This window comes from Oxyura jamaicensis, chromosome 2 (assembly GCF_011077185.1).
Source record: "Oxyura jamaicensis isolate SHBP4307 breed ruddy duck chromosome 2, BPBGC_Ojam_1.0, whole genome shotgun sequence".
NCBI lineage: Eukaryota > Metazoa > Chordata > Aves > Anseriformes > Anatidae > Oxyura > Oxyura jamaicensis.
Genome location: NC_048894.1, coordinates 30,776,579 through 30,988,685, shown reverse-complemented (window position 1 = coordinate 30,988,685; position 212,107 = coordinate 30,776,579). Strand labels below are relative to the sequence as shown.

The 212,107-nt window shown below is 38.0% G+C and overlaps 2 protein-coding genes and 1 long non-coding RNA gene across 6 annotated transcripts; all 3 read left to right on the top strand.

Moving 5' to 3' along the window:
• Positions 1-9,889: 9,889 nt before the first annotated feature.
• Positions 9,890-13,540, top strand: SOSTDC1 (sclerostin domain containing 1). The gene is made up of 2 exons (XM_035319457.1): positions 9,890-10,284; positions 12,196-13,540. The coding sequence occupies exons 1-2, from the start codon at positions 10,080-10,082 to the stop codon at positions 12,609-12,611; spliced, it is 621 nt and encodes a 206-aa protein (XP_035175348.1). The 5' UTR covers positions 9,890-10,079; the 3' UTR covers positions 12,612-13,540.
• Positions 13,541-26,541: 13,001 nt separating this feature from the next.
• On the top strand, positions 26,542-154,678 carry CRPPA (CDP-L-ribitol pyrophosphorylase A). 4 transcript variants are annotated; one of them, XM_035317341.1, is made up of 11 exons: positions 26,543-26,828; positions 32,997-33,276; positions 54,902-55,051; positions 71,381-71,485; positions 78,234-78,279; positions 90,481-90,578; positions 96,585-96,674; positions 97,306-97,398; positions 99,515-99,643; positions 101,978-101,979; positions 102,544-102,854. In XM_035317341.1, exons 1-11 carry the CDS (start codon positions 26,689-26,691, stop codon positions 102,572-102,574), a joined length of 1,164 nt encoding a protein of 387 aa, XP_035173232.1. In that variant the 5' UTR covers positions 26,543-26,688; the 3' UTR covers positions 102,575-102,854. The 4 variants fall into 4 exon arrangements, with proteins under 4 accessions (XP_035173231.1, XP_035173232.1, XP_035173233.1 ...); XM_035317342.1 differs by lacking the exons at positions 101,978-101,979; positions 102,544-102,854 and adding exons at positions 103,220-103,246; positions 151,642-151,761 and having other exon boundaries at positions 26,544-26,828; XM_035317340.1 differs by lacking the exons at positions 101,978-101,979; positions 102,544-102,854 and adding an exon at positions 101,097-101,937 and having other exon boundaries at positions 26,542-26,828.
• Positions 154,679-185,783: 31,105 nt separating this feature from the next.
• On the top strand, positions 185,784-198,972 carry LOC118161094. The gene is made up of 4 exons (XR_004747847.1): positions 185,784-185,914; positions 197,044-197,161; positions 197,927-198,009; positions 198,827-198,972. It is a non-coding gene; the product is annotated as an uncharacterized LOC118161094 (long non-coding RNA).
• Positions 198,973-212,107: the final 13,135 nt, after the last annotated feature.

Below are 212,107 nucleotides of genomic sequence, written 5' to 3'. Positions count from 1 at the left end.
GAATAGAATAGAATAGAATAGAATAGAATAGAATAGAATAGAATAGAATAGAATAGAATAGGAGAGAGAATATCCCAAGTTGGAAGGGACCCACAAGGATCACTGAGTCCAACTCCTGGCTCCACAACAGGACCACCCAAAAATCAGACCACATGTCTGAGAGTGTTGTCCAAACGCTTCTTGAACTCTGACAGGCTCGGTGCCGTGACCACTGCCTTGGAGAGCCTATCCCAGTCCTCCCTTAGATGTTTGGAACAAGGTCTGGGAAGGACCACCACCATATTATAAGCATAAGTGTGCTGACATGAGTGATAAACATTAAGTAATGGAGAAACTGAAAAATACAAACTATTTGTAACAAAATGGATAAATCAAATATTTTATAACTGCTATTCAATAAATATGAGTTCTGTTTAACGTGGAAATGTGAATCTAATAACACAAATTAAATAAAACTGAATAAAAAGACCACATTGGTTTCTGTGTATAGACTCTTATAGTTCATATTGGCCTTTTAGATGTAACTGATGAAATACCATTTTCCTGTGTTGGTGATGACATGCCATTGCTTTGTTATGTTTTAGACTATGAGATCTCATATGCCACCTACTGGACAGATGTTTTAAGTTAATTTAATGTGCACACTAGACACAGATTATAGGCACACGGCCAGCAAATCTCTTTGTGACTTTGTGCATGGAGACTCAAAACACAATTCCTTTTAAGACAATTGAAATATTTCCATTGACTTCAAGGAGGTTTGAATTGGACCCTTAGAAAAAAATAGCTCTGTGGCAAAAGCATGCATTGTTCTTCCTTACTATTTATAAAAAAAAGATCTATCTTAAGCAGTTTATTGCCAAACACGTAACATTCTTGACAGCACGTGTTTCCTAGAATGACAAATGAAACAAAGCGTTTGATGGCCATATATACCACTGCCCTTTGTAACATCGTATTAATTCATTTTTGTTTATACTTGTTGACTAAATGAATAGTAATAAAATAACCACTTTCCTCACTTCATTTAAAAACAGAGAAAGTCATTAAAGTCTTACTGAGTAAATTAGTTCCAGTAGTTCAGTTTTAGTGCTTTTTTAACAGACTTTATAATGATACTGAGTGTTGACAAAAAATATGTATTGGGCTGCCCAGAAAAAGTGTCTTGTTCTGAGTAAGATACCTTTCTTTAATGTTGTCCATATTATTTTTTAGAAGGAGCATGAAACATGGATTCTTTGCAAAATTTGTAACACGCTACATATGTAAATGCTGTGCAGTTCAGGTAGGAAGCAGGTGTAAAACCGGATAACTGGATGTAGGACAGAGTGGACTCAACCTTAAAAGTTCACATAAGCATTTAAGATAAGCATTTCAGCATTTACTGACATCTTCTACAACTATAAAACAGAAATTATGCTAGAAATTCTTGAATTCCTAGAAGTAGAAATAATTTAAGTATTCTTTAAAAGAAGAAAACTCTCAGATATGGTTCCTTAGCATTTTAAGGAGTTTTACAGCCACACCTAATTTGCATGTCATAGAAACTACTGAAATTATTTTCCACTGACTTTTTAAACAAATGGGTGCAAAATGCATTGCCACCTACTAGTTAACAGAATCTCCCGAGAATGCCAATCTTAAGAAATCTTTCCCCAGATTGCCTCCTGGACCTGCCTGACCTACTAGCTCCTTATGGCATTGTGCAATTTCACGGCCTTGGTAAGAACCTCAAACACTTTTCCTCTCTTGAAATAGCATCCTGTCACAAGCTGATATATACACATATATATAAATATATATATGTGGAAAGATACCCCCATAACCCCATACCTCCTCTGTTTATTGCTAAAGGCACTTCTTGTGCAGAGGAGCCAGGTGGACAGGCATGGAAACGGCAGGCAGTCGTCACACCTCTGGCACTCAGTAGCTTGCCAGAGTTTGCTATGGAAAAAGGAGGGAGTCAGTATGGGATACTATACAACAGGTGGGTAGAAATGAACACTTGGAATGCAAAACTGTGAAGGGAAGCTGGAAGGTAGGATTTTGTGATGCTACCCACCCTGCCACCCCCAGGAGGTATAAAGTCAAGAGAAAAACAAAGAGTGTGCAGGTCAGAGGCAGATAGCAAAGCACCGTCTCTTCCTGGCTGTGCAATACAAAGCCGGCTTGCTACACCCAGCCTTCAGGAGGAAACGTGCATCTCCTGGACTTACAGGGGGCAAAGCTGGTACCCACCAAGGAAGAATCATGCCAGGGATTTTCACCTGTAGGATTTTCCATCTACAGCAAAAACTGTTGTGTTGGTCTGATTAGGCAGGCATGAGTGTGTGAGCTGAGAGCTACATTTTAGATGAAAACTACCAGAAGGGAGGACACTACTCTGTTTTTCCTCAGAGTGAAAATTTACTGGAAATATTCCTCCTGGAAAACAAACTCAGATGTTGACAGTTATGAAAGCTTTATTTGTTCAATGTCTCCATGCGAGGATACATTTTAGAAAAGCAACCCTGTGAAAAGCTTTGAAGAATTGCAGAAAGGCCAAGCGAACAAAGAGGCCGCTGTGACATTTCCCTGCTCGACTAATGGCAGCATGTCACTTACACCAGTTTCTAAGTCCAAATGGACTTAAGACCGAAATCCCCAAACAAATCTCCCTCACAACAACTCTGCTTTGCATTGGAAAATGAATGTTTTCGTTGCCTTTAGATTACAGATGTGAAGAGTGGCGAGGTTTTGGGTAGGGGATAAGAGGCCTAACACATGGTGAGGAGTCCACTCAGTTTCTTGCCACTGCGGCGCGGGTGCATCGTCCTGCTGGTCAGTATGGACAGAGCTGAATCTCTGGAGAAGTAATTTTAAGTTCATCATTGCTGATCATCTCTGCTGACAGCAACCTCATTGTTAAGTTGTTTTGTAACCATATCACTTTAACTACATTTTAATTCCAAATGCTAATCTGTCGTGATCATACAGATACACAGAGCATCAGCTGAAGACTGAAACCCCACTGCACTTCAGGCTAGAGGATGGTTTTGCTTAAAACTCTGTGATTAAGCAAGCACAGCTAATATCTGTTTATTACCGTAAAGATATACTGAGAGACTTCTAGGCTCAGATAAGATAAGATAAATAATCCTTTAAAACTTGATGTCTTGCTTAAGGCAGGGATTATCTTGCTGCTGTTAAACTGCCATTATGTGAAAATCAAAAAGTCAAGATTAATCAAAGGAAAAATCAAAACTGAGGAGTAACATCTGGTAAGATTTTATTTTTTTACTAAAATTTCTTCTGCAAGGAAGCTCAGACAGATAAGATTTTTTTTTTTTTTTTTTTTTCTGATTTGGATCAAAAAAAAGATTTTGAAATCTTGACACCTACTGCTGCAAAGAATTTCCATTCTTTGTTCTTCCCTGAAGTGTTTTGATACTAAATTTTATCTGCAATCCAGAGAATGGGTGGAATGTATTGAATATTCATTCCCATCTCTCAACTTCATGGCAATAGCATTTTTAAGACTTCTATCCAAACTGAGTGTGCACGTGTTTCTGTATATTATATGTGTACACAAGTCAACAGCAACAACAAAATGTTCTTGCTGTAAAAAAAGCCTAAAAACTGTTAAGCACTTAGCCCTAAGATTTTGGAAACTTGACTCTTGGTGAGCACTTTTTGCCAATTCCTTAGCTAGGGCTGTCGGGTGGTCATATTTCCATTTAGTAGAAATGTAATTTTATTACTATAAGACAGATCCTAAAGCCAGATCTTCCTCTGGCAGGGTTCTATTAGCTACTTCTGTTAGATTTTCTTTTACTTGTGAATTCAAGGCAAATAAAATTGCTGGAAATGAAATCTGGAATGGGTTGTAGTGTCTGCGTAGGCAGGTGGTACTCAGTTCTGTGTCTTATTTTCATTCAACCTGACTCACTCACTCATTGCATGAAACGGTTCGGGACTTAAAGAGAACAAGGTGGCTGAAACTAACTTCAGGGAGGAGGCAAGTATCAGTAACTGAGTCTAAAACCAATGTGCTGAAATGATATTCCTTCGCATCCTTTGAGAGAGGGACACAGCTAAACCCTTAGTTAAGTCCACTTTAACTAAGGTTCCCAGTGTTTGAAACTGTCTGGGGTGATAACATGGAAATGTTCTCTGGATTGTAGAAGTTCCTATATGTGCAACTAACAGAGATTTTCAATACTGTACAAATGCACTTTATGGGTTCCTTTTAACAAAATAAGCTGTATATGCTTTGTTCAATTATTTTCTGGTTTGTGCATTGTGAGTGAAACCCTGATACCAAATGCATGGTAAGTCTGTGCATTCAATGTGCAGGATGGGCCATTTCTGTCTTTTGGCAGGGAAGGGATTACACAATATTACAATTATTAAAATTCTAATTTGGGGCCAGGTTTTACCCTCAGGTACTTCCTTAATTTCAGTAGGAGTTGTACATATTTATCTGATTGAAGAATTTGGACATTAACATTCTTGGTGAAGGTAACTTTTTTCTTTAACAAGAACATGCGCCAGCCAAATCTAGGATCTGAATATAGCAGGGATGGGTTTCTTACCAAGGTGACAAATATCAGTAACCGTTCTGTTTGATAAGGGAAAGTGATTTCCTTGTAAGGGAGTGGGAGATGGAGCAGAAGGAAGGAAAGAAGGATCTTCTTCCAGATACCTTGTAGGCTTGTTTTTAAATTATGACTTCGGATCTAACAACAGGTTTGGCAAGTGTTTGCTTAGCAAGTCCTGAACCTATGCCAGATTTTCTTAGCTGGTTTGTTGTAGAGTGTGCATTTTTTAAATACACTGTAATCATTTCAGACCACGTAATTAGAAACACAAAGCAGAGTACTGAAACATAGTGATATATTAAGAGTTCAGTTAATTACATGTAAAGAAACAGGACAGACTTCAAAACCCTTACTCAGTTGCTATTTTATTTGCAACTGGGGCATGTTGATGGGACTTTGCCTGCTTAACATTGAGTAGGAGTTTCAGAATTTTAACCCGAGGGTAAAATTTTCAAAAGCATTTAAGTGACTGGCTCACTGAAAATCAATAGGACTTTTACTCCTTAGGGCAACATTTTAGAAAGTATGTAGATACTGAAGTCCAGTTGACTTCTATGTCTATGCATATTAAAAAATCCTACTTTATTGCCTCAAATCTCTTAAAAAAAAAAAAAAAAAAAAAAAAAGGTGTTATGTTTCAGTGCCACCTAAGAGTTTCCCCAAAATGTTACCCCAAATAGACAAGCCATTGTCCCTATAGTTTTATGCTTGTAAAGCCCTGCTTTGTTTTTATTTCATCTGTATTCAGAAAATCATAAAACATACTTTGGGTGATAGTAAGCAACATTGTCTCCATTCAGGTCTTAAAATCTTACTACAAATGCTCAAGAAGAGGTGGCAATGATAATTAGTGCAGACAGTTCTTCACTCTGCTGTAAATTGAATTTCAAAATAAACTTAAATATTTTCCCTTTTTTTCAGTCTATATTTAAAGTCTTTTTTTTTTTTTTTTTTTTTTTTGATAGAAGTGATGAATTGCTTCCTTTGAAGGCAAAGCCTGACCTAAATTATTCTGTCTACATTATGTATAAGAGAAAGTAGAAAAAAAAATAAAACTGCAGTACAAAATCTTAGGGAGAGGAAGAAGACATAAATCAGACCTAATTAACCATTCCCATTAATGAAAATATATGTTGTGTCTTCTGTTGGATCACTCAAGTGTAATTTAATGAGAAAATTTAAAATGGACGCTTAATTTTTAAAAAAATCAGTATTCAAAAAATCTTTGGTTTGGGAATTTGTGGGTGGGGGTATCTCACTAACATGTTTTCTGTGTGAGTTTTAGAAGTATGCTAACTTGTTGCACAACAGCTTACAAGTTCTCAACAGTTACATTTATTACAATTTTACCTTACTTTCAGACAAGTTCTCTTATCATGCTCCAAATCACATTTTATGCTGCTTTGAAGTACATTACTAATATGCTTATTGCTTAACAGAAAATAGCCTGACAGTCATTTCTGTTTTAAGGTGCAAAGTAATAAACGTCAGTCTCTTTTTTTTTGCAGTCATTTATCTGAGCCTGTACTTTGGAAACAAGTCAGAAGTGCAGTGCTCTAATGGTCTTCTCTTTGGGTCTAACAATAAAAATACAAAAATGAATTTTACTTCTTTCTTTCCAGGCAGACGTCATTCTAATCCAGGCCCTTTCCTGTCATTATTTAAAATGGGCAGGTCCAAATTTAGGAAAAATTGGAAAATCCTTCTTATTTTGTGTGTGTTCAGCAATGACATGGATTGCAAGGACGAGGCTCTCTGGCAGTCATTTGTACTTGTCCATGCATACCCTTCTGTTCCCTGTGGCTGTTCAGTGCTGCTCGACAGGTGTGTGCACTCTGCACAAAACTTTGCCCTTCGGACATCATTATAGTGCCTCAGAAACACGGAGGATGGGATCCTGACAGGCTTAAGAATGACCATGGAGTCACCTATGAAGAAGAGAATTCTCTTTTGGGACCTTCACAGAGCATACGTATTGCATGCAATGTATTCTGCATACAAGGAGAGAAGTGTGTGTTTCTGCATCACAGAAAATGACAAAAGCACGACTGAAGGTGCGGATACCTCTGGATGCCATTCTCTGTGAAGAGTGATGGATGGCTTTACCACTATATCTAGGTCCATTAGAAGCAAGGCTGTTAAGATACAAGAAGCAGTTAAGCAGAAAAACAAACAAACAAACAAAAAACATAGTTAAAATGTACCACCTCATCCCTGGGTACATGTACAAACATTTAAATTAATCTGGTTAACAGGTTTCTCCCCTGAGCTTTCCCGATGGCCACTTTTCAAGGATCTGAATAAACGGTGGGCTGTGGGCAGCCACGCCAAGCAGCGGGATGGGCTCAGGGATCTCTTAGGGATCTCTCGGGGATCCTGCAGAGCAGTGAAATCCAGCCCGTCGCCCTCCACTCTGAGCACTCAACCCTCCCGACGCAGATACAGTCAGGGTGCCCTGGCTGATCTTAAGTGTCATAATGGCAGATAAAGGAAAGAGAATTTATTGCCTACGACTCAAAGCATATAGGGTTTTATAGATCAATAAGAACATCCTGAGTTATGCCCAGAGGCAAAAAGGAAGCCAGTACAGACTTCAAAGACCTTGTGTAATATATTCCTTATGGCCAATATTACAGATTAAGCACAGAGCAATGTTCCACACAATCCATTGAATCTGACTAGAATAAGGTCAGACTATGCATTATATTAGTCTTTTTTTTTTTTTTTTTTTTTTTTTTTTTTTTTTTTGAGGCCACGATGGCATAGGCAACTTACAGCCTTCACCTCTGAGATCTCATCACAACCATCTGAGTAAAGGTAGCAGGAACCACTTTAAGTCTAGGAACCTGTTCTGATCTGAGCTTTAGGAAACACCTTTTGATTGTGAGGTTTGCTCAGGAAGAACAACAAAATCTGACCGACCAGTATCCCTTTCCCTCATGTGACTCCTAATCTCTTTCAGTAAAAGTCAGCCAATGCGCGAGACTGCAAGCTCCAGGTTTGGCAACAGAAAGGGTAAAGTCAATTGACTGAGAAACTCCTCAGAAGCCTGCTTACCTCTTGAAGCAGGGAGGCTGACAGCACTGCCAGATGTACTGACATCATGAGATTTTCATACAATATTTGTAATAAGTGGAAATTGCAAATGAAATTAAAATGTCTATAACCTACTAGCTCACAGAAAAACAAGGTAACAAGGTAATCTGTGTTATCTTTCTTATGACAAATTCAGGACTAAATTTTTCTTTTACAAAGCCTGTAAGAGGCTTGTCCGGAGGTCTTCCTTCTCTGAGTGATGAGGCCAAGAGAAGCATGTGACAAAATTACTGGTTTCACATAGCCCAGATTTGAAAGGATGAATTTTAGCTTTCACTGAAAGCTGAAAAGGTTAACGCTTAGCAAGCTCATTGCAGGCTCAGTCCTACAGGCAATACAAGCTCCCATACATTTATTTATTTATTTATTGTGAGAAGGTTGTGTGCCTTATTTCAAAGGAAACATATCTCAAGGAAACCTCTGACTTTCCCAAGTCTTGTGTAATGTGGGAAAATCTCTCTAACTAGGAAGAGGTCCCCTGCCTAATATTTACAGGTACTATTGAGAACTGCAAAAATGGGTTCCAGGTTTTTAATTATATTTGGCCAGTTCAGCTCAGAGACTAACCTACAGGGAAGGTGAGATGTGTGAAGCTCTGAATATGAGAAAAAATGAGGTAGGACTTGAACACAGGCAGAGTAGGCCTTTGGTTAACTGCTGTTGAAGGAGAATAATGGTCAAATATTAATGGTTCTGTAATGTACATATCTTCTTTGACTTTGCTTCAGGAAGCTTTCATTTTCTCCTTTATTTTAAAGGGAAGGTAAAATGTACACCTTCACTTCTGTGGTTAAATAAGATGTTCCACGAGAGTGGAGCTCGGAGCTTTGTCAGGGGTTAGCGCTGATCCCACTCCTCTGTGCACTGCCCCGCTGAAAGATCTCACTCTGCCTTGCAACATTCTTGTTATTCCAGAACTGGGTTGGGCTACTCATAATAGATGCAGGCAATCAACTCACTTCCCCACACACAGCTCCACCAGAAAAACTCACTTCACCTTGCACCACTCCTGTTTTTCCTGTGTCTTTTAAGCAGAGGCTATCAGTTCGGTACTGGCTGCGGATCCGTCCCTCCTCCGGCTGAAACCCACTGTAACTTTCTCAGCGGCATAGGAGGGAAACAGTGCTGATACAGACAAATGCCTGCTTGTGACTAGGATGAAACAAACCTGTCTTCTCTCAATTTCTGGGGTTTTGACCTTGTCAGCAGAGGTAACTGATCTATATTCCAGCTCCGCTTTCATTACAGCAAATAAAATCCAGCATGACTCTAGATATCAACTCAGTTACAAAGACTGTGAGACTAGAGGCTAATCTTTACATGATGTCACCTCCTGCTTTCTCCCAAGGAAAATGTTTCCTTTTAATCGGAACACTATAGCTTTCAGTGTTGATCACATTTGTTTTATTTATAATGAAAATCTACAGAGCATTCACCGCCGATGCAAACAAGCACTGGCCTACTGACAGCATCTCAATTTACACTAGTGCTTGGATTTGGGCCATGTAATTTTATGGAAAATCAAGTGTGTGACACAATAAAAGCACATGCCAAAATAAGGACTATTCTTCCCTCTTTGTTTTCTTTATTACATGAAATAATATATTTAAAATACAAAAATGCTCTAGGCAATGTGCAAAACTAAAAAAGATGAGTTTGGTGAATGAGCATAGTGAGAGGCTATGAATATGGACATTTTGTGCTAAGGAGCCTAGAGGAGATGCTTTTATGCATGGTGATCCAGAACATACTTGTAGCTGTGCACACCAGGGAGAGAATATTCCCCTAAAACAAGTAGTTTCTCCAGCAGTGCTCCACGCAGTTGATCAAAGCTGCATAATTTAAAACATCTAGAGGCAACTTTAAATTATTCACTGTAATTTTTTTTAAGCCATCTTGGCATACAGCAGACAGCCTTTGTGTTACTAGGGGTTTCCTGCAAGATCCACAAACTTCTGCATCCTCATGGAACGGGCAAGTTTTTCTGAGGGGCGCCCTGGCAAGGAGGGGAAGGGACTTGGCATGGCAGGAGCCACAGAGGCTCCTTCTGCCCCTTAGTGCCACAGACATGAGGCCGAAGTGCCCGGCGTGGTTCCTGGGTTTTGGGATGCCCCCAGAGCCCGAGGAGGGCTCCCAGCACCCAGCACCCAGGACCCAGCACCCAGCATCCAGCCCCTCCTCTGCTCGCTGCCCGCTCCCATTGGGAAGAGGTCTTCGCAGGCTGCTGTAGGGATCCCGCCCCTTTTGTGGCTTTTCATTCTGAAGCTCTCCACAACTTTACACCTGAACGGATGCCAAGCCTCTCTGAATATATAAGGGAAACGTCCAAGAGCGACTGCAGAGTTCCCGGGAAGCAGCAGCAGAGAAACCTTTCACCGGGCTCCCTCGGAGACCGCCCCAGCCATGCTGCTCCCTGCCGTTCACTTCTCCGCCTTGCTCCTCGCTTGCATCTTCGCCAAAAGCTTCTCGGCTTTCAAGAACGATGCCACCGAGATCCTTTACTCGCACGTCGTCAAACCCGCTCCGGCGAGCCCCGGCAGCAACAGCACGCTCAACCAGGCCCGGAACGGCGGCCGGCACTACGCGGGCACGGCGCCCGAGCGCGGCAGTGAGTATCCGTCCGTCCGTCCGTCCACCCGCCGACCCCTCTCCTGCGGGGTGCTGCCGGGGGGAGAGGTGCCGGGGGTGAAGGAAGGCGCCGGGGAGACGCTGCCGGCTGTCCCCCGGGGGCTGCTGCCGGCTCTCCTCCTCGCCCCGGCTGTCCCCGGGCAGGGGATGGGAAGCGCCCCCCGGCCCGACTCGCCTCCCGGGGCTGTGGGGGCTGCTCTCAGAGGCAGCACGGCCAAACCTCCCATTTCTCTTCCCGCTCTTTGGTTTTGCTTCCTGCTGGAGCGCCTACCTGCTTTACACCTCCAGCGGGAGTAAACAAATGAGCTCGGCATTTACCTGGGAGCCCTGCTCCGACTTGCCTCCCGTAGTTTCCTCCTGGGTTTTATGTACGTGTGTCAGATGCGCGGGGAGCTGGGAACCTCCCGCTGACTTTATCTGCTCCTTCCCTGACCGCCTCCCTAAAATGAAAGAAATCCAAACAAGCACCCGACCCACCCACAGCGAGACGATAAAAATAGAGGCAGCCCTGGAAAGGGAGGGCACGAAGCGGCCCCCACGGCGCGGGGCCACGCCAGGTGCCGAGGGAAGAGCCCCCACACGTCCCCTCACGGCCAGGTGGCCGGGGCAGCCGGCAGCTACTCCCTGCCACCGAGCTGTCGCTGGAGAAAAGCTGAGCCAGGAAAGACGTAAAAACAGGGGAGACAAACTCGGATCCGCCACCGGTGCTCCCAGGTACATTCCTGAGCGCAGCTGCAGGAAGGGAAACTTGAATTTCATCCGCAAGTCAGGCGGGACCAGCCCCTCAGGTCGCCCCGCAGATCTGCCCAGCCTGAGGCGCAGGGGACGGGCGAGTGGCCTTAACCCCGGGTCCCCGTTCCCAACTGGCTTCCCAAAAGCCAACAGAAGCAGCCCGTAGCAGTGATATGTAGATGGACCTTCAAAGCCTCTCATGATTCACCCTGAAATGTTTCTGGTAATTACTTATATGTTAAAGGCGTTAGTTAATTGCATTGTGTGTAGAATCTGCGTCGTAATTGTCCTGCAGAAAGAGGGAGAGCATAGCCAGTAAAGATTGCTTATTAAAATTAAGCACGCTGTGGGCGTTTATTTCAAAGTGTAATTACTGAAATAAACAGTTGTGTTTATTGCAGGGTGCAGAGCTGCACATACAGACGGGTACAAACACGCCTGTGTTAGACGCTCTGCATTTTCATTCTATGTCAGTTGCCCGAGAGAATTTGCAGGATCCTCTATGTTACACGTAGCGTAGAGATTACGGCAACCAGACAGATGCCTTCTGCTCCGAGGGCAGAACAGCCACTCAGAAATTGCTACTGCTAGTCATTCAAACTGTGCGCAGAACACCATTCCCTGGAAACTTGAGCTGTTATCACTTCCACAACGTAAGTGTTCAGAGCATCAGTGCTCATGGGAAACTCAGTCCGCTGTAACCGTGGAAGGACAAGAAACATATTATTTAAAATTAATTTAAAAGCATATAAACAGTTTCCAAAGCACTGTTTTCCCCCTTGCTAATGATCCAACATAATTGTTGTAAACATCACAGAGCAAGTTCCCTAGACTGAGAACAAGCAGGAAACATTTCTGCCCTTGGGGCATTTTTTCTCTTCTGAAAGGTATGTCCCTGTGAAGAAGCATAGAGAATAAAAGTGCCTCTTCTCCCACAACTGCTGAAGTGCATATCCTTACGATTCCTTTATGTTGTGCCCAGGGGTACCATCAGTGCTTGAGGCCCTTGTGTTGGGGGACACAACAGTAAAAAGATGTCCCGTACAGATTACCGCCTCCTTTAACTTCTGCAAAATACAGCTTGTTAATGTGAAAAGGTCTGGTTAAGGAGATGTTTGCATTCCGAATCTCAGTGTCTGTCGTTCTGTTCACTCTGCAGATCGGGTTCAAGTTGGCTGTCGGGAGCTGAGATCCACCAAGTACATTTCAGACGGCCAGTGCACCAGCATCAACCCCCTGAAGGAGCTGGTGTGCGCTGGTGAATGCCTCCCTTTGCCGCTGCTCCCCAACTGGATTGGAGGAGGGTACGGAACCAAGTACTGGAGCAGGCGGAGCTCGCAGGAGTGGAGATGCGTCAACGACAAAACTCGCACCCAGAGGATCCAGCTGCAGTGCCAGGATGGAAGTATAAGAACCTACAAAATAACTGTGGTCACGGCCTGCAAGTGCAAGCGCTACACCAGGCAGCACAATGAGTCGAGCCACAACTTTGAGGGAACTTCTCAAGCAAAGCCCATCCAGCATCACAAAGAGAGAAAAAGAGCCAGTAAATCCAGCAAACACAGTACAAGTTAGAAGTCAGACATTCTCTCCTCTCTCATCTCCTGCTCCTCCTGCCAAAACTGAACTCACCTGTAACCGTTTGCTTTACAGTTCTGACTGCCTAAAGACAAGTCTGCCATTGCTGTGCTCTCAGCTGACGCTGCATGCTTATTGCTTTGACCAAAACCAAAAGGGGCATTCTCAGCATATGGACGATTTGGGTGATTTTCCAAGTGCTCAAGATGGGGAATAATACAAGCCTTCTAAACCCATACTTTAAACTTTGACATTTTCTCCCGCCATGGAGGCAAAGAAAAGTTGCCACGAATATTCACTGAAGTCTATTTTGTAAAAAGATGCTTTGTTGTGTGTTTTCATGCGAACAGTCAATTATCACATTTGTTGCCTTCTCTATCATGTTTTATGAACTTCTGACAACACCTTAAAATACAACACCTAGTATCTGCTTTCAGATTCATTCTAAAAAAAATGCCTTGCATGCTCACCTTTCTTTTATCTCAGTATACCAAAAATAAAAATATGCATGGCAGCAATCAAAAAGGAAAGCTGAACAAACTATTTATTTGTTGTTGTAATTATTTAATGAGCTTTTATGTGTGTTATTTCCTTCCAAAATGTTCCTATGTTTATAGCTTTTCTCATGTATCAAAGTATTTTCCTATGATTTGTGGCTGGATTAGAACATACATTTTGTAGATAATGTAAAATAGATGTTTTAGCATTCTTGGTTTATATATTTTCATTTTGAACATTCATAGACTTAGATGTTATTTTGAAGTAGCAAATTAAAAATTGTTATTTTTTTTTTTTCATTCTCCACTCTATTATTTTTGTTTAAAAGTGTGCAATCAAAAGACAGATATGACTTCCTTTCAAACTCATTGGTTTCTTTTTTTTTTTTTCCTTTTTTTTTTTTTTGTACAAAAATAAATACTGCTAAGAAACTGTATTGTCTGGCTGTATGTATTAAAATATACACATTTTAATTGGTCACAACATTTAAGCTTAAAAAGTGGGAGAACATCTGCTAAAAAAAATCTATTCATGACATTTAATATAAAAATAATATTTCTGTAGATTCTTTTTGGATGTAAAAATTGTTCACGACTGAACAGATGGTGCTTATTAACAGTCCAAACTAGGTTCATATTTAACAATTCTCAAGTTGTACATTGCAGAAGAAATGTGTATTTGGGAAGTTTTACAAGCTAGTAAAACACCACATTTTTTTACACTAAAGATGATGATCAAGTCAAAGACAAATGGTAAAAATAACTGTCAGCTTAATCTTTCCCATGCAGCCAATACAGTCTTGCACATCATTCACAGATCATTACAGGACATGTCAGGAAATATATAGAAAACAACCTACTTTTCAACACATAGTCCATGAATCATCTGTTCTTAATCTTTCAAACTATATGGAGGTAATACGGGCATGATTTCATCACAGGACACTGCTGTTCATAAATGATTAACTTTTACACCCTGTTTGCACCCAAAGATAAGACAACAACAGAGAGTAATGAAAAGTCTTGCCTAATAATAAGGTGTCACATGAGCTCCCTTTAACCTCGTTTTCTCATTTAATCTTGCATTTTAATTTCAAAGGATTCATCATGAAGTTCTTACCTCAGATCTTCCTTGGTTGTAAATAGCAACTGTTTGAAAATCATTGCTGGTGCTTGAGTTATTGGATCCTGACTTTTAATGACAAAAATTAATGACTTTTTCTCAAAGCTACTTTAAAGAATTCTCTTAAAAATCTGCTACTTGTGCAAAGATAGATACTTTTTTTCATTAAAGGTATATACAGGGTGGTACAGTTAAAAAAAAATGCATAAATGACCTAGTTGCTTCAAGTTTTGTTCTGTGATCACGGATCTATAAGAAGGATGAGATCAGAGACCATTTATAAATAAAATCTCTGATCTTAAAGGATTCTTCTTTTAAGCCAAAGATTATAGAAGATGAATAAAAGAAGTAGCAGGGAGAGAGGTGATGTGATATTGCAAATCAAGGCAGCGGACCTACAGTGTTCAAAGTTTTTGATTTTAACAGGCATTATGGTCTCATTCAATCTCTTTTATAAGGGAAGGACTATTGCCAAATACCAAGAATTATACCATTTTTAAATTCTCTGGCTAATTCTTCAAGATGATAAAGCAAAAAAGACAGAGATAATAGACCAAAATTTACCATCATTCTTTTTAAAGACAATAGTCACTTCATCAGTAAGGTTGCCCTGCCTGTTCTGTGTTTGACTGCTAGAAGAATAGTGAAAACAGGCACACAACTTGCTCATGACCCTTCTGTAGTCAGTGAAGTTTGACCGTAGGAACAACGTGCATATTTAATAGCAGATTGCACTTAGCAATAGAGATAGTAACTCTTTCCTAGTTTGTCTTTGCACACAGAAACACCTGAAGGGGAATAAACTGACACACTTCCATTAAAATGACTTCATGGAAATTTGCTGAAGATGCAACAGAAAGACCATAGGGCCCATCTGAAGACTGGTATATTTGAATAAACAAGTGAAGCTTGTAGAAGCTTTATCCATCAGCAGCAACTTAACTTTGAAGTGCCACTTGAGGTAGCTAGGGTCTCGTCTTTGGGCAGGACTTCAGCTTTTTGCGAGGGCGATCGGCAGGAAAGCAGTGTTAGAAAGGGGCTCATCCTGATGAATTTTCTTAAAATATATTGTCATCCATTTCCTAGCTCTGAATGCTTCCACCTGGCCTATACGACCTGCCTTCTATTTCACCCTGTTACTTGCAAGACTCATGGGTGTCTGTCCAAGAATCCAAACAAAAGGCATTATACAAGTACATCCAGCTAGCTTTTTCCATATGGAGAGTCCCCGAATGTAAAGTTGTTGTGGGTAGGATATGGGCCATCATTCTTGTATCTACAGGGAAGAATCCTGCCAAAGCTTCAATGAAAAAATAGTATTGTTTAAACTGAAATAAGTTAACATATGATAGCTCTTCTAATGCTTGTTTCAGTGTTAACGAGGAAAGAATTTTCTTAGTTTTCACCTGAAATATTAAGCCAAATAGCTGCAATAAGCATGTGAATATTTTGAAAAAGTACAATGTAGAGGCACATAAGTAGTTTTTACAGAGATTAGATCACCAAATAGTTTAGATTTATGACAATAAGAGTATAGAGACTTTCTCAGTAATATCCTATCTTATAAACTAAGTCCAGAGGATTCTTAAAAAAGCATTTCCTTATAGTCATAGATTGAGCTCAATTTCATTGCCTCATTTTCAACAAGGAAATAAAAACCTGTGTCACCCTTCTTGGTAGTTGGAAAATCAGCCAAAACAAAGGAAGATAAACTCCCCTTGCACAAAATGTCACTTTTCTGCAATTCAAGATTTGAGAAAAGAAGCAGATTTTTTATATATTTAAAGACAAACATCTTAGAAAGAACCTAATAATTTTATAAGTTGTCACACTTGCTTTAGAAAACTACAAGTGAACAAGTTAGAAATAATTTGTTAATCTGCCATCATTATTTCATTACTTTCCGGTTGATGAAAATTGCCCCCAGCTAAAGGGTAAATTGTTTCATAATGAATGGAAATCAATTTTCCTTAGACACCAGTAGATAGAAACTTGGCCAGATGCTGATTGTTTTGATAGCATGGTAGCATTCAGATGCACGCTGCATGGAGGCCGTCAGCAGTAGATAGCACGAGTCATTAAGGCATTATCAATTGCAGAAGTCAGAAGGAAGTCTACACTTGCAGTCTAGACAGGAACGGCCCTTTGAGTAGTTTATTTATTCAGTTTTTTTTTTTTTTTTTTTAGCAACAGTAACAAATCTGTTGCTTTCTCCTTTCTAGTAGCCTTGGAATTGAAAATGCCCTGTCCAAGTTCAGTTATTTGGACAAAAAGCAGACATTTGAATAACATCCTTCAAAACACCCAACAGATTTCTGCTAGTAAATCACTGCAGTCCTCCTAACCTTGACCTTTATATCCTTCCTGGAGAAGTCTAGCATTAATCAAGAAAGGGCTGTTCAACACATTCCACTGTGGGAGTCTTGTTGCTACAGTATTAACCTGGAGGTGTTCAGTGGAAAATTATAAGGAATCCTTAGTGTTGGAAGGTATCCTATTCTCATGATGCGTTTCCTTTCCCTTAGGCCAGGCAAGGGGCTTTGATTTTAACTTCATTGACATACATATAAACATAGCTCCGGGCTAAAACTGAAATTTCTCTAGAGATTTATGAGTTAAGCAGACATTCTGTCACTGGATTTGTTAATTTTGCCTGAACATTTCCCCCACCCCAACAGAAAGCCTGTCCATGCATCTTTCTGAAAGGCACCCAGACTTTCAGCTCGCTTGTCAAATGAGTTATGTGGACTGAAACACCAGAAAAATGTGATTTACAAGTAACTTGCCTACCACCCAGTTAATATTCAAACACCCACCTTCCTCAGTACTTCAGTGACATGTAAATACTCGTCATTGTTAATGCTACTCAAACTAGATGCCATAACAATAACTAGTCTCTACGCTTTGGTGAAAAAATATTTACAAACATTGGATTATAACTCCATTTTGGGGTTTGTTTTTTCTTAACTCACTCAGGTTTGACAACATATTACAGTGAACGAGGTAATGTTATATCACTTAGCTGGGATTCAGGCTGTCTTAATGCCTCTCTATACAACAACAAAGAAATACAGAGGACCTCTTGATATAAATGGAAACCAGGGCTTTACTATGGCTATTTGTGGAATAGGGTACTTCATGAACATAAAGGAAAACAAACAAACAAAAATCCCATCTCTGGAAAAAAGGCCTAAATCAGAATATACTGGAAAAATAGTATGGTCCTGTTTACTAAACCTCAAAGATGACACTTGTTGAAAAATTTGTTACCATCAACTTAATATTAAGTAAAAAATAACAAATCACCTAAAAATCACCTAAATTGCTGAATATTTTATTTCTTGTCCCCTGCTCTGTTTTAGGAGTTGTATATTAATCTATTAATATCTTATTGTTTAAATCCATAGCTGTTTTGAACTGCATTTGTCACAGCACACTTACTTTTTGATTTAGAAATATTTTAAATCTCTTTTTGGAATGACTGGATGCATTATTTTTTAATTTTGACTACTCAGAGGATAAGTCATGCTATGACTTGACCTAGGAGTTCCACATTGGATTTGTTTTGTTAGCCTTGGTGAGAAGTTACTTAGTAAGGAAATTGCAAAGAAACATAGTAAAAGCATAATCCTGCCTGTGAAATGTAATGCTTTAGTGGGCTAAGGAAGAGCCAACAGGGCACATTCATTACAGTTCTTTCATATAAAACAGTGGAGAATTGAGGGAGGGCCTAAGGAGAAATGGAAGTACAAGTCTAGCCCTACCACATGAACGGGCACTGAGAAGTGGTGGGGCTATGCAGAGCTTTAACACAGACTCTATAGCACAAAGACTGTTTTAATTGCAGCTGAAGCAAGTTTAAACATCTGTTGCTTGTTAGATTATTACTTTATTTATTTACTTATTTATTTATTCATTTATTTTGGGATGGGTTGAAGAAAGCTCTTTTAGACTCCCTATGGCCATTAAGCTGGGATGAAGAACAGAGGTCTGACTGTTTCTCAAATGTAAAGCTGCAAAAATTTTGGCCTGCTGAAACCTTTGCTTTTGTACATCTTTATTGCATTTTTTAGGATGGTAGCCAGGGCAGCTTGTGTGGAACAGGTTGTGTCACTGCACTGCATCTTTTGTTTTCAGATATTGAAATGTCTGAATCTGGGTGTGTTTAGAAGAGGTGAAAGGTGAGAAAATGGTTCAAAAATGGAACAAAATTTTGTGGAGGACAACATGTGCTGCATGTCCTTCATTTTCTTCTGCTCATCACAACTTTTCAGGAGACTACAAAAGACTTTTTTGTCTGCAGATTGCCAAGCTCAGCATTAGCCAATGCACAAGCTACCCTTGGGATTTAATAGACTGCCAAGTCTAAATTCATGACTGTCCCCATTTCTTCTCCTACCATGCAAAGGCAAGAATGCACAGCACAGTGTATCTGTACCATCCACAGATTCCATACAGAGCCAGGGCAAGTCAGGGAGATCCCAGAACTTGACATCTATGCAGAAACTGACATCTCACTGCATTGGTCATACCTTCTAGAGTGTGGCTACAGCCTCCTCTTTCTGAAAGAACAATACTGCCTGAGCTTAAATGGTTTGCCTAATTACCTACTTTATACTTCTTAGAAAGTTATCAGTCTGCCAGACAACTAAACTCCTTGCTTAAAATCCTGTTCACAAGATAGATAAAGTCTATCAGTAAAAGCATTTCCTCTCAGCGTTACCATGATACTGTTACAGTAATCTGATTTTATGACTGAGACTGTCCCTGCCCATGGCAGCAGGGGGGTGGAATTAGATGATCTTTAAGATCCCTTCCAGCCCCAAACATTCCTTGATTCTATGAATAAAGGTAGTGAGTTACCCTTTAAACCTCTTTTAGGTGTTCTGAAACTAATGTCCCCTTACTTGCTCTTGAGCTTTTTGTAATCAGTTATGGATCTTGAAACTTCTGCAAGAGGAAAACGTTTCCAATATTCTTTAACAAGAATAAAGTAAATATTAATATAGGTTTTCATTTTTATTTCTTTAATTAAATACTTTTCTGTATACTTTTATACAGAAGTCTTCATCAGACTGACCATTCAAGGTGCTGTCTGAATCTTAAGAATGCAGTACACTGTGGTACTCTTTATTCAAATACTGCAGCCTCTTACATATCTTCCTGCTTGTGCCCTCTACTTTGAAATTTCTGGCTATAGTAAAGATCTAAGTTCTCTTTTCCATGTAGTCTCAGTGACCAAAACTTCTCTTTCCAGTGGCAATGGGCACAAACTGAAACAAAGGAGGTTTCCTCTGAGTATCAGGAAGCACTTCTTTATCGTGAGATTTACTGAGAGTTCTGGTTTTGGCTGGAATAATTTTCTTCATAGTATGTTATGTTGCTGTGTTTGAATTTTTGATTTCTTCCCCCATTCTTATAAAACTGTCTTTATCTTGTTCTTGCACTTCATCCTTTTCAATCCACTTCCCCCTCTCACTGGGGAGGAGTGAGTGGCTGTGTGGTACATAGCTGCCTGCTGGGTTAAACCACGACACTGAGCTCTAGCACAAGTTGCCCAGAGAGGTTGTGGAGTTTCCTTCTCTGGGATATTCAAAAGCCACCTGGACGTGGTCCTGGGCAGCCTGCTCTGAGTTGCCCTGCTTGAGCAGGGGGTCAGACAAGGTGACCTCAGGAGGTCCCTTCCAACCTCAACCATTCTGTGTTTCTGTGATCTAAGTAACCGTTCTGTGGTTACTTAATCCATTTCCTTAAGTTTTCATTGTTGAAGAGAAGAGAGTGCATGTGGAAACACAAGTGTACAGGTACAGGTAACTGCCAGGAACAATTTTTAAAAGTAAAATGAGTAGGACTGGATTACTCAGAAAAGCTGACAGTATACATAACATTCTTCATTAAATAACTGGTTTGTATCCAGATAGATTAGCATGCTGGAAAATGGTTAACCTTTGATGGTTGCTCAGCGGTGTATGTTAAATAGGTTCAGTCTATATAACTGCTGGATGTCAGATAGCCACATTGCTGCAGCTGGGAAAATTCTGTAACCTTGATCTTTTAAAAAATTGGCAAGGATCTAAGGGCTGACCCTTTCCAATCTGCCATTTTCGAGCTAGAACTGGACAAGCCAGCAAAGGATGAGGCAAAGGACTAGGACAGGACTACTGTTAATGCTGCATTTTTCAGTTCTTAGGGACTATCATCCAGCAGTTTTTGCTTGCTATAAAATAACTGCTTAAAAAGAGAAAAAAGATTCACACACCTTTCCACAAGGCAGGCTGTGTTTTAAGGCACTTCCCTTAAAACTTGCCAAAAAGGTTGGAATATAACCCTAAAAAGTCGAAAGAGGAGGAGAAAAATGAAAAAGCTCCACATGACCGTTTTGCCTAGTGTGTACAATACAAACCCCTCTACCAGGGCAAAGTCCATTTTTTGTGTTGTGTAGTACCTTGTCTTTCCTGCTAGAATTTCAGTCCTTGACAGTACAGCTAGGAACAAACACTCCATGGAGATAACACAGAACACTGTAAAGCAATAAAACACGACGTGGCACGCCAAAATTCAAACAAAGATTTAGAGTAATGAAAATCCCATCTCTCAAGTATTCTCACACTGTATCACTGGCATTTGTGGCTTAATACTACACATATATAACCAGTTACACAGGCTCTCTCTGCTATGAATTGATTTGGGTAAAGGAAACTGCCATTTGTCTTCGCTCAGAGGTAACTGTTTCTCTACTCATGACTGAAAGCCTGTTGAAAAAAAATAAATAAAACATGACTGCTTTTACTGAGATGATAAAGCACTGTCCTAATAACTCGTGCCGATTCTTGAGTCAAAGTGATGGTGGAAAACAATCCGAGGGATTTCTGTCCCTCAGCTTCCACATCTTCACCTTTTTTAGGGTCACCATACAGTGCCCTCAGACAGTCTAATGCCCTAATGCATAATTCCTATAAATTATTACAAGAAATGCTAACTTTGAAGCTGAGCAGATAAGCCTCCCCAACCTTGGCATTACTTGACATCTGACCAAAGTACCTGGAAGTCATGGAGATGCTCCTGGAGCAAACACTTCTAAAGAAAAATTATGAGGCTTCCATCTCATCATCTACTTGCCACAGCACTCCCCAAAGCAGTAGAAGACTTTCTTGAAGTTCTTTAATTGTTCTGAATTTCACTAAAACTGTTGCAGTCAGAGACTCTCACTCTCATGAATTATTGGATTAGATACTATGGGGTAATTCTCTTCTGTTTAATTTTTTTTTTACTTTGCATACACAAAGTACTCATTAGCTCTTGAACTGACTTGCCATATCCCAAAGAAATAGCCTAAAGGATTACTGAGTAGAGAAGGGATAAACACTCTGGTGAAAATATAAAATTTTATGCTGAAGCTTTAAAATGTGTCTAACATCAAATAAAATTTATGCCATTTTTTTCCTTTAGCACAAGTAATACAAAGGTGGAACTCGATATATGCTTTTCAACAGTTACCTACAATGAAATGCAAGTATGGATATACTCTGCTGTGTGCAGAGATCACATTTTCTTTACATTTGTAACACTCATATTTTCTATTTATGCTTCAACGATTAACAAACTAAAAAACATGCAGCACTTCTACCTCATCAACTAAAATTTACAGCTCGTTACACCATTTTGTCTAAAACCAAAAGCACATATCAAACATACTTTGCAGGCTGGGGTATGAAAGCAATAGCACTTATAACTCCCGTTAGGGATGTGGCCTATAGGTGATTCTATGTACACTACATATTAGGCCTGTAAGCACGCTTTGATATTTGATAGTCAACTATTTGCATCATCTGAGTAATGCACGTGCATAACTCCCTTGCTGAATAGATGATGTAGAATCTCAATTCCACATAGCACTAGGAGCAAATCAAGGGAACTACAGTTTATGTAAATATTCTATCTATAGTTTCCTTCATCAAAGAATCTCAAAGCGAGAAATAACCCTTTAAAATCATATTTTGCAATCATACTTGTAAAAATACACATGCAGGAATATGCTAATAAGAATAAGGTAGGATTTCCCCAAAGCTGTTAATTATGATTTGTAGGGAAAACAGTTTTGTCTTCTTCAACATTTGACTGTCTATTGCACTGCCCGCAGCTGTATGTTCCCATATGACAACATACAGACTTGGGAACCGCTGCCACCACAGAGCAAGTACTCAGACTGCTGCTGTGCAACGAAGACTGAAACGGTGAAGGAACAAGTCAATCCAAAAGTCCTACCCGGGAGGTTGACTGCAACAAGCAAAAGATTGTGAAGAGCATAAAAGACAACTTTTCCGTGATTATTTTTTCTAGTGATCAATCAGAACTGAAAGAAAACTGGAAACAAAATGACTGCACAGAATCTATACTTTTTTTTTCACATACAGATGTAGAAATGATGACAAAGCCATAACCCTTTAAGATCTAGTATAAAGTGCTACAGATAGCAATAGACATGCATGATAAAACCAGACACACTGTAATTTCTTTCTAATCTCTTCAGATATGCAAAGAACATGTGTTTTTCTTTGTCAACAGTGTAAACAGTCATGGACAGTTACTGGTAACTTAAAGAAAGCTAAGACTGCTGTCTTATTTGAACAGAAGAGCTCTCCAGAGAGAACTGACGTTCCACTTGCTTACTGTTCTGAAATTGTATTTTATGGCACACCACCACTAAGGTAATAACTGTTATTTATCTGGATAAAATCAGTGAAATACAATTGGGCAAACACAAGGTTCTGGCTAAAATCCTGCATCACTCAGTGCTCAGAATGCTGCAGGTACCACAGCAACTGCAAGAATGGGTCTCAGAATTTAAGTATTTTTAGTTTTATAATGTCTTTTATAAATATTGCACTTCCATAGTAGTTTTATGATTTTGAATTTTATAATAATTTTGCTTTTACAATTCACTTTAATCTGCCAAACATTCCATGACTACATGCCCTTCCCTTGAAACATACAATAGCGAACCTTGGTGCAAGTGAAAGTGAGTTCATCTTATGTCACCTGCATTAAAAAAAATAATACTTCAAGAGCTTAGAAATGACTTTGAAAAAGAGAAAGATGATTTCTCAGTTAATTTATACCACACCTACAGAGGACTCAATTGCAATTTTTAATTAAGAACTTGAACTCCTTTACTCATTTCTTACAAAAAAACCTTTCAGTATGAATCACAGAATCATAGAATGGCCTGGCTTAGAAGGGACCTCAAAGATCATCTACTTCCAACACCCCTCCCATAGGAAGGGATGCCACCCACTAGATCAGGTTGCCCAGGGCCTCATCTAACTTGGTCTTGAACACCTCCAGGGATGGGGCATCCACAACCTCTCTGGGCAACCTGTTCCAGTGCCTCACCATCCTCTGAGTGAAAAGTTTCCCCCTAAATCATTTCTATCACTTCAGTAACTGAACATAATTAATTCCCCAGCATTTACATTTTCAAGTGAACTTGACTTCTGTAATTTGATTGCTTCTTCTTTCTTCAATAAAAAGGGGGGGAAAAAAAAACTTTTATTTTTAAGTATATGATTGGCGTATTTACTGCATAATTGCAAACTACCACTGTGTTTTCAGATGTTATACCCCTGCCTAGAAATGATGGATTAACCTGTTCTTTACTTGCTTTGAGGCAAAAATGTTGTTTTCATTCCTCTTTATCCAATAAAAGACACATAAAATTGTTCTCTCAATATCCGTGAATTTACTTTTTATCCCACTTCAACTGCTTCTATAGGAGCCTGCACTGGACACAGTAACCAAAAGATTATATTAATTCAACAAAAATGGAAAATGGAATGGAACTGAAGCAAATTATGTAACCACAAAATGCCTTTGTGTTCCATAGCATGTTACTATCGAACAAATATTAAAAAGGTGTAAAAACTAAAATCCTAATTTTCTTAACTCGTGCTAAGGTACAGCATGAATTTATAAGAATATTAAATGAACTCTTCCTTCTTAGTCACTGCCTACAAGAACAGAAAATTAAAGGAGAAATAGCAGTAACCAAAACCACAGGAATCTACACTGTAGGGCTTTCTGAAGACCTGATAGGTGCTGCCAACTCAAGACTAGAGTACAGATATCTGATCACAAACTGATCTGAGGTACTTTTCAGACCAAAACTTGCAAACCATCATCCAATCCATTAGTATATTTAGCATTTCATTCTCCTTCACTTTAGACATTACACCTAATGGACCCCGAACCTCTGTCACAACTATTCCTGAGCCACTGCAGAGAGATAAAGGTGGCTTGCTACTACTAGACTAGTTTCATTGTGTGAAAATTTGAAAAGTAGAAGCAGAGGGGTTTCAGACGTTCAAAAATGCACATATAAACCTTTGCCCTGTGCAAATTTCCTGTATAATGTCAGGCAAATCAGTTATTCACAGAACTACAGGAGCAGACTTCCTGCCCCTCTATAACTATGTAGGAGTTCAGTACTTAAAAGCCATAGATAATTTCATTTAGCATCTCTAGGCTCTTCTTTACACCTCAGAGAGAGGTACAAACAAACATCTTTTGACTTCATAAGGACTGTGAGAAGCACGAACATTTTTAAAGCATCTGAAGGCCAAGTACATCCAAAAGCAGCTTCAAAGTGCTGCTTGGCTGGATCACCAAATCTTTTCTTTAATATACTACATACTTGATGGCAATGAGGTGTGTGACTATCAAAGTTATTATCAAATATAGTTTCTTCAGGACAGATCAAGCCTCATCTACCTAACATAATAAAAAAATGGGCTTCAGAACAAAAACAGAACCATTTCTTCCATGTGATCCTCTTCCCTGAACTTCTCAACTTTTTAACCTTCATAGAATAAATTAATATGCATGAAAGAAACAACATGGGGAAACACTACGGGGGCAAGGGAAGGTACAAAAGACTGTTGGAATAGAAGAAGAAGTGCAAAATCATGATGTCAGGAAGGGAGGTTTTTCTGAAGGGATTCTGTGTGTTTAGGAAAGCCTTACTCCTCACAATAGGAGGAGTCACAGGAACAAAAGAGACCATATTTTGCTGCTTATAATAATGCAAACAAGAAGAAGTCTGGAAAATGAGCTAGGTTTGACTAGATTAATGAGTGTGCTCTTCATGAATTGAATTATGAAGACCTGAATCAGGAATTCAGAATGTCTGATCTAATGAAAAAAAGGAAAAAGTGAGAATGTTGCAGAACAACCTGCCGTGAATGTATTTGTATGGAACAGCTGCAAGGAAAGAAGTCAAAATAATATAACCTATGTGATCCAAGATCAGCATAAATGCTGGAGGAGCCTATCTTAAGAAAATTTCATTTTGGGCATCTGATAACAAAGAAGTGTCAGTGAATACACGGCAATCTGCACAGAAGAGTTAAGGCAAATTTGGAAGTCCTGGAAAGAGACAACAGACAAACCTTTTGTCATCACTCAGGAATTAGCTGTAGAGAACGACACTGTCAAAGAAAGGGAAAATATAAGACTCACTGGAAAGGAAAAGAAACAGGTGAATGCGTTCCTTAGCCAACAGATTTTCTAAAAAAAAAAAAGTCCCATATGATTAGGGGTCCCGAAAACGAGACCAACACTTGCTAGGAAGGCAGCGCAACCTCCAGCTAACGCTTTCAGTGATGAAAGGGCTCTTCACCCATTCCAGTTCTCCAGCCATGTGCACGGCTCCCGTCCTTTCCCTACTTTACACGCCCATTTCCCTTGCCATCCGCCCCTCTCACGTCCTGCTCTATGGCACTAGCTGGTGTGATTTCAGCCCCCTGCATGCAACGTGTGTGTGTCTCCACCGCACCGTGCGGTATTTCAGTACGGAAGGCCTGTGAGCTGTGCTTTTGGCAGGAGGATCACCTCCAGTACCTTCCATCGAGTACCTGCTAACCGTGGTGCCTCTGTGCTCCCACATGGTCATTTCACGCCCTAACACTGGCGTAAGCCTCCTGCCGTGCTGCTTTCGGGGCCTGACTGACTTCTCAGAAGTCTCCATGTGGGTTCTGCTCAGTTTATTCTCAACAGGACCAACAGGAACCCGAGCGCACTGACACGGGTCCTGCTGAAAGAGGTGGACGGGCCTCGCTCCACAGCCCACCCCCACAGCCCCTGCCCCGAGCCCCCCCGCCCGCCGCAGGTGGGAGCGGCCCTGCCGCGACGGCGCATGCGCCGCGCACTTAAAGGGCTCGCAGCTGCCTCCCCTTGCCCCAGGGCCGGGGCACCCCTCCCGCCCCGCCCCCGGGGGCTGCCCGGCCCGCGCGTCTCTGCGGGGGGGAAGGGGAACAGGAGCGGGCGGGCGCGCGCGCGCGCGCGCGCACGCAGTCGATTCTTTGGTTTGCGGACGCAGCGGGCAAATAAATCAGGCGGGCGGGCGGCTGCGCGGTGTCCGCCGGACCGTGGAGCAGAGCCGGGGCCGGGCCCCGCGGCGATGGAGCCGGTGTCGGCGGCAGTGTCGGCCGTGCTGCCGGCGGGCGGCAGCGGGGAGCGGCTGGGCGGCGCCACCCCCAAGCAGTTCTGCGGCCTGCAGGGGCGGCCGCTCGTCAGCTACGCGGTGCGGGCGATGGAGAGGTAACGAGGCCGCGCCGCCACGCTCCCCCCGGCCCCGCTCCACAGGCCCCGCCGCGGCCTTTTTGTGGTGGCTGGGGAGCGAAGGATTCCAGCGAGGGGCTGTCTGGGCAGCCGGGGATCTTATAGGGCTGTTCTAAGTCTCAGGAAGGCTGTTCTGGGCGTGTGAGTGACAGTTAATGCAGTGTTGCCAAGTGTTAACGTAAGCCGTGTACTCAGGTGGGAGCAGGGTGTCAGCTGCACCAGCATGGTTGCAGTGACTCTCAGGAAAAAACCTCAAACTTTAGGATTTCAGGGAGAACAAATGGGGAGGAGAGCAAGGTGGTGAAAAGAAACAGAGTTGCCAAAGTATACCGAAGTTCTTAACTCATGGAAACTCGCAGAACATCAAAAAATGGGCCTCTTTTTTTTATTTTCCGTTCCCACCCAGAGAGGCTTCCCTCAGGTCACTTGTTACTTTGTGAAAGAAATACGGCTTGTTTTCTTTATTTAAGTTTTCAACAGCAGCCAGTCACAAAGCTGAGCACATCAGAAAGCAAAGCCTCCAATCCAAAGCTTGTCACAGCTGTAGCTTCTGCCAAAATGTCACGGAAATCTACAGAGAAGGAGAATAATATCCTCGCTCAGCGTATTGGAGACCTGGAAAAGAGAACAGCGAGGTTTGGGAAGGAAATGATATTCATAGGAAAATAAAACATTCATTAAAAAGTCATTTTTTTTTGCTGCCACTAAGCTCTGGGAAAATAGCAGTTCTTTGAGCAACACTGTTATATTTATGTCCTAAAGCTGCAAAAAATTAAAAGATTGAATTCAAACTGTACAGGCCAACCAGGCCTGTGATCCAAACTTGATTGTGAGAGTACCAACCTAGTGCTTTCTCCTGGCCTGAGGAGTGTCATAACCAGTCTGGTTAATGACTGGCATGCAATAACCAGTGCCAGTCCTCGCACAGGCAGAGCTTTCCGCCATCCTGACTTAGTGCTGACTGGTATGTATGTGTATGGGGAGTTGTGAACAGATGTCATCTAAAGCTTGGAGTGATTCATTTTCAACTGAAATCCTCAGACTCTGAAATTGCAAAAGAGGTACCTTTTTCTTACTCTGGGAACATGAGCACAGGAGCTGCACTTTGTCACCCATCAGTTACCCAGAAGTGACATTTTCTGCGCTTAGCTTGATACCTACTATCTTATGTCTGTTCCCTACCTGCTGTAATTTAATAAATCATTGACTTGTTAGCCTGTAACAACTTCTGTTGAGCTTCTGGTTATCTCAGCTATTGCAGCTATTCTTATTTTTTTTTTAATCTGAAAAAACATAGCAATGTACAGACAAAGACATAAGCAAGTCAAGAATTTGTAGCTGATTTTCACGTGTCTTTTAAAAACATGAAAATATTTTTGCACTGCTCTGCTGAAAGGAGAAAGAATCTTAAATAGCGATGTAGAAAAAAGTGGTAGACAAGAGCAGACATGAATGAGTAAGCATTGCATCCTGTTGCATAGGATGACAGAATGTAAAAGGTTGGCCTGCCAATAATAATCAAAGACAATGCCCTTAGGAAGAGAAGGTGAGAAAAAATAGCGTAAGGAAGAAGGGTTGTTTTTTACTACCACTACAGTGGCACTGATAGGAAGGTCAGTTCCTACCCTGGGGATAAAAATAAAGTGTATTAGTGAACTTAGATTTTTGTCTTTTCCATTGGTTTTGTTTCTGCTTTTGTTGAACTATGTGAGGCTTCTGTGTCAATTCCAACAGATCTACAACGGCATTCCGCTTTTTTTGCTGCTGTGTAGACTAGTGGGATTCTTCCTTAATTTTAATTCTCTTGTGTATGTTTATTTAGGGTAGAACATTTCTGCTTCCTTTCCCCTAGGCAGGGAGGAATCAGCTGTGTGTGTGCAGCATTCAAGAATTTTGCTAAAGTTGTATAGAGGAGAAATGGCTAAGGTAAAGGTTGATTTAAAATTGTGGGACAATAGTAAGTAAGCTGCTCTTATTTTTGTGGTGCTCGTATTTCACCAGTCACTGAAAGTGCAGTGAGATGTTATGAAAGAGAAAGGCAGAGTTAACGTGTTTACTGGCTGAATAGAATTTTTCCATGAGGGTTTCAGACAGCTTTGTTTATTGTAATGTAGCCTCATAAAACAGGTGGCCCTGTGTCAAAAAAAACATTACCTGGGGGAAGCTTCCAAATAATCACCTCTTCAGAACTGTCTTCTACAGTTTATTTGCCAAGTATTTTTTCCTCTTTGGCTGATATATGCTCTCCAGGTCACACAATTACATTTTTGTAAGTGTATCTATCATGATAACTCTGTTTGTCCAACTTACTCTTTAAATTGCTTATGACTTAAAAATAATGATAGCAAATAATCCAGTTGTCTTAACTTTATGAAGGTACCTTCTTTATCCTTTGTGACCAATAAGGAATGCCAGCTTAGTAATTCAGGAAGAATGGATATCATCTATACATCAGATGCTCAGGACTTCCTTCATGTACCTGCAAACCTTCTCAGATTTAAAGCTCCTTCTTCCATATTTGTACTGTGAAAACACATACGTATTCACATCTTTTTCATATATCAGCAAAGTTATTACAAAACTGTTATAGGGCAGAAAAAAGGGAGGGTGCAAAAAAATTAATGTTTGCATTCTGTATCTGCATTTTTTTTTTGAAAGTTTTTTCTCATTTGGTGCTTGAATAGTAAAATCAGGAAAAGTAATGTAATAATTTGTCTTGTGCTTCTGAAGAGTTTCCGTGATGGTGAAAGATGGTATGTTAGGCTAACTGCTAAACCCATGTCAGCAGTGACTGCCTGGTTCTGGCCTGTTTTGCTAATGCAACTGCTGATTTCAGTGGGTTATGGGTAAGTGGGTTGCTGCTGTCTGGGTAACAGCAGCAGAAACTAGTTCTGAGGATTTAAGGCGCAGTTTTGATGTACATGTGAGTAAACTAATAGGGGGTTAAACCTGAAAGTCACATTTATACCTGAGCCTCCTGTTTGCAGAGTAACTCATCGGTTATTTATTTTGCAGATTGTATTATGAAGCTGTGTAATGGCTTAAGCTGGTACTGAGTTAATGAGCTCCTTTACTTTGAGTTCTAGGTCAGCTAATATAAATGCACGCTCCTTTCTTTGAAGTTTAATGCAACAATACTGTTTTCCACTAGGCTGCTGGTCTGGCTGGTCTCTTAGACTTAAGTGATGACCAGAAGGACAACAGTCTCAGGAAACAAACATAAATATTTTTTTGGTCCACTGTTGTTTTTATTTTTTCTTGTAATGTCGAGGTCCTCTCACGGCAGTTGTAAAGTGATTGTGACTGGAGTTGTTGCTTTTGTTTGATTTGATCAGACATAATTCTCCACTTTAGAATTGCATCCTATGGTTTATGGAGGCACTAGAGTTCTGTATTTATTACTTGTTAGAGCACGTCAGGGTACCTTACTCTGTTCTCATCCATGTCTTGTACTGATTCTTTCTAAAACTTGAACTATTAGGCTGCGGAATCTTTTTTTCTTAACTTGTTCTTATTACAGTTATAAAACAGAAAAGGTATTTACTAACTTTTTTAAAAAAATATATTTTATTTTATTATTATTATTTTTGTTATTTTTTTTTTTTTTAGGTCCTGAGTTTATCTTTGTATGAAATCTTTCTAAAGAAAATAGCTTGACAAATTAAGGGGAAGAAAGTTTTTGCTGTCAGGTTGACTCTGTAATGTTGTTTTTCTACTTCATTAAACATTTGCAACATTTCCATAAGCATATTATTAAAAATGTAAACTCCCATGGTGATACACAGTTCTGGTTCATGTGAAATTTATAGCATATTTTACTGGATTAGTATGTTACATGGATTTTGTAAATTGATTTTGATGGGATACTTTATGCTTCAAAGCATAAACTGTTCTTCTGCCTAGTCAATCCAGAAAGTACCTTATAGAAATACGCTGCATCTCTAAATCCCAGCTCTAAATATAGAACATTGGTCCAGAATGAGTTTAAGGCCATACTTAGGTTTATAAATGTGTTTATCCAGACACAGGGTGGAGCTGTGACCGCATCCTGTCACTTCTCAGTGTATTGTACCACTGGAGGCCTTGAGCCATTCCAGCCCCTCTGTGCACAGATTTATCGTAGGCTGGCCAATACTTCCCTGGTTCTCAGAAGATGTTGTGCACTACACTGTTGCATCATGATCTGTTTTATTTGGCTCCGGAATGGGAAATGTCAGTGCTCTTCTTACACAGTCACTAGTGAATGTGTGGACTGCCTGCTCTGAGAACTGTGCAGCTCTATAGCCCTTCTGCAAAGCGCAGTGCAGAGCTCTTGGTTTTGGTTAGTGTGACATAGCTCTTCTTGAGTTTTGCTTTATTTTAATGCCTGATTCTCAATATTCAAAAGGATTCTCAATATTCAAAAGAAGAGCTGAGATGAATCCAATTAGTTTGCCCTAGTTCCGAGTTGAAGTCATGCAGAAGTGTTAAGTTTTGTGGCTATGTGTAGGATTGTGCCAGGACTCATTTAAGAGATTTGCAAACCTTTTGATGAACCTGTGGTGAGTGACAAGTTGAAATGAAACTTGAAACCATATGACTTCATATTTTACATTTGCACAACTTCAGTACTTAAGAAATGCTGAGAATATGTTGGTTTGGCTGTATTTTCTGCCTTTGTTAATAATAAAATGAACATAAGGTCTAATAACATTTCAATTTATTTTATTTTTGGTAGTTATTTAAAATTCATTAAAATATTTTTCCATGGAATTCTATTAGTCACTAAACAAACAAAACATAAAGAAGGTAGAAGATGCTCTGTTGTTTCACATTGTTCTAGCGAAATGGTTTGCATCACAGATGACTTTGCTTTTTGAGTAAAGATAGCTCCTAGGCAATGCCTTCTCGTGTGTTATTGCAGATTGCTTGAGCATTTGTATTTCTGAAGAACCATAAGTTTTTCATTGTAGCTTTTTAACTGCAAGTATTTGGTACTTTGGTCCATCTTGTCTCTACAAAATTAGTTTCAATAGCTTTGCTAATTTTAGCAGTAAGGATATGCCATAGCTGTTTTTCTTCTTTCATAGCTGTATGTGTAGGCTCCACATGAGTATAGTAAGTAGTAAATTGGTTTTTAAATCATTCTTACCCTGATGAGTTTCTTGTCAGTCATGCTAAAAAAGCAAGCAAACATCCTTTTGTCTGTGGAGACACAGAAAAGGAACAATTATAAATCCATTTTTGATGCTCCGTACATAGCATTTAGGATATGAAACACTCAAATAGCTGCATTTGAATGGTGATACTTGTATTATTTTGATGTACAGTTGATGCATGTGACTATAGTATGTTTTCTTAGGTACTTTGATGCAAGTATAGTTTTAACCTCACTTCAGTTGTGACTGTTTTTAATCTTTAGTGTTCTCCTCCCCTTGCTCCTTTTTAGAGCTAGGCTGATACTGTCATTAAAGGCTTGAAGTTCTTTCAAACATGCTTTTCATATTATGGTAGTAGTATCAAACATAACTGTGTCACATTTTGCTAGCTTCCTAGAGTAGAAACCTGCGCTAAATGTATGTTTTTCCCAAACTACCAGCATGTTTTCTGTTGATACTCAAGTGTCACAGTTTTGACACTTTGCATCTGTCAGTTCCTGGTCATACCTGACTTGATAGCAACCTTTATTTCAGGTTATTCCTTGATCCTCTTATGGCTATCCTCTTATTGAATTGTACTTTGTGTGCTCCACAGTAGAACTCAGAATATGCCACGTGCCAGGATTCACCAATTGATTGGAAACTCCATTTTAGAGGAAACTAAAATAATAGACTGTAGGTGATTGATTTAGAAGTTAAACTTGAAGCTGTGAATGACGTTTGAGTAAGAACTGTTTCAAAGGGTTATCAGAAGCTTTTATTTCTGCAAACTGTTTGTTAGAAGCAAGTCCCTTCCCAGAATTCCAGTTACTTTGGTTGACATCCATGTATCAGTAGAGATCCTGTCATGTAGCTCCCTCTTTAGGGGTAGTGGGCTAACACACAAAATATGTTCTTGAGAATACTGAGAGATGCCTTATTTAGCTAGCTTCAGTTTTTGAAATAAATTTCTTTGTATCATGGAGATGTTTGTAGCTTTATTTAGTCATTTTTGTACTGTTTCTTCCAGGGTAAGCTGGATATCTGACATTATTGTGGTGGTCTCCCCTGAAAATATTGAAACAATGAAATCTATCATTGAGAAATACGGCCACAAAAGAGTTACGGTAGTGAAAGGTGGAATAACGCGTCACCGATCAATTTTCAATGGACTGAAAGTGTTTGCAGAGAATCAATTGTCCAACCGTCTGCTGCAGAAACCAGAAGTAGTGATTATCCACGATGCTGTGAGGCCATTTGTTGAAGAAGATATTCTTTTAAAAGTGGTTACGGCTGCTAAAGAGCATGGGGTATGTACTGTCTATGCCTGTGCTATTCTGCAAGGCTCTTATGTACTGTACAGCATAAAATCATGGTAACGAGGATTTGTCTAGGAATTGCATTAATGTGTTATGTTGATTTTCTTTTTTTTAACAGATTGAGAATCCTTGTTATGCAGAGAAGTGAGAGGGGAGATGTCTTTTAAATGCCACAGGCATTACTTGTTACAGAAAAATAATTAAAAATAATTATAAATAATATAAAATAACAAAAAATTATTGCCATAGAGGCTGTCAGTAAGATACTGAATTAATCAGCAATTTGTTAGTTGAAAGGTGGGTTACATAATTCTAGTCTACCTTCTTTTCCATGCAGGATTCTCACCTAATTCTCACCTAATGCTAGAGTAGTTCAGTGAACAATTACTAATATTATCCAAAGAAGAGAATATTTTATTAGTTGACTCACAAACATTGTGTTTTCATTTATGTGCAAATCCGGAATAAATATGTGGCAAGACAACTCAGTTAACCACTAAACATGGTTTAGTGGGTGACAGTAGTAGGGGGATGGTTGGACCAGATGATCTTGGAGGTTGTTACAACCTTAATGATTCTATGATTAATGCTAGATTTTTCTAAAATCTGTAGGTATTGCAGACTGCTAGTAAAAATGGAAAGTCAGAAGCCTCCAACTGTAGACTGGAGATCCTCCTGGTCTTCATTGCATTTGAGGGCTGTGTACTTTCTTAGGAATATTCACAGGAACCATTAAGATGTCCAGGAAAGTAAGTGCTATGTGAAGAGGAGTTGGTAGAAGTAGTTACACAAGTCGAATGGTGAAGTTGTTAAAAGCACTACCAAACAAGAGGAGCTGGTGGAGAACTGGAAGGTGGGAATAGATAGATAAAAGAAGTAATGACTTACCAAATTGTACAAACGATCCTGTGGGTATTTTTACCTTGTACTTCAGTTCAAGTTCACTGTTAATAACGTAGCTGAATGCTTTCCTACTTCAAGGAGATGATTTGAGGTAAAAATCATTAATGACAGCAGATTGTTTGGATATTAGAAAGGTAGGAAAATCTACCACTGCTTGCCTCTTTGAGGAAATGAGGTAAAAGATAAACTAGTTGACAGATGATTTGCAACGTTGACAGTGAAGTTTCTTGAAAGCTCATAGTGTAGAAGGGAATGTACCACTTGTTAAAATATTTATAATGAAAATTAAATTATGTAAGCTCTCTCCGAACTTTGTTAGAAATCTCAATATATTGAGCTTGTTACCAGTTGGTCTGTACTCTGGTAAGTTGGCTTCATTAGAAATGACAATAAAATTGAAACTCTGCTTTATAGTTTTCAGTGGTATAGAACATAAGTTTCCAGTCCATTAAAACTTTAAGTCTGTTAGAATCTTAATGAGGTTTTTGACCTTTCTCATTTAGCACAAAATATCTTTCCAGAATTAATTCTGTCAAAGACTTTTAAATGGATCTCCTTTGTAAATCTGTTTTAAATGAGATTATTTGAGAGTAGAAGAATGGTGTTAATTTCAACTCATGTTGAGTTGAAATGAGTAACATTTTCTGAACGTGTATGTGTTTAGGTGTCCTTACGTATGTGTGGTATATAATATTTCTTTCAGCTTTTGTTTTTTGTTTTCAGTGGGAGCCATGAGAATGTACTTGTTCACTTTTTCTTGAACTTCCCATCATTTAAATGTAATACTTTTTGCCTATTTTTCCTTTTAATCGGGTGTAAGATGTTTTCAGTAAAACAGTAGGGAACCAAGGCAATCTCCACTTGACCTTCTCAAGGCAATGTACTCTAGTTCATTTGAACTTCTGACTGGTAAATATTTTTTCACCTAGATTGCCGAAGTATCATTTGATATTTTAAAGATGATCTTACACATTTGTTACTGTCTTTTCCACTGTATGTCTGTTTGAAGTGTGTGTGGTATTTACTGGCCCTACCATGGCTGTCTGTGTTGGTTTAGGGCCACTGAATTCAGTGAAGCTAGGCCATCAGAGAACTGGACTACAAAATCTGTTAGCTACTGATGCTACCCAACAGAGTAATTGAATCAGGGGACATGAGGAGAACTTCATCATATGTAACAAACTGGCAGATCTTCCCTCCAGAGAGTGATATGGTTATCTTCACTTGACAACTACAGAATTTTGAAGAACTAAATGACCAGAAGACTTTTAATCAAAACTACCACGCGTGGTTTTGAGTATCAGAAAGATTTTGATGAAGAGAAGCAATAATCATCTTTAGTTCTTCCTATAGTCAAATTCTTTGCATGTCTAGAAGAGGGTCAGTTCTTCAATCTTTCAGTACAAAAAGTAATTACTTCCTTTTGCATTATGTAGAAAGGTACAAAACCTGGCAGAAACATCATATTAAATCACTAATGTAGTAGGAATAATGCTGTATTGTTGTTCATCTGCATACCATATAGATAACATAATTATGAGAAGCTTTAATGTTCTTTAAAATGGCAATTGATCAAGTAAATTATTGCACTTCTAGCTGCCAATTGTCAGACAAATAAATTGCTTTATTGCACTTACTAATCAGTTTGTTATTTGCCTGTAGGAATTAAAATGTGCAACCTATCCAGAACTAATAAATTATGCCTTAAATCCCTTAAACAATCCCTTGATTATGTGAAAATATTACTTTGTAACCAATTAAATTCCATTTATGTTTTTGGGGTAATTTTGTAATTAAAATTACATGTTTCTAGAAACAAATTCTTTATTGCTAGTAAAAGTTGGGAAAAGTGGAAGCTTCAGAAGGCATCAGTCCAAAGCCTCTAGCAATATCTCATTGCCAACATTGCATTTTAAACAACATAACTAAAAAAAGTGCTTACAAGGAAAAATATCAGGAAGGCAGGGGGGAACTTGTCAGTTCTGCTATTGAGATTTTTTTTTTTTTTATTTTTTTTAAAAAAGGAAGAAAAGAAAGGCACATTACAGTCAAAAACTGTATTTAACAAACTAGGTTTGAAGGTATAGTTTGATTCTTTGAGTAAAGAGATTGAATCAAAACTGCATTCTTAAAAGTTGGATTCTGGAAACTGTTGAACATCCTTACTTTATTCTCGGATTTAAAAGGGACCTGAACAAAGCATAATGCCAGTACAGGTGTACAATGTTGATCAGTCTCCTTGGTTGTCATTCACATACACAATCAGGTAAAATAACATCACTGGACAGAGGACACCACATATTGCATTCAATCTCCTCTCATCTCTGAGTTTACTCGCAATCAGTTCTGTGCTTGTCACTTGTGATGTATTGGGAAGATGGAACAGAAAATGTGCATGCATACACATGCTGTTCTTTCACCCAGTTAGACAGCAAAATAAAATGCCTTATGTATGATTATTGAATTGCGTTAGCAAAATACGGTGAAAGGCAAACCAAAAAATGCTGTTTTCTTCCACTGAAGATGGAAGTGTATATGGATGGATAAATAGTGATGCAGATCTGGTCTGGTATACTTACATGGGGAAGGCAATGTTGGAGCAGTTCTGCTCTATGCTTTTTTTTTTTTCCTCATTCTTTTAAAAGCAATGATATTTTTGTTTTCTTATTATATCCTCAGTTTTTACTGTATATGGAATATTTTACACATGATCTTTGTCCTGTCTTCTTGTAATCAAAGACTAATTTTAGCCAGCTGTAAAGGCTCATATTGTCCTGACAGACATTTGTGCAAAAGCAGGATCAAGATCTGATGACTTCATATTACCATCTTGATGTTTTTTTGATTCCACTGGTGGAGTGAGTTCTGTAGTTTAGGAATCTCTGACTTATGTAAATGCAAAAATATGTATTAATGAGTTTTAGGTGTGTTATATAGCAATTTTAGAAGAAAATATTTGAAGAGCTAGGTTATTTTAAAGATCAAGGTATGTTCAGTAGCCCTGAAACTTTTCTGAATGTATGAAGAAATCAAGGCTTAGTCCACTGACACTTGTAAAGTTGTTAGGCTTGACAGATTCAGTTGCTTTCGTCTGTCTTTATTTCTCTCAGTTCAGTGAGTTTTGGAAATCCCTTAGTGGAGGGAATTGTGATTTTTTTTTTTTTAAATATATTTGAGACACATGAATTAACACAATGCAATAAAGGTCTTGTATTCAGTCTTCTACACTGGTGGCCTTGTATCGTACTTGTCACACAGTTTAACCATTACAGATGATCCAAAGTACTGCATAATTTTCAATATATTTTTATGCTATAGATTATTGTTCTCAATAGACATTTTTCCTTTCCTGTCTGGTTTTGTTAATGGTTGAGAGCAGTTTGGTAAGTTTCTCTCCTCATCCTTGGAGATACTCAGAAACCATCTGGACATGGTCCTGGGCAACCTGCTATAGGGAGTCCTGCTTCAGCGAGGGAGTTGGACCCAGGTGATCTCCAGAGGTCCCTTCCAACATCAACCATTCTGTGTTTCTGCTCAATATAGTTATACTTTCTGGTGTCAAGAAACTAGCATTGGAATCCGATTCCTCTGCACAGACAGAAAAAAGGGACAACCACATTGATTAATTGTCAAGACCTTTAAGGTAATACAAGGACATAAGGCAGACGCTGTTTTTAAAGACGTAAATTTCTGCCATGTCAGATGTATAAGTTGTTAGAAGCTGCAGTTTGTTGTCTGAAAAGGTACTTTATTTAAATATACTTTGTTTGTTGGTAATCTGTGCTTTTGAAATAAGTTCATAGTATTCTCTACACATAAGGGCTTGAAGCTGTTCTAGACTGAACATCAAATCAGATGTGTGCCAGCTTTCCTGAGTATATCCAGGTCTGCATTCTAAGCAGTTGAATATGTATTTGATTATAAAATAATTGGCTATTTCCAAATATAGAACTCTTAAGTTCTACACTGAATCTGTGTGCAAAGTTCCATCATACAAATAATAACAAAACATGCCTGAACAGATACCCCTGTCTGTTGAAATCAAAATGGGTAGTCAGGTGTTTGAGAGCATCTCTATAATACTGAATAAAATTCTATTTTTCCCCCTACTTTTTTTTTTTCCTATATCAGAGCTACTACTGTGACCACATAATTAGTCATAAATTCTTTGAAGCTTACCTATCACTTTCAGACCTCATCATATGCAGGATCAGAACAGTCTACTTTTAAGACAATGTAGTAGAAGAAAAGTAAGTAAAACAAACAAACAACCCCTTTGGTATAGGTAAAATGCTTTTCAAAATACTTCCAGCATACGTGAAAAGAACAGAATTAGTACTTGAAACTTTTTCAAAGCGACACTTTTCAAAATGACACTTGAAACAGCATCTTCAACTTAAAAATAGCATGGCAATCGTCATTTATTGTACAAAAATAATAAAAGATTTTGAGATGCAACTGCAGAGCATGAAGCAAACCCTTCCCAGGAGATGTACCTAATTATTTTAGCAAAAAAACTTTTTTCAAACATGAACCTCAAGATCAAGTAATGACATTTACTGCGTTTTTCTGTATCGTGTAGTGAATGAGCTCAACAGCTATTTGGAAACCCATCTGTCCTTTATGAATTAATGGAAAATGAGAATGAAATATTTCTTACGGTTTAAAGGGATGAATATTAGAAGTCAGAAGTGCTTCTGGGAGAAGGTGGCGTATTTTAGGTTAGTGTTTATACATACGTAACCGCACAGTGCTGTACTGAGGGAGGAGGGGCAGGCAGGTACATCCAGCTGGTGGAAATCAATTGGTTCTGAGTTTTCTGCCCTTTTGAATCTTTAATCCTGACACCACACTTAAGGGCTCTGGCTTGTACTGCTTCTGACCCGTAGGAAACCTAGTTCAGTTATTAAAATAAATGCCAGTATATTTTGTATGTCATTTTTGTCAATTCATATGTGACGTACATTGTCCATTATTTCCTGGTTTTGTTGTCTCTAACATTGTCTTAATCAATTAGTAGTTTAAGTTCAATTAGTTACCATGGTTCATCAGTCAAGCCATTGACAAACTAGTGTCTTTGCATACTTGTGGTGATACTGTGGTCATGGTGACTACACAATTTTTTGAGTCTGTTTTTGTTTGGGAAAATTACATGAGGCCAGTGTCGGTTTCACACAAATTTATCATGCAATCACAGAAGGGTGGAGGTTGTAAGGGACCTCGGGAGGTTATTCTGCTTGATCCCCTGCTGAAGCAGTGTCTCCCAGCGCAGGTTGCACTGGACCACATAGACACAGCATTTGAAGATCTTTAAGGGGGGAGACTCCAGAACTACTTTGGGCAACTTGTGCCAGTGCTCAGCCACACTGACAATAAAGATGTGCTTCCTGATGTTCTTCCTGATGTTTCAGTTTGTGCCCGTTGCCTCTAGTCCTGGTACTGGGCACCACTGAAAAGAACCTGGCTTCATCTTCTTCACATTCTCCATTCAGGTATTTATTTACATTAATAAGATCCCCCTTGAGCCTTCTCTTCTCTAGGCAGTTGCAGCTCTTTCAGCTTTTTCTTGCAGGAGAGATGCTCCAGTCCCTTGATTATCACAGTGGCCCTTCCCTGAACTCTTCCCATAATGTTCATGTCTCTCTTGTGCTGGAGCCCAGAGCTGGACTCTAGGTGTGGAATTACCAGTGTTGAATAGAGGGGAAGGATCACCTCCCTTGACCTGTGGGCAGTACTCCTCCTAATGCAGCCCAGGATCCATTAGCCTTCTTTGCTGTAAGGGCACGCTACTGGCGTACGTCAAACTTGGTGGCCACCAGGACCCTCAGGCCCTTGTCTGCAGAGCTGCTTTTGTGCTGGGTGGCCCTCAGCACGTAATGGTACATGGGCTTGTGCCTCCCCAAGTGCAGGACTTTTCTCTTCCCCTTGTTGAACTGGAGTGTTTCCTCGACAAGTGTGCAGGTGGCACAAATTTAACTTTGTTAAAAGACAGAGCACGTGGATCCCAGTCTCCTGCATGTAAATGATGCAGTGCTCTGGAGCCACAAGCTTGCAGGTAGCCTTTGTGAACTCACCAAGTCTCATGAAGTTAATGTCTTCATCCTGTGCTTCAAACCATGACACAGTGTTTAAACTTTAACAGTTTGTATTATTTCTTATTTTTTTCAGCTATTCTTAGTGTGGTTTTGCTGCTGTATGGAAAATAGTTTTACAGTGGATTATTTTTCAAGTCTGTAGTGGTGTATAACTATCAGAAACATACTGATGTTTCCATTGCTTATGGCATTATTGGTCCCATAGAAAGTTATAACCTTCTCAGCCAAGTCTTTATTTGTTTTCTTTGTTGAATGCAGAGCTAATGTTTTGTTAGCAAATAGCTGAAGCCTTTGTCCTAACGAGCTGTAGTGTTTGGCGGTGGGAAAGCACTGGTAAGGAGAGAAGGAACCCTGTTATTTCCTGGTCTCAATCTCAGTGATTTAGTTGAGTCATTGCATTCATTAGGAAGGATGCAACTCAATCAACTGAAATACATAAATCTCAGAAACATAAATTATAATCTCCCTTTCTTTGCAGCCAGAATAACTGTGCCTAATATTTAATCCATTTAAAAAGGTGGTTTAATCCCACATTTTTTAGCTTCTGGAAGGCTACAGTAATTTTAACCTGACTTCCTTTTAGGATTAAGTAATCCTGGAAATAAATTTCAAGTGTGGCTTCGTCTGCATAGGTGGTTGCTGAGGTCACTGTCATGTAACATCTACAAGATGCACCCCCTTTATATTTAGAAACACTCAGTGTATGACAGTGGCGTTGATCTGAGATGAGTGAAAAGCCCTGAGAGGGGACTGGCACATAGGTGTGTATAGATCTTGAGGAGCAAAGCTCAGCTGGTCAGATACGTGTGAGGAGCATTTTTGTTGTTATGAAAAGCAGCACAGCCTGATTGAGGTGTATATATATAAGATGAAATGGTGGAGGAGAAAATGAAAAAGTAATAAACATTTCTCTGTATTCTTGCTTATTGCTTGTGATCAAACAGTTGCAGGAAGAACTGATTATGTCGAACCTTGCCAAATGGTGCCCATACTAACTTGCCAACTTGTTTGCTTCAACAGCCATCTCATTTAAGAAGTTGGTAGATAAAAAATGGAAAAAAAAAAAACAAACAACAAACAAAAATAAACATCCAACAAATTTTCATTGTCCAACAATGGATAAAGAATAGATAGCGAAGGTTTATATCAATTTTCATCAGAATCTTTGAGTTTATATTAAGTGGAAGTAATAATTTGATACTTCTGTTTAGGTCTTTTTAAATGCAAGATGACTTCATAAAGTTATCTAGCTTATTTTAGATCATTTCTTTTATCATAAATGTGTAAACATTGGCTCATTTGTACTGAAACAGCTTGAGACACCTCTATCTTTCAATTTTAAAGATGTATATATTTGATATACATATTATGTATATGTATGTATAAATTACTTTCCAGATACTGAAAATGGAGAATGTGAGTATATCTTGTGGCAGGATTATTTAAATATCTAATTGTCGTATCCTTCTGTTTAGCAAAAGGAAATGCCAGTTTTAGTGTAAAACTAGCAAGCTCCTTATAAAATGTCAGTCTTAGATAGTTAAATAATGCTGCTATTGTTTGAGGTGTTTCTGTTGATATAAATAGTAATTAAAATTAGTGCTCTAAATAATTTTTATTTTTATCTTTCATTCTTTGTAAACCAGATTAATGGGTAGGATGTTGTCAGGTATTTATTTTACAGTGTTTTTGAGGTGCTGTGAAAGATTTTAATTGGAGCTTCTTTTTTTTTATCATATCAAATTACCAATCTCTTTGCATCTGTCTTGCCTCAATGACCTGTAATTGCCCTCTTTATGTGATAAAAATACACACTTGAAACTGGATCATTCTAGCCACTTGTACATGGCAGAATATGGAAAAGATCCTCAGCCTTATTTCTCTTGTTAAGCATTATGCATAAACACATCTCCATCTCTTTCCCTTTTTCACCAAATACTGCACTGAAAAGAACTCTGAATTTTTATCCAAGTGCACAACACCTGCCCTGTAGGTTAAGTGAAGCTTCTCGAAGTCAAGTTGACCTGCTTGATGTGCTGTTATAGTTTGCTGGGATCGTTCTGTGCTTATGCTCGTGTTGCCAAGAAGATAAATGGATTGTGTTACAGATTCAGCTAAAACTGCCTTCAAGAGCACTGAAGCATGTAGGAGTGAATTCAGGAGGTATCAAATTCATACATATAAGTATTAGCATCACTGTTTGAACCAAACTGGTGTGATAGATAAGAATCTATTTTACAAGGCCTTTGATTGTTGCAGAGAGGGTCTAAGATGGAACTTGTAAAAGAGGCAGCTTGAAATTTTGAAATTAATATGTTGTAGAAAAAAGAAGTGTGGGTACAAGACTTCCTGCAAGTAGAGGACCAAGCAGATCTGAGGGAAGCAGCTGAGTGAATTCAGAAGGCAAAAGCACTTGATAAACAGGCCCAGAGTTGCTTAGGGAACTTCATGGCCACAGACCATACTGCCTGTATTTTTGATTGCTCGGGACTCTGTGTGTAAGGTGGAGAGTTATTAATTAAAAACTGTGGCTTTGCCTTTGGTTGATGGTGCACTAGTCCTTCTGTAATCCCTCGAAACTTTTTCTTCTTCATCGTATGTAAATCCTGCATTTTAAGGTGTGCGGTGGATCAGTATCTACTGCATCATGATATTGTTGATTTTATAATGGTGCAGACTTTTTGGAAGTAAAATAAATCTTAACTGTAATTGTAACTGCTTTGGCAGTAGCTTCAAGATTTCTACAGTGCTGAACGCAACCATTAACTCCTCTTTATATTGACTTACAGTTTACAAAGGCCTTTGTGGCACACTGTGGCCAATTGCTGCCTGTGATATGCTTATTTTGCTTTCTTCCTTCACTCCATACATACAGTTTTGGTTGCATATTCCTGTCATTCTGTCTGTTTGGAGGGAATCTTTTTGATTTTCTTCGAGAAATCTTACCTTTTTCCACAGAATAATGTTTAGAATTTTGTATGTTGTTGACTGGATCAAAGCAATATTTACTGATATTTATAGAGGTAAATGCTTTAAATAGAAAAGAACAGAAATTATCTAAAGATTAATATATATATATAAATATTCAGTCTTAAGTTTTTTCAGGAAGTTTCAGCTATTGGTAACCTTGAGTTTGCCGTAGCTAATTGAGGCTCTGACATGTCTTGATGTACATGTACTATCCCCAGTTACTCAGATAATATGTTCTGATAAAGGTGACCTCATTAGAAGAAATGTTTTCTTTTTCTTAAACGTGTCATAAATATACATTACATTTGTTTAAGGAATCTTGTCTCTTTGAAGTCGGTTCAATGTACAACATAGTGTCAGCTCATTAACATTGGATCAAAGTGTATATTAAATTTCTGATTAAACATCCCGTCTTTTGCAGCTAGGAATAAACACAATTATAACTTCTTCCTTCCTGGTGTTGGTTTAAGATTAACATGTGTCCAATTTTAGTGAGTTCTGCTGTTGTTCCTAGCCAGCTGGGTAAACAGACTTTAAGGAAATTAGGTGAAGTTTAGCATACAAGCCTATTTCGTAGTGTTCAACACACATGTTCTAATTAACCTTCTTTTTGTCTGAGTGATGATTAAGTTTCGTATCAGTGTTACACCAAGCTTGTTTAATATTTCAACCAATACTGTCCTTGGGCAATTAGAGGCTGCCAGTACAAATATATCAAGACGACTGGAATTGGACTGGTTGTTGATGCTACCTACACTGAAGGAACTTCAGCACATCTCTCACCAAGGAGAATTACCAACATGGTGTTCCCATAGAGATTATTAATTTTAATATTTTTTTCAACAAAATTCTAAGTAAGGTAATTAAGATGTTTAAAAAAAAACAACAGCAAAATTTGATCTGTGATGGGTATGCAGCCCAGGCTAGGTATTGTGCTTGTTGGTAGCAGGAATCATGCCCCCACCACAGATCTGCCACTCAAGTTACGACTGTGCTTCACGGTGAAGTCTGGGTTATGAGCATTCGTATAAGTATGATATGCTCTGGGCTTGAAGTTGTGTTTCCTAACACAATAATGAGAATACCCCTATGTTTATTGTGGCCTCTTGCTCTTTCCTGAGTCATCCTGGTTGTCCTGTAGTCCTGTCTTCATGCCACATCTGGCACTTCAAGGGAAAAGTGTGCAGCTGAGGTATTGCTTTGCAGGGGCCTTTTGAACATGGCATTAACAGAAGGAGTTTTGAGAGCAGGGGGTGACAGGTTTGAGTCAAATCAATGTAGCTAGGCTGCTGCTTTGCCTTGCAATGCAGCAAGTAGTTGGCTGCTGGGCGCAGAATGAGGCTCAGAGCGCTGTACTGGATCACTTTGAAAGCTGGGCTAGCTTGGGCTTGAATGTGGGTTCACACCCAAGTTTAGAAAACTGTACAGGTATAGCCAAACCATTGTTAGCAGCTACTCCTCTGTACAGGAGTGGTAGTTTATAATCTGTTTGTGACTTTGTCCAGTCCTCCATCCAGGCAGAATTGTGCCAGGTAATTGTTTTCCATAAGTTGGCGAGGTGGGACTGATTTGAAGAGACACTTGGTCTTCTACCCCTGCAGTCGAATCAAAAGATTGCTCATAGATTACAACTTTCACTTATAGAGAACTAAATTGTAGTCCTAGGCAGCAGCTGTATACCACATGCAGAAAAGGAAGAGAAAAAAACATAAGAAAAAAAAGGATGTGGTATTTTGAATTTTGTGAACTACCTTGAATGGATGTTGCATGACTGTTTTATTAGGTGGTTGCATGACTGTTTTATTAGATATTCTTCACTTCAGATTTACAATACAAAAAATGGGGAAAAGAACATTCTCTTAAAAATGTTAAATATTTTGATCTTATAACTGAGTTTTTTGAAATTTTCTTTGAAGGTTTTGTTTGAGAAATTTGAAATAAGAAATCTTTCAGTAAAGACAATTCTGCTAACTTCAGTGGTAATTACTGAGGGTGGCTCATGTTCACTACTATAGGTACAATTAGTTTGACTGCAGATGTCTGAATAGGAACGCATGTTTCTACCTGTTTCATGCATCACAGGTACTGTGTTTATTTCTGAATTTTTCATTCTGTAGAGGGCTGTGAATGCCCTTCATGGCAAGTAGTTAGATTTGTGTTAAAAGAATACTTACCCTGTAGTAACATGTGGAAACGGTTTGACAGAATAAAATGAGAGGAAATCAATCATAGTTATTCTGAGCTTCTTTTGCTGGTTCATAGCCAGACCTAATTTAAACTGAAATTCTTAGGAGATGGTAGTGTTTGGTAAAATATAAACAATCTTTCACCTAATAAAAAACATTCCAGGACATATTTGTAAACTATTAGATACCTAGCTTGCCTAAATTATCATACGTTGTTCTTCATGGTTGTTATTATGTAGTTGAACAGTGTCCTAATATAATCCTCATCTTCATGGAAGAGCAAGATAAAATTGTTAGTGTATTTACCAAATTCACCTCTACAAAATTGACTTTAATCAAAGTTCCAGAAAATATGTATTTGTCTTGCAAAGTGTGACTGACCCCGCAATCTCCAGCATACGGTTTCAAAGAAATCAGCTGCTTTGAAGTGATGAACATGTAATTGTAAGTCCAGTGTATATATGCAAGACACGTTTATTTTTAATAAGGCAGGGTGACTAAATCATTTGAGAGTTTGGTTCAGTGCTATTTTGTTTGTCAGAGCGGAAAACAACTCTGATTAAAGAATTAGAATTAATAAATATGAATATTGAGAAAACATGTAAAAACATCAGAATTGGGCTGTTCTTCTGAAGATGATACTCAAAAGCTTTGGATGTGTTTGATATCAGACCTATTTCTAAGTAATTTTAAAACATTGAATCTAATGCTATTAGGATGTTTGAAATATAAAATATACAATTGCTTTACATTACTAGACAGCTGAAGAGGTAGAAAGCATAGGTAAATTGAACTTCAGTGGAGATGAAAGCTCTGAATGGAGAATAAAAGTATTTCTGGCATAATTCCAAAGTAGAAGGGAATCATACCAGAGGAATGGGAGAGTCTGATTGTTTAGGACTAGCTTCTGTAAAGTTTTAGGCTGTGATTCCTGTTCACTTAAAGTTCAGGGTTGCAAATTGGCCATCTAAGTGAACTTTGGGGGTCTAGTGGGGGCGAGGTTGTCACAAAGTGTGTGTGTGTGTATGTATATATATAGTATATCAATCAGCCTGAAGGACCTGTAGTTGCCTGACCTTGTTATCCCACTGTTACAAAATGAAATGAATTCCAGTTGTGGCATTTTTTGTACAGATTTTGTGCCACTGGATTTTTTTATATTCCTAGTCCATATCATTGACCTTGCTTAACGTTGTAGTTATTTGATCGAGTTCTGTTTTGTCCCTGGCTACCAAAAAGAAACATAACAGTGACGCAGGTGTGTTGTTTTCTATGCTGCTTTGGAGCTTCTGGCTGTTCTTGTTCTTGGCAAGTTGTGTTCTGGAAGTGGAGCGTTGGTCTCGGCTGAATGCACTGTGTGTCAGGGATATTTGTTACCTGGGTAATTCCTTGCTTGTCATATAAGCTTCACCTGCCCCACCCCACACAGACTGTTTTGAAGTTTTAGTGAGTTCTGATTTTTTTTGAGCAACACAAGAATTTTTGATTATTCAATAAAAATGAATCATGCTTCATTGTGTTACCCAAATTTATATTTTTGTATTTGTATTCACTGAATACATCCCTCTAAATAATTTCTGTTCAGAATAAAAGTCTGATAAAATAGGAAAGATCTGGTGTTACTGTTACCTGGAAAGGTAGACTAGTATGCCTTGAATATGCTTGGGGTGGTGAGGCACTGGCACAGGTTTCCCAGAGAGTCAATGGATGCCCCATCCCTAGAGGCCACGTTAGATGAGGCCCTGGGCAACCTGACCTAGTAGGTGGTATCACTGCCTATGGCAGGGGGGTTGGAACTAGATGGTCTTTAAGGTTCCTTCCAACCCAAGTCATTCTATAATCATAGAATGGAGTCTATGAATCTATTGAAAATACTTACGGCACAGTGTTACTGACCTGGGTGAGGCCCTTCATTTTATACCTCTTTTCCAGTCACTATCTTTAAATCTTGACTGTATGCTGCGCTGTACACAGTTATGCAAAAAGCTGAATAGAAAACTGAGAACCTGTTTATAAATGCTTTTTATTTGTGCAGTTTATGGGTTATAAGAGATGCCTGCTGTATCTAAAGGCTGGTTCAGTGTTCAGCATATGCATTGAATGAGCTTGCTTCTGTGAGATATTAGTCTATCATTTTCACTCAAGTTCATAGAATTGTATGTTCTTGTGACATTTTACGATTATTTTGAGGAAATGATAGAGATTAAAAGGATGTGGATTTGTCTTTTTCCCCAGTATTTTGTCTACAAGAAAATTAACCAGTAGCAGTATTTGTCTGTTATGCTCAAAAAACCAAACCAACCAACCAAAGAAAAACTTTAAGAGCTTGCCCACAGTTATTTTACTGCTTTAACAAATCTATTTATCAAAATATATAAAAACGGGAAGGAAGAATTATATGCATTTCCTGTTCATGCCAGATGAATCAAAACTAGTGCTTGACTATCTTTGAAGTGGAGTGGCTTGAAGGTTGTAAAGTGGACACTTAAAGAAAATGTTTATCAGTCCATTAACTATTGTCATAACATTTAGAAACTGTGTATGATACATTTTGTGTGTGATTCTGAAAACAAATACAATAGAGATCTGGGGCAAAATGAGTAGGAACTGGAAGGTGGGAACTCTGCATAGGGTAATGTTAGTATAAGAGACAAACATTTCCTTTAGCCTCATAAGAGTTTGTGGTAGGCTAATTCAAAGTATAAAAAAGATCTGTAAAACTATCCTGTCATGTTAACCAATACTTATAATTTTAAACAAGGACAGATTTTCTTTGTTTCATTCATTTTTAAAGAATTCATGTCTGAACCTCTTACCCGAGAGCTGGGCCAAGTACCTGTACATTCCTGACATAGATAGCAAGTCAAAGCTTCTCCAATTAGAACAAATAGAATTCACATACCTAAGACTCAGTGTAAATACTCTCTTTACCAAAAAAGAGAGAGGTCCGTTGTTACAGATCTGTAACAGAAAAACCAACATGGAAAATCCTCACAAAGAATAAAATATTTGGTCTTTTAACTGAATGGGCATAGGCTGGCTGGATGATTGTGTTCTTCACTTGCACCCCACAGCCATAAGGGGCGAGAGGTTCAGATTTCTGAACTGAAAAATGTTTTCTATAGACCTGTCTTCAGTATCTAAATTCTGTGTTCCATTCATTGTAAGACTGCTAGGAGTGGAAACCAGGAAAGGCTTTGTGCTGAGTAGGGCGGATACTTGAGCTGACCGGAAGGAAATACACCATATATCTTAGACTGTGTCCCTCTTTGGCCTGGGTGTGAGAACTAAATTCACAACTCAATTCTTCTGCTTTTACATGCCAAATACTATGTTTGCACCATGAATGAAGATACCCATGGGCCAATTTTGGAACCAGAAGCATGTGGGGTGAGCTCTGTGTAAGCCAGTGTGGGTTTGGCAGCTGTGTCAGCATATGCCAACTAGCAAATATTGCCAGAAGTCTTGCAGATGCAAGATTTCCTGTGCCAGGGGCTCAACCCTCTTGTCCCATATGAAAATAATGCAGAGCATACACAGGCCAAGTTTTCCTTTACTTGATATCTGTTTCTCACAGTCTGACAGTGGCCTTAGGACCATTCACGGTTCTTGTGTCGCTGAGATGGTGAGCTCAGCCCTGCCTAGGGTCACAGCATCTGTTTGAGATGTGTGCATAGGTGCCAAGACAGAAAGAACCCACAGGTAGGTGAGCCAGTACTGAAGAAAACAAACAGACCAGTTGCTGTGTCTTGTGTCTTAGGATTTTCAACTCAATGCTGCACCTTAGCAAGTGTGCTCTGGCTCATGACTTCACAGCTTTTGGACCTCAGCTGCTCATTTTCTGTAAGTAGAAACTTAACTGGCCTTAAATACAAGAGCTTTTAGAGTACGTTCTGCTTTTAGAGCATAGAGCAGTTGTGGATCGAGTTGTACTTTTTTTGGAATAAAAATCTAATTTTTTAGACAAATGACTGCTAATTATCCTGTTGCTGAAAACATCGTTAGAATTTCAATTGCATGATCTAGGCTGAAGTCATAAAATCTTATTCTTTGTATTAAACTTCATGTTTTCAGTCAGTGTCAAGTGTAGTTTGAGAGGCACATCTTACTGTGCTCAAGTTGTGTTTTCTTATTGAAACTGCTGGAAAGCAGGTGAAAAACCCTCAGCCTGCCACACTAGACTCAGTGCTGAAGTAACGTAAAGCAGAATTTTAACTGTTAAAATATGCCATTTGTTAAAATTTAGGTGCCATGAAACTTTCAGGTACTTGAGAAGTTATTTGGGGTCTTTAAAAATGACATGTTTGAATTTATAAGAAATCAGATCTTGCTGAATTTTCTGCAAGAGCTAGGCCTAAGCAAAGCAGGAGATGTGGTTCATTGTTGTCACAAAGATACAGATACAGACATTCATGAATTTTTATTGTGCAATAAACCAGATGTCAAGAAAACAATGTGTTTCAGAGCTCTTTTAAGAATGTCGTTTTGAGTATTGCAATTTTATTTAGAATTGAAGTTTGTTTTTTTGTTTCTCAGAGTGCATGTTTCACTTGTGAGATCTAGTTACGCAAGTCACATTGTATTCTGTTGGCCTGCTTTATGCTCAAAATGTAACATGACATGATTGTTAAAAACTGTAATAAAATACTGGATCAGCCTAAGAAATCCTCCTTTTCTAACTGGTTTTCTGGAATGGTAACTGTTCCAGAAAAAAAAAAAAAAAAAAAAAAAAAAGTTAAATAGACTTAACTAATTACAGAAAAACTGTGGCTAGCATGCTGCTCTGTCTCTTTTCCCATGACCTTCTAATTTTATAACTTTTTGTGTGTGTGACCAATTAAAATGTGACGGCAGAGCAAAATAACATAATCCAAATGCCCAGCAGCTGTGATGTGGAGGTAATAATCCATGTCCTGGAATCACAGAAAATAGAGAGGGTACAAGTTGCAGATAATTTAGTTTTTCTACTTGTGCTTGTGCACAGATTTTCCTTAAAGTACATCTGTTAAGTTTTAATCCTCATTCAAAATGTTGATGTATTACTAAAATTGTAATGGTATTTATTTATTTTGTCAGTTTGCTTCTTCTATGATAGCAGTATAAATGATCTTGCCGAGGTCAGAGGGTCAGATGACCTCTACTGATCCATTACAGACAGCTTTTCTATGATTTCATAATTCTTGCTGATCAGAAAGATCAGAAAGATCAGCAAGATATGTGTTTTGCTTCTGGGTGACAGAAGATAGTATTTTGCTCCATACAGTGTCTATATAGATATCTGCTCATGTTTATTAGAAAGAAAAAGTACTTTTAAGATTTCAAGAGAGTGGTTCAGGTACAAACTGACACACAGGAAATTCCATCTGAATATGAGGAAGAACGTCTTTGCTATGAGGGTGACCGAGCAGTGGAACAGGCTGCCCAGAGAGGCTGTGGAGTCTCCTTCTCTGGAGATACTCAAAACCACCTGGATGTGATCCTGTGCAACGTGCTCTGGGTGACCTTTCTTGAGCAGCAGGGTCGGACTAGATGATATCCAGAGCTCCCCCTCAATCTCAGCCTTCTGTGATTCAGGTATCTCTGTTATATGAATCTTTTGAATCTTTTCTATTGCTTCTCCCTGCCCCATGTCCAGGTAGCTCATTGCATACCACAACTCTTTGGGCATGGGAAGTTGATTAACATCTCTGTCCTCATTAGGAAAAACAGTGAACTAAGAAGCTGTATTTTAGACCTCATAAAGTGCTCAACACACTGACTGCACTCCCCTCTTTTATTGTTCAGTAGTGCGAAAGGGGGAGGGAAGACAACGGTAGTTCTTTCTCTTAGCAGAAGAACAGCACTTAGGGCTCTTTTTGCCACTGTATGGTTATTTGAGGTCAAAAATACTGTAAAAAAGGACAAGACTCACTTGTCCAAGACTCTCATTGGCATGATTTGCCAATTAAAAAAAAATGAAATCAATGATTGTGCTCTTATTTTCTGTCATGAGGTGCCCAATTCATTCTGTAGCAAAATTCTCTAGAAGATCTTTGTGGCTGCAGTTGAAAGTGTCAGAATTCACCACTGGAAGTTGTTTTCTAGGCATACTCCTTTAAGATGCTGGGTAATTCCAAGGATTTTGGAACAACAACATTTTTTAAAATTATTATTCAAAATAGATAATAAACAGTATAATATGTGTGCACCATTCTCAATGATTAGCATTGTTAAAGAGCATGCTTTTCTCCCCGTGGCTTGATAAGCAGTGTTCTCCAGCTGCATCCTTCTCTTCTTGAACAAATTGTATGGATGCCTCTTGTTCCAATTATGTAAGTGACTGATGAAGCACAGGTAGATTTTTGGTTACAGAACTGCTAGGAGAGCTCTGTTTCAGAAATGCTATGGATCTTTAATACTCTATATTGATGAAAAGATCAAGGAAGTGAGTATGCTTAATTGGTTTCAGATCTAAGTAAGACCAAAACTGAAATATAATCCTTTCAATATCTGTTCTGGGGCACAGTGCGGCTGGATTCCCAGTGACAGGTAAGCGTGGATGCTCAGTATTTCACAGGATGAATTCAGCAAGGAGGAACAAACTCAATTTAAAATTTTTGTTCTTGTTGCTTATTTCTGAGCAGTTTAGCCAAATGGAAATCCATGAAAGCAATAGGTGCTGAGGATTGTCAAGACCTACCAGCTGTGTCTCCTGCAGTTTTATATCTAAATAGGTCTATGCTCACAGAAACCACCTAATATGTATGTAGAAGAAAGTCTGAACACAACACAATGGAAACACAACACAGCCCAGAGAAAGCAGTCCAGGAGGTTTCTGGAGAGCGTGGAAGATAACTTCCTGACGCAGCTGGTTGGCGAGCCTACCAGGGGAGGTGCCCTGCTAGACCTTCTGTTCACTAACAGAGAAGGACTGGTGGGAGATGTGGTGGTTGGGGCCTGTCTTGGGCAGAGTGACCACAAAATGGTAGAGTTCTCGATACTCGGCCAAGTCAGGAAGGGGATCAGTAAAACCGCTGTCTTGGACTTCCGAAGGGCTGACTTTGAGCTGTTCAAGACACTGGTTGGCAGAGTCCCTTGGGAGGCGGTACTGAAAGACAGAGGAGCCCAGGAGGGCTGGGCGCTCTTCAAGAAAGAAATCTTAATGGCTCAGGAGCGGTCTGTCCCCACGTGCCCAAAGACGAGGCGGCGTGGAAGAAGACCGACCTGGCTGAGCAGAGAGCTGTGGCTCGAGCTTAGGAAAAAAAAGAGGGTTTATAATCTTTGGAAAAGAGGGTGGGCCACTCAGGGGGACTACAAGGATGCTGCGAGGCGGTGCAGGGACAAAATCAGAAAGGCCAAAGCTCATCTGGAGCTCAATCTGGCCACTGCTGTAAAGGACAACAAAAAATGTTTTTATAAATACATCAACACAAAAAGGAGGACTAAGGAGAATCTCCACCCTCTACTGGATGTGGGGGGAAACTTGGTAATCAGAGATGAGGAAAAAGCTGAGGTGCTTAATGCCTTCTTTGCCTCAGTCTTTAACAGCAAAACCAGCTGTTCTCTGGACGCCCAGTACCCTGAGCTCGAGGAAGGGGATGGGGAGCAGAATGTGGCCCCCACAATCCATGAAGAAATGGTTGGCGACCTGCTACAGCATTTGGATGTACGCAAGTCGATGGGGCCAGATGGGATCCACCCGAGGGTACTGAGAGAACTGGCGGAGGAGCTGGCCAAGCCGCTTTCCATCATTTATCGGCAGTCCTGGCTATCGGGGGAGGTCCCACTTGACTGGCAGCTAGCAAATGTGATGCCCATCTACAAGAAGGGCCAGAGGGTAGACCCGGGGAACTATAGGCCTGTTAGTTTAACATCAGTGCCAGGGAAGCTCATGGAGCAGATTATCTTGGGTGTCATCATGCGGCAGTTGCAGGGCAAGCAGGCGATGAGGCCCAGTCAGCATGGGTTTATGAAGGGCAGGTCCTGCTTGACGAACCTGATCTCCTTCTATGACAAGGTGACACGCTTAGTGGATGAGGGAAAGGCTGTGGACATGGTCTACCTTGATTTCAGTAAGGCATTTGACACCGTTCCCCACAGCATTCTCCTCAGGAAACTGGCTGCTCATGGCTTGGACTGGCGTACACTTCGTTGGGTTAAGAGCTGGCTGGATGGCTGGGCCCAGAGAGTTGTGGTGAATGGAGTCAAATGCAGTTGGAGGCCGGTCACTAGTGGCGTTCCCCAGGGCTCGGTGCTGGGGCCGGTCCTCTTCAATATCTTCACTGATGATCTGGATGAGGGCATTGAGTGTACCGTCAGTAAGTTTGCAGACGACACCAAGTTAGGTGCGTGTGTCAATCTGCTCGAGGGTAGGAAGGCTCTGCAGGAGGATCTGGAGAGGCTGGACCGATGGGCTGGGGTCAACTGCATGAAGTTCAACAAGGCCAAGTGCCGGGTCCTGCACCTGGGGCGCAACAACCCCAGACAGCGCTACAGGCTGGGAGATGAGTGGTTGGAGAGCTGCCTGTCAGAGAAGGACCTGGGAGTATTGGTTGTCAGTCGGCTGAATATGAGCCAGCAGTGTGCTCAGGCAGCCAAGAAGGCCAGCAGCATCCTGGCTTGCATAAGAAACAGCGTGGCCAGCAGGTCCAGGGAAGTGATTGTCCCCCTGTACTCGGCTCTGGTGAGGCCACACCTCGAGTACTGCGTTCAGTTTTGGGCCCCTCGCTACAAGAAGGACATGGAGGTGCTCGAGCGAGTACAGAGAAGGGCAACGAAGCTGGTGAAGGGTCTGGAGAACAAGTCTTACGAGGAGCGGCTGAAGGAGCTGGGACTGTTTAGCCTGGAGAAGAGGAGGCTCAGGGGTGACCTTATTGCACTCTACGGGTACCTGAAGGGAGGCTGTAGTGAGGTGGGGGTTGGTCTATTCTCCCACATGCCTGGTGACAGGACAAGGTGGAATGGACTAAAGTTGTGCCAGGGGAGGTTTAGGCTGGATATTAGGAAGAACTTCTTTACTGAAAGGGTTGTTAGTCACTGGAATAGGCTGCCCAGGGAAGTGGTTGAGTCACCATCCCTGGAGGTCTTTAAAAGACGTTTAGATGTAGAGCTTAAGAATATGGTTTAGTGGAAGACTTGTTATCATTAGGTCAGAGGTTGGACTCGGTGATCTTGGAGGTCTCTTCCAACCTAGACTATTCTGTGATTCTGATAAGGAACATTTCAGGTCTGTATGTGTGTTTACAATATATGTTTATAAAGGACTTAGAATTTTGTTTTGTGTATCTAAATTGGCTCTCAGTGTGTACTTATATGGTCTTCTATGCCTATATTGAAATGAAAAGTTTAAGATGGAGAGATATATAAAAGATAAGTAGAGAACTTATTTTAAAGCCCTGATTTTTTTTTTATTTTTTTTGTCTGCAGCTATCTGATATACATTTGTATTAACATTTAGGCCTCTTTTTATGTTTTGTTTCACAGGCAGCAGGAGCAATTCGTCCTTTAGTTTCTACTGTTATTGCCTCTGGTGAAGATGGCTGTTTAGACCACTCATTGGAACGTGCCAGGTACAGAGCAAGTGAAATGCCTCAGGCTTTCTTATTTGATATAATCTATCAAGCATACCAACAGGTAAGACTTTGAGTTTTCTTATGGGATTGTTTTGCCTTTAGTGTGTAAAAACAAACAAACAAAAAGCCTCTCACAAATAGGGGTTCAGCATCTATTTCAGATCACATCAAATTGGACATCTTGTTTCTCTGTGATATTTTGGTGATAGAGCTTTATCATTCTCATCTATTCAAATATTTCTGGTATCAAACTGTCAAATACAAGGTGTGTGTGAGGGGTGAGGGGTCTAAACTACTGGAAACTATTCATTTGCTTTGAGTTTGATTGTATATTAAAAAGATTATTTAAATGGGTGTGCTAATGTGCTTAAAGTTAGGTATGTATTCGCTATGTGTTGTTGATAGAGTATCAAACAGAGTTCTGCATACACAGTATAGTAATGGCATTATATAATAATATGATGGGATCCAGGCACTTGGATAATATTACCTTCATACATCTAGAGAGATGTTCAAAGTGTTTCATATTGCATGTGTTATAATAAAAGATCATATTGTACAAACTTTGTACATGTTAACTTCATCTTTATTTAAGAAAAACAAAAACTGTGGGTAGTATAATAAACCCTGACTTTTTTGCCTTTATCCCTCTTGAAGATTGCTTTCATTTGCCCCACCCTACATTCACAGTTTACTGGAAACACTCCAGGCTTTCGTCTCGGCATTCTACTTCCTTTTCATTCATCACCTTGTGGAAATTGCCTGTCCTCCAGGTATCTTCTAGATTGACTGGAAGCAGAGCATTTCTTCATTTGTCACTTGGAAAGAATTATTTTTCACTCCACTAATGCTGACAGTCATGTTTTCCATCAGTCTTTCATTTCTAGAGTAAACAAGACAAAATTACTGATAGCGCATAGCTTTGAAGTCACCAACAACAGAACAAATGCGTGGACAGGCAACGAAGAGTACTTTGAAATGTTGGCAAAAATTCCATATCGTACCCTTTGTGCATGATACCTGAAGCTATTCCTAGGTGCTGAAGATGAAGGGTTGTCCAAGATGAAGAACTACTAAAGTGATTGTACTAGCTCCAGCCATTTTACTTCTGATGGTTGGCAGGTGGAAGTCCTTGATGTATACAGCTGATGTGTCAAAATGAAAGACTCTAGCTTGAACGTAGTGGGCATACCTGTGATAAAGGCAGTGTATACATGCATGGAACACATCTCGAGACAACAGCTACTGTTGGTTATGCAACCATTTCTTTCTTGTTGGTGTGTATCTGTTTTGGCAAATTGCATGTTTATGTGTTTTCTCAAAAACAAAACAAAACCCCTCTATTTTTTCCTACTGTGTTTGCTCTTATTTTGCAGATACAGTAGAGCTGGCAAATACATAAAAAGTTTTTGCCCCTTATTGCCTTGCTCAAAAGGCAACTATATTTGCAGTCCCTATGTTCCTCTGAATAGTGTTGTCTTCTCACATATGCATTCCATCAGTTTTCTTTTTTATATCCCTGCTTTTTCAAGAATAAGCCACCAAAGTTGTTAGCAAACAACCAAGGCTATGGTTCCTTGTCCCCAGTTCCCTTTGCATTGGCTAAATTCTGGTCATTTAAATGCTCTGTGCCTTGGAGCTCTGAGAAGGATAACACTTTGCTAAATCTCTCAACTCATATTGTTTGCTAATTATTTATGTTTCAATGGTGCCTAGCTGTCCAAGTCAAGGATTAAGACCCTATTGTTCTGGGAACTGTACAAACAAATAAAAAAAAAAAGATAATCACTGTCCTGAAGAATTTAGTAAAGCTACTGTAGGGCAGATTTTTGTAGGAATAGATGCAGCTTATGGTACTTCATAGATGCCCATCATTGGTCCCCACAACACGGTAAAGTAGGTAAGTATCATTGTACAGATGAACAAACAAAGATAAAAATCATGTTGTTACTCATGTTGGAAGACACTCGCAATGCTGGGAGTTGAACAATTCAGTTCAGCTGACTTGGCTTGCGATTATGATCCCACTTCTGTGTGGTTAATGCAGTTGTGACCTTTATGCAAAAACAGGTTTTTTTTGGGGGGGGGGGGCGACACAACAGCAGTCAAACATGCATTCCTTAGAAAGAAGTAGCCCATTTGAAATTTGCTTCAAATAACATTGCATTGAGGGTAATATGGAATACTGCTCTTAAACTCTTTCTATTTAAATGCATGAGTAGGTAGAGAGTTAACTTCCAGATTTGTTCTTTTCCATAAATGTAAGATCTCTGGGTATCTTAACCACTAAGTTACACCTTTCAATTAAATATCAGATCTCTTATTCTTACAAGCTACACATCAACAGCCCTTTTTGCTTTTCTTGCCTGGCACAGGTTTGAGCAGAGCAGACTAGTATTCTCATTTACTTTTGTTTCCTCTTTTTCTTTCTCAAATTAAAAAGCATTTCTTTAGAAACCTTTTTCTATTTCTTGCTTGATTAAAAAAGGACAATGGTAGATTGGGGAACAATACATGCATTGTACATAAAATTATTGAAGTAGATATAAACAATGTCAGATTGATTTGCAATATTATCTTAAAATATATGTATATTACAGTGAATCCCTTTGCCAGTGGTGCCAAAAATCAATGTATTTGAGGACATTCAGACAGATTATTTGAATGCATCTGTGTTGCATCTCAGTTTTTATGCCGGATCTCAGCATAGTTTTCACTCTTATCTCTTCTCTGTGGCCTTAAAACAAAACATACATTTTCCAAACAGATATTTTGTGTTCAGGTCCTAATGTAAATCTGACAATGTCAAGACTTCTGTCATCATAAATAATAACTTCTCAGCTTATAGTAGTGCTGTTGGAACCTTTTAACTTTTGCTGCTCAAAAATTGCATGTAATTCCATTGTCCTTTAATGACTGAGAGGAATGTAAAACATACATTCCTCATTGCTCACGTATCTGATATTTAAGTGGTGCACTAAAAACATTTAAAGTCAGTATTGAAATTAAGCAGAACCCACAATAGAGAGTAGAGCTAAAATGGTGTCTTGATCTTAAAAGGCCTCATTACTCTGGCTTTTGTGTCATTAGATAGAGTACTTAGAATAAATTGCTGTGGTTTAATGTGGCAGGCAGCTATTTATTTACTCCCCTCCAGTGAGGTGGGGGAGAAAATCAAATTGGGGAAAAAAGGTAAAACTCTTAGGTTGAGATGAAAACAGTTTAATAGGATGGAAAAGGAAGGGATGATAATAATAATATATATAGAAAACAAGTGATGCATGATGCAGTTGTGCACCACCTGTCAACTAATGCCCAGCCAGTCCCCGAGCAGCGGCCAACTCCCCCAGTTTTAGTGTTCAGCATGACACCACATGGCATGGAATATCCCTCAGGCCAGTTTGGTCACCTGTGCTGGCCGTGTCCCCTCCCAGCCTCTTGTGCACCCCCAACTTACTTGCTGGCAGAGCAGCATGAAAAGCCAAAAGTCCTTGACTCGCTGTAAGCACTGCTCAGCAACAACTAAAGCATGGGTGTGTTACCAACGCTATTTTTCTCCTAAATCCAACACACGGACACGTGCCAGCCACTATGAAGAAAACTATCTCAGCTGAAACCAGGGCATAAATGAATAGGCATGAGTTTTGGCAGATATGGGTACCTACTCTTACATTTAAGGCTGCCTACCACTTTCTGTTGCATATCTTTGTTCTGTTGGTTATACGATGCATGGGAAAACAGATGTTTATAATACTTCACTTCTGGTACAATGAAGTATTCTGATGCCCCCACTTTGTAATAGGACTTTAGACTTTGGCATTGGGATGATTCTGAAGAGAGAAATGGATGAATTCTGCAGGCCTCCTTGCACGCCTCTGAGTATTACCATGTCACATATCACGTATATGCTTCCTCACCTCATATCCTTATAAAATACAGCACTACTTAGGTGCTCTTCAGTTTAAGTATGGGTTTTATTTGGTATGATATAAACTTGACACAAGGTGGGCAAGTGACTGATGCAAAGAACTGCAAGAGGAGCGAGCACTTTAAATGAAGTGTGTGTCATATCTCATAGGCAGGAATATGAGGCTTTACTTTAACCAGGGTTTTTCCTGGTGATGTTGGGTAAATGGCCATGTAAATGTGTTAAGGGGGAAAAACCTTATACCAGTGGTCCTAGTTCTGGTATGTCCTATTTCATGAATTCATTTCATGCAAAATGTAATGAACTGTGCCAATAAGCTTCTGTAAATATTAGTAGTGAATTAGTTAAACTATTTTAAATCAAAAATACAAATCTCTAATATCTACTGAAACCTGTGGAAAGGTTGTAAAATCACAGAGCTTGCTTCTGTTCTAACCTACCTGGGACAAATACAGCCACTTTTTTTTTTTTTTTTTTTTTTTAATTTAAATATGAATTTAATTCCTGATCTTTGGAAACATTTTTTTTTCCCTCCTATTCTTATCAGCTGCTAGGAAAATCAGAAATGTTTAAGTGCTAACTGAAAATCCACACTTCCCAAAGACAGCAGATAAAGGATGAATTCCTTAGAACAGCCTTGCTCATTTTTGCTTAAGGTAGTTTCATATTTCTGTTCAGCCTTTTATATTAAATAGGTGCAAATGCAAAGTATGATCCTGTAAGCCTGGGAGGAGGGTGTGGGGGTGAAACTTCACTTACTAGAAGTCAAGTGTTCCCCTGGAGCAGTATCTTATAAGGAATTAGAGTATCAGGAAGTCAGGTAGACTACTTTTTTCTTTAATCAGAGTAGGCTGAGACTGGTTTCTCTGATACTTCATTCTGGCATATTGTGGAATGCACAGAGATCCATTGTCTTTTATACAAAACATCTTGTTATGTCATGTCATGTTAGTAACAATACAGAATGGCTGAAGTACTCAACAAATCATTATGTATTTTAAATGTATCTACCAAAGTAAGGAAGGTAGCAGGAACAATTAAACAACTTTGCCTTTCCTGATCTGGCAGAGAAACAACTGAAAATGGAAGCGGGAGTGTGGTATGCAGAAGATCCTCGATAGCTTCTGTGTTGGAGATGTAAACCAAAAGCCTAGGGAGGAGGGTATGATTGTAGAAATGTGACATTATGCCATGGATGGGATAGAATTCCTCACCATTTCTACCAGTGTAGTGAAGTTAAGGGCATGGCAAGAGCTACACATAGCTGAAGAAGAGGCGGGACATTTTAGAAGGCTATTAGGCAGGAATTCGTCACATATGGATGACACTGCAAAGTCTGATCACTATTTAAAGATAGTGATAGCTTTATAACAATCTTTTGTACATTGTTTTAGAGGTAGATCTTCTGTACCTGGGATAATTTACCACACAAGCTGTATCATGTTTTTCGGTGTTTGTGTTGCATTTTTATTCATCTGTTGATAGTAGACCTTTTGTAGGTTCTGAAAGTTTATATTTAGCTAGTCAGAACAATGAAGCTGAAAAAAAAAAAAAGGTACAGGAAGAAGGAATATCCATTAAAGGGGGCTAAACCGCAGCATGTTTAGAGATGCTTCTCTGTTGCCTGTGGGGTACCTTACAAATACCCAGAAGAAACAGACAAACCTTAGGGGATCTATCTAATCTGTAGAGGCTAGTATTTTGGGGGGACTACACTACATTAGTACGTACGTCTGTTTGTAGCTGATTTTTGTTTAATAAGCAATCATATTTGCTTATGGGAGGCTCCAGCATCTGCCTGCATAGGAGAGAGCTGCTATATATAAGCATAGTAATGACAAGACACAAAATAGTGTGTCAGGAAGAATCATGCAAATACTTTGATGCTAAATTCTGGGAGGCAGATGTTCTTCCACTCCCAAAAAATCATTACAAGATGTCCCCAGATGAGGTTGAGATGGGGAGAAGAGAGATTCTGCAAACTGTGCAACCAGATCCTCAGCAGAAGAAAAGGAAGACTTTTTTTTTTTCAAGTCATGAAATCCCAAACTTTTTCTTGTCTACCAAACCCCTGAGAACATTCAAGGAAGATTTTTTTCAGAATAAGAAAGGAAGTTGGCTATTGTTAGGCCCATTGTAGAAGTATTTGCTCAAAGTATTGTCTTTTCTGTATGTAAATAATAGGGAGTGTATTCCATGTGGATTTTGTAAACTTCTAAAGTGCTTTTTGAAAGGGCACATTACTGGGATTCTTCTTCAAACATGTGTGAAACATTTTAGTATCCTCTGTAGCAGGGGAAGTGGAGTCAGCTGTAGCAGTTTAGTAATATTTTGGCATAGGTCAGGCAAGTCCTTCGAGGCAAAATGTCTAGACTGATTTGGGGATTTTCCTGTGGGTTAGTTCTTTGTTAAAGAAATCAATGTCTGTCAAATTAACATTGCCAGAAGCAACAGGCGATTAAATGAACAGTAGCGGACAAACTGTTGACTAAAACCTTGGTAACTTTGGGAGCAAGGGTCAGACTCAGAAATAGGACCAAAGGGTCAAAATGCAAATGAGGCAGAATTTGGACACTTCAGTCCAACACTGGAATCCTTAAAACAACAACAAAACAGACAACACTGTTCACCTCCCTCCTAAGGCTAAAGGTACCTGAATTTTCAAGGCACCCGAACTTTTAAAAGGTACAACATACATTAAACTTCGTTTATGCCAAGGCATCAAAGTTGTGGCTGGGCTGAACAGCTTAATATTCACTAGAGGAAAAAAAAGGATATGTAAATCTTTGCCTGATGCTATTCTATCACAAATTGATGCTATTGGTCAGAGCCATTTTGGTTTTGTAGTATAAAGACATTGAAAATGATATCACCACTGTTTTTAACAGATGTCGAAAAATAGGTAAGATAAGCAGATTTTAACCTGTAATGTATTGTTTCTTGGCCTTCATCTTTTTTTTTTTTTGTTTTGTTTTTAAAAAAAGAGGCAGACATCTTTTATTAAGTGTATTTTGTTGTGAAGATAAGTTTACCTCATTCTTCAAATGCATCTTGTGATTTATATATATATAGTTTGTGCGTGTGCATGGACATCCACTTCATTTTCTCCCACCCCCCAGCTTTGATCACCCACAGTGCTTAACTCTATTTTCTTTTCTAATTATATGGACAGGTCTTCTAAATACATACCCTATAGCATTGTATTGTTCTGTTCTTCCTAACTCTGCATTTCAGTTTGTTTCTATAAGTTTTCTTCCTTCTGATCAACTGCATTCTGAAATACTGAAGCAAAAAGTGATACATGAAGTAGATGAGCTAGCTAAAATAAGCAATAGTAATCTACTACCTGTGAGTTGCATGAGGACAATATTACAAACAAAAGCCCTTCTTCATATGGAGTCCTGAAGATAACATACTTGCATCTACCTATAAAATGAAATAGTAGTTTTAATATAATTGCTTACTGGGTTGGTCCTAAGAAACGTACTTGGCTGAAGTAGCATGGATTATTTCAGTTTGTTAAAATTCCCACTCCAGTTCGTTTGATGGTATAATAATATAGATTTTAATGAGCTATATAGTAATATCAAGATGGGGAGTATCAAAGATTTTCTTTGTTCTTGTGAAATAAAGAAGGAGCCTTTCTGCTGGTTTTCCATGGATCATTAAGGTTTTAAATCCAATTGTTTGACAAGAAAATATGTGTAGTTCTTAAATGATTAAAGATAACTTAGTATCTCATTTCTCCTTACATGAGAATTTTTGACTTTGTTACGAGTTTCCTCTGCTGTGTGGTCCATTTCTGCTTGGATTTTGTTTCTGGTTTTAGTCCCATTTGAAAAAAAGACTTTGAACTTCAGCAGAACCTGAGTTTGGTTCCATTTAATTCCTACTGAAAACGGTTACTTTTTTTGGTTTTGATGCAAAATTTTGATTTGCTTTTCTCTATTCAGGCTGATGCACACAGACTATTGCTTAAGTACATGGTTGTCAACCTCACCTAAATGAGCATTAGGCTGTAGTTCTGAGTATTTTTCCAAGATTTTATAGTTACTTCATCTGGCATATTCTTACCCCAGCAGCTTGGTTGTAAAATTTATAGGATTATTTTCTTTTTTCCCCTTCCCTATGCTTAGAAACTACCCAATTTTACAGACTTATTTTCAGGTTAAATATATTTAACGAATTTTGTTCAGCAGGGCTCCTTTTGTTCTGTTTATTCAGAACCTGCAACTAGATTGGTGGTCTGTTGAGAAAACTATGCTAGCTTAGATAGCTCTGTACTTGATTAGTTCTTTGGCACAATGGTAGAGCCAGGATATTGTATGAATCCCCACCTTGCCCTAATTAATTTCCGCCACAAGAATGTTTGGAGAAATTCTAATGCCTTGCATAAGAAAAAAATACAAGTTTTTTTTTTTTTTTTTTTTTTTTTTTTTTTTTTTTTGCTAATGGGATAATTACTTCCATTTTATTGCACTCCTCATCCTGTAGGATCTCAGAGCACTTTGTGAATTTACATATAAACTCTTGGAACTGTTTGATGCAGCAGTGCAAAGCTACCACGCCCTGGGTGAAAGCAGGCATCTCTTTGGTAGTGGAAGATATCATTTGGTGGGGATATGTTAGGGAGATGTACTGCCATTATTAAAGTTGGAAATTAGACTGGATTTTGAGTGTTCATGTACATGTTAGTGGATTTACCCTGATAAATGTAAGGTATCCACAAGGATAACCCATTTGGCACAGACTCGAAAAATGCTAAATACTGAGTGATAATCACTGTATCCAGCTGACAGAAGAGAAGACCACCCATCTAAACTGTGGTATTCTCCATATTTCGAGAGAGCAAAGAATAACACAAGGTAGTGGTGCTAGAGATTTTCATCTCAGTTACCTACAGTTTAGTGCATCCAAAGGAAAAGGACCACTTATATTCTTGCATAATTTCAGGAGGTGATCCTGTACATAAGTTCCAGGCTTGAATAATTTCTGTTCAAAAAAATTTACAAAATGGAACATTCACTTTAGATTAGCCTGAGTTGGACTCATGTTGTCTTCTAAGCCTGATCAAAATGTGTTTTTGATGGCTTGATTTTAGAGCTTGGTATATTTAGAAATCTCCTTACTTGCAAGGTAGTGAATCATAACTTATTTACATTTTCTTCAAATAACCTAAGGAATCTGTAGCTTTCTACATCGAGAGAAAGTTTTTCATTTTGTCTTTGTCTTGTTCATATAACTCTTCTCCAAGTATTTTTACAATTTAAAGGATATTTTTAAGTGTAAACAATGAATCCTAATACACTATTTTGACTACTACTGTTGCTACATAGAATATTAACATTATTTCTTTCTTCTTGCTATTGTAAGTGGAACATGACCTTTTAAAAAGCTGAAATTGCATATGTGGTCTGAAATTCCATGTTCAGCTGGTTGCTCAAAATGACTCCGGTGTCCTTTTCTGATACCAGAAAAGTCAATACTGCCTCATAGTTGCTCTGGACCTTGTTTTATGAGGTCAATCTGATTAATAACTAGCTCTTAGTTGCATAAGGTATTTCATCTTCATGTTAGTATCTATTGTTCATTCTCACCTAGTTTGTATTCTCACTTTTATTGTGCTAGTTTGTGTGGGCTTTTGTTGCAGTGACATTGGGAATATATCCACTGGTGTGGCGCAAAGAAAGGCTGAGGTTTGAGTTTTGGTGATTTGTTATTGTTTCATGATTGTATGTCAGCGTGGGGACTTTACTAACAATGGAATTTGTCCCAGTTGTCAATCATATGCACACAATGCATGCCTAGAGTACTGGCTGCTGTCACAGCAAATAATGTGCTTTAGCTAGTGCTCTTTCGTGTGTCTTTCACCTTGATTCCACTGGAAGGGAAATAACTTTAAGCTTTCCAGCTGCACTGTTGGGTGCATTCTGTATGAATCTAAGTACAGAGGCAGGAAATTCTTGCACCAAAAAGAACCCCTCGTCTGTGCTTACGGGTACCCTTGTTTGCTTGGTAAAGCACCTCCAGTTATTCTGTATTTTTATTTATTTATTTATTTATCTATTTATTGTTTTTAATAGCAAAGCTGCACTTTTTACCCTCTTTCTACATGTCGATCGTGATTTGTCTAGCAGAACACCGCAGCCCTCTTTCTTTGGAATGCTTCAATTATGAATTACTCTGGGTCTGTGGACATTAGGGCTCTCCAACTAGTCAACAAAAGAACTAGGGATTTTCAAAATATTACTACTACTGTTTTTATGATTTGGGGGTAAAGTCGAGCCCATGTACTTTTTCTCTATGGGATGATTGGTTTGTTTGGACTTCCATGTGTGTCTACTACTCCTACTGCCTAGCAGCTAGTTGTGTACAGTTAATAGCAATCATCAGTCTCAGCAGAGAGAGATTACAAACTGCTTTCAAAGAGGACTAATAGGAAGAAACGGCATAACTGGCTTTATTTGGGAGCTGATATGCCCACCTACAGCAGCAGTATGGAATGTGGCTGCAGGTGATGGCAGTGTGGGCTGCATTCATTGACCTGGGAAGTTTATTCCAGAAAAAGAAGAAAAATATTACTCTTTCATGGAAATGTTACTTGTTTTTAACACCTGTCTCTAATTTTAATCAAAATTGACAAAGGCATAGTTTCTGAAACTATGGTTTTTGAAAAATCAGGGAGTGTGAGGAGGATGTAAACCAACCTCATTGATAGGAGCCTAAATTAGAGCCTTCAGCTCTGTGGCCGGAATGTGAAGCCAGCTGTTATGTTCTGTTTTTCTTTGTCACAAATCTTTTAGCATATGGGATCTGGGAACCAACCAATGCATAGGTTCTTGAACAGGTATTCAGTAGACTTAGAAGCAAATTGAGTACTGAAATGTTGCAATGGGTGGTATTCAGGAGATCTAAAGGTAGAGTGCAGGGAAATCATGGTGTGTTTTGATAGGGTACTTGTGGTTACTGCAGTGAGAGGCATTGGGAAATAAGTTGCAGAGCTGCAGAAAAACAAGCTTGCATAATTCTGTTATGGAGTTAATTACCGTATCTTTATTCTTGTCAGTGTGAAACACTACTGCATCTGGATGAGTGTAGCAGCAATTTTAATAATTAACTTCAGTAGAAAATGTTTCAGTGATGAGTTTGTTTGAACTCGTATTTATCTCACTTTTTTTCCTCATTCACCTGTTTCATCCTTTTGTTTGCTGCTTCCATTACTTCTCATTTAGTTGTTGTGAACTGTGTATGTAGACTGAGTATACGCATTTGTAGGCTGAATGCTTGCAGCAGATCCACAGCTACAGCTGTCTTAAATTCAGAACTTTCTGGATTCAATGGTAGTGAACATGGCAAAAAATAAAAATAAAAAATAATCCTTAAATATACGATGACAAAGAAGACATTTATATTCAGCAAGTGTGTCTACTTCTTATTCAACTTAGTAAAACGTTCTTGATGCTGCATAATAGTCTGTTTATGATGTACTCTGGCACTTCAGCAGTGGAAACTTTTGAGTGGAAAGGAACTGGATAAAATCATAAAAGTCTGCTATTGTTAATTAGTTATGCATTTTAATTGCAAGTCTTCTGATATTGTTGTAGAATGGGTTTACAAGGAAAAGTAAAACTGGGGTGCTAACCACTGGTAACAAGGGAAAAAGTACTAACGATCACATAGCCAGTACTTAGAGAAGTAAGACCAATTCTATACAGGCTTTAAAGGTACATATGTAAAGGAGCAAATGTGAAGACTTTCTTTCAATTAATATGTAAAGATTATTCTTTTTGTTCCCTTATTTTGTGAGCATAACAATTCAGGAATGATAAAACAATAAGAAAATTACAGTATTGTAATGAAAATTTGTATTGGATCCATGTTAGTTCTGCTTTTATCAGACCCAAGTAATCAGATCAGGTAATGAGATTCCATGTATCTGTTCCAAGTCTTATCAACTAAAAATGCAGTAAAATCATGTATGTTAAATCATTTTTTTTATTGTTAAATACTACTACTTTAATAATTCAAGCAGTTGAAATACTATATTGGAAACAAGTTAGCTTATGGACTTCTGGTAAGTCCCACGAGATGCTGTCTGCATTGCTGCTCTTTTCTTTAAGCCTTTGTTCTATGCCAGCCACAGGATAGCTTGCTTCTTAGGAAGTAATACTGTTTACCAAAATATTTTGGAACTAATCTGGGGGGTGGAAGAAGAAAAATTAGTGTAACGCTAAAATCTGGATCTCACTCCACCCATAGTACTTTATTCAAACATCCAGTCGGAAAACAAGCCAAAAAAAAAAAATACCCACAAAAAAGACAATCCCCAAAACTACCTATTAGAAGGTCTTTGAATATTCAACAGATCAAAAGCCTTTTTAAATAACGTATTTCCTTCTGTGTCATTTAAAGAGCTAAACAAATCTGTGCTTTTTTTTTTTTTTTTTTTTTTTTTTCCTTTTGTGGATATGTTTTGTGCCAATATTTCCAGCTGTTTCCACCATTTCAAATCTGTGGTCTGAAGCTTAAACTATGTCTATTGTTTCACAGAGCTGTGTGTGCATGACAAGGATGGTTAACTGCACTGTGTCAAACTTTGTTTAAAAGTTTTTCAGTCAAAAAGAGAGTTTAGAAATAGTAAGATTTTGAAAGAGATGGTCGTAATGTAAATAAGCTCTGAATGTAAAATGAAATAAATACAGAATATTTAGGATAGGATGCAAATTTTTACATGCCTGGGTCAGTAAGAATTTTCTTCCATTACTCTGTTCTACCATTTTTTATTATAGGCACTCCCTAACAATGCTTGAATTCAGTAACAGAATTTCTTAGAGTAGTGCAGAAGCTTTCAAATTGTACATCTTAAATACAGATTTAAATTTAGTGTGTGGAGCTGTTTAGTTTGTGAATAATATATAAACTAAGCTGGTCTTGAGCTGATGCTTCAATTTCATTGTTCTCTGACATGAGTATATTAGACGTGCAGGAGAGTACACTGTGACAATATGTTTAGGTTTAAACAATTACAGATAATTAGAGTGGTAAATGTCATGATGTACAAGTGTTAGTAAAATATGTTTTTAATTATTACTTTGCTTTGTGTCATATTTCTGCCCTTGAAGTCAGCAATACCCTCAAGATGCTTTATCCCATTTATGGAACTGCTCCACTCCCTACTAATTATGTATAATTAATACCTTGCTAAAAAGTTGGAATTGCTTAGTCTTGTCCTAATATCATTTGTTACTCATATATTTTAAAAAATAGCTTAAATTTAATTAACACTAAATTATTTCAGAGAGAAACTTTTCTGAAACTCTCTTCAATTCTGAGGCAAAAGAAAAATAAATGCTTTTCAATCTGTATGTTGTGCATGTTAGTAGATAATATTTTGCATCCTACCTTAAAATTTTCCTTAAAAACAAAACAAAACAAAACATTTTGGTAATAAATATTTGGAATCCAAAGTTAATGGGTAATTTATCTCTGGACTTCTGTATGCAAGAGAACACTCTTTTGTACCTATTTTGGAGCTTGCGTTCCCTCTTCCTTTACATTTTACGTTGACCTTTTTATTTCTTGAATATTTAAAGAATAGAAATAATTTCTGCATTATTTAAAAATATTCCAAAGTATCTTCTTGTTGCCCTTTTTTTTCTTTAGTATTCTGAAAGAGGTTTCATTTCTTTTCAGCTTACTTTATCTTCTTGTTTCTTTCTTTTTTGTGGTACTCAAATCTCTTAAAAACTGCTGTAGAGAAGTAGAACAGTTAAATAACTTTTATTTCTAAACGGATTTTATAAAAAGATCCTATTTTGATTGCAGTCATGATAATGATCTAAAACGACAGAAATTACTAACAATATAAAAGTGACAACTGTTTTTTCTAAGACTTCTCTCTATATTAGTAATATAATTCACGTGTATAATGCTGATTATTTCCTTGAAATTCACTGATGCATTATAAAACAAGAGTAGAAACTAAAAATTTCCATCCTGCTTTTTAATGAAAATTCTTGAGCAAATAATAAAAAAGGTGAGTTGTCTTTCAGCACTCTCCTTTGGATCTTCCTTAACCCACTTTAGCATTCCTGACAATCTTGAATGCTGGAGGAGATTATGAATTATTGAGCACATTTGGACTGCCACATTCTATTCTAAACACTGGAATTGTTTTGATACGTGGTTAAATTGACACACGGGAAGGGTTATTTCAGCTCTTGTAAAGGAAAGCTTGTGCATTGCAGAGTTAATTGTTGGTCTTTCTGGAGTCAACCAGCATGTTGTTTGAGGTTGCTGAAGCTGACAACAGCCTGCTTTTTTATTAGGATGTTTTACCAAGGGCTTGCTAAGGAAACAGAACAGATTTGGAATAAGAGGGAAGGACTTAGTGTAATTTTTAGTTAAAAGATAAGAAAGAAGATAGAGTACATCAGTTTTCATAGCAAGAAATCACCAGTATAGTTTTGTGAAAATGTGCTGGGATCTGTGCATTTCATTTATAAATAATTTGGAACAGGAAGTGGTGATACCCATTTTTCCTAGGTAGTAGAGATGCGAAGAGCTGAGAACTAAGAAGAGTTATGGACTGTGCATTTAAAAGAAGAGATTGATAGGCAAATCTAGGTAAAGTTGTATACACAGAGAGGGATAATTGTCATACAGCTCATGAAATGGTTAAGGAAGGAATGGAAACTGGCAGGAGAACCATTATCATAGAATCACAGAATGGCTCGGGTTGGAAGGGCCCCTAAAGACCATTCCAGTTCCAACCCCCTGCCATGGGTAGGGACACCTCCCACCAGAACAGGTTGCTCCAAGCCCCATCCAGCCTGGGGCATCCACAGCTTCTCTGGGCAGCCTGTGCCAGTGCCTCACCACCCTCTGAGTGAAGAATTTCCTCCTAACTTCTAATCTAAATTTCCCCTAAATCGTGCCATTTTAAGTCTTTTTTTCTCAGATGTTACATACAGTTCTAATGTTTCTACCACAGGAGGGTTGTATTAGAGTTTGAATTGTTTTAAAGAAGGGCAAAAACATTGATCAAAGTTGTGAAGTAGCTTCCACACATGGAGTGACTGAATGAACATGAAACTCTATCCATGGAAAGAGATACGTGAAAAGAGATGTGATGGAGCACTTTGAAGGGCAGGGAAGGCAGTTTGGCACTTCCTGTTCTGCCAAAACAACAGAGCATGAGATGAAAAGAGCTGAAAAAAAATAGAAGAGCAGACATCTTGTGTTGCAGTGTGTGGCTGAAAGTGTGGTGTTCCCTGATGCAGGTGCTAAAAGCACACTGCTGTTCAAAAATAATTGGGTAAATTCAGGATTTGTGTAACTCACTGAGGACTGCTAAGGCAATCGTTTCTAGTTCAACAGGTCCCTCAGGGATTTTGGTTTGTTTTGTTTTAATTTAGGAATTTCCTAAACCAAGATAACAGCTTTATATGAGGTCAACAAAGTATACTGTAAAAGTAACAAGATAAGATTGTCTTATTTCTATATGATGGTCAGCCTCTATTAGATGCTGGATACTGCCTGGGCTAGCTAGCCTGTGGCTACCTTAACAAATACATCCATTCTTGTGAAAGACCATCTTAAATTATTGGCCCTTGTTATATGTAATTCATGATGCTGGATGAACTGATAATTTAGCAATATGAGAATAGATCAGAACTTGATTTATCTTAGTCAGTCCAAAGTGTCTTGAAGTAGTCATCTCAGATAAGCCCACAGGTCCTGCTTTTGGGACTGTTTTGGCTTAAGAGAGATTCTGCTCCCCACTGAGTTTTCCAGTATTAAAATTCACATAATCACTCACTATAGGAAACCGAACTGCTTGGGGTGTGAGTGTGTTTTAAGAGAGGACTGACTCTTCTAGGTGGCTAAAGAGTGTACAAATGTGTATTTTGGAAAGCTAATGAAGCAGCTGTTTTGTGTGAAAATAACTGTATAAAAATATAGAAGAGAACATGTAAGGAATATGGAGGTTCTTGGTTACTACAGTGCTTTTTTGATATTAGAAAAAAAAAACAGAACAGACTTGGCATTTGCTTATTTAGCTTTTGTACTTATTCTTATACCTCAAAGTACCTTGTTCTTATACCTCACTACAAGGTTGATGATTTCTTTTGGTGAAGCCTCAACTCCATCAAGTTTTTATACATGTAACTTATTGATTTAGCCAATTATATAAAGGTGTAGCAAGATATTTGCAGCACCTGATTAAATTCTTTTGTGGTTATAAAGTGTTTATGTAATTCTGTAGCTCTTGGCTGAATATCTAGAATTAGGCATAAGTTTGGAAAGGTTTTATTTCTAATCCATCCTAAACATATATCACATGTTAATGTGGACTGGACTATTGAAATGCAAGGTCTAATTACCAAATGAAAACATTTTATTACTTAAAAGTATGATTTTGTTAAGAGTAATAAAAATATTCTTTTTTAATTTCAACAGTGTACAGACCATGACCTGGATTACGGAACTGAATGTTTGCATCTGGCTCTGAAATACTGTAAAACAAATGCGAAACTTGTTGAAGGAACAGCTGACCTCTGGAAGGTCAGTAATAATTTCTATTTTGTTATGCATCTGTTTATATTTAAAAAAAATCAGCATTTCAGCAAAATTTCATATAATGTAGTTCAAATGTGCTATAAAGTATAATTAGTGAGGCTTATCTCTTCCAAATTTCAGAATTGTGGAAAAATGTGAATGTACTGTAACAATTAAGCGGCCAACTTTCTATGTGTAAATACTCAAAGAAATAAAGCTTGTACTTTCAGGAGCCTGAGAAAGTAAAGGTTTTTCCCACTGATCATCATTCTTCATGCAGATTGATAGCAGCCCTTATGTTGGAGTAGGAAAACCAATGAAAAAGATCAGAGCGTGGGTTAAGGTTCTCAACCTTTGCAGCATTCATATTGCTAGACAAGGTAGTAAGAAAGATAACAGGGTCTATGATAGCAGTAGCTACTTTTTGGAAAGCTGTTTTCAAGTAGAAATATGGAGCTTAGTCTGAAATTTAATATATTGAGAGAGGAACTGATTTTTTTAATGAATAGTTCAGCCAGTAGCTGGTAATGTCTGTGGAATTAATATTCTCTTAAATCCATTGTTGCAGTTGGAGACCACGTCACAAGTGTAAATTTCTAAAAGCATGGATTAAGTTTCTGATAGCTGTTCTGCATGCTTACTTAGGTTTCAGAATGCAAAATGAAGGACATCTATCCTAAACTCTAATACTGTATTCTGGCTTCTGGAAAGAAAAACAGCCAGCTTTACAAGACATTTTTCAAAAACAAACTCTATTGCTTCATTTAGTTCTCTGACCTTGAGTTGGCTTATGTTACTGCCGCTACCATTACCTATTAGGTGAATTTGGTTGGGTTGTTTTTACCTCTTTAACCTCCCATTGTCTCTTTAGTCATAAAATAATCACCACCCATGCTAAGTTACACTGCAATTAAATGAAAAAAAAAGTAGTATTAGGTATTAATATTATTAAAATTTCTGATACTTGTCAATAAAATATTATTTATTTGTGTTAATTGTCATATCTTCTAACTCTGTTTTCATATAAGATAGGCTTCCAGTGCTTGCTAAAATTCAACAAATATTGCATATTTTATAGTTAAGATTGTGCTAATCATAACTTTGAAATTCCTAAATTCATTTTGGTTTTGGATTATTATGAGCTGTTTTGAGCTCATTGTTATAGACGGACTTGAGCAGATGTTACATGAGATAATAGTCTGAGAATCTGTAAAACTATGTATGTATATCTGTAAAACTAAGAATATTCTTTTATGAAATTAGCTTTCTCCTGCTTCCTCTAAATCCTTTGCTTTTTTAAATCTATCTTTTCTATGAAGGCATCACTTTTTCTCTGATGACAAATACCAGTCTAGCAACACTTTTACAACAGTTCATTACACTCAGTAAGACTAGGAATTTTAGATCTCAGCAAACAAGCTTTTAAATTTTTTATTAACATCATTGTCTGATAATCTATAGGTTCCTAACAACTGACAAAACAGGTATGTATTCAGGTGCCAAATGATATGTCCCTGCTGTTTTAAAATATCTCGGTTGTTTTGGATTTTGGAACATTGTTCTTTCTCAGTAGCTGTTGTGTCATGAGATTTTTAAATGTTCCCTTTTTTTTTTTTTTTTGTATTCATAAGTTGAAAGTTCTGGAAGCAACTCAAATCACTCCATCTGTCTCTGACAGTGAATTTCCTCCAATGGGACAAGATTTCTAATAATATGACAATAAATCTTACACAGAAAACTAATTTCCTGAATCTGCAGTGCAAATTTCCTGTGCAATTTAGCAGCAAAACTTAGTTACGCATTGGTTGCATACAGTACTTCTTTCAGTGTGTTTTTGGGGAGATAATCTTCCTGAAACAGATTATTGTCTGCTTTCCTGTTCGGTCTTCTAGGGGACATACTCTGTTATGCATATTTGTATTAAATTTTTGGAGGGTTTTTTGTATTACTTTTTGGAGGGTTGCATCATTTTTGTTGCAGAACATTGCGCTTACCTGAAAGGTGATAAAATACACCTATAACGTTTGGTTTGTCCTTTATGTTTATTTAGTTCTTTGCTATCTGTAAATACTACTGGTGCCCAGCAGGTGAAATGTAGTCTTTTAACTTAGAATGACAAAATAATTCAGATTGAAAGGGACAACTGGATGTCATCTAGTCCAACACAGTACCAGAAGTGGGGCCAGGTTAGTTAGACTGGGCTGTGCATGGCTTTGTCCAGCTGGGTTTCTAGTTTATTCAAGAATGGAAATTCCATATAGTCTCTAGGAAAACAATTCCAATGCTTATCCACCCTTATAAGATACACTTTTTTTTTTTTTTTTATAAGAGCCGATCAGCATTTCCCTTGCTGTCTCTTGCATTGGGAAAGAATGAGAGGCCAGCAGGAAACGCCTGCAAGAAAAGTCTAATTTACTCTTCTCTATAACCAGCAATGTGACCTGTTCCCACCCTTAGTCTTCTATTCTTCAGGCTGAACAAGCCAAGTTCTCTCACACCATCTTAGCAGTCCTCTGCTGGACTTAACTCTAGTTTGCCAATTTGCCAGTGCTTTATACTGGAGAGCCCCAAACTAGAAACAGTACTCAGGTGTGTACAGGGGAACAATCACTTCTATAGACTTGCTGTCTCCTTTCTTCCAGCCCAGTTGGTCAGATTCCTCATCAAGGCTCCATACAGTTATCAGAGAAATTTGTTAGCTGGTGACATGCCGGAGAATATCATGAAGGAGATCCAGCCAGAAAAGTCGAAAATATTGTGGATCAGATGAAAGAGTCTCAGTGTTGACAGTAGTGTGCAGTGCATGGCAGTAGTAACAGCACCCATTTATATGCAAATACTGTGCTGCAGGTAGTGCAGAGCAACTAAGCTGCTGTACACAGTATACACAATGGTACTGGTGCCATATCATGAAAATACCTACGCCTTCTCACATCCTATTCCCTATCTTTTATAGCTAAGGGTCAGCGATGCCTTGTATAGCTTGTCAGGGCATTCAAAGTCAAGGGCATAAAAATGAGGTCTGTAAAATAGTAAATTGCTTCAGCAGCAAATTGATGCATAAGTTTAGAAGCTACAGAGGAATATAGCTCCTTCCTGCTTGACTAGCACCCTGGTATTGGTCTCTCTGTACCACAGTGTTTAGTCATACTGTACCAGAGTGTTTGGCAGGTGACTGGGAGCAGTACCATTAAAGAAGGCAACACTTCTGCTCAGTTTGTCAGTTTAATGAAGTGCAGAAGACTGCCGGTTTTCTCAGTGCTTGCCTGTGAAATTGCTAGGAGCTGTTGCTGTTTGTTACTCCTTACCTTTCAGAAGCAGGACTGTCTTTCCTTAGGTGTCACAATATTGTGATTTGTAATGTGTGGTTGTTTTTTTCTATGAAGGTTTTCAATGCTAAGATATGTAGCATTATATATGCCAAGAACTCGTAGTCCCGATGCCTTCAGTCTTTTTTTTCAGTGAGACAAAAAGATATTCTGTAAAGATATATGAGAACTGAAATAGTCATTCTTCAAATGTCTGTTGAGTGTGAGTAACAGTAAAAGCTGTAGGCAATTAGCAGTTTCTACAGTCCAAGTATTATAAAATATTTTCATCCTAAGTGGACCTTGAATTTTAAAGAGCAGATCCGGTATTTGTGAGAATTTTGTTTGTTTATTAGGTGCACGATCTGCATAGCATTAAATGACTCAAAGCTCTTAGAGAAAGTTATTTCTCTGTGTATGTGTGTGTGTTTTCCTGAAATGACAGCACTCTGATAGAACTGTTAGAATCACAGATTGGCTGAGGTTGGAAGGGGCCTCCGGAGGCCATCTGGTCTAGTCCCCTTGCTCAAGCAGGGCCACCCAGAGTAAGCTGCCCAGGACCACGTCCAGGTGGTTTTTGAAAGTCTCCAAGGAGAGACACTCCACAGCCTCTCTGGGCAGCCTGTGCCAGTGCTCAGTTACCTCACAGGAAAGAAGGGCTTCCTGATGTTCAGAGAAAAACTCCTGCGGTGCAGTTGGTGCCCGCTGCCCCTTGTCTTGGCACTGAGCACCAGCCTGCTTCCATCCTCTCTGCACCCTCCCTTCAGATATTTATACCCACGGATAAGGTCCTCCTGGGCCTCCTTTTTTCCTGATGAACAGTTCCAGCTCTCAGCCTCCCCTCATGGAAGTACTTGATCATCCCTTGATCATCTTGTTGCTCTTTGCTGGGCTCTTGCCAGCATGTCCATGTCTCTCTTGTACTGGGGGGCCCGGAACTGGGCCCAGTACTCCAGGTGCAGCCTCACCAGTTCTGAGTAGAGGGGAAGGATCACCTCTCTTGACCTGGTGGCTGTATTTTGCTGAATGCAGCCAAGAATACCATTAACCTTCTTAGCAGCAGGGGCACATTGCTGACTCATGCAGACTGGAGTCTAGTAATAGTGCGCAGAAAATTAGTATTTCCAGGTCACTTATTCTTCCAGGTAAAGAAAGCAAGAGATAGTTTGTTTACTTTCTGGTAACAAATTACAAAATTAAAATAATTTTTTGTAGTGACCACAACCAAGCAGGAACAGTTTAATATATTCAGTGTTATAAATATTTATAAGTTCTATTATAAATGTAGTTACATAATTGTAACTATGCATAACATATTTAGGATCAGGATGGAAAAAAAGAAAAGAAAAAAGAGCGACACCATCAGCACAAAATTTTCAGTTTGTCTGTACTTGACACCTTTGAGACAAAATGGCCTTAAATATTCTGGGGCAATATTGACTTAAATAAAGTATGAAATCATGTAATAAAATGTAATTGTTGGAGCCGTGTGTGTGTAGAATGCAGATAAAAATATCGTAACAACACTTTAAAAAGTTCGATATACAAATAAAGATTTATGCTGATAGTGTAAAAATCATCACAATTTCTAGAAAGATTATTTTCTAATCCTACAAAAATATCCCATACAAGGCAGATCTGTGGGATACCTTAGAATAACAGAAGGAAATGCATCATTAAACTAAAATGTAGCACATTTTGTATGTGTGATCATACCATTACTATGTTTGTTTGGTAAAGAATTACGTATTGCATTTAAAATACTATTTTGTAAGCCCAAAACGCTTATCCAGCTAAGTCAGTTTGAGGAAGACTATTAAACATTAAGAGAGAACAGTTTAGGGGAATTTTTAAAGAACATCTTCCTAGCTAGTCAAAAGTTGCAGCCTGACAATTGAGAATGAAGGTCACACTGCAAAACAAAACAACAAAATCCCCAAATCAACAAAACAAACAAAACTTGGCCAAAAATTTTTATTTTTATTTATTTTTTTCTAATGTTGCAGGTATTGATGGATTCCCTATGACATAATACCTTTACTAGATAGATACAGTATAGTTTGTTTATAATACAGAAAAGTAGAGAGGTGTTTACTACTTGAAACTATTCTGCCTTTGGGGAATAAGCCGCTGATGGTTTCGTATTCTTCAATAGTGAGGCATTTGTGTTGAGTTAATATTTGACACAGCAATTTTCTGGATTATGTCAATAACGTTCAAAAAGTCTTGGAATACTGGATGCTCAATAGGACCAAATGAAAATTAATGTTATCACAAGTAATATAAAATCTGAGTAATTAGAAGTTTGAATGAATTAGACTATGAGTTTGATACTGTCGATAACATAAGGGGTACACTGCAGAACTTGATTATAATAGGGTTAACGGACTAATGTAATTAATGTCAACCAACTTTACTAATTTTGTGAAATTTATTCCAAACCTGTTTTACAAGATTATAGTCTTGGCTCATAAAGATGGTAGTGCTAATGTAATGCTCAGTTGGCAGAAGTTCTGCTTGTTGCTACATGGCATCTTAATTAAAAATAAGATGACTGTAATTGTTCTAGTCATTAAATAGATTTAAAATTGGATAACTGAAACATTTCAAAAGATAATTCTTACCATGTGCATTTCCGCATAAGCGGCTATAGTCTCTGTTTAACATAGGTCTGATACATTTTTACTGATAAAGCCTGGAGAGGACACACAGTTTTAAGTGGTTATAATGAAAAAGATAATTATCAGAAGTAAACTAAGCATTGCTTGGTAAACTAATATAAGCAAGAGGTATGTTTTTCATTGCAGCAAAATATAAAGAAAGTAGTATGACTAAAAGCAAAAAAACACATAAGGCATATCTGGAGAATTGTTCTAGGCAGGCAGTGCCTTTGGAAATTGCGGTAGGGATAACAGAGTATGGCAAGTTTGTACTGTGGGCAAAATATCTTGTCAAAATATCAAAATATCTTGACATGGATATGGAAACAAGACCCTTGTTAACCATAACAGTCTTACACTACTGAGAAATAACTAGGCTTCTCCCTGGCTGTTCTTATGATCACAAGTCCTTTCAAAGTGAATCTGTTTCATGATAAAATTGTAGAACAGAAATACAGTTTTTTCAGGGATTGTGGAAAAGGATACATGAAAATAGGTGCCATATCATAATGTCACAATTCTTTAAAGGTTTAAACATAGGCGTAGGTTTCAAGTGAATTCTAAGCAGACCTAAGTATTTTAAAAAATGTTTTTCTCAAGTCTCCAATAATTTCTGCAACTACTGTTCTAATGACTTGCTAGTGATATTTTACCATAATTAAGAAATTGACAATATCATTTCTTTATGGTATTTCAAACTTAAAGAATTGCCTTCAGGGCATTGTTTTATTGGTTTTACATTCCTTCCTGCTGTGTTAAATCTAATGAGGCTTGTCTGTCCTTTAGGTGACCTACAAGCGGGATCTGTATGCAGCTGAATCGATTATTAAGGGTATGTGTTTGTCCTTGTGGCTGTCAGTTTGCATATTCCCGGGTTTAATTTAGAATTTCATATGCTGTTGTTTTAAATGTCCTTAAGAAAAGTTTTATGATGAATAAAATGTGCTTAGGCAAGTTGTTTTAGCTAGTTCTCTGGGATACTTATTTTATATTATGCATTATTTACCTATATTATTTACTTTACTACTCTTAGAATAGAGAACCATATGAAAAGCTGTGTACATAGCAAAGTCAAATAAAGATTAATTTTGAATGGCTTATAAGCAATAAACAAATATGATTTTGAGTTCCAGTTCAATTCTGAATATGTTCCATCTTTCTAATCTAAGTAGTACACTGAAAAACATACATTAACTCCTTAGGGCTCTTCACTCTCTTCTGTACAATGACTTATTACATAAATTGATATAACAATTATATGATATTGAGATACATAAATTAATGGAGTATAGTTTGTTGGACTGGATTTTAACCTTCTCCTGTGCTGATACAGTGGTTTAATAGTATAAAGGCTAGGTTTAATAGCAGTCTAAGGACTAGATTTAACACAATCTAGAAAGGAAGTCTTAAGCACTTCATAGTGAACACACTGATTGTTATTGTAGACTGATAGACCATTGATTCAGCTGACTCTGCTTGAATCCTTGTTGAGAATTGAGGGGTAAAAGCACAGAAACTGGTGAGGAGAGAGGGACTTTAGATTAAAAGTGTCCTTCTAGAGAATGGTTTGTGGTTACTGTCATGGCGAGTCACTGTGGTGGCTCATTTGTTGTTCACAGATTGTTGTTACAAGATCCTGTATACGTTTAGCTTCTGGCTTGACTAATTAGTCCATTTTAAGTGCAGCTGTGTCACTGTAGACAAGATAGAAAGCGTACACATAGTTGAGATGTTGCTGTTGATATTCTGCACGCTGCTTCTCTGGACCTCCAAGAATGCAACACATTTGAAATTTCTGGTTATTGTGCAAATGCTGCATATTTAATATATGCATTGCTAGAACTACTGTACTGAATTTTTCAGGAATGTGTCATGGAGATAGGATCCTGGAAACCTCAGAAGTTCTGGTTTTGACAGGGACTTGGCTTGTGTCTTTGGAGCTGCCAGCCTGGAATTCTGGAAAACCTTGCTTTAAGTAGGATTTTCAGAGGTTCCAGACTACTCTAGCTTTCAAATTTAAGATTTCCAAGCATATTAAAGACAAGAAGGTGACTGGAATCGTCAGCATGAATTTACAAAGGGAAAATTATGCCTGATAGTCAATTAATCATAGAAGGCTATATTTGTCGATGAAGGAGAGCACTGACTGCTGTTTATCTTGTTTTCAGCAAGACTTTTGAAACTCTCTCTCATTATCAAACTGATGAAGTACAGACCAGAAAAGTAGACAATAACTTGGGGTTCCCAGTGAACAACAAATTGAACAGGAGCCAGCAATGCACTTTTGTAGCAAAGATGATCTGACAGCCCCCTGGGCTACATTGGGCAGGGTATTGCCAGCAGGACAAGGGAGGTGATTGTTCTCCTCAGCCTTGGTGAGACACGTTTGGAGTGCTGGGTCCAGTTTTGAGCTCCCCAGTTCAGGAAAGACGCAGACATACTGGCACAAGGCCATCAAGGTGGTGAAGGTAATGGAGCATCTTTCATGCCATTTTCATCAGCTGTTCTTGAGTTACTGAAATTGCCTGAGCCAATATTTTCAAAACAATATTTTTTTTAACTTTTTGAGCTTATGGGAATTTTTGAAAATGGAGGTGGGTCTGGTTTAAACTGGAAAAACATTTTCAAAATATGCATTTTCTCCTATTTGTCCAATTATTTTGATATAGCTAGAGCTTATTAGAAATTTACAAACTTTATGCAAACAGAATTCTTTCTGCCATTACGAGTTTTTTGCAAATAAAATCTAGATAAGTTCTTGAGTTGACCAAGTGATTATCAAAGCATTTTTTAATGTGAAATTAGTGTGCTCTTGGAAAACTGCGTAGTAGCTATCACTTAATTTTAAGTGATTTTTCCTTGGATAAAACAATTCAATTTGAATATAAATTTTAAAAGCTCACATACTGTTGCTGTGCTTGTCATGTAAGTGAATTGACTCATTAGAAAACAACAGGTAATAGAACAAAACAGTGAGCAAAACAAGGATTTCATGGTACAGTATGATACAAAATCAAGCAATGATTTTTATCTAGAAGAATAGGAATTAAAAATAATAATTTACCTTTAATGACAGTTTAATGGAACAAAGGGAGGCTTCCAATTTTTGAAGAGTGCAAAAGTAATTATGTAAAAAAAAGTGTTTTTTTCCCAGTCTAAATATAGATCTCATTCCACTAGTCATTATGGTTGTCCATAACTAATGATCTGATTTGTCCCAGTGACTTAACTTCAGTTAAGTCACAAGTTTTTGTAGAGTCAGTACCAAACTAGAATAGTAGTTAAACATGAAGGAAAAAAAATAGTTTCAGAGACTCTATTTGTACCACTGGCATCCAGGTTATTTAATCTAGTAAGGTGCAAATTTCTCTACACCTGCGTGATAGTTTTTGATGACTTTCTAATTCAGATATTTTGTGCATGCTTTTGCAGTACAAACTTTTAAATTTGAAGTATTACCTGTATTTGTAAGTATTATCTATAGAGAAGAGACTTGCAAAGAACAATTCTCTCTGATTGCAATGTTAATAAGGAAATGTAGAATCTGGTGCAGTTGCTTAGATGTGCTGTTTTGTTACAATATTTGGAAATATTTGCTCTAGAGAGAGTTATACTTCCGTGCTTCAAGCATGTTTAAGGCAGTCACGTCAGCATAAAATGATGTAAATGCCATGAATCAGCTGTATGCATGCAATATGTTGATCATGTCTTGGCAAAAGTTTCAATATTCAACTTGGAAAAAATCTCCAAATTTCATAGCAAATTCATAGTTCTACCTTAATTTTTTTCTTTTTCATTTTTTTTTTTTTTCCTGCATGTTCTCTTATGTACTTAGCATGAATATTTTCAATATTCAATGGCAATTTATCAGTTATTACTGGATCAGGTAGATCCATCTTCATTTCTACTTTCCTCAAACTTAACTGCAATACAAAGGGCAATTTATTGAGTGGTATCATTTAGTATTATTTGAATATTTAAGAGCTATTTAGTTAAGAGGACGTTCAGGATGTCCTGAGGATGTATAAACTTGAAAAGAAAATCAAAATATGTGCTGACATATTTTTTAAAAGTTCTTGTTCATCATCTTGCAGTGTATTTGATCCTTTACTAGATACTTTCTTTTGTAGTGGGCAAGGAGAAAACCAGATGGGCACCTTATGTAAAGTGTTGCTTTATGTAGCTGGAAGGGGGAGAGAGCACCCTGCTCTCTTCCTTCTGCTGTCCAGTTGGTTGTGCCTCCTATCTGTGCATAATCCCCTGTGCAATGCCCTTCACAGGGCAGCTCCTGTGAAGGTGGAACTGAATCATCATGCTTCTTCTAGAGAAACTAGAGACAAGTATAATATGAAAAAATGGCTTCTGCGATCTCTCTTTGATGTCCCCTCATCCTCCTGATGCTGGCTGCATGTAGTCTTTGCACTCCTTCGCAGAGTATTTTGAAGTGCCTGTATGTTTACAATCTTTTTAAACATTGTGCTTAAAGATGTTTTAATAGTATTTTCTTTGTTTTTACTGTTAATTTTATCTAATGTGTACACACGGTATAAAACAATGTGTACACATAAAAATGCTGCTACTACAACCTTCATGTAAATTAATTTCCATGTATATAGGGACTTCATTAATCTCATCAGAGAAGTTGTGTTTTAATTTTAAAATAAGATCCCTCCAAAGAAGCTTTCTCTAAACTTGCCAGCCCAGAAATTAAGGGTGAAGTTTATTCAAGTGAAAGTCACATTCACAAAGTTTAACTATTCTATTTCTCTTCTCTTCTACTTATCACTGGAGCACAAATGCTGTAAGTGACCACTCATTCTCCTCATGTCGTTCATAGGTACATATTTTACACGTGTGTTTCATTATGTTATCACAGTTGGTACAATCTTTTCCAGCTGTTGGTTGTGACAAAAGATTTATGTAGCTTAAAGTAGAAATGAAGACCTGCATGGTGGTAAATCAGGCTAATCCCTTGCTTGATCTTTACTTATATAGTGTTTTGTTACTGTGGAAGCATGCAATAAATCTGCTTAAGTAACCACAATAGTCTTTTATTATACCTGTATGGAAAAAGTAAGTTCCTTGAAGTTTAAATGTGCTTTTTGCTGTGCTGCATGAGTTCAGGAAGGGGAGACCTTACATGTTCTTTACTCTTTATGCAAACAAGCACAATAAGAGTCCTCCATAGCTAATGAGGACGCTCCACAACAGATTCATCTTACATAAAACCTCATTAAAGATAATTGAGTAGACAGTTAGCACCTGACTCTGCAGTTTGACAGTTGTGCCTTATCTTTTCTGTTCCATCAAAAGGCTTCAAATACCAGATCTTCAGCTGATATGACTTATTTTTATAGCACATGGTTTAGCCATGCAGATTAAAATCAGGTAAGTATTTTATTGACAATTCATGCAAAACTTTAAGCATATTTAAGGAGAGAATTTATATTTTAAGCTAGCTAGCAGCATCCTGTTGTTCCTCCATGTTGCATCATTCAGTCATGGGGTTACAATAACCATGAGTTTGCTGAAGAAACTGTAGTTTTATGGAAGAAATGTCGCTAGCTCTGTTTTTCTATGTTGTGCTGCACCTGTGGGAAACCGTCAAGGACAGGTCACCTTCCAGAACAGCAGCCATCGTATAAGCCAAGGCGTGCTATTAGGCCTTTCCTTCTAACTGAATAGGTAACTTTATAACTGTGTCTGCTTTTCTTGAGACTGCAGAACCCACTGCTCAGATCCATATAAAGTGCTCTGAGTTGTTGTTTCCCCTTTGTATTTTCTCCCACAACTTTCTGCTGTGTGGTAGCTACTCAGTGGTGTTTGAGCCTCAGTGTTAGGGACCTGCTAGTGTCATGGGAGTGTCATAGAGGCTGACAGAGAAGTGACCACAGCAAGAAAGTGGCAGTTGCTGTGCAGTGTTTGTTCTGAGGGTTTCAGAATGGTCGCTGGAGAGAGGGAGGAATTCCTGATTGCTGATTTTGATTGGAATAGAGATATAAACTTGGCTAGTAGAAGTCCCCGATATACTCGTGGTCCAGCAAGAGACCCACATGCTTGTGGTTTTCAGATACTGTTCCCCCTCAGAGATATCCTCAGGGCTGGGTTTTCTGGATATGTTCTTCGTCTTTTCCCTTTTCCCTTCTTTGGGATGATAATGAAATGTTAGTAACTTCCAGGAAGAATATTGCAGGAACACCTACCTTCCCATGTGGATTTACTACCTTTTGCCTTGCTAAAAACCCTTTTGTTGACATTGGCCACTAGTGTGTCTGTGATCTTGCTGAGCAGAGGTGCCAGCAATCTTTGCACAGATGCATGGTGTGGCAGGCCTCAGCAGCGCTGTACTGCTGGGACTTTCCTACCTGGATGGAGCAGAGCGTGCCAGTTCTTGACACTGTATATGACTTTGGGTATAAGTTGTGTTACCTGTGGGATGGTGGCCTACATGACAGAGGATCTTTGTGTCAAGTTTTTGAAGACAACACAGGACTGAGATGCAGCATTGTACACTATATAGTATGGTCCTGTATCACATACTTGGGTGGATTCAGACTCCACGTTCAAGCCCTGTGGAGTGCCTGAAGGCATAGTCCTTTATGATTCCGTAAGGTTGGGTTGCAAGGGATCAGCTCTCTGTGTGCCACCTGCCATGCTGTCAAGCTCCTCTGGAGGAGTCCCAAGAGCTAAATGTGTGGGCTAGCAGGTTGCTAAGGACTAAGCACTGGCTCCCCACTACCAGGGAGTCTTCACAACTGATTTATTTATTAGTAAGTGATGCAACTCATGTTGCTGGATGCAAATTGTATCACTGGATGAATGTAGGAAAGGAGAGTGTTTGCATATACACGTTTAATTTTGTGGTTAGTGTTCCAAATTTCGTATCGTCTGCATTTGTATTTACTAGTGACTGAAACTATGGTTTCCTTCAGCTTCAGAGAATGCCAGTTATCTTTTCTGTTAACCTGTTTGTTTTGTTTAGAAAATCCATTTAAGCTCTATTAAGCTCTAGTAGTTGTTTTGATGAGAATTATTCAGCCAACTGTTCACTTTCTGGTTTTCAGTAATGACTTGGTTGTGAATGATGAGCTTAGTTCAAATGATCTTTAAATACTTAAGTTTTTATGCTAGAATATTAAGGTTACTTCAGTGCCTGTGGACAGTTTTGCTAAGGAACATGTTCCTTGTGGTTCCGTTTGACATGTTATTTTGCTATCCTGTTTATTTTTGAGGTACTCTTGCATTTCTTTGTCCATATATAAAATAGTAATTATGTAACTAAACAAACGAAAATGATCATGGTAATAAATACCTGGCAATTAAATGTCTGAAGAAAATACAATTAATCATTTGATTATGAGACTGTTTCTTTAGTCAGCTGTTTTATAAATGTAATTCTACCTAAGCAACAAGACCCAAATGTTTCATAGAAGCATAGTTAGATTTTTAACTGCTGGCCTAATGAGATGTAATAATAATGGATACATTTCAGCTTTCTAAACCTAACTCGGGTAGAGATAAGAAAAACATACATGCATCCATACATTTTTGTACTTCATGAATTTATAGGTATGTACATCATTCAGATTCAAGGAAATACAAAGAAAGACTTTCCTAATGCAAATAGATTGTTATTTGTCTTCTGAGACTTTTCTTAAAACATGTCCTATTAATTTTCCTTATTTCCTCAAGTCTCTTTTACAACTGCATTATGAAAATCTGAGAGTCCTACCATTTGTTTTATAAACATTAAATTTAGCGCTTTTCTTTAGTTAAGCAGGTATGAACTTGTGGAGAATGCAGACAAGGTGGCACACGCCTATTTTTAATAGTCTTGAAGTAAGAAAACATCGTCTTACAATAAGGGTGACTCATCTAGAAATGTAGTTAAGATCAGGCTAATACAAAACATCCTAAAAAAATTTCCATTAGGACTACTGCCCTTAGGGTAAGTATCTTTGAACTCTAGTTCCAACATGTAAACTTTAAATGTTGCTTCTAATTTGGAGCTTGACTCTCTCCTCCTTGTTTTTCTTTTCTTAAGGGCCCTTCTTCTGCAATGACTTTTTCACAGATGTGCACTTGCAGATTGGGTATTTCACCCTCATAGTTGGTTGTATAAATACATGCTGTATGAATGTATACACAATGAAGTTTTGCAAGTACAAAGAAAAATATCAAAATATATATGAACTTTTTAAAGGTGTTGGGAATTACTCAGTATATTTTTTGTTATATGAAGAACCCATATGATATTTATTTTAAAAGTATTGTTTTTTTTAATCAAAGGACTGATCTTGCTAGAGTTAGGCTGCTGTTTCATGGGCACACCGTAGTGTTCATTACCCTGTGGCTGTTCTTCACTGTGATACAAAAAATAAACTAGCAGGTGGGGAGGTACTTTTCAGAACAGTTACCTTGGGATGAAAACAACCCTCTTCCTTGTCTTCTACCACAAAATATTCCTCTTTTTTTTTTTTTTTTTTTTTTTTTTTTTTTTTGTATGTTAATATTGGTAGAGGGAGTGCCAAGTTTGGCAAAATGGGTAAACAAAAATCATTAGATATTTTTGGTTACCTGTGTTGTACGAATAACAGTTTCAACTCCTGCTGTTAAGCATGAATGAACTAGATACTTGGCAATACTTATTTCATTTTTCTTATGTTTACAGTGGTAGAAACAACTCTTATGAGATACTGGAAATGCCAGGGGGAACCATACTGAATTTCCAGAGCAGTCAAGCCATTGCTGTGTAGAAAATGAAAATGGAGTTCTGATAAACTGATTTCTTATTTTGAATTCACTGCAAAGTTTAAAACTATTTGATGATCAGTCTATGCTTCCAAAACAGTAGGAATTGTAATGACAGACCAAGAATGGGATGATATGTAAATATAGTGTATGTATACACATATATGTGCAATTAAAAGAAAAAAAATATGTCTGTAGGCCAAAACCTACCCATTTGCCATTCAGATGTATTTTTATTCTTCTGGTCGTAATTCTGTAGGATGTGATATTTATTGTCTTTATTCAAACAGTGGTATTATAATTGCTTGTTGTTTATGGCGTGCCTTTCAGGGTAAACTAAGTAGTTTGTGAAAGCACACAATGTATTTTCAAACTAAGGTAGTTCTGTTAACCTGTACACTTTTTAATTTTATAATTTTGGGTGAGATCCTAGGATAAAGACTGTAACAGGTGTTACTGAATAACAATGTGACCTAAAACAGTTTTGTGTTGTAATGTTTTCAGGATACAAGTCAGGGCATAGAACAATTGAAAATTAATTTCAGTTTTAACCTAGATTCTTTTTGGTTTAAGATATTTTTGTCTTGAAAGTTAAAATACACATTTAATCTAAAGGTGTATTTTCTCCATTTTAATTTCCAAGAGCTTCAAATATTTACATCTCTCAGCTGAAATTCTCATATTTATTATGAAATTCTGAAGATTTTAGAAAACACTTTTTCAAGGTATATTGTTTATAGTTTTACTGTTAGCAAAAATAGAGATTATGTAGATATTTTTATGACATCCTAAAGTTGAATCTGCTGAAATCTACCTACACTTCTTGGGCTGGAATAATCTTAAATGCCTATCATGCTGTATTATGAAGTCTTCTACTATAGATTTTCTTAGTATCAGTGTATCTGTGGCAGAGAAACCAGAAGGGCTGTATCTCAGCTGCATACTTGGCAAAACCCCTGAAATAATTTTAAAAAAATCATCAAATAATTTAATTATGTATTAGTATATTGAATATATTATTTACATAGTTAATGTTGCTATATAAATACAGATGTATGCGTATGAATTCTTGTTTTTCTGTAATGAACTTAGAAGAAAGTGGGAACTTAACGGGCACTTCTTGCAGGGTAATGACAATTTTACTTAAAAAATGACCACCAAATTGAATTCATTTATAAATTCATACAGGTATATTGTAATGTTGCAAAATAGTTTCATGTGAAAATACATCAATACATGATAATGTACTAGAAGCTAATGTCAGGAAATCTTTCGTTATAACCAGGAAAGCCTCATCTAAGAAAAAAATACTAGAAGTTTCTTACAGAAGAAATTCATGCGTACCAATAATGTGGAGGAGGGGAACAACGCATGTAGGAAGTGCTCAGTGTGGTATAGGGGATAAAGAACAGTAACATTGGCATGTAACTGCCCAAATTCTGCAGACAGAAAATATTAAAGGAAGATTTTGTGAAGTTGGGATTCATGTAACTAAATGTAGTTATTTTTGACATCAAGTATTTTATCTTAAACTAGTAACCAAGAACTCCCATTACAGCTGGTGGTGATCTAGTCTGTGTCGCCTACGGAATGATTAATCTTCTTTGAAAGTGAACAACTGAAATGTGGAAGATAAATTGCTTCCTAGAAGTGCCTCTTTGTTGCATGTACAAGGTGCTCGGTGCGAGCAGTTTAGGTGCACGTGTCTGCAGTAGGGATGCCTGAAGTAGGGAAGGAAAAATACCACTAAAAAACCTTTGCTTTGTTGCCTGATGCAACATTAAGGATTCCACTGTAGATAAAGAGACATTTAATGGAACAAATTCTGAAATTCTGATTTATCTTTAATGAAGAAAAATCTTACCACTTTCCTGATGGGGAAATTTAATGTTTAATTGATCAGAATTTGGCAGTGTAAAGGAGCTTTAACTATTTTTAATTTCATGCCAAAATATGCTCTGAATTCATGTTAAATGTGTTGCGGTGTTGGGAGGATTACTGCTTAATCAGGTGCAGCTGGGAAGAAGTCAAGAGTAAATGGGAGACAGGTGTTGGGAAGAGGAGGTTTCCAGGGAAATAAGTTTAAGATAAGTAAATGAAGAGGAAGCCAAAGCAAGAGAGATTTTCATTAGGTAATATAATAAGAGGGGATAGGGGAAGAATTTAAAAAAATGATACTTGGGTAGACGAGAAGGAAGGTAGATCATGAAAGAGGAGAAGAGAAATAGAACGGTGGTGTGTGGTGGGAGGGCAAGAGGTAATGAAAAAAAATTGGAACAAGGGAGGTTACAGCTTACTAAAAGGCAAAACTTTCACTATGAGGACAATGGAGCATTGAACATATTGCCTTGTAAGGTTATGCAGGCTCCATCCTCAAAGGTTTTCAAGATCCAGGGGGTTAGGGGACTAAGCAACCAGGCCTGGCCTCAGAGGTGATGCTGCTTTGAGCAGGAGTTTGGAGAGCTACTTAGATCCCTTCCAGTCTGAATTATCAAGTGGTCCAATGAAAAACAAAATCTTGTTAGCAGATAATTAATATGGTTCATGACGTGGCCATGACACGGCTTTCCAGACCGACTGTTTGATTCACCCAGACACGGGCTCCTGAAAACCACCAGTGAAATGCTGCATGTAGCCAGCAGACTTGAGGAAGTCAGAGGGAGTTGGGAGCCAGCATCCAGCTGCCTTCCCTGCATTCCTGGTGGCTATGCAGAGTGACAGCTCGCTGGATCAGCTTCTCGGAGGTGGGACACAGGCAGTCTTGAAGAGGGAGGCTATACTCAGCCTTCATTCCCATAATACAGCAAAGGTGTAAACCACCTAAACTAATGTAAAGGTTTTATTGGCCCTTGATAGTGTTGATGTTTAAATTGAAAGTGAGTTTTAAACCTCAGCTAGAGCAGAACTATTGTTTTGTTATAATGATTTTTATAAACAACGTTCTCCCAGATTTCCTTTGTACATTTTTCTTGATCATTTAAAAGCATGCAGTATTTTTCCAATGTGTACATTATCATTACTTTCATTTTTTCATATTTCAGCATTGCATTACTCCTCCAATGTTTTCACATTTCATCACTTTCTTTTCTCCTTTATTAAATTCAACCTGCAACTCTTAGCCACCTTTCTTGGAGTCTTCTCTCCTTTCTCGTGTACATCACAGGAAGTCAGAGGTTTAAGGAGAATGGGAGAGGAGTGAAGTGGGTTTCTATAGTTAGAATCTTTCAGCAGCCTCTTGTGAGGTTACATTTGACACTGTTGAAAACTGACTTACTTTTAAGAAGAACTGGCGAAGTTGTGGTGCATTTTTGGATTCCACAGCTTTCCTCCACACATAGTTTTTTGTAAAAGCTCCAATTTGACCTTGTTAGTTAAATTACCTAGTTCCATAGAATCTGAGTTCTTGAAATCAGATACTCCAGTCTGTTATTATGTACATCTTTATTGTATCAGTAGGGTATCTGCATTCCTTGTGCAGTACTAAATTCATGTGGCTCTTGCACTCTGATTTCAATCTACAGGTTGCTTTCTGCTGATAAGAAATTAATTCAATATGGTTTTCCCATTGACCCCTTCTTTTAGACTGTAAAGTTATTCTGTAGTAAGTAGAAGCCAACTTTGATGCAAGTTCAGGATATTTTTGCCCATTGAATCTATGGGAAGATAATTTCTCCCACAGCTGTTGTATTCTGTGATTTCCAGTCCTCTGAGAACTGGCCATGCATTTTTTTTTTTTTTATTCTCACTTTCATCTGGTTGTGTTTTTTTTTATGCAGTTTTTTATTGTTCTCTCTTCTATCTACACCCCACCCCATTCTTGCTAACTTAATATAAAGAGAGTTGCTACTGTGATTTTTGTAGTCCTGTAATGGATATTGGCCATACTAAGTGTCCTTGATTCATAAAATAATTCTGGGGGATGCTCACTGGTTAATTCACTGTTTCCACTCACAATAATTGTTTTAAATACAGAAGTCACTTTCCAATAATACTAACTCTATGTCAGCTTTAAAATTATTTTTTGAAACAAGTCTTTGAGCTTACAGTAGAAAGTGAGACGTTTACTTAAATAATTTTAAATGCATCTGATTGAATTTATGTGGTGTGTAATTATGTGTAAAAGCAAACAGACCAAAAAAAAACCCTACATGTAGCAAATATGTATCTTTTATAGAGACTTGTTTAAAGAGCAGTCAAAAGACATCAGTGTATGAATTGAACAATATATTTAGCAGCTAAGTAATTATATTTTTTTTTTTTTGCATTTTTTTCTTGATAACAGACAACCTATCACAACAAATTTGTATTATTACTGATGTGAAGGAAGCTGTTGTACAAGTAGGTTTTCTCCTTCATGAATCTCTGAAAAGCCAAGTAAAAGTAAGTAAAACTCTGTGGTTGTGAACTGTGTGATTAATTTAAAGTTTCTTGTTGTCACAACTCATAAGAAATGGTATAAACTCTGAATACAGAAACTGAGACCTTCTGTGTCACTCGAGTATTTATTAAAAAGGATTAACACCAGGTGTGGAAGTTTTCAAGAAAGAAGCATCTTCTGCTTAATTATGCTATAGAGAGGGATCATACAGATGCTCTTTAAAATGTTTATATTAGATTAGAGGAGAAATTGGATCCAGAAAAGAGAGAGGTAATTTTCTTTAGCTTTTAGTAAGCCTGAATTGTTACAAATATGTTACAGAGGAAATGCTTTTGTTACTTTGAAGTCTGAATTAAAGTCTAAATGAATTAAAGAGTAGGTTGTATTCTTGCACAATTGTGAATGCGAAGTTAATCAGACTTTTTGCGGAGAGAGATGGAAGTAAGCTTCACTCGTGCTGATTGTTTCTTGAAGCATTGCTGTAGAATATTGATGGAATTTTCCACTGGCATTTAACTATCTTTTCCTTTTTCATTATTTCCAATAATGGGACTATCAAGTATTTTCATTTTCCCGAAGATGATTAACATTTAGTAATAAGACAAATCTTGAGTGATATTGGGGTAATTCTTAATTATGTCTTATGTAATGAGATCGCATCTCTCCAAGAGAAATAGAGCAGAAGTAACTTTTCAAAAATACAGGCTTCCCAATTTGTGTAGTTTTATAATAGGTTTTGTTCATGTCTATTGATCTGTTTTTTGTGATCAGTTCATATGGGATGGGATAGCAAACTTGCTGTTTTACCTCTGGAGATGTGACTTGATATTGTACTTTCAGTTCTTATTTGGAAATAATTATATTTAGTAGGGAAAATTTTGTTTTTTATCTATTTCATGTCTGCGTTTTAAAGTACAAAACCTTGGCAGAGTTGAATAAGATTTTATTCTTGTCTGAATGGGTGTATGATGGAGCAGAAGTCTTCTTCCACTTCACTGATACTAGATCCGCTACTAGTTTTACTTTTTTTCTTGCTTCAAGCTATTCTGGTACTGCTAGGAAGATATTTTTCCCATTTTAGGAAAAAAAGAAACTTCTTTAAACATTGATTTACACACTTCTATGTATCTCTTACATTTACATATAACCACATTAATAATACCATGGGAAAGACTTCCAATCCAGTAAGAAAACAAAGAATTTATGTTTGAACAACCAGCTTCATGAAAGCCGAACTTAAAAGTCAGACTGGTGCCAAAACTAATTAATATCTGCAGCATCTTTAGAGCTTTTCATTGTAGAAGCAATTAGCTGTTGGGTTGGTCAGGCATCTGAACCTATGATGCATTTGAATAAACTACATATAAAATGACCGCAAACAAGGTAATGAGGGAGTAAAGTGAAAGGATTCATCCTGATATGGGACTGAATTTTTTTGATCACTCTATTAAATCAGTTTATCTGATGAATTCTAGCACCATTCTTCTCTTCTCTTGATCCGTGTTTTATTTCCTCATAGTCAAGTTTTGTTAAATTTCTCCTCAACACTTCTAAAACATTCCTGCAAAGTGACATTTGCGAAAGAACTCCATCAAGATCCCTGTATTGTATTGTTCCCTGAAACATCCTTAGTCATGTGAGATAATTTTCAAGGTTAGCATTATATGATACTTCCCAAATTTGGAAGACCTTAAAAAGAAGGTGTTTCTCAAATGAAGTGTAGTAACCTTGTGAGAGATTTGACTTTACAACATGTGAATTACTTTACCATATTAAACTTACTGCGCTGAAATCTGGGTTATTCAATAGGGCTCATTAGATGGTAATCAGTCTAAATAAGAAACTGATTTGAGAAGCATATGATAGGGTATGTATAATCTTAAATTTGAACTCTCTAAGTATGGTCAATAGTTTAGCATTTCTGATAGTTTTGATACTAGCGCATATTAGCCACCATATTTACTTTTAATATGTTTGTCAGCTTCTAAATAGATAACTTTAAGGATCTTTAAAGAAGAATCCAAAAGACATTTTGTTAGGGAGGTTTCTGAGAGAGACTGCAATAACATTATAATGAATCTATAACACCAATTACATGAAAAAAAAAGACATGAACTAATAAGTGAAGGAAGTTATTGCTTGCAAAATACTTTCTGAATAGGTATTTTAAAAGTGTTACTGTAAATCGTGTATCTAATAAATGAATATTTTTGCTGAAAATCTCTTACTATGAAAGGCATCAGTTGTCTTTCCTTAAGTTTCTTATTTACCTCTTTCTTTGGAAGCAATCAGACTTAAATGGGGGCTGAAGTTGTTTTCTTCCATAACTGGGAATTAGCTACTCCTGCTTATTCAATGACAAGTTCCTCCTGTGTATGAAACGTGATTAGACAAAGTTGTATGTTATTTTTGTGACTGGATAAGTGTCCACAAGCAGTATATCAACATATTTGGTCCTATTCAGTTAGGAATGGATTAAAGTTTCACTAATTAGTCTTTCAGTGAGAAAGAGCTAATTTTTTAATCATTGAATTGTCCATGTTGTAGACTGGTATTGATTGTGCCTTTGAATTCTGATACACTTTAACTTTTACAAATTGTTAATGTCCTGGTATTATTGATAGATTTTATGAAAAATGGATGTTGAATAAAATTGGAACTTTACCACAGGTTGTCTGACAAATAGAGAAGCATTAAGGAAAACATTTACATTATTCCTACCTTCATGTTAAAAACAAAATCAAACAAAAAGAAACCCTTACCACCTCTGTTTCTTTATGCTACCTGAATATCGATTCATAAACCAACCAGAAGTAATTAGGCAAATCCCAGTACTTTTGTTCTATTTAACCCCTGAACATGACACGTTTTACTGAGGTGGAATTTTAGGTAATTTCTGTTATCTCAAGCAGTGTTGTAATAACATGGTAACTTTCATAAATACTCAATTTAAATAAATACTTTTGCTTAGGATAATAACTAGCCAAATAGAAGAAAAATTAATTTTAGTTACTTGACAATGTATTGAAATTTTCAGTTTGGTAGCAAGAACTGTTATTCACTTATCATCTTTCTTATGGGTAATCTGCTGTTGAATTGCTGTTTCCTGAATCGTGTTTCCTAGATACATGTTGAAAGCCCCTGAGACCAGTTGTGAACGATTTTGTCATCGGTCAGATCATAGATTGGTTTGGATTGGAAGGGCCCTTAAATATCACCGTTACACCCCCCCCGCCATGGGCAAGGATACCTCCCACCAGACCAGGTTGCTCAGAGCCCCCTTCAGCCTGGCCTTGAATACTGCCAGGGATGGGGCAGCCACAGCTTCTCTGGGCAGCCTGTTCCAGTGCCTCACCTCCCTCATTGTAAAGAATTTCTTCCAATTTTCTTCTAATCTAAATCTACCCTCTTTCAGTTTAAAGCCATTATTCCTTGTCCTATCATTACACTCCTTGACCAAGAGTCCCTCTCTTAAGATCATTGCTTAAGGGTACTTACATCCTTATTTGAAAGAGATAAAAATTAAAATAGGATTATCATTGATGATAGTATGTCTTCTGTTGCTTGAAAACATTAGACAAGAAACCTGGGATAAAACTAAGAGACAGCAGTGATCTGTGTATCTTTCAAAATACTGCATAAAAAACACTGATTCTACACGTCATTAGAAAAAGAAATAGCGTGTCAAGACTGGGAGATTGCCTGAGAAATAAAAATAGTAACACATACATTATGACCATTTGCTTTTTTAGAACTTTGGAATACGCACTGTGTAGAAAGGTTTTTGGATGATCTGCCCCAGTTGCTCTGGAATCTGCCTTTTAACAAATAAATTGACAAGTAACTCCACTAAGAGCCTTTTCAGAGACATGCTTCCATAACGAAAAAGTAAAAATAAAATCTATTTCTGCTGAGTTCACTGTAAGAATTCCTGTTTAAGAATTACTTTTCATTTGTTTGCTGAATAATGTGTTCAAGTCAGCATTTTTTTTTTATTTTATTTTTTTTGCAGTATTCTAGTAGAATGAAGTCAAAACTGATGATATAAGGAAACATTGAGTGTGCATGGAAGCTAAATTGGCTGGTTTGGAATTTGCTAGTCAACTTTAGAAACAAAAATTACATATGTGCAGATATAGTTTTCTCATGTTCATGTTTGCATGATGTTGTTAGGGGAGCATGCGTGCTGTGTGAGCCTGTGCTTATTTGGAAGCCTAATTTCACTGAAGTCATGAAAGGAGAGGGGCATAATTTGGCATCTCATGTAGAAAATACCTCTTACCTTTTGGAAGATAAGAGGTATTTTACATTTGCAAAGATTTGAGAAGTGAGCTCTTAGGTTGAACAACGCAGCAACAGAGGTGTGTATGTGTATACCACTCATATGTTTGTCTTGGTACCATATTGCTTGTGTTCCACCCCTTACAGAATATAGTCCTACCTGTGCTTTTTCAAGAGACGAATCTGATTTGATTTTTACTGAATATGTCTGTAAAACAAAATCTCAATATGCTGCTCTATCAAATTACTCAAATTAAATTAAAATTGATATGCTTAATTCATCTTTATATGTTCTGGAATGCTTAAGCATCATGTGTTCTGGTATCTCAAAGAAAAGAAAAAGAAGGACTTTGGGTCACGTTCCATTTACCTTCTGAAAAGTCTTGCGTGCTTTCATGTTTGTTGCACTATGTTGAAATAGGTCATGAAGGCATTGGGGATTTCTGATTTTACTTCAGCAGAAGTTCAAGCTGGAACAGCCTTGGAGTATTGCATTTATTAAAGTAGTTTTGGTAATTCTTGCCTTCTGCATTTTTTTTTTTTAAACTATTTGAATATCAACTATTTTGGGCTGCATTATCAAATTTTCACCCCCAAAGTTTCTGAAATCCTTAATACATAAATCTCAGCTTTGGGTTTTCAAACCATCTTTCTTTGCAAAGAAGTTAGCTCCCAACTATTTCAAAAATAAACACATACAACTTTAGATAACAATAGCCTTTTTAAAAATGTGGTATTTGGTACTTCTGTTGGATTGTGGATTCAGTGACATTTTGAGGGAGCACAGCAGTGTATCAATTCTGTTGTTTGCAGCTAGCATACACTCTGTTCTGGGCAGAAATAAAGCACATGAGTAGTGGAATGGTGAGATTTGCTGGTGCAATAGAAGCCACATGAAGGTTTTTGGCCTTTTTAAAAAAAAACCAACAAAAAAACACCTTTTTTTTTTTTTTTTTTTTTTTTTCTGGCTTCAAAATGTTATCTTCTCTTAGGGAAAAAAATTCCCTTCTGAAATTTGGATTGCTATTTTCCTGAAGGCAAGCCTGAAGCTGGTGATGTAGTGGAATCTACTTTTTATTTTAATTAGAATAAGATCATTTCTTAGCTGGTGTTATAGCTAAAGGTTACAAAATAAATATGCTGGTAATTAAGAAGGTATTCTAAAGTATTCATCATGGAAATGCTTTTCGGGAGAAATTCTAAATGATTCTTGTCATAACAGAATCCTAGATTACCTGTGCATCTGGTCCTTCGTACCTGGCCCTTCAATTATTTATTTTAGTTGTATGAAGACACTATATATTTGTTGAACTTGATTGAAATTGTGTGTATTTGTTAAACTTTATAAAGACTTACTTAGAATCAGAGATCCAAAGTCAATAGGTTGTCTTGATCCTATTAATAATCTTTCATCTCTGGGAAGAGTTGAACATCCTACCCCAGGCTGTAACTCTAGTGTCTGGTACTTTCAAGGCTGATTTTGGAATGGCTCCCTCTAGCAGTACGCTTCAGCAAATACTTGCAGAAAACTGTAGGGTGCTGGGCTCCATGCTTCCCTGTTGAGTGACCAGAAGTCTGAGCAGATTTTAGTTCTTGTATTGGAAATATTAACTACCAGTTTTATGCCATTGGAATTAACAATCTCTGTGATAATTGTGGAAGCTTTAGCAGATAATGAGGTTGAATTCGTGAAGAAGTAATATATATATTTATGTATTTCTAATCAGGTTGAAGCTATATCGATATCTCTAAGCAAAAATGCTAGCCATCTACAAAACATCTTTTCAGGAGAGTGCTACAATTTTCTTTGCATCAATGTAAGTAGGAAGGATGCATGCTTTTAATTTTGCACTTATTAGTAATTTATTAGTAAACTTATTAGTATAGTAGATAATTACATATTTGAATAACAAATGGTTTGTATCCATTCCATTGTTTGGTGTTTCTGATATGCACCAAAGTTGACTATTAACGTATTGGTCCGTTCTTTCATTCCTGGTTTTGCAATTCCTTCAGTATGTTGTTAAACCAGGGATGAATTCTTGAATATGAGGGATTCAATATGAAGAGGTACACCACGTGTAGTTACCTAACTGTGCATTGCTATTCATTAGTGCTTCCCATTTTGGACATACGCATCCTTTGTAATCTGTATTTGGCTTCTTGTATGGGAACAGAAAAGTTTTCATTGAACTTTGTCTGAGATCAAACAAGACCCTTAAGGTTGTTATATATTTCTTAAGGGTAATATTCTTAATCTCAATTTTGTTTCAGACAACCATAATTTACCTGGCAAAAGCATTACAAATATAAAACCAACCAAACACCCCTCCACTCCTACCCCCAAGAGTTATGTATCTTTTTTGGTAAATGATAGATCTTTGAATACCATTTCTATGAAATAATTGTCTGATATTTTCAGTAATTCTAAATATTTTTTTCATTTAGGATAAAGAGTATGCTACTGAAGAAATCCAGCAAGTAGTGGATATGTTAGAGAAATCAAATATTCCTCTCTTATATCCAGTTGTTCTTATTTTGGTAGGTAACTCTTAAAATTTCCTGTAGAAAATATCTGTAAATAACTGCTAATAATAAAGTGTTATACTAGAGACACTGATATCTCAGTGTGTAGTCATGTAGTCTAGTGATCTGGAGGCAAAACTGAGAGTTTACTTCTCAAGTTAGGCTTAATCTGAGGTTAAAGTTATGAAATGTTATTATTGTTTTTAACAAATGAGATATCATGAAGGTAAGTAGTATTTTATAAAACCTGATATCCTCACTAACTGTATGCTGTTGTCTTATGGACTGAGAAACTCTGATTCCATGGAAAGATTTATAACTTTATTTCTAGACTCTTTTTTTTTTTTTTTTTTCTGATGCAAACTTCTGAGCAAGTTCAAGGTGGAGCTTTAATTTTACTGAATTTTGAAACCAAGGTAAATTCTTTCTGCCTTTAATCACAGTAGTGATACACCTCCCAATCTTTTGCCCATTTACAGGTCTAGTGGATATGCAGAATGTACTTTTCTGGACTGAGAATGTTTTCATTAACCCTTTATCAAGAATTTTAGAAAACATTTCTCTCTGTTAAGTTTTGGGGATGTGTAATTAACTTAGAATTGTTAATCAATTAAAACAATAGAATGGTTTGGGTTGGAAGGGACCGTAAAGATTATCTTGGCCAACCTGATCTAGAGGGTGGCATCTCTGCCTATGGCAGGGGGCTTGGAACTAGATGATCTTTAAGGGCCTTCCAACCCAAGCCATTCTATGATCTAATTCCAACCTCACCTTCCACCAGACTAAGTTGCCCAAAGCCCCATCCAGCCTGGCCTGGAACACTTCCTGGGATGGGGCATCCACAGCTTCTCCAGGCAGCCTGTTCCAGTGCCTCACCACCCTCATTGTAAAGATTTTCTACCAAATATCTAATCTAAATTTACCCTTTTTAAATTTCAGATCATTGACCCTTGTCGTTTCACACACCCTGGTAAAGGGGCTCTCCCCAGGTTTCCTGTAGGCCCCCTCTAGGTACTGGAAGGCTGCTATAAGGTCACCTCGGAGCCTTATCTTCTCCAGGCTGAACAACCCCAGCCCTCTCAGCCTGTCTTCATAAGAGAGGTGTTCCAGCCCCTTGATCATCTTTGTGTCTCTCCTCTGCATCTGCTCTAATAGGTCCATTCATAAGACACTCACAACTGAGTTACACTACAGTGTTAAAATCATTGCCAGCCTCCTAGCTGACACCAGCTCCTACCCTGTATTTGAATGAAGGTCTTGGTCTTTTTTTTTTTTTTTTTTTTCTTCCCGTAATATATGGAATGTGAGAGCTTTGTTCAAATGATTGTTGCTGTAAATATTCTGGATTTCATATTCCCAGAGAAGTATGTATAGATGCAAACAGTAGTAACACATACTCACTGTGAAACTCAGGTTTTGTCCCTAAGATAGTAGATGTCAAAGTCATCGTAGCACCATTTTTAATGAAATTGTGCTTGCTTGAGCAGCCTACTGCATGTGCATTTAGGTGAACACCTTTGAAGATAGCTTTAAGAAAAAATGATACATTTCATTCCTTTATGGTAGTTCAGATGATATAATTCATCCATCAGTTGTTCCTAGCAAGTACCTAAAACTAGGCAGTGGGAGGAAAGCCTTATAATTAGGTAGAAAAAGTGTTCTGTTGAATATAATTTAGGCAACTAATATTCTACACTGAGAAGGTAGTAAATTTAAAATAAATCTTTAAAGAATGCACTTCCATTTTGAAAACCTTTAATGTGCTTAAGAAAAACATCTGTATTTCTCTATTATCCTGATAGTAAAAATCTGTGAAAGTTAGGTTAGAGCTTAGGAAAGAATGTTGTTTGTTTTCTGATTTAATGAAATATTTTTAATACACAGTCAACATTGTGTTCTGCTTTGTTCTGGCATATTGGTCTCACTGTTCATTGAAAAGAAATAATTCTCATGTCACTAAATACATAAGTGATGGGATTCAATGTGAATAGAAACTGATAAAAACCTTCATTAGCCTGTGTTCTTGTATGTGCTTAACAGTGGTATGAGCTATTAAAAACTGGCAGTCTAAAATAATGTGCTTTGAAAAAGTAGATTTTTTTTTTTTTTTTGCATATCTGTTCCTTTGCAGGTGCACTTGAATATTTCAGAAAATATTTCTTTCAGCATTGGGTTGGAAGAACTAACTAAGATCAAGAAATTCGCAAGGGAAGTGAAAAAGAAAAATATTTTGGTTTATGGTCTCCTTATCCAATGTAAGGTATGTAATTCTTTCTACCTGCAAAGTATCCACTTTTGTGATTTATATGATTAGTGATAGAATCTTCATCTAAAACAAAATCAAAGGGGAATAAATATGACATGAAAAGCATTTATTGGAAAGTTTCTTGCCTGTTCTTGTTCAAAATTCAGAAGAGCCTGTAGTTATAGGCAAAAATGTAAGCATTTTGATTAGAGGAACAAATGGCAAACAGTTTTTAAAAGCACGTGAAAATGTCACAGTCTTTTATTCTTTTTCCTTTTCTGCTTTCTACAGAATTTAAAAAGTAAAAATTAGTGAAAGTATTTTTGATTAGTGCTTTTTCAGAGTGTTACGCTTCACATTGAAACAGTGCTTGATATTCAGGTGACTGAAAGGACATGGCATATAGGTAGGTGGTGATACAAACACTCCAAAGAGCCAATTTTTGCCTTACCTTGAGGAAAAAGAGCTATCACTCCAGCATCCTCTGTACTCACAGAAGCTATCTAAAGTAAATCATTTTGTCTGGGAAATGTGTTCTGCCAACCGGAAAAGTGGACTGCCTTGCATCTACAGTTTTTGCTGCTTGTGTAGACAGCTTTATAACTCAGTCAGCAGTGAACAAGGAAATAAGTTAGATATTCAATGGAAAATTTAATAAAGAAACATAAATGTATTCTTAACTGATTTTTTTTTTTTGAGTGGTGTTGGAGTTTATATATTTTAAAACTGCCCATCCATAGGTTATTTTTCTAGTATACCAAATACTTGATTTTCTCCAAAATTCTATTGGCTTTATTACGAGGTATGAGTATCAATACCTATTAATTAATGTCTTTACAGACTTCTAATACCAGCATAACTATTTCATATGGGAATAATATTATTACATGACGTTAGTTACTTTCTTGTTTGTACAACATACAACGGCATACGTATGTTTTTAGTCTTCTTTCTGGTACTATCAGAACCCGTTTTTTCCAGGGTGAATTCTGTTTTCCTGTGGTAAAGGTCATTTGAATAACTGTTGAAATATAGCTTTAAGACTTCATACAAGCACATTATCATGGTAATAATGTAACATTACGAATAGGGCTTTTAGTGTAAGTACATTTTTTTCTCAAAAAATTATATATATGCATATTGTATATATGGCTCAACATTACCAATAGGACTTCTAGTGTAAGTACATTTTTTTTTTATCAAAATATTCATTGTATATATGGTTTTATGTGCAGATGGATCAAATGTTACATATGCTGATAACAGCAGTTAATAAAGCTGATTGGAAGGAAAAGCTTTTATAATCTTCAATGGACTTCTGTGAAATCTGTCTATATATATGTCTGTGAAAACACTTGACATGAATCTAGAAATGACAACCACTTATTGCTAATGTGGAGGAGAATGAGAAGGCTTCTGTTTTTTTTTTTTGGCGGTGTTTTTCTGTGATTTTTTTTTTTCACTTCAGAGGATGGTTCGAGTCACCAACGTATTTTACTTCAAGTACAACCTATTAGCTAATAACATGAATCCTCTCTTTGTCTACTGAAGTGAAAGTACAGGCATGTCAACTTTTTAATCAAGAGTCTGATACTCCAGCAAACTCTTGTAATTGCAAACATATGTGCTTTTACATATGGTTTTGGTTCACAGCTTGCAGTTCTCTAGATTGGCTGCTGTCACCCTTACAGAAGCATGCATGCTTTAGAAAGGATTGGTGAATTTAATACTGGCACGTTGCGGGGTCCAGAGGAAGTGGAAACACAAAAAGTACCTGCTGCTGTAATGCAGGATGCTCAGGATGTCTTGTTGCAACGGCTTCTGTCAGTATCCTTCGTGATGACAAATTACTTCATGGAGGTTCCCTCTAGCTGACAGTTTATATCATCACTATCAAGCATACGTGGTTGATATACACATTTCTACTAATCCTTGAATAGGGATAAAACGTAATAGACAAAAAAATTATTGAGACGTGACTGAAAATATTGAGGTGAAATCATTTTACATATACAAAAGTCAGAGTGGGGTAAAAAGTATTCAGAAAATTCCAGTCTGAACTCGTGGAGTTAGATTTTGAGATTTTTTTCAGATGAGTTGAAGGAAATAGCTGATAAACAAGGTGACTTGGAAATCAGAAAAAAAAAAAAAATCCAGTGTTAATGGAAGATATAACTGGCACTTGATGGTGTTGGGCAAAAAAATTGGGCAACACTATAATATTAGTGGAGTTCCAACTATGTTGATTTAGTGCCATACAATGATTTGTATATCAGAATAGTTTTTTCTTTTTTAAGTAGTAGTTAGTCTAATAGGGTGTAATACAGAACAGTTTATTCTGCAGACTAGGAGTAAAACCTATAAAACGGTCAAGTTAGTCCTGAGTAAACCAATTAAAAAAACAAAAGTAAACCTAAAAGAATGCTAACAAACCAGATAATACAATAGATAATGTCAAGATACTATATCCATGCCTGGTTGGAAATATATTAACAGCATTGGTTTGTCACTGAAACTGCAAGATTTGGAAGAGAATGTCAATTGCATGTGATGGTTACTTGTTGATCTGAGCAATGGAATAATATTGAACTTCAGCCTTGATATCACAAACACTTAAGTTCATTACTATCTTTAAACATTAAATGTATACTATGTAGGTTTTTTTTTTTTTTTTCAAATATACTAGTTAAGTTTTATAAAATACTAGTTTGTCCATATACTACTATTCTGCTTACTAAAGTACAATTTCTGATGACTGAATTACAGAAAATAGTCAACACAGATCTTTGTGTCCCCCCCCAAAAAAAGGCAACAACATTTCCAGATATGGAAATAGAAATGCAGAAGGCTGTAAAGGTTGCAATATTATAATTTTGGTCTAGAAGTTTCAGTAATAATTGCTACTTTTCACACAGAATAAAAAGGAAGGATTATCATCTGGAATAAAATACATATGGATGAATACAGGAAGCCACACAAAGCTTTAAAATATGAAAGTAATATTAAAATACGTTGGTTATAGAACTATATTTTAAGTAATCCTACCTCAGAGATGCACTGACAGAATGTCCTGGCAGCACAGCAGTTATGTGCAGAGGCTTGCCTGGGATTAGGTGGCCGCAAACATTTTTGTCTCTGAAACAGCTATCTGATTAAGGCAAACTATTTACTGAAATAGCCAGAAAAAGCACAGTCTGTACCCTAAGAAAAGACAAATGATGCAGTAGGATAGTTGTTATGAAGCTGTTTGAAACTAAAGTAAACTGAAGTGTGAGTGATTTTTTATGTACACTACTGCACATTTATTGTAGTCTTTAAGACTTTTGAAGACAAGACGCTCATCCACAGCGTGCTCGGTGATTGAGGACGTTACTTAAAGTGCTAAATTTGCAGGGCAGGCTTTAAGGCAGTGTTTCCCGAAACAGGAATCACAAAACAGAATGGGATCATCCAAATGGCAAAGCAAAAGGTGGTTTGCCAACTGGAAATGAATTGATGCATAGGTACTCTTACATTTACTTGCACAGTTTCTCTTTCTCCCTTTCTTTCTCTGTCATTCTCTCTCACTCTTCTTTCCTTGTTTCCCCTCAGGTCTTCCTCCTCCCCTAGCAAAAAAAGGTAATAAATTCATCGATTTATTACAACGGTGAAAATTTATTAAAGATGCTCTAATTAAGCATTCCCACATGCTAACTTTGCAGTGCAGCACCAAATTCCCAGTCTGAGAAAGATGAGCTTTTTAGAAAAATAATTGGTAACTTTTTGGATTTTCATTAAATAACTACAGGTTTTTACCAGGGAAAGGTCAGAAAGTTGATCAATTTGTCTATGATGTTACAGCTTCTAGGAGTTTAACAAGCTACACTGAAAATGATAAGATTAATGGTTAATGCCTTTTAAACATGACCTTTTTATACTTATTTCAGCTACTGAACTTTTAATTGGACGAATCAGAGCTCTCCCACCACCATGTCAGCCAAAATGATTAAGGCACTTTGTGGTGGTTTTACCCTGCTGGGCAGCTTAGGTCCACCACAACCATTCCCTCACTCCCCTTCCTTAAAAGATGAGTGGGAGAAGAAAAAGGCTCATGGATTGAGATAATTTAATTAAAGGTAGAAGAAAGAGGGAAAAACAATCAAATGCTCTGTGGAAGGAGAGAGAAAACAAAACAATTATTCTCTGCTTCCCATCAAAAAGCTATTTTTTGGCCACGTGCTGGGAAGCACGGCCTTGATATGCATAGCAGTTGTGTGTGTGGGACAGCTGTCTTTGTAACGAGAACCTCCCCCCCCTTCTTCCCCTTTCCCAGCTTTTATTGCTGAGTGCGACATCATACGGCATGGAATATCCCTTTGGTCAGCTGTGGTGCTTTTACCCAGCTGGGCAGCTGAACTCCACCACAGCTTCTTTCTCATTCACTCCCCTCAAAGGAAGAGGGGGAGAGAATACAATGGCAAAGGCTCAAGAGTTGAGGTAAGGATGGGGAGATGACTCAACAATTATCGTCACAGGCAAAACAGACTCATAGAGAGATTAATGTAATTTATTGCCTATATCACTAGCAAGTTAGAGCACTGAGAAACTAAAAGCAAACTAAAGACACCTTACTCCCACCTACCCCCTCCTCCCTCCTTCCCCTGAGTGGGCTGTGGTCAGTCTGGAGTTTAATCTCCACTGCTCCCTCAGGGCCACTCTCTGCCCCTGCTCCACGCGGGGTCTCTCCCACGGGATGCCGTCCTTCCCAAACTGAGCCTGTGGGGGCTGCCCACAGGCAGCAGCTCTTCAAGAACTGCTCCCACACGGCTCCATACCACGGGGTCCATCCCCCAGGAGCAAACTGCTCCAGCACAGGTCCCCCACGGGCGACAGCTCCCCCCAGACCTCCTGCTTCTGTGTGGGCTCCTCTCCATGGGCTGCAGCTCTGGCCCGGGGCCTTCTCCTGCGGGGGCTCTCCATGGGCCGCAGCCTCCTCCAGGCCACATCCACCTTCTCCACTGGGGGCTCCTCCATGGGCTGCAGCGTGGAGATCTGCTCCGTGTGGGACCCATGGGCTGCAGGGGGACAGCCTGCTCCACCAGGGGCCTCTCCACAGGCTGCAGGGGAACTGCTGCTGCCTGCCTGGAGCACCTCCTGCAGCACTCACCTTGGTGTCTGCAGGGCTGGTTCTCAATCTTCACTATCGCAGCTGCTGTTGCACAGCAGATTTTTTCTTAAATATGCTATCACGGAGGTGCAAACAACCTCACTTGTTGGCTCAGCTGTGGCCAGCGGCAGGTCCCTTTGGAGCTGGCTGGAGCTGGCTCTGACTGGACATGGGGCAGCTGCTGGGCTCTGCTCACAAAGGCCACTGCCTGCAATACATCAGTTTAGGTCAGCTACCTTGGTGATGTCCCCTCCCAGCCTCCTGGCCACCTGAAGCCTACTGCCTCTGGGGCACTGGGAGAGAGTCTTGGTGCTGCAACCAGCACTGATTAGCACTAGACAAAACATTGGTGAGAGATCAACGCTGTTCTAGCTACATGTATAGAGCACAACACTAATGTGGACCATTGCAGGGAAAGCTAACTCCATCCCAGCCAGACCCAGCACACACTTAGACTTATCCTAAAAGACTTGTATTAATAAAATTGTCTTTAACCTTCCTTGCTTTCGTAGCCCAGTTAAGGCATTCTGGCAATGTTAGTCAATAATGGCTAGTGATTGTTTCTTTTTGTGGATACTTCAACTGTATAAAATAATATTACTCTAAAATATTTTGATAACATGGAGTAGAATTTTGGGGAATAAATGGGTTCATAAGGTGAAATGCCAAGTTCTCTAGAAGGAATGAAAATAAGTTTGAAAAGTGTGTATGTTTTAATTACGCTAGATACTTCAGTGTGATAGAGAATAAACATTGAATTGGAACCGTTTGCAAAACAAATATTATTATGAATATCAAATCTGAGTTTGATCTTCCAATCTGTTATTAGTTACTCTGACATTTTTTCCCTATTACGAAAGCTTTGATGTTGACCTGCTATCTCTTACTGGAAACATAAACATTTAAAATGAAAGGATATTGACATAAAATTTTGTTTGCAAACAAACTGCTTTTAACTTATTTTTTTCCATTGCTAACTTGCCTAATAAAAACCTGTGAAGTCCATTGTATTTGTTTATGGACAGTTTCACTTTTGGATTGTTAGTACTGCAATTCTTGGCTTAAAGCAATGCTTAAAGTCTGAGTAAGCTGGGCATCAGACCAGGAGCATCAAAAATTAGTCCTCTCACCTTGCTTACATGCTATCCCCAAAAGGCATTGTTTAACAGGTACCCAAAATACTAACCTGTAGCAATGAGGGTATCTGTTTTTTCTGGCTTTAGCTCACAATACAAAAAACAGCAACAAAAAAGAAGCTTATTAAAATCATTAGGTATGCTTAAGAGGCATTTTGAAAATGTTACCTGCCTCATGCTTTGATAGTTTCCTAATGATCTTTTGTACCTGGATATACTTATCTAAGGAGAAAAAAAAAAGGCAGAAATTTTTAAGATAACTTTTTTTTTTTTTTTTAATAGAATGAAAAAATGTATCATAGAATGGCTTGGGCTGGAAGGGAGCTTAAAGATCGCCCTGTTCCAACCCCCTGCCATGGGCAGGGACACCTCCCACCAGGCCAGGTTGCCCAAAGCCCCATCCAGCCTGGCTTTCTGGCTTTGAACACCTCCAGGGATGGGGCATCCACAGCTTCTCTGGGCAGCCTGTTCCAGTGCCTCACCACCCTCTGAGTGAAGAATTTCCTCCGAACTTCTAATTTAAATGTCCCTTCTTTTAGTTTAAAACTGTTAACCCTTGTAATGGCTTTCACTACACACCCTGGTAAAGGGTCCCTCCCTATCTTTCTTGTAAAGCCCCCTTTAGGTATTGGAATGCTGCTACGAGGTCTCACCAGAGACCTTATTATCTCATTGCAGAGTTCATTTTTCTAGCTGAAGTATAAAATTACTTTGAAAATAGGATTTTATAGAATTAATGCTAGCTTTGCTAGTAATGTTAATACTGTTTTAATATTTTACTGTAGAGTGGTCTTCTCGGAAAGAAGTGTTCCTTACAGATTTTGTATTTATTTTTTATTTGTATTTAATGTATTTTGTGTTTGTACAGGCAAAGATGTGTAACATATTTATGGAACTTTGGGTTTCTACAGAGAAATATCAGTAATTTTCACTCGTTTAATTTACTTGTATCCAATGACAGACAGGTATCAGTTGTGCTTTAATTTTAATTTTTACTTTTTACTCTGCCTTGTAAAATTCTCCCCTCTACCATATAACTTCCTCAGTGTAATGGGTCTGGCTGGAATGGAGTTAAGTTTCTTCATAGCAACTCTGAGTGCTGTGTTTTAGATTTGTGACCAAAACAATGTTGATAATACACTCATGTTTTAGCTATTGCTGAACAGTGTTTGCACAGTGTCAAGGCCTTTTCTGTTTCTCACACTGTCCTGCCAGCAAGTTAGCTGGGGGGGAGATTCTGGGAGGGGACACGGCCAGGACAGCTGACCCCAGCTAACCAAAGAGATATTGCATGCCATATAATGCTATGCTCAGCAATAAAAAGGGAGAGAAGGAAGTTTAGGGAGGTTAGCCATCTTTCTCTTGGGAACTGGCTGGGCATTTACCCATGGGAGGTGGTGAGTGATTGCCTTTGCATCACTTCTTTTGTTTTCTTTCTTTTTTCTTCAACTTCTTCTTTGCTTATTAAACATTTTTTATTTCAACCAACAACTTTTCTTGCTGCTACTCTTCCTTTCCTCTTTCCCTGTCCCACAGAGATGGGGTCCTGGGTGGGAGTGAGTGAGTGACTATGTAGTGCCTAGCTCTTTTCCAGGGTTAACTCACAACACAGGTCATAGCATAACTGTTTTTATGTTTGACCAGGAAAGCTTTTGAAGTTCTATATCCATTTATACACAAAAAGTAATCCACATCATGCTGTACATTGTTGGTAACTGAAGTCATTCTGTTGCATTTGCTACAGTCTTCAAAGTATGATAGCTCTTAAAATTTGTGCAGTGGAGGCATTGGCCATCAAGTCTACATTGGAGTGTTAATTTCCACTTTTATCCCCTCCCTCTAATTACAAGTAGGAATCAAGTCAGACCCAGGCTATCTTGTGTGTGTTTCTTTACAAGGGTTGGAAGCAGCACTTAAGGTTTCTATATGTATTTGTGTTACTAAGCCTCAAATCATATTTGTTGCTTAAATTGGATTTTTTTTTTACGGAACATACCAGATACTGAAGTGTATAAAAGTAAAATGTGATACTACACTTGATCGCAAAAGCCCTATAATGTCAAGAATGAAAAATGCATTTTACTCCCCAACCTGTGCACAGCCTTTAGGTCTCAGTAAACTTTTTAATATTATTTGGGAAGATGGAAATAAAACATATTGACATGTTGGAATGAAAGTATCAGAAAACCAGTAACTTCCACAGTTATTTTAGATAAAAATTTTGTCATCATAACTGATAAAAGCAGTAGAAAATTCTAAACTTGCTTGTGCTACTTTTTAGATCTTTCCCATTGCCTATTTTCTATTGTCTTCAAATGAAACTCCTGTTCTTTTTGAGACTGAGTGATAGGAAATTTAAATTAATCCAGCCCTGATTTACTTTCTTATAATAGAGCGGTGTTTCTTGTGTGCAGGGAATGTTTCTTTGAATGAAGGAAAAACAATGAATTCTTATGTAGTAGGATGAGCTAGAGCTTTTCACAAGTTCTTATTTCTGCAGCTAATTAAAATTACTTCTTTTAGTTAACCTAACAACACTCATATTACCTTTAATGCATTCAAAAATGCCACTAAAGCTAGAGCAGTAAGAAAACAGAACTGGAAGGGAGTGTTTCACACTGAGCTGAGTCCCATGCTGCCTAGTTTTGTGTTCATTTCATTAACTAATCAAGTGCTCATCCAAAGCAGTTAGGCTTTTCTACATCCCTTATTCTTACTTAAGGCCAGTTTTGTTTATTTCCTTGCTGCATTCACAGTGCAGTCATGTCCTTCTCAGAATTACTGTTATAGGATGAAGAATTGAAGCTCTTCCATCCTCCCTTTGTGTGATAGTTTGTCTGTCCTAGAAGTTCCTTTGTGCATTTGAGCCTCCTTGTGATATGTTCAAACATACCACTTAACCTATCTCATTTGGAAGTATCTGTCCTGATATACCCCGAGTTTACATTTCTTTGTTGGGTGGGCTGATTTATGGTACAGTATATCACCTAACATGGTTATAATGCATCAAACATTTATTAGGCCATTATCTTGTGTCTAACAACATTTATAAGGAAATGCCTAGGAAAGAATCAGATCAGGGCAAACATACATGACACCCCTAATTCTCTCCCCCTACTCAATTATTGTTAATTTAAGTACTTCCTGAGCCAGAGCTGTTTTCTGTGGAATTACTAGCCTTTAATAGATTTATTCTCCATGGTCTTCTCTAGGGTCCTGAAGCCCATGTAAACTGTTAGCATCCACTGCATCTTGTAACAGCTATGTGGACTGGAAAAGAGAGAAATGGTTCTTCACAAAATAGTGTCCTAATCCCAATGTCTTGTTTCCAAGTAGTAACAGTCTGCTGAGATCCCATCGTTTTATATGTGAATTACACATGCAGTGTTTTACATTTGTCTATATTAAAATTCATTTGTCATTTTTACTGCCTAGTTACCCAGTTTATAATGGTCTTTCTACATTTCATTTGTCAGTTATACCCTAATAAACTTTGTGTCATTAGCAAACTTATATTATTGCTTACTCATTTTTTCCAGGTCATTTATGGATATGTTGAACAGCATTAGGTTCTGTAACAGATCCCATCTGATCTGTCTGAATGCTGGTCTGAGAACTCACCATTTACTTCTGCCCTCTCTATTCTTTTTTTTTTTTTTTTTTTTTTTTAACAAGCATTTATCCACATCAGCAATTCTGTCTTATATCGTGACAACTCAGTTTTCTTAAAAAACATTTGGCAAGGAATTTTGTTGAAAGTCTTGAAAATCCCAGTGAATTTCTGGCATCAACAGTCCAGCCACACTTTCAAATAATTCCAAGTTCCCTCTTGGAAAGTTCCCTGTACAAAAGAAAGATATGTTGATTCTACCATCATCATTAATCTGATGTCCACCATTACTATCCAGTATTTCGTTTTTTGTTACATTGCCTGATATAGGCTAAAGACTTAGTATTTCATAGACTACTAAACCCACCTTGGTTTAAATTGAATGGTGATTGACTGTGAGCTATCAGTGTGCCCAGGTGGCCAAGAAGGCCAGCGGCATCCTGGCTTGTGTCAGGAATAGTGTAGCCAGCAGGACCAGGCAGGTGATCGTCCCCCTGTACTATGCTCTGGTGAGGCCGCACCTCGATGACTGTGTTCAGCTTTGGGCCCCTCACTACAAGGACATCGAGGCCCTGGAGCATGTCCAGAGCAGAGTCCTGTGAGGAGCGGCTGAGGGAACTGGGGTTGTGTAGTCTGAAGAAAAGGAGGCTCAGGGGAGACTTTATCACAGTCTCCCATTACCTTAAAGGAGGCTATAGCAGGAAAAATATAAGGAGAAATTTCTTCACTGAAAGGGTTGTGAAGTATTGGAACAGGCTGCCCAGGGAAGTAGTTGAGTTACCATCCCTGGAGGTCTTCAAAAAACATGTAGATGTAGTGGACTTGGCAGTGCTAGGTTTTAAAGGTTGGATCTTAGAGATCTTTTCCAACATAGATGATTCTATGATTTGGTGATTGCTGTCATCCACTTGTGACTACTAAGGCAATTGTTGAACTAGATATTATGCACCGCCATTAGGAGCTGAGATTCAGGACTGCTGGGTGTATACCAAATAGTCCTGAGGATTTGATACGTTCTTCCCTTTAATTTCTTCCATACCTCTTCCATAGGAACTGCAGGTTTACAGGTACTTTGATTGGTCATTAACAGGGAGGAGATCCATCATGTAAATTTCCCCACACCGGTTCAGCAAATTAATTGAGTTTCTCTTAAATAGTTGCATCCTTTCTGAGCCTTTACTTTACATTTATCATCAGTTGGTCCTACAACCTGGCAGACTTCCAGACTTCCTTCTTCTGATGTGTCTTAGGAAAAATGTTATTGTTGCTTTTGATTCTTTTTCCTAGCAGTTCCTTAAATTCCTTTTTTTTTTTTTTTAACTGTATTTTTATATTTATTTATATGCCTTAATTTATTATTTGGGCATGTTTGCAGCTTTTTGAAAGATGCCTTCTTGTTCTTACAACCTCCATTATCCTGCTGTTTCCCTGTGCCACCCTCTTGCTGCCCTCCCTCAAGCCTTCTGCTCTCCCCCATGACCCCAGCATTATGCACTGCTTTGTGCTTTCAATATTGTTACCCACAGTAGCTTCCACATCGCCTGTCAGGATTTAATTCTTGTAGCTGCTCATTTACATTCTTTTTAACTTTTTAAGCATGCTTTCATTATGTATTTTTATTTTTTGTCCCTTTGTCATTTTACAGTGAGTTTTTGTAATCTAGGCTTATTTGCTTAGCTTTGAGACATTCTCTGGTGATTGTTTTCTACATTCAAAATACAACACAAAACATGGTTTCTTCTGCTGGGGGTTGGAACCAGGTGATCTTTAAGGTCCTTTCCAACCTAAGCCATTCTATGATTTTATGACTGATTTGTTACTTTCATTTTCTTACTCTCTCATTTCCCTCCCTGCCACTCTGTAATTTCTTCTTCTGTTTTCTCCCTCTGTCTGCAATATTGCCATACTTTTTCTTGGCTTTTAATCCTGGCTCTTTCAGAAGTCCAGATCTTCACTCTTCCAGTGTGTCTAGGTGCATTACCTGGTTCCTGTTGCAAGATTTCTTATATTTTGGCCCATTTCATTTCTATTTACTGGGTTAGCAAACCTGTCCTTCAGTTCTGTTTGCCTTCCATTACCTTTTTCCTTTCTTTCTTTGCTGTGTATTTATCATTCCGTCTCTGCATCATCTGGCTCCTCTTCGGGCCTATCACCCTGGAGTTGTTTTTCAGCAGGTATTTGCAATTTTTGTCTTGTCTGGACAGGCTTTCTTCAGCCTCATGTCCTAGCTGAATCTCACCTTCTGAGATTTCTAGCGCCACATACTTCCTGCGTGCTGACCATCTTTCTGTATGTGTTTCTCTTTGCTACATGAGTGTTACTCTCATCTCCTGCATATCTCTGTCTTTGTAGAGACAGAACAAAGGAAAATTCTCATGTAAGCTCCCCTGAAGTTTATGAATGGCGCCTAGCATACTCATGCCCTTTTCAGTTACCATTTCTCATTTAGCTATTTGCCTCGTGTTGTCTGTTCATTTACCGTGTTCAAAGGTGCAAATATGCCCTTGCTCTTTCAGCGTTGCTTATCCACACACACCACGCAGCTCACAGATCTTGCTGCAGCATCCAAACCAGCCAGCCACCAAGAGACAAGCAAACGAATTTGCTTACAGCCAATAAATACGTGTTGTTTCTCTTCGCCGAGGATAAGGGCCAAAACAATCTGAGTGTGTTCTGCTGCTGGCTTCTGGTTGCTGAGAGCTATTTACTTTTCAACATTTAGAGATAACAGAAGCAAATCTTGTGGCATCTTCATCTCACTAATATGAAGTCTCTAAACATTTCTGGCTTTCATCTCTATCGGTTTTGGAACATCTGGGTCTGAAGATACGTTCATATCTCAAGACAGTCTGAGATGCATAGCGTTTGAAGTTAGATTAAACTCTACTCTGAAAATTCTCTTAAGACATGGAAGTGCAAGAATTTTGGTAGGGCTAACAAAGGTAGAATGAGGTATTGTTGTATTTCATTAAAAATAACTGTCATTCAGAGAAACATTTAGATCATAGAGAATATCCGTGGGTATTGATTTTTGTCTGAATGTTGTCATTAAATGTTTTCTGAAAGTTTTCCTATCATATGCCCGGATTAAAAAAGTTAGAAAATGTCACTGTTACATATAATTTCAAGCATGTGCAGTCTGAGATAATTATATTTGATTTTAAAACATTCTTTGAGCTGTTATTTTCCGAAGCCAATTTTTATTCATCCTTCTAAATAATATTTTAACCATATTCCAAACCTTACAGTGTAATTTCCCACCATTTCAGAGAAGTGATACTTTCTATTGAGAGGCAGAAGTATTCACAATGTGCTAACTAAATCCCCTTGATTTATAACTGTTTTGATCTCTGAAGTTTCCACCAAGCAGAATCTTTTAAAAAATGGGACTGTTTACATTTGGGTTTGATTCAACCTGTGTGGTACTGGCAGCAGTGTGAATGCTCATTTTTGGCAGAGCCTCTGCCTTCAACTTTTTCACTGACTCAGTTTTTCCATTCCAGCAGAGATACGTGTTTAAGTATCTCTGACTTGTGTAGTTAATTCCGATGTTCAGCGCTTATATTTATCAGTCCAGGTGTTGAGCTATGTAGGCAAAATTTTTAGCAAAACATCTGAGAGATAGAAATAATGTGTGATCTCTACATAAAAGACAGCAGTAAAATGAAGTACACTTTTTGAGACTGACTGCACTAAAACTTTTATGTCCACTCGTTCCCCAAGCTGTGCAATCTAAAAAGCTTCTTCCTGTAGTGTGAGATCTTTCATTATATAAAGTGGCTTCAGAGCTAGGTCAGATACTGCTAGTGCCATAGTTCAGTTTTTGATTTTTGTCCTCAAAGCATGCTTTGTGCTTGCAACATTTAAAGCACAAAGATTAGTCTGTGAAATTATGGCATGACTGTCATTACAAGCTCATGGATTTCATGAGTTAAAATTATTGCTCTTGTCAAAAGGGACAGCATTTGCCTTTTTTTCCCCTGAGGTTTTGAGCAACCTCCCTCCCTCTTTTAATTCTGCTGTTGGAAGAAAAGGAGATGTTAGTTCCTTCTGTGTACGGTGAATTATTTCTTTTAAGGACCACCCTGTCAGGGTGGGGGAAGCTCCTGTTCTTGTGCACATTTTTCTCATTCTGCTGATAAGAAATTTTAATGGAAGGCTTTTCCCTCTTCCACTACCAGATATATATGTTGCATAGTGACATAACTTTTGGAGGTTTAACATATTGTTATGTAAGATATGGGATGGCTGGGCAAAACATGATACAGTAATCCAGAGCAAAGGTGAAGAATCCTGAATCTGTTTCTAAAAATTGATACAGGGTAGGCTGTCATTTGTACTTGGCATTTGGGCAAAAGTAAAATTGAAGCAAATGTATGACATTTCAGAGCTTGCAATTATTTATTGAATTTTTAAAACCATCCATAAAATGCTCCAGATGCTTGTATTAGGCAGGATTTTAACTCTTATGTTCATTCCTGAAAAGTAGCTGACATATTGCAATGATTAGGGTCTAAAATAATCACATTCAATGAGACTGAAATATTGACATTCAAATAAATGCATACATTTTGCTATTTCAGAACCTGTTTGACAGTACGAAGGGTCTAATTATCTGCAAATTTGAATGGAAACAGTTTCCAGTGAAAAGTTTGAATTCAAACTATTTTAAAATAATTTAAGCCTATCATACTGCATTTCTCCTAGATAAAACGTTCTATGGTGAGAACATTATTTAAGCATTTCTTAGATTGGTGAGCATTACATCATTCATCAGGAAAGCTTCTTACTATTATTAGAATCCTGCTATGGAATAGAAGCCTTGGAGGGGAGATGGTTTAGGAAAGGATTTTGTTGCATGTCTTCTCTTGTTTGCTTTGTTACGCTTCCTTGCAAGCACATTTTTAGGAGAAGTTGAGTGTACCAGATGATACTTTATCATGTGCACATTTTAAAGAACACAAAGTTAGATAAGGCAGATTCTTAATGCTCTATGTATATTCTGGTAAATTTGTACTTAGCTGTTTGATCCCACAGGAGAGCTGGATTAAATGCAACTCTAAACAGTGCATGGTTTTAGGTCAGTCTCTGTGGGAGGCTGTAGGTCACTTTCAAGTTTCCAGGCTTCATCTCTGGCAGGGAGGGTTTGGTCTGATAGAAACCATGCCTTCCTCTGTGTGCATAAAATAAGTAGATTGGTTGTAATTACTTTGATACTGTGATAGGTGTGCAGCTCAAAAGCTCCTTACTTTTAGGGAGCAAAGTTGAAGTTTCAGTGAAAGACGTTACTTCATAACTAATGGATATGCTCAGAAATTTGCAGTCTAGACTAAGTGATGGTTCCTTCGTTTTGAACTGAGAATAAATATTCAGCAGCTTTAAAATTGCTTTAGAACAGTGAAACAAAATATGTTAAATTGTTATGTTACTGGTGGAAAGTTACTTCTGATCAATAAATTCTTCTTGGTACAAGTTACATACCTAGATTAAGGGAGAACTTTGTCAGTGCCTTGCATATCTGACTGCATCTGAGGCATTTCAAAAGTAGTATGCCTTGACACGGCTCATGATAACAGTGCATCTCAAGAGTAAATTTTAAGTTCCTCCTCATAAGGCCACACCAAGTCCTTATTTAAAAGTTATGCTGGTATGATTTCTTGTGCCAGCAGCTCCTTATTACTGTCTAAGAGCTTAAAACTGGTCTGTTTCTAAGAGATGGATTCTATAGCTCAGTAGTGGACAATTGGCAGTACTAATCCCATGCCCTCTATAGTCTTCCTGTGAAACTGGGATATCTCTAGAAGAATTAGCACAGGATTACTTTTTTTTTTTTTTTTTTTTTTTTTTTTTAATGGAATAATAGAAAATCTATTCTACGTTTCTTGTTTCTAAATTTTTTGGAGATGTGATTAATCAGATTTGTTTATAAACCTTCAAGTTGTTTTGGGATGATTTACATTGCTCTTTGGGGACTTCTGGAGTTCCAGTAAACAGGCTTGTTTATATGTCAGAGTTCAACTTGGTAAAATTTACTCCAAAACCAATTTTAAGTGGTTACCTGTGCTACTAAATAACAGCTAATCATGCATTTATTAATCTTGTTGGTGTCAGGTTTTGCTTATTAGCATGGTAGTAACTCTTAATTGGTGTGTTACAGGAAGAGAAGGCAAACGTCACAACGGTTTTGCAATTTTTGCATGAATTTCTCAAAAAATATGATATTTGGAAAAGAATACAATTATAGTTGTCTATAAGCACAGCTTCTTAGCTTGTTAAGGTTTTACTGAAATCTTAGATTATTTCATGTTTGTCTTTTTTTTTTTTCACCTGACAATTGATAACAGTGCATTTTACTACCTAGAATCATCCAAAAAATGTAAAATTTCATTTATTTATTTATTTAACTATTTATTTCTGTGGAGATTATTGAACAACTGGCCTGGTGAACTCAGATACATTTTCTCACTTTCCTTCAATCTATCTTTGACCAGTCTATTTTTTGCTTCCAGATGTCTTGTCATCCCACCTTTGAAGACAAATTGGAAAAAAAAAAAAAAATACGACTTTCTGTCACTTGGATAAACCCATTTTCCCAAACAATACAACCTCTTTGCTGAAGTAGTTCATCCCAGGAATGAGAGTGTGGATAAAATTCAGTGGTATAGGAAAGTAGCTGCCAGAAGTTCCTAATTATTCTAATGGAGCTTTTCACAGGTTGTGTGAGGAACAAAAATAGCAAAGGTGTGCCTGTTTTATCTAGGTACTAGTTCTGTCAGGTATAGTGATACTTCTGTTAACAGGACTTGTGCATGTAGTGAAGAGAGGGTATGATTTCATGTGCCGACAGCTCCATATTGCTCTCTTATTGCTGTCTGTGAGAGCTTGAAAGTATTCTAAAAGAGATGGATTTGAACAAAATCAGTGGCTAACATATACAGAACCTTAGAAATTAGAGTGAGGAAAATGTAATTGATCATCCAGCCTCTTCTACTCTACTTCTGAGATTATTCCTTTAAGTGTATTCCTTTATTGTCTTTAAGTGTATTCCTTTATTGTCTTTGCTGTCCTTCTGTGTTGGTTTTAGTACTCTTGCCCGTCTTGAATAGGTGACTTGATAACAGCTCGTCTGAATAGCATATTTGCTTTCTATATCCGTCTGTTTCTTATATTCTTTCTTTGGCAAGGAAATTTTGTGTAATTAACTCAGCATATTTTTACTCATCTAATTCTTTCTGTTATGAAGTAGGCCATTCTCCCCTTCTATTCAGCAAGTCCATATATTTTGTACTAATTAATATTCCAGAGTTAAGAGGAAACGCTTGGAGCCTCACTGGCTCAGGCCTAATTATCGCCTATGTATTCTTGGTTAAGTGGGACATGAGCAATATCTTTTCAAATACAGAGACATACAGAAATGTCAGGGTTATTATTAAAAAGCAACCCTTTTTTTCCCCTCCAGTTGTTTGTCTGAGTCGCACTAATGTTCAATTACATCTTATTTTATAAATCAAGGTCTTCCTTTATGTTGCCTGTTGGAAATGATGTTCACTCTTGCTTCAGGTGAAAGTCCATCACAAAGTGCTACAACGTGGCAGACATAAGACAGTTTTCTCTTCACAGGAAAAAAAAAAAAATGAAGATGACATTTATGTTAAAATAGTTTTTTCCTAAACAGTTGTAGTAGCACTGGTGAAGCCATCAAAGTGGTGTGACCGCAGGGTGTAACAATCAAAAGGGGTAACCCACATGGTGCAGGTATGTAAGAGCTGAGACTAAGAATTGTTTTCCAGAAGCAGAGTAGCTGTGTTTAAGATAGTACTTGCCAGCATAATTAGGGATATGAAAGATCAGATTCACTTGGGATAGGAACGTTGGGCAAAATAGCTCAGAGAGTGCTAATTTACAGCATGAGCTTTATCACTGAGTACTTTGGTGTTAATTAGTTTTGGCTAGTACAGTCCTATGATGTTGGTCCAATATGCTCTTTTTGTTACTATGATTTTATCATTGGTAGCAGCATGTTTATTGTTTCTGCAAGCTTTAGAGTGCACTGTAAGCAAGTCGATATCCTTACACTTGCGTTCAGTCCAAGTTTGTCATCTCTGGGATTCAACTTTATTTGGTACCGAAGCTGAGTACAAGATACATGTAAAACTGACCAAAAGTCTCACTTTAATGCAGAGTGGTTTTGTTGGGTAAGATTAGGAAAAACTCCCGTAGGTCAAAATAACCACCTCTTTTTACGGTGCAGGTCTATAGGTGTGAACGAGTAATTACATTATCTGCTAAATGGGTAATTGGAAAAGAGGTAATTAGGACTGCATTATGGGTGTCCTTAACTACACTGTTGGACACCTCTAGGTGAGACTGCTGAGATACAGCCTTAAGCTTAAAGAAATAAATCATAGAATCATAGAATATCCTGAGTTGGAAGGGACCCTTAAGGATCATCAAGTCCAACTCTTGACACCGCACAGGTCTACCCAAAAGTTCAGACCATGTGACTAAGTGCACAGTCCAATCTCTTCTTAAATTCAGACAGGCTCAGTGCAGTGACAACTTCCCTGGGGAGCCTGTTCCAGTGTGCAACCACCCTCTCTGTGAAGAACCCCCTCCTGATGTCAAGCCTAAATTTCCCCTGCCTCAGCTTAACCCCGTTCCCGCGGGTCCTAAATGCCTTGCTACTAATAACTTCTTGTTAGTTTAACTCAATAATGAATTTAGACGTGACTTGGGAAAACATTTTTTTTTTTTTTCCTAGCATTCTCTCTCTCTCTGTAAAATCTGAAACTACTTTTTTGAAAGTAATCTTTTTGGTTATCTGTAGTCTTATTTAAAATGAACGTTATGGGACCTGTGATCAGGAATGCTGTATGAATAGGAAATTGTAGGCAGTGTTATGTGATTGTCATGGCTCTGGTTAATTTGACAATCTCTACCAACAGTGGCAGGTATGTTCCAAAAACTGTGAAACAGGAGACTGAAAGTTTAAATGGACTTGATAGTATGTATTCTAAAACTGATTTCTAGCTGAACAAATAACATAGACAATTAACTACAACCTTAGAAGATGTGAACTCAATTCTCTCTTCCAATTCAGATTTGAATTTGCATTTTCCTCACTATGGTTGAAGCCAAGGGAGTCTTCTTGACTAAAAGAATATATATATGAATATATATATAAATTTAGGAGATAAGCATAAGAAACTCAGATGCAAAAGATGCATCAGTCATGGATTTCTCAATGGAATTGATTACCTGATAAGTTTTGAGGAGAAAGGTTTAAGTCCTACCCTGTCTTTGGCCTTTTACTGACTTGCTTTGGTGCCTCGTTGGTTAGACAGCTGTGCTTTGAATTCCAGCCCAGCTGCCTCATTCTCAACAGACATTTTAACTGAACCTTAATGATTTTGCTACTGATGGTAGTGCTTATTCTGTATGCTTGTTTTCTTAGCTATGGTTCACTGCAGGATGTTAGAGGGACCAGGGTGGCCATTTCTGTTTTTTGTTGTTGTTTTTTATAGGAAGTTAAGCAGGAAAGTTCTGAGACTCTGAAGCTAGTCTACCGAGTAAACCTTTGACGATCCCAGCAAAAACTTGTTAAAATTGTTAATACAGATTAATAAACTATTGCTTTTGGAAGGTATTCAAGCTATACATAAAGACAGTTCTCCAGTGAAGAAAGGAATGTTTTATTTGCGTTTTTAGTTCTCATAGCAGATGTAAGTAGATTTGCAATATGCAGTCTGTATTCAGCTGTGTGATTTGTTCACTGACTTAGCAAATGCTTGTAACCTACCCTAACATTGTGTTTTATGCAAAGTGAACAAAATCTCATTTTTACATTAAGTGTTCTTTCTTGTGTGTAGGTTAGCACTGCCTCTTTTGCAGCCACTCTGAAGTACCCCCCATCTTCCTAGCTTCTGTCCTTTCATAGGGATCCTTAATAAAGTCCATGTCGTCCCGTTTGAGCCAAAAGCTGGGAAAGGGATTGGAAAATAGAGCAAATGCAGTAAATTTTACTTTAAATTACTTCCCCACATTTTCTAAAAATACGTATATTGAAGGTAAACTGCACCCTGGCAGGGGGATTACAAGCCAGGGGATAGCAGGGATATCTTTTCCTGTAGATGTTAGTCCAGGTTTAGCCAAGTGATGAAGCTATATAAGCATTCTTTTGTATACACACTGCTGATCCTAATGAAAATTATAGCCTCCAGGTTTTCAGACATTCCTGTGCACTGGTCATGCTTACTTGATCCTAGGTTCTAGCTTTCCCTGTTGCTGTCACTTCCACACAGACTTTAAACCCCAGACAGGCCTATATATATATATATATATATATATATATTCCAAGGAACACAATTTCAGCTAATTCCACTTATTTGGTGTTGCTATACATTGTGTAAATAGTTGAGAGGGGGGCAGAATAATTTTCCTGTGCTCACAATCCACCTCAGCTTGCACATCTGGTGTCAAGAAGAAGGGAGGATAAGAGTGAAACAGATATTTTAATTGGAAGAGGGTGGGGGGGGGGGGGGGACAAGGCAAGACTGAATTTTAAGAGATACCAAGACAAAAGTCTGGGAGCAGAACAGCAGCAATGAACTTAACTTTTTATGGGTCTGGCACAGGTGGGGATCATGGGGTCCACAATCATTTTGACAAGCCCTAATAGCACGCAGCAGTAGACAAGCAGTCCAATTAATGCTGTTCCCAATGGGTCCTGTGGGGTGAAAAAGTGAGTCATCATATGGTATTCAGCCACTTTATGCAGAAGGCACCTCAAATAGGGTCCACAGAGGAATCTTAATTATTCGAGTTCTGACACTTGGGTGAAGTATTTGGATTTTTAAATAGAAATTTCATATAGCAAACTATATTTCATCCCTATTTTCTTGAAAAGTGATCTAATGTAAAATTAATCATGAGATGGCTCAATTAAATGTAGACTACTGCCCACAGCTTTTGCATTTAGAATAGGACAGATATTGTAATATCCACATAATCTCTGAATGTGAGAGGGCACTTCTACCCCTACTGAGAGAATTCGGAAACTCTGTCAAGAAGTACTTCACAAATATAGCGGAAAACACTAGTCATATTTTTAATCTTTCTGAAAGATCTAAAGCATTTAAATTTAAATTTGCAGTTCAGATGATGTATCCCCACTTGGCAATTGTAAAATAGGCCTTATTTTTAATATTCACTCCAGGGATATAGTGAGCAAAATAAGATTAAAGATGCGGTTTTAAAATAAGATAGGAGGTTTTTGAGGGCTGTGCTTTGTAGACATGTTTAGAAATATTTGCTCTAATCTACTGAGAGAATGTTTTACTACATATAAAGTATATTTTAAAGATGTGATTTAGAACAACGAACATGCATTTTATATAAACACGTTTTATCCAGGAAAGATCAAGTATTATCTTGAAATGATGAATTTATTATCATGACAATAGCATAAAGTGTAGTAAAGAGGTAAGACAGGAAGAAGAAAGTCTGAAGCATTAATCACTGCAGTTCAGAGGTGAATTGTTTTATGTATCAGTGAAGTTTTATAATGAAGATAGAATTTTTTTAACCATCTGAGTATAAAAAAAGTGTTGATTTGCAATCCCTGCAGCATAAATAGTACATTTCTTCATCAGTCAGCAATATTTTTATTACTATAATTATACTCAGAGGCAGTAGGATTTTAGGCATCTGATTTTATCCAGATGATAATTACATATTTATTACCCAAGTTCCTAATGTTTATTTTGAAACAAGACATTCCTACGCATGCTCGTGCGTGCAGGCACATTCAAGGCCTACCAGGAGCTAGAAGTGCATACTATAGCAAGGAAACATGGTGTGTTGTTATTATTTTTTAAATGGATCAGGCATCTCACTTTTCAACTATGGTTATTTCCGAGATGGACGAAATATTTTATTATTGTTAAGAGTGACTGTTCATCATGACATATTGAAGGGTAAAGTGGGAGCAAATGCAAAACTATTCTTTTTCGCTCAAACTGACAGATATAAATAGAAGTATCAGTGATGTGGATTATGTTGTAGTTATGCTATCTTTCCCACTAGCTGGAGATTATCGGCATCTTTCAGTAGAGAATAAATCAGGATGCACTATTTTTAGTGTAATCAAATAGTAATAGGATGCGATATTTTAAGTATAACCAAATAGCCAGAAACAGCGCTATTAAAAATTCATGTAGCAGAAAGGAGTTTTAAAAGTCAGAAAAAAATGTTTCCTCTTTAAAATTCTTCTGAAATTTGCCTACTATGATCCTTAATTTCTAGTCTTTTCTCCACCCTGGAATCAACTTTAGTATCAAGTCAGCAAATATTAGTGGCTTCAGCTGACACCCCCCCCCCCCTTTTTTTTTTCTTTTTGTGACTGTCCTCATTGAAAACAAGATAAAATGATGAATAGCAGTTTTTGAAATTCAAGTGAATTTGTAAACCTCTACACAGACACACTCTTTCAGAAATATAGTAGCCCAAGGCAAGTATCTGCAGGAGTGGAATGCATATGGATTCACAGCTTTAGTTCATAAGATCTTAGTGTGATTCTGCATTTTTCTTCAACAGTGTTTTATAGCTTTTATTTTGCCTGTCTACTAATTTAATTCCTCTCAAAGGTTTTAACTGTTCATTCTACTAGATTTTCCTACACGTACCCTGGGATAGGTAAATAGCTTTCTATGTGGCTTTTTTATATACTATTGGAATTATTAATGCTTTCATTGTAAGTCAATGATATTTATGAGATACTTGTAGAGTGATTTATCTCTTTTCAAGTATCAACAAGCTGCCAGGTTTAGAAAGTATTTATATTCATTTCTCTGCATCTGTGATTGATGACAGGACCACTGATGCTGTGCTCTGTGTGGGGGAACACTGTGTCTGGCCAGATCTGGAGATACAGATCTCAGTCTCTGTCGTCTTTTGTGAGAAGATTTGGGAGGAGTGAATGCACATGATCAGATTTGAAAGAAAGAAAAAGTTATGGGGAATTCTTCATTTAAAGCTTGAAATAGAGGAAAGCTCATGGTGAACTTTTAGGCTAAATATGTACGTGGTTTTTGTTCGTTTGTTTTTAAGCATTGTATTAGTTAGAAGATTTCGATCCTTTTGCTATTCCACAACAAATCGTTAAAGAAAACACTTATTTAAAAATATATTCTATTCTGTGGCATGCAGAGTAATTCTGCAGTGTTTCAGATTTTTTTTTTGTTTTATTTTTTTTTTTTGGTAACTTACTCTAGTATGTATGAGAGTTTTTTGAGCAAGTTCGTAGATGATACCAAATTGGGTGTAGCTGCTGACTCTGTCAAGGGTGGTGAGGCCTTGCAGAGATTTGGACAGATGAGGGAGCTGGGCAATCACCAACAATATGAAGTCCAACAAGAGCAAGGGCCAGATTCTGCACCTGGAAAGGGTGCAGAACAGACTATGGGAAGAGATGCTAGGGAGCAGCCCTGGAGAAAGGGATCTGGGGGGTTTTTGTTGACAGCAAGCTGAACATGAATCAGCAGTGTGCCCTGGCAGCCAGGAGGGCCAACTATACCCTGGGGTGCATCAGGCACAGCACCGCTAGCTGGTCAAGGGAAGGCATTGTCCTGCTCTGCTCTGTGCTGGTGTGGCCTCACTTTGAGAACTGTGTGCAGTTCTGGGTGCCACAGTATAAGAAAGATACAAAACTGATAGAGAGTGTCCAAAGGAGGGAAACCAAGATGGTAAAGGGTCTAGACAGGAAGATGTATGAGGAGTGGCTGAAGTCACTTGGTTTGTCCAGCCCCGAGCAGAGCAGGCTGAGGGAGGCCTCATGGCGGCCTGCAGCTCCCTCACGAGGGGAGCGGAGGGGCAGGCGCTGAGCTCTGCTCTCTGGGGACAGCGACAGGACCCGAGGGAACGGCATGGAGCTGGGACAGGGGAGGGTCAGGCTGGGTGTTAGGGAAAGGTTCTGCACCCAGAGGGTGGTCGGGCACTGGGACAGGCTCCTCAGGGCAGTGTCAAAGCACCAAGCTGCTGGAATTCAAGAAGCGTTTGGACAGTGCTCTCAGACACACGATCTGATTTTTTTTCTTTTTAAATCTTTTTTGGGTCGTCGTTATGGGTCCCTTCCAACTTGGACATTCTATGATTCTATGGCATATAAAATATGTGATTTCTGGTTAATTATATTGAAAGCTGAGTTTAAACTAGACTGAATAGAAGCCTGGAACTTAGGAGAGTGTAGGGTTTGTCTTTGTGTCTGTCTGGGAGGACCAGTGTGTTTAGTTAGGGTTAAGATACATATTACCATAGTAAGTGTACTTAAATATTTCAGCAAGATTATCTGTGGATAGCTATGGCAAAGCTATGCTGAGGTACAGCCTGCTTTAAGTTTGATTCATTTAACAAAGAAAAAGCAAAGGCTAAGAGCAAAAATAAGGACTTTTGAAAATAAAAGTATGGGTAAATGAGGAAAAAGAACTGCTTAAAGTTTCTAAATTCAGTGCTATACCAAAAAGTAAGTGTAACAGGTACTGAACAAACCTGTGGTTTCATTTTCACTCTTACAATGACAGGCTTGATATTCTAAAACATTCTGCCAATTGGAAGGTGAAGGGAAGAAATTCAATTAATATTTTTAATGTTTCATCAATTTGTGAATGGAGAGATTGTTGTCATTACCTTTCTTTCAGTAGCAAGAGTTTGGACTAGAGGACCATGGAGATTTCATCCAGCTTTATGCTTCTATTTAAGAAAATGAATTCCCAACAGCTACTCAATTATGAAAATGACTGTTCCAGACTGCTCATCATATTTCAGAGTATGCATGTTAAAAAGTGTTTCTCAATGACTGATGATCAGTGGAGACCTAATTATTATCTGAGATGTTAAGGGAAAATAATTCAGTGTCAATTAACTGAATTCCGCAGTGATGCTGGTATATACTATTCAAAAGGAAAAACTTGCTATGCTTGCAGACTGGTTGATAATGCTGTAAAAATTCAGATCAGCAAAGTAAAACTCTTAATTTTAAAGACAGTAGAGAGTTCATTATTAATGGGAACAACATTTTAATGCAATATTATACGGGTGAAATAAAGCATTGACAGAGCTATTTAATCCTTTAAAATTGCAAAGTAAAATTATAAAACTAACGTGCATTAAATATGTAGGTGTGCTAAAAAGTACAAGAAGCAGCAGCTTCTCTCTTAACAATTATGTATGATATTTCATAGGCTTTTTTACTGCAAAATTTTTGTTTTATACTATGATACACCAGAACAGGTTTTGGAAATGCTTGTTAGTTATTCACTGCTGCTTTAGCCTGGCAAAATATAAATGTAGGACACTTCCACACTTGAACAGAACAGAGGAGCAGCCCCGGGTGGGTCTTCCCCAAATAATCAGTTGCTATTTGCATTATTGTGTATTAGCATAGTTGACAAATGTTAAGTATGTTAATAGTATTTTTCCAATTTTTGGCTTTTGTATTTTTTAATATTAGTATATCAAGTGAAACCATTGTGGAATACGATGTATTGTTGCATATGGAATATACTGCCAAGATGTTCTGCTTGTAACTTGTAGACTAATAAAACCTCATAGTTTTAGCCAGAGTTCAATGCCAGTGATAACTGTCCCTCACATATAAATTTCACTGCAGGTTTCACGTGTATTGTGAAAGCCTCCAGTTTCAAGACTTGATCAGATCATATTATTTCATGTAAGAAAAGGAAATGCCGCATATAGAGTATGTATACTTAGAGGATTTATGTCTTTATGCTTCTAATGTCATTACTCCATTTTAATAACAATAATGCAATTAAAAATGGAATTAAATAGAGTAAGTCCTTAATAGTGTCATTTGCTAATGAACTCAGACTTTATGCATATTCATACATAGATATTTTACAAATATATATATTTAGGCTTCTCTTTGATATGAGAATTCATATTTAGATTATGAGTTGTTATATAGCTTGTGCTATGCTTCTTAGTAGGAAACTGTGTACACACTCAAAATAATTCAATATTAGAAATACTTATAACTTGTTATTAATATTTCAACTATTTACCTGGAAATATGAGTTAATGTATTTTAAAAGCTAAATTGGATTTCTTTACCTAGGTTTGCACAACAAATTAACATTGTCTTCCTGAATCATTTTTTACCATTCTTTGAAAATTTGAATTTAATGATGAAATGCACTATACATATGAGCAGAAGAGGCACCCTCATATCTCAGGAATCCATCTTTCTTTCTGTAAACTTTCTGTAAACAATGCAATGTTTTTTTTTGTTTGTTTTTTTTTTTTTTTTTTTAACCAAGATTCCTACCAGTTTTACAGCAAAATTGAATTTGTTTAGAACATTTTATGGAGGTGAAACAGATACCAGTCTTCAACATTCATATGGTTGTGCTTTCCTTTTCCCTTTTCTGTTTTTGTTTTGCTTTGTTTTGCTATTGGTCTTCATTTACATATCAGAAAATTCTGTTTTTTTGGTGCCATATTTTTCATAGTCTCAAGGGCTATTAAGACCTGATGTCCTTTGGCACTTTTAAGATTTAGGTCTGCAGAGTTTTTGTGTAAGTTTTATATCAGAGTTTGTATCTGTCAAATTTTCTATGCTAGTGGAGTACCAAAGCTCTAGAGAGTTGGGCACACCACTGCCAAGGCCGCCAGCATGTACTCTGTTCATTTGCCAACAGAAGACTTGCTTATCTGACACTCTGCAGTGCTGGACATGGAATGCAGAGCCATGATCTTCCATACTGCTATTAACTGCCTGCCCTTAATTTTTTTGCTTTTTTTTTTTTTTTTTTGGAAATTATTCTTCAGTCCTTCATGCTTAACTGATACCTCTAATTGTTCTCTGATCCTGGCTGCATGTACTATATCTGCCTCCTCAGCCTGAAGTGCCTCGAAGAGGTCTGAAGTCAGTTCATCTGGGGTATCCTCATGGAGTTACTACTGTGGCTGGAGAAGTAAGGCCACATTTCCTTCCATATTGGCCATTGATGAAATAGTGGTGCATGAAGACTGTGATAGGAGATTTCTGAAAGCAGTACGGCGGCACTTGGATGCAAGCAAGGACAGAATGATGCAGGGCAGAAATAGGAAGAGAAACAGAAATAAGGCTTGACTTATGAGGCTTATGAGAGAGATGCATGTCACTGCCCCTGCTTCTTAACATTATCATATGTGATGGGCTAAAGGATGATGTAGTACTTCCCAGAATAACCAGCTGAAATATGTGCTGTCTGCAAATCAGAGTTTTATGGCATAGCTTTCCTTTGAACTGCTGAAGTAAGAATGCTTGATCTGGGGCTCAGATTTGAAGTAGTCTGAATTAAAAACCCCAAAATATGTACAGTGCAATTTGAAGGTCCTCAGCAGCAACTGCATCATTCTGTTGATCTGCTCTTATTGTGCTGACTAATTTGATGAGGAAGTCTTACTTCAGCAAACCCCAGGAGCTATTATTTCCCTGTTAAAATATTAACCCAAGCCTTCCTGTTCATGGGCTTTGTACACACATGAGCTGTCCCACACTGAATAGTAGCAGGCAACTCTCACCTTTTCCTACAACAGCTGCCATTTCTTCCTTGCCAAGGAACATTCCCCTATCTTTTCCTCATTTCAGCACACATCTTTTCCTTATCTTCACCTGCAGCAGCAGCATCCCTCTTGTAAGAAAACAGTCCCTTCCCATTGCTTCATTCAGCAGTGGAACTACCTGTTCCCTGTATTATTTACTCTGAATTATCCTAATTTCCTTTTCTCTCCTATCCCCAGCAGAAGTTCCCACTGAACTGCTGTGCCTCTGGGCTACTGATACTGAGCAGAGGGGGTCTGGAATGGGTGCTGTTTAGTTAAGTGAAAAATAAAAAGCTTGGATCCTGCTAGCCTGGAGGCTGCTCTTGGGAGAAGACATCTTTCAGTCCAGTAAGCCCCCCATCTGGTTGTTCTTTTACCCTCCATGCCCCTCACAGATGTAGTCTCCCTCCCTCGACAGCATTTGGTGCTTTAACAGTTGTTCTGTGGCTCTTCCAAGAGATGCTGTGCCAGATGGAAGAATTTGAGAAATGGATCGTTCTCACTCTGGCTACTCTTTTTTGGACTGGAATGCAAAACATACTGTAAATGAAAACAGTATTAAACACTTTGCATAGTGTACCTTTTAGGTAATTTATCTTTTGCTAATTGGATGAACTCTTTGGATCATGTTTTTCAATGTAAGTAATAACTGCCAGCTCTTATTTTTATTGCTTTTCATTGCTCCAGGGAAATATATTATTTTGATATTTAAATAATTGGCAACAGAAAGTTGCCAGTTACTAGAAAAATTACAACAGTGAATCATCAAGTCAGACAATCATTTTTAAAAGGGTTGGGGGGAGAGATTTCTTACAGATCTCCAGATGTTATTTTGTTCATGTCCCAAAAGAAAATATCAGCAGTGCTAAATCCTGAGCAGGCTGGCCTGAACAGGTAGCACTGCTCAAATATTGATAATTAGAAATACTTCCTGACGTTTCCCAAAGTGCACTAAGCCCTCTCCACTGAGTCCATGTGGTAACTGGAGCCATTCTGCAGGGTACCCAAGAGCTGCCCAGGGCACCCAAGAGCAATGTGATTCAAAGCACAGCTGGTGGCTCTGTGTCAGCACTGCTCACATTTTTGTACGCTGGGACATGCAGCCTACACCAACACATGTTCTCTGCTGGTTATCCATAGTTGTGCTCACCAGTGCAGTTACAAAGAGGGCAACCCTGCAGGTAGTAAAGGTATCGTGTGCCAGAAGTTGAGTACAAAGCAAACTGCCATGGGAAGTGCTTCACAAAGCTCAATTCATTTAAAAGTTGTGTGTAGATAAAAATCTTCCCATGGCAGGAAAAGACTTTGTCGCCTGATTGTTTTTTCATGGCAATTTATTTTGATAGACTGAAGATTACAAGAATGTGGAAACAATAGGCATTATAATTGCTAAGTAGTGTTTTGGTTATTAAATGGATAATATTTTATATTTGAAAGTGATGGAAATATACTTAACTAAAAAGCATATTTTATCATAGTAAGCATTGAAAGTTAAAGCCAAATAGTATAACATAGCAATTACGTATAGTTTTATAGTGTCTGGTTTTGATTCTAATGCTCAGACATAGTATGCTTTTCTTTTAATTTTAAATATCTACCTCACAATATATACAAGCCAAGTGATTGATGCCTTTTTTATTTTAATGAGCATTTATAAGCCTCATCTGTGAACAATCTGATCTATCAAGCATTTGCTAAACAACTTCTCAATAAAAGCCTTCTAAGCTTTGTTTAAGTATATCACATTGAAAGTATAGCAAAACCTTGTCATGGTGGGGACTGCACTCCACGGGCAAGGCTATACCAGAAGTGTATCAATATCTGCATTAACTTTACCACTGAGGTTGAACATTACATATGCCATTGTTTGGAGAGCGCAGCTCAGAGTTCTAAAATGCGTCAGGTTGCAGAAGTAAATGTGAGGCTGTGGGCTTGATTCCACTCTTGCAGCAATGTGCGATCAATTGAAAAACTGTTACAGTGATATAACACTGGTTTTAAATCTAGCCAGAACAAGATTGAACATCTGGAATGTTAAAAGTTAGTGCTGCACTATTGTGTGCAAATACCTTACAGACTATTACTGTGTCCAGGTTAAGCACACTACCAACAACTATTTCAGGAAGTCTAAGATTTTATTTTTGTGTAGAAAATCAACTTTCAGTGAAAGCTGATAGTTCCAAAACCTTTGGTGTTCATAGCTCCATCCCAGCAGCATCTGAAACAACGTTATTGGGAATGTGGAATAATTGTAGACAGCAAAACTATTTGGGTAATTAAACTATTTATTAATATTTAAACTATATTAATATTTTTTTTAAAAAAAACAAACTAATATTTTATAAATAAACTAATATTAAACTACTAACATGAACATCTTTGTGTGGTACTATAGGGTGAGATTACCAAAAGGTGATTGTTCAGTGGTGCATGGTATCTCCACTGATAAACAGATTTGCACTGGAAATACCCCATTTGAAAGACAGGTGGGCCCCAACAGGCAGGACTGTGTGTGAGATGAAGTAGCAGAGTTAACATCAGTATGAAAACAGTGTCCAAAAATTAAAAGAGGGGCAAAACCTGCAAGATGTCTGCTAAGAACGTTGAGGATATGCATGCGTTGATTTCACTAGTGCATTGAGATGTATGATACAGCTGAGAGTGATGCACCTTCAGAAGTGTAATAAGATTCAGTTTGTTGTGTACTGGCTTTTTGCCCTCTGTTCTGCTCCATATTTTGGTAAATACCTGCAGGTTGATGGTCTGGAAAGGCTCTGTTAGGAAAAATCTTTCTGCAGTTCCAGGTCTCAGAATCATGGAGTTGTTCAGGTGGGAGGGACCTCTTGAGGTCATCTAGTCCAATTGCCTTTGATTGTCTCCAAGGATGGCGACTTCACAGCTTGTTCCAGTGTTGGATGACCTTCACAGTAAAGAAGTGTTTTTTTGTGTTCAGATGGAATTTTCTGTTTTTTTGTTTGTTTGTTTGTTTTGTTTTGTTTTTAAATTTATGCCCCTTTTCTCTTATCCTTTCAGTGGTCACTAGTGAGAAGAGTGTGACTCCCCCTTCTTCATTCCTATCCATCAGGTATTTCCACACTAAGATCCCTCTGAGCCTTCTTTTCTTCAGACTGAAGAGTCCCAGCATTCCCAGTCTCTCCTCCTATGTGACATGCTCCAGTCCCTTAATCATCTTTCTATCCTAGGCTGTATTAATTCTGGTATTTTTGTATCTATCTTGTACTGGTCAGCCCTGAACTGGACACAGTGCTCCAGATGTGGCCTCTCCAGTGCTGAGCAGCAGGGAAGATTCACCATCCTTGACCTGATAGAGATGTTCTGCCTAATGTAGCCCATGGGGCTGTTGCTCCTTCTTTGCTGTGAGGATGCATTGACTCCTGTTCAACTTGCAAGGTCCTTCTCTGCAAATCTGCTTTCAAACCAGCCTGCAGCATGTGCTGTTTTATGGGGTTGTCCCTCTCCAGGGGCAAGACTTCGCATTTCCCCTGGTGAAATTTCCCTTGATGAGATTCCTCTCAGCCCCATTGTCTACCTTGTCCTGCTGCCTCTAAATGGCAGTGCAGCCAGGCAAGTCCCACTGCGTGCTAAGCGAATCATAGGAACAGTTAGGATAGAGAGTTGTTTTCAAAAGGTGCTTTTAAAATAAATTCCACAATCAAAACCATAGAGTGAAAACCCACAAGAAACTCTTATGTATGTTCAAAGAGAGAAGTGCAGGTTCTCATCTCATCATCTGAACGTATTAGAGAAAATTGAAGACACCATAGGTCTTTAAGAAAATGTTACTTACTTGCATTTTTGCCCTAAGTAAGTAAGTAAGTAAAGACACTAAGTGAAAGTAAATTGAAAACACAACTGCAAGACAAGAAGCGTGTGGAGGAAGATACAGGAAAGACAGACTTCTTTGTGTGAGAAGCTATTATAACTGTTCAGAAGTAAAATCAAAAAATGCTTTTTTAAATATCATTTATGACAAATTAAATATATCAGTTTATATTGTAATTTTATCTGCATGGGATATAACCGATACAGAATTGCACACAGTTTTGTAATGCAACAATATTTTTGATATACGTTGTTTTTAGTGACTATTCAAGTAATTTTGGGTTAGGTGCTGTTTTTATGAAAAATAAAAGTCCATGGGACTTGGTTTAACATTTTGCTGCTTATATATCAAATCAAGTTACGTTCTCCTTCAGAACAGATTTTTTAAAATCCATCTCTCCCACACAAGAATTTTTCTTAGATAAATGAGCTTCTGCAACAAATAGAAGATGTTGTATGGAGTATGAAAATCAAACAAAACAAACAAACAAACATTAATTTCTATATTATATTCACTTGATTTGCGCATCCAGCTGTAATAGGCAAACAAATTGTAGGCTTTGATCTGAAGTGAGTGAAGGAGACGCAGGCTTCTTGATTTAGTTATCCATTTTTTTGCATGCAGTGTTGGGTGGAGTAAGCCAGACAACTTAAAGAAAGCTTATACAGATTTAGAAGGTTTTAGGCCTAGATGTTCTGCTTTTTAGCAGTTTGGTGCCTAAACAGGGTATCTGAGGAGCATGGTGTCAAAAGCGTGCATCAGTTGTGGGTGTCTTTAGATTTTGAAAGTTACACTTCTGGACGGGTGCACTGTTTTCCTGGCCAACATTGACTGAAAGTCATCAAGCCCTTCTACAAATCTGTGTCCAAATCTCATATGTTTTTCAAACCTGTCATATGATTTAAGAGTGAATTTTAGTATCTACTTCATGAGCTGTTCTCTCATTGTCTGGTTTTGCAGTTCTTAATTTCCTGTGGATTGTGTCAATCTGGTTGTCTATATTTAATCTGCAACAGGATGTGCATTTCTCTGTATCCAGCTTGTTGTGATAGAAAAACTGAGGATGCATTTCATCTTTCATAATACAATTAGATAGAAATTAGCCTTTATTTAAAATTACTTAATTCAATTAGCCATAAAAAAAAAAAGCCATCTGTGTTAGAACAGAGAGAAATAAACATCAGAAAAGGAAAGCTGGAAGCTGAAGAAATGAGCAACTGGATACTAACAGATCATGGCTGGCAGCCAGAAGGCTTGTTTACTGATTGCTCTGTTTTCCTCTCATACCTTACCATTTATTCAGATAGAAGGTTGGTTCACAAACCCTCATTGCAAATGGTTAAAACTCAGCCTCAGAGCCAAAATTTCAAAAATATGCCAGCCAATAGAAGTTTATGCTCTGCTCTGTCTTACGTGATGGAGCCAGGACGTGAAAATGGAATCAAAATCACCCCTTAATCTTCTGATTAAGTTGGGATTTTCTTAGAATCACCTGAAATCTCATTTTTGCAATCTATTTGCTTCTTCCTAACTCAATAGCAAAGAGAGGACAGATCCTTGTCCTCCCTGACTACTCCTTTACCATTCCTGTTCCAAAGGAATTGTTGCCAGCTGGCACAGATTGGAAATACACAATTGTAAACTAGACTGAAGCAAAAATGACATATTTGTGAATTTTGTTGGTTCTTAGCAGTCTTTTCTTTTACTTTCTCTTGCAATGAGTCTTTGTGATGTTGCTTATCCCACATGAGGGATGCCAGTGAGCTCTATGCAAGTGGCAAGAATTTGTGGTCTTTATGAAAGTGAAGCAACTTTACTGCAGGGGAAGTGGAATTAAAGGTATGCTACCACTTCCTTGAAATTTCACTTTGTCTTAATAATGGGAGAAAAACATTTAAATGCTAATAAAATCAAATAACAAAAACGACAAAAAACTTTTAGTTATTTATATCTGCAAATATCCATATTTTCTATGTCTAGTCCCAGACACTTCTTAAACATTATTAAGCCGTTGGCTCCTTAAGTAGTTTCAGGAATATTAGCTCAAGTATATTTACTTTGTTGATTTAGGTGTTTCACTTACACAACTAGAATAGCCTATGCAGCTAGTAGTGTTTTTTGAAAAATGAGACAAAACTAAACAAAAGACATTAAAAATAAGAGCAATCTAAAAAACAATTGTTTCAGAGAATGAAAAGAAACTGACGTGACACAGCCTTTGTAAAATCATCAAATATGTAGATGGAATTTTTGTATACTAAAAAATGGACTAATTCAGAAATCCACTGAAGTAGTATTTTTTTTTTTCAGCTTGATAATAAGGTATAGTCTTCAGCTTCATCTGACTCTTCATGCTTTGCCTGTACCTGAATAAGTAAAGCATATAAAATTAATATTATAACAATCTCTTGCTATTTCTTTATTTTGCTATTGTTATTTTAAATAAAGGTTTTGTAGTATTGTATCTCTTTCATCACACTAGACTCTGGGGATCCCTTATAGTATACAGAAAGATATTTAAAAATATATATATTTAAAATCATTTTCCTGAATACATCAAATCAAATTAATCCATAGGTTTTGTTAGGGATAATCTCTGAGTTTGTATCAATTTACTGTGGTAGTCCTTTATCTGTAAAAGTGTAGTTGTTTACCTTCTCCCCCCAAATACTATCACAAAGTTATGTTTTTGGACATGGGAAAAATATTAACAAGAGAATCCTTATGAAATAGTTTTAGTCCTGTATTCAAAAGTTGATGTTATTCTTACTATAAATAAATTAATCTATCAACTTATTTAAGTATGAGCACATACACATGGTTGTATATTTATCCTTATCAGTAAATTCCGCTGCCATTCAATCACCATTTATACGTGTACCCCAGGAAGCTGTAGTTCCTTGCTACTTTCAACTCCTTTCAGGTTAAATAAAATATGAAAGAGTACCTCTGACTGGTGTACAGGCCAGATTTCTCACTTTTTATGTTGCCTTTGGAATCTGATTCCTACTTTTATTTATGTAATTGGATTATACAGTTCAACTGTTTAAACTGCACGGTACTGTCCTACCTTCTGTTTTTCATTCATTACTTTTCATGTGATGTCTCAAGCCACAGTTGCAAAGCAGAATTCATAAAAGAAAGTTAAGCTTTGAGAGACCAGTAGACAATTAGCAGCAGTAGTGAACAAAATGTATTTTCGGTAAACACATCATTCATGCTAATGTCTCCCATTTGATGAACTAACATTTAAAGATGCGTAAGCAATTTTTATAGTAGGAACAAAGGTATGCATTTTACATGTTTTATCAAGACCAGTTCAAAATATTTTTGAAGTACAGATACTGATCAATAATGCTCTCTATAAAGATAAAGCCAATAATAGATTTAGATTCTTAGCTTAAGTACAGAATGAACATGGTTGTGACAAATGAGGAACTCAGAAGTATTTATACTTTTCCAAGATAGCTGATGTTTATGGTATACTGTCAGATATGCAATGCATTTGCCAGAAGCCATCCTCGGTTATTGCACCTGAAGTACATGACTGCAACCTTCATTTGTGTGACTTTACAGAGTATATGTCTACCTACTGTAAGTTTGATTGACTTAAAATTTTGCTGAATTTTGGATGTGTGTCTCTACATAGGATGGGACTCACAGCTGTAACTAATCTGTTTTGGTGGTTTCTGATGCTTTTTATGTTTATACATTTCTTGCAAAAGAAGGAACTGATTCCAAAATAAAGTTTAGAATATTTCACAATTAACAAACCTTAACTGCAATTGCAAAATACATAGCAGTTTGTACTACCCCCTAAAGTCTTACTCAGATACAAGAATTCACACACTAACTTTGTAATGAATCCGTGTGAATATACTTCTTGAATTTTGACCATTTGGTCAGGAATTACTGTTTTGTAATTTTGAACTTTTTGAAATGTTGTTTTCAGATTGTAAGTTAACAAGTCAGATTGTATTAGTGCACGATCTCTAAACAGTGGGTGCTGGCAGAACCTCACAATCATGCGGTACTTTTGCATTGCAATGTTTATGAGAATCTGTTCTAGTTTTTATCTGAACAATATTTTTGTTTGTCTAATAGGTTAAGAAATTGAAAGCAAACTGATAGCAATTGCCATTACAAATAGCTTCAGGGTTCCTGATAAAATTAGTGTTCTGGAGCTGGTGCGCAATGAGATCATTCACAAATAAATAATGTAGCCTTGTTTTCTTTTATTTCTAAATTTATTTTCAATTTTATATCAGTAATATAATCCAGGCATTTTTGTCCAAAACAGTACTTCTTGTGTGGTAAAACTCAATAGGTATTTAGTCTCATGCCTACTAGAGGCAAATTATAATTGTCTTGAAATACAATGCCTGTCATAACCTATTAAAGTTTATGTATTATCTATTGTGTAAATACAGTATTGGCTCCTTTAAACACATACTAAAGTCACACTAGAAAGTAACATCACTGTGGTCAACACTAGGACTTAGAAAATTGTATGGTCCGTGGCAGCTTTCTCAGAAAATTACCAGTTAAGCACATTAAAGGATTGCTTCTATTGACTGATTTGGCTTTAGAGCTCCTGGTGTTTGCTGACTGCAGAATATGAATTACACAATCATTTCAGTTGCCACATACTTTTCTTCAATAGGAAAGTAGCTGTAGAAGCAAGGATTCTTATACAGAGTTCTTTAAATTCATTACTTCCCTAAAAGAATCCTAATGACACAGAGTGATTCTAGAAATGTTTTTGGAAAGAAGGTTTTGGCCTGATTACATTTTATATTACGAGTAGCTCTGCATTTTAAAATATGTGGTTTCCAATAATTGGATCAAATTTTAGAGAAAAAAACTCTCTGATTAATCATTTTAAATGCTACTGCACAATTGTTAATATTGCCGCTAGTTGATATCGTTGTTACATTAATGGAAACCACAGATCTTTTAAGCATCTTATATAACTGCATTTGTTCTTTTAAGTTTGATTGAACAAATTAATTTTAGTGTATGTTCATAAGACTATTAGATCAGGCATGAACAAACATGCAAAACTTAAAATTGACACTTGAAATTTGCATCCAACTAGTAGAAACCAATAAGTTGTATTGAAAATGTTTGGAAAAAAAAAAGAAGTCAGATGTTCCAGTGTCAGTCAGAATAATACTCTTGATATGTTGTGTAAGCATTACCATGAAAGATTTCACTTCTGGCTTTAGACCTAATGATTCTCTCTAATATATATATATATATGTATATATATATATTGAAAAGACAGGTTTTGGATTCTTGGGAAAAACTGAACTAGTCCTTTGTATTGTCCAGTATATTGGTAAAGAGAGTAAAGGTTTGAAAATTATTTCGAAACATTAAGGGGACTGGAAGACAGAAATTTTTTTCTAGTACAAGTTTCCATTGTAGTTCATGTAAAAATACATGGTGCAGCATCAAAAATATAAGAAAAGGAAAATAACTGAGGCGTGCCGACAAGAATATTTTTCTGATGAAGATTAGAGTAAAAAAAAATAAATAAATCAGGAAATCCTTTCGGCCAGTGTCAGATTTGGTTAAAGGAAAGGAAATCAATCAGTGGGAATTAATCAGAAAGCAGTAACAGAGAATGAGGATTTTTAAGTCCCATCATTGCACTGGAGTTAGTCCATAAACAGTCCCAAGTAAAAGAGAGTTTGTGTTTTGTTAATGGACCTTGAAGGGAACGTGTAGTTCTGTTAGACTTGTTTGACTGGAACCTCATTTGAACCTGCAAAAGGGTACTTAGTAGCAAATGCAAAAAGTTAATGCAAAAGTTCCTAAAGGGTAAACTTAAAAAAAATAATAGAAAGTTAATCTCCGTAGTTAATGTGAAGGAGACGTTGTGACTGGGGATACGAGGAGTGCTAAGAGATGAGGCTGTAGCACGGACATACTGCTGCAGACATAGTTGTGCATACTGAATAGACAGCAGATTTATGGAACTAGAGCATACAGGATAAAAGCTGGGGCCAAGAGTAGACACAAGGGAATACAGTTTGTTGAAGACAAAAGAGATGTTGAGTCAAGAGAGGAATTAGTGGAAATGGAGTTTGAGATTGCTTCTTTTGTCCAGAGGAAACTTTTAAAGCATGGCCATAAAAAGCCAAACCACACATTCATCTAATCAATACAGGCTGAGGAGATGAACAATGTGAAATCATTGCCCATGTAAAAAGATATATGCAGTTAAAAATGCAGCTGTGAAATTGGAAGTGAATACTACAGCTGGGAGGAAAAAAAAGTGTGCAAAAGAGAAAAAGTAAAAGTTGTGCTTTCTAGTGGAAGCACCAGGAGATTTGTTCTTAGCTAACAACTAACTTATTTGAGCAGCTAAACTAGTTTTATATCTGGACAAGACTTAAACAGAACTCCATTCCTTTTCTTTTAAACCAAACAAAGCTATAGCATCGCAATTCTACAGCCTACAAGAGCTGAGCTCACACAGTGCTTGTTCAGAACCATATTGTGGAGGCTGTCTGTGCCATCCAGTGTTCTCACCTGAGTAACTCTACCACTTCATGAGGGTTGTTTCCTCTGTAGATATGAATACCAAGAGAATCCAACAAAAATTAACGACAAAATCAATGACGAGTATGACTCCCTTAAACATAAATGGTAGTACAATACAATTTTTACAGAAGTACTTTCTTGTAAAAATCAATTTAAAACTCCTCTCTAGTCTTGAAGCTTACATCCGGGATCTATAATGGTTAACTTCTGTCAAAACTACTACCAGGGTGAAAACTAGTGTTCTGCTTGCTTTCATTTTTGATGGTTATATTTAGAAAATAATCCAACAAATTTGGTAAGCCCTCCAAACTATTCCTGAGACTGTTTTAAATATTATTACCAGTTGACATTTTAAAAATTATTTAGAGATTCTGCAAGTAAATTATACAGATATTTACTTAGCATCCAACATGGTGATTCTTGCATCACTTCCAGATATTGGCAATAGTTGTATCTGGCTGAATATTTATCTTTTAAGGAAAGCTGAAAAATATTAACACCACCACATGCAGGCAGTCTACAAGACACTGATATTGCCTCTTTTCCCTTTCTGTCTTGAAGAATGGATCTTTTTTTATGAGAATGACTAATACCCATCACCATGGAGATAACACTGGTCACTGTTTCTCAGCCCTTTGATTTCAGTTAGCTTTTCATGATCCAAATTATAAAGTGAGGAGTAAGCGATGTGGTGAACTCTTACACATCGTGTTTAGTTGTGACCTTAGAGACTCTAATAAATAGTCTGTTAATCAAATGCCTATTATGAGAGAATATAAGGGAGAACTGAACTTATCTCTGCAGTCAGTCACAGACATACCTGAAGTTGCAAGTACACACAAGATGGTTTCAGGATGTTTTGAAAGGAAGCTTTGGTAACCATTTATTTGAAAGTCTTAAAAGTGGTGGAACATAGACTTCTGTTATGCAACTCGAGATACAACATACCTGAGTGCTAATCTCATAAAAAGAGATGTGTTCATAGCTAACAGAATATTTCATCTGTTTTATTTCTAATAAAACATCTTAATTACGGAGTACAATTAATCCATCTGCCAAGCAAAACTGGTCGTGTTCCTTTATTGCTTCCAGCAAGAGATAGAGAAATGAGGGGGTAGTTTTAAAATAGCCTTTTTCTCTAAAAGCGCAGAAACAAGTTTTTGATATTTCACAAAAGTTTTATCACTTGGATATATTTTCATTTTGAGTGCCTTTGTTTCTATAAGGACAGGCTATTGTGTTACATGGCTTGTGCTGTTATTAACTGGCAGAAAGAAAGAAGCCTGTCTTGGCAAACCCTGATTTTTATATAAGAGAACATCTGTGAGATCTGTCTTTGTGGTGTAGCTGGACTCTAGTAGCTTAAAAGAAAATGAGAATCTAAAAGTAAGCACATCTGTCTCCTTAAAATTGGGAGGTATATACATTTCCTAGTGAACCCTAAGGAATGGCACTGACTGCTTTGTCTGTTGTGTTTTATCTGCAAGGCAAGTTATGGGCCCTCTTCTGCCTTCCTGTTGCTGGGCTTATACTCAAAAGAAAGTTTCTTCTGGAAACTGGCTATTCAGCCCTCCGGCTATGTGATCATTTAATGCAGAGCCATTTAATTAGACTCCTCCATGCTGTTCAAGCTGTGGAGGCATGGTCAGGTAGGGGCCCAGACTCAGAACAGCCATTGTGTGTCTTGGGCTGCCTATGGGCTACAAAAAGCACCTGAGAAAAATGAGAGAGTGCATGTGATTAGTCCATGCTGGCATTTTGTGCTATTGCAGTCAGACTGCTAGCAAGTTAGCTGTCCTGAGGACAGTTCAGTTTTATCTTGAAGAGTTGCACTGTGCCCTTAAGCACTGCCCATCCTTTATACCATTCTTTCTTCCATGAAAAGGCACTGGGCCCATGTCCTGGGCTCTCCATTCCTCCCAGCATGCAGGAGCACTTTTGCCAGTGTTTTCCCCGTGCACTTTTATAATTCATCTTTGGCGCATCTGTTTGAGTTGACACTGGGTGTTTGCTGCTGCTTCCTGATCCCAGTGCCTCTGCTCACACCAGACTTCAAGTACCATCTTTACTGTAGGATTAATTTTTCAAAATGTACATGCTTTCTACATTGCTAAACTGAAAATTTTAACACAGGCAAGTGCTCCATTTGTTGTGGCTTTAGGCCATGAATTAAGGAGGACAGACAAAGAACTAGAGAATGGAAAAATGAAGAGTTTGGAACAGGAAACATACTTTAGAAATTATTGTTATTTCCAGATAGGGATTTGGTTCATATCCCTAGATTGTAGTACCTCAGCAGTAGCCTGGAAGAGAAGTCAGAGATGGAACATAAACCGTATTTAAAGGTCACCTGAATATTGTCGAAGTAGAATTTGAGTGATGAGATGAAATATATAGGAAGTATATTAAATGTTAGGTGCTAAGGTATAATTCAAGAATGTTTTCAAATTTCAGTGTGTAACTTAAAGATAATAATTTAAGTTTTATTCTGTAGACAGACTCACAAAATGATGATGTGATGCAACTCAAGAGCCATTTGCAAGCAACTTGCTATATTCAATGAAGAACATCAGATTAGGGAAATCTGCTATCAAATCCTTTAAAAATGAGCTTCTGGACAGCCGCTCTTTCTTACCATGTCTCACTATCCATAACACTGACATTTAAGTTACTTTAAAGCTTCTTTTGAAGGTTTGAGAGATCAGCTTAAAAGCAACTACATATTAGGTCATGCATAGCAAAATGTAGAGTTTTAAGTTGAATTTCAGTCTCTGTAGTTCCAAAGTGACTGGGCTGGTAATGCTGTAGTTACTTTGGTTTATATTTCTGTAACCAAGAAATGGAATGTGGCCTTTACCCCACTGCACTGATATTATCATCCAAAAAATTTGGAAGCCACAAGACTGGGATGTGAACAATAGCACAGCACATGTGTACACATACTTTGTCCCTCAGAATCTCTTGGTTTTTGTTTATTTCTTTCCCCAAAGGAGAAGTTTTAATTTTGTTTTTTAATAGACTATAGAGTTTTTTTTCTGAACCATCTCAAATAAATTATCTGTAATCAAGAGGAATGTTTCCAATCAATTAGTTACTGCAGCCGTGTGCTTGTATTTCAGATTATTCACAGTCTGTAGGAGTTATATAATGAAGATTTTAATGACTGAACAGAACACTTACATTGAAATGGATGCAAACATGCTCTCCTTCTTTTGGAGGGCCGGATATCTATTATGCATAATTTTCTGCATGAAGTTAGCACCTAGAGGAGGGAAGAAAAGTGTGCTTTACACTGAGATAATGTAAAAAAAATGCTCACATTTCCTCTGCACTGATTTTCAGCGTTCCCCTGCAGATTCAAATGCATTGATCCTTCTTTCTGAAGACCTTCCCATTTTGTTACAGTCACAGTAATTCAAAGTCTCCCAGTCTTTCTTTGTATCACTGGAAACCACAGTCATGAATTGTATGTCAAAATTATGTCACAAATTATGTAAAACCCCTCCTGCATATGTGTATGCAGAATTCTGTAATCTGTGATAGCTAAAGCATTTCCTGCGTTGTTCTGCATATTAGCAACTTAGAGGTTTGCAAACTACTGTGTTCATTTTTCTTCATGAAACATGCAACAACTAATCTATGTTTTCAGTATTATATGGAAGAGAAAGGAAAAACCTATAATTTTGAAATATATTTTGTTAAGTTTACTATATGTACTTTTTGCTCGTACTGAAAATTCCTTTGAAGAAGCGCTGTATTGCCTTCTCTCTCCCCATTAGGTGCTTTTTGTCAGATCAGAAGTAAGAAGGATAGATTGTTCGCTAACAGTAAAGAGACACATTTGGATATGTGATGCTTACCTACTTACAATTTTATGATTACACTGATGACCTCAGATCTCACTGAGTAGAAATGTGCTACTAGGTCTTTGAAGATTTTTTTTTTTTACTTGCAGTATATGACACAGTTTTCCTATCAGATAGAGCCTCTGGCAATGATAATAATCTCCTGATCTTTAGCAATTGCATGTCTTTTTATATTTTGAGGACTGAAATAGTTGGGTACTTAATTTGAGGGAACTGCTACACAGCGTTCTTATGAAATTTACAGGTTTAGGAAGGTTTTACAGGTTTTAGGAAGGTCTTTACCGTCCTAAAAGAAGGTCAAAGACAAGAAGCAGGGGTCTCTGACTTTCATTCCTATACAAGTGTGACTCATCTAAATCAGAATTCATCTGGAGGCATTTTCTGTCACTGTAGTATTGTAGGGTACTTTTATTACTGTATTGATATCTGTTTCTTTTCTCTTTGTGGCAGCATAAATGTTGAGGAAAAGGTAAAGGATGATGACATACATAAGAAAATGTCTGATCGATAGTTTGGTAGCCTGGAACATTTTCATTGTTTAGTTCAAGTAAAATTATATCTTTCTGTGCGTTCAAAAATACATAGGAAAGAAAGATTTTTCCACTGAACTGTCTTAAGTAAGTTGGAAGAAAGGGAAAAATATTTTAACGTGGACTACTGAATGAACAAACTAGAAGCATTGCTCAACATATTGGAAAATCTCTCTGAGGAATTCAGTGTGACCCTCACTTTCACCTCTGCTGTTTCTTCTTTTCCACTTTCTCCTAGCCTGTTCCCCCATCACTTTTCTCAGTCTTCTCTACAACAACTTTTTTTGCCTTCCTACATACTGCTGGCTTCCTGTAATTTACCTGGGACTAGTCACCAAGTGGCAGTGAGCTTCAAGGTGCTGTATGTTTCAGCTTATAAGTAATAGGAGAAAAACGGCTTGAAGTTTGCTATATGGATTTTGCTCTGCTGCTGCTCTCCTGTGTCAAATGCATTCATACATGATCCAGAGTTACTCCATTCTTGGTTGGAGCCTGGTGTACTACAACAGTCTGCAAATGATTTGCATGACTGGGTGTTATGTTTTGCAGGAGGCCAGCACTGCTTTACCCGTTTTTCTTTATGCATGTGTGGTGGGTCTGCTATGTATTCCTTGCTGCTTGCAAAACTGATCACCACAGCCCATCAAAGTATTTATAGACTCTCAGTGTGCAACTTGCAGCAGAAGGAAGATCCACCATACATATACACAGAGGGAAATGCTATTATACGCTGCTGCTGTGCACAGAAAGATGTATATCCCACTCCCACATGAATTTGTCAGTGCCATTGGATTGATCCAGAGCTTACTGAAACCAGAGAAAAGACTTGGCTACGGCTTCAGTCGACTTCAGCGTAATCTCAGCTTTTCAGCAGTTTTCAGTGGTGATTCTCAGAGAAAGCCGGTCTTCTATGCCTCAGGAGCATTTCATTTTTCCTATGTTGATAGTAACAAGCAATTATTCCTTCCTGCTAAAAAATCTTATGGTGTGTTTTACAAGGTTACCAGAGTGCTATCTCATAGGACCTGTTAGGTGGAACAGCATCATTCATTAACATTAATACATTTCATATTATAGTCTTATTTAGTATCATACTGTATTAAGAGACCACCTCTAAGAAACCTCAAACACGTAATATACTTCCAAGTTTGCAGACTACCACATCTGCTAAATGGCGTATTTCTAGACCAGCCACATGCAGGTGGCAGAATTGGCTGCTAGCTCAAGCATTAGGTAGCTTTATTGAACAACTTAGAGGGAAGATGGTTGACAGATGCTTATGTTGTCACTACTGGCATACTCACCATTTTCAAGAGCTTAGATCAGATGGTGGTAAGCTCTGAATTAAAACTTCTGCATAAGCTGCAATGACTGAATATTCTGAAAGTGCTGTTTATGACAACTTTTTCAGAGATTTTTTTTTGGCCCAGATTTTTTTATTGATTATTTAGTATGATCATGCTAACATTTTTTCTTACAGGAAAAAAAAAAAAGGCCTTGGAGACAACAAGAACAAGGAAATAGAATGCCTAGGTCTGCAAATGACAGAGGCATTGTCTATGTCTCCTCCATAGACTGTCCATCTCTTTTACATCAAAAGAATAAAAAAACAAACAGCCAGGTTTTGGATCAAAGGTTAGAAGTCAGCTCTCACTTGCTCCCCAGGCACCTGGAGTGGCCTCTAGGCTGGAATCTTGTTATCCCTTTCTTGTGATACACTCTGTCCACGTAGACTGGGTCTCTCTCCACAGGAATTTAATCCCGATCCCCAAAATTTGGGGCATGGGGCAGTGGACTCTTAATCACCACACAAAAAGAGGGGAACTGAACCCTGCTAACCTACATGTTGCAGAACATAAAAACTTGAGCTGTTTCAAAACTGCTAATTTAGGAGAATACTGTCCATTCTATTCCTACTAGAGAAGGTAATGAATCTTATTTGTTTTTTGTTTGTTTGTGTTGTGTTTTTTGTTTGTTTCTTTGTTTTAAACAAAAGAATGACCTGTACCTTCAGTTTTAAATCTGAATCTTAGGAGAAAAAAAATATCATTGGGTATGTAATCTTTACAGACTCCAGAAAATGTAAAATATTTGTCTAACCTCAGTGTATCTATACTGTCATTTTATGTATTGATGCCTTTCCATTTTCTTGTGATAAAATAAAAGGATCCTGCACTTTGGTCACAACAACCCCATGCAATGCTACAGGCCTGGGGCAGAGTAGCTGGAAGGCTGTGCAGAGGAAAAAGATCTGGGGGTGCTGATTGATGCTCTCCTGAACATGAGCTATCAGTGTGCCCAGGTGGCCAAGAAGGCCAACAGCATCCTGGCTTGTATCAGGAATAGTGTAGCCAGCAGGACCAGGGAGGTGATCATCCCCCTGTACTCTGCTCTGGTGAGGCCGCACCTCGATGACTGTGTTCCACTTTGGGCCCCTCACTACAAGAAGGACATTGAGGCCCTGGAGCATGTCCAGAGAAGAACTACGAAGCTGGTGAAGGGCTTGGAAGTCCTGTGAGGAGCAGCCGAGGGAACTGTGGGTGTTTAGTCTGGAGAAGAAGAGGCTCAGGGGAGACCTTATTGCTCTCTACAACTACCTGAAAGGAAGGGGTGGGGAACTGGGGTCGGCCTCTTCTCACAGGTAACTAGTGATAGGACTAGAGGGAATGGCCTCAAGTTGTGCCAGGGGAGGTTCAGTTTGGAAATGAGGAGACATTTCTTCTCAGAAAGAGCAGTCAGGCATTGGAACGGGTTGCCCAGGGAGGTGGTGGAGTCACCATCCCTGGGGGTGTTTAAGGAAAGGTCAGACTTGGTAGGGAGATGGTTGGACCAGATGATTCTGGAGGTCTTTTCCAACCTTAATGATTCTATGATTCTATGATAAGAGTGAATAGTGCAGGAGGGTGTGGGAGATGCAGTACAGTCTCACATATTTATGTGCAACTTACCTGGGTTTGGGTGGACTGTAGTATGGATGTACCAACTGTTCAAATGCAGGGAACTAACTCAGATACATCAGAGTTTATACTAATAGGTGGCATTATTATCTACGCTCTGTTAGTGCAGTGATGACATGGTTCTTCCAGTGCCTCTTGCATCTCTTCTTAATTTTCCATTTGCATCGAAAACATCTACATTTCTAAACTGTTTTTGTTTCTATCCACTGATGAAGAATTCATTGCATTTTCTTAGTTTAGAAAAGAAGCAAGACTGTATACAAAGGTTGAGTTGTGAACCTGCTGCAGTGATTCTGAACCCGGCTACCTATCTGAACTCAAATGCTACCTTATTCATTTATTACTTGAAAGGAAAGCTAAAAATATTCAGAGAAATATCTTTCTTATCTTTTAGAATGATCTGCATAGCTGTCTTCTTATTGAGGTAAATTGTTGCACAGATATTATGTATGAGATATCACTTATCAATAGATCCTTTGGCACATGGATTAAAAATCTGATGTGGAAACATTTTAAGAAGAAAGGATATTAATTTGTAGTGTTACACAAATGGAAGTTGCTTTAGTATGTAGATGCATGCCACTACATATCTTGAGTGGAAAAAAATGCTCCTTCATGAATCTACGGTAAGGTTTGAATAAACACCAAACCATTTTATATTGTTGATTTCTAATAGTTAAAAACCATCTATCTTCTCAGATCATATTTTGGATTATAAAAGGAAGAAGAAATGTTCAAATGTTGAGGTTTTTGAGGTGAGATTCTCTACTCAGTTTCTCTACACAGTTAGCCTGTGGCATGAGGTGAGTTTTGGACACACCTGGTTTAGCCTTAGCATAACTTGCAGCATCCAGTGGAGTTTTAAATTAATAGCAGCTCCTCTTGTCCTGCCAATGCTGTGTTTTGCAATGTGCTTGCCAGAACACAGACTCTTTCAGCCATTTTCTCTTCTACTCATGCCCTGTGGCATGCCTGGTGTACACACAGGCTTACCTTGCAAAGAGAGAAGTGGGCATGCTTCATCAAGCCATCCTCCTGCTGGTTTCCAGCTTTTTCCATGGGATGGCAGGAATCTGAGATACAGCACGAGTGCCATCTTGCAGTGTGGTTCATCTCCATTTCTCTCACTTTGTCATGCTGGGGTGGTTTAGAGAGAAAGGTTTCCATAGAGCAGTTGATTTTTTTATTATTATTATTTTTAACTGACTGTGTTTTTGTGGTAGCTATGTGGTGTCTGCGCCGTGGTCTGGGGGGTATATTTCTTTGTAGGTCTATGTATTCTTGATGTGTTTGAGGAGAGAGAGAAAGGCACAACTGTCGCTTCACAGTGATGCTCAGGCTACGTCTATAATGGCAAGTAAAACAGGCCAGGGATGGTTCTCGCATCCTAAGGCTAAAAGACACAGCATGTCTCATGTCCATATGGCTAAGTTCTCTTTTTCCCAAAAGAGGGTGGCCTCATTCAGACTGTCTCCTGGGAGCAGTCCGTGGCCTGTGCTGTCCCCTGAACCATGCCCAGCCATTGTCTGGGAACATGTTAGCTGGCAGGAACCAAAACTATGCCAGGGAGCCAGCGTACAATAGAGCAGCAAGGGTGAGGGCACGCCAGTGCGCCAGCACATGCCCTGGCCTCTCGCCTTTCCCGGTACAAATGCAGCTGTATGGATGTTCCCTAGGTTTAGCCTATCTTTAAATCACGTTTTTGGGTTTTCTATCCACCATATGATCAGGGCTAGTATCGCAGTTCATTTGCAAAAACTGTATTAATAGATAACTCAAAAAATATTACAGCAAAACAGAATGCAAATAATGGAACATGGCTGTTTTGTGCTTTTGGAGTGATGCAGTAAAAGGCAGTCGTAATACCTACAGAGGTCTTTTTTGAGCTACAAAGGGGAGTATGTGTTTTTCCAGCTATACTTAGATTGAACTAGTACATATGTAAATTGAAATGTGTGTATCTGAAGTTCCAGCTGGAAAAAAAAAATCCTAAACAGTTTGAAGCAAGGAAATGAATCGTTAGGGGAATGTCAATAAATATTCAGATACCCTCACAGTTTCTTAAATAAATGCACATTTGTAAAATATCACATTGCATGTTCCAAATACAACTTTAACTCTGTCCCTGTATGCATTTCCAGTCTTATTCTGCAGACCAGAAAACCCCTACAGTCAGTAACTCTACATCAAATAAATTCTGAATATGAGTTATAACCATCATACAATATGGTTATGTTGGAATATTTTTACTATTTAATAACAGACAAAGTGGATATTTTATTTTGGAATCAAAGTGCTGTTATGTGGATTTATGGTTTATAAGGTTGGCAGTGTTTCTGAGTACTTTCTTTTCCAAAGTACATAAATATAAAGTGGTAAAAGTTTTGTTTTTAGCTTATAAATGTAGTTAATCATCTGTTCAAACAATAAAAAAAATTCTATTTATTAATGGCCAAGAAATGTTAGGGGGTTTTGGTTTTTCTTTTTTACAAGAGACTCATTTAAGTCAACTGGATGAAATGAATAGAGAGTAAATATCACAATGGTTTAGGGGGGATCATAGCACATCAGTTGATCATGTGGAACCTCAGTCATTAAAGCCATTAAAATTGCTGCTGCCTCTGAGTCTGATTTAAAGGTCACGGTCTTTTTTTAAAGATTTCGTTGATGAGTGAAAGAACTATTCGTGTTTGATCCATCCAGTGCATGCACGGATATGCATTCACTGACTAGTGCACTGAAGTATGTTCTCTTCTTGGAATTCGCCGAGCTGAGCAGTGGGTGGGCAATGATGTGGGAGCGCTCTTGTGGGCTACATGAGGATTTGTATTGCTCGTTCTTTTCTGACATCCTGCTTTTTATCGTGGTTACAATATATCCAAACATGTCAGACAATTAGACATGTGAAGACCTGGTTCTGCTTGATTATTTGACTTCCTGCAACTAATAATGAGGTTTTTGAAAGATTTAGTACTATGCCATTGAATATAAAAGAGGTTTGGAGGCCTGTATGTGCAATGGAGTTAGGTGTGGTAGATTAAATTTGTCCTGGCATCCTTATTGAAGCCTCCCTGTAGGCACTATCAGCTGTAACCAGCACTGTTGCCAGAAATAACATTGCAGTGTCAGAAACATGGGTGTTTTAAGGGTATAGCCAGGAGACTTGTTCACTTATTTGTTTAACCATAAATTAATAAAGATCCACAAGATTCATTTTCTTTCCTGGGTTGTTGTTTAATTCTGTCATCTGAACTCTTTTTATATTCTTCATAAACACTGTTGGCTCCCAAATTGCCTACAGAGCAAAAAGTGAAGTATCATTCTGTATATTGAAAATATCTGCTTAAATGTGCAGTAATGGCCTAACAATTAAATAATTTCTTCGCAGGATTCAGAAGAGGGGAAAGAATACTGAAGATGCAACTTAACCATTACATGAGTTAACATTTTCCCTGTACTTTGAACAAAGCCTTCTCCTTCAGTTGCTAAGATTTCTTTTTCTGTTTGCATATTGGTGATAGTAAGCACTAGAAATACTTGTCAGAAGATAAATAGCAATGCGCAGGCCATGACAAATAGAAGCTACAGTAGTCGTTCCTAGGATGAGAGCATGTTTTGATTGAAGGATACAGGATATACAGTGATTTAGGAATTCCTGGAAGAGTCCACCTCTGCCTGCTATTTACTACCTCTTTCCAGTAATGCTATGACTGTGGGAATAAAGCAAGTTCAAGTCAGCACATGCTTAACCTTTGCGTGACCGATTTCTCCTCTACACTGAGACCTGGGGCCGAGAGGCCTCGGTGCTGGACCCTGCTCAGCGCACGGGTTACCCTGGGGTCAGGCTGGGACAGTGCTGCCGGGAAGGGGAGACAGCACAGATCTGAAAAGAGTGACCCCTATGACAAATGCTCGCACTTTTGACAACTGCAGTACGTTCTTCATTAAAAAAATTAACCATATAATTCCAAAAAATTAAGAATATATTTCCTGACTTATTTGTTATCTTAAATAGGATAAAGTATATTTGCTTAAAGAATATAGCTCTGGCTATTTCTGAAGACAGAATTCCAAGGACAAATCCTGTACAGGGACCAATCCTGTATGACAGTTTGTTGTTCCTGCTGTGGTATAGACTGGTTCTAAGAAAAACAAGAATTAGTAGGTTTTCTAAATAGTGGGAATATTAGTAGCTATAATCAAAGTATTAAAAATGGGGTAATGGGGCTGCAAATCGATTTTTACTTCTGCCAGTTCCTTAAAAAAACAAACAACAACAACAAAGAAAACAATTTCAGTTAGGTTTATGTATATTTCTTCTTCACGCATGTTTCTGTACATAAACATTAGTGTGCCACATTGCCTGGATTGCTAATACTATTCATATTATTTACATCTTTCCTTCAGAACATGGAAATTAGCACTAAAGCCTTAGTTTTAGGCTTAGGCTTATAAAAAGCTTTTTTTCAGTTTACAGGAATCTTATGGTGTCACTTTCAATCTCTCCTGTGAAAGCTAAATTTCTTTCTCTTGCTTCCTTTTATGTTCAAAAACTTAAATAATTTATTACTGCAAAGGAATGTGTACTGAATCCAGTAACCAACAGAGGATGTGGAAAGATTTACTGGGAGAAACATTAAGAGCATTCCTGGCCAGGTGCATTTTTTTCTTTTTTTGTGAAATGGGAAAAAAAAATACACACCTCCAGCCAACTTCAGATATGGCTGGAAGCCCATTTGGAATTCCTAGTGTCTGTAGTTGTGAAGTGCTTCTCAAGACAAACTGAACAAAAAGTGATGAGGGGTGCAAAGAGGCTGGCGCTGCTGGAGATCAAGAAATGTGCTGGTAGATCTTGACAGTGATTGCAGTGTTTGCTGTCTGAATGGGTGCATGCACATGGCTTCCACTCTCCTTGTACGTTATACAGTGATTTATAGCCACAGGAAATGAGGATGTGAAACCCCTACCAAATTTGAATAGTGGGTTTGGAGTTTTGCACCTTCAGTCCATGACAAAAGATCCTGGGCGGACAAGACCTCTGAGTACACTTCTGCACTCCTTGCTGAACTGAATGGAGAGCATCACTCAGTACATAGCAGACACAGTAGTAAACCAGTAGTAGACCAGTAGTAAATAATTTTACTGTATGTTAAACAAATTTGTGAGGAGTGTAATCTTTTGTAAGGGAATTTTACAAATTGTACCAGCTTACTTATTTGATGGTTTTTAGGATAAAAATCCAGTGAAATGCAAATACCATTTTTCTAGCAATGATAAAAGAATCTAGTATAAACTAACTATTTCTCATTCTACTTATTTACCTCTCTGGCATGTTTACTGTCTTTTACGCAAAGCACATAGTTAAATAAGAACATGATAATGTATGATTCTACAAAAAGGGGAGTGTTCCAGAGATATCTTTCCTGTATGAGTTTTTTCTTCAGCCCCAGATTCTAAGTCTGCAGCCCCCCTTTGCACTAGCTGAATAGGCAGGTCCCTAAGGAATAGGCCTTATTCCTTAAAAAAACTGTTACTAACATTATTTTTTGTATAAGTTATTGAAGCCATTTCATCTTTCTCCATTAATCCAAGTTTCTTAAAGATGTCATCTACAAGTTCTTCCTTGATACGGCGTCTTAGAAAATGAGTGGTGAAAAGATTTGGAATCAAACTGTTCCATCTTCCACCCTAGGCAGAAAACTACCTGCTTTACATGTATGCAGGGTGTTTTACAAGACCCTAATGATGAAGTTTCTTAATTTGTCCAGTAATCTGTTCCTTTGTATTACTTACCTGACTAATTTATATGACAGTTTAAGTCCCTTAAGCCTATTGCTTCCAATCTTACCCATTATGGATATGGAGAACGGCTCTTGCTTTCTCTTTGTGGTTCACATTCTGTATTTGAAACTTCTACATTCTCCCTAGAGTTTCATAGACCTTTCTTCTTTGTTGCTTCACACAAATTGCTGCCTCACATTTCTCTCTCCAGGGAAGTGTCTGCACCTGACTGTACCTATTGATATTTTCCCAGTGAGCAAATGAAAAGGATGCTGGTTGCAAGAGGCCAACCTTTTGTAGTCAACCCAATTAAGAAAATTTAGCAGTTTGACAAAGGACTTTTTCAAATGTGAGCTGGAGTGCTCAGTTAGAAGCATGTTATCAAAGTTTCATGTTAGTGTTTCTACCTGTGTTGGTCTCTCACTTGCCTATCAAAACCAGGACACTTTTTAAAATTATGTGACACAAAGTTCAGCCTAAGCTCCTGAAGTCCCAGTGCTTTAACACCTTTGAATTTGTGAGCTCACGTAGCTTGCAGAATAGTGATGGGATTCACTACGTACTGAAGATATGAGTCTTTAAGTATGCTACTTAATTCAATCCTGCATTCATCTTCAATGTTTTAAAGCCCAAAATTTTGACCTTTTAAATTTTAAAAATCAGTTAGGAAGAAAGTGATAGAATCAAGCTTCCATTTTGCTTATCTCTGGGTAGATCGCATCAATTCCAGCAACTACAATATATATTGCCTTTTTAAAAATAACTTTTTAGGTCATTGTGGAGATTGGAAAACTGATAGTGCTACAAAACTCTGTTTCCTTAGAAAAAGAAGTTTTTAAAGTTTTTCTCCTAATAAGTGTGAATAAATGTTCAGATTTTTTTTAACAATCATATGGTAATTTTGTATACTTGAAAATTGATATTAAATATTTACTTTTTCCAGTTTTGTTAATGTGTTTCTTTCCCTGCTCCCTTTCTATTTTTTTGCAGGACCATTTCCCACTTCAGGAGACAGTAAATTCTGCTGCAGCTCTGACCATGGCATTAATAAAGGACAGAAACCCTGAGCTGATTGGCCAGCTGTTGGTAGCATAAGACCATAAATCATTTGTTGCTTTTGGAAATGTTTCTTTTTCATCATGCATTCACCATAGGTCTTGAATCATTTCACCCTTTGATGAAAACTCTGGATTTACGACGTTTACTATTAAGATCTTTTAACAACATATTTTTGATACTTTAAATACAAGTCTGATATTACGTATAAAGTGCACAATTCATACTGAAATACACTTTTTTTGTGAAGTACTGATCATTTAAAAAGGTACACAGAGGACACCAAAATGTTTGGTCTTCACGCAGAATTGTCTTTAACCCATGCGTGTGTTGTACTCTAGGACTGCATTAAATGAATTAATCCTAAAACACAGCTCTTGTTCTTTATATGAAATTATTTTAATATTGCTGCTATACATATTAATGGGTGTGGAGTTTATTATATGGTATAGCCTTACCGATGTCAGTGGAAATGCACATGGCAAGCAGTGTTTGTCAGGTCAGATCCCTGTCCTCCATGGAGTGAAGGGTAACAAAACAAAGGATATGCAAGGGGCCATCAAAGTGCTATAGCCCAGTTTTCCAGGTAAGGAATGTTCTGGCTGTAGCACTCCTTAGTGCTAATACTACTTCCAGTAGCCACATGCGATCATTCAGAAGTAGCTCCAATTGCTTTGCTGAGTACTGTATTACACAAACTCTATATGTGCGTATGCATGTGCATATGCATGCTAAAAAGAAAAGGGATAAGACTGAAAAAGTGTTATGCAACTGAGTTTGTAGGTAATGGAGAAACAGGAGGATTCTGTTAGCTCATCTACAAGATTATAATTTTAATCTCTTGCTGTTTACAATATGTATGTATTAAATTGTCGTGAAGAGAACTGAGTGTCATGGGTTCAAATGTAGGCCACATTGATATTCAAGTGTGGAAAGTTGGGACAGAAGGGTTAAATGGTGAATGGCTACTACCTTAACCCTCTCCAGGCATCATAACCACTGAGAGCAGTGCGAGAAAAGGACAGTCCCTGGAAGCACCTGTCCCTCTCTATGCATCAGACTCAGGAGGAATTACAGCATTCCTTCAGCTTGTGAAGGGCCTGGGTTAATGTTTTACATACCTGCAGTGACTGGAACAGGGTCTTGATGAATTAGCCCCACCAGGTGTTCAGTGAGCCTTCCCTCCTGTCTGTGCTGAGTTCCTCAAGTTTCCCTCTGAAATGAAACGTATCAGCTACTTGACTACTGCTGTGCTTTCCTGAGGAGGGTCACTCATATCTGAGCATGAAGGACTTGTAGAGAAGTCACAAAATCCTCATAGATCCCAGATGTAGAAAGTAATTTAGCCAGGAAAATTTAGCCTGGTCTTAGCCAGTACAATGAAATAGGCAGGTCAAGTAAAGTGCAGAATGTCAGTCTTGGCATTCAGGATGGATCCTTCTCCATGCTAGATATACCTTTGAAAACCCATCTCAAATAAGGCTTCTGATTTTGACTCAGAAATTTGTCTCTCCATTATCTAGCAATGGGTGTGGGAAGTTCTTTCCTGCAGCTCAGCTCTTCAAACGGACAGAGGGAGAAAAGCTCTGACTGTTGTGGTTCAACAACAGAGGGTGATAATGCCAGTGCTGGCTGAAGAAGTTCCCCATCACCCTTCCACTGCGCCCCCCAGGTTCCGCTCCCTCTGGTGCACAGAGAAAGCCTTGTGAGGCAGTTAGGGTTGGACTCCATTCCCTGCCCTTTTCTCCTTCCCCCTGCTCCTTAAAAAAACGCCTAAGAACGGCTTAGTAACTTCTGAGACACTGTCTGTATATACGTCCATTTCAAATCAAATCCCTTTCAGAAGCTGATGTTGATCCCAGACTTCCTTCATTACACACGTTGTTAGCTAACTGTTCTGGATCCAAAGCACACATTTTCTTCCACGAAGGAATCATCCCAACACAACTAGCAAAGGTTTCATGCATCATCTGTTTCCTTTATTTCTCTCTCCTCTCTAATTTGATTAATAATTTGTCCTTTGCTGGCATTGTACAACATAAACATTCATATTAGCTGTGTATGGTTATACAATGGGCATATTTTATTCATATATGTATATTTATGTCTGTTCATATGCAGAGTAGTCAAATAAATGAAGAAACAAAGGATTTATTATTGGTATTCATAATTTAACAGGACAGCTTTCAAAAAATAAGTTTTCTGAATTCACTTTTACTTTAATAAATTTGATGAAGAAATTCATCTCACAGGCTTCTAAAAGACACAACGAAAGATACTTCCTTGACTCTATTTTTTGATGATTTGCTTGAAGACTAAAGTACAATCTGTGATGTATTTTTCTTGCATAATAATAAGCAAGTGAATTTAGAAAATCCTTTTTGCTTTCCATCCACTCTAATGTATACATTGTGATACAGTCTTAGCACTGGATTGTGTGTAACTTGTCATTTGCTTAAACAGAACCTTTTACTTTGTTGTGTTGTTTTACTTAACTCATTATCTTAAAAGGATTTAAATCCAATTTAAACTGTTACTACAATGAACTGCTGTAATGAAAAATGATATCATGGTTGTTTATGAGCTTATTTTGAAAAGAGAAAAAACAAAGCACAGCAAAAAAGTAAGTTTCAAGTCATCAAACTTGTTTAATACTAACCTTAAATAAAAGATAATGAGATTAATATACTGTTATTCATAATATAATAGGTTTTTTTTGTTGTTTTTAACAATCTTTTAAACAATCTACAAACACTGAAAAATCTATTTTACAGAAAGCAAATACACCACCAGCAGAACTACTAAAACAGATCATGAAATAGTAGAACTGCTTTAAAAAAATAAAAAAGAAAAGAAAAAGAAAAGAAACTGGACTGTGATTAATGCTATTGTGTATCCAAACCAAAGTTAAATGGTCTTTTGGGTGATTGTTAATACTTACAATGGGAATAAAGATATAAAATGAAATTAAGAAACTGATTGATTGTTTTTTGTCTGCGCATAGCTTCTCACAAATAGCTATATACATGAGAAACTTGGCAGCCTTTTGTACACACATGCTGTTTTGAATTTAACTAGTGAATCAGTCACCACCCATCTTGCTTTGAACATTTGGACAGAGATAACACAGAGTAAATAAAAGCTCAGACTCTGCCAGCCTTGCTTACCTTACTCCACAAGCACTCTAATTAATATTCCGTGGGTAAAGTGTTCACTAGGAAAGAGAATACAGGATCTGGCCCTAAGAATGTTTTTTGTAGCTGCAAAGTTAAGTGAGTTAGATTTGTATATTGAAGCCAACCCACTTCATGCAGTAACTGAAATTAAATTACTTAATTTCTCTTAGATCAGTTAATAGAAGAAAGTCTAGCTACAATCTATTTTTCTTCAGTTTTCCAGGTGATCTAACTTGAAAAAGATGGTTGGATGGCTCACTAAAAAAAGCTGAAAGAACAGAAGACAGTAGAATTGCAAACAAACAACAACAAAGAGACAAAGTGAAATGTGACTCTATTGTAATCAGTGGAATAAGTCATGTTGACTTCAAAATATCACAATGAAGCCTTCAGCTTATCTCGGTAGCAGGCTGCAGAACAAAAAAGGTATCTGGAGACCTTAAAGTCTTCGGTGCGTTCAGATTTGCATTTCTACACAACACCAGAGTGCTGTGTACATCATCTGCACACTGCTTTTCTAGGTGCCATCTAAAGAGTAGCTTCCTAAGAAATGTCAGGTTCCCAGTGGCTGCTTATGCTTTCCAATGATAAGATAACTTCTGTCTGTAGGTCACTGCAAGCTAGGAAGTACACCAGAGAAAGGTCGTAGTTTGTTTGCTCTGTTCAACCTGTTTTGGGTACTTAGTATGCTGGACACGGGTTTGTGTTCAGGTTTTATCTAAGAGGAGAAGTATATTTACTACCAGATACACAAAAGCATTTATTATCACATTTCTCCTTCCTCTTCATCCAGAACTTTCTGGATGGTGCTGGTTCATCTTATCAAGATTCCACCAGGATGTGCAGACAACGCATGTTTACGTGGCCATTGGCAGGGGCAAGGTAACCCTGATATTCCACTTTTGTTCCATTTCTGCCATCCCTGATTTCCCCTTGTTCCTGTTAAGGAGAGCTCTGGGGTTGAGAAGTGGCTCCTGTTAACTGTGCTCCTGTAGGAGCCAGAGTTCTGGGCTGGAGCTACCTCTGACCAGTGCCACTGCTCTGATGATTGGGCCATATAATAAGTGGATAAATGGCTGGTAGTTGTGAAAACAGTGTGTTACTGGATGAATGTAGCCCTTCAGAGTATTAGTAGTACCCTGACCTTATGTTTTATAATATTTCTGATTACTCTCTCTACTCTGTAGCATAGATACTCTAGTCTTTGTCCTGTCTGGCTGAAAAACAAATGAACAAACAAAACAAACAAGCAAACAACAACAAAACAAACCTTTAAGTTACTAGATTGGTGAATTCAGATCTATCGTTTAATAGAGGGTAGATTTTTTCTCTTTGTGTAGGTAGTAGAATGCTATTGAGAGGAATTTCCTGTTTTTTGTTTCAAAGATTACTTACTAAAACCACAACTAATTCTCACTGAAAGGGGGAGAAGTACTGAGAACTGTAAAGAGAATAGTATCTCTAAGGGCTCCCATTGGGAAAATGTCATGAAATACAAAGATACAAGTATCTATGTAATCTATGCCTTAAATAAATATATAATTTTAATATAAAATGTTGAAGTATAAATGCATTATTTAAAAGCAATCCTAAAGAATTGAATTCTGAGCAACTAAGAAAAAATGTGACCATGCTTTATTCCTGCCCAACTCATTCAATCAATCCAATCTTCTGCACCTGGTTTCTAATAATTCATAATTGCACCCAGTTGGATGATTAATGCCCTGCTCTGGATGCCTACAGTAAGATACCTATGCAAAGTATCCAAATGAGTTCAATTTTTTGTGCCCATAGTGCCTGCCCTTTCAGGCTGGTAGATTTTTATGATTTCTGCTTTCCTCAGCCCATTCCTCAGCCCAATTGTTTATCACAGTTCTGTTTGTCTTATGTTTCTGGCAAGCACCAAGGGAAAGAAACAGCCACTGACACCACATTTTTCCCAGTGTAAGTTGATTTTGATTGACAGGGCTTTAAAACACTTGTCTAATATACATTTTCCTTGGTTATTTCTTCCAGGAATACACAATTAGTTTTGAGATCTGAAAAACACTATTTCAAGGCCTGCACTGAGGAATGAGTCCCAACTGTGAAAATACTTTTATGAGAGAATATACTTGGCTTGCGTACACCAACCTGAGAAGGAAAGTGGCATTTCCTAATACATTTATTCCCAGGTTGATGTAAGTATGCTTTTCAATCTTTAGATTGAATCAGTTCTTGTCCTTCATCCTGCACATATTCCTGACTGAAAAAAAAAACTGAAATTGTAACTCAGTTAAAATCCCACAACACTACATTGTAACACAGTTACAAAGATAAATGAGAGAAAAGAGACTCAGACAAGCAAGAGGTTATGTGATTTTAAATATGTTGGAGAAGCAAGGAGGCAAGAGGGAATATGGCAAAGCTCCTCCAGATGGCAAAATCTGCCAGGGAGACCCTTGAATGGCACAATACACAGAGGGCTGTGGGCAGAAAAGCCTTCCAGGCTCGGTAGCGCTCAGGACTGGAGCTCAACAAAGTGTTTCCCTGTTCAGCAGTCTTTTCAGACAATTGCTTCTCATGGATAATTATTTGTTGCTACTTCTGCACCTCTTTCATTATGCTGCCTCATTCCTTTTGTTTCCTTGCCTCAGACTAGCACTGTCACTTCAAATTTCATGTTTCCTTTCCATTTGGGCCATTCTGCTGTCCTCTCCCGCGTCGTCCTCCCATCCTTTCCCCTACTTCTGTTACTTGTTCTTGCTCTCCCTATTTGTCACTCCCTTTCCATTCCTCCCAGCCCACCATCGTCGAAGGAGACGATCCCCCTCCCTTCCCCTGAAAGCCAGGCCGTGGTCTGGCATCAGAAACCCTTCCTCGCTCCTGGACCGAGAACTGAGGCGTTTGGGCTTTGGCACCTCCATGCTGCTCACAGCTGGGACCACCGAGAACAGATGTCACTTCCGCTGCCAGCTGCAGGCAGATGAGCAGCAGCTGCCCGGAGGGACAGACCTCCTGCATGGCAGCTGCTGGGCTGACACCCAGCGCCGCTCAGTAACCGGAGTCGGGCTGCCAGCAGCGCTGTCCCACCGAAGGGGAAGTGATCTGCTCCGGGGTCGGATCCTCCGCCGCCTCAAGGAGCCCAGCTTGGGTTTGTAAAGTCAGCAGAGAGCTAAGGAGCCAGATGTGCAAATCTGTCCGAATCTCAGCAACAGCAAAAAGCAAAATAAAAGTCAAATTCAGGTACAGCTCACAGCCCTGGCGACTGGAAAAAGTGTGTTTTTACTTACTAACCAGTGGCTTTGCCAGGAGTTGCTCAGAGACAAAGACCGAGGCACCCCACGATGCTGTGTTAAGCAGTTCCTTTCCACAGCAGAAACACAGCCTGATTGAAAACCCATTGAAGTCAACGGGACTGTAAGTTCCTCCCAGTGCTCCCAGGAATGTGTGGCATCTCCTCCCTCCGGACATCTCCAGCTAACTTCACACATAACCATGCTGGTTATGCTGGTTTCTTTTTTATTATTATTTTTATTGTGCTGCAGTTTAAAGTGTGTATTTATGCTGTGTTCAACTCCCTCACCATTTGGTGAGGGAACATTATGGTTTCGATTAATCCCAACTATGTTTTGGAGTTCAGTTGTGACTCCAGCCTGAGCAGCCACTGGCCTGTGGTAAGTGGGTGACAGGCACACTTCGAAAGGGCATCTTGGTGTTTAAAATCTCTCTTTGAGGACTCTGAATCCAGAGACAGATTTTATTGACTTAAGCTAGTCTGCAAGGCTAGGAAAAGTCCTAGTCTCTTCTGGACACTGTTTTGTCCCTCTTTCCCTATGCTAGCACTGAGGTTTGTTCTGCTGTGCAGCAAGTCAGTAGAGGACAATGAAAAACTGTGTTTTCTGACTGGAAACTAGCCCTGAGAGAAGCGATTAGCTTTCTCCAGAGTCACCAGGTGGGATGGCTTTAGGGAGAGAAGGGATGCCATGATTCCTGTTCGGAAGGGCTGGGTTGGGGGCATGCAGAGCTTGGCATGCCCGTGAGACCAGCACAGCCCAGCCTAAACTGCCACTGGGCTGCACCCTTGGGGCACTAGTTTCTTAGCTTTGCAGTCTCAGGCCCTGCTCATGTTCAGGGTGAGGTGATTATTTGTTATTCTGACACTGTTATGCCCCTTCCGCAGACAGGGGAATGTACGTAGGTGAAGTACAGGAGGTTCGGGCACAGTGTGCAGCTCCTCTGTTCGCCTGTCATGTGCAGGCTTTGTAAGTAGTGAAGTCAGCCCTGGCTTTGTGTTGTGACATGCAAGCCTCTCTGAAAATGATACATCTGAAAATGCTCAGAGGTGAACTGCATTCCAGAATGGTAGGTCAGGGTAAGAAAAGGAAGGAAGGAAACGAAATGTCTCTCACCCCTTCTGGGAGTGGCTGCTAGCAGCAGATCAAAGAGGCTCTGCTATGATGGATATTTCAAGAAAAGCTGCAAAACGCCTTGAGTGCACTGCACAAAAGGCGTATTACTTCTCTCTCTCTCTCTCTCTCTCTCTCTTTTTTTTTTTTTCTCTTTTCTTTAACACAACTGACTTCCGTATTTAATCCTGCTTGCCATTGTACACCTTTGTGTAGGCAACTCCACATAACCAGAAGGTACAGGATTTGTCCAAAACGTTGTAACAGTGTCTCATGGTTACACTGTAAGAATGAAAATTACAGTGGCAGCAATGCACCCTCTGGTGGTGTCTATACATATTTTATCAAGAATATTTCCCAGCTAGAAGACAGCATCTGGTAGAGGAAGGATTTTTCTCTCCACCTTCACTGATTCCCAACTGTGACAACCTGGGGAACTGAGGTGGGCTGAAAAAATACTGAGCATGGTGGGCTCTGCATCCATCAGCCCCATTGACTGCCAACTGGGTAACAAAGATGCAGCTAGCTTAAACAAGAGGCTGGAAGCCACAGTCGGCATGTGGGTTGAGGAAGAATGGGGATTTATGCTAATCTGTGTGGATGGAGGATGGTAAAGCATTTCTTATATGCTGGGACTGCTCTTGTCAACATGTACCTGCCTTAGGCTGAATTTTTGGTAGCTCACAGAGGTTTATGCAGACCTTTCTCATACCTCTGAAAACATACCTTGAGTAGCATTCGTTTCTGATTTCAGGAAAAGCCTAAAATACTGCTCAAATGTGCAAATCCTGGACAAATCTGTGTTGGAATTATGGATCTTCAAGTGCTGTATTGAACAAACAATTATACTGTAATGAAAATCTCAACCCTTATTTTGTATTTATTTAGTCATTTTTCATCTTAAGCCCAATTTGATGAAAGGTTTATAAGCTTCAGAAGTTTTGAAAAAAAGCCACACTGCACTATGCTGGATGTGGCCAGTGACTCCAGTGAGCATCAGTGAATAGCTAAAAGAAACTGGGGGTTTTCAACTTCCCATTAAATGGAAAACTGATAACTGTCAGCGCATGCTACATTATGAGCCTTGTACAGAAGTTAATAGGAAAAAAAAAAAAAAAGAAAAAAAAAGTTATTTTGAGCAGAAAGTAAAATGTGAAGTAAAATTTCAGTAAGTAACATCCATTAGATTCAGTGAGGATGAGAGAATGAATTGTAGTCTGTGATTATCTTAAAGAAATATCCTGCAAAATGAATCTGATAATTCTTGTTCTTTAGGTTTGTATTTTTCCCCAAGAAAGCAAGAATTGGACCACATGGATCCATAGAGGATCTTTCAGGACTAAAATGCAGTATGTTATGCAGTATGAATGCAATATTCAGTGTAGAAGAGATCAAACTTACTGAAGAAAATTATACTGCAAGAAATAATGCCTTGTAAGTAAAACACCAAATTGTTCAGTAGCTCTTTTGTGCCCTCTGCAGTTAAAACACTGTTATGTAGCTGTGCACTCAATTTGCATTTGTCCTTGGTTTGGAATGTAATACCTAGGGTTAATGAAAAACAGCAAAGCAGTAAATACTACCGGATTTTTTTGGGGGGTTGCTGTAGGCTAAGTTGTGGTTTTTATTATTCACTCACAATTAGCAAGTAGTACTGTAAAGCAGATGACCCTATGTGTTCACAGTGTTACCACTTATAGCAATAGTTGAAAGCACAGAAATAAACAGAGCTGCACCCCAGTATAAGATCTCTGCTGGTGCACATTAAGTTTCACTACATGAGCACAACCATATATATGCAGGTGCAATATAGAGGACAATCTATTCTTTAAAGCATCAAAGATGTGTGTTTTTTGCTACCAATGGCATTTTTTTGAGATTTTTAGAGTGACATCTAGGTACTGATTCTGTCATGGTCTTCCAGCATGTACTAGAATGGGTTATTTCTTGTCTGTGACCTCAGGTTCTCTGCAAATATATATCTAATTGGAACAAAAATACTTTCTGTAAACTCTGTGGGCTATAATTACCACTATCATGTGCACTCATGGCTAGGTACAACACTTGGACTTGAATGCTCCTCTCCTTAAAGTATTTTCTGAAGTAACTAATACATCACTATAAATTGAATTCATTATTTTGGGCATATGATTTTGACTGAGACATTAATGTGCCAGCCTGTTTTGAAAAAATGCATCCACTTCTAGGAATATTATAGCCTAAATAAACAACAAAACATGTGAGGCCAGACAGAGAAGCTAGAAGGAGACTGAAGGAGGCCAAGATGCCAGTGGCTGCTTGACACAAGGTCCTGGCACAGAACAAATGGTGAAAGGTCCCAGAGACCTCTGATGCTCCCACTGGTCTGTTTTCTCTCCATAAAAGAGCAAAATACACATAGTGCACATGGTCCAAAGTTTAAATTACAGACTGAAGAGTCAGGAGAGATGGGCATTAGTTCCGCTTAAGGAAAGATGAGTATTGGCAGGTTGGTAAACACCTCTGTGCTTTAGTGTCTCTCTTTGTGGAATGAGTAATGCTATTTCCCAGCAGTATTTGTTGTAGTGATTGTATTTATACTTACGAAGTTCTTTGTAAGTGGAAAACTTTACAAGTGTCTTGTAAAAACTGTTACTGTTGAGGTGGTTCTTTATTGCTGAAAACAACTCTGTGTATCATGGCATACTTGATTAACCAGCTGAAGCATGGAAATCTCTTTTTATCTGTATTAATTATTTCAGTGACTCTAGAGATAATAGGTAGCATTAGTAATGTACCTGAAATATAAGCAGGGACCATGAACTGCAGAATTTATCAACATAAAAAAATTATCCAGCCATGTTTCTCACTTGACTCATTTGATTTTGTGCAATAGATTTATGAATGCTCATCCCTGTTTATGTTCTGTATTAGCAACATGAATTCAGATGAAGTCACTCTTGGACAGACCTAGAATTATCATTTATACTAATGATGGCTAATTCCTATGGCTAGGAATAGTTTTTTTGTTGTTTGTTTGTGGTTTTGTTTTGTTTTGTTCTGTTTTGGAAAGCATTTTGTAGAGTAAACTGGACTCCCAGCTTGAGTGGTGTCAATGTTTCCCTGTAATTGTGTGGCTTGAACAGGATGTATGAAAGTGGAATAGATCAAAGGATCGCATCATAAGGTAAGCTAGGATGTTGGGTTTGATGATGGTGAATATATTACACAACTGGATACATTGTTCAAGCTAGTTCTTGGTGCTCTCAGATAGAGGCCACTGAGAAAGAAGCAAAGGAGAAACCTCAAGAGAGTAGAGATAGGGCTCACAATCACTTCATTGTAAGTGTTGAATTTGGAATTCAGCTCAAAATATCTATTTCATTGCTTACTTTCCCCCACCCATCAGTGCTAGGGCAGCAAGCCTGCTCAGTGTTTGCATAACCCTACCAGGCCCAGAGCATGTCTCTCCTGCCAGAGGCTGGGGCCCACTGGAGGCCAGGTCTCCACCTGTGTGAGGACAGCACTGAGGGATGTTCTCCCTGCTTTGCCTGGGAGCCATACCCAGGCCAATGCTCCCTCCTGATCCCCACATGAGCTACACGTCAGGTGTCTTCAACCCATGGCCCTGCGTAGTCATGCTCCAAGCCTGACCACCACCTGCAGGATAATCTGACCTCTCCCACCAACTGCTCTGCTCCTGGCTGGGGTGGTGGGGCCTATGCTGGCTCCGGTTATGGTTCTGCCTTCCCAGGGGTGCCCAGGCCACAGCTGGTGGCTGGTGGGCTTTCCCCACCCCGGCTGATGAGCTGCTGTTTCAGACAGTGGCTGAGCTCAGGATCATAGTGCCAGAGGCGATACTGCTTTGTACTCCCCAAATGATCCATAGCCAGCAGCTCCTCTTCAGCTGCCCTCTGACAGAGGGAGAGAGGGTGGGGTTGGCTAGGTCAAGGAGGAGGAAATGCCTGTGAGTCTTCCACCTGAATGAAATTTTGGGAAGGAAGCACATTGTGTACAAAGTGGAAATTACCCATGGAACCAAATTGGAGTTTTTATTTTATTTTATTTCATTTTTTATTTTTTAACTGTCATAAAACACATGGACTCAAATCAATTCACCAAAACCACTGACTAACATTTCTTCATTGCTGTGCTGACTTCAGAGGAGGGTGGTTTGGGCCCTCATTCCTCCTCTGGGGCTGTTCTCCGGCCAGACTCCCTGCAGGATGACATCGTCTACCATGCAGTACATGTTTTCCTCCAGCTAATCTAGGAGGGAAGTACTGAAGTCACACAACTCTTCATGAAAGACATTGAGCCAGTAAGGCAACTTCCATGGGGACTGATGTGGCTTTAAATGTCCAAATATTCCTTATGTAAGGCAATACACTGGCATAGGAAAATGCAATTTAATACCAATTTAAGACAAAGCATTTGAAACCAGCTGCATAAGTGAAAACAATGCTTTGAGATGCTGAACTGTATTTCACTTTGATCAAAAATACTTAAACAGATGTTTCAAAATTTCCTTTCGATATTCATACCAAGGCAAAAAAATGTAAATGTCACTTTTTGGCTTTGATTTAGGTTGAAATTAAATGCCAGAATTCACAGAGGGATAAGAAAAGACCCTGAACGTCCCTCATCTCCTACCACAGAGCTGTAGTGGACAGCACAAAGGAGATGTGCACGGGGGACAGGAGCAGGAGAAAAAACAGGGTGTGCAGAAAACAGGATATATAGAAGCCCTGAGATCTGTGAAGAGATAGGTTGAACCTCCAAAATGCTGGGAAAGAGAAGAGAAATTAAGTGATAGAGCAATTAAGGTTGTTGCTGTGGTAAATGGAGTTTTATTTGTTCTTTAACAGCCTTCTCTGTGGGATACTCCTCTGAGTAACATGCCTGTGGATGCATTAGATAACTGCAGGGTAGAGAAAGTGAATTTCCCTGGAAGAAAGAGAGGAGCAGGAGGGGGAGAGGAGGAGGAAAAAGCCTGGGCAGGCCGCAGGGCTGCTGTGCCGGGGCCAGCCCTGCTGCTGCTGCTGGCCCTGCAGGGGGAGTATAACACCAGAAATGGGGCTCCTGCCACAGCGTGCTCCTCTGAATCGGCACTTCCATTTGCAAAGGACACATTTTCCTTTGTGAGCTACTTAGCCACTTAACACTATTAGGGGTGAAATATATGCCGTGCACGATAAAGGTTAGTTAATGGGTTTAGCTAAAGAAATGCAGTTTGTGGTGTTCTGAAGTGAATGTGTGGGAGGGGGAAAAATAAGGCCTCCCGGTATATGCCAAGGTTAAATTTGTGGATTTCCAGCTGAGGAACACGAGCCTAAGATCTCCACCTGCTGAGGTAATCAGTCAGTCCAGGCTCACAGGTAGCTGCATAAAGTTTAAAGAATGGAGAAACAAGTATGTTCTTCAGCCAGTCTGGCACTGAACTTTAAAAATAAAATTTATTGTAACAAATTATCATAAAGACATAGAGTCAAGTTAATAGCAAGGGAGAGAGCCATCAAGGATTTCTGACACATATTTGTTTGAAACTACTACACCGCCAGGGCCAACCAGAGAATGAGGCTGGCTCCAGCAGTGGAAGAGTTCCCTGCAATCACTGTCTGGCTGATACCAAATGTGTGGGCATTCATGAACAGAGGCGAGTTCAGAATTGCATCTGCATGCACATTCATCTATAGGTGCTGTGTTTAAGCTAGTGAGGTATGCACAGAGCCAGTTGGTGTTGTTCTCAGTTGTCACCAACTTCTTAATTTTATTGTGCTGTTTGCTGCAACCACTTGCCTCTTTTTTTAAGCCCTAGTGCTACCCACTACAGTGTGGGTAACAAGTTCCTCAACCTAATCCAGCGAAGATTCATAACAAGTGACTGGACTCTTTTGATAATGCTAAAGTTGTCTAAAGACCACTGACATATAATATGTTTGAATATTATTTAGATACTGGATCTTTTTTGATACTGCATCCAGTTTAAGTGCTGCCTGTTATCACTGCAACATACACAGAAAATATTTTGGCTTGCTGTGTTCTTGTTCTATTGTATTAGATTGAATACAAGTGCTGATAAATGAAAAAGACTAATTTCTCCACCCGTTTGTGAGAACACATTACTTTTTTTTTTTTTTTTTTTCCAGATTTCACACATTTTACCCAGACAGTCAGCTCTTTCCAATTATTCTGACCTTTTTGAGACATAGAGATGAAATTTTCCATTAGTTATTGTTAGCATTGGCTTAAACAAGTACATCATAAAACATTTAATTATCGTGGCTCATGCAAAACACTTTGCATGCAAAGGTCCCCAAATACTTTATAAACATTAATTAAAGGTGACAGCAAGCAATGTATTGTAGCTAGGGAGAGCTGTTCCCGTTCTGCAGATATGTCATTTCTTAGTTTCCATTTATCCACAGCCTTGACAGGGAGTTAACACAATTACACCTCTCCTGCAGGACAGAAGCACACACTCAAGAATTGCTACTGCCTCCGTCCCCACTTTTCCTTCCTTTCCTTCCCTCCTGTTCCTGTGAGCCCCCTCTCAGTGAGCCCTGTCCAAGTAATGTTTGTATCCATCAGTAGCTCATTGGATACTTTATAGAGAAGACTGACAGTCCAGCTGGTTTAAGGATTTGGCTAGGTGCGGTGTTAGGGAAAAAAAATCATTACTAAGTTTGGATCCCAGGTACCCCATCTAAAATCCAGCATTAAAGATCAGAAAGCAGCTCCAGATTTAACTGATAAAGCAGTGCATGGTATACTTCTGTCTTTGTATTTACTATTCATAAGAAAGAGAAAACAAATGCTGAAGCTACAACTTCTTCCAGTACTTCAGTTACTGGCAGTCCAGTGAAGCTCCCCTGAGTTGTGCAGGTTTGACCACCTGGTTTCAAACCAAAAAAGCCTCTTTCATGTAGTGTCACTGCAAGGGGACATATTGAAAGCAACTGAGGAATCTCAGCTCTTTGGATGAAGGGATGAAAAGGCTATTGCTTGAATTAATGATTGCACGAACAAGAGAAATAAAAGAAAGCAAAAAGAAGACATATCTAGATAACCCCAAGCTAACCCAGGGTGGTCCAGCCATACTGTTCAAGGTGTTGTCTTCTGGAGACTGTAAAGGATATCCTCCAAACGACTCGGCTTCCTGCATATTGTACTGGGACTGCATTTATAAGCCCTACCTTCTGCAAATCTTATTAACTCATGTGCAATCCTATCTGACATGACTGTGATAGTTTGATTCTTCCAACTAGACTAGTTTCTACTATTTGTGATCCCTCTGCAACATATTCCTTTAGGTGGTATAGAAGGAAAAGGAGCAGAAACCTAAAAATGTACTTGAACAAACACCTGCCTCCACAACCCTGAAAAGCCTTGAGAGAGTACTCATGGGGAGGTAACTTAGAAGGACATTGATGTGGTGAATAACTGTGGTTTTTCTCCTCAAGAAGAGAGGGTTAATCCACTCCTTGTAAATGTACAAAATCATTTGAAAGGTGTATTGATTCATGCACCACTTTCTCCTCCCCTTTGAAGTAAACCTTACACCCTGAACTTTGGTCAGTTTTTCAAGTACAAAAGGATAGCAAGAGCAGAATTTTTGACCAATAGTCTAAGATACTTTATAAGATTTCTCCTGAGGGATGGAGACCAAGAAACTATATAACTCATTAGCAGCTAGTAGACATGTTGCACTTTTGTCTTCTGGAATAGAAAATGATTGAAGTCTCACCTACAGTCTTTGTTGAGCTCCACATAGGTTAGTATAAGAAAAGCAAAATATCTTAAGATGAAGGCTTATGATTTTTTTTCTGATTGACTTGCCATGCTCTAGGGGCTCACATTACTCTAGAGATCTGAGCACATTTCAGGGAGGAAAACTAACAGTGGATTTTGGAGTACTTATCAATGAAGGAGAGAACAGAAAACCCACTGGCAGAACTTACCTTGATACATACTTCTCAGATGGTAGAAACCTTTGACACTCCTGGTCAGCTACTCCCATTTCCCATTCGTGTCTCACCCTCATCTGTGTGTTCTGCTATAGCATCTGCAAAGTTCCTCTTCATAGGGAGGATGTCACCAGCTGCAAATCCATCCTCTCCAGATCCATTTTTTCATGAGCTTCAGGTGTGCTTTTCCAATTCTCGGAATCTTTCCTACCCCTGATTAAGTTTTTCTGATCTTCTTTGGGTTGAGCAGCTCATTGGCCCCAGTTTCCAGATGAGACCAGAAGCCTCTAGAAACTCTCTTCTATTTTCTAGAGAAATGCTGTTTCCTAGAGAAATGCCTTATGCACCCTTTGCTCTATAAAATCAGGGCCAAATCTTTTCTTCTATTTTTTATATAATTCTCTCCTTCCTGGTACAGCTCACTTAAGTAAACTTACCTGAGCCTCTGGGCTGCTCCACTGTCGACACAAGTACATTTGGATTGTTAGGTGAAATTATGGATGGTGTTGTTTTAATTTAAATAGGTGTTGTTTTAATTTAAATGTATAGATTGCATACTATGCAATATATGTGTACATATAATGTAAGTTGTGTGGACGTAGATATACACATTTGTGTATATTTGTTTGCATTTTAATATCTATATTATATGACTAGGAGAAACACATGTAAACAATATGTAGTTTGGAGAATAAGAAAAAAACCTATCAATGTTTAAGATGTTAACATTTAAAACCAGACTTCAGGTGAGTAATAAAAGAGGCACCTTCATCAGACGTGTTCACAAATACAATGATAACCTACGTCTGATTAAGCCAGATGTCGAACATGAAAGAGAAGGCAGCTCAGGAGGCTGAGAACAAACATGAAGAGACGAGGATCTGAAAGGCCATGAAGAGTGAACTATCTTGAAAATGAGACAGTTAAACCCGAGTTACGCTGAATAAGTTCCAGTTTCTTATTTTAATGCTTTGTGGGTGGATCAACACAAAATGTTTACTCTCTAGTCTTGGCAGGCTGTTATCTTTAACCTAATGACAACTTGCTGAGGCAATTGAAAGCTGTATTGACAACACTGAACAAAGTCAGCAAACATTTCCCCCCCCCCAGTAGTAATATTTTTTCTCTAACTAACCCATAATTCCATCATAGTATGTGTGGTGTGAGGAGGTATGTGGTATGACACAATACTGTAGTATTGAAACCTTTTCTTAAGCTCAATGAAACACAGAAAGCCACATCCCAGGTAGACTAGAAGATAGCTGTCAAGGCTTATTGCATAACTCTGAACAACTCTGTCTTTGCACCACTGTGTTTGCTAATTTATCATGAAGGACACTATGTCCTGCACTGTTTCTTCCTTTGGGTCAGTTCCCAAAGTAGGTGTGATGATCAGCCTCAGATTCAGTCTTTTTGTATAGGCAAGCAGTCACTGGTTTTCGGTTCTTTTGTGTTAAGGTGAGAGAAAGTATTGTGAAGGACAAAGTGCTTTGCTCAGCTGATAAGAAAAGTCTCACAGAAGGATTTTACTCTGTTCAAACCAACCCTGTATTTCTCATGTACACTTGCAAACATCCAAACCATTCTTTGTCCCTGCCCTTCAAAAAACAGTACTGCAGATCCCTGATAACACAGGTGGTGTAAGCTGGTCTGCCCAGTCTGGCTGCAGTGGGAGCTGTGTTACTGGCACATGATGCCATCGTCACTAGTAGGATGCTGCATTGCTGAGAGGTGTGAGCTCATGAGGAACAGAGAGGGTTGGGGCCCAGAAAAGCAAGAAGAGAAACAGAAAATACTGAAAATCTTGAAATGAATATAACCAAACTTCAGAATGGGTTCACTTCAAGTGTTAGCCTCTGAGAGTCATCTAATTCATCACCTAAATGGCTTCACCTACTTACTAACGTGTCACCGTGATGTAGATAATGACTGAAAATATTTCATTGACTGTTGTTCTGTCCTGTTTTAACTAGCTATTTACAAGGTCATCTTTTTGTGCACAGTGACTTAGCAAGATAGGATCAGTATTTGAAACCAGGGGAAAGGTTTTTATACTGCTCAGATTGTTATTTTGCAAGTATGGTCTCCTTAGATGGATCCTCACTTTTTCTGAACCTAATCTACATTCTGGCTAAAGATGTTTAATCCAGATCCTTAGCCATCTCCAGCACCAAAATTGAAAAACCTTCACTCAGTTACAGGATTTCAGGTTCTTTATATTAGCATTAATTAATCACAGTAAGTAGTTTATAAACAGCTCTGTTTATTGCTTTCTTTTCTACCCTATGTTTTTTTTTTTTTTTTTTTTTTTTTCCCACTAATTTGCATCAGAAATTATCTAATGGAATGGTCTGTCAGAAACTGCTCATGGAAGAAAGCTGGTTCAGTGATCCCAAAATGCTGAACACAGAACTTTGCACTTCTCAAATCTCAAGCAGTGGAAAGTCAAGGTTGCCAGGGAATGGGTCTAGAGGTCTCTGGAGGGAGCCACTGGCTTTGCAGGTTTGGGAATTAGGGCTTATTCCCAGCTGGCTGAAAGCCCTTGAGTCCTGGCCGCAGCTCCTGCCCTTTACACCTGGCACCCCCGGTGTGTGGAGCCTGGAAGCTCTGGGCTCAGACAAAGCCCTCCCTGGGTCTGGAAGCTCGAAGTTTCAGGGATTTCTGCCAGAATGCAGCTTCATGCGGGGAAGCCCAGAAAATACCAGTTAAACAAGAGACTTTCCTTAGAATACCTGGTCTGAGACCCAAATGAGCCAGCACAGCTGTTAGTGAAACTGATATTTTTCTCAGTTTTCATAGTTGCTAAAATAGCAGCTACAGGAGCCAAAGGACAATAATTTCTTTAAGATACACCCTATGTCTTTGTTTCTAAAGCATTTTTTTTTTTAATGTCTGGCTCAAGATAAATTTGAAAAACAATAATAATTCATTTGTGTTTGAGCTGAATCTAAGTTCTTGAAAAGTCCTGCAAAGGCAGAATCCTGTCTTTTGGCCATTTCTTTGTTGGGTGGTAAGCAATAATCAAATTAATGATTTCAAATTACTTAAAAATTGTCTTGAAGCCAGTACAATTACAAGCAGATGGATAAACAGGAACAATGGGAGCTCACAGTATAACCAAAAGCAGTAGCTATTTTAAAACACCTCTGGAAAAAAAAAAAGAAAAAAAAAAAAAAGAGAGAGAGAGAGAGAAAAGAAAATACAAACCAAACCAAACCAAAATACTTTTAGGGTGGTTTCACAGGGGCAGAAAGATGTCATTAGCAAGAGGCAGTGAGACCCACCCCATCACTAACACCACTGCAAGGGCTCCGTCATCCAACAGCTTCCAGGGCAGTCACAGAAACAAAACCCTGTCAAACGGTAACTGCAGAATGAAGTCCTGAAAATAACTCCAGAGTTTAATAACTTGGGCTTGTTTACAAAGAAAATGGTCTCCCCAGGCAGAAAAAACCTTCTACCTCAAAAAGTGTTAGACTCAGCCCTTGCTTAAAATAATGTCTCTCTGGCAGTAGCTGTCCAGGGCTATGGATGGGCAGCTGAGACATTCTCAGAATGTTCCCAGGAACCAAGGCCAACAGGCAAAGAGCAGTCTGCTCAGCTCCAGTAAACACTCAACCTTCGAGACTGGTGGCTTCTTGCAGACTGTCTATTGGGAATGGTTCTGGAAATCCCCTACTCTGATTTGTGCCTGGGAGTGGTTTGGGGGTAGTTGGCAACAGCCCTATGGGTGCTTGGGACTTGCCTGACTGTTTAACACCATAGATGATCATAATCCAGTGCCCAGGAATGTTCCCAGGCCCTGTCTAATTCAACAGGATTGATATAGACCAAGAAGAGAATGAAATATTTTGTTTGTTGAACATGGAACTGTCACGTTTCCTGCTTTGCAGGACGTCCATTACAGGGATGGATGTAACCAGCATGATTACTTTTGTTTATCTGGTTGCAGACCTAACTGCTAAACACACAGAGGGACCCTTTAAGCAGCACTGACAGTACTTCAGAAAGCCAACTAATTTGTAGGATAGCTGCAGTATTGTGCAGTTGCAACCTTAACTTTGCCAACATGAGGAAAGAACCAAATTCATCTGCATCAGACTCTTTAATGTGACCTATGGACCATATGAGTTAGGTTTCATTGGTGATAATGGCCAAAACTGGGAAGCATCTGTTAATTTCTCCTCTAACTTTGTACATCTGTTATCAGCCCCTGGTGTGATTTGATTTTTGGAAGCTGGATTTCCTTGCACACATATACTATGAGGCTCACTTCAATCTCATTCATACAATGTACTATAAAATCCTTGATTAATGCACCAAGGGCCAAATCTGAAGAGGGACAATCTGTCCAGCCTGCTGCTGGTTTACACCAGCTGAAAACAAAGCCATTAGGTGATATGTAAAAAGTCAAAGCCTTAGACAGCTATTTTAAAGATTAGCTGTCAGCTTCAGCAACAAAAAGTACAATCACCTCCACAGCCCTCTTGTGTAATTTTGTCTGGGTGGGTGAAAGGGAACGAGATCACAATTGTTTCACCTCTCCTGATTCTTAATGATCCTGCCTTCCCCCAGCCGACCTACGGAGAGACATTTACAGCCATCGAACATATAGACTGCCAGACCTAGGTGTGTTGGACTGTGCCTCCAGGGATCCTAACCAGATGGTATTTTAGGAGAGGACACAGTTCATTTCAGAGCAATCCGAATGAGCAGCTTTCTTTTCTTTATTACACCATTGCATTTGGCGGCAATCCACCAGAGGCAGATTCTCTGCTCTCTAAGGAATGATCTGCCCACTCTGTCCATTTAACAGGACGTTCAGCTCAGAAAATCCAGTTGCTGATCACACATGTGGAGCAGATGTGCGAGCATGCATAGCAAAATAAAAAATAAAAAATCCCAGCAGTGTACTGGGAGAAATGTAGCGTAACTACTGAAAAACAGTGACACAAAAGCTCTGATTCTGAAACAGTGGTTATTGTTGTTGTAAGGAGGATTTTTCTTATTACTCTTTCTTATGGAGAAAAAAAAAATTGTAATAAATCCTTTATTATTTTTCTCTTTGGAGGTCAGGGAGGATTATTCATGTTATACTAATGTGACTTCTTTGTTCATTTTCACAGACTTCTCATTACAAAGATATGATTCTAACTATTTTGACCAGACTGTCTTGGGGCCCTACCTCTCAGGAACTTAGTGCTGGAAAACTTCCACTGGAAAAAGAAAAGAAAAGAAAAGAAAAGAAAAGAAAAGAAAAGAAAAGAAAAGAAAAGAAAAGAAAAGAATAGAAAAGAAAGAAGAGAAAAGAAAGAAAAGAAAAGAAAAGAAAAGAAAGAAGAAAAGAAAGAAGAAAAGAAAAAAAAAAAAAAAAAGAAAAAAAAAAAAAAAAAAAACACCCCTTTAAAAGAGAGGATATCAGATGTATACATCTTTTATCCATGCCCCACACGCTTGCATGTAAAGGGAGAGCACCAGCTGTTTTTCTCATGGTGAATAAGGGTTACTTGGGGAAATCTGACTTCCTGTTTTTACATGGACAGCTACATTGTTGCATAGCCAGTTAATTTTGGTTAGGTCAATAGAGCACGTTTAATTATTGGAACTTTCCTTATTCACTCAAGCTTCATACTATACAGAAGAAAGAGGAATTACTAGGAAGTCCAAACTGTGGACAGAAGTTGAAAAGCTCATCTTTATTAATTACATGGCCTTTCTTAAACATACAAAATATATATATATATATTTTTGGGGGGTGTGGAATTTACTGAGTTTTGAACTGGTGACTAAATGTCTAAATGTATTTCACAGTTCAAAATGAAATGAATAAAAATCATATGCAGGTTTTCTTTCTTCTTTTTTTTTTTTTTTTTTTTTTTTTCCAAAGAATAAAAAGCAGCAATGAAAAATACATATTTAAGGCACTGGGAGCTGCATAGCTACTCCTACAGATGTGGTGGGAAAATGGTCTATTTTTTCCATGACAGCACAACTCAAAACAACAAAACTCTGAGCAGTTGCAAATACAGAGAACAATCTGGTTTTGTTACAGAAGGCACTATGAAAAACATACCTCTCAGGTTGTGACTCACAACCAGGACAACTGGTGATGGTGATACTAAATAGCAAATAATCACAGGTAAGATCTGGTAAGAAACCGAGAACAGTTCTTGCGCTCTAAGACGTTCATTTCTAATTTACTTTAACTAGAACACTTAGATTTTATTTTGTTATTTAATTCAGTGACTGGCTAACCCCCTTCCTCCATTTCATATGGTGTTACAAGTTATGGTGAATTTCTAAATCTTGGTCTTGGTTAATGCATCAAAGGACATATGGGCTGATTTCCTTCAGTTTCTCATAATATACATGTAGCCAGCTGTATGTTATTACATAACTTTAGACTTAAAGCAACCAGATCATCCTAGATACCATGATCTATTTCTGTGTTTTTGATACATTAATATTACAGTGGGAGAAACTCACGAGCACTGTTATAAGGAAAGTTAGTTGTTTCTTTTTCTTTTTCCTTTTCCTTTTTTTTTTTTTCTTTTCTTTTTCTTTTTCTTTTCTAATTCATATCCTTGTTCTTAATAAACATCCCAAAGAAAAATATTCAACAGCAGCAGGCAGTAATAAAGAGGCAGAAAATGGCAAAACCACAGTACTGAGGAAACCTATGTGAAAACACTGGTTGTGTCTTCCTGGTTACAGAAAACAAATAGAACTGTTCAAAGCACTTGCCAATAAGGGCCTGCCAAATAAAATATTGTTTTATGAAGTCAGGAAAAAACTAATTTTAAAGGTTATTGTAGGTTATTTGTGGTCACGTCTTGTGTTCATAAAACATGATGTCATCTTGAACCCTTCACTATTTTTATTTCAGTCCTATAGGTTTTTGTCTGAGACACGATCTCAGCAATTGTAGAAATTTAAAAGTTATTGGGAAATACTTGCAAGAGTCTGCTCTACAAATTGAATAGGAATAAAATAGAATAGATTCAAGCCAACAGAATACAAGAACCCATCAATGCAGCTGTGTTTTAGGAGAGTTTATTTACCTTATCTAGTAATTTGGAATAATGAGATCACACCAGCAGCAGTAAATTTGAAATCAGAAGGTTGCAGAATCACATTTTGTACTCATTTTTGTTTGTAGTTTTCAAATGTTACTAACACCACAAAACTGCCCTTCATAGCATGCAATTCTCTACCCTGCCTCTGCAATGCTGTAGGAATTCTTGTGGCCAGTAAGGCAAACATTTTATTTGCTACCTTCTGCGTTTTTGGTGGAAAGAGCTTACTCACCTCATTGAGCATGTAATTCCACCAGCTAATCTAATGTATCTAAATGAGCTGCAACCCAACAGAGAATGTTAAGGAGAAGGCAATAAGGAGTTAAAGTCTTTTCCTGGCCACAATTAAAGATTTTGCCTCACTTCTTTCTTTCTTTTCTTCTATCTAACATTCACTGGCCTGTCATAATGCCAGATGCAGATGGAGTACATGGGATTTTATTTATTTATTTTTATTTTATTTTTTTTTTTTCAGAATTGGGGCTTTCTATAAATGGTTTCTCCCATCTGAAGCTATCTAATTAAAAGCTGACTCAGACCTGAATACTTCCTTGAATGCTGTGGCTACTTTAGGGATTTTTCCTTTTTAGCCACTGATGGCCTCTTCTCTGGTGCTTTCACTCTTAAAACAGTTTGTCAGAGCAAAGAAATGCTTATGACATCTTCCCATGTGCCCCTCTAGGCTTATGTGCCTACTGTATTTTTTCATTAGAATAAGAATATAGTTCTATTTCTCCTTCTCCTTGTTCCAGTTAGGCTTTTTTTTGTGATCACGGGAAACGACTTGACGTGAACAAAGTCTTAAAATATGAGACTTTAAGGTAGCGGATAAACCATTCCTTTTCTTCCTGTGGCTGCCTTTAAAGCCCATGATGGTGTGTTGTCCAAATGATAGCTGAAGCACCCTGAATGTGGAAGAAGTTGTTTGCTGGGGCTTGGCCCATCAGGAATAGTTCCTCATGGCTTTTGGGGATACATTGACATGCATGGTGAGTGCTACAATGTTCCTGTGTGATACCACAGTGGGTTTCCACCATTCTTCAGCAGTGCAACTTCTGGCTTTATGATTCTCACTTATTTTGTCACTTTTTATTTATTATTTATTTATTTTCAGAAGAGTGCCTGTCCTTAAGTTTAAAGGCAACTCTTTGTCTGTCTTGTTGTCAGTGAGAGAAGATAAGGGGTGACAGCCTGGACCACTCGCCAAAGAGAGAAGAACTTCTACCCCCATGGGAGGGAGAAGTGAAGGCAGTTTTAGACAACTGCTGCACCATCCCTAGCCCAGGCTGCTGCAAGCATCAAGGATTTTTACAGAATTTACATAGCCCAGAGGCCTTGTGTGCTCTGTTGACGACAGCGTTGCTCAACATGTCTGAAATGCATGTGGTTTGGCTCTGTGGCCCCCCACCTCCACTGGGGGCCTATTTAATGCCTGGGGTCACTGGTGACTTTTAGAGGGACAGCCAAAAGCCTTCTTTGCAGTTGCTGGAGGAAATCCTCCTTCAGTTGCATCTGGAGCTTTCAGAGGCTCTTTTCACAACTTGGGTCTTTGCTTTGCATAAAAGAGCTGCAGTCACAGGACAAATCTCACCTAATATATCTTACCTGCAAATGGCATTTTTTTCTCCCAGATCAGTTTCTAATACCCCACTGATGTTTGTTTTTCTGTTTTGCTGCCAGTTGGCATTACTGATGCTATTTCCTTGCTGTACTATCATACTCATGGAATGAATCTCAAGAGCATAGTTTCTATTAATGACTTATCGTTTGTACTTTCTGGGTAAGCTTTTCCCTCTAACTATGGCTGAGTCAGACCTCTATTCCCACTATCAACTTCATTCCATCCAGGTATCTCCTACCTCCCAGCTTGTAAATATTTTTCTTTAGAATAAATGGTGTGGAATTCATGTTTGGGAAATTACGAAAGTCTTTCAGACAATTTGGGCTGGTACTCAAAGATTCTTCTGTTCTTGTGGTTAATCAATAATATTTGAGTGTGAAAGAGCAAAACACACTTAGGCAGTGGTTAACATTTGTCATGAAACAAACATTATTTTCTGGTGGTGAAATTGCTTACTTTGCTAGATCCCCCAAAACAGCAATATCCAAAATAGGGCAAAAATGTGGCATGCTGAGACACCATATTTTTTATTTATTTATTTTTTATTTTTATTTTTATTTTTTACAAGAAACTTGAAAAGTCTGTAGTTACTGTTTGGCTTCATCATCTGAACTTTTTGATCTGTATCTTACAACATTCCAGCCTATCATATGTAAAGTACAGTTCCTAAAGACAACAATAACCCTTCAATATCATCCTCTGTATGCTGTCCCCAAAAGAAATTCTAAATAAATTTACACATATATTTTTTTTTTCCTGTCTGTCTGCTCATAAGCTAAAAGAGATGTTCTGTCCTGTTTTTAAAACAGGAAAAATAAAGCAGTTGTCAGAGATCCCAGGGTTGGATAAAGTTACGCAGTGTGTATAAGGTGGAACTAAGATGGAGAAGGGAAATGGTTCAACTGTATAATCATCTCTCTCTGTTGTGTCTGGAAGCATATATTGTATAATACGAGAAGGAAAGGGAGCTATGGGTCTTCCATTTTAATGTACATTCATGCCATAGTTAATCAAAATAAATAACATTGTTTATCATATGAAATTACCAGTTACTGTTGTGGTGTGCCTCAGAAGGTCTGCTCTTGATTCCTGTGATGGGTACAAGAATCCATTGCTGCAGAGCTCAAAGAGAAAACCTGTCATAGACAAGGACTCTAGGCCAGTCATTTCTGAGCTGAATTATGAGAACCCATCTTTCTATATCCTTACTTTTTTGGGCCTGCAGGGGCTCCTGAAGGTATAGTATATAGCAAATATTTATTGACAAGAGAGCTAGTAATACTCGCTGCCTTTCTTTAGAGAAAGTATATATTCTTTGTAGAAATGTCCAAGTTTGATCCTGCCAGGAACTGGCCTCCTTGACCCCAGCCCATGGGAATTTTTCAGGATGAGTACTATTATCAAGTTCACCTACACTTAAGTCTGTTGGTGTAAGTCTCATGAACTTAACAGAATTTATTCCTCACCCCACTGTATTCCGTGAGAAAAAGAATAATCCTCCTTACTCTTCACATGGGGATATGCAGCAGCCGGGAACAAAGTAACTTGTCAAAAGCCAAATATGGGTTCCCAGTCCTGCTTTACTGTCCAGGGCAAGCACTTTCTCTTCCCCTTGTGGTCTACTGCAGAAAGTAATTATCACCATCTTGCAAGGCTGATCTTGGTGGTCAGTTAAGGATGTAGGTACCAACTCCAAAAGCTGAAATATTGCTGCAGAAGGCACCTGCTGCATGGCTTAACAAAAGTTGTATGGAACAGTTGGCTGAACCTCAGTTGCCTGCTCAAAGTGTTAGGAATGAGAACCCTCCCAGAGTTCTTCAATGTCTGGATTGTTCCCATGACTGCCTGTCAAGCTTGACAGCAACTCAGACTGGTGAAACTATGCATTTTTCTTCCACAACTGCATAAGTAATTGTGTGGTAGCATCAGCCCTCTGAATACTCGAAGAGTAATTTGAATCAAAACAAAACAACTGTAATGCTGAAGGATGTAACTCAATATTTTTTTGAGAAAGCTGAATATTTCTGGAAGAAAATTGTATCAGGGGAAGCCCCCAAAACTCAACACTCCATTCTGAAGGGCAGCATCAGATGGAGAAGATGACAGAAGAGTACTGACAGCAGCTTCCTCTGGCTGAGTTGGGCTAATTTTCCACAGATCCTGAAGGCCAGTCTTGAATAGCTTCTTCCCCAGACATACAGGTTGGTGAGTAGGAGTCTGGGAGATGGAAACACAACAGAAAGCTTTGCTGGCAGCTCTAGTCAGTTGGACAGAGCCAGTGAGGGACATAAAACTAGGACATGCTCACAAAATGCATAGGATTTGCTCTGGATCAGAGGATAGCAGTCTCTTAGTAGAGACTATCCTGTAATTCACCAGCACACCAGCCACCTCACAAGCCACAGTCTGTGCACTGCAGTTATGTAACACCCTCACTGTTGTGCTATTCTGTGTGAAAAATGCTTAAGAAAAGTGCTCCTTGTGCACATTTGGAAAGGAAGCAATAACATATGGAGTCAGAATCATGGGACTGACACACTTTCTACAGGGAGCAACAGCTAGTCCTGTGAATTTGGCTTCAGGACTTGTTAACCCCCACTTCTAACTTCTGATCTGGGATATCTTGATGTATATGATAGTGGACAAGGACACAGGACATCCTGGTGTACTTTTTGCTTTGCCACTGTTTTTCTGAATAATTTGAAAGTGGGTACCTTTCTTGACTTTAATTTCCCACTTTTAATATAAAGGTAGCTTTTCCTTATCTCACCAAAATGTCAGGAAGATTAAAAGCCATAGGAAATAGATTATATACATAAAGTGACCCCATCTGATGCTATTTCTAGCATTGTAGCAGAGGTATTATTTCATCAGAAAGGCTGAGGATACTTTAGCCACCCTACATTTGGTGTGTAAGACTCTGAAGGACAGAAGCTCTCCAGCTGTGCTCTTGTTATGCTCACAAGAGACAAATGAGGATGCACGTCCACATCGCAGGACTGGACACATCGGTGAGAGAAGGATCTATCTTTACCACGTGAGGTGCTACACAGCAGCGCAAAGCCCTGTACCTTTATATTCAAGAAGGGAGTTTGTCCAAGTCTGCCATAAACAACCATTTCACAATGATGTTGTGAGGGCTGATGTGTACAAATTGCTCTGAAGATAGAAATTTTATTGACAAATGTTATTACTAGTGAGTAATATATTCAAAATTACACAGCATTTATTATGAAATCCTTAAAAAAAATTTCTTAAGTAACCAAAAGGGGACAAAGGCAGCAAATATAATACAATTAATTTCATTTCAGTAACACAAAGAGGAGTTTAATTCAAGTATATGTATATATGTGTGTGTCAGATCAATGGCAGCCTTAAAATATTCAGCAATGTGAGGAATTCTGTCACTGCTGTTTGACCAACATAACCACTGATTTTTATACAGACGGGTATATTATTGCATTTCTACATGCTTACTCTATGTTGAAAGTTTTATTGATACACACTTTCCTTCCTTTACTGGCATTTGCATGTGTAGCAAAAAGTAAGAATAGTTGGCATAGGGATATTCAAAAATTTTGCCTCTTCATCACCATTTTTCTTTTCCTATGGCACTACTTTAGAATTGTTCCACTACCCTAGTCTCACAAACATTTGGCATAATATAAGGTTTCAACAGGCTTCAAGATAGTCTCAGTAAAATGCCTCAGTAAGTAAGACATTCAAGTTACTTCCATGTATTGCATCTTTATTTCTCAACACATGCTGCTTGGTCTTAAGAGGACTTATTTGAAGATGTATGTGTGTATATATATATGCATATGACATTACTGTTATTGCTTTGAAAGTAACTGGTGCTAATCTCTAGCAAGTACAACTGTACAAGTAGCTTTGGAAGATTTCTGTATCTCCTTTGTTTCTCTTTAAGTTGACAGAGAGTCATGACACAAAGTAGGCAAATGAGGTTTGCCATATTTGTAATGCAAGAAATACCAAGGGATTTGTAAGATTTAAGAGAATATCTACTAGTAAGAATCACATTTTATCCAAAGTGTATCTGTTTTGTTCCATTTATTATATAGTCGTATATTTAGCCTGTGGACAGATGTTCAATTTGCAGACAGCTGTGTTAGTTTAAGATGTTACTATCCCCAGCTGTTTGTTACCAGCACATTATTGAAGGCTCTTGTCCTCATAGTTTTGCAGCGCTTCAGTTGGGATTCTTAGTCTAGCTGGGGCAAAGTTATTTGGGCTAGTTCAAATTATCAGCATTGGTTGTTGCTATTAAGATGTGCTGGAGGACATGAAATATTATTATTGAGGTATCTTCTGATGGAGACCCAGGAGTGGCAGCTTCACAGGAGTGATCCCCAAGCCTTCTGTGAGCATCTTTGGCAGAGCTAAATCTCCCCAGAAAGGCATCCATCCTCAGACTCCTACACACTACTAATCAAAAATTGAATGTGGATAATCATCTCTATCATGGATCTTCAGTAGGGATCAGACCTTTGGTATATAGGAAGCAATTTGGGTACCTAAAAAAAAACATCTAATGACATTTCAGCTATGTAGGTTGTTGCAGTGTGGATGTCTTTGATATCTTAGGGTTAAACAGTCAATAGACACCCATATTTAGTAAGCAAGCTCTTTTCCCTCAGTGTAGCTCTCAACAATAGAAGGTAATTTTTATGTTTGGAGAGCCACTAGAATGTTTTATACAGCACAGTCTGAACCTTGTGAGCTACAAATTCAAGGATTACTTTAATGATGCTTAAATCATTTGAAAAATCTATATTCTTTGTGAGAAAGATACTTAAGAGAGAATATTATAAAAATAATGTCTTCATAGACAAAATAAAATATTTCATTATTAAAATCTTCTCCTAGAGGAAGTGAAAACTCCCTCAGTATTACTTGGTTAGAGTCCTGGAGATTTGTTTCTTATAATGTGATATTTAGGAACAGTTATGAAAAGGCAATATTAATGTTTGTACCATTGTCATTTTACAGAAAAAAAGAAGAAGAAGAAAAAAAAACACCACAAAAACTACCTTTATTTTTTTTTTTTCTTGGTGTCTCCTGCATAACTGGTAAAGTTATGTTCCTGAAATCAGTGTGAAACAGAAGAGCATAATCACAAGAGAAGATTCTTGAGATTGTCATATAAATGCTAATGACCCCTAAGTTACTGTTTTACACTTTTCTCATGAGAGATTTTTTTTTTTTTTTTTTTTTTTTCCACAATATTCTTTCCTTCTGGACAGAACACTTGTTATCTTTACTCCTAAGTCTCTGGTCTGGATGTATAATGGTGGAATCCTCTTGTTGCACTGGAGTAGTAGGTATACATGTAAAAACTGATGAAAGAGGAGGTGTAGATTTTGTCTGTTTGTTGACTGCTGCTTTCTTTATACATGCTTTGCTACTTGAATGTAATTCAGAAAGCTGGGGAATAGAGCATTTCAGGCAAATGGCTGAGTCTCAAGTAAATGATTCCACATGCTGGTTGAGAAACTATCTTTATATTAGCCCTTCATTGTGCTAAACCTACAAATCATTCTTGTAAGACCTTTTCTTTCTGTTTTTGACCTATCACTTCAAATTCAATGTATCTGTTTTAGCTGCAATTTAAAACAAGTTGTCCCACAGTCTGATGAAGACTACTTACTTTCAGTGCCAGAAAAGGGCACAACAGCAGTCTGTACACGTACTTCACTGTAACTTATTTGACAGATGACCTTGATGTGAATCTCCACTGGGGGTTGAGGCTGCTTATGTCCATGTTTGGTTCAGGTTGTCTTGTTGCTATTTTCTTCAACTAGAGCAAAGTTACAAAGATTTTCTAATTTTTGTCTCAAAGCTTCTCAGCATTATCCAAAAGGAACAATTTATCTTGTTAAGGAAGGAATCTGAGGCCAGAACTCTCGCTTACCGTACATTCATTTTCAATATGTTTTACAAATACCCAATATCCAGATACCTTAAGTTGTACTAAAGCAGAATGACAACAATGAGGTACATAGGGAATGAGGACACTACTGTATCTGGCCCATATCTGGCTACCTCTCTAAGATATGAGCAAGAAAAAAGTTGAATTAATGTGCATATAATTTTTGCATCCCACATGTTTCTCACTTCAAAGCAGAACCATGAAATAATTACTCTAATAAATGATAGTTATATAGCCCACCACAGAGAAGTGGGCCAACTCTTTAAGACATATGTTCCAGCATCCTCTTCTGCTTTAGGCACCACAAGACACTGAGGAATTGAATAATTAAGTTCAACAGAAACATGGAGGGGTACAAATGTGCTATTATAGGGTCACAGATTATGGCTGTGGACCAAGAAGAAGATAATTGAATTTTCAACATTAAGCAACTGCAACTATTTCATATAAAGAACTCTGTGTATTCTCCTTCCTTCTTCCTGTCTCTCTCTCCTTGCTGGCTACAGACTGTCAGCACCTAAGATGTAAGCACCTAAGAATTTTTGAGTATGTATGTATGTATGTATTAATATGTATATTGAAAACTATAGGACAATTTTAAAATGACTCACCCAATAACTAAGACATTTTTATTTTGAGGGTATGAACAATATAAATAATAGAGAAAGGCAGCTCTTAATTCATTGTTTCATGTCATGAATATTTTATCTTTTGTATACCTATGACACCTATAAACTGAAGCTTGAGGGCAGCCAAATTAACCATGGTGTTTCATTCCAAAGTAAGTTAAAGTCCTTTAGAGGAAAAAAAAAAATATTCTTTTCAATATGATAAGCTTTTTTGTTTGTTTGCTTGCTTTCTAAATAATAATAATAATAATAATAATAAATACAGTGCTTAAATGCTCAAGAAGATTGAGTTACGTGTTTTTAAGATGTTATGTGGATGGTGTTACGTACCATGATGACAATACTAGAAACACATTCAATGACTGCTTAAAACTTCATCCAGGCAGCAGCTGCAAATGACACATTTCACACTATTGCAAAAGGAATTACGGAATCAGAGTGGGCTTCATAGAGGGCCACCAACTGGACTAAACAACCTCTTAAGAAACTGCCTTCAGAGCAAGAATCTGTAGCACTTTTTAAGGCTTTGTATGTTGTTGCTAAGGTTTTATTAGAGGTAGAAATTCATGCAGTTTTCTTTGTTTCTTAGTGTTTACTCTGTTTCCATTTTGTTGCATACTTGTGTCATGACTCAACAGCTAGAAATAGTCGTATTCTTCTGGGCTTCTAATGCTCTAACATCTTGGCTCTCACAGCAAACAAACTTATTTAGCACCAAGTTGCCCTGCCTACAAAAAACCATTTCTGAATGTTTTGTGAGTTGGAGTTGCATTAATCTGAATGATAAACTCTCCTCAGCCTGTTTAGCATTATACCTCATTCAATAGACAGTTTAATGGATGATCCACAGCAGTACATTACATTTTTTGAGCTCTGGGAATTACTCTGCACAGCCCAAGATTGGGGACTGGATTTGGTGGCTGAAATCCAAAAGCTTTTTCCTTTTTTTAAGTACCAAACATTGTCTCTTGCCAAGTGGGATTATTTTCCCATCTGTTGAAGGGTTTTCTGCCCTTGGTAACAATATTCAGTTTCTCTGGCTCTTTTAGGCTCACACTAGTATAAAATAGAAGTAACAGAAGTTAGCAGTAATGGCAGTATGTGACTGAAGTCAAAGGCATCCGAGAATTAGACTTCTAGATGTGAAGAACCAGGAGAAGGCCTGTTTGCATCTGGAGTGGCTTAATATAATCTCCATTGTCCCCATCTCCTTTCAGTAAGTGATTTCTCATTTAAAAGCAATTGGAAGATCTTTTGCTTTGATGCTTTCTTGACTAACATGCCAGCTGCCTTTGAAAACTTGGGAGAGGAATCTGCCATGATGGTAGCCTTTGGAAGCAGTGTTTATTTCATATCCCTAAGGACTTCTGAGTGAAAATCCCTAGTATTCAACGTGGAGTATGCCAGGAACAGAGAATTTTATGTCCATTAATATTGCCTAGAGGCACTGCTGTGGCTTGATAGGCCTTGACCTTTCCAGAGTGACAATGTGAGTGAAAGGAGAACTGCCTGCAGATGGGCTGGGCTGGTGGCAGCTGAGCTCTGCCAGACACAGCTGGCTGCTTGGGAGGTGGATCAGGATGGGACACCGGGCACAGCGGTGACATGATGGCATTTGTTGAGCTGCTGAGCTGAGTGTGGAATTTGCCACAGTGCACTCCTGAGAAAACTACTTTGTCTTGAGTCCATGGAGTCTGAATTTTCAAAAAGCTAAAATATAAATAAAAAAGGGCTAATCTGTATAAATACAGATATACCTAAATGTAATAGATATATATTAGTATGTGAAATGTACTTTTCCCAAAGAAATTACTCCAGCAGTTATTCCCTGATAACTGGAAAGTGTATTAGAAATATTTTGTGTGGATATTTTTGTCACAATACATTTCAGTACAGTTGTCATAACACTGTGATTTTACTTCCAAAAATACATTTAAAAAAATCCCCTTCATTAGGCAGTGAATGACTTAAAACCAGAAACGACAGTGCATGGAGTAATATTCCAAAGGCACATGATATAAAAAATGTTTGGTTATTACTAAGTTAATCAGCACTCTTCTGGAAAGTACCAAAAATTGCATATAACCATTTCAAAAATCACGGGGATATTTTGAACATTTCCACCGGGTCAAAGCAAAAATAACTATACATCCTTTTTAGGTGATTATATTCAGGAGAGTGGTCTTGTTAGAGTGACTTAACACATCCATTACTGTAATTATAATTTAGTGATAATTACTCTGTAGAATTCCAGTGTTCTATTATTTCAAGTGAGAGCCCAAGGAGAAAGTCAGCATCCAGCATCTCTAGGGCCTATGAACTAGAAATGAGTGCCTGTGATTTTATAATTTCCAGACTCGTTACATGTAGTTTGGGATAGGTTATAACCACATTGTGTAGGTTAAAGGGCCATCTCTCTGGTTAAAATGAAGAACTGTCATTGACATATCAGACCCAATACATCTAATTAACATATTAAATGTGTTTGACCTGTACTGGTTAAGATAGATGACTTCCTTACACAAGTTATAAACAGTTGTAGGCATTATGCCAAAACTTAAAAGCAATTTGTGTTTTATGGAAGTCTGTTTAAGGTTCCCTTTCAAATTAAAGAAAAACAACAACAACAACAACAAAACCACAACCCTTTAATACAATGCAAATCTTCAAAATCAGAATATCAGCCCTCTGCAATCAGCGTGTTAACAAATCCATTTTTACAAACAGCATTCCTTCATAAAGCATGATGACTGTACTTAAAGATAAGGTCTAAACTTCTGCTTACAAAATTGCACAACAGCATAAAGGGCAAATACTCTTTAATTTCACAATACTCGTTTATTTTCTGGTTTCTAGCTTTCAAATTTGGCCCTATATAGGAAGCAGGGAGACAAATATTAACAACCTAGAAAATGAAAGATATAAGGACTAATGGACAGAGCAAGTGGAGAAGAACTAAAGCTCTCATGGATCAACATGAGGGCCAAAGCTGCTTGACATTAATGGAAAACTCTTAGTATAATTCAACAGGCTTTCAGTTGTAGACAATGTCTCCTATATTGTTTCACAGTATAATATTTTATTTCAGTTTAATTTAGTGGAGGAAAATAAATAAATTACTGTCAGGCTGTGCACTACCTAAGCCAAGTAGTAGTACTTTGACACTGCTTTTTGGTTGGTGTGGGATCATTAAAATAATTTAAAATATTAATTCATTCATTCATTAAAATAGTTTACCAGGAGAAATCTCTGAAAACTATCAATGGATCTCAGCTGAGAGATATTTATCCCCCTACAGCACTCAGCTGCTGACATATTACTTTGAGGCTATAGCTATCTGTGCTACAGAGACCACAACCAGTGCAGGAGTTCAGACAGACTGAACCCCCTTTTTTTTGGACTGAGAAGATACAAGCATGAGGTAACAAAACCTTCCTTCTTTCTTTGTCTTGTTCTCTGAGTGTAATCTTCCAGCCTTACAATTGTCCACTGAGAGGACAAAAAGCATGTGTTCTGTAGGGATGTGGTACTTTAAGATACCTTTCTGAATGTGACATTAACCAACCTTTGAGCCAAGAAAAAAACAACAAAAAAAATCTCAAAAATATCTGTAATTGTCGTCATAATGAGAAATCAGCCTAATACTTAACTTCCATTTCCTTTGTTTTTCCATGAAGAGCCAGGACTAAGCTAAATAGCTTCACTTCCCACCTTGTGACTCCAAGAGGGTTCGGGGAGGAAGACAGGCTTTTCAGCCTATTGCTCTATTTGTGGTCTTTTGTCCATACTTAATGTGTCAAAGACAATGGCAAAGATAGCAAGCTCTCCACTACAAGGTCCACAATTTTCCTGTAAGCCTACCCTGGTCCTAGTCGCCATCGCTTCCCTCCCTTTGTTTTCCCAGAGACCACAAGGAAATAGACAACTGCAGGAGGAAGAGGAAGGACCCTTCCTATTGTGGGAGGGGGTAGAGAAATACCATACTCTTAGTAAAAGAGAGAGGTAGAAAGAGAAAGAAAAGAGCTATATCTTTCAGTGATAGTCACCCTTTCATTATGTACTTACTTTCATCTTGTAGGAGGATCTGTTTTGTTATCTTTGAAAACTGCATTTGGCCACGCCTAGAGTTGTGTTGGTATTCTTGTCATGGCAAAATACAGCCTTGTCTACATGGATAGAGAGATCTAAGACAGCTCAGCGGTAGACCTTGATTTCCAAAAAATATTGAGCTACAACACTTAGAGGACCTTTAGGTTATCCAAAAATAACTAATCATTAATATATATATATATATATGTTGATGTGCCTTTGTTCAATGACAGATTTCTGGAGATGAATGCTATAGAATATACTAATGAGACATTTCTTGCAACACTTTCAGTTTGGGTTCAAACGGGAAAGCACAGATCCAAGTTCTACTGCCCTGGGGATTTTTTCAATGTGAGGTTTGGATCCAGCCCACTGTAAAGAGCCACTATACATGCAAAATTTTGAGATTGCTGTAGGTTTGGCCTCTATCCACTGTCAAAGTTCAGGAGGTTTTGTCTGAGTATTTTGACATGGGCCTGTCTCCATTTTAGCTTTGGAAACAAAAAATACACAAATGAAAGAAAATCCCCTTGCAAATATGCAATTTATCTATCATGTGCAGAAGCAATTTCAGGACTCTCAGCCCTCCAGGTAGTTACTCATGCACTGACACCCATTGTTTTCAGTGGGCTCCATGTGTGTATAATTATGCACCTGGGAACAGCCATTTGCAGGATCAGACTGTTGCAAAATAATTCACTGATGAAAACTTAAAAGGTAACTGTAACACTTGATTGTATCGGTGTAGACTGTTAACAAACTGGTTCTCTGGATGCAAGCTATTGTCACCTTTGTTTTAAGATACATTTTTAAGCACTTATATTTCTCTGCCTTTGGTTTCCAGGGCATCTCCTGCATCCCACTTCTAGGAGACACTTTGCAAATGTATGTTAACAAATTCAAATGCTGCAAATGAATTTTACAGTCCTCAGTGCTGGCTATTCTCACCTCATGAATCCAGAAGTGTCTACGAATCTGAAAAATTGTTTGGGGGGGGATGATCTCATCTCCCAGCTTTACATATTCTCTGGTTTCGCTTTGCCCTGCAACTCATTCCATGCACTCAGAGTTAGCAAGCCAGACTTCCCAGAAAGGGCCACGCTACTATAGCCTCTCTCTCTCCTCTCCTCTCTCTCTCTCCTCTCCTCTTCTCTTTCTTTTTCGCTGGTTGTGTTCATCATCACACCATGGGACAACAGTTTTCATCCAAGGATAGTAGTTGTTTCTCATGTTTTTAATATTTTATGTACTCTTTATATGCTCAAAAGCTAAATTTTACAATTCCACAGATCGAATAAATCCCAGGCTTTCTAAAATGATACAATAGAAGCTTCAGCTTCACCAGCACAGCTGTAAATGAGGCTTTAATTGCCAATTCAGGAAAAGGGCTGAAAGTGTCTAGCCAGTGAAAATGCAGCAAATTTGAGATGTCAGAGCGATAGAGAGCATGCCTATCTTCCATTGGGTATAACACCTAATGGTAAGAAACATTCCCACGAAACATATTGTATGCGATGTGTGACCAAACATGTTTCCACTTTTGTTGTAGAGATAATGAAAAGTGAAATAATAGTTCTTCCTTTGGTTATTAAATACTGTGTGGGTTAGTGTTTTATATTTTCAGAGTCTTTATATTTCAGAGTCTTTATATATATATTTTTGTTTTCCAAAAGTGATGGGAGATTTTATTTCCTTGTAGTTGCTTGTGTTTTTCTGACATTTTTTTTTTGCTTGCGAGAAGCTCAAAAAACGTTTTAGGTGTCAGGAACTGATTCTGGAAGTTCAAAACTGTTGCTGGATAAAAGACCTTGATGACAATTGCATTAAAACCTCCTCAAACTTCCCTATAACCCAAATTTCATATTCCTAATTCAAAGCATGATTGTCAGAGAGATTTTTAATAGGAGTTCATCAATCCTTATTTCATAGAAACAAAACAACTTCTTTCCTCTAAAGAGCTTTTCTTTAAAAGAAACTCAATATTTTGTCAGTCAAAAAAAAAAAAAGGTTATATAAAAACAGCGGGAAAAAAAAAAAAAGCAAATTACAGCCTGAAATTGTTAAAGATTTACAAGCCTAAAAGCAGCTGGCAGGAGGGTCAGATAATGGGGTATGCTATTACAGTTTAAATAATAGGTATTATTATTAGCTCAGGCTGTAACTGTTATTCTTATGGGATGTCAAATATGGGATGTTACGGAAATATTTCATTATATAATAAATGGTCTTCTCTGAATGAAATCTCTCAACTTTTTGTGACTGACTCATCAGTTGTTTCTGAAACATTGTGTCTTTGACGTTGCTACAGAGACTGCCAAAAGCTGGACTGACCAGTGTCAGCTGTTATGGTATTTGTGATATGAATGTATTCCCAAAGGGTATTTGCTTTATTTTAATTTTCACTATACCTCAGTTATGTATTCATTCAGGTAGTCTGTTTTGTGCACTTAAGGGCAATGCAGTTCAGTAGGGTTTTGAAAAGAAGTGTCTCAAAGGTCAAGAGAAATAATTCAGTTAAGAAAATATTAGCTGGAATTTCTGCTGCTGTGGCTTGTTACCTACATTTAATCATGATCCAACCCCCCAAAAAAAAAAAAACAGTAACAACAGTTTTATTTAGTGTTAAAACAGTAAAAAATTGAAAAATATGTAAATGCTGATTTTACAACTAATAGAGTATATATTAATAGTCTGTAATCTGCTACATTATGAAAAGCTTATGTAGCTTATGTGATGGTTTTCTCACTCAATTAAAAATTGTTTGGAAAAGAATAGCAGAAATAGAAATCAGAAGGCCTGTATTACCTCTGAGTGTCCTACTAAAATCTGTCAACATATAACTCAAACTATCTCAGAGGCCAATGAGCAGGTACTGACTTTTAATGACTGTCAGCCAAAGAAGGCAGAGTAAGGGACATAACATTCTGACTGGGTTGGATCAGTGAAAAAAATAACACTTCATTTCACTATCAGTCTGAGATTCATTGTTGCAGAACGCCAAAACTCTACACAGGTTCAAAGAGAGAGTTGTTAATTCAGGGAAGACGAGTCTAGCAAGGGCTATGAAACAGGAGGATATTGATTCTACCTCAATGACATCCTTAAAAACATAATCGAAGAGGGATGTCTTGCAGGAAGCATCCCAATATGCTTCTCTTGTTCTTATACGCCCTTCCTACATATATTAAGGACAAGATACCTAGTCAGACACATTAAAACAATCTGCTCTTTCATTATGGTGACGTAATAACTCTGGAAATCATCAGGAGAGGAAAGAGTGTTCTTTTCCCCAGCACCACTGATGTGGGCTCATGTGTGACAGTCCTTAAGTGCCAAAGAGACTTAACAGCACATATTTGGACTAGTGTGAACAGAAGAGAGAGGTAAATTGTCACATGTAGGCACTTTCTGATTGGTAGCTCAAAAATAAGGTCCTTGATGTATTTGCTGCTTGTTCTCCCAGCCTGTGTTCCTAGATAAGGTATACCAAGGCCTCTTTACCTTTCAGTCAGTTATTCCTTCTGAGTGGCCAGTCCAAACATTGTACTGATGAAAAAAGATTTCATTTACCTCCTTTCAGCTTGTGAACCATATGTACCAGTACTATCTTATTACAATTGCTGGACCTACCTCTATTGGTGTTTTATTACTAGCTAGGCTTCTGCAGCAGGGAATATACACAGACCACATCAAAGAACAAAATGTTACTTACAAGTGGGAGCTACTATTCTAGCAGTAGCGACTACTTCTTTAACATCTGCTATTTTCAAAGCATGCTCTGCATTTTTTATGCTACCTATCTGTGAGCAGAAGTTGACTTTCCTGGAAATTCTTGCATCTCAGCAATGCCAGGAACGGTGGCAAGTTGTAAGCTAAACCATGCAAAGGGAAAATGAGAGGAGATTGCTACTGTAGATAGGTCTGCATCCAATCAGCAACTAGAGATCCAATCAGGAACATTCATTCTGCTTGCTTCCTCATTGGCCATGTCTTTAGTGAAAATAACTGATTCTGTTTTTCTGAGAGAAGTTATTTTCATTATTTTCAGTAATTATTATTTCATTTGTCTGGTAGCTGGGCAATAGGGATTGACATGACTTATTTGTCTGGAAGCAAGTAGTGGTTGATAAGCAAAGGAAAGACCTGAGGATATTGTTAAACCTGTTCCAAAACTTTATTATGGTTACACTCTTGATGTTAAAATGTGTCATGTATGGCCTCCTCCCACTCAAGAAATTGTTTTTTTTTTTTTTTTTTTTTTTTTTGTTTGTTTGTTTTTGACTTGAGTGCTGCCATTCACTGCTGTAAGTTAGTAACAGAAATTATACATTCCTTAAAAAAAAAAGAAAAAGAAAGAAAAGAAAAAAATAAACTTCCCCAAAGACTTATTTCAAGTTCTGTTTCAAATTTAAAGTCAAAGTTTAAAATCTGATTATTGAGACTTCTTTTTAAACATGCTTTTAAGTCTGTTCACATGTGGAAAATGTTTTCAGTTAGAAAAACATAGTTTAAATATTTATTCCTACAAACTGAATATGTGACATGAGGTACAAGAAACCTTTCATATATATATAGGAAAGCAAGCCATGTGAATTTTATTGCTCCTGCTGTTCCTTATGAGTCTTTGCTGCCAATATGGCTAAATAGAATTTGGCCCATCACTATGCAACAGACAAGGATTTATGAACAAATATCTCTTCCTACAGGCTCACAGAAGACCCTTTCTTTAACTACCAATGTTCACTAAAGACCATGTTTATTTGCTATGGGTCCTCTTGTTAAAATGTCTGTTTCTGTACATGATATGGGCCAAATTCTTACCTCATTCTAGAAACAGTAAACTTGGTTTAATTCCTTGGAAGTATATGGAGTTGCTTCAAATTTGTGGTGGTAAAAGGAACATGAGAATTCTGCCTTCCATGCTCATCCATTTTGCACAAGTTCTTTTAACTTGAAGAGAAAGAACCTTAGATGAACTTTCAGGTAACTTAATACTACTGATCCTTGTTACGAAACCCTGAATATTATTATTATTATTCTTTTGCATTTGAATAAACAGATTTAAGCTGAGGAGGACATGGCCATATGCCCTTTTTGTCCATGGGTTTCAGAAAAATTAAGAAGTGGATTATGACAGAGTAAGCAAGGGGAGTGCAAGGGCAGGGGGATGTCAGGGTCAGGTCTGTTTTGATGATTTAATCCTCAGTTTCTTCATTGTGGGTGGTAACTGTATGAGTTCCCCCAAAAGTATTTACAGTTGAAGTCATCTTTAGACAGGTGGACTTATTTTGATCCTGCCAATTTTGTATTTATTTTCCTTGAACTCCAGCATAGTCCAAATTTTCCTGTTATTCCTTCACGTAGATGGATGCTTACAAGAAACCTCCCTTTCCAGTATTTCTTTTTTAGATTTCCTATACTTAAGTTTTGTTGTTGTTGATTTATAGAGGGTTTGTTTAAAAAAAAAAACAACAAATAAACCAAACCAAAAGAAAACCAAAAATATATAGGGTATCATTCATATAAGGAACTGAATCTCAAAGAAGATGTACAGTCACTGTCTGGATGGTGACTGTAGTCTGCATTGCAAGGTGCTTTGTAATATATCTTCAGCTTGATCAGATGAGACTTCCCAAACTGCAAGGACTGTGGTCCAACATGACCACTCCAGCACATGCGTGATCCATTGGTATTGATTATCTTAAACTACTTACAAAATATCTCCTTACTACTTTATCTGTGTACAGAAGACTACCTATGAGAGCATTTCTGATGTGTCAGTTTCTACTTACTACTGATATTTATGTTGTCTGTGTGCATTCTGGTCACTTCTGTTGCAGGAATTGCCTGATCAAGCATCCTTAGTGACCAGATTCTCCACCCACCAACCATTAAATGAACTATTAAAGCACACAAGTAGTGCTTATCAATTGGTCTATAGGCACAGTGGATGCTGCTCAGGGGAATCTCAGGATTCCCTTAGATTCAGTCCTGGAGAAGTCCTGGAAGTACTTTGTCACAATGGTGTGTAACAGGGGGTTTAGTCTGCCATTATCTCTCCAGGCTGTCCATGATCTTCCATCAGCCCATTGCTCTCCCTTCTGCTGGGTAAGCCCAAACAATTATTGCCTAAGTTTTCTGGGGAAGCACACAGACACAGCCGTAATACCCGGCTACACCACATATATAACTATAGGGCAAACAAATTTCATCCTTCTGTCACATTTATAATTTAAATTTCAAAGCTCTTGCCACAGTAGAATGAAAGTGCTTATTACAGGATCACTGGCGGCTTCCTAGGGATGATTTATGGCTTCTCTGAAAAGATTTGAGTAGACAAAGAAAATGCTGAGTAGCTCTGCAAGGGACTGTTTTGACGTAGATTAGAATTTCAGCTGCTTTTGTATGGAAATTTGGAGATGTCTACTACACATTCTCCTCACTGTCCAGAAGTTAAGCAAAGAAGAGATGGGCAGTCAAGCTTAAGAATGAGTAAAGGTAATAAAAACAGGCAGTTTAGAAAGTAACAGAAACACAATTTGAGAGAAAATGAAAACAGTTGCTACAAAACTTGAAGGGATTTCAGCTCTTCAATTGGTTGCATTCGTAGACAGATTTGACAGAAGTATTTCATGCTTAGATTTATAACAAATGTTACCCACAAGGGTGGCATGCATTACTCTAGACTCAGGCATTGAGATAACCAAGCCAAAATAGCAGAAATACAAAGCATTCTGGAAAAAACATGAGTAGTACATGTGCCCATATTTCCATTTATAAACAAACATATAATTCAAGTGTATGTGTCCTGGGATCTTTCCCAAGCATATTCACATGGTCTATGGCTGGTACTTGGTATACTTCCCGAAACATCTCTATCTTGGTCTTATAACTTCTCTCTTTGGGGGGCAGGGTTAGAAATAGCTACCAGCATTCAGCTATCTGCACATAATGTTATTGTCCACCAAACAGTACCTGGGGTAGACCATGCTGGTACAATTTTCTGTCTTTTATATTAACAAAAAAAATACCAACTACTTTATGTATATGTTGAGGATGGGGCTACTTGAGAAGCATCAGCTCAGAAATATTAAATAGCATTTATAATTTCATAAATTTTTTAAAAATCAACCCCCCAGAACATGCAGGATGGAAAGTGACTGTATGTGTTGGATGCGCATGTGATATATGGCTTCCAAAGTATAAGAACCTGTGTGTCTGCAGAATAAGGAGCACTTGGAAAAGCTGGTGTTGAGTTGGATGTGAGCCAGGCACCCAGTGCCTCTGCTGCTTGTGGGGGAATATTTGTGTATAGCCATTTGGCACAGCCCCACAGAGAGAGCCGTGTCAGAGGCAAAGCATAAGTCCAAGTTCAGCTGCCCCAAATGCTGAGCTATATGAATTGGGAGCTATGTTTCAGGGCAGCCCCCCATAATGATGGGACACTTATCTGCTGTGGTTTATATGTTTTGCTATAATACAAAAAAGGTTTGGTAATTCTGTAGATTATTTCCATTTTTTTAATTTTTTTTATTTTTTATTTTTTTATCCTGGTCTTTTTCTTTTTTGTATTTCTATTTTTCCTTTTTATTAATTATTTTATTAATTTATTTATTACTTATTTATTTTTCTCTTTGTCCATTGCATTGCTACTGTAAGGGTTCAAATGAGTGTGACTCTTAATGCTTAAATTTGTGGTCACTTAGTAAAATATTTACTGGGCATCACAGTCTGTTTAAAATGTCCTTCATCGTGATAAGATCTTAAAGCACAGAGGTCGGTATGCAATTTATTAAACTCACTCTTGGAAAATTTAAAATCAATATAAACACTAGTCATCTAAAGCCTATATATTCCATGAAAAGTTACCTTAAAAGAAAGTTGGGTTAGCTTTATCTCATGTAACTTATAACATTGACATTGTATATGTTTACCCCCAGCTCTTGTCACCATTGCCTCCTTTTATAGTTAACAGAGTGAAATAGGCACATTCTTCCTGAGATTTATTTGGCAACTTTTAGACTAAGAAATTGCATCCTAGAATATCTGGTCTAGTGCATGACTTACTGTGAGATGACTCTTGTTTCTAAATACTACTGCTGCACAAAATAAATTGAAGGACATCAATATTTGTAAATTTGTAAATCTGATCTTTGAGAGTCATAAAATAAAAATTAAAGAGCTGATTTGATTTGATTGCCACCATGTAGTTAGATTGTTTAACGCCTGATGACAATAATTTCTGTATTGCCATTTTGAGCTCCATCAGCCACAGAAAGATATCATTTATCTTTCTCTTAACTGTTTCTAGTGGTAAAGAAACATATTTGGGTCCATTATGTTCACTCAAGGAAAACTTTCAAGCATCAATTTTCTGTCAACAAGATCTACTTTAAATTCTTGTTTGAATAATTGTTTATTTTATCTCATATTTGTAGACCTTCATCTACCTAACTTTTAACTCTTCCTAATAGAAAAAGCTTCTGAAATGTCTCATGGAAAACAAGGTAGATTACATAGTGTGATCATTAATAGAGGTTTCAAGCCAGTGGTTTGACTGACAGATGTCAGAAACCACTACTGCGTGGCAGTGATTCTGTGTTTTGGTGAATATTGTTCTTTTCCTGAATGTTTTAATGAACAGAATTTTGTTATGAATAAAATCCATACCTTTTTGTCAAGTTTTGATTCCACCCCTTAAAAAGACACTGGAATCAACTAAATAAATCACCAAAGGAAAATATATATATATACTTACTTGCATGTTCCAACGTACTTATGTGCGTAAGACAAACCTTGATCAAGACTTGCTGAAAATGATTCTGTGTGGTTTCTGTGGTAGCTTAAAGACATTAAGCTATCTTAGTGGCATTTTCAAGTATTTCACAAGTGGACTTTGATACAGCCCTGTAACTGGCCACATCAAATTCATAGTGCCTGCCCTTCAACCATTTTGATCAAGCTGTAACAATAGAGTAAGAATATGCTGTTGTATGGTGGTATTTCACAAGTGCCCTAGCAGCCTCATTTGAGAAACACTAGCCCACTGTTGCAGACAGCTCAGGTGAAGAGCATTGCTTCAGTGTACGATGAAGGCAAGGAGAGAATTTGGCTGACTGTCTGTCAGATGGAAGTTTAATGTCCTTCTGCTCCACCTCTGTGAGATGTTAAAGATGCCCTGCTTGTTAGAGCTGGTTGAAAATTTTCCAGTGGAACACTTCTCTGTTGGAAAATGCTGATTTTACAGAATCAAAACATTTCACAGGAACATGTTGATTCCATTGAAAGTTTCAATAGAAAGCAGGCAGGCTGTCCAGGAAGCCTGCAGTCCTGGTTGCATGCCAGCCGTAGCTCCCCTGGCTCCCCTCTCCCCAGGCAGCTGCTCCTCCAGCTTCCTGACACCCCAGCCAGGACTCTGGAGTGGGGCAGCTGTGGGGAGGGAAACATGAAACAGGAGGGAACTTGCAGTAGCATGTCTTTGGAAGTTTTCATTTCTTTACAAAAATATGAATACTTCAGGAAAATTTACAAAACATTCCTTTTCACAGGATAGGAATTAAATTTTCTAGGCTGATCAGTGTGGTCATATTGCCAAACTTTTCTCCGTGTTTGATTTTACATCACACAATTACAACTATTATCTTAGGTGGAAAATATCAAGTATATTCACACTGAAATAGTGACGCAGATCTAAATTTCTGAAATGTTTATTTTCTATGACACAAAAAAAAGGACATAGTCACTGTGTGGACTGTAATCATATTGAAATGAATTCACAACTTTATCTGTGAGCAAACTCGGAGTTTTCCAACAGAAACACACTGAATAAAAGACCTGTCAAATTGCATGTGTGTGTGTATGTCTATGCTAATATGTACCATAAGAATTTCTATGTCCAACTGAAAAAAAATTAGTTGTCTGGTTTGGTCAATAACTTTGAGCTTTGTTGTTATGGTCATGACTTGAGTTTAGACTCAGTTTTGTTCCTGGGCATGTGTAGACATCTGTAGACATCAATTGTCTTATTATTGCTTATATATGTCTTGAACTATGTCTTCATATTGGTTGTATTGGCATGTGCATTGTCTCATTAAATGTATACAATCAGTAAGACTACCAACATATAACTAATTGTAAAGTGTTTGGGGTGATTAGAAGTAAGAAGAAAAAGGAGGCCATATAAACCCAGCATTTGGCATTTTACCACCTGTGAAGAAATGCACAATCTACAAGTGTTTATGTGCACATGTTTACAGGTTTTGACTTGCACTTAGGTGTCACACTGCTGATCATTTCTGTGTTATTTCCTCAAATTTGGTAGGTGACATTCTTACAGTACATCCAGTCAGTGAATCAATAAATAACAAAGCCTGTATATTAAGAAAAGTTTAACAAATAAGTTCTCATAATGAAATTCAGTTTTTTTTTTTTTCCTTTCTTTATTTTTTTCTTTCCCCCCAGAGTTTCACTGGCAGCCTTGCTTTTGATCTCGGAGCTGTTAGAAGCCATTGCACCACAGATGAAAGGAGTTAGAAAATTCCATATCATAATGCAGTTATATCAGTAATTCATGGAGCAGGTAATTCACAATGACTTTTCAGTCCTTTGATTGCACACGGTTTATGACTATTAGCAGTTTCCCCTTTCAAATTTGTATGCTTCCATACTTCCTTTCTGACCTCTTTTTCATCATTTATAGTCCAATTTGGTAGTGAAAAACCATAACTGGTGCTCAAGTGCATGGCTGTCATTCAAACCCCAATGCGTTACTGAGAAGTTTGACATTTGTGACTTAAAAAAAAAAAAAAAAAAAAAAAAAAACTCCAGAAAAACACCCCCCCCAAAAAAACAACAAAAAAAAAAACACACAAAAACATTAAGCAGGTGTACAGAACACTAACCAGGTCCCTTGAACAATGCTTTATGGGATTCACAAGTTGCCTCTAGGCTATAAACCTGATTCAGTCTGAGTTTTCAAGGTAGATTTAATCTGGATATTTACACTCCCAAATGTATCTTGCATTAGAATGTAATTGCCATATAAATGACACAAACACATTTCAAAGGGAAGGTCATAGGAAGAGAAATGTTACTGTAATTGCTTATCAACAAGATGTGTTCTTTGAGGTTTAACAATTATCTGTGCTCACTTTCTAAAATCAAGGTTCTGCATCCTGAGCTTCAGTAAATTGGCTTGCTCAGAGAGGTCCTGGCTCTAACATTTTCTTAGCAGAAGTATAAGTGAGTAAGTTTCAAATTAAAAGAAACTGAAAGAAATGTTTTTTAATCACTTTTAATGTAGTCATCTGCTATACAGGTGTGCACATATCACATTTTATTTCAGTTATGCTTACCAGGTTTCTGTGAACTGATGTTGCAGCTTTACAAAGGTAGAGAGTTTTCTACAAGTTGGATGAATAACATCAGGTAAATCTGTTAAAAGAAGTTACTGCTTTGTCTCTAAAGGACTCATATAATATTCAAGTTGCTGAAAAGGGCCCTAAAAAGAGCATTGTGAACATTTAAGTGTCCAAGTAGAATTAGGAACAGAGCCTGAGTACCAGATTCTCTAAGGTGCTCAATTAAAATAATCTTTTTCTATATATGAACATAAAAACTATGTGCAAAAATTTTCCACGGTATCTGTCCCAGCTTCCAGTAGTCGGTGGGATAGGGACTTCCTTTACCAGAGGTGTATCCGGATCATTGTGCTTAATCACCATTGATAGACATATCCTTCATGGATTAGTCTAATCTCCTTTTGAACCCTGTTATACTTTTGGCTTATGCAGCATCCTGTGGTAATGAGTTCCATAATTTAATCGTGCATTGTAATGAAAAGTGCTTCCTTTTGTTTGCCTGAAAATTGCTGCTTAAAGATGTTAGTGACAGTGCTTGCTCACTCTACCCATTTGATTTTGTTTGTTCTTTTCATAGTCTCTTAAGTAAGTTTTTTTTTTTTTTTTTTTTTTTTTTTTCCCTTATGATGGCAAAATCTATAGCCAATAGGAGGTAGAAACTGACTTTTTGAATTTGTTTCAGTATTGATGCATTTAGCATGTGAATACCAGAATATAGAGGTATATAATATAATACAGAATATAGTGAATAACAAAGCAGTGGTGCCACAGGAAAACTCCAATAAATGCTTTTAACACATACACACACACACTTGCAAATACTTGTGTACATATATGATCAGACTCCGTTTCTAAAGTGATGTGTGCTCATGACCTTCATGTAGCAATTTTTGTAGAGAAATACAGTGAAGATTTTGTGGGCACGATGTGGCAAGTGCATGGAAAGCGTGGAAAAGACCACAGAAAGTAAGTGTTCAGAAAGTGAGCACTGGCAGACGCTTATGAGCAAAAGCAGAAAGAAGAAAGTGGAGGTATGACTCCTTCTTGCCTGCTTTTCTCCTCTTCTTTGAATGGGGTCACCAGGCGGTGTTCATGCCCCTCACAAAATGGCAAGTTTATGGACAGTCCTACACCATCAGCAGAAAATGTAATACAAGCTATGCATTTTGCATCATCTGAAATCATATGAATTTTGCCATTTTTTTCATGTTTACCAGGAGACAAAATATTTTTTTAACTTTATGGGGAAAAAGTGTGTTGTTTGCTGAATATAGGATATTTTTTAGTTTCAGATTAAGTCCTTCCTGCCACTTCAGAGTGTTTAGCATTTTATTCCTATGTCTGCTCACTTGGAAAATGTGAGAAAGAAGCAGAAATTTAAAACCAAAAAAAAAAACAACAAAAAAAACCCCTTAGTTTTGAAATTCAAAGGAATAAAATATTCTCTCTTTTTCTTTAGTTTTCCTATCATCTGTTTCAAATGAAGCACCAGACCTTAATGAAATGATATTTTGATAATTTTAGATAAAATTATCAGACAAAATAGATGTCTTTTTTTCTAGTATGCCATTTTCAAAATGCAAATGATTTAATCAGAAGAATTTTTACTAAAGATTTCTTCCTTTTTTTTTTTTATCCAACTACAACTTTTTTTTTAATTATTATTGTTTTTATGCTCACTGCTTTATTTTATTCTTTCCTTTTTCCCTAGTATCACTCATTTTTGCTTACAGGCCTAACAAAAATTCAGCTTTGACACTTTATCTGCCTGTGCTAAAGCCTTGTTGAACAAGATGGATGTAGCTCATCAGATATAGATGAAAACAAGCCCCCCCTTTTTCCTAATTTGAGAGGGAAATGTTATTTATTTATTTATTTCTTTATTTGTTCTTTTTTGTTTTCTTACCTAATTTCCTGTTTAGGAGAGTGTAAACTCACTGAATGTTGTTGTTAGAAGACTTTACATTTATCTGATCTTCAAAGCAAGTGATACTCATTTTCTTAATGTTCATGTTTCTCCTGGCATAGCTTACTACTCTTCAAGGAAATTCCACAGAGTAAGAAGAAAAGTAATTCTGGGGAGACCTTCAGGCTCTAGACCACACTGTACTCCACAAAACTGTTTTTTTTTCCTAAGAGTGGTGGAACAGTTGAGTAAGGAGCTGTACAAAGAATTTGTTAGCCCTATACCTCTTCTGCTTTGATGAACAGAACTGCCCCAAATGAACTTTTTCAGGCAGTGAAGTGTCTGATAAAACTCAATTGCCTTGTTCTTATGAGAATACCTTCAGTAGAATGAAAATTTTGATTCTGGATAAGAAAGAGATCATCTTCAGGACATAAATCAGTGGCATTCTATTAAAACTATTTACTATTTATATAAATTTAGTGGATATTTTGAGGATTGTCTTCTAACAGAATGGAAAGTTGGGGTTTTAAATTAATTACAGTAAGTTAAAAATAAATTGTTATAGCCTAACTATCTGAAAAAGGATATAACAAAAGAAGATCTTCTGCAATATTCTTCTTTTTTAAGTTTAGTATATGCTCCAAATTTGTCTTGTCTTGCATATTTGTGTTGATAAACATCTTTGATTCTGAATCTACAGTTCTAGATCTGAAACAGAGCAGAATCTTCTCACAATTAAACAAAACTCTACATCCAGCAGACTTAAAGTATTTATTTATTAAGACTTTAACTTAAAACAATCTCAGTATTTCAGCAAAACGTATGATTTGAGGTTTTAAAGAATGCTAACAAGACTAATTCTCTTATAACATGAGAATTGAAATGAAAGGTAAGCAGTGTCTCTTTTCCAATGTGTAGAAATATGTTTACTTGGTTTAACAGACAAAGAACAACTGTGTACTCTTTGGAAGGAAAAAAATCGCTTTTGTTCATATGTGTAGCCTAGAAAGTCTAAGTAAAATATTTCCTAAGCCTCAAATTTAATGTTTTTTTTTTTTTTTTGTTTTGTTTTGTTTTTAAGAAAAAACATTAAATAAAAAAAAAAACAGAAGGACTAGTTTTCTGTTCAGTGTATTTGGCTGCTTCTTGCAGGTGTTTGGATTTTGAAATGTTTGGGCAGAACACCAGTAATTTGGTTTACAGATTATAGTGTTGTTCAGTTTCCTGAATGTTATTGCAATGTGGAACAATGACATTACAACAATCCATGTCTACTATTAACATTTTTTTTCTTTTTGTCTTTTTAGACTGTGTGTCTCTTTGCAAAAATGTGTCTTGGCCAGTTACCTCAGCTGTTTACCTAGGTAGCTACAGGACATCTGTTTCAAGATAGGTTGCAGGCACATTACATTTCACCTCCCTGAAGGGGAAGAGGATAGGAAACTTAATTTTGAAGTTCAGTATTGGCAAAGCTTTCTGATTTTCATAAAGATGCCAGACAGTGACATCATATCTATTGTGTGTCCCTTTGCTTTATGGCTGGAACTTCATTGCATGGTGGAAATGTTGCAGGAGAACGATTGATCTTGACTTTCACCAGTGCTGTACTAAGCAAAAGTAACAAATGGTGTCATTGCTGAAGGCTGTGAAAAAATATTTGTAGTCATGGTTGTAGCTGGAGCCAAAGTCAGAAGCACTGAACCAGAACCTACATAGAACCCAAACTTTTCCAAGGTCACACATTGTTTTATTTATTTGTTTTAACTTGACTAAGTACGTTTTTGATCATTTAACCGTGGTCTCTGCTCATAACAGTCCTGTGGGTTTGTGAGAAAACAACTCTTCAGTGTTTTTAAATACGATTTCAATTAAATATAATTATTCAGAACAAATGTTTTCACCTACCACATCATGTATCTCCAATCTGTGCTTCTGCTTTTAAGTCTGTTATAGTGAACATAGGTTAAATGACTGCACAAAATAATTAACAGTGGCCTTGTGTAAAAACAAACACTCAGAAAAAAAGAATGAAAACCCCCAATCCCTAGCGTGTGTAACCAAAGCTGCATATTGCTGACCAAATCTTAAAATACTGGCATTTCAGCCAAAGCTCTCACAAGCTTCCCTAGAATTGAATGCAGTCCACTTGCTTCAGGGATGCATTCTCACCTAAATGGTGTGTGTTGGAAGCAATTACTAGTAAACTTAATTATATCATGGCAAGTACTGTAGAAACTAGATGCCTTCTTCTTCTTTGTTTCTTTTTTTCCAGTTCCACTTCTCAGCTACTCACTCTGTTTAAAACTGTGGCTTTGTTCTGCTCAACACCTGACGTGATTCTCTGAAATGGCTGCATGTCAAAATTAAGTGAAGTGATCCCTGCACAGAAGGCCTAAATTACAAAATTACTGAACCCTCAGGTTTCTGACTGAAGTCAAGGCAAGCCACTGCTTAAAATCCATTCCTAGACATTTCTGTCTTGTGGTGGTGATTCTTTAGGCAGAAAAGGGCTACGTGTGACATATATGTTATCACATTTTTATTCTTCATTCTAAATCACAGTGAAACTCCTAATGAAAAAAAGAACAAGGAATAGTGCAACTAGTAAAATAAAACTTTTGCTAAGCACTGTAAGTCTTCCTAGCTTTACAAGAGAAGCTGCCATGAGACATCTTTTTAATAACTTTAGGAAATATTATGTTACAAATGTTACAAACATATATAAAGGCACACTAAATGGTATGTCAAAGTTAAGGTTTGACTTTTTTAACTCAAAAGTAAAGACGCTTAAACCAACCTGCATCCATAAAAGAAATGTTGATAGACCCTTAACTCTTGTGAAGCCAATGATTGCTGGCATAAAAAAAAGAAATAACACATTCTGAAATATGTTACAATAAAGCTTCATACCACGTAGTTTATAGATTTATAAGATTTAGATTAAACCAGGATCTTTTCCTGTGTTTATCAACAGCATTAAAAAAAAACAGTAAGCGAACCTGGAATACCACAAACCAATCAATAAAGTTTAAAAGCTCCAGTGAATCTAACCTATAACAGGTCCTTGTTTGGAGAACATGCTCAAGAAACACATGTGCCTTTAAGAGGTCTTGAAAGAATTTACACCCATGGACCATTACCATTTCCAAACACCCTGCAGCTTTACCAGCCCAACATGTGCTGACTGTATATCACCATGACCCTTTCACTAAAGCTCTTTTGACTGGAGTGCTTTTAATACCCACTTTCTCAGCTGAGCTCAGGAGTGATTTGTTTTACATGCCACATTAATCCTTTCCACATTTTCTGGATGAGGCAACCACAATTCCACTTGTGAGGTGTTTCTAAAACATAGTTATAGGAATAAAGCAGCAGGGTCCCAGACTTGACAACTTCCCTTCGGGCAGCTGACAAAGTGGGCTATCATGGCTGGTGTTGGAGCTAGCAGCCGTGCCCGGCAGCGAGGGTGGGCTGCTCTCTGTGGTTAGTAAGAGGCCCAATTATTGTTGGCAATTCAGCCACAATTAAAACCCTGTAGGGATCTTCATAGATTTAATGTCCAATGAATGCTGATGCAGATTAATAAAATCCAGCTCTTCTTTTATAAGCTTAAGATGAAATGCAGTAGAGAGAAACAGGACTGAAAGTATAAATTGCAGCTCTGTAAATCCCAAGAAGTTTATGCCTCACACCTATGTGATTGGAGGGAAAGAACATTTTATAAATGGGCAATTAGTGTTCAGTGTACTGGCTTTTATTATGTGGTAATTTTACAGTTTTCACTTTAAAGACACCCCCCAAAAATCAAAGGCCAAATGAATTTCTGTTGTATGCATTTATGAGCTTTCTGCATTTATAATGTTAGCTCAATGTTACCAACGTAGGGTTTTGAAAATTTAGTGTTGTCAACAAGGCTAACAGAGTGAACCAACCAATTATAAAACTGTTTTTACATGTCAGCGCTGTGCACATTTTATTAACAAGTTAGTATTATACTCCATTTTTTATGTGCTAAATCGAACTGTACAAGTAACTGGAGGACTAAAATTATGTTTCTATCCAATTTAATTTATTGCTCTTCCCCAATAAATTTTACTTGCAAGTTCAATGGTCTGAGCTGAACTATAAATTAGAGTGAGGTGAGTCTCATATACAACTTGATTTACTCTGGTAATTTCTGAATGAAGTATCTGAATCCACGCACCTATCTACAGTTGTCTTTAAAGCAAGCTTCCACAACAGAATGGGGGGGGGGGGGGGGGGAGGGGAAGCACTGGCTAATTACGATAATTAAGATTTTTCTCTTAAAATGTTTTATGGTCATACACCAGGCTGCTGAACAAAACTTCAAACAACAAAAGTAACTTTATGCACGCTAACATGCAACCATTCATACTGTGTGGTAGGTTTCACCAGGTTGTGCCATTTCAGTCTTCCAGAATTATTTTTTTATTTATTTTTTATTTTTTAATTTAAACATGGAGATAAATATTAATTCATGGGAAGACATACTAATTTTTTAAATTTGGGTTATACACAGTTGTGTGGAGAGGGAGCTGCGTTATCAGAAGGCAAGTCTGCTATTAGTCTAGATCTCATTAAAATATGCTCTTCAGGTGAAATTGTTTCTTGTAATTCTGGTGTTAGTGATGAGCTGAGATTCCTGTACAAGGGAATTGCTAGCATGTTGTTTGATTATCTCTTTTCCAAGATTTATTTGTTTGCGTAAGTAAAACAAGTTATACTTAGCATATAACCAGAGGCCGCATATCTGATTTCTCCTGTTCTGCCAAGACATCTGCAACTGGTCTGCAGGGGGACAACAATGATGTCTATACAAATTCCCTTTCTTTAAATTGCAGTAAGACATATTTATTCATCTGACTTTTCAGATATGCTAATTACCTGCAGCTGGGAGCCATGGTCACCCAGCTTTTTTACACATCTCAACTGTGTGGCCTGATTGTTGCCCTGGGCATCACATAGGACTTCTCTGCTAGTCTGAGTTATTATTATATGTATATATTTTTTTCAGCATTCTTTCCCCCTCTGGCTGTATGCTGATGGAGATTTCAAGAGTATAAAACGTATTATGGGTACAGGAGCTCTGTCCCTGATCTTAATTTTCCCACTTTGACTGATTGACCTATCTTTCTTGAAGCATGTGGGCAAGAAATAGGTATGGCTGAGCCACTGTTACCAGCAGCTACTAGTACTGCTGAGCTACAGAGTAGCTACTAATTCCTCACTGATGCAGAGGGCAGTGTGAGGAATCCAAGAAATAGCTTTTTTACTGTCATTAAAGAGGTATTAGATCTAGCAAAGAAGAAAGACAAAAACATCACTTACAGCACTTCCCACCAGCACATGGACCATATTCCAGTATGTACCCTGGGCATTCATTCTGTCAGAGGAAAGCTGACATGAGCCAAAAGCCCACAAACTCTCTGAGTCATTCTAGCTAAACTCAGGTTGTTGGAACGTCTGCATTTGAGGAAGAGTGCAAATGTAACAGCAGATGCTGTCCCAGACAGAAAAGGACCACTTTCCGTAAAATAACCAGCCAGCCAAATTTTGTCATCCATGTAGTGTAATCATTTCCTGAAGAGTACCCTACATGGTACTCTCTAAAGACTTAATTCTTCTCAAATAGAAAGCCAGAGTTTTCAGCAATGATTCCTGTGGGAGCAGGATAGACGATATGGCCCTGGTTCACCATGCTCCTTGTAGATGTAGATGCTCTGCATTGTCCAGGGTCTTTGCACTGGGACTTTCTCAGGCAGGATCCAGGCAAGCTGGCGGGACAGTGGCACTGTGCAAAGAAACTTGTGTGAAACAGTGGAGCTCTGGCCATATGGCACTATGTCCACACTAAATGAACTTAGAGTATCACATTGACACAGCAATAGCCTATCTGTTTCTGGAGCTGGCTAGCTGAACACATGCTTGGCTTTTTGTACTGGTTACTCCTTCAATAGTACAGGCATTTCACCTAGCACTATGGGGTTGATGTGCACTGGTTTGTTCACTATACCTGTTCACACATCCATGTCTTCTTTGGCTCTGTAATAATTTCGTTCCTTGAGTTTCCACTGATTCTTTTTTTCCCAAGAATATTCCCCAGGAAAGGGACTCCATAGACACAGAAGGAAAAACAAACAAACAAACAAACAACAACAACAAAAACACAAAAAAACAACAACAGAAAAGTAAAAAAAAAAAAGTCCAACCTGTTAAAATGATTTATAGCCAACTATATTAGGCTAACATCTTTTACTGTATATCATAGAAAATGGGTCACAGAAAACACTGGGCTGTAAATACTAACCAGACAAATGGCTTTTCAAGGTGGTTGTCTAGATTGTACAATACAAATGAAAGCTGTGATTCCTTTAGCAAGACAACTTCCTGCAGCTATGAGTGTGTGCAGTTTTTTTTTTTTTTTTTTTAATATATATATCTACCCACCGAAAATGGGAACATTTTAGGAAACAACTTGTTTTGTAGACCAAAGAGAAACATACTTTCATCTGCTCTTCTTTGGAAATTATTACTTATGGGCTGAGATTTTTATTGTTTTCAGTAGCCAGTTAACAAGGGCTTTCTAATTGTGTGTACCTCAGGATACAGATTTTGGTTGTGAGAAGACAACAGAAAAAAAAAAACAACAAAAAAAACACCACCAACAAAAAACAACCCTTGAGCCTTTTAAAAACCTCAGATAGCTTTTGATCACTTTTAAGATCCCATAGTTGCAAAAATCTTTTATATGCCAGTGCAAAAATAAACTCAGCTGTATTTTGTGCTAGTATATAGTCTGAGCCACAAAAAATTGCCTACTTCTCCTTTGCCTTTGGGCAGTTTTTCAATCTTAACTAAACCAAGTCCATAATGTAGGCCTGCTGGCCAACATTCCAGGTAAATGAATAGCTTTTAAGGAAAAATGATGCTGTTTTTCAAAAGCTTGACATTTTTAAAATACAAGTCCAGAATTGAAACCTTCAATAATTTTTCCATGCCTATATGTTGCAAGCAGCAAAATGTTACACAAATGAATACATCTGGGATTATTTTCAAGCTGTTATTTCCCACTAGGGAAAATATTTAGAAATAAGGCTCAATTTTTGTGCTGAAACTACAAAGAGGCCAGCCATCTTGATGCTTTTCCAGATTTTTTTAATGGTTTTTCTGATATTGTATAGTGACTTTACTGCCCTGTTTTGTATGCCCTTATATTCACCAATAGTAAGCATTTATGTTGGGTTTATTCCAGTTTTTAAATCTGTTTTGTGGCATTTATGGCCTAAAGCTAATAAGGACATTCAGTATTTTCTTGTAAAATATTGAAAATACCTTTTACCATGAAACTAAAGGGGAAATGTTTTTAAAATTAAAAAAAAAAAAAAAAAAAAAAAAAAAAAAAAAAAAGTGGCCTAGCCTAAGGCAGGAACCACCCTTACTTTAAACTCAGGCAGGATCTTCCATAGTGGTATGTTGCCATTTCCTAGGGATCAGACAGAAACTCAAAGAGCCAAAAAGAACCTCCTAGTTGACTTCAGATCACTGAGTAAAGCTCAGCAGAGGTTTGGCAGTGCCCAGGTGCAAAGTAGTACTACTGGATCCAGAGAGGTAGAAAACCTATAATGAAATGGATCTTTGTAGAAATGCCAGTTGGTTGAAAATGAAACTTCCCACAGAAAAAGGTTGGGGTGCACTTTATTATTATTATTATTATTATTATTATTATTCTCCATGAAAACTCTGGAAGAATTTGTCATTGACCAAAACTTTCTATTTCTGTTCTCTTAAAAAAAGAGCATCCTGGTTCTCTGGCTTGGAATGACTTTGTATTTTGGAAAACAAACTAACTGAAGCATAAAAAAATGTAAATAGTCTCTCACATGAAATCTTTCAAGATGAGATAAGTACAATGCTGCTTCTCAGAAGACTTTTAGTTAAATAAATATTTCAGTAATTCAGTTTTTTTTTTTTTTTTTTTTTTTTTTTCTTCCCTCATAATTGTGCAGATGCAGAAATCTGCTTCCAGCTCAGTGTATGCTTTCAAATCATGTAGGCATCATTTCTGGTTCATTTGTTAAGGGCATTATTTTTACACCCATTTTACAGACTGGGAACCAAAGTATTTAGCTGTCTTCCTAAAGGTTAACCAGTGGTAGAATCATTGTACACGAGCCCCATTTTAAAATGAAAATCTTTGTCAGTGCTGTCCCAGTCTAGGTCAGAGCCTGTCCTGCTTGCTACTGCACAAACTAAGGAGGCGATGCATGCAGCTTCTTTGTAGCTTAAATTTTCTCTGTGTAAGTGGGGGTTTATTTAAATAAATGCCTTATTTACATTCATGGCTGTAAAAAATTGCCTACCAAGACCCTAGGTGCTCCAGCATGCTGCTTGGTGAAATCATGGTAACATGGAAATCATTATTCTGACAGGAACCCAGCTAGCCAGACGCCTACAGGAGTGCTTTTCCTCCCCTCCACTTGGGGAAGCACGGCCCACAGCCCTCTCCAGAAAGCTCTCCAGCTCCATTCATTTATTTATTTGCTGCATCGCCAGGTCACTAAATTCAGGTTTCTGCAGCCTGGGGTGGGGGGAGCGAGCTGCTGGGCCGGCACAGAGGCAGGAAGGCCTTGCCAGCCGCCCCCTCCTGCTGAGCCAGCTCGGGGGGAGGCAGCTGCAGCTGGGGCTGAGGTGGCTCCCCTGGGAAGGGGGGCCATCACCACGCATCCCACACCACCAGTGCTTCCTGGCGAGCCACCCTGGCCCGGTGTTTGCAAGGGACTGCAGGCATTTTATAGCAAAACGGGACAGCACTGGTCTGGCTCTGCACAGGTCTGCTCCTGTGCTTCATGTGGGATGTGTAGAATAGGGACATTTTTTTTTTAATTTAAAGGGTCATAGTGCTGCAAAATGGGAAAAGGAAGGAGAAAAATATGTCTACAATGAACGTCTCTCTGAGAGTCACATAATATATAAGGCATCGCTAGCCAGTAGCTAATTATTACCCAGCTCTCCTCCCACTCCTACTTATTAGGAAAGTTTAGATATTAGTTCCCGTTTGCTGTTCAGAATAGCACAGATGGAAGGAAATGAATATGCCATTTGCTTTTGTGACCTCAGGGGAGTGGAGCAAAAAATGGATGTGAAAACATTGCCAGAACCCTGAAAGTTATATTCTCTTATTCATTAGTTTTCCTGCTTCTCTATTCCATATGCCCTCCTTTTCGTTCAGCTCCATGGAAAAGTACTGATGAGCCAAATTAGTAATACAATTAGAGGTTATGTATGACCTGAGTGGCATATGTGGCTTGACTGGCCTGTTAGCCAGGGTGACTGCCATGCTACCACAACTACTGAGAACATCATAGGCTATGGACACAAAAGTCCAAAACTTTCTTACACTCCGAAACTTCTTTTGGCATAGTATTTGTGGATTAGTGCATGTGAATGGTTCAATATAGCAAGAAGTCACAATGCATAAACAGAAGGGACCAGATTCTTCATAAGGATGCACACATGGTTCTCATTTTAAGGCCTGAACCAATCCACTTAAATTAATGTAAATCCTTCTCTTGACTTCAATGGCAATCCAGCCTTTTTGGCTAGCTCCAGTAAAGGACTTAGGCACCTAAGGCAGGATGTAGGTGGAACAGTCTCCAAAAGTGCTCTCCAGAAACCCATGCTTGGCTGCTGCCTAATCCTGGAGGCGCCTAGTCTTGCAAGGCACCTCCCTTTTCAATTTTTAAGTTCTGTAGGTGACAATAGTTGTCCAAATCGTGTCCAGATCAGCCTGGTCTGAGCAGCTCATCAGTTATGTCTTTCCTCAGACTGTTCTAAAGCCAGGAACTAAGCAAAAGATGCCTGGGACTTTTGAGGACCGCATCTGGTAGATGTTTTTAGAGCATCTTAGCACACACTGATGGATCAAATGCTCTTCATATCACTATCTTTTAATAGTAAAATGCCTAGAGGCATTACTTCCAAAACAAAACAGAGAACAAAAGAAAGGCTACTTATTATTTATTTATTTATTTATTTTTATTTTTTAATTATTAATGAAGTCAAAAGAAAGATTCAATCTAAATTGCAAATACATTTAATTTTTCAAGGTATCTTCACATGCCTCTTTTTCTCTCTTATGCTCACATTCCCTCCATCAGTTTGAATGAAATTTGTGTCAAATGACTAAATCTGGATATATATTTTTTTTCCTCCATAAAAGTTCAGAAAGAAAACCTTCAGTTTATATTAAGATTGAAACTTATTAACAAAAAAGGAACACTATTTGCAAAAGTAGGCTGTACTTTTGTAGAGGTAGAACACAGTGCATTCAAGGCACAGACAAATGCTGTGCATTGTATGAACACTGCAAGGTGAAAGCGTTAACTCTGTCAGACATTTGGCAAAATAGACATATAGCAACAGAAATAGAAGATTTTCAACGCATCCTGCTTTGAAAATAAAATGACTTGGCTTCTTAGTGGTATTTTTTCATTAAAATGGGGGCTTTGCTGAGGCATTTATGTGTCAGGAGGAGCCTATTAGTCTATGATGATATTCTTTTTCCATTGTCATTATCTTTTAATTATATCATTCTGAGCCACGTCGCTAGTGGAGGATCGATTTTTACAGCCCAGTTTACATATTGCTTCAGCATCTAATCCTGAGGAGGTGTTACACACTTTGAGGTTTCTGCTTCCCTTTTTTAAAATAATTTGGAACTCATGACTGCTTAAAAAGGCATCAACAAAGGTGCCTGTCTTTCCTTTGAAGTCATTTTTTGCGGAAATCACAGTCACTGACCAAAAGGTTTCAAAAGATTAAATTGTGCTTATTTTACGACATTTCAAAACAGCAGGGTTAAATGCTGGGCCAGCTGCCAGGCAGTCAGCAGCACCCATACTTTCATGTTCAGCAGCCAGACACATCTACAGCAGTTTTTTCTGAGTAGTTATTCCTGAAATATGTCACTCAGAACAGCAGAGGGGTTTTAAGATTTGCGTGCTTTGATGATGGAGTAATGAAAGTGTATTTAATATATATACCAGGGGTGTAATGAATTTCAGATTAAAAAAAAAAAAAAAAAGACTGTAGTGCACAAATTAGATATTTGTAATTCTTTTTGCCATCACTGGCTTCTCCCTATTGTCAGGATCAACTTTGAAAGCAACGGAATCATGAATATTGGTTACTCATGTCCCATAGTGCATTTTTCACACGTGGCAAAATACTTCTCTTTGCCACTCTCTCCTTTGTACAGGGTCTGTAATAGACTGAGATCTGGGAGTTTAAACTCCAAGAACTGTTCAGAAAGAGAGACATGAATCTTGACATCGTCTTTGGTGAGGAACCAGAGCAGAGGGAGGACACTCATACGTTCCATGCTCTGTCCTGGTCAGCACCACTGAGGGCTTCATCGGTCTTTTGAAGCTTAGCTCTGTTGCAGTCAGGAAGTGATCTGCTTATTTTTTATTATTATTATTATTATTATTATTTTTTTCCTATCATTTGCCTTTTTCCATTTCAAGGGCTCCTGGACCAGGCTCTCTCCACTGCTTTTTGTCACTTTCTATTGTGCAGGTGGTGCAGAGCACTGGCTTAACTGGCCCCAGGGGTTTCTGCCTTTGTAGGGAGACTTCCAGCCCATGCAAGTGGCATGAAAAGCTCTTGTGCCAATTCTTCTTCTCCCTCTGCTGGCACAGGGAGTGATGGAGGGATCCACAGAAGCAAAACAGAGCACTTTTGGTTCTTAGCGGGCACATCTCAGAGACTGAAATAAGATGGGATTAGTTAGGATGTACTTGAACTGCATAAGCTCATCTAAGAGCTGTGGCTCAGGCTGACACAGGAGAAAACACCGAGTTTTGTGACCATAACTGGCTCCCCATCTCCTGCTCTGAGTAGATCTTGGCACAGGCAGAACATGGGCCTTTTATTCTTGTCCTGCTGGCTGGATGAAACCCCACTGTCTACAGATCAAAGGGGTTTGATGGACTGCCAAAAATAGTAACCTATACGTAAAACATGTGCTCCATTTATAGCGATCATTTGGAAAGTTTCCTGCTACTGCAGAAATGCAGATTACATTGATTTACTGTCCAGTACTGCAAAATTCTGAGAGGCTTTTCAATGACTTCTATTGTATGCATTTGCAGAAAGACTGCAAGGAAGATTTCTCCTCTCCTCTCCTCTCCTCTCCTCTCCTCTCCTCTCCTCTCCTCTCCTCTCCTCTCCTCTC

Bases quoted from the DNA above. Each gene is read 5' to 3' on its own strand.
- CRPPA (XM_035317339.1), top strand. From the start codon at position 26,689: ATGGAGCCGGTGTCGGCGGCAGTGTCGGCCGTGCTGCCGGCGGGCGGC. The intron at 55,052-71,380 runs GTAAGACTTTGA...TAATTTCAACAG, and splicing joins TCTATCAAGCATACCAACAG to TGTACAGACCATGACCTGGA. The intron at 96,675-97,305 runs GTAAGTAGGAAG...TTTTTCATTTAG, and splicing joins ACAATTTTCTTTGCATCAAT to GATAAAGAGTATGCTACTGA.
- SOSTDC1 (XM_035319457.1), top strand. From the start codon at position 10,080: ATGCTGCTCCCTGCCGTTCACTTCTCCGCCTTGCTCCTCGCTTGCATC. The intron at 10,285-12,195 runs GTGAGTATCCGT...TTCACTCTGCAG, and splicing joins CACGGCGCCCGAGCGCGGCA to ATCGGGTTCAAGTTGGCTGT.